Below are 246,312 nucleotides of genomic sequence, written 5' to 3' on the forward strand. Positions count from 1 at the left end.
GTATCAGGCCCCCGGCTCGGCGGTGTCCGCGCCCCTACACTCCCGGTCTACAAGGCGCCGATTGGCGGTCGGCTGGACTGCCCCGCCCCTGTCCCCGGGCCCAGGGCCAAGGTCTCCCGGAGCGCGGGGACTTCGCCCCGCTTTCAGCCGCGGCGCGGGGTCGCTGGGCGCGGGGGCTTGTGGGTACTCCCTCGGCGCGCGCCCTGGAACGGGGTGTTGAATATTCATATTCGTGCGCAGAATGTGGGCAGGCGCGGTTCGCAGGCTCTAACTCCCGACAGTTCGTGGAAATAAACGCCTTAAAGCTAAAACCGACCTGTCTAGTGTTTATTCCCGGCGAGAGCTGACTGAACTAGACGCAAGTTACGTACAGTTTTTGGGGGGGAATTGCCCCCAGGCAGGGCAGCAATACAGTGTTAGGCAACATACTACGTTTATTGAAATAAAATCTCTCTTAAACAAGGAGTTCTCCAATAAGCAGAGAAGTAAATTTTCATTATTTTGGTAACAGACGAGACAGTGAAGTACTTTTGTTGTCTTAAATTTCTTGATTCTGGTATTTGTTTTTAAAACTGCATTACTTTTAGGATTATATCAGAAATTTTCTGTAAGACGATTTCATGTATTAGGATCACGAGTGCCTCCCTCCTGTGAATGTAAGGTATTTGCTAGCACAGCAGTGACGGTGCAATTACTTTTGAAGGTTGATACATGTGGTATTTCCCAACCTTCAGTTCTGTTTTCAGCTCCTCTCTGCCCGTAGGGCTCCCGCGTCTGTCTTGGTCATCTTACTAGCAACTCAAATCCGGCCATTCTAAAACAATTCATTAAGGACTTAATAACCACAGTCTAGTCTATTTACAATACAAGAAATGAATCCCTCTCCACTAGACTCACCCATCTTTTCCACCGATAAAATACCAATCTCAGTAGGCTGCAAGGAAACGGAAAAAAAAACCCCACATTACAAGGACCCATATTCTGGACTTGTTTGCTTCAGCAAACCTGCTTTATACTTATTTTACAGCAGAACATTTCTTGTTCCTTGAGGACAGGTGTGCCATATTTTACTCATCTTTGTGGGCTGTACACAATCTTTATGGAATGCTGGTGCAGTGCAAAGAGCTTTAGTTCCAGCAATTATCAGTGTAATCAGTTTGTTGAACCATCTCAATGTGATGGCCTCCAAATATAAAACAGTCCATTTTTCTCCAATCACTGCTCTTTTTGACTCTTTTCCATCCCTTAACCACACCTTAGGTGATACCATAACTTTCTGGTCAATTTCAGTTACTAAAAACCAGAGGATGTCAAAATGGCAATCTCATGGCTTGAGTGGGACCCAAGATCCTTAAGGTGAAAAGGTGCAAGTCATGGTTCTGGTTCTCAGACTCTTCCCTGATGTTTTCTTCAAGGCCTGGCTCTGTGCTGAGGCAAGTATCTTTTAACTGGCCACTACTGGAGTTCTCTCTTAGTTGATCCCTGCTTCTCCAGATAACTGGCCCTAGTTTGAAATTCCTTTCATGGAGCACATATCAAAAGGCCTGGTGGTCCTCCTTGCCATACATTTTCATGGGACATCTATCTCCAGTTTGATCTTTTCCATCACCCCACTGCTAGCAGACAGCCGTATACTCTCCTGGACGAGGTGGTCCAGCAAGACTTCTCAAGACCATTTATCTTCCACAGAGTCCACCTGACTCTTGAGAAATGACACATCCTTGCCACACAACAGGGCTAACCTGGAGGCTTCCCCATGGGCTCTCCTCTCCACCCTGCCATCTCTCTTCAATCTTCCAGCTCCCTACTGAAATACAGACGAATAAATCATCAAGAATGCTGACTAGACAGATTTGCAAGTAGGGAATCTGTACCTACCAGCCTCTCCTTCCAGTAGGTCCTACTGTTACCAAGGAGAGATCATCTTACAGCCTCCCCCGCTCCCTCACTTCCCACCAGAAACCATGTACTCTCCACAAGGCGGCCACCTCCTTTTATTCCTCCCCCTGCCCTCCTTTGTAGACTGAAAAGGAGACGATTAGGAAAGTATTTGGCAGAAACAGGGCGAGATCTGCACCTTTTTATTAAGCCGGGGAAAGGGTCAGGTCCAATTGTAGGCGTTTTTCATTAGAAGTTGGGGCACCATACCTGCTGTTTTCAGCTGTGAGCTGTCCCATTCTGGGACAATAGGAGAGGTCCCACTAAAGATTTCATGGATGCTGTGTTGCTCTGCCCAGACCTGTATTTCAGGAATGAACGATGTGTTCCCTGAGCTGCTCAGAGTTTGGTCTCAACAGCTCGCAGCTAAGTCACTCTTCAAAAACTTGCCCTCAGCTAAAGAAAACTGCTTTACCCAAGTCACGGTCCCCTCTGGAGGAGGCAGCCCACATCCAATGACTAGTGTCCACTTAGGATGCAAAGACCTCTCCCCTTCACCCCAGTTTGGGACAACTCTGAAGAAAATTCCAGCTCCAAAACTCCCTATATTAGTGCCCATTTTGCATAACAAATTACCTGAACAGTGGTAAAAAACGAGAAACATTTATTATCTCATGATCTCTGCAGCTTGGGAACTTAGCAGCTTCACTGTGTCATTCTGGCTCAAGGTCTCAGGTGGTTACAGTCAACATGTTAGGGTCACAGTCATTGGAAGGCTTGACTGGGACTGGAGGATCCACTTCTAAGATGGCTCCCTCACGTGGCTGTTGGCTGGAGGCCTCAGCTCCTCACCATGTTGACTTTCCACAGCATGGCAGGCAGCTAACTTCTCCTAAATGAGGCAATCCCAGAGGGAGAGCAGGCAGGGAGCTTCAGTGCCTTGTATGGCCTAGGCTCTGACTTTTCACATTCACTTTTCTTCTGTTCATTGGAAGAGTTACAATCCAGCCCACACTCGAGGGAAGGGAAATTTGTCTCTCCCTTTGGAAGGGAGCATCACAAAATTTGTGGACATATCACTCTGCTCCCTTTGCATGAGGAGCCTTTCTTGTGATTGCATCACAGCTCAACTGTTCTCTCTGCCCAGCCCACGCCTGCTACTTTGTCCCTTACCCCTGCACACCTGTTGATCAGGAGAACACAACTAATATACTTCCTGCACAAGAATTTCCATCTCAGAGCATGCCTCCTGGCAACTCAACCTATAACAATCCTGTCACACTAACTTCCTGACTTAACTCAGTTTCCTTAATCTGCAAAATGATCTCATAATACCTCCATTATGGGGAAATCGACCAGATTCATAACAGCTCACATATTTATCAAGTACTTGCTTAAGTCAGGCACTGTTCTAAGCACTGTAAATGTTTTAGTTGATCCCATTTTCATAACAATCTTATAAGTATAATAGTTCTTATGATATAAGTATAATTCCTATTTCCTCACCTTACAAAAGGAAAAAGCTGAGGCACAGAAAGATTAACATACTCGCCCAAGGCCATGTAGCAACTAAGTGGCAGCCACCCATTTTGATTCCAGACCTCACACACGCAATCATACTACATGTGTGTACACAACAAATACCTGGGCTTATAGCAAGGGGTCACAGGATCTTCATTAAAAGACTTGGCAAAGGCCTGCCAAACAAATAGGAAAATCAAGAAGGTGTACAATGTTACAAAGAAAGGAGCAGGGGGTCATTTTATCAATTGATAGTGAAGACACATTACATAAACCATGGCAGAACAGAATAGTGTATGAGAGTCCTAAGGCTGCTGTAACAAAGTACCACAAACAGGGCAGCTTAAAACAACAGAAAATATTCTCTCACAATTCTGGAGAATGATGTCAGAAAACAAGGTGTCAGAGGGTTGTTTTCCTCTGAGGGCTGTGAGGAAAGTGTCTGTTCTAGCTGCCTCCTCAGCCTGCTGATACGGCCATCTTCTCCACGTGTCTCTTCACATCGTCTTCTTTTTATGTGTCTTCATCTTCACATGACCTCGTCCCCACATGTGTGCCTGCCTCCAAATTTTCCCTTTTCGTAAAGACCCCTGTCATATTTATTTAGCTCCACACTAATGACCTCATTTTAACTTGATTACCTCTGTAAAGACCCTATTTCCAAATACTGTCACATTCTGAGGTACTGGGGGTTAGAATTCCAACAGATGAATTTGGCAATGACATTAAATTCAAGCTGTAACATATAGCAACAAAAAAATATAGAGAACAAAAGTATTTAGACGTATAAAAATAATGGACAGACAGTTCGTAGAAGATTTGAACACAGCATAGCCTATCAGAGGTTGAGTGGATTAAAAAAAACCCACAAAAACATAGAGGATTTTAACAAAATAATTAAAAGGTACAATTAACAAATAAGATGGAAATCACAGGAAATTCACCTTTTTAAGTGTCAAGTGTCCCTGATCCATTTATAAGCATTAATTGCATACTAGGCCATGAAGAAAATCTTATATTCAATTAACTAAGTACAGTTCAGATACTTTAACCATCAAAATTTTAACTCCTTGGAAATTAAGACATACTTTCCCAAATACATTAGGTCAAGGAGCAAATAAAAATACAATAAGGAAACTCAAAATAACAAAGCGTGAATGCTTTGTACCAAAATTTACAGGATGCAGTCAAAGGAAGGATACTCTGAAAAGTTATTAGAAAAAGAGTTTGAAAATCTGGCCAGCGGTAAATGGTATGATACCTGAGATTTTCTTTAAAATAACTCTAGGAGGAGGAAGAGGAGGAGGAAGAAGAAGAAGGGAGGAGTTGTGGTTGGGGCACGTCGACTGGCAAAACAAATGTTGATAATTATCGAAGCTGGTGATGAGGACATGGAGCTTTATTATACTATCTCTGTGCTTTGTGTGTATGTATGTTTGCATTCCATAATAGAAAGAGACAAGATAAATGCATGGAGTAGGACCATATGTTTGAAATATTATCTAAAGTATTTTTATGCCTTGTAATTCCTAGTAGGTGCTCCCCCCTTCATCAAAATTACACCCTGAATCACAAAGTGTGTGAGGTATGAGACCTGGCCTAGAGGAAGAGGTATGAAAAGAGAATAGAGCAAAGTAGACCCTGGGGTAGGGTCTGGCTGCCTGTCCTCTGGAGTCAACATCCCGCTTGGGAATGGGGATGAACAGGGCTACAGAAAATGATAAAAAAAAACTCAGAGGGGCTGAATGAAAGTGAAGAAGCAGAGGATTAGAAGATCGAACAAGAGTCAGTTGTGGACTGTTAGTAATGGGGAACGCTAAATCCCTCTTGCTTGGTGACACCAGTGGGACTGCCGGCAGAAAGAGTGCATTTTACTCCAGCTGGGACATTGGCCACAGTACATAGCATTTTTGAACCATATGCCTCTCCGCATCCCAAGTAGAACAGAGAGGACAGAAGGAGAATGGGGATGGGAAAGGGAATATAAAACACTATCAATTGAGTTCCAACTGAATAGGAAGATTGATTTCTTTTCTCCACCCTCAGCAGAAATGTTTGCTGGAGAGCTAAACGGGGTTACTTTATAGAGAAATGAAGACTGTTACTTCTTTGGCCATTTATGTGTTGTGCCTGTAAATTTTAAAACAACTACATATACAAAAATCAATAGGCATTTTTATTTAACAGCAATAACCAGTTAGAAAATAAAATGAAAATAGGGATTGTATTCTCAATACCAATAAAAATATAAAATACATGGAGTAATTTGACTATAATATATATTTGAGTTACATGAATAAAACTATAAGGCTGAATTACGAAATATGAAATATGAAATATGAAAAGTGGATAGATGCACAGTATTTCAAAATAGGAACTCTAAATGCTTTTAAATGTCCAGTGTTATAAAATTAATTTTTAGACCTAATTAATTCATCTCAATATAATTTTAATGAGGAAATTTAATGAAATTATGTTAAAATTCGTCTGAAAAAATAATAGTGTTTAAAAGATTTATCTTTTAAATATGTTAATTGTACAGAAAAGAGCCCTACTAAGCATAAAACACAGTAAAGCTATGAGAGTTAATACAGCATCATTCTGGCATAAGGACAATTGGACAAGATAGCTCAGAGCACATCCTTAGCATGAGATTTTAATATATGATACAAGAGTTATAAATCTGTAGCAAACAGAGGATTATCCAGTACATGATTTTAGACTAAATGACTTTATATTTAGAAGAAAAATTCATTTCAATTTTGCTATTACACCTCCTTTCCCCTCTTTCCCCTTCCCCCCACCAAAACTTCATTGGATTAAAGAGTTCAGGAAATAATAAAACAAATCAGGCATAGATTTAATGGGAAATCTGAAAAACCTGTATGAGAAAAATTATTAATGTCCTTGCAAAAGACATAACAGTAGATTTCAACAGAGAAAAAAGCATACCATATGCGTGGATATGCAAGTTCAACACCATCAAACTGTTAGTTCTCCCCTACTTCATTTATAAATGTAAAGCAATGCCAATAAAAATACCATCTTCTCTTTATTCCTGGAGCCAGGCAGATGGATTATAGTTTATTTGGAACAATAAATAAGCAAGAATAGCCAGAAAAAGTCCCCACAAGAAATGAGCACATGGGGAGGAAATGACCTGGGCCATGTCATCAGTTGTGACATGTCTCATATGTGACTCTTCTTAACCAATAGGAGAAGGTGGGAATTCTGGGCCTGAGATTTAAAAAGGCGTGGCAACTCCTGCTTTTGCACTTTGGGAGCTCTGAGAGCCCCAAGACCCATGTTGAGGGCCTACAAGCACCCAAACTCTAAGACCCATCTTCCTGCCATCCCTACAAGGACCTAACATTTGAATGAAGCCATCTTCGAGGTTCCACCCACTCTGACATCTGACTGAAGCCACAGGAATGACACAAACCAAGACCAGCAGAAGTTGACCCACAGAACTGTGAAAAATTATAAAATGACTATTGTTTTAAACCACAAAGTTTTGAGATGGTTTGTGATGCAGTAATAGATAAGATAACCAAATCATATTTAACTTCAATGCGGAGAAAATGGTTGTGTTAGAAGTTATAAAGGAATGCAGCTGTGAAAAACAGGCAAACAAAACATATGCAATGTAAGTGTCTAAATTACACACACACACACACACACACACACACACACACACACACACACAGAAAGCCTAGCAGGAAAAGAACTGCCCGGAAGCATTAACAGTGCTTATGCTGGGCTGACTATGGTGTTTCCCCGAAAATTAATATAAGAACCAGTATGATATGATATGATATGATATAATATGATATGATATGATATTATTATTATGTTATACCTGGTCTTATCTTAAAATAAGACCGGGTCTTGTATTATATTAAAATAAGACCCGGTCTTACATTATATTAAAATAAGACCGGGTCTTATATTAATTTTTGCTCCAAAAGACGCATTAGAGCTGATCGTCCAGCTAGGTCTTATTTTCGGGGAAACACGGTAAGACGATGGATACCTTTTGTTCTTTTTTGCTCTTCTCACAAATATGTGTTATTTCAAAAATATTAACCATAAAATTTTAAATTGTTTACTATCAAAGTTTAAAAATATATTTACCACTACATTTTGTTTTAAAAGAATGAAAAGGCATAGCTAAGGGCAGAGTCGGCAGTCTTCAACTACAAGGACCAGAAACCAATTTAAATGATCTTAAGCAAAACACGGATGTATTGGCTTTCGTAACTGAAATCCAAGATGGAGTTGCTTCAAGTTAAGTTAAATACAAGATTAACTTACTCATTTCTGGACATTCTTCCTTATAGAAGATCCTTGCCATTTATGGGGGAGACATTTAAAATATCTCTCAAATATACGAATCGATAAACACTGCATCGTAAACTCAGTATTAAAAGGCAATAAGGAAAGGAAAACTTGTTAAAACCATATATTTTATCTCTTACATTAATTTCCTTCTCAGAGCCTTCTAATAATTCTACTCGTGTTAACATTTGGTGCCATGCACCTCTATTCCTCGTTTGTATTGTTTGCTTTCCATGTACCTGCCATGATGTAGAGTGTACTTCATTCATGGTGGAGAGACGGTTGATTGGGCCAATTGTCAACTTCCTACAGCATATCAACAACAACATCGTGCCCTGAGAGTTTGTACACTGGAGTTATTCAAAATTTTAAAGTGTAAATCCACTGAGAGAAAATTTTTATGATAAATATAGCCAGAACTTATGCAAAACAAACCCCCAAAATATGGGCCATGGGGTAAAGTTAATAACTCTGAAAAGAATAGGAGAAGCCTTCGTGAAAGACATCGTCATGGCGAAAATCACCGAAATTACCTTGACGTCTATCATCGCTCATGAATGCAGAGGCACATGCCAGGGATGCAGTATTTGAGGTTTAACACGACGGAGGCCAGGTCGCCGCTCTGTGTCCTGTGTCGGCTGCAGGAGTGTACACAGCAAGAGGGACAACACAGGGCAGCCCGCTCTCCTTCTCTACCAGCTCCTGGCCGGCTGCCTCAGCTCTATCATCTTGACTGCGCCAAATCTCTTTTTTCGATCACTCCCAAAAGCTCATTAGCCTGGGCTTCTGTTTCCTTCAGAGACTACTGGGTTTTCCTGGAATTCCAGGAGGGCCAGGTGGCAAGGAGCTATCGCCCCAGTCCTGTAGGGAAGTTCAATGTCTTGGTTCACCCTCTCTGACCCTGAGTGGACCAATGGCTGCCCGCCACAGGCTCCTCTTCCAGATGTGGTGTCCTTTGTTCCATTTCAGTTACGGCCCCATCGGTTTGTTTTCTGCCTCATCATGGAGCTCTTCTTGGTTTATCTGGGCAGTTTCTTTATTAATCCTAAACTGAGGGCAGCATATTGCATTCAATTATCTCTGCTAAATCTAACCTACACTGAAAATAGGTAAGGATCTGGAAAAAGGCAATGCTGGATGACTCTACAGAGCTCCCCTTTTAAAATTCCATTTTTCAAGTTATAAATCCACACAATCATTGCAGGTGTACTTGATAAACTAAGGATGCTGAGATGGGAAGATATCCGGGATTACCTGGTGGACACAACGTAATCAGAAGGGTCATTCTAAGAGAGAGGCAGGAATGTCCGAGACAGAAAAAGAAGATGTGATGATGGAAGCATCAAAAGTTGGAGAGAAGCAACTTGAAGATGGAAAGAAGAGTTAAACCCCAAGGAAGGCAGGTGGCCTCTAGAAAGGGTCAAGGACCTGACTTTTAGGCATATGCACAGTCTGTGTCCCAGGAATAGCTACTAAACTGAACGGGCGTGTTTGCCGGGCACCTTGGAGGGCATCTGTGATTCAAAACTCATACCCAGATAATTGGGTGTGGATGGATAGATATGTGATAAAGCAAATAGAGCCAAGTGTTCCTTCTAGAATCTAGGTGGTAGATGTGTGTTCACTGTACAATGTTTCAACTCCTCACTATGTTGGAAAGTTTTAAAATACCAAAAGTTGGGGATAAAAATCGAAATAGAGATACTTACACACTTTACAGGGAAATATTTACTCAATGGACTAATAGAATATCAAATGTCAACTACAATTGAAAAAAATTTTTAAGAAAGAAAATGTAGTATTATTCATTTGATCGATTTTTTTCACAGCTATTTACTGGGTGCTAATGCATGTTATGCTAAGTCCTGAGGACTCACCGGGAATAAAACCGATGTAGTCTTCCCTTCATTAGCTTACAGCCTAGAAAGGAAGAGAGATGGTTGAACAAGTAATTTCAGTCGAGTGTGACCTCACTGTACCTTGATCACCTCTATAGAGAGCCTGTGTCCAAACAAGGCCACGTTCTGAAGTGCTGGGGGAGGGGACGCTAACATATCTTTTTGGGAGGGACACAATTCAACCTATAACATGAGGTGATCAGCTGTGCCATTTTGAAAGATCCCTCTGGCTGCAATGTGCAGAATATATTGCAGAATAACATCTCCGTTAGGAAATGTCTGTAGGAATCCTAGCAAGAGAAAATAGTAGCTGGGCACTGATCGTGGTAATAACGCAGGATGGAAAGAAGTGGGCGACAGAGAACCTCGTAGGAGCTCATGCTCATGAGACTTGATTGCTGAAGGCATGTGAGCTGGGAGACTGAGAGGGGTTCTACTTGTAGACAGGGGTCAAGGTTCTCTGTCGCACCCAAACCCCCATTCCCATCCGGTGTGCCCATGCGGTCTTCATGAAACTCATGTTCAGTTCCAGGGAAGCATGCCCACTTCTTGGCTGGGCCCTGCGGCCTCACTTCCACTCTCAGATGCCCTCCTCCAGCTGCCACACCCTCATTCAGCAAGCGCTCATAGCATCCATTCTCCGATAATCAGTAGATCGTTCAGTACACATTAAGCTGCTGGAGGAAAAACTGTTTATTTCTGGAAGCAGCAAACTTCCATTTCATGTTCTCTTTCCCTGGAAGTTATTTACGTGAATGTCTCTGCTTCAGTTTGGTTTGGTTTTTTTATGGGATCATCAGTCTGGGTGCTACACACAGGATGCTTGTTGCCTTCCTCTGAAGAGCTGCACGAGACCAGTGGCAGTTAGGTAAAAACTGTCTCCCTTCTGGAACTGAGAACACTTGCCTGTGGATTAAAGTCATTCTTTGAAAATGTGCATATAATCTTAGAGATTTAGTCAGGAACTCTGGAGGGAATGCTTGATGTCCCCCAATAGATGTCCTCCCCTTCCTCTCTGCAATACTAGAGCTGGGCATGTGGCTGCCCAGAATAATTCCTACATTTTCCAGCCGCCCTTGCAACTAGGAGTGGCCATGTGACTAAGTTCTGGCCAAAGGGATGTTCGTGGACGCCAAGTGTGCGACTCCTGGGAACTACCTTTAAAGAGAGGGTGCAAGTGCTTCCTTTCCGCCTTCCTCCACCCAGCTGGTTAGAATTTGGATGTGTTGGTGACAGTGTGAAAAGTCCTCTTGGACCATGAGGTGAAGACCACTTGCTGAGGATGAAAGAGGGGCAAGGCAGAAATACCCTGAGCTCTCTGTGCCCATGGACCCTCCATAGTAGCCTGGACTGTCACCCACATTTATTTGGCAGAGAAATAAACCTCTTTCTTACTTGCTGTGGTAGACAGAATAATAACCCCCCTCAAATAAAAAAAAAAGAAAAAAAAAGAGGATGTCCACGTCCTGATCCCTGGAAGCTGTGACTACTACCTTCCACAACGCCTTTGCAGGTATGCTTGATAAACTAAGGATGCTGAGATGGGAAGATATCCGGGATTACCTGGTGGACCCAACGTAATCAGAAGGGTCCTTCTAAGAGAGAGGCAGGAATGTCCGAGACAGAAAAAGAAGATGTGATGATGGAAGCATCAAAAGTTGGAGAGAAGCAACTTGAAGATGGAAAGAAGAGTTAAACCCCAAGGAAGGCAGGTGGCCTCTAGAAAGTGGAAAAGGCAAGGAAACTCATTGTCTCCTGGAACCTCCAGAAGGAACTCAGTTTGGCCGAACCTTGGTTTTAGTTTCAGAAGTCTCGTGTTAGACTCTGACCTCTGGAACTTTGACATAATCACTTTGTGTTGTTTTAAGCCACTAGGTTTGTGGTAATTTATTACCACAGTAGCAGTAGGAAACTAATATACCCACTTAAGGTATTCTGTGATTTCTGACACTTGCCGCTGACTCCAATCCTAACTAATACAGAATTCAGTAGCTGAAGTGAGAAAATGTCTGCGACAGAACCTGAACTGCCTTAGCAATTGGACAGCACATATTACTGCCAGGGAGAATGACCACCATTAGTCCCTGGCAATGAGCTGTTTGGTGGCATGCATGGTCCCAGTGTTTCTTTAAAAGGCTTACTTCCTGTTACCAAGGCTGAGCATTAGGGGAAAAAATGCTTGGAAAAATTCAGAATTTTGGGCACGTTCAGCTGCTTCCTGCCACTTCCTAACGTCCCGAGACAGAGGTGAACTTGGGGCAAAGCCAGCCGGTCTGTAAACAGAATGGGGAATATTGTTCTGCCAAGGAAGCCTTTTCTGCCCGAAGCCTTCAGTGTAATTTGACTGATAAACTGGTAATTTGGGGTCTTGCTGGGTTAAATAACCCCCCTAATTTCCTATCCCAAGCAAGGGCAGCCTGGGCAGACGGTATTACTGACGTTTCAAGGTTTTCCAAAGGGCTTTATATTTCAATTTCTCTGCCAGACAGTTCAGAGGCAAACGTTGGTGTAAGGGTGTAACCTTCACTTTCCAGCTCTTCATTTCATAAGCCTGAAGGTAGCAACCATTAAATTGAAGAGAAGGGGATGGGGAAGCACAGCGACCAGCAGCTGAAAGACTGACGACTTCAGGAAAAAAAGAAAAAAGAACTGTCTAGGCAAGGATTCAGGCTCTGTTTCTTGCAAATGGAATAGGATTGCCAAATAAAACACAGGACGCCCAGTTAAATTTGAATTTCAGATAAACAACCAATAATTTTTTTAAGGTAAATACGTCTCCAATGTTTTAATTCTCAAGTACTTTTTATCATTTATCTGAAATTCAGGTTTAACTGGGACTTCTGTGTTTTCTGTTGTTCAATTTCCTAAGATGGAACAAACATTTCAGAAGCCTACTAAGTCTGTGCTATTAATCGGATTGCTGAAGAAACCACCAACTGGCCTGCAAACGCAGGTGACTCCACAATCCGTAAGACAAAGTTTAGGCCCCACATCTGTTCAGCCCCCAAAAAGGGGAGACCCTCTAATGCTCACTTCTGGTGTGGCTTTTAAAGACGAGGGATGAGGTGGTCCTCCTGCAGGGCAGTGCGGGGAGAGCAATGGGCAAGAGACTTTGTTCCAGAGCCCAAGGGATTCAGGTGGGCCGACCAAGAAATTTATTCTATTGTCTCACCATTCCACGTGATCTCATCACTGCCACAGGCCCAGGACTGCTGGGTGTTCCCCACAAACCCCCTTTTCCAGATGGGAGTTTTTATTTTAACTACTCTTTTTCTGCTGCCCCGTGGTATACTGCTCATTTTGAAGCAGATAGCTTTCCTTTTGGTTCATGGGTTTCCAGATCACCAGGAGCCCCTCTGGACTGACGAAGAGCTCTGTACACCGCACAAGATGCTGGCCTTTGAGCTGGAGGATGTGCTGGAATGGGAATTTGAAGTTGCAGCTCTAGGGAAAGGAATAAATCTGTACTACCTGGGGGAAGAAAGGTGTGTGGATATCTGGGTGGAAGAAAGGGCAAGTTTGCTTTGGGTTTCCAGATCACCAGGAGCCCCTCTGGACTGATGAAGAGCTCTGTACACTGCACAAGATGCTGGCCTTTGAGCTGGAGGATGTGCTGGAATGGGAGTTTCCAAAGGGCTTTATATCCAAAGGTTGCTTTTCTCTACCAGCATCCTCCCCGTCTTCTATAGCAGAATATCTTTTATTGCAGGGTGCTGCATGTCATGAATCAATGATGATTGTGCAGATATCGGTCCCTTCATGCTCAGAGCAGGCAGATGAGTCCTGGCCACAAACAGCCCTGTCCTTTGCTCTGCTGTGTTACTGTCAGGAAACCGTTGGGACGCTATGCGGTAACAGTCAGCACAGTCCACGTAAAACCACTCTCACTTCTGAGACCAATGAGAAGTTTGGGGGATTCCCAAGATCACCCTCAGTTTTCATAATTGGCTGGAAAGTCTGACAGAACTCACTGAAAACTGTTGTACCCATGGTTATCATTTATTACAGCAAAAGAATACAGATTAAAATCAGCCAAGGGACGAAGCTCATAGAGCAGAGTCCAGGAAAGTCTCCACCCTGGAGTTTCCATCGTCCTCTCCCTGTGGGGTCAGGGACCGCGTTACTGTCCTGGCATCGCTGTATGAACACACAGGGAGTACTGCCAACCAGGGAGGCTTCCCCAACTTGGAGTCCAGAGCGGTTCCTGAGGCTCGGTCATGTAGAAATGCTGATTATTAGCCACACGGCTGACCTCAGGCTCCAGCCCCTGTTGAAACTGAACAAATACCACAGGACCCAAAGTCCCCACCCTGAATCGTACAGACTTTCTGCCGTGGCCAGCCTGCAATCTAAATGAAGACACGCCTATTGAGTATGGCAATGTCTAGGCTCCTCTTTGGGCGTAGTTAAACTCCTTACTATGCAGATACACTTCTCTACAATGGAATCCCTATTTTTAACTGAGCACAGAGCACCCAGAATCAAGAATCGCCAATCTTCCGTGCGTCTTGTTGTGACTGTGGGACTAAATTCCAGACCAGGAGAGTAGAGGTGGTATTTAACACTTCTGGGAAGTTTCCTTAAATGGAGGGGGCGTGTTACCCCCCTCTTTCTTCTTGCTGCCTCGATGGGGCTTGAGAAACTGTCTTAGACCATAAAGTGAAGCTTCCTCTTCAGAATGGTGAGCCACAATGTAGCAGGAGCCTGGCTTCCTGCTGGTGGAGGCACCCATCACACATCTGTTTAGAAAAAAACATTTAAATCATGGTTAAGCCACTGTTACTTTGGTTTTCTGTCTTTTGCAACAAGATCTAATTTCAACATTTGCTTGAAACTTGCTTTTACATTGCTTTCATCCAGATTTGCAAAACTCTGCTCACTGATCGCTAAATTCCAGCTTTAATCCAACTCACCTGCACGCTCTCAGACCCTTCTGGTCTCTGCCTCTCCGCGGGAACCCTTGCCTCACTAGAACACTGGCCTTTATCCCAAGACTCTGTCTCATCTAGGCAGTTTACTTTCCATTTTCAGACGAGGCATGACGACAGGAAGGGCTGTTTTCTGATTACATAATTATCGTATTTTCCACAGCTAACTGATTGGAGATTTGACTGGACTTTGTACTAAACTTTATATCTAAATCTTCAAGTGAATTTTCTTGATACACCCTTTTAAAATTAATGAACAGATATTTCTTTAATCAGAATGAAGATTTATAGCTCTTTTAAAGACCCGGTATTTTAATTTTATACACATTTTACCAAAATGTACCAAAATTTGTCAAAATAGGTTTCCCTATGCCCGATTGCTTCATATCATATATACAGAAAATAAGATAAACACTGAATCCTTTATTTTTATGTTTTTGATGTTTTGTCATCTTTGAATAAAAAGTTACATAAATCTTTATCACAGCTTTTGTAAATATCTAAGGCATTAATCATTAAAACATAAAGGATGTGCAAATACTACTTTTTACATTATGAAGACGGGGATTTTACTCTTCCCTTACTGAAGAACAGCAGGACATTGGGACAACATGTGACATCTGTCATCATTTTCACTGTTTATCAGTGTTGGAGTTGGAGGTTGGAAGAGAATGGAAGAAATGACACTAAACCCAAGAAGTCTCATTTCTGGGGATCAATTCTTAAATTATATACATGTCTAACCACTATGCTGTGCTCCTGAAATTAATATAAAATAATACTGAATGTAAAAAAAATAAGTAAAGTGTAAAAAAATAAATAAAATAAAAGTCTCACATACTGCTCAAAAACAGATGTAAGACCAGAAAAGACATCCCCCATTTTATGTCTTTTAAAATAAAAGTATTTCTTTCAGGAGTCAGTGGTCCCCACTATCATTTTCCTATAATATTTTTTTTGAAAAAATAAAAATAAACAAATGAAAGTCTCATCTTTCTAATTTGCCTACCTTAAAGACTTGATTTTCTCATTTTCATGGTAGAATATATATGTATATGTATGTATATATAATACATAACATATATTATACGTATATTATGTATGTGTTAAAAATATGAAAGTTAATTTTTCTCATTATTGCACAGTCAAAATCAATGTCTAAAACATCAATATGTCTCAATGTCATGTTTCTTACTTTGCTCCATTGAAATCCCCTGGAAAGAAAAGATGTATAACTCCTGAAGAATGGAAAAGCCATTAAGCCTTAGGAGGGTTACCTAATAGTGATTATTAGACGAGGACTTGTGTCCTCAGTGAAGAAGGCCTCATAGCATTTTCTTGCTGAAAGGAACCTAAGAACATGTTGACACGAGGGTCTTCCTTTTCCAGAAGGAATAACTGAGGCCCAGGGAAATCAATGTAAATGTGAAAGGTCATCCTGCTGATTAGCAGCAAGGCCAGAATCAGCACCTGGGTTGTTTTGGCTCCTCGGTCAGGGCTCTTTCAGAACACCCCATGGCCCCCCTGTGATGGGTACAGAAGTTTTCTGTCATCAAGGTCAAGATGATTAGATTTCGTAAGTCGCAGACGTGTTTAGATGCTACACCCTCAGAAAACAATTCAATCTGGTTAACTCATGCTCCTCTCTTTGGAAAGAAACTTGTGTTTTGGTGAAGCAAGGGATTTCTATCTCTCAAATAATCCCGAAATGATTTTTCTGCCAAACTACCCCAAACCAAAGTTCATCAGCAAACACAAACCACCTAAAGGATAACACCGAGATCATGTCCCCTTTGTGGGTTGTACATCACCTGAGGATGAGAATTACTCAGGTTTGTGTCTCGCATTTGGCACATAGTTGGTGCTGAAATTTCTTTTTAATGAATGAAGCATATAAACCATTGCTTTATACCCTGGCATTGGGCCCTTTTCAAAAGAAGCACTTAATAAACACGTGTCAAATTTCCTGTGCTGTCAGAAATGTTGTTTAATCACACAGTTAAAAATAAAGAACTCCAGGGCTCACTGAACTAAATTCTCCAAACCACTAGATGCTCTTTCCTCTTTGGGCCACTCAGCTGTGCAGCCGGAAATGGATCATGGGGAAAGGAGCTGTAGCAATCTGCAAATACCCAGGGATGTTGACTATATCAGAAAGTGTTTGGAGAATGCCCCGGAAGCTGAGGAAGTATTTCCAAAACAATATACACACGGAGATATTTGAACTGAAGAATATGCAGTCCAAAACAGATGAATGGAGCACATTCACAGAATGTCACATTTCACCAGCTTTAGTGCTGTGAACCCAAGAATTAAGGTAACCACAAAACGTGTGTGCCACAGACTGGGATGCTTGCAATAGATCACATACTTTTACATTGATTTTCTTATTGTAAAATACATATAAAATTGTGATTAAGTATGTTATAATGTCATTACCTGGTAAATGACACTAGCATGTTTCTGAAAAAAATCGGCATAAACAATTACATCTTTTAAAAAAGACATGCAATCACTTTTTTCTCGCTGAAAGATACATATCATTAGTTGAAATCTAAGAACACAAGCTGAGTGTTAAAGCAACACAGAAAAGTATCCTCTCATCTTGTCCCCCATTTACACACTCGAAATTATGTGCAGGGTTCCTCTCAAGTGACAGCACAGGGACAGCAAGAAATTGTCTAGGTTTGGAGTTTCTCGTCATGGAAAACTTCCAACCAAAACTTCCAATGGGAAGACATTTTGTTTCAGACTCTTAAGAGAGCAAAGCAAGACAGTAAAAGGATCCACCCGGTGAAATACTACTCAGCAATAAAAAGGAGCAATCTACTGATTTGCACAACAGTCTGGAAGCACCTCAGAAACATTTCACCAAGTGAAAGTAGCCAGATACAAAGCCTACATGTCTGATTCCATTCATAGGAAATTTTTAGAAAAGGCAAAACTGTAGAGACAAAGGAGATCAGTGGTTGCCTGGGATGGCAAATGGGAGCAGGGAGTGACCGCGAACTGGCAAAGGGAGCTTTTGGAAGTATTGGGAAATGGAATTCATTCATGTTTGCATAAATATACAAATTCACTAAAACCCATTGTTTCGTTGCAATGGGTAAGTTTATGCTATGCAACTTACACCTCAAGAAAGCTAGGGGGGCTTTTGCCTGTTTTTTTGTTTTCGTTGTTTAAGAATTAAAAGGAATGTTCTTTCAGAATTAGCCCAACACCGCTTTGCACCAACAGGCTGCCTCACCTATCTTATTCATGGTAGCTATTATACTTTTCTAATGTGGAGACTCTCACGAGCAGGGCACTTTGATGTACAAATCTAGATACTGTTATATCAAACCTGGATTGGTGAGATTTCAAAAATTAGAATTTACAATTTCTAAACTTAATTAGGATTATATTAGTCAACTCATGGTACCCATGCCGTGTTCAAGAGGATTAGTACATTAAATCGAGGGAAATAAACAAACCACTTCCCTAATTTGGAGAGACAGTGGTATGACTGGGAGCCCCGGAGAGCTTCTGGAGTTTTCTTGAAACAGGCAGCTGTTTAGGGCAGTTCCCGGGGCAGGAGGAAGGGTATTTAGGGTGCAGACTTAAATGCTTTCACTAACAACTGTGGTATGCTGGCTACCACATCTCCATCACCACAGAAATGTGGGGAAATTATATTAGGAAAATTCATCTTGTTCAAAGGCAAAAGAATGAATGGAACATTCTGGGGTCAACTTGACTAGTGCTTCTGTCGACACGACAGCAAGTGGTTCTCAAACTTGGGTGTGCCTCAAAATCTCATGGCTTGTTAAAAAGGCAGATTCCAGGGCCAGGCCCCAAGGCTGCAGAATTGAATGTCTGGGAATCTTTAAGGGGGCTGCTGAGGTTGACTGTTACACTCATTGTCTCAAAACACAGTTTAAGGATCACTGAATAAAGAGGCCTGGAGAAAGAGGAGGAGGAGGAGGAAGGGAGGGAAGGGGAGAGAAGGAGAAAGGAAGAAGAGAGGGAAGGTAGGGAGGGCGGGAAGGAAGGAAGGAAGGAAGGAAGGAAGGAAGGAAGGAAGGAAGGAAGGAAGGAAGGAAGGAAGGAAGGAAGGAAGGAAGGAAGGAATAGAAAAAGGAGCCCTGATGACGAAGACAGTGAAGATGAAAATATTATACCTAGTCAGTCAGGCCTTGCTGTTCCGGCAACTCAGCTGGATTTAGTTTGAATTCCTTCTAAACTTCTAACTTTGTGTCATATCTACTTCTCACACTGTGCCTTCATCCTTACCTACCTGTCAGCCTTGCTTTCAGGTAGCGGAGTCCACCTGCGGTGGACTGGAGACAAACCGTGTTTAAAGGGTTTTCTCCTGCACACACCCCCACCCGCCACGGGATACGACTAAACCTCAGCTCACTGGCCTACAGGGTGGTTCTCACTTTGGCATCACTGAAGAGAAACCTGCAGGGATTCTTAGTTCTAAAATCTTGCTCAGGGAAGAGGGGTGGAGCGAGGGAAGCACAAAATTGATCGAATTCGACAGCCCAGCCCAGGACAGACCCTGTCCCTAGTGAGGGCACCTGTTCCGTTGTCACATGGGGAGACAGAAATGTCCTCCTGCCTGCAAGACCCAGCACATAGCAGTCCACGGTTGATTCGTTAGTTCTAGAGATGCTTCTGCTTTCATTCCTCTTGGCAAACACGCAGCCCCTGAGCAATGGCCCTTGGCTTTCTCCTGGAGTTTCTGCCCACCCACCAGACCACATGGGTAAGCCATTGGCAGCCATGTTTGTCACATGGGACCCACCCCCTCTGTCATTGTCAATTGGATCAAGAGTGGATATTTACCCAGTGCAGCCCAATCAGAGGCCCTTTTTCCTGGAAACCTACAATTATCACTAAGATATTCCCATCCCGGTGTGGGCTGGGTTCTTATAAAGAGAAGTAGAAAAAATTCTTGAAGAATGAGTAGCCCAGAAATCTGGGTAAGAGAGAAAAGGAGAGTTGTACAAAGGAGTGGGTGCACTACATTTCCCAGTTCAGTCCCCTTCTGAGGCCCAGCTGACTTCCTGAGCTTCGGTTCCCTGAGACACTCCAGCATTATTGGAATAAAGGGTCCTTTTAGGGTTGTTTAATCCAGCTCTGAGCAGCAGTCAGAATCCTCACTTAGGCTGCGTGTGATCACGTTTCCCTCGGCCCATCTCTGTCCTTGTTTTAACTCACATCACTTCCTCCTGTAGACAAGAAGCAGACCACAGTGTCTTCTTCATGGTGCAAAAGGAAAACTTGCCTCAAAAACTGATTTGGTTTGAATTACTTACCATAGTGTAATATGTTGACTGTATTTGAAGTTATGAAATTATTATTAATTTTTAGGTGCAAAAATGGAACTTTGGATACGTTTTATTTTGAAAAGAGTCCTTATCTTTTAGAGTTACATATTGAAATATTTATGACTGAAGTGATATGATGTCAGGATTTACTGCTAAGCAATACTGGAGGGCAGGAAGTGGGTGAGGGCATAAATGAAACAAGGTTGACCTTGAGTTGATAATCGTGAATCTGGATGACTGGGGTTCATTGTCCTAGGCTATCAACTTTGGTGTGTGCATAAAATTTTCCATAGTTAGAAATTCTAAAAATATCAATGGGAATTTTTTTCAGGGGAATCCCACTGAAATAACACGGAATTACAGGAGGGGGTGATAGATGAGGATAAATGGGATCAAATATATGGTGATGGAAGCAGAACTGACTCTGGGTGGTGACCACACAATGTGATATATAGATGATGTATTACAGAAATGCACTCTGGAAACCTATGTCATTTTACTAACCACTGTCACCGCAATAAATTTAATTAAAAAAAAAAAGAAATGTATTTTGACTTGAAAAAAATAGTACAAAGAAGCTCTTTGAGCTCTAAAAGCGTCACTGCAACGGCAGTCACCCCTAAGGGGAGTGGGTCTCGTGCAGAGTGTGGGGAGGGTGTGAACATAAACATGCCAGGTGTGTGTGTGTCTCCTTCTCTTGAATGAAAACAGCAAGTTGGGGTTTGTGTTCAATTTATCTCTGATGATGCAATACAAAATAAAATATCCTAAGATCTATAGCTTTCTTTTAAATTAGAAAAAAAAATTAATTATGGATTTAGTAGTTTTTATTTTATTAAAAATTATTTGGGAGAATTAAGTATAAGAAACATTGCCTCGAAGTAGAACATTTTTCCTAATAGGTTGAAAGCATGGATGTCAGAAAATAAAGCATCTTGGAAACTCTCCAACAGCTCTAAAAAGCTCACTGTATCTGTGCATACCTTCTTATTTAGAGAAGTGAGGAGGTGGTGGACGATGCTTGTTGAGTATTCACGAGCACCTGATTTCATTCTTTATATATTCATTATGGTTAAGGGTGGTCTTCTCTTAGAGTGTGGATTTGGGGAGAAATAGTAAAAGCTTTCCTTTTAAGTTGTGATTGTCCGTTTCACCTCCATGTCTATTAATTGTCAAGACAGCCGAAGTCTGTTCCTTGGAGGAGGACCCATCTGCTCTTACTAGTGAAGCATCAGTATCCTGATTTTGTGGTTACTCTCACGCTGTGGACACATTTTGGGACCCAGCTCTGAAAACAGGAGTCTCTGACGGCCCTTTTAGTGTCTGAATGTCCACGTCCTTTCAATGACACCTTTGCTCCCTCGACCCATTTGCTCCATTCACACCACAACTTCCCAAATTAAGGCTCCTGTTGACTTTGATTGGACTTTGCAACACTCCACTCCCGCTGGTCTTTCTACTGTAGCCTTTCACTCTTATGACACATGTGTACTCAAAGCAATGCAACCTACCTAGTAAGCTGTGGCTCCTTTGGTTCCAAGTACTAAAGACCCACTCTCTACCTAATGGAAACTAGAGTTCATTGCAAGACCATTTTTCATCAAAATGCATTGGGACCAAAAAACGACAACAAAACCCATTTCTCTACTCAAGGGCTCAATAACCCTGTTCATTGCGTCTCCAGGTGTTCACCAATTGAATAAGACTAAAGGTTTAGAACTACAAGGACAGCACCTAAAAAATCTTTTTGTTAATATGAAGTGCTACACCACACAAATAATACAGCAAATAATATAGCTGAGTCAGTGAACCAATGAAAAGTTGATATCATTTTCTATGGAGCTCTATTCTTTTATAGAAGAGGTGCTATTAATTAGAAGTAGAACCTAGAGCAAGCCTTTCATCACTACATCCCCAACCCAACCTAAATTTTAGTTAAAGTGCAAATTTCAGACCTTAAAATAATGTTTAATTTAAAATATTTTAAAGAAAAATGCAAAGGCCTTTCAAACCACAATTTCTTCTGTGGATTGTATTTCTATAGACATGACTGACTATGAAACAAAGTATAATATAATTATATAATATCCTATAATTAAGAGCAACACAGTAAAATTGCTTAAGGTCAGACATAAGAAGAATTTTGTTGAACCTATTTAGTATGTTCAGACAATAACTTCAGATATTAGATAAATGGATTTTGAATATTTTTGTCCAGGACGCTTGGGAAGAAATATATTTTATATAGCAATATAGTAAATCCTGAAGTAAAAAGTTATACGACTCATTGCCTAAATATTCTGGTATTTTCTATTATATTCTCCTTTCCTCTTATTTTATTTATTTATTTATTTTAAAGTTTTGTTATAAGCCACAAAGTTGATTTCACAAACCACTTCTGCAAAGTGATGTGCAGTTTGGAAAAACATTGTTTTTGTTTGTTTGTTTGTTTTTAACAAATAGTGACATAGAATATTCATTGATAAAAAACACCCATGTCGCCACCATATGGCTTTGAAAAGCCCTAACATTTTGCCTTATCTGCTTTAGATTACTTTTTAAAATATTATAGCTAATCAAAGCCTCCTATGTACTCCTCCCAGATCCCACACACCTTCCTCCTTCCCAGAAACAAGGACTTTCCTGAATTTGGTCGTTATTGTCCCCATGTTTTCATACAATTATGACAAAGCTATGGATCCATAGGTGATATAATACAACATTGATTTTCATGTTTACGAATGTAAAACAAATGTTATACTATCCTGCAACTTATTTTCTTTCCTAATATTATGTGTCTGAGATTTATCCATATTGATATAGTGCTAGTTCTTCATTTTTAACTGCTATGGTACTCCACTGTGTGAGTATTCCGTGCTTTATCATCCATTCTCCTGTTAATGGGTCTTTGGAGTTGTTGACAATATTTTATTATTAAAAACAATGTTGCAAAAATATTCTTGTACATGTATCATTCTGTACTTAAGCTAAAGTTTTCCTAGGCTATATACACAGGAGTGAAATGGCTGGATAACAGTCTTTATCACATGTTACCACAAATTGCTCGGTAAAGTGACTTGCATCCTACTAACTGTGGATGCGAGTTGCTACTTCGCTATGTCTTTCATAGTCTTACCAAAGATTGCCTCCGGGCTGGTGCATCCCCTGTGGCTTCCATAGGCCATTCAATTTCTATCAGGCCAACTGCTTCTGGATGGTGTGGTTTGTCCATGACATACCCATGTCATTCAGGGGTATCTGCTTTAAAAACAAAGAAACTCAAGTTCAGGAGACTGATGGATTTACCAAAGCAGAAAAGCTGTCTGTCTAGCTTTTCATCATCACTGCATCGTGCTACGTTGTCATTTCTCCCCAAATGGCTATAGAGTTGACGCAATTCCAATCAAATTCTAAGTTTTTTTAAATGTAAAATACATCTGAAAGAGTAAATGCTAAAAACTGCTAAGATGTTTTTGAAAAGAAGAATAGCAAGGATGAAATTGCCCTAGTAGGAATGAAAATAGACTATTAAAATAATGTACTTGAAAGAATGTGGTCATAGGACAGAAACAAACTCATGTATCCACTTAATAACGCTGGTATTTCAACTTTGGGATAAAGCAAATTCAATAAGTGGTTTAGTGACAACTGGCTACCCACTTGGGAACTGAATAGAATACATAGCCACTTCACACCAAAAAGAAAAATGAAAAAAAAATGAATTAAAATTCCAAACAAAGCAATAAGTGTACCAACGGAAAAATATGGGAGAATATACACAGGGATAGTCTTTCTAAGTGAGACATTATACCCAGAAGCAAGAATGAAAAAAAAAAAGTGACTTATTAGATCGTATGAAATATGAACATTTCTGGCTAAGACAAAAAGCTCAGCTTCCCTCAAGAACAGAAAATGAAAACAAAAACAAGATAATACTTTCCTCCTATCAGATTAACAACTTTTTTTTCTTATGGTACTATTTAATGTTAGTGAAGGCATGGAGAAATCCCTCATTGTTGGTGGAAATGCCAATTGGTAGAGCATTTTTGGAAGATAAATTGACATATTTATCCAAATTTTAATACTCATTCCCTTTTACCAGATAAGCAAACATTTAGAATGGTAGCTTGACCATAGATGTGAATCCAATACTGACATATAGGGTAAAAAGAGAAAACACTGTCTCTTACCTCACTCCAGAGCAGTTTTAAAATATATATGTTTTGATAAGATAATTGTTTTACACATAAAGATTCATAGCTATCATATATCTGAGGTGGATTGAATCTTTTACCAATGTGTAATGTTTATTTATCTTTCTCTTAATGTGCTTTGCATTAAATTATGTTTTATCTTATATTAAATTGCCACTTACATTGTTTAGTTTTCATTTGCCTTTGATGATCATTTTTGTTGCAGTTGTTGTTATGTGTTTTATGAGGATCATATTGGTAGATTTAAAATTTTTTTTAATAGACTTTATTTTTTACAGCAGGATAGTTTAGGTTCACAGAAAAATTTAACAAAAAGTACAGTATTCTCATATACCTCCTGCCACAACACATGCATAGTCTGTCCGACTACCAACAACCCACACCAGAGTGGTATATTTCTTACAACAGATGAACCTACATTGTCACGTTAATGTCATTCAAAGTCCATAGTTTACATTAAGATTCACTCTTGGTGTTGTCCTCTATCCTATGAGTTTTGACAAATGTATGATGACACGTACCAACATTATCGTATCATACAGAACAGTTTCACTGCCCTAAAAATCCTCTGTTCTTCATTTACTTATCAGTCCCTCTTTCCTAACTCTTAGAAATCATTGATCTTTTTACTGTCTCCATGGTTTTGCTTTTTTCAGAATGTCGTAGAGTTGGAATTACAGTTCATAGCCTTTTCAGATTGGCTTTTTTCAATCAGTAATATGCACTGAAGTTTCCTCCATGAGTCTTCATGGCTTAATAACTCATGTATGTTAGTGTGGAATAATGTTCTATTGTCTGAATGTACTCGTATGTACTGCAGTTTATTTATCCATTCACCTACTGAAGGACATCTTGGTTGCTTCCAAGTTTTAGCAACCTATCCTCCTTGTACCCATCCTCCAGACCACCTAAAATCCATCACTGAAATTGCCTGACACCTGACTGATAACTATTCTGGACAAATCACAGGGCTAAGAAGGCAGGATTGATTATTCTCAGAGTTGCACTTTTAATGTAAGAACTCTTAACTTTTCTTTCTTCTTCAGAACACTTCTGGGTTTTTGCCTAGTTGTGTATCCAGTTTGCAAACCCTAAGACCCTTGAATAAATCTAGCATTTATTTCTAGCCAAAGCCTTCAGACTCTTTTGGAGTTCAGTCAACAGCTACTATGGACATCTATGTAGAGGTTTTTGTGTGGACATGTTTTCAGTTTGTTTGAGTAAATACTAAGGAGCATGATTGCTGGATCATATGATAAGAGTATGTTTAGTTTTGCAAGAAACTGCCAAACTGTTTTCCAAAGTGGCTGCACCGCTTTGCAGTCCCACCAGCAGTAACTGAGAGTTTCTGTTGCTCTACATTCTCACCAGCATTTGTTGTTGTCAGTGTTCTGGGGTTTTGCCATTCTAATAAGTGTGTGGTGATATCCCATTATTATTCTAATTTTCAGTTCCCTCCTGACATTATGTTATTGCTGGATTTTTATGATTTCACTCAATCGGCAAACATTTCCTTTAAAAAAATTGTTTTAAATACACATAACACAGAATTTACCATTTTAACCATTTTTAAGTATACAGTTTAGTAGTGTTATTAAGTACATTCACATTGTGGTAGAATCAATCTCCAGAACGTTTCATCTTGCAAAACTGAAACTCTATATCCATGAAACTACTCCTCATTTCCCACTCCCCACAGCCCCTGGCAACCACTATTTTAATTTCTGTTTCTATAAATTTGATTACTCTCCATACTTCATATAAGTGGAATCATCAGGGTTTATGGGTTTTTTGTCTTTTGTTTTGTTTTGTTTTGTTTTTTTATGACTGAATTGTTTTGAAGGGTAGCAGAATTTATCACCCCTAATATGCCCTTTTGGGATATTGATTGTTATAGCCTGGTTAATTTTTAAAAAGACCAGACATGAGACAAGCTCTGAAAACCAAGTAGAAGTTACCCTTTGTAAAAGTATATTTACATTTGTAAGGGAAATGGCCATTTGTAAAGGGAAAATAAAAATATCTAAAATCTCTAGAAACTTATTAATGAGAAAGCTGAACCTCAATCTGTATAACAAGCTTAGCCTTATTTACTGATCTTTTCCTGGTCACCTCCCATCACTGACTCTCCACCCCCAACATCGTCTTTTGTCTTTGGCTGAAGATGGTATTTAAGGTGATGGTGTCAGCCATTTTGGTGAGTTATTCAGTGTTCCTGGGCCTACTTATTATTAAACTTTAATTTTTTTTTCTCCTGGTAATCTGTCTCCTGTCAATTTGATTATTAGACCATCCAGAAGAACCTAGAAGGGTAGAAGAAAAAATTTTCCTCCCTGACAGTTTTATTTAGCATAATATCCTCAAGGTTCATCCACGTATTAGCATGTGTCAGAATTGCCTATTTCTTTTTAGGCTGAATAATATTCCACTGTATGAAAGTACTATATTTTGTTTATCCATTCCTGTCAGTGGACACTTGGCTTGCTTCTATCTTTGGACTATTGTGAATAGTGCTGCTGTGAAGATGGGTCTTATGTTAATGAGGTGACTTTTGGACCTCACATAAGGATGGGGACTGGTTACCTGGGGAGCCAACCCTTTAATTAGAGGGTTGGAACTTTCAGTCCCACACTTCACCCCACCCCCACATTCCTCTAGGGAGGAGAGAGGGCCTGGAGGTAGAATTGATCTTCAATGGCCAATGACTTAATCAGTCATGACTGCTTAATAAAACCTCCAGAAACACCCGAAAGGACAGGGTTTGGAGAACTTCTAGGCTAGTTACCATGTGCATGTTAGGCGTGCTCAGCGAGAACGTGAAAGCTCTGAGCCCTTTCCAGGTATCATTTCCTACGCATCTCTTCCATCTGGCTGTTCCTGAGTTATAACTGTTTATGATAAACTGGTGATCTGGTAAGTGAACTGTTTCTTTGAGTTCTGTGAGGCTGCTCTAGCAAATTAATGGAACCCAAGGTTGGAGGGGGGGTTGTTGGAACCGCCCATCTATAGCCCATCTATCAGAAGCGCTGGTGACAACCTGGACTTGCCATTGACATCTGATCAAGGGGAAGCGGGTACTCCTGTGAGCCTGAACCCTTAACTCACGGGGTCTGATGCTATCGCTGGGTGGATATTGTCAAAATTGAGTTAATTGCTTGTTGTTGGTGTGGGAAACCCCCTCCCCCACATTTGAATTGGGTTCAGAACACTTTATTTGGCAACACTTGTTATTTTCGTGTTGTTTTTTTTAACAGTAACCGTCCTAATGGGTATGGAATCTTCCCTTTTTTTTTTTTTAATCTTTCCTTTTAATAGTGAACTTAATCAATTCCCATTTAATATATTTACTGATTCCTGATATCTTATTTTACACGTTTTATTTACGTTGCTTTCTTCTTTAACTTTGCTGTTTTTTATTGGGTAGACTGAATTCTCCTTTTGCACCTCCTCTCTCCCCCCACTTGTAGTTTGGAAAGTTCTGTATACTATCCCCCTTCTATTGATGGCCCTTAATTTTTTATTCATTATTTAAGCTCAAAGTTGTTGAAAACTCACTATATTTTAGTCCCTGTACAGATCTTTTTATATCCATTATCTCATTTAATGCTTACAACAACTCTATGAGTTTGGTTTTATTTTTTTAATAAAAAAGAATTTCAGAGTAATTTTGGATGCACAGAAATAGCAAAAACAGCATAGTTTCTGTATACTCCATACCCAATTTCCCTTATTATCTTCCATTAATATGGTACATTTGTCAAAATTTATGATCCAATATTGATACATTTTGTTAACTTAAGTTCATACTTTATTCATATTTCTTTAGTTTTTGTCAATTGTCCTTTATTTGTTCCAGAATACCACATTACATTTTTCTTACGATTTTCCTTCTTTTTCTGTTACCACATTACATTTAGTTGTAATGTCTTTTTAGGCTTCTCTTGACCATGACAATTTCTTCGTCTTTCCTTGTTTTTGACAATTTTGAGGAGATGGCTGCTAATTTTAATTAAATCTTTTAAACATTCTTTTCTACAAGCATTTCAAATAAATCAGCATAACTTTTTTCTCCGGAATAAGATAACAGCTTAAGCATCTCATGTTTTGTAGCAATAATCTGAAGTTTTAGTTCCGGTTTATCATTAAATTTTTTTTTTTTTTTACATTTTCCTGTTTTATTTTTTAAAAAACCTTTTTGTAAATGTCTTAAAATTTACGTATAAATTTTACTATTTTATTTTTCTTACCACTTTTGTATGTTTTAAATTTCATACTCTATCTTGGATTCCTTGTTTTTTCCTGAAGGAAACTTTTTTCAGAAAGGATGATAAACATGATTTCTTTATGCCCATGCTTTTTTTTTTTAATCTGCAAACTGGAGATAATAATACCTATCTCATAGTTGTTGACAGTTAAGTGAGGCAAGAATTTTAAGCTTTTAGCAGAGTGCCTGGCACTTTATAAGCAATTAATAAATGTTAGCTCTTGTTACTGCTGTAGTGAGCACAGATTAGTTTGGAATTATAAAAGTATACACAAAGACATGCAAATGACAAAGAATAGCGGCAAGGGTTGTAATAATAAAGAAAGACATTTGGTAAAACTACAGAACAGGTGACACAACCACTATGATCAACTTGATAAATATGGAAAAGGCTTGAGCATTTTCGCCAACCAATTTAACCTAGGGTAGAGTCATCCATAGTCCAGAAAGCCACGTGGGTGTTCAAAGCCACACAGCCCATTTGTCTCCTCAGAGGTCACTGGAGTTTATCAGCTGTTGTGTACCCTTAGCATGAGTCAGGAGGGTTCTGGGGAAATATCTTCCTGGTTACAAAGACCGGCAATTTAGACTATTAAACACAAAATAACATTTGAGAAGCATATGTCACGTCAAATGCGGATGTATCTTCCAGAGGGAGGAATAAAGCATCAGAGTATTCTTTATACAGACCAAAATTTCTTCAATTGATTCTTTGTTATTCATGAGCAAGGAGAGAGAACCAATTGTTATGCCTGACACCAGATTTCAGGACTGGAATTTTGTGGTGTGATTCATGTAGCTATATTTAATATTTGCAGTGTCATAGAGGAACTCCTGTCAAGTCCAGGGAAATCTTCACCCAGGAGGACCCCTTCTCTCCCAGTCATCTGCTTATAGACCCTTCCTTATACGATGGTCTTGGTATGGCATATAAATTCATTGCACCCTTGAGTGGCAGTCCTGTGACTTCATAAAGACCAACGCTGGCAAAACACATCTAGGTCTTTCGTATGAACGTTCGTGTTTCCCTTATCAAGCTCTTGACCTTGTGAGAAAAGTCTGTGAATATTTCGGAGTTTTTAATACAAGGGCCTCTGATAGTTTCCTGTGCCCAAAAGGTAGAATCCTGGAACCTGAGGTACACGGAAAAAAAAGGGGGGGTGGGGGTAAGAAAAGTCAAATTTTTAAAAACGTGTGGGTTTGTGATCACTAGGGTAGGATATTTTGTTTAAATCTTATAATGTACTTGTAAACGTTGATGGCATAATATTTAAATAACAAAAGCCATGGCTTCATCAATTTGTACTTTAAAAGCTTTCACCGGAAAGAGATAAAGGATAATGTGGCTAAGAAAGGAAATGCTGATAAAGTATGAAAAAGAACAGAACACTTCTGACTGGGAGCATGGGAAATAAGCGAACACAAAATAAAACAGCTGGGTGGGCTCACAGGAAGTAAGAAATTCCGCAGCCCTCCCCCACCCCCGTGCATTCTCCCAAATAGAAACTAAGAGGAAAAATAAAACTGCTCCGAATCAAGATAGGGGAACATTTAAGAATTCTAATATTGTAAATGGACATTTTGGCTGAGTTTCCCATGCAAAGTGAGAACAGGAAATAAATCCTTAAGTATCAACTAAGAGACTAATAAAGCAAAAAGAATATTTCCAGAGGCTTAAAGTAAATCATTAAAAAAAAAAGTAAAAACCACATAATGAAGACATTTTGACAGGTGTCATATATGACAATCAATATACATACCAGACTTTTTCAATATCAAATGAGATATAAATTACTTTGAAACTGTAAAACATTATTCAAATATGTGGTGATATTACCATTATTTGGGAAAATGAAACATCAGGACTCTTCTCCCTTTTCCCATTTCCCATTCTGTACATTTACCTTCAAATGCCACGAGTTTATTTCTATTCGATAAACCTGAGGGTTACCTTATGTGAAATGCAACACACAAAATCAGACTTCTTATTGTCAGTTGTGAAAAGATTTGTTTTCCTGGTTATCATTTAAAACTTGTTATGGAAAATTTCAAACAGATAAAAGGTTAGAAAGAATCATATCACCAATGCCATGTACTCCTCCCTTAGCTTCATTGCTTATTAGCTTTAGCCAATCTTATTCCATCTATTCCCACACCTACTCCCCCACTCATATTATTTTGAAGCAAATACCAGACATTGTCATGTCAATTAGAATTTCTAAAAGATAAAAACTTTACGAAAAGAAAATGAACCCTCTTAAAATGAGAATAATTATGCCCTCTTAAAATGAGAATAATTCTTTAATTTCACCAAAATCCAGTCAACGGTCTATTTCCCTGGTTATCCTAAAATTTTTTAAACAAGTTGTTTGAATCAGGATCCAAAAAGGCCCGTTCAGCGTGATTGATTTATGTATCTCTTAAGACTCCTAAAATCTAAGGGCACTGCCATGATAGTCCCCCCTTAACCCCCACATTTCCCTTCTCCCCTCCCCGGGTCTAACCTAGCACCAGTGACCACTTAAGTGACTAAGCATTTTACCCTCTTCTATCCTCTTTAGGCTGCACAAAGAAAAAATCGGATGTTCTCTTAATACCCATTTAAAAGTGGAAAAGCAATTAGAGAGTAGATCATTTAAGTACAGGAGGATGGGGAAACACTTAAGTAGGTGTCTAACCAGTTATTCAATATGGCGATAGTACAAACGACACACACACAAAATGTTATCTCTTGCTTCTACAGTTTTAGGAACTGGCTCACTGAGTTTTCTAAGGGATGACTCAATCTGCTGTCCCCTCTTCCCCTGCTCATTTCATAGTTGAGAAAATGGCAGCCTTGTGGGGCTGTGTGATTGGCCCAAAGTTGAAGAGCTATTCAATTGCAGACTGGGTGATGAGACACAAGCCACCCAGTGTCTATTCCAGGGCTCTCTCCATCTCTTCTACCATCCATCTGTCAGCTTTAAGAGAGAATTTACAAAGCTTTTGCAGCAATTTGAAGGAAATAACACCATCAATTAATGTAAACTGACACTGTCAACAGTCTTGAACTTGTAGATTCCATGTGGGGAAAGAAAGACTTTCCCTCCACCCTCCTGGTTGGATAGCTGGGTCTATGAAATAATTGGACACCAGGCAGATTAACAGGAGAGAAGGTATACAAATATATCATTTTTAATAGTACATGAATCTTAATGTCATCATGAGGAAACATCTAGCAAGTGAGCCATTCTATAAGACAACTACAGTCCTGTGTTCAAAAAAGTCTTTGTCTTGAAAAATAATAAAGGCCTGGTGGGGCAGGAACTATTCTGTACTGTAAAAGTTCAAAGAGATAAAACAACCAAATGCAAACTAAAATCTGATTCAATCCTGGGTGGAAAATATATATATAAACAACATTTGGGGGACTATTGAGGAAATTGGACTGTGGATTGTGTGTCGGTCCACCTAGGGGATCATAGAGGATTATTGTTAATTTCCTTAGATGTGATGATGATATTGAGAGTATGGAGGAGAATGTCTTTGTTCTTTGGAGACACCCGCTGGAGTATTTATGAATGAAGCACTGTGATGTTTTCAACTCACTTCCAAGGGGCTCACAAAACAATGAGGGAGAAATAAAGCTAATGTGAAATCCAGGGTGAGGTTATATGGATATTCATTGTACTATTCCTTAACTTTTATATAGGTTTCAAATTTTCTTAAAATAGAAGAGAAAAAAGTCTAGTGTGAAAAATCTCATTACAAAAAAAAAATGTCTCCTGTTTCACCCACTTCCTGTTTCCCAGGATATCTGCTTTCAATGTATTTAGGTGCTTGTTTGGGTATTTACCTCTGAATTAAGAAATAAAGGCAGAGTCTACAATTTTACATCTACCTAATAACTTTCTATAATACGTGAAAATTTTAGCTCTTTTGTGTTGAAATCCACATTCAACCTTTTTCACTATTATAACTAAACAGAATAGGACCATATACTGATTAATAAGAGTATCCAATGTTTACAGTTCCTGAATTGTAAAATTACCTTTTTTGATTGGACTTGATTACTTTATTTCTTCAGTTGCTTTGCTTTTTATGAGACAATGTGAAGTTTTTTCTTCCCTAAAAATAACAGCTCTGTGAAATCCCATTCAACTCCATTTCTCCTCAGATCATATCCATTAGTTGCATGTTCTTTCTGAGGACACCACCTGAGGCGAAACTCCCTGAGTACCTGTTTGGGTCTGGACTGCATATTCCTCAGGTTTGCTGCTCAATTATCACCTGGGATTTTCCCTCACCACCACCCTAGAAATTCCTATTGCACCTCTCCTGTGTTGGATCCCTGGACTCCATATTTCCTTTGCTTTCTTATTTTACAGCTATCTGTATTTTGTTGAGGAGTTGAATTCCATTCCAATTCCACAGTTTCTGTGTGACCTTTTTCTCTCTAAAAATTCTTGGAATATTTTCTTCTATCTGATGTCCTGACATTGCACCATGGTGTTCTTTGATGTTGGTCTTTTTCCATTCATTGTGTGGAACAGTTGGTGGAATTTTTCATTTGGAGACTCATGTTCTTCAGTTCTGGGAAAATTTATTGAACTACTTATTCAATAATTGCTTTCTTTTCATTTTCTCTGGTCTATCTTTCTGGGAGTCCTCCTCCAAATATTGAGCTTCCACATTGAGCTTCTAATTCTGTTACTTTTTTCTTCCACGGAACATACGCTTTTTGTTATACTTTTAGAGACATATCTTAAACTGAATCTTTCAGCTCTTTTACTATTTTTTCTTTTTTGCTATCATTAGTATTTATATCTATCAATTTTCAGTTTTTAAGGATTTTTTTCTCCCAATCTGTTCCATTTTAAGCATCCTATTGTTTGATAGATACAATATTTCTCTTGTTTTTCTGATGATGTATTATTTTATTTTTTTATTGAGGTTTAGTATACAAACGTTAAGAGTACAGCTCAATGAAATATTTGTATATAAATATGTATATTATGTACATTATATACATATTTATATATTGTTATATGTTTATGTTTATAATGAACTTTACAATTTATATAATTGTGTATAATAAATTATTTCATTATATATAATACATTATATATACTACAGTAAAATTATATATATCACATGTAACATGCATACATTTATAATTTAAATATGTCTACATAACCACCATCCAGATCAAAATATAAAACATTTTCAGGATACCCTCATAACAGTGCATTGTTCTCCTCTATTAAATTTTAAATTAGATATTGTGTAGTTTTTAATGAGAAAGAGAGCACTTTATGCCTCCTTCACTTATTACAGCCTACTTTGAATTAGTGCTTTTATCATTTACAAACTATGTAAGAACCTTACAACAGCTTGACTCCTTTACTCCTTTCCGTAGGGCTCTTTTAGCCCTTTGTGCCACTCCAATATATGTTACATAACACCTAAGACAGTATTATTATTGTTGTTATTATTTCTGGTTTATACACTTAATAGTCCTTTGTATTTTCCAGTATTTATCTTTTTGATGCTTTTCAGGGCTTCTGACAGTTCTAGTCTTCTTTCAAGTGATCATTTTCCTTCAATTTCAAATGTTTCTATGGTATTTCACTGAGTGCAGATCTAATGGCAAGATTCTCCCAGTTTTTGTTTAACTGAAAATACTTTTATTTTGCTTTTATTTCTGAGGGATATTTTCATTAGGTATAGAATTCCATGCTGTCAGGGTTTATTCCTTCTTTTAGCACTCTAAAGATGCTTCCATTGTTTTATGGCTTCCATAGTTTCATTGAAACATTAGCTGTCAGTCTAATTGTAGCTTCTTAACGATATGTTTATTTTATTTTAATTGCTTGTTTCTCTTTGTTTTTCATTTTCAGCAGTTTGGATATAATGTGAATGAATATGAATTCTGCTTGGTTTTCCAAGCTTCTTGAATCTGTAGTTTAATGTGTTTTATTTCTTGCCATTACCTCTTTAACTATGGCTTCTGCCCTCTTTTTCTCTTTCCATGTAAAACTCTAATTGTACATTTTTGCGACCTTTCACTGTATACCACAAGTCTCTTATATTAAGTTCTGTTATTGTTTCTCACTGAGCCTCAATATGGATATTTTTCCTACTGAGCGTTCCTTAATTTTTTTATTTCTATCTTTTATCTAGTCTTCTGTTTAATTGTTCCCATAAGTTATTAATTTCAGTCATTATATTATTCAGTTCAAGAATGTGCATGTTTCTTCTTATAGATTTCAATCTATAAATGAATTTTGTGTTGAAACTTTCCATTTTCCATCCATTTTGTCTATCTTTTCCTCCATTTACCTTAAATAGTATTCATAGTTAAAATCCTTGTTTGCTAATTCCAATATCTGGATTATTTGTTGGTCTTCTATCATTTACTTATATAGTTATATAGACTTTTCTCTTTGAAAATTTATTTATTTTTATATGTCACATATTGTATGTAAAAGGACTGCAGAGCCTCCAAATGACATTATTTTCCACCAGAGAGGGCTTCATTTTTCCTATGTGACATATACAGGTTGAGGAACTACTCACCTCAATCCAGTTAGGAATTGAGGTGGACCGGGTTTGGGTTGCAGGTTTAGTAAGACTCAGTTCACCTCTGCTTCATTTCTCTATCTTGGTGGTCCCCAACTTGACTTCTAGTATTTTACTTTGTCTTTCTATAATGAGAGCCTTAAATTTAAAATTTGTTTTATACATTAGAGTCTCTTAGTTGGCACCTGATGAATGCTCACTCTCCCCTACCCAGCTTATGAACAGTTTGAAGATAAATAATGGGGCCAAAATACTATCTTTACTAGTGATAGAATTCACGCTAAAGAATAAGACTTTAGGCTTGTTCAGCAAGTTAGCTTGCCAGTATCGAATCTCAGATTAGGCAGACTTTCTTACCTAGTACCAGGTAGTCCTGGGTGGACTCAAGCCTCCCTATACGGCGTACTGTATAGGCATGAGGGCACAAGGGAGAATGTTTGGTCTTTGTAAGCAACTTCCTGTCAAGGAGAAAAGTAAGGCAGAGCTTTGTCAAGCAGATGCAGTTATCTTACACTGCCTAATCAAATTAATGGCTCCACCTTCTTGGTGTTAAGAGGAAAATTTCTCACTGTGGAAAACAAGAGTAGGGAAAGTGTATTCCCCTTCTCACTATATGTACCAGACTGTGTTCTTGATGGGGTGAAAACACTGAGGCAGAATCACCATGCTCAGCTCAGTAATAGTCCCTTTCAATAGTCCCTATCTAACTGTTATAGAATGCCTCAAAATTTGTCATTCAAAGGTGATCCTATTGCCGCTCTTTCTTACATCCTCTTATACCAAGACTGGGTAAACTGCAACATGTAAGCCAAATCTAGCCTGCTGCCTCTTTTTGTAAAAAAAGTGCTTTTGGAACACAGCCTCATCCACTTACTTACACATTTTTTTTAAAACTTTTATTTATTTAAGTGTGTTTTTCCAGGACCCATCAGCTCCAAGTCAAGTAGTTGTTTCAATCTAGTTGTGGAGGACGCAGCTCACAGTGGCCCATGTGGGGATCGAACTGGCAACCTTGTTGTTAAGAGCACCGCGCTCTAACCAGCTGAGCTAACTGGCTGCCCCTTACTTACACATTTTCAATGACTGCTTTCGCACTCCAGTGGTAGTGTTGAGTTCTTGGTACATAGACTGTGTCGTCCTGAAAGCCTAAAACGTTTACGATCTGGTCCTTTGCATAAAGTTTATTGATGCCTATCTTAGACCACAGTTGGTTCTATACTGACCTTTTCTCTCTCCTTCTGAGGCATATTAAAAGAAAGAAAGCATAACTAGATAGAAGGCTAATTACATCCTCTTCTATTTATAATAAATGCCAACACTTTAGAATCTCTGAATATTTCATAAGGTTGTTTCTTTCTGCTATTTGAACAACATAAGTTTCAATCAGAAAAGCCAAGACATGGTATGGACATGAGAGTTAAAAGGAAACAGGGCATCCGCCATCAACATTGGCCTTGGTTTCCTGTAAGTGCAAGGTTACCGTCAGTTCACCATAGTAGCAAACTGATCTCAGGTAATAAGGTGATCTTGAGCTCATTCTCTCTAAAGCTTGACAGTTTCACTTTGGACAGGTGGAATAGGTATTTCTCCTCACCTTCACGTCATAAATATCTCTCCGTTGGGATAGATTTTTTTCAGTTTGGCCAGGGACACCTTCTAGACTATTTGGCAATCACTTCAACTCGTTCAGCTCATTAATTCTTGAACTCAGAGCCAAGTAACACGTAAGTATCAGGAGCTCAGCTAGTTCAAATATGCTATTTCATCTTCTGTAAAGGCCAGTGGCTGGTGTCAGTTGTGGATTTGGATTTAGATTGGCCTCCTCAAGTGGCTGCTTACCCATGATTTGTATACCAGAATGAAAGTGAGAATGCTAAGAAAATGAGTTCCTGGTTTCTACATGTTCAAGTATGCACATTTTAGCTTTAAGTTATTCATTCTTGTGAGGAGAGGGTGGGAGATGTCATCGTGAATGAAGCAGTCACACAGACTCTATGATGAGAGTTAAGAGGCAAACTCTCATGTTTCATGGGTTTCAGCACTTACTACGAGTGGTAGTGGTGATAATGATGATGATGGCTGAAGTAGACTGAATTATTATTCAATATATCCATCACCTTTCTCTGGGGGCTCATCCTACAGAGGATTTTCCTGTCCATTTTATATCACACTTGGCCATATGACTTTCTTCAGCCAAAAGAATGTGTGCCACATACCAAGAGAAGCTTTAAGAGTCGTCACATGCTCTTTTCCCTCTACCTACAATTTGGTATGTCTCAATAGAGATTTCACTTTCAGCCTTGGTCCTGGAATGAAGAATACATGGTGCAGAGCCCTAGGTGGCCTGTGACAGCCGTGGCTTATGAAGGAAAGATTAGTCGTAGCAAGCCACTGAGATTTGAAGGTGGTTTGTTATTACAGCGTAACTTAGTGAAAGCCGACAAGCATGATGATAACTTGAGTTTTTGGTGATTTTACTGTGATGCTCGAGCACTAGAGATATTGTATTCCCCTGGCCAAAAGCAATGTAGGGGAGAAGGTGAATTATATATTTTAATTTGCCTGTTGTTATCTAATCAATCATTCAATAACTAGGATAAGTTCTACAATCTATCCTCAAAACTTACTAACATGTCCTAAAATAAACATTAAGACCACATTAATAATATTATTTATTTTATTTTTCAATTACAGGTGATATTAAATATTATATTGGTTTCAGGTGTACAGCACAGTGGTTAAACATTTATGTAACTTATGAAGTGATCCCCTGATAAGTCTAGTACTCACCTGACACCATAAATAGTTATTACAATACTATTTGTAATATTCTTAAATCTCTCCTCAGGTCAATGAGGTAAAAACCATTGATAATATTCTAAAATATTTCCAAATTTTGTTTTTCACAATTGATACGGGTAAGCTATTTGACTAGTTACTCTTACTTGGTGATAAAATGGGAAATATTAAACCCACGAGTACAATACATAGACATGTATAAAATTTAGATACATATTGCAAATGTAAAAGAAATGTCAACATAGTTATTTAAAAAATAGGTACAATTTATTGGTTGTAGCAAAAAGTACACAGTAACAAAGGTAATGTGACTTGCAGCAATGATAAAACAACAAACTACTGAAACACACAACGCAGGCATAGAGTGAAGAACATCAGACACCAAAGAAGGCAGATTGTACGATTCCCTTTACATGAAACTCAAAACCAGGCAAAAATCTATCAGAAAATGGAGCTGTGTAGTTCCTCATGCAGTGGGTACTGAGTGGGAGAGAGCAGGAGGGAGTCTTCTGGGGCGCTGAAGATACTCTGTGTTGATCTGAGTGGTGGTTAGACAGGTTATCACTTGAGATATGTCCACTGACTGCACCACAGTTATTCCTCAGTTTAAAAAAAATGTAAGGTAACCTGATTTAAGATTCATTCGTGAAAAATTACTAGGTCAAGTATGGGATATTTTGCAGATGTTGACTGTAACATTCATAACCCCATTACTAAAACATGTAAGACAAGCATTTAAGTCCAATGGACTCTGCAACAAATTAATACCCAATAGTGGAGCTGACAGTCAAAGACACTAACTGGATGGGAGAGGAGAAAGCTCCAATTGACCAATAGGATGCACCTTCATATACATATAATCTTTGAATATGTATCACTTTAAATTTACATATCGTGTTTCCCCGGGAATAAGACCGGGTCTTATATTAATTTTTGCTCCAAAAGACGCATTAGGGCTTATGTTCACAGGACGTCATCCTGAAAAATCATGCTAGGGCTTATATCCTGGTTAGGTCTTATTTTCGGGGAAACAGGGTATATAACACAGGGGAGGATTGATGCCTTTATGTTATTTAGGTTTCTTCTTTCCAAATTATAACCTTTCTCATAGTCATTTAAACTTTTTATTTATGTAGATTTTGTACATTTCCTGATACATTAAATTTTCCCATTACTTGTTCCACTTGCGAAAAGGGTGTTTTTTTTCTCACAAGTTAGCTTTTTGTATGTAGGAAAGCTACTGATTTCATTATGTTATTTTTTTACCTAGTCACCTCACAGAATTCTTTTATTTTTCATGATTTTTTTTCATTCGATCCTCTAGGGCTTTCTATGTAAATAATCATATCATCTGCAAATAAAAATGGCATAAACCAGTACCCTCAGAAAACTTTCAAGTAGGAGTTATGACATAGGACTTCTTTATTTTGCTCCCGATGGGAATGACAATGCTTTGAGCGTTCTCCATCAAACTTGAGGATGCATTTAGGTTGCGATTGAATTTTATCATGTTGCGGCAGCACCGACCTGTCATCAAAAGCAAAATTTGACCAAAATTAAAGAGAAATAAACAAATCTACAGTTGCAATCAAAGCAAATCCATAATCATCTCTGTCAATAACTGATAGCTCAAGCGAAACAATCAATAAGGACACAGAAGATTTGAACAGCATCAATGGCCAAGTTGACCCAATTGATTTTTTAAAAAACTTCATCCTGGGGTAGCCGGTTAGCTCAGTTGGTTAGAGCGTGGTGCTAATAACACCAAGGTCGCAGGTTCCATTCCGGCATGGGCCACTGTGAGCTGCACCCTCCTTAAAAAATAAGTAAATAAGTAAATAAATAAATAAAAACACTTCATCCAGCAACTGCAGAATATGCACTATTTTCAAGTGTCCATGAAACAGTCATCAAAATAGGCCATACACTGAGCCATAAAGCCGGTCTTAACAAATTTCACCAGATTAAAATCATGCAGACAATGCTTTCTAATTACAGTGGAATTAAAGTTGAAATCAATAACAAAAACTAACCAGTAATATTAAGTGACATATTCCTAAATAACCCATCTGTTGAAGAAAAAGCACAATGGAAATTATAAATATTTTGAATCAAAATAATAATTATAATCTAGCAAAATACGTGGGATGTAGCTAGAGCAGTGTTTACAGGGGAATTTACTGCATAAACCAGAAGAAAACTTGAAAGTTAATTATCTAAACTGCCATTTGAAAAGCTAGAAAAACAAGACCATATTTAACCCAAAGGAAGTAGAGGGAAAGAAATACTTAATGTAAGAGCAGAAATCAGTGAAATGGAGAAACAGACCTAAATAGACAAAAATCTACAAGACTAAGCATTGGTCGTTTGAAAAGATTACTAAAAATAATATAATGTGAATAAGACTGAGGAGTAAAAAGAGAGAGAAAACACAAATTATCACTAAGAGTTGGGAAAACTGAGCTATCATAGATCCTGCAGATATAAAAAGGATAATAGGAGGAAATGAAGAACAACTTTATGTCAACAAATTTGACAGGTTAGAAGAAATGGAGAAACTCTTTGAAAAAAATCAATTTATCAAAACCGATGTAAGAAGGGATATAATATCTGCATATTCTCATATCTAGCAAAGAAATGGAATCTGTTACTTAAAACAGTCCATCTATAAAAACTTCAGGCCCAGGTGACTTCTCTGGTAAATTCTTTCAAAAATTTAAGGAAGAAATGACACCAAACTTGTAACTCTGTCACAGAAAGGAGAAAAAGGGGTATAATTCCTCATTTTGGGATGCCAGAATAACTTTGATAACAGAACTTGACAATAACATTATAAAGAAAGAATTACAGACTAATATCCCTGATGGCCACAAAAATCCTAAACAAAGTATTAGCAAATTAAATCCTGCAATTTATAAAAAGATTAACACATCATGACGATTTGAAGAGTTGTTATTAACAGAAAATCACTAGCAAAATAAAGGAGAAAAACCATACAATCATCTGAATAGATGCAAAAAAGTCACTCAATGAAATTCTGTACCTATTGATGACAAAAACACTCAGTAACATGGGACTAGAAGGAAGCTAACTCAGTTTGATAAGGGTATCTACAAAAACAAACAAACAAAATCCTGAACTGTAAAATACTGAAGGCTTTTCTTTCTAGGATCCTACAAGACAAAAATGTTTGCTATCACCACTTGTGTCCAACATTATACTGGAGGTTCAGGTAGGTGTGACAATGGAAGAAAAAAGAAGTAAAGAGCATGTAGTTTGCAAATGAAGAAGTCAAAGTGTTATTCACAGATAAAATGATTGTGTACACAGAAAATCCAAAGGAATTCACTCTATTGGAACTAATCAGTGAATTATGCAAAGCTGAGGGATTCATGGTCAATATAAAAAAATCAATTGTTTCTATATATTAGCTACAAAAAAAATTGGAAAATACAACGTAAAAGTGAGAAAGCTATTCTGAAGAGCCCTTCAAGCATTACTGAGGACAATTTACTTTTCCTCAAGAACGCCCGTATTGATCACTGGTATAAGGAACGGAAAGACACTAGTGAAATTGTGTACATGTAAAGGACCGTTGTTGGTAATGTTATCATTCCAGAATGTTGGGGAGGGAGAGAAATTTGCATGGGGAAGTACAAGCAAAACTGAATCATGAGCAGTTTATGTTTTTACCTCCTGGGTGTCCATGAGTTAAAGCAGACAATTATTCACAGGCTCAGAAAACTGTGGGACCAGAAACCATGGCTATAAATTGCACAAAGGAAAAATCGGATGTTCTCTTAATATCCATTTAAAAGAGGAAAAGCAATTAGAGAGTAGATCATTTAAGTACAGGAGGATGGGGAAACACTTAAGTAGGTATCTAACCAGTTATTCAATATGGCGATAGTACAAACGACACACACACAAAATGTTATCTCTTGCTTTTACAGTTTTAGGAACTGGCTCACTGAGTTTTCTAAGGGATGACTCAATCTGCTGTCCCCTCTTCCCCTGCTCATTTCATAGATGAGAAAATGGCAGCCTTGTGGGGCTGTGTGATTGGCCCAAATTTGAAGAGCTTTTCAACTGCAGAGTGGGTGATGAGACACAAGCCACCTAGTGCCTATTCCAGGGCTCTCTATCTCTTCTACCATCCATCTGTCAGCTTTAAGAGAGAATTTACAAAGCTTTTGCAGCAATTTGAAGGAAATAACACCATCAATTAATGTAAACTGACACTGTCAACAGTCTTGAACTTGTAGATTCCATGTGGGAAAAGAAAGACTTTCCCTCCACCCTCCTGGTTGGATAGCTGGGTCTATGAAATAATTGGACAACAGGCAGATTAACAGGAGAAATAATATACAAATGTATTCATTTTTAATAGTACATGCACAGGGGTATAATAAGAAAAATGGTGAATACTCAGTAAGTTGGTGAGATTTGAGAGCTTACATACCGTCTTAATGGGGGAAGAGTAGGGAGGACGTAGCCAACTTAGGGGGGAGCAAATGACTTTTAGGAGAGATGAAGGGGCCCTTAGAAGCCTAGATGGGAGGTGCGCTAGTTTGTGACACAGTTTATCTGGGTGTGGTCTCCTCTCCTGTGACAAGAGTCAGTCTTCCCTGGTGGATGACATTCCTGGGGAGGGCATTTGTGACAAAGTTCCTTTTGGAGGCTCTGCCTTTGGAAAGTTAAAGGAAGTTCAGGGGAAGCCTCTCCCTGCATTTGCTGTTTTCCCAGTGCCTTCAGCTCAAAATAATATACCAAAGTGGCATTTTGGGGTGACACGTCCTGAACTCTGTCATGAGAAACAATTTTTTTTTTTTTAAAGATTTTTTTATTTTTTCATTGGGGGAGAGGAACTGGGCTTTATTGGGGAACAGTGTGTACTTCCAGGACTTTTTTTTTTTTTTTTCCAAGTCAAGTTGTTGTCTTTTCAATCTTAGTTGTGGAGGGCGCAGCTCAGCTCCAGGTCCAGTTGCCTTTTTCTAGTTGCAGAGGGCACAGCCCACCATCCCTTGCGGGACTTGAGGAATTGAACTGGCAACCTTGTGGTTGAGAGCCCACTGGCCCATGTGGGAATCGAACTGGCAGCCTTCGGAGTTAGGAGCACGGAGCTCTAACCGCCTGAACCACTGGGCCTGCCCCGAGAAACAATTTTTAAACACACTTTCCCCCTTCTCTCTCATCTCCACTGTCTATCAGGCATTCTAGATCACACGTTTAAAGCTGGGAGGGTGGATGAGCCAAAATGAGTTCGACAGAGAGAAGCTTCAGGCTGTGGACCTGGGATTTCCCCTAGACAGGGGTCATCGGATCTTTCCTAACCCATCCTTGATCATGTTTTAGTTTGTCTTCTTTTTTTTTTTTTCAAACTTTATTTAAGTGTGTTTTTCCAGGACCCATCAGCTCCTAGTCAAGTAGTTATTTCAATCTAGTTGTGGAGGGCGCAGCTCACACTGGTCCGTGCGGGGATCAAACCCGTCACCCTGGTGTTACGAGTATGGCACTCTAACCAGCTAAGCTAACCAGCCAACCCATAGTTTGTCTTCTTGTTGGTCGTCTCCAGTGCTCTTAGACTCCTTTGTGATTGGGGTTCAGTCCAATTCATCTTTGTATCTCCAGGACTGGTCAGGGTATTGGCACAGTGCAGACACTCAGCACATGCCTGTGGGGTCAGTTATTAGTCATGCATTTCACTGTTGGTTACTTAAACTCTATGTGAAATCGTGGCTGCATCCCTGAACGTATCATCCCAGGCGGCCGGTTTAGGGAGAAGATGAGTTTTGGTTTGACAAGATGAGACCTCTGTTTTTTTTTTTGTTGTTGTTGTTCCATTTGCTTATGTTTGGCTACACACTGTCCAGGCTTTCTTCTAAAAAAAAAAAAAAAGGCCTTTAATAACAAAATCGTGAATGGTACATTATATTTGATTTTTTTCCTTCCCAGCATCAATAATTCTAGTCCCTTTAGTGATCTAGTGATCAGAAAATAGGATATACTCTAATATGATGTCATGGGTATGATGGAATGATTAATTCCTGGTTACTCTAATTTGGGATTTTACCAGTTTAAGAATACTGCAAAAGGGCGGAGCTGGTATTCTCAGAATTTTCTCTCTTTTAGAGAGATGTGTCTGCTTCTTGTTGTTGGTGCTGGTGACTATCAGGGACCTCTAATTAATATCTCAGAAGAGTTGGAGGTACACCAAAAGTCATTTGAAATCAAGTCATAGGAAGCAGATGAGAGAAAGCTTACAGAGAGGATATGAGAGAGGCCCGCCCAGTGTCTCAGGCGGTTGGAGCTCCATGCTCCTAACTCCGAAGGCTGCCGGTTCGATTCCCACATGGGCCAGTGGGCTCTCAACCACAAGGTTGCCGGTTCGACTCCCTCCAAGGGATGGTGGGCTGCGCCCCCTGCAACTAACAATGGCAACTGGACCTGGAGCTGAGCTGCACCCTCCACAACTAAGATTGAAAGGACAACAACTTGACTTGGGAAAGTCCTGGAAGTACACACTGTTCCCCAATAAAGTCCTGTTCCCCTTCCCCAGTAAAAAAAAAAAAAATCTTAAAAAAAAAAAAGAGGATATGAGAGTGGTTCTCCAATGTTTAGAAAATTCAAGAAGGAAACAAAGTCTTGTTGGATGCCCACTAGACTTCCTGGTACTCTAAGCTTACTGCTACGTGTCAAGTTCTGAAATGAGAAGTGGGAGGAAGGCTGTTTTATAATATTATGAAGATTTAGGACCATGAACTTTATGTAAAACTATAGGGACATAAAGTCTATATGTAGCCCTGATTATCAATAATCTATTGTAGAAAATTTGAAAAAAAAAGGTACAAAAAAGATAAATATCACCTCTATTTGTATCACTCACGAATAGATCTTACAAAAAAATGTTTTCATATACACACTTTTAGTACAAAATTGAAGTGATGCAAAATCTGTTACTTTATAACTTTATCGCAGAACAGACTGTGATTGTATTCCTCATGTTGTGACATATTCTTTTTTTGTGCGCTCTATTTTGACATGAGGTACTTCTTTGTTTAATAGAGCCTCCGCTGCTGGACATTTAGAGTGTTTCCTATGGTTCAACTTAAGGATGTCCTTGAAGGGAGTCAGAGAAAGGGTCGGGGTTGACCTGGGTGAATATGAGCCAGGTTTTGAAAGAAAAGGAGGTGGTTAGCCTGGGAAAGACTAGGCTCAGTTGGGTAAATCACAGCTTTCTTTCAATGTTTGAAGGTTGGCATTTGGAAGAGGAGTAAGATTTGGTCTGTGTGGTCCCAAAAAGAGAAGATTTAGAAAAAGCAGATGGAAATCAACTTGTGACATGTAAAGACAATCTTCTACAGTTAAGAGTAGTCAGACAAGGTCTGGGCAGTTTCAGGAGGTAGCAAGTGTCCAGCTCATGCAGATATTTAAATATAAGCTGAAAGTCACTTAACCGTGTTTGAGAAGGTGGAAGAAATCATTTATTTATTTGTTTTTGTTTTTGGAAGGGGAAGGGCTGTTGGGAAAGGCTTCCAAAGTGAACGTTTGAATGCAGGCATCTTCTTATTTCTCTCAGGGTCCAATATTTGTATAATGATTTCCAGTTCATAAAGATGATAAAGAGTCCCCTTTTAAACTGAGAAAGCAGATTCAGAGTAGTGAAATGAATGCCCCAGGTTACTACAGTAGGAGGTAGCTGAGACTGGGCTGGGTCCCCATATTCTTGGTCCCTACAAACATACGACCGCTCCTCCTTCCCGTTGCTATTCCAACTATTCAGGCCACAATCTCTTCTCAAAGTCCAGACTCACAGGACATAGCCTATGTCCGCTCCACTGCAAGAAAATGAAAATGTCCCCAATGACTAATGTGAACAAAATGTCCCTGTACAGTTAACAGGATAGGTCTCCTGTGTGTCATCTCTACCCCACAGCAGGGACTTCATGATTAGGACTTGGACAGGTAAGGGCAGGGCTCCTTCCCACTCTCACATCTGATGTCTCAGATGCCTTCTGCTTGGGAGGGCCCCTTCCTTAGCGGTCTGAATTAATATACCTTGAAAACTGGCCCATTGTCTCATGTATACCTTCAGCTATGTCAACTCAGAACCCTGGGACACTGGGATTCGACCCTCCACGCTACCTGTCTAGCTGCAAAGCACGCAGTCCAGGAATTTATTCCTGTCTCTAGCACCCACCCTGAATCCTTGCCTCCCCCACAGTCCTTTTGGGCTAGACCATCTAGAAGGACATGTAAGGTCCTCTTTTGGCTACGGGAGGGGCAAAGCACCATCTCAGGTGACCAGCTCCCTGCTGTACTCTGGCCTTTCCAGCCAAAGCAAGTCAGAGGGTCCCGTGAAGATGACTCACCTCCCCCACCCCCCTCAAACGGCACACTCATTCATGCCCCACTAAAGCCACTGCATCCGGGCTTGCAGCCCTCCCACTCAGACTCCCTCCAAATCTTAAGGAAGCCTTCATCCACTGTGGAAGAGAGAGGACGGCCGGAAGCAGATGGCCCCCATCTTTTAAACCCTGAGTGAAGTGTATGTATTCCTCTTGCTTTTAACCATTTCCTGGTTTTAGCTGCATGCCTCCTAGGGCCAGCTCTTGCTATTTACCAGTTCTGCCGTGGCTCCATTCCTTAGAAAACATTTATTTGGTACCCAGTATATATCAAGCACTAAGGGTTAAAAACAAACAAACCCAAAAGCAAGTGAGCTAGGTCTCTGGCCTTGAAGAGCTTCCTTTTCTCCTGGCCACTGGGAAAGGAAGCCTGCAATGAAAATGCAGGGAGATAAATAATACCGAGGAGGGAATGAGGCCTTGCCCGGTAGAGAACAGTAGCCAGGAAAGAACCAGATGTGTGCTTTGGGGACCTCAACTGGGATGTCCCCTGGAGAAGACCTGTGGGGTCTCATCACAAACTAACAAGAAGGAATGTTATCCCCAGAGCAATGAGGGATCCCTTAGGTGTTCAGCAGGCGATGATGTGATCCTGAATTTGAGAAAGACTCCCCTGCAGCCTGGAGGAGGGTGAAGGTGAAAGGAGACAGGGAGGCTGGGAGCAGACTTTTAGTCCATTATTGTTGTCTGTTCTGTTTGGATTTTCAACCCATGTACTTGAATTCTTCTTATTTGAAAAAGAAAGTGATTATCTGGGCAATGGGGATAGCAGCTCCTTTTGTCTTATTCCTTATACTTTTTACGTTATAGATTTAAAAGGGAAATTTAATAAATGATGTTTGCTTTTATTTATTTTCCAGTTCTATTGAGATATAATTGACATACAACTCTATCAATTGAAGGTATACAGCATAATGATTTGACTTGCATATACTGTGAAAAGATTACCACAGTAAGCTTAGTTAACATCCATCACCTCATGTAGTTACATAAAAATAAAAAGATAGAAAAAGGAAATAAATGTGTTTTTCCTTGCGATGAGAGCCCTTAGGATTTTCTCTCATAACAACTTTCATGTGTGCCATACAACAGTGTTAACGGCCATTACCTTGCTGTTACCATTACAGCCTTAGTGTATCTTTGTCTTCTAACTGGAAGTTTGTACCTTTTGACCACCTTCACCATTCCCCTCCCCGCAGCCAATTTTTGCTTTTAAAATTCTGGAAGTAAATTCAGACGTGGGAATGGACAGGCAAGATACGTTTGCTAGCCTTCATAAAAGGACTTTTGGCTCTTTGACCCTGCCCTTAAGCTGTTAACAGGGCATGTCGGTAGAAGGCTATTATTTTTGCATTTGGGACATAGAAGTTAACAGACTTGGACACACAGAGGTCCTGTCTAAATCTCTGTCAAATGAGAATGCCCAAATCTATAGTTTCTCAAACTGACTATACCTGGGCTGAGCTGCGGACTGTGCAAGAACACTGGTTTGAGAAGCACTGCTGTAACAGAACTAACCAGCTTCATGGTAATCACTGACATTGTATCTTCAGTGGGATTTTCGTCTTCCAGCTTTGCTGACTGCAACAATCTGTCCTCTGGTGCTAGAGAAATTCCATCCATTTTAAGATCAGAAGAGAACATTTCCTACTTGTCTACAAATCACTGGACAGTTTCCCTTCAAGTTTTCTGATTGCCAAAAACCTCATATAGGATGGAGGAAAACTGGAAGAAAATTGCAGGAGCTCATCATGCATTTAAAAATACAAAACAAAGTAGTATTTACAGTATGGCAGATATGGTGCTAGTGATACAAAGATGAAAATATAAGATCCTTGCCCTAAAAGCACTTGTAGTTGAGAAACAGTCAAACAAATATGATAGAATAAAGTACTACCACTGCTCTGACCACATAAATATCTTTTGAATTGAATTGAGGTAAAATAGGAAATATGTTGAAGACAGTAGCAGTAAATGCACATATTGATAAACACTGTAGGAATATTAAATGATGTCCACTACATACCTACATTAAAAAGCCAAGAAAATAAGCCAAATCTCTCAAGAACTGTTGAGCTAATGAACCATTCAAGTAAGCGATCTTTGTAGATTTCTGTGTCTCCTCTACCTAATTTAAATTCCATGTACTTAATTATTTTTCAGTTTCATTAGGGCATTTTCCCTCAAACTATTAATTTCGAGGAAGCTGCCATATATATGAATCAATATATTAAAGTGTATTTCTTTTTAAATCCTGACCAAATGTTGTAAAATACTTTTTCGGGATATTCCAAAACCATGCAATTAATTAATATGCTTTAATCTAACATTTACATTTTCTATTTAACCTTTATTTTGATGTCACAAAAAAGAAAATATTAAAGATAATTCATGAAATAATATTGGTAAACATTCTTACATGACAGGAAAGCAATACATATCATCCTCACTTTTAAAAATGACACCATTAGAACCACATCTTGCCATGAAACAACATTGTAAGCAACCTGATGATGCTTACCTGGGCCACGTGCTCTGCCATGCTCTGCCACGTGCTCTCCGTCATGGCAGAGCACGTGGTCCAGGTAAGAAGAGTGGGTTGGGTGAGGGCAGTGAAGCTGAGAGCAGGGAAGCCGTCTGGGCTAGACCCACTTGTCAGATGGCAAGGAATGGAGATGGTAACGGATAAATTGGGGTGATGGGTGTCTGGTGTTGATATCATACACTAGCCTAACAACAGCATATAGCCATCCAATTTCCTTCTTTTTTGCAGTAAAATTAGAAAGAAATCAACAAAAAGATGACACCTCTTCCTTTTCCCCTAAATGAGCTTGGGATATATACACAGGCAAGGACAAATAGCCAACAAGTATGTATATAAAAAAGAAGACATGAAATGGTCCAACAAATGCAAATTAAAACAAGAGTGGAAAAAAGTCATCCTCACGCTACTTTTGGGAGTGCAAATTGGTGAAATCATTTCTGAAGAATACTTTAGCGACACGATCAAAGCTCTTTAAGGATTCATGCTCTTATCCTAAGGAAATAACCAGACAGGTGTGGAAAATGTATATATGCAATGTTTATACAGCTTTATTTATGATAACCAAAAAGAGGAAAACTCTTTAAAAATAGAGGAGCAATTAAATGAATTATGGCCCATTCAACTGATGGAATACTTGTAGCTGTTAAAATAATTAAGTTTCAGTTGATTAACACCAAACACGTTCATAATTGCAAGTAAAAAAGGCATAAAACATACCTACATGTGTTGCGAGTGTGTGCACATGCGTGTTTCCCTAAGAATGTCTGGGAGGATATATGCCAATATGAAGATATGAGTGAGGTTTATCTCTGGGTGACATCTATGAATAATCTTTTTTTAAAAATCTATGAATAATCTTTATCTCTTTGTTTTCCCTATTGTAAAACTGTTTCTCATGTCCACATGTTACTTTCATTTTTTGTGTTTGGACCTCAAGTGTAGAGAACTGAGTATTAACTTCTTGGTTCATAGCATGCTATCATTATCAGTTTAAATAAGGCCCCTCTCTTGGTTTATTTTGTTTCCTTTTAATCTGTTTCATACACTTGACTAACTTTTACAATCAGAACTAACAATAAAGCTTATACAAGGGGAGCAATGAAGGAGCTTTACTCAGAAGTCTGTAAGAAGTGCAGCGCTGTCAGATTCTGGCTGCGCCACTGTCCAGGGACGAATTGTAAAACTGTTCCCCTTCTAACCTGGTGTGAGGGGCAGTCGTAGGAACATTCGTTTCTTTGTCCTTGGAATGTTTGGGTTATAACTCGTGGGGTTCTGACTTCTGAACTTTTGAGCTTCGTATAGTGTATCACCTAGTATGGTCATTAACAGGTGTGGAACCAAACAAAAAAACCAGCATCTTGGTTAGAATCTGCATGTTAGTTTGCTCGGGCTGCCATAACAAAGTACCACAAATCAGGTGGCTTAAACAACAATTTATTGTATCACAGTTCTGAAGGCTAGAAGTCCAAAATCAAGGTGTTGGGGGAGGCTGTGAGGGAGAATTTATTCAATCCTGTTTCCCAGCTTCTGCCAGCCTTAGGTATTCCTTGGCTTGTGGATGGCATTCTCTCTGTGTCTTCACGTTGTCTTCCCCGTGTGTATGTCTGTTTCTGTCCATATTTCCCCGTTTTATAAGGACACCAGTCATATTGGATTAGGGCTCGCTCTAATGATGTCATCTTGATTACCTCTATAAAGACCTGATATCCAAATAATCTTGGATCGTCTTGGTGTGGTAGAAATGGGCTTTGCAATTACACCTGGGTTTGAATCTTGGCTTCACCACTTACTGGTGGTGTAACCTGGGAAAGTTATTTACTCCGGGTTTGTTTTCTCATTTGTATAATGGGGATGAAATGTTTCTATGAGGATTAGACATACCCTAGAATGTACTGGATTAGTGGAGGCTGTTATTATCTGTGAGTTGGGTGGGGTCTTTGCTTTTATAGTTTAACTTCTATGAATAGATACATCAGTCAGTGGATGTGATGAGATTCTCAGATGACAGCAAGGATTCAATCGCTAAACCTAGTCAACACTAAACTGGCATCTGAACCAGAGTCCTTCCTGCCTATTTGTTTACTTGTTTTGGGCCAGCATAATTTATAGGTTACTTTTTAGGTGAAGCCTATTAAAACCACTTTACAGCATTTCAACCTGGACATGACAGTGACAGTTCATTGATCAATGTTGTGTAAGACTGTCACATGGGTGGGGGTGGGGCTGGCCCTGTGTGGTTGAGAGGGAAGGGTGCAGCCTTCTAGATATGAAGACCAGAAATCCCTTCAATTACTGCATGATTGTAAGCTCAAGATTTTGCCTCACCCTTATAATCTTCTAGATTGATTTGACTGAAGACAAGGGCCCATTTCTTGAGACACTGTCATATTGTTTCCAGGTTATCTAAAAAATTAATTATGCAAGTTTCCTTCATTACCACCAATAAAAATTTGACTCAAATTTAACTTCAGTGTTAAAGGTTGCTAATGCTCCAGTGCTTATGATAGAAGTGAAACTGGTGAATGTGGTGGGGGTGGGGAGCAGGGAGAAGAAAACCCCGAGTGGGGGAGGGGTTGGTTATATAGGTGGACGTGAGTCTGGGAGGAATTAAGGTAGCGATTTCTCACCTCAACATGGACCCTCTTGGCCAGTTTCTTCAAAACAATCGGGCTGAACGTGGACTTTAATTGCATTAGCAGGGCAATTTTGAAAAAGTCGGCAATCCAAAAGAATTTGTGAGTCATGGCAACTTTTTATACCACGGAGGAGAATCAGCCTGAAGTAAGCTTTTTGCCCGACTACTTTTTGTCTCATTTATTTCAGGTTTGGTCTGATTTCTTTCAGGGCCTGTGCTAATTTGAATGGTTGCCTTAAGTGTATCAATGTTCTTATCACTGAAGGAGGGAAACATTTGTTGGAAACCATTTAAAGCAAGTGTCTTTCCTTGAGTTACATAGGATAGAACCAGTATTTATTACAGGATTGTTATTCTTTACTAAGATTGTATCTGTTGCTACTGTATTTGTGAACAGTTTAAGCTTAAGAAAAAATTGATACGAACACTATTATATGATGGCAAAAACCAAACTTAGAAATCAATCAATAAATTAAGTGTCTTGGTGTAAAATAGTATCTGTTATCCTTTTTAACGTAACACTTAAGTGCCATTTTATTAGGCTTGGTACAAAATACAATTTTTAGCCAGTGGCTGTCTATTGATTACAAAGTACCCAGCACAGCATGGCTACTAGCACAGCTAGGTTTTAATGCCTGGGGGGCGGGGGGTAGGGACACATACCAACATTTAAGCAGAAAGGGTAGATATAATAAAAATACATGAAAGCCAGAATATTAATAAAGAATTGTGGGCGAATTCAGAATCTGGAAACTGAGATGGTACATGAAAAAGAAAACGGTGTTGGGCAACAAGGATACAGTAATAGGTCGTGTTAATTTAGGGGGTTATTCCGATCGAGAAGGCAGCGCCCAGCAAGGTGGGTAGAGGTCTGAAATAGGTGGGAAAGCCAGGGAGAGCGTGCACAGCCTAAAAAGTTTTTATGATGGTTCCGTCCACAATTTCTGAACGTTGGCGTTGGTGGCTACACAAACCGTGTGGCATGATTTAATCAAGGTGTCAGCCGCAGGGGCATCCCGGATTCGGGCGAAGCGTCCGGAATTCCTGAGATGTCTGAAACGCGGAGGCGGCCTCTTCCCCACCCCCAGCCGCGGCCTCCGTGGGCATTTTCCGGCGAGGGGGGCACGCGAGCCCTTCCAAGAACAGTTTAAACGCGCGGACGTGCGCACCCTGGCTGCCTTCCCTCGGCTGGCGCGCTACCGTGAAACGAAGGTGAGAGCCCTGGGCCAGGGCGCGCGGGGGTGGGCTTCCGGGGGTCCCCACGCGGCCGCAAAGCCCGACCCCCCTCCCCCCGGCGCGGGCGGGGCTGCGGGCGCACGACGCGGAAGCGCAGGGCTCCGGGGGTGGCGGCGCAGAGGCCGCGCGCGCTCCTCTGCCCGCAGTCGGCGCGGGCGCGGGGCGCGGCCAGGCGGCAGGGGAGGCGGCAGGCGCTCGCTTACGGGCCGGGCCGCCGCCTCGCCCCCCTTCCTCTCCCCTCCCTCCGCCCTGCCATCCTCCTCCTCTCCCTCCCCCGAGCGAATCACGCGCCCTCCTCTGACACTCGTAGCGGGCCCGAGCTCCGAATTTATCCTTCACGTGACCTGAGGGGGTTGGGTGGTTGGTTGGGTACGGAGGGGGAGAACTAAAGGAGGGAACGGAATCTGCCGTTGCCGGAGCAACAGGCCCCGCCCAACGGCTTGAGCCGGGGGGCGGGAGGAGGACGTTAGCACGTCAGCCGGGGTTTTGCGTTTTGATTGACAGTTGCTATAGCGACCGGGTCGGTCCGTCGCCATTTTGTTGGTTGGTTTTTTTTTAAACCCTTTCGCTTCCCGCCCGAATAATAATAAAAAGCCCCATTGGAGTGAGGCGGGGGTGGCGGCGGCAAGAGCGGCGGGGGGATCCGGGGAGACTGCTGCCGTCGCTGCTGCTGATCGCGGCTCAGGTCGGGCTCAGGGAGCGGACACCCCAAACGGGGGGTGCGGGCGCCGCCGCCGCCGCCGCCGCTTCTGCTGCTGCTGTTCCTGCTGCTGCTGTTGGTGCCGCTGCCGCCGCCGGCGAGCGGGCGGGACCGGTGTGAGTGTGAGAGTGTGTGTGTGAGTGAGCGTGTGCGAGGGCGAGTGTGCGTGCGTGTGTGTGTGTGAGTGTCTGTCTGTCTGTGCAGGGACTCGGGGGCGGGCGGTTCGGGCTCTCCTGGCGGAGGAGCCGCCGCCGCCGCCGCCGCTCGGGCCCCGGCGCTTCTCGCTGCGCAGGTTTGGAGCGCGCGCCATTTTGTGAGATTTACAAAATCCTCCTCGAGAAGAAGCCGCCGGGAGCGGTCGCGACTCGGCGCCCGGCCTCGCCGCCGCCGCCCTCCGCGCCGGGCCGGGCCGCGCGGCCCCGCCGCCGGGAGTCGGGGTCCGGGGACTGCGGTATTTGCCGGGGAGGGGGCTGTCGCCTCCCCGGCCCCGGGCGCCGCTGGAACCGCGAGCCGGAGAGAGACTGAGAAGGTTGCGGCTCGGCCGCGGAGCCGGGAGCGCCGGGGGCGGAGAGCGGCGACCCGGGCGGCGCTGGCTGCGGAGGCCGCGGCGGGAGCGCAGCGGCGGGAGCCGGAGGCTGAGACTCACCGGAGGGAGCGGCGCGAGCGCCCCGCCATCGTCCTGGTGAGTGTCCGGCCGGGCCGCGGCCCCGCCCGGCCCGGCGCCCGGCTCCCCCCGCGGCCTGCAGCCGGGCCCGCGCCGAGGCCGGCCGGGCGGAGGGAGGGACCTGCCATTTTAGGAGGAGGCGCCGCGGCCCGGGGCTGGCCGCCGGGGGAGGGAGCCCGACTGGCCCGGTCCCGGAGGAGAGGCGGGTGCGAGCGGAGGGAAAGTTGCGGAGGGTGGGAGCAGGGGCCGCGGCCTCCCGGGAGCCGGGGCCTGGGGGCTGGAGAAACCGCCAGACCTTCACTGGTCGCCCGAGCAAAGGGGAGGAGGTTGTCTTCCTCCTCCTCCTCCTCTTCCTCCTCATCCTCTTCCCCCAGCTCCTCCCTCGTCCCTCCTCTTGGTCCCCTCCAGTGTGGGAACCGCCGGGGTTCTCCGCAAGGACAATGTACGGGTTAAGAAAATGGGGCTGGCTGCTGGGCGAGGCGCCGGGGAAGGTCGGGAGCCGGGTGCCTCCGCGGCCCTTTGGGGTGTGTGTTGGAGCGAGGGCACTCGGCGGGCTCTGAAGTTGTGCCGTGAGTGCAAGTGATCCCGGCCACTCGAGGGGGAGTGATGACCTGTTTAGCAGCCGGAGGAATTGGTGGTTGAGAATTCGTAAATTATAATTGATATCTGGGTATTGCAGCAAAACTTCACAAGTCTATTCCCAGATACAAAGCTACTCTCACTTAGATCCACCGAAACTGCTGAATATCTTAACACTTAGCGAAAGGCCCCTCCCCGAAATAGTTAAAAATGGCAAAATCAGTGAGTGATGGACTCCAACTATTTGGCTATGCCTTTCATCCAACCCTCGATTATAAGAATATTGTAATCTAGGTTCCTCACTTGAATGTGAGCACCGTTTGGTTCTTGAATTCCGCCCAAATTGTCAAAAAAAAAAAATACACCTTAAAACGTTGTTTTCACACTGATTTAAAAATTTGGACGAAGAGCGCCATTCATTATTCTCAGAGCTTTATTTACATAAACAAGCTTATCCTACTGGTAGGAACTGTTACCCATTTCACAGATGGGGAAATTGCTGTGACTCATCCAAGGTCATACAGCTGGGACTCCAGGAGCCAGGAGTCTGTAGCCAGCCTGCCTGGACTCTTCTTAATCACTAGGTTATAATTCATTATTATAAACACTGGCAAATTTTGGAGCTCTGTTTGTGTAATGACTCAGGGTTCTAACCTAGAGATTGTGTCCATGTATACAGTGTTTAGCAGAAAATTAACTGGTTTGCCAAAGTGGATTGATTGACATGAGACCCTCTTAGTGAAACTTGTCAGTCCCCTCTCCCCCAAGAAAACTATGTAGACAATTTTTGAATGGAAGGAATTAAAAAATATTCTTTGGTGCGTTTTGTTCTTCACATTTAGTTTTAATTATAGACATCATTTAAGTACTGATGAGTCATAAGAAAGTTTTGTGTAAAGTTATGTTTAGTTATTTTTTTATGTTGAATACTTAGATTTCTTCGGTGACCCCTTATGCTTTACTTATACAAAGTGTTTAAGAATGGATATATATTTAATATTTTGATTTTTGGGGTGTTTAATAATTCAGTGGAATTAATTACCTTTAGCTTTTGTTTTCTTAAATTTCTCATGTCTTAATTTAGTTACCTTAAGAGTATTTTTGGATAGACTATAAATGTGAGACTAGAACTAAAATTTCATATGCTAAGATTTTAATCTGAAGAAGATATTTTCAAAGAAATGGTAGTCTCTCTGAAAAAAGTTTACTTGGTTATAGTTAAGATAATTTAATACACATATGACACCTAAAATACCCCAGTGCTTTTGGAAGATTTGCCTTGAAATAGTGTTGTTTGTGGTGGCTGTCCAAATTCATCTAGACTTCAAACCTTGCCAGAAAGCTAAAGACTCCTGTCAGTGTTTACACCGAGTTGCAAAACTGAGTATAAAAAGTTCATAAGAGACATAAGCTTAGAAATTAATCTAGAAGGAAGGGTCACCTCTGTGTTTTTAAGGTGAAGGCATACTCCTTGAGAAAAGATTTTACGTTTGAAGGAATAGACTTGGATGAATGAATGGTCATTATTGGTCGGGGTGGGAGGTGGACTAAGTGATCTGTGATCTAGTGAGATTTTTGTTGTTAGGAACTTGGAATTTAGGTGTAAGATTGTTTCTTAAACATTTTGAAGACATATTGGTGGAACCTATTAGAAACTTAAACACAAAATTACTGTTAGGGATCAATAATTAATGAGGTAGTCCAGTCTTTTAGGGGCACTAACATTCAAAATAAATGAAAATAATTCCATTTTAATGCAATATCCTGTTTGGGAGTGTGGATAGTAAAAAAGACCCTTGGTTAGAATTTCCCCCCTCTAGAATATTGCCCAATGTCTGCCCTTCAGTTTTATTTATGGAGAGTTACTGTGTTTATAACTGAAAGTTATGTGGGGTGGGGGGAGTGGTAAGTGTAACAACGAGTATTTAAAGGATTTATGTAAGTTTTATAGTATTATGACTATGTGCCAAAGTAAAATTCAAGATAACTTGTTATAATAGGTGATATAGTATGACCTTTGGCATGCATTTTGTTTTGAAACTGTACAAAGAAAATGCTAATTTGTATTGAATTTTAAGTACTTATTATTTGAAAACAATTTTCAAAAAACTAAATAGCTTAGAAATTTAGTCTGCCCAGGGATGTTTTCACATGTATATTTACTGTTGCCAAGAGTCTAGTTATGGGAAGAAAATTTGGATAGAAGTAACTTCGTTATGATTGCGAAGGGAATTGTCTTGTATGTGACATTAAATATAAGATTAATAATAGAAGGGGGGCTTCATTTGTGACTTGGTATTTATGATAAGGTGTTTAGCAGTTTTTCTTTGCTTTAGAATGAGCTTTTCTCTTATTTCAAAGAACTTTAACATTTCCTACACACGCACCCCAAACCCACTCACTGCTCTCCAAGCAATTTCTCTTTTACCCCCTCAAGAAAAAACCCGGCAAAACCAGAACCCAGCAAAACCGAAAAACTTCCAGATAGTCTTTAGAAAGAACTTGGCTCTTCTCTCCCAAAATTTAATTAGTCTCATAATTTTGTTACATTCCTTATCAGTAATTTAAACTGAAATAAGAATTTGGGTTGAGTGTTTCGTGGTTTACCTCCAGATACTTGTGTATATTTTCTGTTTAGAAGTAAAGATATTACTTGAAACTATCAAACATGGTCACCTGAAACTTGATACTAAGAGTTTGCCCTGTCAAAGTGAATTGCGGGACTTGTTTAAGAGCACTTTATACATAGTGGTTATGCCATTTAAAAGACTTTTTACCATACATTATTTTGATCATTGGACAGTGTTTTGATGGCTAGAGAAATTTTGGTAATTTGTAACCCAAGGATGGCACAATTTTGGATTAGACATTTTAGGTGGTTAAAGTTTGTTTAATTACTTGGAAAAAATCATTAAACTATTTTAAATTACCTATAATTTCTCTTCACTTGTCCCTAAATGAAGAAATCTTTTGAAATCTTGCCTTATGTCGATGCTATAATGTTAAGCTAGAGCTGTAAAGTTTACCACTGGTTATGTCAAAGTGTAATGTGGACTTCACATGACTAAAGTGATTTAAGGTTCATGTTAGGTAATTAAAGACAAGTCTTGTTTCCTAACCCAGTGGCTACAGGCAGCCTTAGTTTCACTTTTTGGTATATGAAAACAAAATGATTTGGAAATACTGTGTTGTATAAACCAGATAAATGCTTTTTAAAAGTTATGCTTTTGCCTTGAAGTCCTACTTCTGGAGTTGTATAATGAGTTAAAATTCTTTATTGGTGATAATAACTTACAATACATTGAATACCTAAAATGATACGGTCCTTGTAGGCGGCGTCCCTTTTGCTAACACAACCATTTTGGCTTCTTGGCAATTGATTGTTTCACCAGAGCTATGTATCCTCTCTTCTAGAAGATGATTTTTAAGTTTGTATCAGGGTTAAAGTTTTGACAAGGTATATAAATATTTTTGTTTGAGGGATGTGTGCATGTATATGCATACAATGTATTAGGGCATAATAGTTTAAAATGTTATCTTTTGACGAATTGTTTTGAGTTTTATCTCCCCATAATTAAAATGCTTGTTTAAATCTATTTTTTGTGTATATGGGAATTATGAGCTCGTTTAACATGGGATGAAACTGGTTTTCAGCATCATCTTGATTTTAGATAATATCCCTTTTCTTAAAACCCCCCTATTTTTTTCTAAGTGTATGAAATATCCAATGACAGGAGTTGATTTTTTTTTTTTGATTGTTTTATGGGTTTTTGTGGGTAAGGTTGGCATCTTAGCACATCGTTTGGGTAAAAAGATGCCCAAACTGTGACATGTATCCAAAGCCTCCTTGATAACTCGTCGTAGATAGCAGTTGAGGCAGTATGGTGCTGTGGAGAGAGGACTGGCCAGGGAGATGGTGCCAGACAGCGACTCCAGAGTCAGGCAGGTCTGAAATCTCAGCAGGACCTGCCATTCCCTGCCAGTGCAACTTTAGCACAGTGATTTCACTACACGTTAGTTTCTTCAGCTCTGAAATGGGGTCAGTGGCACTTACCACAGGGTTCTTTTGGGGTTAATGCATGTAAATTTCTCAATAGCCTTCTTTTCTGCCTTCTCCCTCCCCTTCCTCTTCATTCATACTCATCCTTACTGTCTCAGCAGAAATGCTGCTACTTCTTCAGAGAGGCCTTCCCCAAGCCCCCCGTTTATGTAAGGTTCCTTGGCCATGCATTTTTACAGGACTCTGCTTTTTTTCACAGTCCTTATTACAAATAACTATGAAATTGATTCATATTCATATATATGTGTATGTATACATGTATATATTATATGTACGTCCTCATTTAATGTCTCTCACCCTGTTAGATTAGATTGTACATTTGGACAGGAATAATTCTTTCTTGATCACGCTTGTAAATAATGCCTGGCACGTAGCAGGGGTATGTAAATGTATATGTACACAGAATGATGAATGAGGAACCTGTTTGCTGAATCCGGAGGACCACTCCTTAGTTGTACAATCTTGGGCACAGTAGCTTCTCTGAGCTTCACTGTCCTATATGCCAAATGTGCGTAGCACCAGCTGTCCTGCCCAGGATTTTGAGAATGTGAAATGAGATACTGAAATGGGGTGCTTTGAAAAAGTGTAAAATGCCATATAAGTTGGTACAGTAGCAATAATTTCAGTGGTGGGGTTATCCAAGAGTATATAATTAGAATTCCAACTTTACTGAGTTGATAAGTAGCTGCTATTTGACATTTATTATAAATTTAAACTTTCTATATGCATTAGGTATAAAACAAGATTGGTTGGGCCTGTGTTCTGGGTAAATACAGTGGCTTAAAGGAGAAATTGACTTCTCTCTCGGGTAAGTAGTCTAAGGCTGATGCGGGGGTTCCACGGTGGGGACCTTGGTTCCTTGTCGTGCTGCTTTCCCCTGCCTAAGGAGACATCCTTTTCTGTAGAGCACAAGACTTGCCCACTGCAGCCACTGTCTGGGAACAGGACATGGGGAAGGCACAGCCTCTCCCTTAAAGACAAACCTGGAAGTTGCATACAGGACTTTTGTTTACACTTGTTGGTCAGAAGGTACCTAGTCAGGTGGCCACATTTTGCTGCAAAGGAGGCTGGGATATGTGGTCTTTGTAGTCGTCTGGCTGAAAATCTGTTTCTACTGAAGAAGAGAAGAATGGGGAATTATGAAGCATTGCCTGTCACACTTTCAAATGTGTTGGAAGAAACAAACTTTGAAAATACAACTTATTGGACTGATTAGTTTTATTTTCTGTATTTGGCCATTAATCTTTTGAACTATGGTGTGCAAATTCAAATAGCTCATCAGTATTTCCGCATATGCAGTAAATACACATATTGTCAGATGAGGAAAAAATGTCACTAAACTTTTAGCAGTGAAGCACTTTTGGGTCTGATAGTACATTATTTTACTGTCATGAACACAGTTCTTGATTGCTGTGTTACAGTGTATGGAAACAGTATTTGGAATCTAAGCTTTTGGATTTCGTTTTAATAGTCTCCTGGACCATATTGTATGTGTTCCTGCTCATATTGTCAGCAAACAATACTAGAATAACACTTGCATTTTGTCAGGTTTTCAGTAAATGTTTGAGTCACTGAAGTTGCAAGAAGGGTGGTAGCAGTGATGTTTAAAAATACATTTGCTATCTGGTATCTTCCTTTTTAATTTCTGTGGGTTTTGAAAGAAGTGAAAGATCTGGGTTTCCTTTGAGCTAGTATGTAGAGTATTACTAGATCTAGTAGAGACCTGAGAAACTAAGGGTTCTCAGTCTCCCGGAGAACTTGTCCAACTTGCGGGATTCCCAAGCTCATATATATCGACTCTCTTTCTGCAGATTTGGAGCGATGCTCTGGAATCTGCTTTCTTAATTAGGACTCCAGGTGACCCTGATGCTGTAGAACATTGAGAAACATTGGTATAGTTCATCTCTCTCATTTTAGAGAAGGAAAAGCATGCAAAGAAACTGAACAACTCACCAGTGCCTCCGAATAAGCAGGTCTGGCACGAGCATATATTTTCCTGATTCCTGGTTCTTTTTACAAAAGGGGGACAGCGGATGGAGTACTAGCTGCATTGGGATGTTTAGGGATACCTGTCATCCTCAGAAAGTTGCTTTCTATGTGTGAGCTCGTTGGCAGTGAGTGAATGGTTGGCTCACTGAATTGTGAGCCCCTTAGAGAAATAGGCCAAGTCAGTCAAATGAATGTTTCAAGGTGGCAAGTTGAGGTTTTCAGTGAGGGATTGTTGGTGTCAGTGCTGCGTGGTAGGGCAGTGTCCCTGCAGCATCAGGAGGGTAGATGATAGGGAGTCGCTTCCTCAGCGGGATTTCTTCTTCAGCTGGTTTGTTTGCAGTTCTCACTGTTGAGTTCATTCTTTTAGATTAAGGTAAGAGTTGGATTCCCTAATTTAAAATGGAAATACTCCCAGAGGAATTTCCCTTATCTGTTATCTGTTTAAAACTTTATCAGTTAGCTGGCTGTCATTTTTTAAAATTGGAGATTAGCACCTGCACTAATGAGAGCTTTTTGGGAAGGGGAGGGCGGAATAGGGCACCTGTGTCCTTGCGTGAGGAAAATGAAGGGCGGGTTTGGGACATGCCAGCTTGTGGTCTAGTCCTGGAAAGGTTCATGGAGGCTCCTCTGGTGGCCAGAGATGAGGAGCATTAGACTGGCACTTCCTGGCCTCCTGTCATTGAGAGAGTGTTGGTGATGGGACTGGATAACTGCTGAGGACCCACTGGGCTTGAGTGAGTAACTACCGGAGTAGGAGTGTCCTTTTTCCCGTTTTATCATCCTGTTTGTGCAGTCTTACAACTTAGCAAACAGGTGATGCTGTAACACAAACGTATGGTTCTGATCAACTCGGGAATTTTAGGGTTTCAGAATCAACTAGTAATATATGCTCGTGGTTTTAAGAAAAGATGAAGCCATATAGAATGGTGTCAAATCATTGCCCCTCCCTCTGTCCTCCTCCGTAATAGCTGTTAGTTTTTACTACCAGAAATGTCCTATGCCTGTATGTGTACAATTACGTATATCAAACATTTAATGCTCATGTGTGTTACAAACTGTTTAGTATGATTCTGTTTATTTTTTGTAAAGTGCATGGACATTGTGGGGTATGTGTGTGTGTATGTAGGTACACCGTGTCCGTGCACTTACAATCAAAAGCAAGTGGCATCATGCTAAACACAGTTTTGCAACTTAAGCTTCTTGATCTATCTTAGAAATATTCCCATGTCATCTGATGGAGTTTCTCTGTTTTTTCCAATGGTTGGGAAGCAGTCCATATTTTATAGATGTACCACAATCTAGTCAGTCTCCATTAAGGAGCCATTTAAATTGTTTTCATATTTTGGCACAATGCTGTAGGGTACATCCTTGCACATGTGACTGTTCTGTGAGCGGTAGCTGTAGAGTACTTATAAGGAAATTGCTGGTTCACCAGGTATGTGCACATTTCAATATGTGTTGCCAAATTGTCTTCCAAAAAGTAGCACCAGTTCTTACTTCATCAGCAGTGTCTGAGACTGCATAATTTTTCCAAATCTCACCAATACTGGTGTTACCAAAGTTTTAAAATCTTTGTCAATTTTGTAGGTGAATGATCATATCTAGTTGTTTGGACTTTCATTTCTTTAATTACGAGTGAGTCTGAACATCTTAAGTTGTACTGTAAGTCTTGTACTTTAAATAACAAATATTCATTCTTTGTCACATACATGATTTTTCTGTATTCTGTTGAATGAAAAACATGTTTTTATAAATTGTGAATGCTTGTAATTGTAAATGCTTTGATAAATTGTAAAAGGGGATTCTTGTTTCTTTTCAGTTAAATAACCATTTGACTGTCCTCTGTATTAGATATGTGAATTGTGGTGTTAGAAGCTTTGACTACAAAAGTGAATGAGATTTGGTTACCTCTGTTGTTAGTGTTGAGATAGTTGTGTATATACACAACATGAACGCAGGTCAGACCTTGGATGCTGAGTATTAGCAGTACTGACGTGAAGTGGAAGTGGAAGAACACGGGAAGTAAGACAATTCGGAGAAATGGGAGCATGCCTTTGTGGAGGTGGTGGGACAGGGTCTTGATCTGGAAGAATGGCAAGGCTTTTTACAGTGGAACCTGGGGAATTGACAGTGCTGGAGGAGGTCATGTGGGCGGCTGGTGGTGCCGGTGGTGGTGGTGGTGCCGGTGGTGGTGGTGGTGGTGGTGGTGGTGGTGGTGGTGGTGGTGGTGGTGAGGGAAAGGGGACTGGAGAATGACGGAGGGGGGTTGTGTGTTATGCTGGGGGTGGGGGAAGGATAAAGGATACTTGCAGTAAGAAATGAGAATGACGGGTCTTAACTATTATGAGGAATTTGAATTTGGGGGCAGTTGAAGGGTTTTCAGAGGGCAGCGATGATTTACCTGTGGGTTAGGAGATATCACCATAAGGAGGAGGAGTTGGAAGGCAGGCCCGTTTTAAGTGTATAGGCCTGAGGAATAAGAAAAGGTAAAAAGGACAAGACAGGTGGGAACCCAAGTTTGGAACACCTGAAAAATTTCTTAATTATTTAATTGTCAACAGACCAAAGTGAATATTTCTGGATTCAAACATCTGGATTGGAGATGGGAGAGAATTAAACTTTGGTGGCAGTGTAGTAAAAGGTTGTAGGAGTGGAAAGATGGGTTTGATGGGACAGTTTAGAATAGTTCCTACCGCGGACTCGAAGGAATTGTTGAAGAACAAGATAGAATTATTCTAGTTCAAACCTTCCGTTAGGGTCAGGTGGAAATAATTTGTAGCACCATTAAAGATGAGCTAAAATACGGGGCAGTGGCAGAAGGCAGCATTAGAACCTGTGAGCCTGGAAGGGAAAAGGTTGTATCATGATCACAGTTTGACAAGTATAGAGTAATTGAATATGTGAGAGTTTAATGTATTCTGAGTGTCTTAGTGTTTTTGTGAAAAATAGATTCTGTTTATTTTCACATGTATTATTAGGAGACAGTCACCTAAAAATCATTTATCTTTTGAGGTGGGTAGAATTGTTTATTGAATACCTACTAATGCCAAACATGGAAGTAGGCCCTGGAATCGATGCTAAAATAAAAGCTACACTGTCTGTGCCATCATGGAAGTTACGTTCTGGAGGGGGAATCTGTCATACTCTGTACAGTAGGCTAAGGACTCAGTCTGGAGTAGACGTACAGCTTCATTAAAGGGAACATAGTCTATGAAATTGAATAATTTTTGATGTTGCTTTTTGAAGGTCAAAATTTTGGTCTCATTTTAGAGTCCTTTTGACAGTTAATTTTTTGTTTCCTTTTCAAACTTTAATTTGTTTTTTCAATTACAGTTGATGTAAAAATGTGGAATGCTTCACGAATTTGCGTGTCATTCTTGCACAGGGGCCATGTGAATCTGTATAGTTTCAGTTTTAGTACAGGTTCTGCGAAGTGACCACTTGACAGTTACTTTTGCGTTCAAGTTTATTTGGATATGAATAGGACTCCAGTCCTCAAGGTGAATACTGTTTGCTGAAAAATTTGTTCTGATTTCATCATTTACTCTTGAAAAAACCTGCAACTGTCATCACAGTGATATTTTTTACTTCATTTTTACATCAAACACATTTGTTATTGGGAGACATTTCTGTGGCATAGAAGATAGTTTCATTAAAATTTTAAAAACAGCAATAGCAAGAAATTATTAGGATCTCATTGAGTATTTTACAATCTCATTTCACTTTTTGAATATTGCTCTGACGGTTCTGTGGTCCAGTTCAGAATGTCAGCAAAACTAGGTAAATGTACCTACTGCCCGCAGTTACTCAGCAGTATTGGAATCAGTTAGAGGGAAGGACTTGAAGACTGGCCCCGAGGAGTCAGGAGTCGTGGCGAGGGCTGGGAGGGAGGCTAGTTGCTGAAGTGAAGGAGGCGGGCACGCAGGGAAGGGCAGGGCCGAGGCAAGTGCACTAGAAGGGGCAGACATGAGAGAGGGATTTGAGCACGGGCTGAACTAAAGTTCTCTGTCCTTTAAAAAAAAACCCTTTTAATGATTTATCGTGACTTCCGGGGTAAAGACCAAATTATTCACGGGACCCCCTTCCTGAAAGATCTGTCTCCAGCTCACTTGTGCAGTTTTATCTCCCAGGTCGCTGGATCCCTCTCTTCGTGAGTGCTGCTTGAGTGCTGCTTCCTCAGCCAGCGGTCATCCCGTTTGTGTTAAACTTCTTGTCCTCCTTCAGTTTCAGCTCAGGTGTCCCTTTGTCAGGGAAAGCAGCCTCCACCCCTGTCGCCTCTTTTTCAGTATCTCCTGTCCCCTTATACTCTTTCTTTGAGTGCTGACCCCAGTCGGTAATCTTTCGGTGCTTATTTGGTTAATGCCTCCAGAGAGCAGGCATTGGTGTCCTGCTCCCTGGCGTGGTCTCCGTTTTGGCCAATATTGGGCACATAGTAAGCACTAAGGAAACATTTGTTAGAAGCTGGATATTGGGAATATGGAGTGGAAGGAGTGTGTTGTTTTTTAAAGGAGTACATAATGTTAGTAGTTTATTGAAATAGATGCAATCCTAGTGGTCATTTGGAGTGGTTTTTAAAAAAATTACTATGGTTATTATTTTTAATTTTTATTGAGGAACAGCGTGTTTCTCCAGGACCCATCAGCTTCAAGTCGTCCTTCACTCTAGTTGTGGAGGGCGCAGCTCAGCTCCAAGTCCAGTCGCTGTTTTCAGTCTTTAGTTGCAGGGGGCGTAGCCAACCATCCCGTGCCGGAATTGAACCGGCAACCTTGTTAAGAGCTTGCGCTCTAACCAACTGAGCCATCAGGCTGCCCCTGGAGTGGTTTTAAATTATGGATATTCTTCATGATTCCTAGCCAACAAAGGTTCATTCAACAATTATATCTGGCAATCCAGCATTTGTAGTAGCTGTTCAGGTTCACATTTAAAATATTTAGCTTACTTCATTTAATCAGTGACAAAAATGAGGAAAGTGGTTTGTTTGAATGCGTTCTGAATTTAACTTCTGCTTCAAGTTTGGATAACAGAACCAGAATGGTTGAGGTAAAGTTCATTGCATTGGATGGATTTTCAAAAGAAAAAAAGCATCTTGTAGTTAGAAAACTACTGAAGCTGTTGATCTTGTCAGAAGAATGAGCTTTTGAAAAGCTTGTAAGGGATTTGTTTTAAAATAGTTTGAAACCTTTCTCAGTGACTAGTTTCTGTAGTAAATATTTGGAAAGGCAAGCACTCAAATTTTATGGACGGTCTCTGTGTCTGGCCCCTGCTAGGCTCTTGGGACATTGTAGTGGCCCCTGCGCTCAGGAAGTTTGATATAGTCAGAGCTTACTGGAGATAAATGTAAAGGAAACGTGGCTTGTGGTCAGAGTGAGCAGTCCGTCCGTCCGTCCGTCCATCCATCCCTCCATCCGTTTAGTTCTTGAACTTAGTTGCGGTGGCAACATGTTGGACTACTGTTGCTTCTGGTAATGTAGGGGCTAAGGGAGATAACATAATACTGAGGTAAAACAGAAACGTGGATCTTCAAGCTGTTGGCATATTTTAGAAAAAGCTGTTCATGTAAATTAGTGAGTTTTTCCTCCTAAAAAATAAGCTACATTTACTAATAGCAACAGTAGTTCCTATTAATTGATTGCCTGGTATGGGTCAGACACTCATTATTAGTTATTTTAATATACTCAGCAACCCTACAAGATGGTTGGCAGTATCTGTTTTATAAGTTAGAAAACTGAGATTCAGGGAAGTAAATTTGCTTAAGGTTAATCATAGTAGATTGCATATGTTGCTTCCAGGTAACAAAAAACCCAGTGAACAGTAAAGTGTCCTAAAAAACATTTCGAGAGAAAAGAACAAGAAAAATAGAGCTTCCATAACCCATTATTTGAAGAAATAGATACAAGTTCTGGCATCCTGGGACTGATGCCTTGTGCTACTGGTTCGTTAGTCTTTTGGATAATCAACAAGAACGTCTAACAGCTTTCTGTTTGGGCGATTCTTTACCTGAAGAATTTGGTGGGAGGTAGAAATCTTCCCTTATGAAAGCTAATTGCCCACTTTTTCTGCATCTTTTGGGGTTGGGATGCCGTCATGTGACCTGGAGCATCCACTGCACTCCCTTAGAGCCAGTGCTGTGCAGAAGCTGCACTTGTAGCATCTGTGGCCTGCAGTGCAGGGGGGATCGCAGCTCTGTCTGTTTTCCAGAGGCGGGCAGTGACATACAGCTGTAGCATTTAGTTCCCAGAGTCAGTGGTCTGTACAAGTGGAGTGACCAAATCCTATGTTGTCTCCACTGCACCAGATCTGTGGTTTGAATTTTGGCTGTTCTTGATTATGTAGCCTTCCAGCCTGGCCCTCCTGGGGTTTTCTGCGAGTTGTCTAATATTCTTTAATAGCTTGCTTTTCAGTTTCAACACAGCCAGTTAGTTTATTTTGCTTGCAACTAAGAACCTTTACTTAGATGTTGCTAATTAAGATAATAGACAATTCTAAGGAACTCTCCAGAGTCAGTGATATCTGCAGGTAGATCAGAATTTACTAATGAGAAGAGGCCACAGTTTATATTAAGTGAAATATTTACAAAACAGTTTGCTTACTGATTTAATGAATTTGCTGAATTTGAGTACCTGTTCTAGGCCAGGATATGTTCTAGGTGTTGGGATTCAAGAGTGACAGGATAGATAAGATCTCTGCACTCACAGAGCTTACATTCTATTGTGAAATGTAGAATAAGCCATAAAGCAAATAACATAATGACAAAGAGCGATAAATGTCATGATAAAAATAAAGATGGCGTAATGTGGTAGATGATGTGTGTGTATGTGCTTAGGAGTTGTATCTTATAAACCGTTTAAAATCGGAGTCAGGAGTCATGATTTCTGCTTTTGACTCAGGCCGTAACATTCTGAATTTACCCTTCACTATAAATAGCTAGTAGACTGGACAAAATACCTGAATAACTGTTTTCAGATATTGAACAATAGGCAGTGCAGAACTGTGATCTCTGACAGATGGAAAGCAAGGTGAGCCCTGTGATGGCCCAGCTTTCTGCCTGGAGGCAGTTTTCAGATCTCAGTGCAGTGAGGGTGATCCCAGATAGAGCCATGTGGTCTCACTGAGTTAAGGAAACAAAGTTTGGAGTTGGGGGAGGCCAAAATGGTTCTTAATTTGAGGAGCAGAGTTCTGGAGAGAAGGGAGCTATGCAGAGAAAGAGTTCTGTAAATCATCTTCGTGGTCCCCTTAAATAATTGACTGAACACCAATCTGGGTATGTGTAGGGTGCAGTTTCGTAATTTTTTTGGGGGAAGGAATCCACTGGGATGCTGTAAGTAGAACAATTCCCATAGCTCTCACACAGGGCTGGGAAATATTTGAGTGTCCTGTAGGCAGAGTAGAAAGATGTCTTCATATATGTTGTGTTCGTCGAAACTCCAGAAGGATCATGTTTTAGTAGTGAGGCTAATAAACTAGTTCTAAAGTAAAGCCTACTCTAGCTTTGTCTGAACAAAAGCTTAAAAACTTGCCTTGAAAGGAAAACTAATCTGAAAGTAATGTATTTGCCTGCCATTACGGAGTCCAACACTCTTTAAAGAAATATAACAAAACCCATCACTCAACAATGTAAAATGTCCAGCATCCAATCAAAAATTGCTAAATATGTACAGAAGCAAGTTAATGTGACTTAGGGTATCAATCAACTGAAATCAACCCAGAACTGACAGATGTTAGGCAAGGACATTAAAGCAGTTATTTTCACTGTATTCCATATATTCAAAAAGTTAGGCAGAGGCATGAAAGGTAGAAAAAGACCCAAATAAAACTTTTAGCGGTGAAAACAGATGAAAAATACACTGGATGGCATTAATGGCAGATTAGACAGTACAGAGAAAAGTGTAGTGAATTTGAAGACAACAGAAAACTCAGTTATATCAAAACAGACAAATGACAAATACTACTACTAGCAGACAAGGTTGTTAAAATGGCTACTGTAAAATTCAGGCTCAGATTGTGGTTCATGTTGACGTTTTGGTACATGAGTTTTGCTTAGAACGATTGTTACTGTTATCTAAAGTCGGCTTGATGTGTAATTAAGAGTAGTTGAAAATCACCATTTCAGCTAAGTACCAGATATGGCAGAAGAACTTTATTAAGCAACAGCGTGTTAATTATTTCTTGATCGGTAACAATATTACTACAAAGTTAGAAGCTTAAAACACATTTATGATCTCACAGTTTGTGTGGGTGGGATTTCTGGGTACAACTTAGCTGGGCTGCAGTCAAGATGTTGGCTGGGCTGTTGTCTCATCTGAGGCTTGGCTGGGGAAAGATCTCTTCTAGGCTCTTACACTGGTTGGTAGAATTCAGTTTCTTGTGCACTTTTGGACTGAGGGCCTCAGGTTCTCGCTGCCTATTGGCTGGCGTCTGCCTTCAGTTTCTTGCTGTGTGGTCCCTCCCAACCTGGCCACTCACTTTCTCAAAGACTGAAGGAGAGAGTCTCTTCGCAAGACAGTTGCACTATCTTCTATATCATAACCGTGGAAATGACATCCATCACCTTTCCTGTATTCTCTTGGTTAAAAGCAAGTCACGGGTCCTGGGTCAAGGGGAAAGCTCCACAGAAGGTTAGGAACTGCAGGAAGCTATGTCACGAGAGCCACCTTAGAGTCTGTCCATTGCAAACAGTGTAGTGGTGAAGAGTGCATTCTGTGGAATCTAATCTAGATGCCTGGCTTTGAATCCTAGCCCTGCCTTTTCCCAAGTACGGAAACTTCTCTGAGCCTTTGTTTCTCTGTCTATATAATGGGGATAATATGTACTTACAGTTTATAGTGTTATGAAGAGTAAGTGATATGCAGAGGACTTTGTCCTACTGACTCCTCATCTTTTCGGTCTCAAGTTAGATGTCTATTCAGGGAAGCCTTCCCTGACTCTCTGACATCCCCTCCGTCCAGTCTAGGTTAGGTTTCCAAATACCACCTTCTCATCGCTTACTCTTGTTCTACCTGAATGTGGTAGCTCTTAGGAGGTTTTGGCCTGCTGTCTTTAGACTAAGCTGCTTGAGAGCTGAGATTGCATCTGTTTTGTTCATTGCTGTATCCTAGGGCTCTGGCACATTTAAAACTCTGTAAATGTTTGTTGAATGACTGAAAGAATGAACTTAAAATGCATGCATTGTTCTTTGAGAAGGTGTTTTTAGTGTTACCATACTGTGTTTTCCTGGGTACTTGAGCAATCAGTCTAAAAGATATTCCCACTGTTTCTAAGCTGACAGGGGCCAGCAGGGAAGACCGAGACATAATCTTATAACTGTGATTATAAAGATTTACAAGAGTGGATGCTAAATAGTGGTAAAAGACATTAAGAGGCTGGTGGGATGAGCACCCAGTAATAGAAATCAGTCCTAGTGGATCAGAAGCAGAATAACCAGTAAGGAGCTTCTCTTTGCTACTCACTCCTTGAGAAGGTATGGCATGAAGGAAATAAACTTGGAGAAAATTACCTTCTGGGAGATTCGCAACACACATTAGCATATTGTAGGAAACCCCTTCTTCACATGTTAACATAGTAAGGCCAGTCTTTATTTAGCTTGCTGTGAACACTTTATAAACACACACATACCACAACCTAGTAAGGTATTATTTTCATTTAGCTGATGAAAAGCTTAGAGGTGGAGTAATTTTTTTCTTGTGGTTGGTAAGGTAGGATTCAAATCAGGCTGAGCCCTGTCTCTCAGTTATTCGGTATTGCTTCTGTGGAATATGGTTTAGCAAATACTAGATGAATGCCACGAGAGCGGGAACTGGGTGTATTTTGAGCATTGTGCGTCTAGACGTAGAATCTCATTTAGCTCTTAACACGTGGCTGAATGAAGGGTTTCTGGTATTACTGTGTCTCAGCGTCTCAAGTTGAATTACTTTTAAAACTTGAGAGTTTGGTGGATAGCATCTAGTAGAATCCAACCAGTGTAATGCACAATAAAAAGTAGTTTCGTTTGCACTTTGTGATTGTGAAATGTCCCCGAAGAAGAAGCATCTATGTAGTCTTTGACCCCTTGTAACTGTTCCTGTCCTGTCACTTTCAGATCTACTGTTACTCAGCCCTCTTGAGTTTTATTTCTGAAATAATCGTCAATTAAGTTCTTTCTTTATATTATTGCTAATAACCTCTCTACAGATCAGATCTTTAGTCTCTTTTTTGCTTACTGCAGTCATTTTTTTAAGAATTAATTTTTAGTTTTAACATGCATGTAATCAAAATTGAAGACTACTGAAAGGCTCATACTGAAAAAGAGCTGTCCCAGGTACACCCTCACTGCTCCTAGTCCTGCTCCCCAAATCTTTCACCGATGGTCAGGGTCTGCATGGACAAAAAAGAAGAGGCTGTGTGGGTGTCCTGAGGTCTTTAGGGGTTCTTGGAACATCCAAAACATTCGTGGCACTGAATGTAGTAGTAGTAGGCACTACTAGCTGGCACGCTCTGCCCCCTGGGTAAGCACTTTTACCTCAGCTCTTAGCTGTTTTTTCTGCTCTTTTCCTCTGTTTCTAAGTAATATGCTTATTGTATTAGTTCGGATGATTTTTGGATGCAGGCATTGAGACCCTGACCCAAACTGGCTTCAAATAAGAATTTAGCTCACAGTTGGAGTCACAGTTGGAAAATGGGGGCTCTTGGGCTAATTGATTTGGTTGCACTCTCATGTCTTCAGGGCCCCAATTTTTCCATCTCCCTCTTTTTAAGTCTTTGGCTGCTTCATCCTCACATTAGTAAGAGGGCTGCAACAGTTTCAGGAGTTGTATCGAGCACAACAATGTCCAGGGAAAGGAGAGGATATTATTATTTTTGGTAGCTAAATAAGATTGTGGAAACTTTGCTGAGAAAGTCTTTGGCAGATTTATCTCCTGGGTCATATATGCCTGTTTCTGAAACACTCACTAGAAAGGGAAGTGGGGTTCCATTCAGGCACGCTCCTGGAACTGGGCATGTTTTCCTGAGCACATGCCGAAGTGGGGTGAGTATGCAAGTGGGTTCAGAACAAAATTAACTTTTGTTACAAAGGAAGAAGGGGGGAGAGTGGAGGCTCGCTGGGTAACCCTGACCCTATTTTTGTATTTGACTTAAAATTGAAGACGTTACCCACTGGCTTTCTGTTGAGGTAGGTGAGTGTTTAACTTTAAACCACCTGCTGTAACACTGCTCTTTTCCATCTATTTTAGTTACACATTTTTTCGTTAAACGTATTCTATGTTTACTTATGACTGTGTAAGTCTTGTTCACCATGAAGCCGAATTGTATACTGTGACTACATTTCCCTCCTTGTGTAATTTTGTTTTTCCTGGAATTAGCAATTGTCTTGTATTTCCGTTGGCTTTGTTTTCTAGGTACTTGTGACTGAGTTTTCCCATACCTTCCAGTAGCCTCTCAATACAGGTTTTTGAACAAACGTAGTAGATAATTAGTTGCCTCGTCCCCTGCTCTCCTTCCCCTTGGGAACCTTCTTAGCGGGCGCCATGCGTTTGCTCTGTGGACTTCCTGCTCTCTGGGTCGGATGGAATGCCGTCTGCGTATCTCCAGCAGCTTGGATCTCCTGTTTCCTGGTTCTCTGACCTTAATATTTCCTGTTTTTATCTTTCGTTTTCCTGGAGCACAGTTTTCAGTACTTCCTGAGAAAGGGTGCGTGAGGGTTTTTTTGAGACATTGTCTGAAAATATCTTTAATGTGCTATCCCTCATAATGAAAAGTTTTGACTGGATACAGAGTTTGAATATAGTTTTTACTGAGAACTTTGAATGTATTGCTTCATGGTCTTGTAGCTTCCTATAGCAGATAGAATGTGTATTTTGGATTCCATTAAAAATACCCCAAAGTGTGGAAAAGCTAGAGAACATAATGAACTCCGTGTGCTCCTCACTCGGCTTCAGTATGTATCAGCCGATGGCCGCTTTCAAAACAGCTGTGTTCCTGTCTACCCCCTTCCCTTTGAGTTTTGGCAAGTAAACCCAAGTACATAATTGCACTTGTGAGTGTTTCAGTATGTGTCTCTAAAAGATAAGGATTAGCTTTTAGGCTGTAGCCCCCAAACCATTATAATGCCTTTAAAAGATTAACGGTAATTCTTTAAATATCCAGTAAGAATTCGAATTGCCTTGATTGCCTCATAATTATATTTTTTAAACAGTTTATTCATATCGGGATCCATGAATTGTCAGTTGATTGACATATTTCTTAAGTCTCTAATCTGTTGGTTGCCCTCTGTATCTTTTTCTTCCCTCTTTATAACAAATAAGGAGAAACTGAGTCATCTGTCTTGTAGTTTCCTGCAGCCTGGATGTTGTTGAATGAATCTCTGTGGTGTCATTGACATGTTCCCCTGTCCCTTGTATTTCCTGGTACTTGGTAAGATCTAGAGGCTTGATGAAATTCCATTTCTCCTCTGTCTGTGTGTCTGTCTCTCTCCCTTTCTCTCTCTCTCTCTCTCTCTCTCTCTCTGTCTCTCTCTCATACTGCATGGGTATTGTATTTCCTACAGAAGTCACAAATACCTGGTTCTGTGATGTTAGCAGCCAATAAATGTTGCGTAGATCTATTAATTTATTAGTAAGTTTGGTCCTTTATGCGACACCTCCCATAAGGTTCTGTTCTTTATGTCTGGTGTTCTGAAGTGTTGTAGTGATGGCTGTGCACAGGTGTTTGCCTTTATTGGACCCATCCTTTGACTTTGGAGATGCACATCTTTAGCTCTAGGAAATTTTCTTATGTAATTTCCTTGATAATTTCTTCTCTTTGGTGTTCTCAAGTGACATTTAATTTTGTTGTCTATTTTCTGTTTATTTTTTTTACCCTTTTTGGGAGATATTTTTAACTTTCATCTTCCATCAGGGTATCTTTTGTTCTCTGCCATTTTTTTCCCCACTGGCATTTTTGTTTTTACTTCGTGGATACATATATTCTTTTACTTCTTTCAGCACATTCATGTTATAGTTAAACATCTCCCCCTCCCCCTCCTTCATGGCATTGTGTCAGTTTCCTCTGGATTCCTGTTTTTCTGCTTGTTTTGATTTCTGTCTTTAATGTTGGCACTTTCCTCAGATATTTAGCCATCCCTGGGCTGGTGGCTTGTATTGAAGGGTAAGGCTCACTAAAGCTGATGGAAGGAAGCTCTTTGTGCACGGAAGCTGTTCACTGTTGGCTGAGTCCAGTGATTGAGGCACCCCGGAATCGGGGTGTCCCTAGGGCTCTGACTCCGGGGCTCTTGGGGTCTCCTGATGGAAACCGTCTATTCCGTGCTTGGGCTCGGAGAGGGAATGTGTATTCCTGCTGCTGCTGATCTGCAAGCAGAACTGGGGAAGGGGACTGGAGTGTTTCATTTTGTGCCTCAAACCTACTCTCTGCTGTGCTTGGTATCTCCAAGTATAGAGCCTCTGTTCATTTTCCCCAGAGAATATGCCTCTGGGCTCTTTGGGGACATGGTAGTTGCCAGCCTGAATGGGATTTGGGCTGCAATTTGGGGTCTTACTACTACCTTTATTTTATTTACTTATTTATTGAAACGAACTCAAAAAAAGTTGCAGTATGGTATGAATGACTTATTTCCTGAACCATTTGAGAAAAAGTTGTTGACATGTCTCTTGTTTTTTGAATATTATAGTGCATAATTCCTACAAACAGGGACATTCTCTTGCATAACAGCAATACAACCATGAAAGGCAGGAATTTAACATGGATGGATCCATTACAGCTGTCTGATCCTTACGACTCCATTCAAGTTTCTGTACTTGACCCAGTAGTGTTCTTTATAGGAAAAGGATAAGTCTAGGATCACTTACACATTTTTGTCTTCATGTGTTTTCAACTCGATCTAGAACAGTTCCTCAGCTGTTCCTTCTTTTATGGTGTTGATGTTTTTGAAGACTACAAGCCAGTTATTTTATAGAGTCGCCCTCGGTGTGAGTTTGTCTAATGTTTCTTCATATTAGATGTAGGTTGGGTATCTTTGCAGAAACATAGAAGTGATGTATTTTTCTCCTTTCATTGTTAGGTGGTGTATTATTAGTTTCCTATTTCTGCTGTAACAAATTACCACAAATATAGTGGCTTAAAAACAAATTTATTAATTTACGTTCAGAAGTCTAAAATAGATCTAAACTAGGCTCAAATCAAGGTGCCTGCATTCCTTTTGGAGATTCTATAAGAGAATGTCTTTCTTTGCCTGTTCCAGCTTCTAGAGGTCACTCCTTCCCGGCGTTTGGCTCCCTTCCTTCATTTTCAAAGCCAGCAACCTTAGGGACTAGTCCATATCTCATGCCATCTCTCTCTCCCTCTTCTTTCCCTGTCTTTGATTTTTAAGGACCCTTGCGATTACATTGGGCCCACCAGGATAATCCAGGATAATCTCTATTTTAAGGTCATCTGATTAGCAAATTTAATTTCTTGTACTACCTTAGTTCTGCTTTGCCATGCACAGTGGCACCTTCATAGGTTCTAAGGATCAGGATGTGGGCATCTTTGGGCGGGCAGTTCCTGTGCCTATTACCATTACCAATAATGTTCACTTTGGTCACTTGATTACGGTGGTGCCTTCAGACTTCTCCATTTTCGTTACTTCCCTCCCCTTTGTAATTAATAAGTATTTTGTGTAAAGGTATTTTGAGACTGTAAATATCCCATTAATAATCAGATTTTTAATTTACTCTCAGTTTCTATCAGTGTGGGTACCTGGTTTTCTATTTTATGCAGTGGGTTGTAATCCATTATTGTAATTATTTATTTTGATGTTCCAGGTATCCCAGATTTTTCCAGTGGAAGCCCTTTCACGTTGGCTTCTGGGCCTTTTGGCACGTCTCCATCATTTTTACAGAACGTTCCATGCTTATCTTTAACTACTTCTGTCTAACTTTAGAATTGAAATTGGCCATTTTTTTTTCAAGGAGCCCTGGCTTTTCCCCCCTTTTAATCCTTTATTTTGAAATAACTGTAAACTCAGGGAGTTGCAAAAGTATAAAGTCCCATGTACGCCCTTCACCCACCTTCCAATGGTGAAGTTTTATGTAGCCCTCGTACAACATCAAAATCAGGAAATCAGCATGTGGTGCATTTCTTTTAACTAGATTACAGACCTTATTCAGTTTTCATTGTTTCTTAAACCTGCATTCGTGTGTGTGTGTGTGTGTTCTTTGTAACTTTATCTCATGTATAGATTTGTGTACCCCCACAGTAAAGATAACAGAGCTGTTCTGTCACTTTAAAAGAACTCTCTTTTGCTACCTCTTTGTATTCCCAACACCCACCTTGTGATCATGAGCTTATTCTCCATGTCTGTAGTTTTGTCTTTTCAGTATGTTATATGAATGGAGTCATACAATATGTCACCTTTCAAGATCAACTTTTTTCACTAAGTCTAATGCCCTGAAGGTGCGTTTGATGTTGGGTGTATCAGAAATTTATTTTTATTGTTGAAATAGTAGTTCATTGGATGAACGTACCAAGTTTGTTCAACCATTCATACATTCAAGGACATTTAGTTTGTTTCCAGTATTTTGTATAATATTATGAGTTAAACTACTTTGAACATTTGAATATAGATTTTTACGTAAACAATAAGCTTTCCATTTTCTGGGGTAAATGCCTAAGAATGTGATTGCTGGGTCGTATGATAAGTGCATGTTTAATTTTGTAAGCAGCTCGCAGACTATTCTCCAGAGTGTCTGTGCCACTTTATGTTCTCAACAGCGATTTCTGACAGGAGGGATCCAGCTTCTCAGAACCCCCCAACATTTGGTGTTCTCACTGTTTTTCTGTTTAGCTGTCCTAATAGGTGCAGTGATAGCCTCTTAGGTTTTTAGTTTGCATTTCCCTGATGACTAATGATGTTAGATATCTTTTCATGTGCTTTGCCATCTGTGTCTCCTTTTTGGTGAAATAATCTGTTCATGTCTTTTGCCCATTTTCTGATTTGATTTTTTTTTTTTTAACTGTTGAGTTATTAGGATTCTTTATAGATTCTGGATACAAGGTCTTTGTTGGGTATGTGGTTTGCAAATACTTTTTCCCAATTTGTAGCTTGTCTTTTCATCCTCTTAATAGTCTTTTTGAGAGCAAAAGTTCTGAATTTTGATGAAGTGCACATTATTAAAGTTCTCTTTTATGAATTGTGCATTTGGTGTCAAGTATGAAAACTTTTTGTGTAGAGCTGATTCTTTTTTCGTGGAGAATGGTATGTAGAAACCAAGATCTGAGCATTAGGTGTGCTCGGTGCTGTTAGGGGTGGATGCGCCCAGGCTTTCAGTGGACAGAGCCAGAATTTAAAACAAAATTGAAAAAAATTTAGGTTAGAGTTGACATTCAATATTATTTTAATTTCAGGTGTACAATGTAGTGGTTAGACATTTATATAATTTATGGAGGTGATTACCCCTGATTAGTCTGGTACCCACCAGAGAATATGTTTTTGTTTTGAGCCTTTCCAGGTTTTAGAGCACATTACCGTGTTTCCCCGAAAATGAGACCTAGCCGGACCACCAGCTCTAATGCATCTTTTGGAGCAAAAATTAATATAAGACCCAGTCTTATAAAATAAGGTGCATTAGAGCTGACGGATCCAGCTAGGTCTTATTTTCGGGGAAACACGGTAGCAGTTTCCTTGTCCAAGTGTAGAGACTTATTCTGTGGTTTCTTTCATTCTTCTAAGTCTGCTACTCCTGTCCATCTTCTTTTCATTGTCTAAAAACTTGTTTGTCCATCACTGTCTTTCTTGTTTTATCGTTTTTTGACTTGATTGATCTTACGTGGGTTTTCTTTTCAGTGGAGTTTTGTGAGAGAACAGAGGTAAATGCATAGATTACCCACTGTGTTGAATGTGTACTTCCTGAAGCTGTAATGTCCGTACAAATCAGTTTTTCTTTTAATTATTTTTGTGTACTGTCAGTCTCACCCCTTCCTAGTATACTTACTCCCACCCTGATTAAGCTATTCCACAGCCTGTAATCTTCCATGATTCTCATTTCCACAGAATGAAGATCAAATATATTAAAGTAGTCAAGTTCTCTTTATAGTTGGACCCCGGCTTACCTTTCCAGCCTCTTTTTCTGCATCCCTACCATATTTGCTCCACTCCAGAACTATTCTAAATAGCTTACATTTCTCCACATGTGTTATGTTCTTTTGCTTCTTTCCTCTCATGTCCTTTGGAGTACATTGTGCTTCTTTTACAGGATTTTCTGTGGAGCACAGAGCCTGGCATATAGTAGGTACTTGATATATTAAATAAAGAAACCGATGCTACTTTTCTCCCAAATAGTAATGCCATCCAAACTTTATTGCCTGTTACCATTTTCCGAATACTGTCACATAGTATCTCATTTAATTCTCAAAACAGCTCTAAGCCATTATTCATCTTTTGTAAATGATGCTGAGTGAATTGCCCAAGGTCATACTGTAGGAGTTAAAATGAAATTTAACAATTGTTTGTGTGCCTGTTATGTGACAGGCCTTGATTTAGATGCTAGAGACACTTGGGGAACAAAACAGTCAAAGGTGCCCCCAAATGGAAACAATATTAGAATGCTTAAATTTTAACCCTTAGCGGGTGGATTTTGGGGAAGAAGTCTTTTCTTTTATAACCTTAGTTACTCATCTCAGATGTCATTTCCTTTAGTCTTTCCTAACCTGCCTGGAAGGAGGCAAGAATGGGGTAGAAAGAATGTCTCCGTCTTCTATGTTCTCATTGGGTTCCTTTCGTGTTCACATTGTGCACAGCTTTATTCTATATAGCAAATCATTATTTGTATTTGTGGCCTTTGCTAGATTGAGCTGCTGTGAGCAGGATCTGTTTTTTTCCTGGTATCCAGGAGGCCTTGCACATGGTGTATGCTGTTCTCAGACTTGCCCATGGTTGCCATTTACTAAGAGCAGGTGACAGTACTTTTAACTACTCACGACTGCCGCTCCGCGAGGACACAAACCACTCCAAGAGATCCTCTATGGGTTTATTTACTCGTGTTACACTGTTTTGTTTGTGGGTGTGGATGGGCCTCTAGTCTGGAGTTGAAGTCTTGACCTCCTTCTCTCCTTGGTAACCATCTGATGGGAGTCCCGAGTTGCTTGTTAAAGAAGTGTGCTGATACAGTATGTCAGACTTTTCATGTTCAAGAAGATCGTTTATTTCAGAAGATGTTTACTTTTAAACATTTTGCAAACAGGTACATTGCAATTTTTCTTCTATATTTGTTTGCTTACAAAATGCTGAGGTTATCTATAGCTGTTGAACGAATCATGGCAAAACAGTGGCTTAAAAGCGATACCCATTTCTTTGCTCACAGTTGTCCGATTTGGGCAGGCCTTGCCTCCGTTCCACGTGGTTTCTGCTGGGACTGGAAAGTCCCAGATGACTTCTTTCCTCACATGTGTGGTGAGGGAATCTTGGGCATCTTCCACGTGGCTTTTCCGCATGTTTTTTTGGGGCCACCAAGGAACACTCCCCGACATGAACCATGTATTGTTAGAAAGGGAAGAAGGAAAAAGTTTGACTTTTCTGTTTTTTATTATCTAATCTTGCCTACTTATTAATTTTGTAATGCACTGATGTAGTTGTATGCTTAATTTTTTGTTGTAACTACATTCAAATAGCTGTATAATATTAATATAATTTGTCAAATTCAGTTAAACTGTGGATTGGTAATTTTGGGAGGGTTCATAAATACAGATTTGGGGATGGGGAAAAAGAGATAATGAATACTTTATGGGATACTTTGTTTCAAGTTACACCTAAGTTAAATTATCAAAGTACTAGATAAAAACCCCAAATGTGTACTCGGTGAAATGTACTCAGTGAAATAAATGACGTAAACCTCCTTCTGGGTCATGTGATACAATCCATAAAATGTCTCAACATATCTCAGTAAAACTGGAACAACATTTTTAAGAAAAATCTCATGTTTTTCCCTAGTAATTCCTTCTTTGTACAGGGGAAAGAAGAGGTAGACAGTCTTAGATCTTTTATAATTGCAGCTCAGGACTCTGTCTTGTCTTCCAAACCGATGTGGTTAATGCCCTGGAGGTGACAGTGTTGCATTTCATTTAAATAGTTCTCACCTTGATTCAGTCTTGAGCTCATCCTGGTACTAGGCTTGGGTGTGACAATGGGAACTTGTCAGAAACACCATGGACCATAGACCGTATATATACACGTCAGAGTCCTCTGGAATGCTTCATAAGTGCAGAGTTTTGGGTCTGACCCCAGACTTAGTAGATCCGATTCTCTTAGAAGGGGTCTGGGGGAGGTGAAGTTTTAGGATCGCAGTTTGAGGTTCCATACAGGCATTCTCCATGGGGGTGATAACAGTCTGCAAGGGGGAAAAACGTGTTCTTTGGTGTCGGGGGGTGAAATGCCATAGACATGACAATGGTTTGTGGCCCTCCATAAGTCAGTCCGACCTGACAGAATCTTATTCCTTAGTATTTATTATCTCTCATCAAGGAGAAATTTAATTTGTTTTTCTACTGGGGATAGGAATGATGGAAAAAAAGCTGACAAACATTGTCTTATATAAGAATTACTCTGGCATAGTACCCACCCCACAGGACCTGTGCTACTTCCCCATCCTGGGTAACCTGTGATTTCGATGATATTTTTTTAGTACGAAGATTTACCTACATTAAATGGGTTTTCCTTTAAAAAATCTAGAGGATGAAAGCATTTTACTCTATGGTGTTTTGCATCCAAGCAAATTACTCTTATCCTTATGAACAGAGCATTGTCAGAATGGACTGTGTTCTAGAATTTGGAAAACTTTTGGCTTTACACGGTTGTCCCCCCTTGTCTGTGGGGGTTACGTTCCATGACCCCAGCGAATGCCTGAAACTGGATAGTACTGAACCCTATGTACGTATGTGTATATATATGTACTGTTTTTTCCTATACATATGATATTCAAATTGATAAACTAGGCACAGTAAGAGGCTAACAACAATAACTAATAAAATAGGACAATTACAATAGTATGCTGTAATAAAAGTTATGTATGTGGGGTCTCAAAATACCTTATGGTATGGTCGGATGGCGTGAGATTTCATCATGCTACTCGGAATGGCATGCAATTGAAAATGTATGAATTGTTTATTTCTGGAGTTTTCCATTTAATATTTTTGGACTATGATTGTGGGTAAAACTGCAACTGCAGAAAGTGAAACCATGGATAAGGGGGGGAACTACTGTGTTAGCAAAAACTCGTCATATTCTCCAGCTTGTTAACATACAGCTCAGCAGGATCCCTCGTATGTGTCTTGGGAGCGAGGCCTGTTGCCATGCCTCCGTCTCCTACACTCGCAGGCCTGGGGTGGGGTGGGGGCTGTAAGGCGGGGCCCCAGATGCCCTGTGCTCTGGGAAGGAGAAGTGTTGGAGGGATACTGGTGCCTGGATGTGTTGGCTTCCTTCTGGGCTTTGGGCTGGGTACAAATGAAAATGCTTTTTTAGGGATGGGGATTATTGGAAGGCAATAGTGGGAGAAATAGAGGAGAAGTTTCCAATATATTATCTTCTATGAAGAAAACTCCCAAATTTTGATTTGAGTAATTCTAGGCCCTTCAAGATAGTGTTAATTTCTCTGTACTTGTTTTGTTTTCTGTCTAATTTGTTCCGGCTCGAGAGGTGAAGTCATAATATAGTCCAAAAAGTGAAGGCCTCTGTGAAACTGCATTTACCTGAAAACATGTCTTGGCTACTGACAGATGCTGGGGTAGCTTATTTGTTGCATCAGTGAATGAAATTAATCCAAAGGTTGTTTAAGAAAATTGTAGTTCTGTTTTTTATGATTTTAGAGTCTAGTCTGTCGCTTAATAATGTTGAAGGAAAAGTGAACTGGGAAGTTAGGAGCCCTGGATGCAGGGTTCTCCCGACCTGCCATGTTTTTAAGTCTCCCTGGACTTAGTATCCTTGTCTGTAAACTTGAGGGATTTTGTAGTCGATCTTTTAAGAGCTCCTCAGGGTCCAAAATTTTATTATCAAATACCAGGGGTGTTAAAAAAAAAGTGCACATTTTAAGAGATGTTATCTTTGTATTGCTTTTTGAAGTTGAATTGAATTGTGGCCGCAAAATGTGTATGTAGTGTGACGTTTGCTCAAAAGATGGCGCTAATCGAGGGAATGCTGGCGTCATTCACTATTACAATTTTAATAGTTTTTCTTCTTTCTTAAAATGTGTATACATTTTGTTGGCACCCTCTGTGTTATCAGCACATTAGAAGTGTCCTCAGCAGATGCACTTGTGAGGCGGAATTAGTTCCAGTTGTCATGGTTGCGTATTAGGGCGCACAGTTAAGCTGCTGTAACTGACAGCCAGCAGTTAGGTGGCTCCAAGAACACCATCTCAAGGTGAGGCTGGGTTGGTGGCTGTGTGCGTGCGCTTGCGCGTGCGTGTGTGTATGTGTGTGTGAGAGACCGCCTTTGTTGGTCACTCAGAGACACACCTTCTTTCTGTCTAGTTCCACGGGACCCTAGGGAGTGGTCTTCATCTGTGTTGGCCCTGCCTGGTTCACAGGAAGAGACAGACAAGTGTTCACTCCATGTCTTAAGGCCCCAAAGTGACACCCTGCACTTTTTTTCCCCCCACATTCTGTTCATGAGAACTTAGTCACATGGCCATACTCAACTGCAAAGGAGTCTGGGAAGTGGAACCTAGCTGGGCAGTCATGTGCTTGATCACAATTACTCTGGAAGGAGAGATGATTAGCTGTTTCTGCCACAAATAGTATACAGGAAGCTTTTAAATTTTCTTACTATATTTTTAGGGGAATCTTTGTACATAATATTTAGCAAACATTGTATAATTAATACAAAGAGATAGTAAATTATTTTGGCAAGTGATGGGTTAAAATGCAAAGTAGAGTGTATAAAAAGACAAGTTTTGAAATTAATTAGAATCGTAAAACTAACCAGCCCTATTGGATTACTGATTATTTGTCTCCTCAAAAAGTACAAGCCAGGTACGAGTTGTTTAATCTTTGCCGAATTCTGTGTTCTTAGAAACACTGAGGTACATACACATGTAGTCACAGGCGACCTCTGTTTTTCAGAGGAGCAGCCCATAGTTCATTAGGGAAACTAGTCCAATAAAAGGAAGCTCCTTCTTAAATATCATCAGGCCTCTTGGGCTCTCAGTTCTTATCATAAGTTCCTAAATGTGGCTATGTGTCACAATCACCTGGGGGCCTTGTTCAAAATACAGGTTTGGGCCCTACCCTCTGGAGGTTCTGATGGTTCTGAATCTGAATTTTTAACAGGCCCTTGAGGGTGATTGCTGCAGCTGTCAGTGGTATGGGGCCCACTGCTTTAGGTGGTCTACACCTCACTCACCTCCCATGTGAAGGGGCAAAATTATACCTACCTGGCCTCCTCGGGTTCAGAGAGCATATAACGAATTATAATTTGAAATTGTTTCGTGAACTAAAAAGTAGTATAAAAATGTTAGGTGGTATTATACGTCAAGTCTGTGCTAGGTATTGTGCTAATTTATTTGCACAACAGTCCTAAAATGTGAGAGCTATTATCCCTGTTTAGAAGTAAATTGGGACATAACTATAAAGTAGAAACCTAGCTTTCTTAGTCTTGCATAATTGAACAGGGATTCAGAAAAAGTTATCTGCCCAGCATAACTACCAGTAGCAGAACCGGCCAAATAATTTACACATTTGTTTTTACATTGTGTTTTTAAGATACCATGTGTCAACTTGACATCAGTTAAAACAAAAAGATGTATACACATTGTAAGAGATGTTATCTTGAAATGTGTAGACATTTTTTGGCACCCCCTGTACATGTTCAGCGGTATTACCTATGTGAGAAACTGCTTTGCACTTTGCCGGGGCTAAGCTGAGTAAGACATAGTCTCTGCCCATGAGGACCTTACAACTTGTAGTAGAGAGAAGACTTAAGAACAAATTATAATGTTCACAAGACTTCTTTTTAAAGAATGAACCGTGCAACCATAACCAGGCAGGTTCTCAGAGGGAGGGAGAGGTCATGTGAGGTGAAGAGCACAGCTGGAGACGGAGGACTGGCTGCCCTGTTGCTTTTAACCTCAGAGGGTGCAGCCTGTCAGGCACTAGTGCAGTCGCCGGACCTGGAGGCAAGTAAGATGATGGAGAAGCCTTCGAAGATTAAGAATCCATCCCCTCCCCTGAAGTAAACGGAAGCAGATCTGAATTTGATGATGCAAATCATGTGCATGAGATTTTTAAACTTCAAAGCAGTGGGTAATGTGGGAGCCACATCTGGCTTGTGCATAGCTGTTCAAGTAAGGAGCTTTTCCTGGTGAAATAGCTCTGCAGGTTCACTCTCAAGCATCAGGGTACAGCAAGGGGAAGAGTGGTATGGGAAACATGCAGCGTTTGTTAGCAGGGACTCTTTACAGGAAATGTAAATGTTGATTTATTTGGCAAATGTAGTGAAAAATAGACAAGCACAGTTTGTGTCCTCAATGTCATTGACGTCTAGGTTTGGGTTTTTTTTTTTTTTTTTAAGATTTTATTGGGAAAGGGTAACAGGACTTTATTGGGGAACAGTGTGTACTTCCAGGCCTTTTTTCCAAGTCAAGTTGTTGTCCTTTCAGTCTTAGTTGTGGAGGGCGCCGTTCAGTTTCAAGTTGTTGTCCTTTCAGTCTTAGTTGTGGAGGGCGCAGCTCAGCTCCAGGTCCAGTTGCCGTTGCCAGTTGCAGGGGGCACAGCCCACCATCCCTTGCGGGAGTCGAACTGCAACTTTGTGGTTGAGAGGACGCGCTCCAACCAACTGAGCCATCCAGGAGCTCAGGGGCAGCTCAGCTCAAGGTGCTGTGTTCAGTCTTAGTTGCAGGGGACGCTGCCCACCATCCCTTGCGGGACTCGAGGAATTGAACCAGCAACCCTGTGGGTGAGAGCCCACTGGCCCATGTGGGAATCGAACCGGCAGCCTTCGGAGTTAGGAGCACGGAGCTCCAACCGCCTGAGCCACCGGGCCAGCCCCTAGGTTTGGCATTTTGATGTTGGTTGTTCGTGGTAGAATATGGGAGCACTTTCTTGAACTGTTACTATTGGATAGCTCAGTAGTAGGTTTCACTGAGCATGAGAGTGGATGAGGATTTTGAAGTATATGTTTTACAATGGTGGTCTTTCTAAAGCTTGAAAGAACCTAAAAAAGCAGTAAGACTGCAGATCACTCCCAATGAGATGTTGACATAAATTAAGCACACTTTTCTGCATCATACAAGAATACAAGTACAGATTGGAGTGTTTTTTATAGATGATATTTATAGAATTTACATATTTTAAGAAGATTTGAAAGTGTCTTTCTTACCTTCTTGTATTAGTTTCTGTGATTGCTGTGACAAATCTCCACAAACATAGTGGTTAAAAACAACAGAAATTTATTCTCTCACGATTTTGGAGGCCAAGTCTGAAATCGGTACCACTGAGCCCAAATCCAAAGTGTCTGCAGGGCTAGGAACGTGCTTCCTCAGGATTCTCTGGGAGACAGCCCGTTCTTGCCTCTTCTAGTTTCTTGTGGCTGCCGGCAGTCCTTGATTTGTGGCCTTATCACTGTTTAATCTCTCTCTCTCCATGGTCGGAGGGCCTGTCTTATGTCTGTGTCACATCTTCTCCCTCTGCCTTTCTCTTGTAAGGATACTTGTGATGGCAGGTAGGGCCCTCCTGGATGACACGCCATCTCAGGTCCTTCACTTAATCATGATCACAGCTGTAAAGTGGGATGTGATGATGCAGACCTTTTTCCAAATACAGTAGCATCTATAGATCGCACAGATTACTATGTGGATATTTTTTTTGGGAGGGAGGACATTTTTCAACTTATACTCCTGTAAATTATTTGGAACAATAGGAAGTTTGCTTCTGAAGTAGTAACTTTTAGATAGTAAGTATATTTTCAATTATAGTAAGAATTCATAATATATTTTTAAAATTTTCATTGTTAGTTTGGTGATCCAAATTTGGGATCCAAGTTGGGAGGCATCTCCCCAAATTTTACCACTTTATATGACATTTATAACAATGGTTTTGGAGTTACTTGTCTCTAAATAATGGAGGTTATTGTTCTTTTAGGGCTGGCTCAAGCTGAAGGTGGTAATTTTTACCAAGCATTTATTAAAAACGAATAAATTTAGGAAAATAATATACATTATTGAAACTTATTTGAGCAGTCTAGGAATTTTAATGACTGTAAGAAGGTGCAGATTGTGGGAGAGTAGTGAAAAATATACAATGATTACTTTTTCTCAAGTTACTTGGCTGTATCGAACTTGAAAATGTGTTATAAGTTGAACTATCTTTTTGTGCTATATTTTATTTTAGCTAGTTAATTTTTGATCTAATATAGCTTATTTTGAATAAGATGAGCACACATTAAACAGTGTTGTTAATAAAAAGAAGTTTACACTTAGAATAGAAGTTTACACAAAAACCCAATGGAGGGTTTTTGCAGTCGTGAGCCAGTCGTGGACATAAATGTGTGCTTGTGTATTAATTTTAATACCTAGTTCTTTCTTGAACCTGCCTGTTTTTTGGTCACCCTTTGAAAAATAGACTCTTTTCATTTATTTTTCTAAACATCTTAAGATACATGTTTTGAAGTTCTTTTCAGATAGTTCTTTTATTTCAACTTCCTTGGATATGAAATTTGTTGTTTTTCTGCTGAATTTCTCTTGTGATGGAGGCTTTCTTTGTGTGTTTGTAATTGTAATTGTGTATGAGCTCTTTACAGGAACTCCTGAAAGTATTCTGTATTTTGAGGGAAGTATATATCTATTTTCAAATATTTAGAGTCAGTGACACTTGCCACTTCCCATTCCCCATTTCCTAGATGTAGTAACTGTAAACAGTCTGTTTACCTTGCTCCCACTTTGTGCAACTGTTGCCATGTTCTTTTTTCCCACACATGTTATATTTTACATTACAAACTCTATCTTACAATTTTATGATTTTTGCTTTAAGCATGTTGTAAACTCCAACTTACAATTAATTTTTGTTTCAAACAATAATCTTTTAATTAAATTATGAGAAAGGAAAATACTCATTTATGAAAATTTATCTACTGATTTACCATTTCTGGCGTTCTCCATTCCTTTGTATAGATTCGCGTTTCTATCCAGTATCTTTTCCCCTCAGTCTGAAGAACATTCTTTAGCATTTTTGTCGTGTAGGTCTGCCAGCAAAGAATTCTCTCAGATTTTTTTTTAATCTTGAAAATGCCTTCATCTTGCCTTTGTGTTGGAAGATTATTTTCACTGGATGCAGAATTCCAGATTAATAGTTTCTGTCATTCCGCACATTAATGGTGGTGTTCCACTGTTTTCCGTCTTCCATCGTTTCTGATGAGATGTCAGTGGAAATCACTGTTTTGTTTTGTCTATACAGTTGGCCTTCCATATGTGTGGGTTTCATACCCATGGATTCAACCAGTGCAGAGCTGAGGTTGGGAATCCGTGGGTGCAGAGGGCTGACTGTGCATTGTTCTTACCATTTTATGTAATGGATGTGAGCGAGCGTCTCTGGATTCTGGTACCGTGTGTACGTGTGGAGAAGTCTGGAACCAACCCCTGCTGACACCAAGGACAACTCTAGTGTTTTTTTCTCTCTGGCTGCTTTCAAAATTTTCTTTTTATCTTTGGTTGTAAGCTGTTTGCCTAAGATGTATCTGCATGTAGTTATAATTTGAGGGGTTTTTAGCCATGATTTCTTTACATTTTTCTGCCCCCTTTTCACTGTCTTCTGATTTCATTTACATGCGTGCTAGAACATTTGATACTGTTCTGCTAGTCTTTTGAGGGGTCTCTTCATTTTTCTTGTCTTTTTTCTCTCTCTTCTTTAGATTGGATAATTTATATTGATCTGTTTTTAAGTTTGCTGAGTTTTTTCCTTCCATCATCAATGTGCTGTTAAATCTATCCGGTAGAATTTTCATTTAGTTACTATGTTTTTCACTTTCAGAATTTTCTTTTTGTTCTCTTTTTGGGTAGTTTTTAGTTTTCTACTGAGACATTGTGTTCACACATTAAAGAGCATATGCCCCTTAAAGTTTTTGAACACATTTTCTTCTAATTTCTTTGTATAAAATAGCTGATTTAAAGTCTTTGCTAAATCAAACATCTGACCTGCCCTGGCGTCGGGGTTTTATCGACTCCTTTCACCGCCTTGTCTGTGCATCACAGTTTTCTGTTTCATTGCTTATTTACTGGGTTTGGATTTGAATACCATGTTTTCTTTCAAAGATTGTGATTGTTGTAAAAGGCTGGTCACCTTGAATTTATGTAGGTTTGGTTTTATACTTTATTACACGAGATCTGTGGAAAGTTCCAGGTGACTTCTCGTTCCTCTAGCATAGTGGGGGCTTTTCCACTGGGACTTTTTGTGGATCTCGTCTGGGTTTGGTTTCACAGATTCCTATTATTGGTCGGGAGTAGGCTGTATTCTATGGTGCGGTCCTTAGTCTTGAAAGGGGGGAAGGAATGTTAAGGTGTATATTACCGTGTTTCCCCGAAAATATTCTTACATTAGTTTTTGCTCCAAAACATGCATTAGGGCTTGTGTTCAGGGGATGTGCTCCTGAAAAATCATGCTAGGGCTTATTTTCCGGTTAGGTCTTATTTTCGGGGAAACACGGTGTCAGGGTTCTCCAGAGAAAACCAACAGGAGATACGTGATGTATCATACGGAACTGGCGCACATGCTTTGGAGGCTGAGAAGTCCAAGACCTGTGCTGGGAGACTTGGTGCTGTAGTTCTAGTTAAGAGTCTGAAGGCCTGAGAACCACAAGAGCTGAAGGTGTAAGTTCTTGTCTGAAACCCCGCAGGCTCAGGATTCAAGAAGAGCTGACGTTTTGGTTTGAGTGCAAAGGCAGGAAAAAAGATCTATGTCTGAGCTGAACAGTCAGGCAGGACTAGTTCTCTCGTACTTGCGGTGATAATAAAAAGTCCCAGCCTTTTTCTTCTATTCGGTTCCTCAGCTGACTGGATGTGGCCCACCCACGTTGGGGAGGGCAATTAGTGAGCCCATTCAAATGTCCGTCTCATCCAGAGGCACCCCCACAGGCACACCCGGAATACTTGGCTAAATATCTGGGCACCAAGGCATGGTCAAGTTGACACATTAAATAAACCTTCATAAGCGTTTCATGCGGTCTCTTCACTGTGGCTGGGCAGGGACTCCAATCCCCGAGGCCTGCTCGTTCTCTCAGTTCTGTTCGGCTCTCAACCTCTTAGCAGCCAGTCACTCAGCTAAGCTTTGGCCAGTAGCACTCTGCTCGTGTGCGGTCTGGTCCCCGACACAGACTTCTGGTCCCCCTTTGCACAGCTCCCACCTCCCTGTTGCCCTGGCCCCCAAAGGTTCCAGCTGCCTCAGCCGTTTGCTGCTCTAACCTTTGCCTTCACATCTCCGCAGGACCACCGTGCTTTGCTTGGACTTCAGTTCCCTCCACCATGTTGGGAAATTGTCCCCAGAGAACCAGGGTTAAAGAATAGTCTCAGTGGAGGAGACGATTTTCTTGTAAAATTCTAGCTATTCCCTGACTATAGTTCATGGAGTGGGCAGATTTTAAAATGCTGTTGTGATGTGGGCCTTTAGGTGAAGGTCAGGCCAGAGGGATCGCCTCCAGAGTAATGGGACCCCACTTCCGGCTGTGTGCTGGAGTCATGGCCAGCGCAGGTGCTGTTGGTCCCAGGCCCTGCAGGAACATGCAGTGACTGGGGGCTGCCATGCATGAAGCTGCTGTCCTACTGGATGCCTTCGTTCTTTTATGCCTTCGTTCTTTTATTCATTCTCCTCCACCTGTTCTCTTGTAACATTCTACTTACTCTTGGTTTTATTTTACTTTTTTAAAGATTTTATTGGGGGAGGGGAATAGGACTTTATTGGGGAACAGTGTGTATTCCAGGACTTTTTATTGTGGAATAGTGGTGTGTTTTTCCCAGGACTCACCAGCTCCATCCGAGTCAAGTTGTTGTCCGTTCAATCTTGGTTGTGGAGGGCGCAGCTCAGCTCAGGGCCAGTCGCCGTTCTTAGTTGCAGGGAGCACAGCCCACTTTCCCTTGCGGGAGTTGAACTGGCAACCTTGTGGTTGAGAGCACGCTCTCCTACCAACTGAGCCATCCGGGAGCTCAGCGGCAGCTCATGACTTCATTCTAGTTGCGGAGGGCGCAGCTCGCTGGTCCATGTGGAATCGAACCGGCAGCCCTGTTTCCCAGAGCTCGTGCTCTAACCAACTGAGCCACCCGGCTGCCCTTACTCTTGGTTTTAGTCCTGCCTTCTTGAACTTTAGGGAGCAAAGCAGTTCATTTCATTTGTGAGACTTGTATTCGGAGGCATCCATTCACTGTTGCTTTAGTCTTTCATTGTGTCCTTGGTGTTCTAGATCCTCACCCATCTGTTACTTTCTCAGGAGTTTTCAATTTTCCCACCATCTCTCTATGTGAATTGACAAATTCAAAGAATTGGGAGCTTAAGAACCTTACAGATATAAAGACTGCAAATTCAGGCTTTACCTGTCAAATTCTTGGAAAGCTTATTTCTGATATTCCTCTTTCCTCAAATTTAAATTTGTTCCCCTTGTTACATTCTCTTTCAGCAGTCTGTGCTTTCCTTCATAACCAGCAGCACAGTTTGCAGTCATAGAAGTGTGACTTTTGTGTGTTTTCCCTGTGGGACTGTGAATTCCCTGAGGGCAGGCACAGCCACAGTAAACTGCCTCCAGTGCTCAACACGTAGTTGTCGAAGAAATGAATGATGACTTTGAAACTATTCGCGGCATGACATTATCTGACTTTTAGGAGATTATTTGTGTATATGCAGTTATTTAAAATTATTTTTCAGTTGTTTCAAGAGGCATGAATGATGGCACTTCTGAAGTGTATACAGAAATGTGTTGTCCCTCTTTTGACTTTCTCTGCGCTCCTACACCACCATCTTCTCAGCCCCATTGTCCTGACCAGAGATACTGCTATTATAGGTTTGCAGTTATCTTTCTGGGCATTTTTTCTGTGTCTTTTTATTTGTAAATAAGTACACTTAGGTTGTGGCTATACACATATATATAATATTTGCACATATTTCTGTGTAGCAGTGTGGCATTTGAGTGCTCAATTAAAACAGCAATTCTGTATTTTGCTTTTCTCATTGGTTTAGTAATCAGACCTTTTCAATGCTTATTTACTTTCAGATTACCAACACATAAGGCATATAACTTCTAGATCTCAGTTTCCAGTCTGCTAAAGGATTGATTTGAATGAAATAAAATCGAAGGTCTCCTAGCTCTAAATATGATAATAATTTCATTGTTACTGTATAATTCATTTTTACTGGATATCATGGCAAATGTGATATTCTGTATAATGTGAAAAAATAGGAAGTTAAAAATCAAATACGACTGGGTAGCAAAAGGAAATTTTGGGGTAAGTTGTTAAAATGTTCAATTTTTTTTTTTCTCCAAGAGTGACTAGAGAATATAAGCTGTTGAAATACATAGTGGGATCTCTCTCTAGTGGACTTTGTCTCTAGGAAGTTTGCTCTTTGTTGATTCCGCAAAGCTAGCTGATGACAACCTAAAGGGAATTTCATCCCAACTCCCTGAATTTTCACATCACACTGTACATTTATTAATGCAGTAAATGCCCTGGAAAATTTTTTTTATAGAAACCAAAGCTTCCATAGGTAAATGTTTGTTAGTGATTTATTTGAAAACGTTTTATGGAAAATATTTTCCCAAGGTATTTTAACGCCTTTCTCCTCTCCCCAAACAAAAGAATAAAAATGCAAATTTTTTCAGTCATGGTATGTTTGTAAGCTCTCTCGTCATAAAATGTTAACGAATTGTTAGATTTCTTGTAATTAGCTTTTGTCATGTTGCTCACTTATTTTATAGTTTAAATAATTGTATTTCTAATGCTTTTTAAAAACATCACTGTTTATTTCTTAAAAACTTATTTAAATTTTCATTTTATTGGGGAATATTGGGGAACAGCGTGTTTTTCCAGGACCCATCAGCTCCAAGTCAAGCCATTGTTTTCAATCTAGTTGTGGAGGGCGCAGCTCACTGGCCCATGTGGGAATCGAACCATTGATGTTGGTGTTATGAGCACTGCGTTCTAACCAACTGAGCCAACTGGCCAGCCGCTTAAAAACTTTTAATTGTGGAAAACTTCAAACATATACTGAAGTAGAGAGAATAATATAATGAGCCTCTGCTTTGGCAGTTATTAATATTTTGCCCACTTTTTTTTAACGTTTTAAATATAAGTAATACCACATCTAAAAATAATTCTTTTTAGAAAAGAGGCTTGGTATTTAACAGGGAAAAGAAAAAATCAACCCAAACTATGCTCAAGTTTTATCTGATTATGGCTATTTATATAGAGTTGATAATTACTTAGAATATTTTTAGCTCATATAACAATTATTCTCTAGCAAAAATATTAGATTTTGTGCCTTTTGTATTGAAATGAGTTGTAAAGCTACCCCACAGCAAGCTCATTTGTTCCATCATTAGATTACAGGCGTGACTTAACTCTGCTTAGTATTAATATCATCTTAAGTATTTTAAAAAATCAAACTCATTTGTTTCAACAAAACAACCCAAAGCAGATGTTTTAGGAGATGAGTTGGTTTGATGATTATGCTTTTCTTTCTCTCCTGTGCGGAGAGCTGGCTGTGGTTGAGTGAGCTGGCCTGTTTGGAGGGTGAGATGGACAGGCTTTTCCACTTCCTGGGGCTCGATGCTGACGTGCGTGCCGTTAGTTCCTCACCTGCAGTTCAGTCATGGTATACGTGAGTGCCGCCCTGGCTGGCTTCAGGCGAATGCTGTCTACAGAGGGTTCTGCTGGGGCACTCGGGGGAGAGAGAAGTCAGTGCTGGGCTTCTGTCGTGGTGTCGACAGGCAGAGATGGAGAAGGAAGGCTCATGGAAGAGCCTGAGCAAAAGCAGTGGTATTTGGGGAATGGGCTTTGTCTGTTGTGGCTGGAGTGTAGATGTGGGACAGTGTGTAGTGGGAGATAAGACTGGCAGGGTGGAGGTACTGACAGGATAAACCACGGCGCTGAGCAGAAGTGAATGTGTCCGGAGCACTTGCTGTGCAGTGATTTAAATGCTTTACGTGGGTCACGTCACAGATAATACAACAGTTTTGTGGGATTGTCCTCCCTGTATAGATGAGGACACTTAGTCACGTAGGAGTTCAGAACTTGACTTGAGACCACCCAGTAAGTTGTGGAGCCAGGAGTTAAACTAGGGCACGCTGACTGGGGCCTGATGGCTTAGGGCCATGAATACCGATGTAAGCAATGCTCGATGCTTTTTTAGATCTTCTTGTGGACAATGACCTCGCGATATATTACCTGAGTTTTAAATGTGAAGAGCTTTAGTATCTTTAGAGCTTTATTATCGTGAAGAGCTTTAGTATCTTTAGAGCTTTCTTATCGTGAACTTTTACCCTATATTGGAGTTTTAAAAATTGGCTGTATACTTAGAGGTTGTTCTCACACTTGTGGCCTCTAGCTGGATTCCATGGTGACTTTTCTGTTAAGATGGAGGCTTTTCCAATTACAAGATGTGCTTATTTATAAAACTCGTGATGCACTGAAAAGTATAAAGAAGAAAATTAAAAGTCACTTTGACTTTTATTACCAAAGGACATTCATCATTAGTGATTTTATGTATTTTCTTCTGGAATTTTTCCTACGCATTTATTACACTTTCCTGGGACTGCTTTGTTTCTAATTTTTTACTATTTTTTCCCTTTTTTTTGTAAGGAGGGCGCAGCTCACAGTGGCCTATGCGGGGATCGAACCTGCAACCTTGGTGCTACTAGCACCACGCTCTAACCTACTGAGCTAACCGGTCGTCCCGTAATTTTTTACTATTCTTAATTATATACTTTTGTATATAAATTTTGTATTTTGTATCATGAAGTGGGTTTTTAAACGTAGATATTGAACATGAGGGAAAGTAGACTACAAATGGGAGATGAATCAGTGATACACAAAGAAAACTGTATAGTGTTGCCACGGCTCATGTTCAAGTATACTGCATACGGGTTTGGAGGTCACACATTTTCTGAGAACAAAGCATGAGATTAAATGAGCAACAAAAATGGACAAAGAACTGGCTAAGTAGATTGGAGAAGATAGAGTGCCTGGTGTTCAGCTGGAGAAGAAGCTGAGGAATAAGTCTTTGTGTATATGAAGTGTTTCGTAGGCTGTGTATAGATAGTTATTTCTTGTTCCTTCAGTGCAGAAAAAGCACCACGAACTTAAATTAGTATAGAGGAATTTGGTGTACAATTTGTGACTAAGAATTGCAAATGATTGATACAATTTATCATGAAAATTATTTTTTGAGGTGGGTAGATTTTCACTATATTCAGGATTTTATGCCACTTAGGGAGGAAGGGAGGCTTAAGATGGTGTTTTAAAGGTTTTTCCAGACCTTTATTCTAAGATTTAGTTTAATAATTCTCAATTTTCTCACCTATTGTATGTCTCTTGGTCTTATGTGGAAATAAGAGAGCAGTAGTACTATGTTAAGGTTTGTAGTTTTGATTGAAAGGACACCAAATAAGAAAACAAAACCCCCGCTAGACAGCTAGAGATACAGCATGCCCATGCGTGGAATTGATCGGCAAGTCTGTGAGCAAGGACCCAGAAGCTGGACACCCAGCCAGGGGAGGCCAGTGGGATTTGAAGTGAAGTGGAGTGGAGGTGGGGGATGCTGACGTTGACAGGTAAGTCAGCCGTGTTAGGAGTGTGGCAGTGTGATTGCTGATACCCAGGCCGGTCATTGTCACATAATTTTCATTGATAAGACAATTTCTAGGTCAAGATTTTAAGGATTAAGATTCTAGGTTTAAGGTTTTGTTTAATTACAAAATGTGCATTCATTTTAGAAAATTTAGAAGGTACAGAAGATAAGAATAACAGTATACTGTAGTTCCTCTCTGGAGATAACTACTGTTTACATTTTGTATATAACCTGTTAGTTTTTTTTTTTCTCACGCAACTATTTTTCCTCTCCTTTTAAAAAACAATTATCATTTGGTGTCTGTGTACTGCTTTATTACCCATTTTTTTTGTATAAAACAATATTTTCCATGTTATTCCACTACACCAGTGTGTTTATTGAACATCTACAATGAATATAATAGAAATATGAAATTCATCAAGTAGTAGATAATGTCACTGGAGTAAGAATGTAACAGACGACTGACAACATAGTGGTGGGTAATTCAGGGCAAGTTTCCGGCTGGATGAGGGGGAACTGTTGAGGTGGTCCTGAGGATGGATGGGACGATTGAGGTGAAAAAGGGGCACAGTTTAGACGGGAAATGATTTGAGCACTGGTGCAGGAGGTTACATGGCATTTTATGGAATGCCATGCTGCGCTCTGAGTTCAGGACAGTACGATTTGATCAAGTGTTGCTAGGTTACAGAGGGGTTAAACACCATGTGGAAAGTCACGTGCTTCAGGAAGATGTGTGGCTGCTGTATGGAGGATGGATTGGGACAAGGGATAAGCTACTTTTAATACAGTAGTTCCCAAACCTGGCAGTGCTCACGAATCTCCGGGAAGTTCTTGTTTAAGAAACAAAAACAACAAAACCCCAAATTCCAGCAGATCCTTGGGTCCTTCTGCATGTGTCCTAAATTAGGATCTTTCTGAGTGGAGTCTGAAGTCTAGTGTTGGGAACCTGTGCTAGTGTTTCTGACACACACCATCAAGCCTAGGAGATGCTTGGTTCCAGGAGGCACCTGTAACAGCGAGTGTGAAATAAGGCCCTGGGTCCAGGTGATTGCAGCGGGTTGCAGAGGAGTGGAAAGGCATGAAGTGTTTTGCAAAAGGATAGGATTTAGTGAGACCATTTAGAGGAGGTGAAGTGAGCAGTTTCTAGTGAAGCCCCTGGAAGAGTGGTGGTGCCGGGAGTAGAGATGGAAAAGTGGATTGTGTGTGGAAGGGGTAAGAGTGCTTTTTTTTTTTAAGGCATGGTGAATTGTGGTAGTAATGTGACACTGTAAATGGCATCCAGCAGCTTGTTGGGGCAGAGGTAAGAGTCCAAAGGAATTAGTGCGAAATAAATCTTCGAAATACTTCTTTTGGGGGGAAAACGTATAGAGAAATGTGGGGAGGGGCTGGGAACTGGAGGTAACACTGAGGTTGGGGCTGGAAAGAGTGAGACGTGGACTATTTGGAGGGTAACCGGTACTCTGGAAGGTAAGAGCACTCATTTTCAGAATTTTTGAGGAGGTAGCATTTTTCTGTAAGTTCCACCAAAGTGTAGTAGGGAAAACAAGTAAAAGTAAACTCATTTTACTATTCTTAGTAGTAATAGGCTTGTTGGAGGAAAATGTAAACTGTTAATAAACAGTGTGTGTTTTTCATTGATTCTGGACCTTGTTATTCTTCTGTATTTTTGAAATGCAAGGATAATTAAAAGCAGTAGTTTAAAAAATTGCATATAATTATGTATAAAAGTACATATTATCAACTAAGTATATGTGTGCATAATTTATATAAATTATATACAGTGTACATTTTATAAATAAAATTATATGTTTATATATATTATACTTCAGACCATCCTATTTAGAAAAGTCAGCGCTATCAGAAGGGAGAGAGCAGAGTGGTTTTCCAGTGCATTTCGTAGACACCAGTTATGAGAGTTTGCAGACTATTGATCGAACATATTCTTCCTAAGTGTCTTCTGTCTGACAGGTCCCGCTTTGCTTACAGAATACATACTGAGTGAGTCACCCTGGTGTTCAGATTAGGGGGGCCAATGTCATCAGGGACAGCACTAAGCAGGGGGTCTCAGCCTTGTGTGATTCTCACAGTGCGAGGCCATTGGGCCTTGCCTTTTTATTTTATTCCTCTTAGGAATTGGGATTGATTTGAATAATAGAAAGTTTGCATATATTATGTGTAGGTGATATAAAATAGTATCTTAAGGAAGCACATCAACAGAAAAGACTGAAAAATCTTAGTGTTTTGTTCATATTACTTTACTCTTGATTCCAATTAGCAGGTGAGGAAAAGCAGGCTCCAAGGTTCAAAATTTATGGTACTGAAAAATTAGAAATGACCTAACCATCCTCCAATAAGTATTTGCTTAAAGCAAACTTACATCTGTGCAGTGGAGTACCATACAACTGTTTTAAATGGTGCAAGTGTAAATTGTTGCTGTAAAGATGTAACATTATAAAAATAAGAGCAGAGATTCATTATTTTAGGGTGCTGGAATTTTGTGTGACTTTCAGTTCTTTATTCTCAGTTTTCTTTTTTAAAATAATGAACATGTAATATTTTATAATCAGAAAAACGTCTTATTTTAGATAAATGATGGGAGAAAAACTGGAGGTTTTTAATTTTAAGTGGGGAGAAGACTGTCATTGTTCAGTTTGAGCTTTTGAACAACAAAATTGTACACAGTTGGGTTGGAATGGTGACAGGATTTGTTTTGGAGGCATACGGTTCTGACGGGAATGGCTGCAGTGGGTAGACTCGAGCCGGGCGTGCACACAGAACGAGGAGGGCTGATTGGAGCGCTAGAAACAGTAATAAGGCGAGTGTGAAAGGCTGTTTCTGAGGTGAAATCCCACACAAGAATTGGTGGGTGTGGGTGGGGTAAGCAAAAGGAAAGAGGTCCTAGTCCTAGATGAGTAGGGTGTTAGTTTGGGGGGTTGGGGTGATGGTGACATCCATTAACCAAGACTGAGAATACACAGAGAAGTGGATTATTTCTTGTTCCGCCTGGTCTTTGCTCCCTTTTTTGAGAGGGTAGGAGGATAGGGAGATGGTAAATTCAGTTTAACCCGAGCCCTGAGAGCAGTGGTTTTGAAGTCAGTTTGGTTGGGTTTGAATCGTCTCTCTCTACCATTAGTCATGTGTGACTTCACTTTACTTCTTTGGGCCATACTTTCCATGCCTGTAAAATGGGGGTAATAGTGCTACTTACCTTCCGTAATTATTTATGGGGGTTAAGCGAATTAAAGGAAATACATGTCCATTGAAGATAAGACACATATACAGAAATAACTGGGAAATAGTGAGAACTGAGACCTTCAAGCTCAGTTTTCACCAGGCTGAGAAATGTGGGCCTGACCTCTATGGAGAGAGGTGGGCTAGAGGCAAGGCAGCTTTTAAGTCTGCTTATTTCCACATCTAATGTTGACTTGAAACCAGCTGTCTTAGAAATGAGCCTACTGAAACTGAGGTCTGCTTATGGCAGGGGATGTTTCCTCCTATCTACCGAGTAGTCACTGTCCAGCAGTGGGAGTTGGGTTCCTGAAAAGGTCTGTGGTCTGAGAATTCATATTTGAGGAACTCAGAATTCAAGAGAATACATGTAAATATGTTGATAGACTTGAGGGTTGATAAAACTTGTGCAAATCCTTATGTTTTCACACTCAATTAAAGGAAGACAGGATAGCAAGCAAAATAGTGTGTCAAGGTTAGTTTATGTATTTTGAATTAGTGACAAGGTACTGTACACTTATTAATCATAACTTGTCCCTGGAAAGTTTCAGTCTCCTCCAGTTTTAGAAAAGATGTTTGTCGGTGCATTATGCATTGTTACGGAGAACAGGCATATGAGGTGTTTCCCTCCTGTTTCCCTGTAATTACTGCCATAGCCAAATACACAGTGCCTAATTTTGTCTCGTTTGAGCCCAGATACAGCCCAGACAGGCCAAATAACTTGATGCTTGAGGTGGCAAAAATATTGGGCAATATGTATGTACTCCACTCATCTCCTAGTTCTTGAAACTTCTCAGTGCTTCCTCAGGGAGGTGGTGGTCTTTTCATATAATTTCATGAGTGTCACATCCTTCTGTCCCCTTTCACATCTCTCAGCTACTCACAGCCCTCATGCCTTTGGAGTTGTATAATTCAAGACCCAGCTTTATAATCCTTCATGTTTTTATGTTGCCCAAGGCTTCAGTGTAAAAATGCCTTAACTGCTATTGGTTTTTACCCTCTTTTCAGTTTGTGTCCTTTAAAAATTTTTTGTTTAGGGAATATATAACAATCTGTTATATACTATAATCAAAGTTTTTCTGCAGGCTAACTTTTGGGGAGAGTTATGTTTCCATTTTCTTAAACTACAGTGCTTTTTACAAATTAATATACTACTTAGGAGTTTTATTTCATGTTGGGGGAGGGATGGTTGAGGTAGAAAAGTGAGTTCAGGGTCTAAAATCAGACCCAGATTCTTACCTGGGAACCATTTCAGTGATCCTTAAAGAGGCATTTTGGTGGGGTTGGAAAATAGGAACTTTGATATGGGACCCGTGCTCACAAGCTGTGACCTTAGGCCAAGCTGGTTAGTCTGTCTGACCCGGTTTCCCCATTGATGAAATGGAAGCAGCACTGCCTCTTGTAGGGCTGCTAGGAGATGAAATGTGTCAGTGTCTGGAGTCTCAGGTCAGTGGTTGATGCGTAGTAAGTGGTCCGCAAATGTTCTTTTCCCTTAGTTTTTCTCCTAATTTTGATTTGATACCATATTCTCAAGTCTTGTGCTTTTTTGCTTTTTTAATTTTTTCTATTTCTGACAGGTTTTTGGGGGGAGTCATTAAATACTCTTGATTTTTCAGGGTTTCTCTTGAAATTCCCCGTTAATGAAAATACTGTTTCGCTCTGTGTCATCTGATTATTTTATTAGGAATTAGAGTTGCAGATTTTTTCCCCCTTGTGTATTAGGTATCGAAACCATGACATTTCTCTGTGTTCTTTTACCTTTGACTCCTTTGGATATTATAATTCTATAATATTTCTAAAATTATTGTATGGAAAAAGAAGATGTTTTCTTCTGTTACTTTCTTAATCTTTAGTGTAAACAAGCAGAAGTTTATAAGGAAAGCTAGTCCCAGTATATAATTTTTAGATACTCACCTTGTAATTTTAATCCATGGAATCACATTTTAGATCTATCAACTAAGGTTTCCTTGATTTCATTTTTGTAGCTTATTCTTTTTTGGGAGTGGCGGGCTAGCTTATACGTAATTGGAATCTTTTGAACTATCTAAATTGTCCTTGTAAATCCCATTGTACATTATATTTTATTTTTTCCTGTGGGATAAAAATTTTAAATTGTGAAATATACATACAAGAATATATATATCATGTCAAATTAAAAGATAATAACTGTGTACTTCCTTCCAGCTTGAGAAATTAAACAGTACCTACTAGTACTTCTCAAGCTTGTAATATACTGATTTTTTTCACCTGCTGCCTGTAATACTTTTCTACTACTTTAGCTATTTTGAAAGCAGATAAAATTTTTAGTTTTGTGTCATTACAAAACATTGTGACATTAGAGGAAACATCATACCTGCCATTTAATCCACTAACTCCTGAGTTAATTTGGATTTCCCATATCATGTTAATGTAGTCATTTCTATCACAGATTTGCCACTCTTGGTCTTTGTGGATTAATATTCCTTTTATAAATCTAAGTATGCCAGTGCTTTTAAATTAGATGTCTCGATATTCTCCACCTTTCTCGCTCCCTCCCCCGCTCCTTTGTTTTCCTTTCTGAAGATGTGCTGTATGTTAATTTTATGCAGTGATTTTTAGGTAACTAAGAGATGGTTGGTAAGTTTAGCTTCAAAACTACTTAAGCTCAGTTCCTAGATTACTCATAGACCATTATATTGCCTTTGGCAAAATGTGACCTAAAACATAGTGTAAGAGAGTCACAGGATTGTGGGAGGTTCCTGTGGTAAGGACAGTAAGTCGATGCTTTTCATTAGCATCTAATCTTTGCTCCAGAATTTGTGAATGACTCCATTAGTGGGGGGAAAGGTGAAAAATGCGCTGTACATATTTCTCAGAAAAGTTTAAAATATGACAGTTCTTTTCATGTAATTTGTCTGGGTTTTTAAGCTTTAGAGAGAAAATTACATCTATAGTTGGCAAAATACATTTGGTGTTTGCTGTTATCCACTTTTTGTCATAAAACTCTCAACCTGATATAAATAATTTGTGTGTGTGTGAAAAATGACCATCCTGAAGGATACATGGCATAATCACTAGAATTGTTGTTGAAAGCAATCCAAGGTCAAGACTTAAGGAGTTTATCATACTCAGTATATGATGGTTCAGTTGCCGCATTTGTCAGCAGCAAATTTTGTAACTGTAGAGATACTTTACCCTTTGCTAAAGGCTGCTTTTCAGATGAGTAGTGATTGATGGATGACTTTCCTAAAAGATGTCTGTTCCATGGTCAGACAGTCCATAGTGAGATGCATTGTTTGCTGTGCCGCTGGCCCACCTGTGTGACTTACCTTCAGATGTTTCAACAGTTAGGAGATAAGCTGCTAATTTCCCACAGCTGGTAATAAATGAATAGAAACGTGTCACTTGATTCAGCTTTCTTCTTATGAAGTGCTTCTGCCTCAGTCATGTGTTTTCCTGTTGATGGTCAGAGCCTAAAGGATTTGATATTATATAGTTTATAGCTAAAGGTGTAATTTGTATTTTGTTCCCCATGGTCCATGCTTGACTTGAAAAGACTGACCATTTATATGGGGGAAAATGTTAGAAAACTATATCTTTGAAGTAAAACTCTTTAATCTTGATGATTCCAATATTAGTTTTGCAAATAAAATATTTTGGTGAGTATTTTAATGTTCGTCCATCCATCTATCCAGACACACCCTAAGTTGGGTCCCAGTTGGTCCCACATCTAGGGTTTTACTTGATCCCATAGCAGCATCTGAACTAGAAAGGCGGTTCTGCAGGCTTGGAATCTGGAATATAGGTAATGATTTAGACACAAGCAGTTCCTAGTTTACAAATAATTTCTACATTAAACCTGTGCCCCTGCGCTCCTCTTCCGGTTGCTGCTCTTTGGAGTACAGACTTAGAGCTTTTAAAGAACGCTGGGAGTTCAAAAGTAGGAGGAATAAATGAAAAACAGATATTTGGGGGCAATAAATGTAGACTCAAATCTATATTATGACCCACTTCCCTAAAAATGTTTTTCCTCTAACTACCTCAGTAGTTTTTTTACTTTATTTTGCTATTAGAATTCTACCAGTTAGGGGTTCATTTGGGCTAACTAGCATCCTTGTTGAAAATTGCAAATGTTAAAGTGAATTATTTCAGCCCAGTTGATTTCTTCCTAGCACGTACCTGAAACGAACTACACTGAGGCCATAAGAGCTTTGGCTGGTAGTTTAGGAACCTACTTGGGGAAAGGATTAGTATTAAAGCAGGATGATTGGGATGCTATAGTATAAAATGTAGGGAATTACAGGTAATAGGAGTTGAGAGAGTACTACCAGAGGAAAACAACCTGCTTTAGAATTTGTCCACAGAAAGAGAGGATGTAGAATTGGTTCACTTTCTGTGTATGTTCTGTAGGGTCCCCAGTGCCCATGACCAGTAATATCTTTGGGGATCAGTAGGGTTCTTTTGGCTAGCCTGGGCATTTAGCCAACACAAGCACCATTGTTTCGTTAGGAATACTTACTGAATTCCGTAGTATAATTTAAAAAACATTTTTCGACGGAACTCATTTATAAGTTAGGTTTTAGCCTGTACTTGTCTTTGTCTCTTTGCTATTATTTGCTCTCAGTTGATAACAATGAGTTTGCTTTTGCTTTCCCATTGGTCCTTATGGAATTTGCTGGTCAATTATGAAATTATCATTGGAAGCAGTAAGTAGGAAGTACAGTAAAAGAATTACAGTAAAGTAAGAAGCCATTCGGAGAGCAAAAGAGGGCTGTGGGCTTAGGGGAGCAGTTGTGAGCAGTGTCAGAACTTCATTTACAAGTCATATTGGTGGATTGACATGTTATCTTTCCTGTAAAGTAACTTGCGTGACCTCTGATTACCTCTGATAGTAAGCCATGATGAAAAGAGAACTCACATTCGTACTGCTTTGGGAATTGATGGAGATTACAAAATGTAGACTTCCCCTCTCCCCCCCATGTAGAATAGTGGAATAGTGGCTGTTTAATTTCATACCTAGAAATGCGAGAAATTTTCATTGATAATAGGTAGATTTTAAAATGTTTTTCTCCCTGACAATTGAATACTTTATATTTTATATCCAATTGATTTTCGTTAATGAAAATTATTTTCAAGTAAGCTTAAATGTTAGTAATGAATTTGTATTAATTTTATCTCTGTGTTTTGGGGATTGTAGTTACATTAGATGTTCCTCAATTAGGGGTAATTGTCTTGCATCCGTATTTCTTATCATAATCTGTTTTTCTTCACACAGTGTTATAGTTTTGCTGCTGGAATCTTCCCTCCCTTCCCCCACCCCATCAGGATGATATGAGACTTGAAAGAAGACGATGCATACAGGTGACTCAAGTTTTAAAATACAGTAAAACTATGGTTGTCTGAAAGAATGTGGGAGCTGGTGTGGTATATTTTGAATGGGGGAGCTTTCTGATAACTTTAGTGGGGAGGATTATTTAGATCAGTAAATGCAAAGATAGTTTGGATATTTATTAAACTTGACTTTGGGAATCACTTTGATAATCAGTGACTTTAAGTGGTATGAATACAAATACAGCTTATAATTGCTAGTACTTGACCTTTTCAAAAGTGGATGGTTGGCTAATACTTTGGTGAAAATTGAAGTATTTCTGTTAAAAATCAATGAAATATTTACTTTTATGGTTGAATGTGTCCGTTAGATCCCTGTTAGAATAGAGCAAATCTTTTAAAAGGCATAGGTTGTAGGCGATAGTAGTGTATCAGAAAAAAGACTGACAGTTAAACTAAGGATATTACACCTATATGTATGATTCCTGTAAAAAATACTGTCTGGGGTTTTGCTGTTTCTTTTCTTGTTAAACCTCCCTCCATCCATCCCTTCCTCCATTCTTAATCTTTTTTCTTTCTTCCCTCCCTCCTTCCCTTTCATCATTTTGTCATTTGTATTTGTGCAGGAGAAGCAGTATGAAGGCATTTTGGAAAGAATATTTTTGATTGCTTTATAATTCATTTAGGTGATCTTAACTTATACATAAAAAAATGGAGGGTAATCCATGTATGGCTGTGTCCAAACTCTTGAAAATATAGTGTAGATAATGGATCAAGTGTTACTGACCTTTAAACTTGTATCTTCTTAAATAAGCCTAATTGTGAGGCATTTTAAAAATTAAATTAAATTTAACTTTTTATTAGTTTCAGGTGATGTGGCCTTTTGTTGACCTAAGTGGCTTATATTTGGAGATTTTGTCAGAGACGGTCTTACTTGATTATATTTATGAACCGTTTGAAAATGTGGTCTTTAATTGGAAAAGAAGTAACTACATAAATCTTAGGTAGATATTTAATTGCATGATTGGTGTAGCTGTTAAAGTTTTTGTGATTGGTTTTTGTTTTTGGTGATATGCTTGAATATATTTGCATATTATAGACGAAATGATATTTAACATTTCTGAGGGACACAGATTACGATGGGAATTCTTTTATAAGTAAAAGGTGATTGACCAGTCGTCTCCATCACCCGGCTCTCAGGGGCACGCACACATATTGGAGGGACAGACACCACGTGCACAGTCTGGCTGGGTGGCTGCTCAAATCAACACCATACTGAGGCTGAGTATTACTCTCATCGAGAAGTGGGAATATTTACAGAATGGATTTTAGAATCTTATGAAGATTTGTTGTCAGATTTTGTAAGTGTGACCTCCCGGTGCAGGAACAGTTTCTCAGCCCTGTCAGATCGGGGGCTGCTCCCTGAGCACTGGGCGCACAGGCTCTGCCAGGTGGGCGCCGCCTTTCAGCGGAGCTCAGCAGAGGAGCGGAGTAGTGTTTGGGTAGCTCGTAGATTTATGCATGAATATTACACATTTGGAGGATTAAGTTGCTATTTTAGTTCTAGTTTATCTTCACCTGACATGAGTTTCCAGAAAGCTCTCTCTCTTGAAAGGCTCATGGGTGAAATGAAATATCTAAAGAATCCATACAGGTTATAAAGGTTATCTGGTAAATTTTATGAATCGTAGAATACAGAAACTTCCACAAAGATGAAATATGTGATAGAATCCAGTCTCTCTTACTCAGCCTTGTGGTCCTTAAATATTTTCAACATTTATTGGCTTATAAAGGAAAAAAATCCAAGAAGGAAGGTCTGGCCCTCTAATATATGTATTAGCTATTGATGTACTTCCCTTTTAACAGTTTGAAGTTAATTGTTTTTGAGCATAGAATAACAGCTTCATGACCACCATTAACGAGTGTGGCAGGTGGCTCTTGTATTACCACGCGCACATTCATCCTGCTGTAGCCAGTAGAAGGAACCACGTGAAGGCTCACAGGAGTTTTCCCAGGGAGGGTTATTTCTAGAATTCCTATGCACACTTGAAATAGAATTTCTGTTTTCCCCGGGTGCTGACTTGATGTCAGTTAGCTGTGCTGATGCCTCACTCCTACCATTTCATTGACGAGGTGCAGGTTCAGGGATGCGAGGAGGACGTTGACACAGGCACTGACTGGTTGCTCTTTCAAGAGCCGCAGCTTAGTAACAGGTTGTTACTGGACCCCGAGCCAGAGCCAGACTTTGATGTAGCTTTAGTACATGTGTGTATAGGTGTTCCTATGCTTGCTGAAGTTGAGGGTCTGTCTGCATATTGTAATATATAATTAGAATATAAAGGAGGTAAAATTGGATTTTTTGGGGGGAAGAAAGATCATTTGGGATGAAACATTTATTTGGCTGGCATTTGCTTTGTCCTGGTACCGTAACAGTCCCCTGCCCCGCTGTGCCTCAGAATCAAGGCACATTTCAGTTGGAGACGGGGCAGATATGTCAACAAATGATGCAGTAGATGTTTATGATACATTTTAAAAACTTACCTAGTGGATTAAAGGCATCTAGAGTAAAAATAAAACACCTTGGTTAATAGCATTCACCGTACCGGCTTTACCTAACACCCCTTGATACATACCCATGTTGGCAGAATCTACGTTTGTGTCCAGCTCTTCTCTCCTGAGCCAGACTCATGTCCCTGCCTCCTGGATGTCTGTCCTGCATGCACCCCCTCCTCTCCCGTTTATTCCTGTTAGTGATAAGTGACAGCAGTCTACTCACCATCAGCCCGGGAATCTAGGGAGCCACTCTTAAACCCTTTGAATTAAGAGGTAACTAAATTCAATTTGTTTGGATGTAGAATTATGTGCTTCTGAGATTCAATGTGGAAAATGCACTGCCTCAGAGGTTACAGTGCACATTAATACAAAGGCTCTTGTACATTTAAAATTTAGTTTGTAAAAGGACCTCCCCTCTCTTTTATTTTTTATTTATATCCATTAACATCCAGTGGAACGTTATTTGAGAAAAACTGTTGGATAAAACCGTTGGGGCTATTTTTGTTGTTGTTGTTGTTGTTGTTGACATGGGCTTCTTTAACAACTAAATTTTTTTTTTAACAATAGTGATAAGTTAGTGACTTTAAAACTTAAAATACTTCTAGAACATACAGAACTGTGACTTTGAGGATGAATAGCCTTAGAAATTTATTTTAAATTGTGCTGATTTTTTTCATATTGTCGTCCTGTAGCTTATATATATGAATTGAACTGCTTAAAACCATTTGAGTGGCAATTTTTAATTTTAAATTCTCTAACTCATTTTAAAATGTGAGTTTTGTAGGGCAAAGTTTGCATACTTCGGTGATCACAGGAGTATGGCGCATTACAGAACAATTAGAAATCAGATCTGTAAATTTAATAAAAAGACCAAATCACTTAATCCCATTTATATACAGGGTGTATTGGGGGAATCAGAGGGTTTGTACATTTTCATATTTTGCCCCATAGTGACAATTTGCCTCCTTTTGAAACTGTTCTTCACGTGGTCCTGTGTATCTAGTCTTTTTCTGTATGTGTTTTCCCTCCTTTAGCCCTCTGTTTATGTGTTAGCCCTGAGCTGTCTGATTTTGCTCTTAATAATTCAGTGAATTTTTTTTCTTTCTTTTCTTTTTTTTGTGAATGGTAAGTTCAGTGGATTTATTTTTGTTCTAAGATTTTTACTTTTTCTCCCTGTTAAGTAAACAACAATCACTGAAAAAATTTGAAATTTATAAAAACATAGATAAGTAGAAGGAAACATTTTTCAAATTTGGTCCACTGTACTATGGCACATTGCCCTCCAATTTTGGTTTTGATGCCAGTTTTGATTAATTGAAGTCATCCAGAATATCCATTCAGATTGGTGTGCTTGGGTAGGATCTTTTTAATATTACATACATATTTTTTCTTTTTAATTGCCTACCGTTATATCATAAACATTTCCCTGTGTCATCCATTAGAAACTTACTAATTGTCGTGATCTGTTGTAAGTTTGAACTTGGAGCAAATCCAGAGCATTCAGAACTATTAACTGTTTCTGAGGGTGAATTACATTACAAATTTATTTTAAAGTGTACTGATGAGACTATTTCATTGTATGATCATTTCATGCAATTGATCATTTCATTGTATGATCATTAAGTTAGATATCTCTTCTTAGACATTCTTCTTTTTTTTTCTTTTCTCTTTTTGAAAGTACTTGAAAGTACTGACATCTGTGCATAAATGTTTGGTTGTATAATAAAGTATTTTTTTGTAGTTGATTCCTAGGAGTTTAAGTATTGGGTCATAGGATTGGAAAAAATTTTAAGGCCCCTGATAAAACTACCGTGTTTCCCCGAAAATAAGACCTAACCGGATAACCAGCTCTAATGTGTCTTTTGGAGCAAAAAGTAATATATTAATTATAATATTAATATTAACATTAATTAATTATTGTTAATATTAATTAATAATTAATAATTATAATAAGACCGGGTCTTAAATTATATAAGACAATACAATACAATATAACATAACATAACATATAATATAATACCAGGTCTTATATTAATTTTTGCTCCAAAAGACACATTAGAGCTGATTGTCCAGCTAGATCTTATTTTTGGGGAAACAGAGTATTCAGAAAGCTATTTGTTACTACGTACCAGTTTATACTCATTAGCATTACATGAATGTATGTCTTTTAATATATGTTTGTGGGCATTGAATGTAAATGTTAAAAAGAAATCTCTAATTCAACTGGCAAAAAGAGGAATCTTATATTTTAGGAAATATAAAAGTGATAAAGTTTGCTCAGTGGAGGAAAAAGTTCAAGTGCTTCAGAAATGCGTAAAGTGAGTGACAGACCTAATAGTTTGGTAGATATTCTTTTCTCCCAGAATTATTTCTTTCTAGCAAACAGTTTTTATTTAATGCTTTTATGACATTTGCACACGTTTGCTTACTGGTTTTTTGTCTCGATTAGTCTGATTCTCAAGGTCAGAGGGCAATGGCTTATCCTATTTGTATGCTCTCTGTCTATGTAGCGGGTTTCTGGGACATGGAAAATACTTGTATAAAACAATTTTTGCTATCCTACAAATTTCCTAAAAATCGGAACGTCTGCTTTAATAAATTTCTTCAAATGGCTTTAAGAGCTCCTCATTATTTTCCATTGTCTTTTTTTATGTTTCAGATGATTTAAGTTTCTGATTTCTAAGTGGAAGCAATTAGTAATGTTTGTATCATGTATACAGCATATAAGAGAGCATATGATAGTTATAGAAAAAATGATGGAAACCTGAGGTTAGCGACTTTGGAAAGTTGAATATCTTAGACCTAGCACCTTTATTCAAAACCCAGGTGAAAGCAAATACATTCATATTCATTAGTTTAGATTTTAAGGATACTTACTGAATGTAACCCCCAAAGAATGTTTGAGTTTGGGGAAGATGACAGCAGGGTATATTTTTTGAATCTCCACAGTTTTTCCTAAAAACAGAGTAACTGGGACAGCAAAACTACAAACTCCCTAACACCTACAAACAAAGCTAGATGAACATTATCCCCACAAACTCTTTAATACTAGTAGGTGGAGACAAACCTCCAATAACTGCAAGACCTGTGTGGTATCATTTGTACAGAAGGGAGCAGTAGGGTATCTGTCAGATGGACCTGAGAACAGGAAGACCCCCAGATAGTCAACAAAGACTCCCCGGAAAGTGGCAAGCAAGTTTGAGAGCAGCAACTGAAAGTAAAAGATGGTTTTGAGTTCCCAGGATCCAGGGACCCACAGTGAGTTCTGTGGAGTTGAGTTCTCTTGTCCCTACGCATTTTCAAAACTAACCCCTGGGCAAGTCCCCACACTCAGGAGACACTGTGGAAATAGAATCCACATAAAGCAAGATGGAGGCAGTGTGGGCAAAGGAGAAAAGTTCAGATGAAGTGGGGGAAGGTGAAAGCACAGGAGATGTCACTCAGGAGACTATATATTTCATTATACTTCATGAAAACAGAAGAGGACTCTTACTGAAGCCAGAAAAGCTGCTCCAGTTTCCTGTAAGTTTTTTATTTTACATGAAAATGAGCAACAGACAAGGATCACAGTCAACTTTGGATAGAATTTTGCAAAGAAAAAGGGAATAAGGAGCAGAATAATATTCCTGCAGACAACGGAAACATGCCAGAAAGAACTGCCCATAAAACAAATGAAAACTGTAACCTAGTGTTTCAAAATAGACCCGAAGAAATTTAGAAAATGATATGAGAAAGAGCATCATAGATATAAATCAGAAAAATCTTAGAAATGTGGTGATAATTCAGGAAAGAGAAATAAAATTTAAAAAAATCATTTAAAAAACGAAGCCTAAACTAGAAGGAACACGAGAGTGAAAAAACAAAAGTAGAAAATTTCTTCAGTGAAACAAGCTGAATAGGAGAAAAAAATTCAAACGAAAAACAAAAATAAAGAAGCATTCTAGAGAAAGTGACAGTTACTCAAAACAGGGAAAGAAGTTTTATCATACAAATAATAAGAGTATCTTGAAGAAGAACCAAAGCAATGAAACTTAATAAATACCAATATAACTCAAGTAAATTTCCTGAAATTAAAAATAAAAACTGCCATTACATTTGGAAAGGGCATACTGTATATGTGGATAAGTTGGTCCAGAAATGACCAACATGTAGACATACTCTTTAAAAATTACTGGACTTAAAAGAAAATTCTTGGGGTATCAAGGCAAAGAACCCAAGTAATTATCAAGGTGAAGAATATTAGATTAATGTATTTGATTTTGATGTAGTGGGGCTTTATGCCTGAAGCAATGTGGTAACATCTCATATACTCAAGGAAAACAAATGAGAGCCAGAAGTTTTGTATCCTCCTAAACTGACTACAGTATAAAGACGGCAGGCAAAATGTTACGAACATGAGTATAAATTTGGGGACTACTGGAGAATAAACTTTGGCAACTAAAGAGATTGCAGTGGTGTTGATATAAGAGGAAGGTTAGTTAGATACTTGTAGAACTTAAACTAAATGATGGTTGTGAGTGAGTGTGATATGTAATGGCTATATTCCTTGAAATGAAAATGCAAATAAAAAAAAGTGGAATAAGTTTGCTGATTCATAGTTATTAATAAGGAGTAAAAGATACATTACTTCAAATCAGAGGAGAAGAGGGCAGGGAGGGGGCAAGTTACTCATTAAATATCAGTGATGTTCCCTTGGAGGGGAGGCAGTAGGTCATACTCCTTCACCCTTCTTAGACACAATGAAAAGGAAGGAAAATCGGAGGGATTTGCGGTCACCATGAGACTACAATACAAAGCTGCAAACCTCAGTTTCTTCCTACGGGGAATAAGAAGCCATAGTAATGTAATAATCCCTCATAATACGTGTCGTGCAGAGTGCGTATGTAGCATGTGCCCAGTAGGTGTGCTCTATTTTTATTACTATTATTTTCCCTCCCAGTTTTATTATATTATTTATGCATATTTGGGCTTGCATTTTCTTAGATGTCCCGTGTTTTTGAGGATTTGGCAAGTCTTCTGAAATTACACAATAATGTCTCAAATTTTAGTTGTTTTGCCTGTATTATCAGACTTAAATAGTCAATTCAAATTCATATGTAATTTACATAATTTAAAATTTGTATTGGACTGTTTTGTTTATTAGGCATTGGAATTACGCTGATTTTTCTACTTACTGGAATTATTCAGAAAGGATATACAAGCAGGGTAGATAGGGAAGAATGAGACAAAGGTAAAGAGTTTTCTAGGAATCGAGTTAGCTGAAAAGTTAACATTTTGGTTTTCATATAGATGTACTTGAAGATGTATTTGAAATGATTATATAGCATCCATTCTTACATGAATATAGTAGAAAAATATTTTCTTAGTGATGCAAATTTATTATTGAAAGATACCTGAAATGTTTAAGCTCTCCCACTTCCTCATTAAATAAAACATGTTTGTAATTGTTTTCTCTCTTTGAGGGCAGGGACTTTTTTCTACTCTTCACCTTATTAATAACGTGTGTATGTATGTGTATAAATATTCCTTGAAACACAATTTACATATCATAAAATTTATGCATTTTATTAAGTTTGAGTTTTTAGTGAATTTATATACAGTTGTGCAGACATCATCACCACAGTCCAGTTTGTGTTTTTAATTAAAAATAATTCAAGTTCAGATAGAACTTCTGTAAAGAAGAACACAAAAAGCACCAGTAATCCTAATAATCATAGTATCATTGCAATTTTTTAGTATATATATTGCTTGTTGTTTTGTGCATGTGACTCTTTCAGACAGTATTTAAGAAACAAAACCGGGGTCATGTAAGACTTTTTCTAGTCTTACAATTTAAACATTTCTTTATTATTAATATTCTTTTATAACATTTTAAATGTCTAATTAGTATTCTACAAATCCGATGTTATTTCACCTACTCCCCATTGTTGCTAATTAGTTCATAAATAATGTTTAAGTGAACATTACTGTGGCAGTCTTCCTGTTCATCTTTGATGTATTGCCTTGGGTCCAATTCCTAGAAGTTGGAATTGTTGAATTAGAGGACATGTATATTTTTCAAACTTTTGATAATACATTTTCAGATATCTTTTTAAAAGTACAGTTGATGATTCTGCCAGCACTTATACATCAGAATTTTCCCATACTCTAGAATCCTGGGTATTTAAAAATGTTTTCCAATTTGATAGACAAAACATAATATTTTCATTTGCACTTGTTTGAATATTAGTGAGGTTGACTGTTTTTTCATGTTTGTTATTCATATGTTCTGTGAATATCCTTTCAATATTCTTTGCTGATATTTCTCTTAGGTTTGTTATTTCTTGTTAATTTGTAAGAGTTTCTTATTGAATTCTTACTATGTACCAAGAACTACTCTAAGTGATTTATATTTATTAACTCACTTTCTCTTGATGATACTCTGAGATGCTTGAACCCAGCCGTACGATGATTGACCCAGCCAGAGATAAGGTAGCCTGCCCCAGGTCACAGCTACCATGTTTCCCCGAAAATAAGACCAGCTCTTACGTTAAGCTTTGCTCCAAAAGAAGCATTAGGGCTTATGTTCAGGGGATGTCCTCCTGAAAAATCATGCGAGGGCTTATTTTCCGATTAGGTCTTATTTTCAGGGAAACATGATAGTTAGGGATGGAGCTAGAATGCAAGCCCAGGAGCGTGATTCCGGACTGTTAACCAGTCTGTTCCTGCTTTGTTACTTACTGCTGATACATTTTCTAGCTTTCATTTTTAAGTTTTTGTATAGAGGGACTAGGTCTTATTTATTAGTGTAATGCCCGGAACATAATCGATTCTCAAATATTTGTTGGGCAAATGAAAATAAACCCATAACAGTCTGTTGATGGTGATCTTTATTTTGTGTATTATATTTCCTCTCTTAAAGGGAATCCCAAGGGCTTCATAAATAATTTACTCCTTGGTTTTGATAAGATACAATAAGCTTATCTGTATTAGCTTTTCTGGAAAGTCTGTGGAAGTAATTACAGCTTTAAAAAGGAACATGTGTTCTTAAACAAGCAAATATGAGTTGTGAAGAATGTGTATTATTGACAGTGATTTGAATTGTAGATTCAAGTGAAATAAAGTATTTGTTTTGGTTCTAGGAATAATTTGATGGAGTTTGGTTTTTTTGTAGTTTTAGAAAATGGATAGATTTGGCCATTGGTTAAAAACCTTTTGGAATACATTTCTTTGTTTGGGTTTCACCAAACGAAGAAAGCTGGTGTATAATAAAAAGCTGTTATTGCTTAAGGTTTGCATAGTGTAGGTCAGCTCCTCCAAAAGTGCAACTTAAGATTACTTCTTTCTAAGTGCTTTTTCTCTCTTTTCCTTCGATGGTTGACATCAGGCTACCTAGCGGTCCCTCTTTAGTTTGATTGAGGCCTGTATATCCTTTATGCTAGTCTTTTAAAAAAATGTAGAATCCATATTATTAAATGGATCTGCCTTACAGATTACATTAGAGAGAAACACAAATAGGTTTACTTCCATTTTTACACGTCATCCACAAAATACACTACATGGAAGCGAGTACTCAAAAGCAGATACTTGAAAATGTCAGTATTTATTTTGTTAATATAAAAAAGCAAAAAAAATTGTTGAATGCTTGCGTTTCGTAAACTACTAGTTACAACCAGTCTTTTTTCTTCTTATCAGTAGTATTTTTCAGGCTATGCCCAACTGACAGTTAAATTTAGATTTGTACTTTGCTTCTATATTAAGCATGAATTACTCCATTTTCACGCATGTGTTAATAAAATTTAATCCATTTTGGAAGTAAAAAATGAAATGTCAGTTTCCGTTTCCTCATTCTCATACCTTAGTGGTAAAACACTTTTAATCTTCAGTTTTAAATTCTTCATTTAGTTACTTTTATGACTTTAAATACCGTAATGTGTGTATAGCTCTGTTTTATTATTTAAAAAACTAATGACTGTCCTCCCAGAAAGATGCAATCAAATAGCGCTCTAAGCTACCTCTCTTCCTGCCAATTTCTATTCCTTTTTAAAAGTTTTTCTGTTGGTTATTATTAAAATTTTGCAAAATTGATTTAAACCTCTCTTTCTTGACCCATCAGTTTTAGACAGTTTCTCTTTATTTCCCAGGATATGAAGGCTTTAGTATCGTTTGTATTTCTTCTTCCCTCACCACCTTTACCCACCAGACAATTCTCTTACATTGTAAGTAAGTGTATGCACTTACACACCTTTCCTTAACTGTAGTTGAATTGCATGCTCTTGTGTTGAGGTTGTTTTGAAAATTGAAAACAGAAACTTACTGGAAAAACACATAGTGTATTAGGACCGATAGAGAGGAAGATGTAACGCTTTGTCAATAAGTCTGTTCCGTTCATAGGAGAAATGTTAACACTGGGATGGAGGCCTAGTGCAGTGTCCTGGTGATTGAAAAATATGATTGGATTGTGTGGTGTGCATTCAACTTGCACTAGGAAAAATTTAAAAAAAATCTCAGCTGCAGAGTAATTGGTTATGACAGTTGTCACCTTTGGTCTTTGTGTGACCCTCTTTTACAGTGTTTTAATAATAATTACCTGTGAACCCTGTTCCTACCTTAAGAACCTGAACTTCTCTGCGATTACCAGCTTTTCTCCCCAAATGCGAGGCCTCAGGACAGAGTTGCTTTGTGTTGAGACATTAGACTGACAGGCCTCGCTCGGTTCAGGGCGTTTGAATCGGAGCCCTGTGAAGGTTCTTGGCCTTCATTGCCAGGTTGAGAGGTTCTAGGGAGCCCTTCCTAGGCAGGCAGGTGAGTCTTTCCAGGATATTTCTTTGGCCTTAGCCTGGGGCCGACTGCCTCTCTGAGCAGCTGGGCTCCTCTGACTGCGCCCGATTCTCCACGGTGGTCCGGAGAAGCCAGGCGCTGCCGCAGATGCTTGTCCAGTAGTAATGCAGCCAGCTGCTGCCTCTCCTCTATCCCCGTTTCCCCTTTCCACCCAGAATGGCACCTGCCACTCTGCTGTGGGTCCTGCTGCCAGCTTTCAGCTCTGGATCTTTCTGACATTCCTTTGATTATTGGTATAATCCCGTTGACCTTTTGTCTTGAAGAAATCTGTCAGAATCTTTGCTTCACTTGTATGTCTCCATCCAGTTTTAATTAATTGCTACTATTTTTGTGGTTCTTTCCTGCTGTTTTAGTGGATGTTATGGAGCATATGAACAAGTATGCTTAGTGCTCTCGGTTTTCTTTTTAGAAGCTCGCTCCTTCCCCAACTTAAGAAACTGAGCTCCGGGGTATGGTGTTGGTTTCTTCTCTTGCTGGCAGTCTTAAAGAATTTTTTTTAAGCACTCCTCCAGTCGTGACTGTCCTTAGTTCTCTATTTACTCTGAATTCTGGTAATACAGATTAAGAACTAGGTGGCCTTCTTGGTCTCGATAAAACTTGCCTCTGTTGCCCACCCGTAGTACAACACTTAAAGCGGCCTGTATAAGAAGCAGCTCTTTTGAACATCAACACCTGTACTCCAGTTTCTGCCTTTGTGACTTTTGGTCGGGCCTCTGTTCCGAAGCACTGGTTTTTCTGTCATTGACCTGTTCACATGTTTTGCCCGTTACCTTCTCACGGACAGACATATGGCCTCTCCTTGTTAATCTAGGTTTAAGCTGTTTTAGAGGACGGCTGCTTATCACTTTTGGGTGCTTACCACCCAAGGCTCTTGAAAGTGAATTTTTCATATTGTTTGTTTTTTTAAGTCACACTAAATATAACCCCTAAAGGTGTTAAATTCGTCCCCTTATTTTCATATGACATGGAAATTGACAAGAAAATAAGGCAGTTTGTATAGCTGGAGATGCTTAAGAAAGATGAAACTTACTGTCTTTTATTGCCTTGGTAAAGACAATTCAAAAAGGGTTTTTGACCCCAAAACTAATTTGCAAGAATCTTTTTTGTTTTAGCAGTGTGTATTAATTAAGATAACATTTAGCTAAATAAAGGCTGGATCAGTCAACTTTTATATTTCCATGATACCTGGATGAGGAGGCAAAAATATATTTAATGTACAACAGTGAGTATTCATAATGTTCTGAGTGCCTTTTTGGTTGGGGAGGGAGCAGGGGGATGAGAATGGGACCATTCCCCAAGTATGAATTATTTGATCCGCAAGAGTAAAGAACAGTCCAGAACTTAAAAGTGTGTGTTTATCATCCAGATCTGTTTTTATAAGCAGACTTACAGAGAAGGAGGGGAGAAAAAGCATCAAGACTGTAGATACCTCCTGGGCTTAATCTTTTGTAAAAGATGTTCAGCAAAACAGCCCGGCGGCCGCCTCACTTCATAGACGGAACTGTTACAAGTTGGACCAGAGTAGTTGTGCAGAATTTAAAAAATGTTTTTCAAGATTAGATGTATTGAAATTAAAAAAGGAAAATGCATTTCTATCCACTAGCCATTTTCAAGATTAGAAAGCTAGGTTGTATTTCTTTCTAAATACAAAATTATTTGTATGGTATGATTTGTCATTTGAGATAATCTTGGGTGATTTATTACTTGACGTAATAATGGCCTTTACATATTGAGAGGATAGAGTCCGGTTATATACCTCGAGCATCATTAACTGCAGATGAGAAGTTACCAGTTCTTTATTCTAAATATATTTCTTATTACAATATAAGGGAGAAAACATGGAATACTGTATTTAAAAAAAGTTAGTGATTAATTATATACTTAGAAAACTTTCTTTACTAAGAATTCTAAAATGTATACTTTATGTAATGATTCTAATTTAGTGAGTTAACTATTTTTAAATGTTCTAGATATTTAATTTCTGATTCTAAAAGTAGTACTCCTTGATACTTGCCTAAACTGCACAATGTTAGCTTTTAAAAGCATTGATGATAAACTGAACAACATTTAAATTTAGGATGTTTTATCCCAGAGCATCTGTCACCAAGGCAGATGATGTTTCCTTGTATCTCCAGGCTCCAAAGGAAAATAAGAGTGCCAAGGTTTTAATCCCCCCACCCCTCCAACGTTTTGTGATGTGAAGAATGTTTAAGAGGTGGACCAGGAAACAGTCCTTGTTTACATGGAAAATGCCCTGTTTGCTGCCATAGATTAGAAGACAGGCTGGGTTAGGATTGCTTTATCAGTGTGGAAGGAATAGGAGAAGCTTGAACCGGGAGCACTAACCAAAGTATCAAAGATTCATGGGGAAGACTGTTAATGAAATTGGCTTAAAAAACTTTCCCTTTTATTTCTCTTCTTGCCTTTATTTTTAGGAATTAAAGGGGACTCTTAAGGGTCCTAAGCAGTTAAAAGAACACACCAAATGATATCTAAAGTTTGAAGTAAACTGAGATTGAGCCCTTCAAGGAATGGTTTAAATGCTTTGTATTAAAGAGTGATTTCCAAGCCTTTCTCAAGCTTGGATGGCATGGAGAATGATTCTAAGCTAATCTTTTTTGAACCCTTATGTATTTAAGTATATTTTTATATGAAAACAAACCAAGAGACTTACTGATATCTGACTGATACATTGATTTTTCATAGGTACTGTTAGAAGATAATTTAAGAGGGCTTTGATTTTCATCTATAAGATCTTTAATGCACTATTTTCTAAATGTATAGTTTTTTGCTTTGTAGAATGTGGGGCTACTATTAGATAATAATTTAAGGTTCTTTTAGCTTTAAAGTTCAGTTATTGACCCCTCTATTCCCTTTAAGAAGCTGACTCTAGTTTGGTTTCTTTGGATATTAAGTGGTTTTCATCTAGAATCTCTAAGTAGAGAGAACATGAGAAGAAATTAGGAGACAAATATGGGTGCTTGGAGATGGTGGAAAAGTGGCTTCTGTTTTCTTTCATAAAGTGGAAGACAATTGGCAGTGATAGAGATAGGACCAACATGCTGGTTTTTTTTAATTGACTGCTCAAAATCTGCTCTGTGTCTTAATTTAGTATATTTTACAAATGCTAGAAGTCTTTCTGGAGACATTTGCAGACATGCTATGGAAAAATAATTTAAAAATCACTAACTTCTTGGTGTGGGATGAATCTGTACTCCACTTAGAAGAAAATAATTGCTAGGATAGGTGGGGGACAAGACAAGTTGATCTATTTTAAAATAGAATTGTGTCTTTTATAAAGATAAAATTATAAGGTACAAATGAGAACTGTGTCTTCTTGACATGTTTCAAAGCATTTATCTGAATATGTGCCATTAAAGAAATTCTCTCAACCACTAGGAATTGTCAGGACACTGATGTTCTTTAAAACTGTCTTTGTAGCTGTTAGTATGTACTGACAGAGTAGTTTTTGTTTTATTCATTATTAGAAATTTTACATATGAATATAATATGCTTATATCATAGTTTAATTTGGTTCCAAGAGATGTGTATTATTTATGTGGTCTCAATTTGCATATTCTAAGCCCAGTGGGTTAATACTTAATTTGGGTTTCATTATTTTAAAATTATTTTTGAAATCATATTAACATATATCATAATCAAAAACAATATTAATTCTCTGCAATCTGATAAACCTTGTTTGAGACTTCCAGCGAGCTGTGCGTTGTTATGCCCACCTTTTATTTAGTCTTTTCGTAATAGAATAAAAATGCTTTGTAGGATTTCTCTAAAACGTAGTATTTGAGAATCTATTTGAATGTATGGAAAGTCATTTACATAATGCTTGCTTTTGAGTCAGTGGGGGGAAAAGTTGAAATGTTGATTGCAGCTTCTGTTAGAAAAACATATAGTAAAAAGTTAAAATTACAACAAATGCAATACTTTAACTGTATTCTGTGTGTATTACCATTGGATTGCTTTTGGATTAGAAAGGAGAATATGATTCTAATCCTTCACAGTTGCTGTTAATTTTGCTCTAAACCTGAAAGTGTTAACAGCAACTTGAAAATGTGACAAAGCTCAATTTCATTTCTTGTTTACTGCTTGTTTTCCTATTGGACAATTGGAAGTAGCTCTGCCCTGGCAACTAAAATAGGCTATTTGCATAACCTAGTTTGATTGGCTAGCATTCCGACTAACAGTTCCAATCATATGGTGTAGTTTTAGTGGTAGGCTATGCTAATTAGCCGCTGTTGCTGGGGTTCAGGATGGTTTCCGTGTGCTGTTCTGCTGCATTGTGTTGCCTGGTGAGAGACATTGATAAATGAGTGTTTAATGATCTGCAGCAGTTCCCACTCACTGCGGGCAGGCGGATTTTAGAACAGAAGTGAAAATAAGGATTTAATTGCTCTGTTAAATACCTGTAACTAAAATATGTGTATTATATTATAGAAGTTAAGTTGTATACAATCTTTACCTAATTAAGTACTTTATAAAGGGAAATACATTAGCTTTGTCTCTTAAAATATAACTCAGGTAACAGCATTATGCACAGGTTCTCTAAAACTCGTTCAGTAAAATTGATCATTTTTTTTTCCAGATTAGAAATACTACCATTGCAAAAGTAGCATATTCAATTTTTCTTGTGATTTTGACCTTTTATATAGGTGTATGTTTGTTTTTAATAAATTGATGCCAGCTTTTGGGCAAAATTTATGTTGTGCTACTCATGTGACCTAGCAAATAGCATAAACTTGAACCCTCGTTCATTTGGAAGATCGGATTGTCATTCACCACCTCCTGCTGTTACTGCTTTTCACATATAATTCAGATGTTTTAACTGTTGCTTGTACTGTATTATCTTTGGTTTACATTAAGTCTTTATTGGATACTGTTAGGTGGGAGAGTCTGTAGGAAATTCAAAGCTCAGTGCTTTTGTTTAAGGAACGTAAGAGGTGAAGAATAAATACATGCAAAGTTAGATAAAAATACAAGATAACCATACAGAAAGTGCCATAAGGATTTATCTCGAAGAGTATAGGGAAATAAAAATCACCAGCTCTTTTGAGGATAGAGACATGGGAAATGGCTTGAGGAGTCTGGGAAAGGCTTAAAGAGGAAGCCCATAGAACTTGTTTTAAATATGGTTCAGGTTTTAAATAGCTGGAGGGCAACAGGAAGGAAGAACATTTTCGTGTGAAGAATAGATAATAACTGAACAAAAAGAATATTTCTGGTCTTAGTTATCCAGTATAGGTGGTCAAGGCTCCCAGTCTTAGAGATGTTTCAGGGCCTGAGCTTCCAAGTGGGCAGGTGTCCTTCCTTTAAAATAAGAGCTGCTCTTTTACTGTTTTGCTCTCATTTTCTTTGCTTTTCATCACTTGGTTTTGTGGCAACCAGTGCTCTTCATTTTTTGTGTTGGTTAAAGCATAGGACTTTTTAACTTTCTTCTATCTCTCTCTTTTGGCTCTAAAAGCATTGTATGGCACCAAAAATAATTCATGTGAATTTAGATACTTAGCAAATATTCTAAAAAGTTTCCCCTATAAATTGTTCTGTCCTTTATTTAAGGGCCTAGTTAAATTAGACAGACAAGCTAATTGGACAATCTTACAGCCTTGCGAAGAATGAAAACAAAAATTAAACCTTAACATTTGATATTAATTGTACTTGCCTGGGCATATATACTGAAGATGTGTTCTGAAACTAATGTATGGAAACACTTTATTCTACCACATCGTGGAAGGGCCATAGACTCCTGCACTCAGGACAATTACAGTGTACTGGCGCTGGATGAGATACGTCTTAACTGTACCACATTGTGAAATATCTGTGCTACAAGCGATGTGGAAATTCAGAAGAGGGGAGTGATCCTTTCTGGATTGGGAGTAGGAAAAGATTCTTGGTGGAAGTGGTGTTTAACATGGTCTTAGGGAATGGATAGGATTTTAGCAGGTGATGCTGTAAGGCTGCGGCGTATGGAGATGAGGTGGAGGCCTGTTTAGAAAACTGTTTACTAAGGTTAATGGTAAAGGACACGTAGTGAAAGCAATGAAGGGTGGACAGCATAGACTTGGAAGTTTTTCTCGTAAAAAGTGGAGGATTTAAAAATTCTTTAGAGCAGTGTTTCACTGTGTTTTTAAAGAAAGTATGCTTTCAATGAATGTTTATAAATTTTGGAAACATTTCAATTTTAAAATATGAGAATGTGATGTTCAAGGTGCTTGGTCTAAGCAACTGGAAGGTTTGAGTTGCCATCACATGAGGTACGCTGCAGGAGAAGCAGAGTTTTGGGTGGGGGGGAATGTGCTTTTAAAAGGTCAAGTTTTGGATGGATGAACACTTTTTACAAACAGCTTTATTGTATTGTAATTGGCATACAGTAACTTCACATATTTAAAATGCATAATTTGGTAAATTTGACATGTGTCATTTGTGATACTCTAACCACAATCAAGATAATGAACATATCCATCCCTTCCCTGGTGCTTCTGTGTAATTCCGCGTCTTGTGTACACCCCCTCCCCGCCCCCAGGTGACTGCTGCTACATTACTTCACCTTTTCTAGAATTTTGTATAATTGGAATCATACAATACGTTGTCCTTCTTTTGCCTGGTGGTTTTCATTCAGCATAATCACTCTGCGATTCACCCGCGTTGTAGCACGTATATGTTAGTAGCTCATTCCTTTCATCACTGAGTAGTATTTCGCGGTGTGGCTACACCACAGTGTATTCACTCCCTGTTGAGAGGACACTGGAGTTGTTTACAGCTTTTGGTTGTTACATAGTTGCTGTGACTACTAATGCACAAGTCTTTGTGTGGATGAGTTTTTATTTTTCTTCCTAATAGTGGGATAACTGGATCATGTGGCAGGTCATATGATCATACTCTTCACTTTCTAAGAAATTACTAAACTGTTTTCCACAGTGGAGCTAGTTTACGTTTGTACCAGTTGTGTGTTCAGAAGAGTTTTCATTCCTCCACACCTTGCCATGTTTGGTGTGGTCATTCGTTAATTTCAGCCATTCATAATTTCAGTATGTAGTGATACTGTGTTTCCCAGTGATTAATGATGTGGAGCATCTTTGCATGTGCTTATTTGTCCTCTATAAGTCATCTTTGGACGTGTTTGTTCAAATCTTTGTCCGACATTTTTTTCCTTCTTATTGAGCTTTGAGAATTCTTTTATCTGTTTTCGATACAAGTCCTCTGTCAGACACAAGACTTGCAAAGATTTTTCTCCTAGTCCATGGCTTATCTTTTTCTTCTTTTAAAAGTGTTTTGAAAAACAGATGTTTTAATTTTTATGAAGTCTAATGTATTGATTTGTCCTTCTGTGGATCATGCTTTTGGGAAAACTTCTGCCAAGTTGTTCCAATGTCTAAAAGGTTTCCTGTGGTTATTTTTTTTCTCCAGATTTTATAGTTTTGGGTTTCATATTTAAATTTATCATCCATTTGGAGTTAATAGTTGTAACTGGTGCTCTGCAAGATGCAGCTAAAAGATCTTTTTCTTCTTTTCTTTTTTCTCTCCTTCTCCTCCTCCTCCTTTGCAAATGGATGTACAGTTATTCTAGAACCATTTGTTGAAATGACTTACTCTTTCTCGACTGAATTACCTTTGTATCTTCGTTGAAAATCAGTATTTCCTATGTGTGTGGGTCCGTTTTCTGGACTTTCTATTCTGTTCCATTAATGTATTTGTGTGCCTTGATGCCAATACCATATTGTCTTTATTATTACTGTAACCTTATAATAAGTATTGAAATCAGGTAGCATTAGTCCTACAACTTTCTCTTTCAAAATTATGAGTACTCTAGGTTCTCTGTAATATCATATGAATTGTCAGATCATTTTGTCAGTTTCTACAAAAAAGCCTAGGATGTTGATTGGGATTGTGTTGAATCTGTAGATAATTTTGGGAAGAAGTGACATCTTCATATTGATTCTTAAGAGTCACACGCACATGGTATATGTCTTCCTCTATATTTTTCTTTAATTTTTCTAATTAAAAATTTTTTTAGTATTCTAGTCTTTCACATCTTTTGTCAGATTCGTAACGTATTTCATATTTTATACTACTGTAAATGGTTTTTAAATTTCAGTTTCTGATTGTAGTGCTAGTACATACAAAGAAATACAACTGATTTTTGTATATAGATCTTGTATTCTGCAACCTTGCGAAAACCACTTATTAACTCTGATAGCTTTTTTTCATAACATTTTTTGAAGAACTGGAGAGGACTTCATTTTTTTTTTTTTTTTAATTGGGGAAGGGGAACAGGACTTTATTGGGGAACAGTGTGTATTTCCAGGACTTTTTTCCAAGTCAAGTTGTTGTCCTTTCAATCTTAGTTGTGGAGGGTACCTTTCAGCTTCAAGTTGTTGTCCTTTCAGTCTTAGTTGTGGAGGGCACAGCTCAGCTCCAGGTCCAGTTGCCGTTGCTAGTTGCAGGGGGCGCTGCCCACCATCCCTTGTGGGAGTCGAACCGGCAACCTTGTGGTTGAGAGGACGCGCTCCAACCAACTGAGCCATCCGGGAGCTCAGCGGCAGCTCAGCTCAAGGTGCCGTGTTCAATCTTAGTTGCAGGGGGCGGCGCCCACCATCCCTTGTGGGACTCGAGGAATTGAACTGGCATCTTTGTGGTTGAGAGCCCACTGGCCCCTGTGGGAATCAAACCGGCAGCCTTTGGAGTTAGGAGCACGGAGCTCCAACCGCCTGAGCCACCGGGCCGGCCCGAGAGGACTTCATTTTTTGGAACTGTGCCCCAGTTCTTTCCTCCCTCTGAGTACCACCTGTAGTACTTCATAACAAATGGTTACTTGAATATATGAAAGAGTGTGTCAGAGCAGACAAGTTGTAGGAGAATTAGGCATTTTAAGAAAGGTTAGTAATTTTAGGGCAGATTGGAGGCTTAGGAACCTGGAGCCAAGGAAGCCATTTAGGAGGTGATTACTGCACTAGGCATACATTGATTGATTAGACAAATGTTTATTGAACCCTTCACTAGGTGTTGGGAATAGATATATCTGTGAAAATAGCAGAATCTGCTTCTGTTCTTATGGAACAGTAAGTTCCATAACTCTGTGAAGAGTGATGAGGGAAAAGAACAGAGAAGATGGAGATGAAGGAATTTCCTAAGAAAGCCTGGACAGAACTTGGAGAAGGATTAGTCATGTAGGGTGTGGACCGGGGAGCATGATGTCTATTCTGGATGAGTGGCAGGGTATTGATAGTAGAAAAGGCAAGTCAGGCAAAGGCACTCTTTTTTGGGGGAGGAGAAGATAAATTCATTTGCGAAATTCATTTCCTTTTAGATAAAATAAGTAGAACCCTAAGTTACAGATTGGAAACAATTCAGGAAATTGAGGCACAGAAAGTTAAGAAAGGTGCCCAAGGACATACTAGTAAGTGATGGAGCCGAAATTCAAACCTAGGTGGTATGGCTCCAGAGTCTCTGCTTTTTAAATCTACTCACTTATTTAATATGTTAGGTTCCTGTCATAAGGAAACTGTGGTATTATTATAAAGTTAGAGCATCAGCCTCACTTTCACTTACAGAAGGGCAGAGTTAAGTAAATACACGGAAACAAAAGCAATCCTATTAAATTTATACAACGAGAATGCATACCTGAAAACAGTGGAGCTACTTCAGATTAGTTAGTAACAAAGGGATATTCTGGTAGATGTCAGGTAGTTGACGATAATGATGAGATATTATGTGAAAGAAGCAACACATATTTATTGAGCATTTATTGTGCTCAAGAGCATTTCCTCTTGGTGCCGGGATAAGACAGAGTCTGGACTCTCATGGTGCTTGTGTTCTGATGGGCAGAGACACACAGTAAACATCCAAACAAGTCGACGGTTGGGGAAGGGACAGTCTTTGCTAGGAGGGTCAGGGATGGTCTGTCCACGGCAGAGCTTCAGTTTCGTTGGACTTGTTTCAGATGCACACGTACTATATCGGGTGTTCTGGTTTACAATGCCGCTCACTGTCATGCATAAGATCTTGCAAATCTTTTCTTGTATCCTGAACAACTTAGCAGTTTTTCCCAGTTGGAGTAGAGGATTGACAGTTCCTATGAAAGCCCAGGAAGCTCTGTATAAATATAGAGTCATTTGTAATCGCTGTCCATCTTGTCCTGGAGCCAAAGAAAAGGCGAGAATGTAGTGCCCTGCTCTTCTCTGTATTAGCAGTCTCAACCTTCTTATTATTCATTTGGGGGTAAGAGCCTCCCTGATTTTAAAACAGTGAGTAGAATTTGTTACCAAAATGAGGCATTTAGAAAAGAATGTGGTAATGTGCGGGAAAATTTTGTTGATGACAATCCTTGCTAGTGAACCATACATACCATGCATATTTCTCAATATGTGGAAGAACATTACATCACTGAAAGTTTGAAAAAGTTTGAAAAACACTGCTAGGTTTCTCAGTTCACTCATTTTGCATAAAATGGATTACACTTAACTGTCTTTTATTTTAACCATCTCCTAAGTATTGTAATATCTCTAAAAATATAGGCATATTAACTTTTTTCTAAAACACATTGAATTAAATCTATTATTATTAAATGCTCACTGCTGTTGGTGCAACTCAGAAAACAAAGCCAACAAGTTTAGTTTTCAGGGGGCCAGGCCCGGTGGCTCAGGTGGTTGGAGCTTCATGTTCCTAACTCCGAAGGCTGCCGGTTCGATTCCCACATGGGCCAGTGGGCTCTCAACCACAGGGTTGCCGGTTCAACTCCTCGAGTCCCGCAAGGGATGGTGGGCAGTGCCCTCTGCAACTAAGATTGAACACGGCACCTTGAGCTGAGCTGCCGCTGAGCTCCCGGATGGCTCAGTTGGTTGGAGCGTGTCCTGTCAACCACAAGGTTGCCAGTTCGATTCCTCCAGTCCCTCAAGGGATGGTAGGCAGCGCTCCCTGCAACTAGCAATGGTGACTGGACCTGGAGTTGAGCTGCACCCTCCACAACTAAGACTGAAAGGACAACAACTTGACTTGGAAAAAAGTCCTGGAAGTATACACTGTTCCCCAATAAAGCCCTGTACCCCGCCCCTCCAAAAAAAACCAGTATTTTTCAGAAACTCAAAATGAAAATAGTCTATTCAGGGTCCATGAGCGAAATTTTTAAAAATTGGTATTTTTCTATTCAGTGAAGTATTTGGGGAAATTGGCGCTCCTTTCCAGCTATTAAAATATTATTATCCTGACATTTGAGAATCCATAGCATGAAGGCAGCTTTCAAATTCTTCATCTTTGAATTTGTGTGATATTTTAGAGTTTATAAAGTACGTTCACATGTATTAGCTCATGCGAACCTCCCCGAGGTTTTGGAATGATTTCTCATATCCCCTTCCTGTAAGGGCAACTCAGAGCCTTGGAGAAGGTCAAGGTCATAGTGTGAATTAGTACCACAGGGCTGAGGCTAGACTTGTTTGTTCCTTTTAATGCGGTGTTTACTTAGTGCCTGTTCTGTGCTGTAGGCACTGTAGACATCAAAACCAGTGAATCCTGGCTGGCAGGCACCCCTTCTTCCACTGTCGGTGCCCAGCACCCAGGAGTTCTGCTCCCTGAGTGCTCCCTCTAATTTTGGTGTGTGCACGTCTTGATGAGAGTCACTGCTCCGCTGGTGGGTAACAGATGAGACTGTTGGAGTGGGTCGTTTGCACTGCTGCGACCCTCCCTCGTTGTTAGTTAGCACTTGTCCCCTCTCAGGGACAGTCATGGCTTGGGAGCGATGGGGAGGGGAGAGCACTTATTGACCATGTTTTCCTGAAAATAAGACCTAGACGGACCATCAGCTCTAACGCGTCTTTGCGTCTTTCTAATGCGTCTAATGCGTCTTTAAAATTAATATAAGACCCAGTCTTATTTTAATATAAGACCGGGTATAATATAATATAATATATAACATAATATAACAGCGGGTCTTATTTAAATATAAGACCGAGTCTTATATAATATAGTACAATACCAGGTTTTATATTAATTTTGCTCCAAAAGACACATTAGAGCTGATGGTCCGGCAAGGTCTTATTTTCGGGGAAACACGGTACCATCTGACTACAGAAGCATAACTTGACACATCATAATCTTTCTACTCCCCTAGTAGTTAATCTGTGTTCAGGTCTCAAAGTGATTTAGTTGAGTCAGGCAATGATATTTTTTGAGTGCCATTATGTGCCCATTCACTAAAGATTTGTCAATGAATGAAGTGGCAGTTCCATCCAGAAGGCCTTGTATTACAGTTGGGGTGAAAGGTAATAACATAAACACATCAGAAATAAATGTATGAATGTACAATATTTTATATATAGATCTGTAATACATAAATATATAAGCGTGTGTGTGTGCATTCATGTATATGTGAATGATAGTTTCAGGGTACCTCATAACTAACTTTGTTCCCTCTGAGACCTCAAGACCCCACATCCAGCCTGCTGCCCCCTTTTTTTTTTATAAATACACAGCCATACTCATTGATTTATGTATTATCTGGCTGCCATTATGCTACAAAGGTAGAGTTGATAAATGGCAACAGAGACTGACTGTTACAAAGCCTAGAACTCTGGCTCTTAGAAAAGTCGGCTGACTCCTGCTTGAGACCTGGCCAGCCTTTGTGCTCGAAGGTATGGTTCAGCTTCAGAGCTAGAAGATGAAGCTTGCTTTGAATAGCCAGCAGAGATGAGATTGTTGGAGTGGGTATCCTCCAGGTGTGGGATTACCAAAAAGTGGAGGTGACTAATCTTTGCTTTGAGGTAGGGATCCTGTTATGCTTTCAGAAGAGCATTTATTGTTAGTGTTTTCTAATAAGTAAGAATTGTGTGTGGTTATTTAAAAAATGCACATTAAAAAGATAAAGTAATAAAGGTATATATAAAGGCATACCTCTGTAGATACTGTGGGTTCTGTTCCAGACCACCGCAATAAAGTGAGGTGTATATCACCCAAAACCGCAACATCTGTGAAGCCCATTAAAGCAAAGCACAACAAAACAAGGTATGCCTGATAAACTAGATGAGGAAAGTTGCACCGTTCCTAGAGTCCCACTCTTCAGAGTATTAGTTATTAACAGATGGATTTTCCCCTCTGTAAATATTCTCTTCTACCCAGTACTTTTAAAAAATCTGTATTTCTGATCATATTGCTTCATATTGGGACCGCTTGTTTGACTTAGTTCTTCAAAATGCAAAGAATACGGTTTGAACAGTTGACTGTTTCATACATTAATGTAAAATATTTTAGAAAGGATTTTAATAGAAGCTTCCCCGTTAGTTGATGAGTTGACATTGTAGAATTTTAAAATTATGCTTTCATGCCATATTTTAAAGCACTTTGTACTGTATCATCACTAGTTTAAATCTTACAAATTTTAATCAAAATTCTTGTTTTAGTGGCGGAGCCCTCATAATCAGATCACCTGGGAAATCTTTGAAAAATACTGATGTCTGGTCCCCATTTCAAACCTAAATGAGTCCAAATCTTTAGAGGATGGGATGTCATCTGTATTTTTAAAAGCTCCCCAAGTGAACTATTGGGAGGTGGTAGGTAGCATTTTTTATAATACAATTTTGTTTTCATATGAAAAAATTGTGGGAGAATAGGAAGGTTTAACATGCTTCTAGTATAGGCCATGATTAATTCTGGGAAAAAAATTGCATAGTGAGTTTCTTTGAAATCAAATATTGAACAAATGAGGGAAATATATATAAAACAGGATAATTTGATTTGATTTGAAGATTCGTACCAATTCTCTCCCTCCTATCCCCTGCATTTGTGTACCTGTTCTCCAAGAAAGTCTCCGCTCTCAAAGCCAAAACCACTGCTTAGCTTTTCGGAGGTAACTTTGTCGAGGTCCTTCTAATGAACGATAAGTGGCATAATCTGATCAGTGTTTTCTAACTGGGAAATAACATTTCTTGTAAGTATTTACTAATCTTTCTAGGTTGATATTACTTTCTGTAGGTAAGCTAAGTGTTGTAACACACTTACCTAGCGTTGTAGTGGTTTAAATCAGAAGTTTATTTCTTGCTCATGTGATAGCCCAGTGACTCTTGTACCAGCGGATAACTGTTCTGCTCTGTACGATTAGTTACTCAGAGACCAAACTGGGCGTTTTTCGTACCTTACATAGATGTGTCTAAAGGTCACCCGGCTTTTGGCCTTTAGTCATCGGATTGGGAAAGAGTATCGAGGTTTGTTTACACGTGGGAGATTTTTATAGGTTAGCCTGGTAGGACCACATATCACTTCTGTTGGCATCGCAGGGCCATGCTAGCTGTGCAGGAGCCTGCGCAGTGACTTGTTGCCTCAGTCAGGAAAAACAAGTGCCTTTATTGATTAGCAATCTCATCCATGTAGCAAATGCAGCCACCATAAACATCATCAGCATAACGTTGATTGAGTTATTCTGGTACGTAATTATTTCTTTCATTGTTCTTTTTCTCATTCTCCCATGGTTTTGCTAAATTATTCCCCACCCCACCCCCCCGTCCCGTAATCCTGTGTTTTGGGGGATGACGGTCCTTCATTGTTCATTTATGTGTGAAAGTCCAGGTTCTTATATGCAGACAACAGAAACAGCCTTGGCCTACTTGGGCAGAAAATGAATTTAATGGAAGGCTATAAGTTAGCCCACAGAATTGATTGGAAAGCTGTGCTACAAAAGTAAGTAGGAACCAAAGCAGCCTGCTGCAGAGGATACAGCCCGGTTGAAGAACCCAGGTCCAGTCTGGTCACGATGCCACTCCTGGCACTTGGCAGTGAATTGCTTGTGTGAGCTCCTTTTCCTTCCCCATGGCATGTATGCTCTCATCTCCCCTGCACGCTCGCTGCAGGGTGACCCTTCCAGATTCTAAACTCTGCGCAGGAACGTTTGGCTGTCCAAACTTGGGTCTCGAGCAAAGCCCTACTTACCAAGGAGTAAGAAAGAGCAAACTTCTGTTTAGTGTTTGGCTTTTACAGTAGGGGACATGGGCTTTTCTTGTCTTCCATGATTCCTACAGACCATGATGATGTCCAGAGATACCGAGTGACCAAAAAAATCACCAACACCTCCTTTAGGACCCTTTCATCAGGACAAATGGTCCTATGTTGTGGTGTGAGATAGGAGACATTTTCAGTCTTGATTTTTGCCATTGACCTTTTTGGAGAACTAATTAAACCTGTGTGGGTTGCAGCTGCCCTCTCTGCAAATTGCGGTGGGGAACTTGATGTCTGATAATACCTGTTCATCCACACTCTCGCTGAAGAAATGTTTACTGATTGCCTTTATGCGCTGGCGTAAAAGAGATGAGTAGGGCATCCTGCGTGTATAGCAAGTGGCTCGTGAGGAATTCATTTCCTCTTCCAGACTAGCGTGTTGTGGGCCGGATTCAGGAATTACTCTTTGCTTCATTCACCCGTTCATTTATTAAGCGTCTACTTGAAGTCTCTGCATTGTTGTGGTTATGAGAATATAGAAACAAATAAGTCCAGTCCTTCCCTTGAGGGTGTTTATTGTGAGGGCAAACTGATTGCTTCCGCACAGAACCTGCTTGCTGGGTGAAGAACGGAAAGTGAGGAGAGGATTGAGCAGCGGAGCGACTGACTCGAAGATTCTGGGAAGGCAACATGAGATCTAGGTCTTTTAGTTTGAGTTCAGGATTTCTAGGCACAGAACAGAGAGCTTTCTAGACAGCGAACAGTTCTGCTGAGGCATGTCGGGGCAGCTGAGAGAAAGGACGTGTATGGGGCGGGGGACAGGATGGAGAGAATGGTGGGCAGTGAGATAAGAGGTATAAACACTTAAACCTGGAAGCGCTGGATGTTTTAAAGTGTTGGTGATTTTGAAATTAAAATTTTTTTTTTCTGCTCCTAAATTTTTTTTTTTTTTTTAAAGTATTTATTGGGGAAGAGGAACAGGACTGTATTGGGGAACAGTGTGTACTTCCAGGCCTTTTTTCCAAGTCAAGTTGTTGTCCTTTCAGTCTCAGTTGTGGGGGGCGCCGCTCAGCTCCAGGTCCAGTTGCCGTTGCCATTTGCAGGGGGCACAGCCCAGCATCCCTTGCGGGAGTCGAGGAGTTGAACCGGCAACCTTGTGGTTGAGAGCCCACTGGCCCTTGTGGGAATCGAGCTGGCAGCCTTCGGAGTTAGGAACACGGAGCTCTAACCGTCTGAGACACTGGGCGGGCCCCTGAAATTTAAATTTTAAAGAAGCAAACTTTGATAGCAGTGGGAAGAATTGACTGAAGGCTCAGAGACTGGGTAAGGAGCAGTTAGTATAGAATCCCCCCTCGTCACTTTCTTAATTAAGATCTCGACAAAGTGTGGAAATAAGCAGACGGATTTATGAGACATTCTTGAGGCCAAAGTCACAGAATGTAGTTTGTGTGTGTGTGTGTGTGTGTGTGTGTGTGTGTGTGTGAAGGGAGGTGGAAGTGAAAGTGACTAAAACTCTGAGGTTTCTAGCTTGAGTGGATGAATGGGGAGATGCCATTGTTAGAACGGGACATTTGGCACTGCGCCTGCTCTTCAGCTTGGGGCAGCCACAGCTAACACAGCGTGCTGTGCTTTCCAGCTGAGGCCCAAGTTAGCCTTGGACTCTGAACAGTGTACGCTGCAGACAGCCAGTGTCAGTCTGAGTTTGGACTTGAGCTGAACCCTGTTGTAAGGGATGGGAAGAGGAAGACGGCCGTCCTCCCAGTTTCTCTTTCCCTGTCTTGTTTTCTTCAGAACACGAATCATTTTCTAGCATTACTGAATTTACTTGTTTATTGTCAGAGGGTTCCGCCCACCACTGACAATAAAATACAGATTCCAGGAGGCCAGAGACTTTGCCCATCATCTTCACATTTATGTCCGTCATGCTAAGAACTTTCTCTAGAACAGCACTTTACAACAGAAATGCAATGTAAGCCACTTATGTAATTTTACGGTTTTTAGGAGTCACAGTTTAAAACACAGTAAAAAGATACATTAATTTTACTAATAGATTTTATCTCACCAATATGTCCAACTCTATTATATCCAAAGTAATAACCAAAATATTTAAAAATTAAAAATTATTAATGAGATATTCTTCATTGTTTTTTGTATTAAGTCCTTGAAATCTTGTGGTTTGCATTTACGGTATATTTCAATTCCACTAGCTGTATTTCCAGCTCTCAATAGCCATCTGTGACTAGTGGCTACTGTATTGGATAAGTCAGGTCTAGAGCACAGCAGTGGTTTCCTAATGACTTAAAAAAAGAACGGATCAAACCATTATGTGGTACTCCTGAAACTAATATATGTCATTTATATCTCAATTAAAAATTTTTTTTTAAAAGAGGAAAAGAAAAACATTTTTTTATGTGGTAAGTGGGAAGAGTTACCCGCAGGTACCAACATTTTTGGTGTCATTCAACTATAAAAAGAAGTATTTTCTGTATTAAACTTAACTTAATGAATATGATTTTAGCCTTGTATTTGGAATTTTATAAAATTATATATTGTACACGTCCATATAAAGTGAGATTATTTTCCCCAAATTATCCCTCAGTCCTTACACATTTGAGTCCTTAAACAGTCTTTCAGAGTCTCTCGTGTTATGGGTGTACTGTCCATTCTTTACTCTGAATAGCAAAATTCTATTTGAGGATGACACACAGACGTGGAAGAACCTCTTACAATAGTTGTTTGGGATGCGTGTGGAGGTCACTTGATGTAATCAACCTGTACAAAGTGAGGCAGAGACATTTAACAGATTTTGAAGTTATGACCTCACGTTTTCAGGTATTGATGCTGTAAATAAAGCTTAAAAGTATTCTAGTAAGTACAAGTCACGAATATACCCATAGGATTAATGGAAAACATCAACTGTTCTAATGTTAAAATTTTTTATATCATTGTTATTTGGGATAAAATACCCAGTTATAGTATCATACAGGGATTCAAAAAACGTTATCAAGATTGTGTGCTCTAGAAAGCCTAGATGACTTTAAAGGTAATGTAAGGCTGACAGAGGCACTGGTGTAGAAGATGGAAGCAGGCTTTGGACGATGCTACGAAGGGCGCCTCTGATACATACAGAGGGTGCCAACAATACGTGTGCACATTGTAAGAAAGGAAAACTGTACGAAAATTGTAATACTCAATATATACCAATAACAAAAGATGAATACAAGTCACATTTGACTTCTGCAATTACAAGAGGTGCTCCAAGTGGTTACCATCAGCGTCCACACACTTCTGATGACGGCGAACTACTGCTTGAAGAACGTTGACCACTTGTGTAAATTTTTTGGCAGCCCCCCTCCCCCCATCTGTAGATAGATGTAGATGTACTGCTGACCACCTTGGGGAATGGGAGGCTTCCTGGCTCTGGGGACAGCCTGATAATCCTGGCTGTGGCATGCTCAGACGAGAATGGTAATGGCAGGGAGCGCCTTCTCTTACTAGACGGGGTGCTGCCCTGGTCATGAATGGGTCATAAGGCCAGTTAGGTCTTCAAAAACAACGATAACGTCAAAGCTGGAAGGGACGGTGGAGATGGTTATTCAGGTGTGTCAGGGTTTTTCCTGCGCGAGCGCCCAGAGTAGTTGAGGTTATACTGTCAAAAACAAAGGCTGCCCAAGACAATGGTTGGAGACGGGACACAGGAAAGTGGTTGAGGTGTTCTGAGGGAGCCCCAGATACACACTCTTACTCCCTTTGTATGTGACCGGGCAGGGTGTTTGGACAGGTGGCCTGTTTTCCCCAGTGTTACGGAGTAAACCTCTGAGCTCAGACCAGAACCCTGGGCCCTGCTCCCTGGGCCAGTTTTCTTTTTCTCTGCCACACCCTTTTCCTTCTCCTCTTACTGTTTTTGTACCTGTTTCCTTTCTATTTTCAACAAAGTTGAACTGTCATAGGCTTGATAAGATGAAAACTGTACTCACAGGCAGTCTTTGAAGTTCAAGTCATAATGCGTGTAAGGAGATACCATCGTTCAACTTAGTGCCCTTTTCTGACTTTCTAGTTGTCACTGCTGTTTTCCAAGTCCCCTAGGCTCCAAACTTCTGAGTCATTTTTGAATCCAGCTTGTCTCTCATCTTCCATATTTAAACAAGTGTTCAAGTCCCGTGAATTCTACCTCACAGTGTGTATTCATACGTCTCCTTTCTGAACATTAACCTCTGAAAGGCTCTCAGTCCTTTTTGTGGACTGTTGAAATAAGCCCGATTGACCTCTGCTTGAGGTTTCCCCATTCCAATCCACGTTGCACAGCAGTTTTCTCTTATGAGCTTAAATTGTGGAACATCTATTGAGCACTTACAGTGTGCTAGATACCATTCTAAACAACTCTTTAATTTTTATAATAATCTTGGGTGTCAGGTACTGCTATTAACCCATTCTGCAGATGGAAAGGGAGGCACAGATTTAATTGTCCAAAGTCAGTAGCTAGATAGTGGCAAAATTGAATCCAGAAGATTCAGAGCATTTATTGCTATAAATAAAAACCCAACTCCCGGCCCACCTTTCCTGACATCCCCCTACCTGTTTCACGGAATCCAAATTTCTTAGCCTGCAGTAAGACTCTTGGGCCCAGCTTTGCCTTTCTGTCCTTAACCCACTCCCCTGTGTATATTCTGTTCTCCAGCCAAACTCGAGGTGACATTGGGCTGCCACTTGAAAGAGAAGTGGGAGTTAATTAGGTAAAGCAATAAGGCAGTAACGTTGGAGGCAGCACAGAGAGTACTTGAGAGAGTAGGGGGTGCCTGCGAGGGGCTGGAGCCACAGGGAGGGGGTGCCACCAGGTGAGGCTGCAGGTGGAGGTTGGGGTCAGCCCGTGCGCACTTCCTACCTAGCCTCGTCTTGTTCCTCAGGACATTTTCATGAGCTCTTCTCAAAGTTCATGGGCACTAGACAGTTGGCGTTTGCTTTTCTTTTTAAAGGCTGTTTTGTAAAATTTGATGTGAAGTTTACTCATTTTTCTTAGACTCCTTTTTAAATTCCCCTCTCTTCTGGCTACAGCCACGTATTTTGCCTGTTTTCACCTGAATTCGAGCAGGTTGTATTTGGGAAGGGAAGTTTTCAAATAGGGTGCCGTTTCCTAGCCCCGGTCTCTTCTTTCTAGTTCATTTTATCTTCTTCCCTCCTTTGTAGGGATTCCACATCTCATCTTTTAGGAGGCGTTTCTCTTGTCTCCTTTGCACTTCCTCACGCCTTCTGTCTTTGAGGCCCTGCTGAGAGGGGTGAAAAGAGTAGACTGAGAGCCTGGTTTGAGTTAGTACTTACCAGCCATGGGGACCTATGAACGAACGTAGGGCCACCACACGTAGGACCACTATGGAGCCTGTATGAAATGTAACAAGTGCTGTCATCATGCCGCCTAATTCACAGCTCTTTCGTGGGTGTACACGTAGATAAAGGCAGACTGGAACAATGTCTGGCATGGAATAAGAGTTCAACGACTGTTACTGATTTTTATTTTTATTATTATTTTTTTTAATTGTGAAAAACTACTCACAGAATATTCTGGTAACGGTCATAGATGTCTGCTTTATCCATACTATTATTATTGAGGGTACTCTGGTTTGGAAAAATGTGCTTGTTTGAGAAGTAAAAATGAAATCTCCTTGTTTTTATTTATTGACTTTTTTTTTTCTTTTTTACTTCTAGTGAATTTGAATGTTTTCCCATATACTTAGTGTTGGTTCGTGATTTTCCGGGGGTGGGGGGAGATCATACTGTTTTTAATTGTATCATTAGAGATTAAGGATATTATATAAAACATTTTCCAGACTGTTTTCATTTGGTGTAGAACTCAGATGCAAATTTTAACCACTTTTGCACAATAGATAAGGAAGAAGGAAAACTAATTATGAGCTCTGAAATTATGTGTTTATTTGCTACATAAATATTCTTTTAATGAAGGGTTACTGTTTTTATATTATTAAATTTTATAACCTCTCTTAAACAGTTAACAATTTGCTTAATGTGTAACTTTTTAAAGTGTCTGCTCAGATGAATATCTTGCCTTTTGGGCATTTTGTAATGGAAAATCCCCATAAATATACAGTGTTTTAATTGGAATCACAAAGCCAAATGATTGCCTCATTGGATAATTTTAAGTATTATGCTGCAATTCAATATAGGTACCCAAGTACTTAACTAGATTTAAAAATATCTTGTGTGTTTAACAGCTGTCTAGCTAGAACTAAAAAAGAATGAGGAGTATGTGTATGGTTTTCTTCTATTCTGCCTGGGATAGAGGGAAAAGGGTTTTACAAATGGTGGTGTTTTTTTCCTAAGCTGCTGCTGTTGTGCCTGCTTTGGGAGAAAGCAGAGGTAAAGCTCAGGGAAGGTTTAAGGCAGAAATCTTAACGTGCCTGAAATGAGTAGCATCTTCGGATGCCTCTTACAATGAATAGTTGTGGCATAGTTGAAGGTGACATTTCTGCTTGTGTTGTATTCTTGACTGTCTCTTTCTGGGTCCTGATCCTTCTCTCCTCAAGGGGAAGGCAGCTAAGGAGGCAGTGTTCAGCTTTTTAATGGCTTCATAATATTTCAGCTTTTAGATGTGTTATATAACATGCCATTTATCTCCTTTTTGTACTCTGTGGTTTCTGGAAGTTCAACTTTAGTGTGTCTGTCTAGGCTCTGGCAGAGTTTATGGTCAAGAGATCTGGAGCCAAATCGTGGAACAGGGTCGGGGAGGGAGCATTTTTGGGTAATTCAAGTTTTCTATATATGTACATATACGTGTGTGTGTGTGTATCTATATATATAATTCAAAAAATTTTTAGTAAATAGCGCTTTACTGTGTTTTCGTGTAGATTTTTTAAAAAAGGAACCAAGTTAGAACCTAACCACCATTTATTATATTAAAATGTGTTTTCTGAGCTCTAAACAGAGACCTTGGAGCACATACCTCCTTTCCTCTGGCAACGATCTGTGTAACATTTCGGATCTGGCATTTGACAAGGGAAGGAATACTGTGGATTTATGTGACTGGGCAAGATGATGACTCATCTCATTTCATGTATGAGGAAACTGACTTGCTTGTCAGCAGGCTGCCTTCATGCTGGTGCTGGGCCGGGAGAGGATCTGAAATCCTAGTGTAGTGCATTTCTATAGAGCAAGCCCAACTTTCCAAATGGGTTTCTCTTTTTACCTTTTTGTAAATAAAAAGGCTAACTTTGCATGTTACAGAGGAATCTAAGATGCGAATGCAGGGCCCAGGCCCACAGGGCTTTCTGAAGGTGAGTATGAGCAGCTTGAGACCTAGTTTTCCTATCGCGATTGTTCCAGGGCTGTCCCTTGACTGTCCCACAGGGAACTCGAACCTTGGAGGAAGTGAATGAAAACCTCATCTTCTGACTCACAGGAAGTGGCATTCATCGAATGCACTTGTCGTGTTACCGCCAGTTAGGCTGGGCCTTATCTGTTTCATGTGCTGTTGACTACTGCTGGTTCTCTCTTAGGTGATTGTATTTGCTAAACTGTAAACAAGGATGCGTCATCTGACAGGTACTAGTATGAGGGACAGCTTCGAAATCAAGACTGTCTGATAGCCTTGAATCTCAGGATCTGGCTTACTACCTAACGGGAATAATAATTTCGTAGTTTGAAAGAAGTGGTTTCTTGATTGTAACCAATATAATGTTAGTTGAAAGACTTACATCATTTTTATAAAACTTTTGAAATCTTTGTGTTTATGAAAGCTAAACTTACTGAAGACCAGAAGACTGTAATGAAAGTGGGAATCCTTCAGTTCAGTCTGAAGTTAGCATTTGCACAAGCAGTCTAGTCAGGACCCCAAGTATTCGCCCATTTTCCTTAGTATTAATCTGGACGCTTGAGAGAGCAACCATCACTGTTCTGTGTAGATCCTACAGATTCTTAGGAATACTTTTATTCTCACAGTGGTAGTAGGTTTTTTCTATTTTAGGGACTTGGTCTCAGTTTAGCCTGATAAGTTACCTTTTGAATAAATAATGTTATTCTAATACTCTGCTTGAAAAAAATTTATGTAACTATGTTTATGCAACATAGTTCTATAGTTCTATGCATAGTTAGTTCATAGTTCTATGCAACATAGGTCCTATGTTTATATGCAACATTCTTCTTTTGTATTAAGGTACTGATGTTGTCTGAAAGGCTGCTTCAGCAGCTGTTGTCTTTTGTGCTCTTTTTGTGCTGTTATGTAGGTTCTGCTAGCCCACAAAGCATCCTTTTCTGCCCGGCTGCAGGACTGTCTGATAAAACAACACTGACAATTAAACTTGTACCGTGGACGAATATGCTTCTTGTTCCCCCAGAGGACTGGGGTGGGTTGGGGTGGGTGGGTTAGAGAACATATAAATTTAAAACAATTATAAGCCAACATGCAACTATAATCATGAAGATAAACTTTTTTATTGTATTTGCCTCAGACTTATTTTCCTCATAAGCATATTTGTAAGCATTTTATACAAATAACTATTATTTCAGTTGCTGTGTTAAATATGTTCCTTTCTTTAGCATATAATTTTCCAGTAAGGTATTAGTTTTCAGTTTTTCAAGTTTTGTCACCATTATTTAAAATCAGCTGTCAGTTAATCAGATAAAATTCATCAGCTTGTAAATTTAAATTTAATTTATTGCAACATATTAATAATCTTCCATTTTGTATTGGCATTTCTAAATCTCCTAATGGCAGATTCACTTTATAAATGGTAGATTCACATTTATTTATGTTTGTAAATAAATGTCTGTGCTCTTTATATATCATTCATTCAGTCAGGTCGAAATTCTTGAGGGAGCTTTTGCTGTGGGTTCAGCCCTGTTCTAAGTCCTGGGGATTCAGGAGTGGACGGAGCTGGAGGAGGGAGGTCCGTTCTGGTGGTGTGGCGTGTGTGATTCAGTGGCGTGTGCGTTTCAGTAGAGTGTGCGTTTCAGTCGCTAGCGGTAGACTGGGCTTCTAACTAGCTACTAACTAGCTCCCAGCCCATTAGAGAAGCACTGATCTGCATTTTCTTCGAGTGCTTGGACCTGATCTGTTAAAAGGTTTAATCTCACCTCTAAACTTGCTCTGGAAGCATTGTATATCTTTGTTTACTTGTCTTTTGTTTCAAGCTCCCCCACCCCCACCCCTTCCTAGAAATTAAGGGCTCAAAGGCTGCTTGACACCTTGTTTCCTCCTACGTGGGGAACGTTTTTTATTGAAACGGGGTTATTACAGATTAAATATTTTTATGTTACGGATACTATAAAAATAGATATTTCTTTTTCCAATTGGAAATTTCATGACTACTGACAACCCATTTATTTTTAGTTTTTAAAAAATATTTTACAATTTTAGGATATTGAGGAAAATATAAATTTACTCATATTACATGTTATACTATGTGCAGTATAATAATTTATGGAATCTAACAGCTATATCTTGGGTGACTATTTTAATCTTTCTTGTGTTCCAGATGCTATGACTAAAAATAAGTTGTTGACCTCTTATTTCAACTGTAAGAATTTGGTTTGTCTTTTGTAATTGAAAGTGTTAAGAACCCGTTCACTATAGGGTTAAGTAAGATTTTCTGTAATCTAGTTGTTGAGGATAGTACAGTGTCTCAAAAATAATACGTGCTTATGAAATGCAGAGTGAATAAAATGTATGCATATGTTCACTAGTCCCAAAGTATCAGGACTATTCTTTCTAGTTCTTAAATACAGTTATTATTCCACTTTGTCTCTTCCAGTGGCTCATTATCTACCTATCTTATCTGTCCGTCTGTCCATCCATCCAATCTTAGTGGTTGCTTGAGGGCTACCACATGCACCCCTCAGTTGTAGTGTCGTGTACTTTCATTTTACCTCTCCTGTCCTAGTGCTATGGTTGTCATACGTTTTACTTTTATATATGTTATAAACTCCACAATACATTATAATTTTTGCTTTAAACAATCAGTTATGTTTAAAAAATACTGAAGAGAAATGTCTTTACTATTAATCTACATATTTACCATTTCTGGTGGTCTTTATCCCTTTATGTAGATCTCACTTTCTATCTGGAATCATTTTCCTTCTGTGAACTGTTTTTTGAGTGTAAGTATTTTTTGAGTGTAAGTATGCTGTTGACAGATTTTTTCAGTTTCATTTGTTTTGCCTTCATTTTTGAAGGATGTTTTCATTGGTGATAGAATGATAGTTTAAAGGTCCCTTTCCTCTCTCATTTTAAAGATGTTGCCGTATCTTTTTCCTGGAGTACATGGTTTCTGATGAGAAGTCAGTGGTTCTCTCCTGTATGTTAATGAGTGTTCCCCGCCCTGGCTGCTTGTATAGTTTTTTTCTTCACTGTTGGTCTTCAGCAGTTTGATTGAGTGCCTCAGACTGTGTGTGTGTGTGTGTGTGTGTGTGTGTGTGTGTGTGTGTGTTGCTTGGGGTTCATTGAGTTTGAATCCGTGGGTTGATACTTCTCGTTGAATTTGGAAAACTTTTGACTATTATTTCTTCATAACTCTTCCTTCTCCGCTTTCTCCCTCAAACAAGAATATTAGCTTGATTTCTTTCGTAGGTTTTGGATGCTTTGTTTATATTTTTTCCCATTGTATCTTGTACTTGTTTTCCGCTTGGTTAATTTATATTGCTTTGTTTTCATACTCACTGATCTTCTGCAGTGTCTAATCTGCTGTTAGGTCCACTCACTGAATTTTTTAGTTCAGTGTTTCATTTCTAGAATGTCTACTTGGTTTCTGTTCATAGTTTCCGTTTATAATGATTTGCTTATTTTGTGCATGTCTTCCTTTACATTAAAATCTTTTTAATACCTAGTTTTTGTCCACTAATTTCATTATTTCTGTTATTTCTGGGTCTGTAGATGGATTGTTTTCTCCTCCGAATGTAGGCCCCACTTTCACGCTTCTTTGTTTACCTAGTGGTGTTTGACTGTATGTGGACATTCATAATGCTGGGTTTCTAAGCTCTTGGTTTTTGTTGTCCTCTTTTAGAAAGTGTTGAATTTTGTCCTGGCAGGCTGTTGACTTGTGGATATCTTGATCCTTTGAGGTTTGTTTCAGTCTCAGTTAGGACAGATAGAAGGCAGCCTTTGCCACGGGGCCATTTTGGCCCTCCTGCTGAAGCACTGATTTCCTGGGTCTCTGTTGAGTGTCTGTGGTGTTAGTCAGAGTTTCACACCCTAGCTGATTGGGACACTTCCTGCTCTGGTATTCCTTCAGCTCACGGCTTCCTGGCCTCATGGTCCTTCTCCTGGCTCTTGTGCAGCTTCGTGTTTGGCCAAAGAGTCGGGATCCCTAGGCATAGATGGAGCTCCTCCTCTGCAGAGCTCCCTTCTGTCTGCTGCCTGCCCCACAAATTCCAGCCAACTCAGCAGCCTTCAGCCCTCATCTCCGTCTCCTCCGCCCCGCGGACGGCACCATTGTGCTCGATTTGGGCCCCCTCCCTACGCTGTACTCCAGAAGTTGTCTCCAGATTGGAAGGGAAGGTGATTGCGGGGCTCACCAAGCTTCCCCCCTTTTCTCAGTGATCACAGTTCTGCACTGCCTGTTGTCCACTGTCTGAAAACAGTTATTTCATGTATTTTGACCAGTTTTAAAGCACTTTATGTGAGGTAGTTTGGTACCGGATACTCTGAAATGGTCAGAAGTGGAAGTCTGGTTATAGGCTTTTAAAGATATGTTTTTGTCCTTATCCTCCTGTTTTTCTGAACAGTTTAATACACAAATTTAATTAATGTTTCAGACTGGAAAAACTTGAGCATTTATTTAGGTTTTATATGAGCCATTTCATCATATTTCTACAGTTGAATATGCTGTTTTGGTTAAAGAATGAGTGAGTGTGTGCGTGCGGATTTGCATTCTGTAGTTAGACATGAATTGACCACTAACTCAAGGGTAAGAAATCAGTTCATTTGTCTTTATCGTTAGATAATTTAGAGTTTCACTTAATATATACTATTTAACACCTGTGGAACCAGGTATGTGCTGTGTGCTTGGGATATAAAATGAGGAATAGAATTAGATTGACAAGCAGTAGCTCTAGCCTGTGCCATGATTAGATTGTTCTTTATTTCTGACTCATGAGCCCTCGTTTTACAAATACTTCTTTCATCCGTACTCCCCCTTCAGCTCCCTCTCCCTCCCTTTCTCAGCCATTTCTTCACATTCTAAATATACAGATGGATTCAGTTCATTCTTTCATTGAACAAATATTTTTTGAATGCAGGCCGTGTGCCAGACCCTGTTCTTGATACTAATGATACCGCGATGAGCAAAACTTACTCCTGGACTGAAATCAGTTACCCCTTAATTGTGTACCTTTATTTCCAGCCATAATTAACAGTGCAGTTGGCTGTTTTTGAACATTCTTTTTCTCTGTCATGATGGGGATGTCTTATGGCTAGGGGCCTTGAGGTTTCCTCCCATTTACTTCGCTTGCCCTTCCCTCATTTCTTAGGGAATTCTCTCTCAGAAGCTTGACCTCAGAAGAATTTCCACATTTGGATGCTATTGTTTTAATTAACTTGAATTATTTTTATTCTTTAATATCGTTCTTTCTCTTTAAAATCTAATGTGGATTAATACTGTCACAAGGAATGGTCCCCTACCAACATATTAATAACAAAAAGAAACTCGAGTTAGCTGTAAGTGGAGCTACGCGTGGGTCTTCACTAGAGACAAATGGCAGTTATTTTTCACTCAGGGTCTTCTCCAGGCTTCTGTTTGATATTTCCTCCACATGTCTTAACATCCCCCATTCTCTGGGATCTGTTCATGAAATGTTTCTCTGTGGAATCAGTGTTAATCACCTGTACTAGTGTTATAATGTCTAGTTATTATAGATTCTTGCTAGAACATTGTAACTTGAATGGAGTGAGAAAGCTACTTCATCCCCCCCCTTCTTTTAGTAAACTTTATTTACCAATGAAGTTTTCTGTAACTTTAAAAAAGTTACAGAAATGTGCTCATGGTAAAAAAGATCTGTGTAGTTCAGAAGGACCCCACATATATGCTTTTCTCTAGCTTGTTTTTTATGCCATTTGGCAGCAATTTAAAACACTATTTTGGAATTGAACTCCAAATAATGATTTTGAAGATCATTTTGAATTAAATATTATAAGTTCATCATTAAATTACAATGTCTGATATTGCTACATGTATTGTGATACATTCTTGGGCTAAAACATTAGAGCCAAGTTTTAATTTAGTTGAATAAGGATTATGTATAATATGGTAGATATCAGGTTAAACCATATGAAATTGCAACTTTGTAATTTCAGGCCAAAAGAGGTCTAATACCAGCAATTTCATCAAGTTTAACCTAATACTTCATTATCATCTCTATGATGAACTGCCCCTTTTCTGATTAACATTTGAATTAAAAGGGAAGATGGAAACTTTAGAAAGAATAAAAACCATGGTGATTTGCTTAATTATGAAATCAATTTGAAAAAATTTCCCATATTAGTTTGTCTTGGAGTCTTATATTTTGAGATGAATTCCTACAAGTGAAACGTAGTTATTTCTTGTTAACCCACATTCAGATTACTTATAGCAAAATTTAAAAAGAGCATCAGATTCTTTGTCACCATTCCCAGGCATACCACTCTTATGCCTGGGAATGTGTGTTAATGTCTTATTCACACACCCCAAAAATCTAACTAAGAAGGCAGTCTATCGGGGGCAGAGGAAAGCTCTGTAGCACATTGTGTAGTCAGAATATAGCATAGTTTTGGATTATCTGCTACTCAACATTAGTTGGAAAATGGCTTTCTTTTATTAGGGCGAGCAATTACATTGTTTTTAGGTGCTATTCAGAGCAGCATTGGTATTATCTGGGGTCATATTAGAAATGTAGACTCTCAAGCCCTACCCTAATTCTACTGAAGCAGGATCTGTAGTTTTAACAAGATTGAAAGGCGATTTGTAAGCATATTAAGATTTGAGAAGTGCTCTTATAGATCATGAGTGCCATTGTCACCCCACAAAACAATGCCATAGTATTCCCTCAGCAAGTGCTTGTTGAATTTAATGCACATAATTGACTGAATCTAGATTCAGAAAATGAAGTATTTTTAGGAGGATAGTTACAGCAGTAACAATCAAGCAACAGCTTATGGTTTCTTCGTAATTTCTTTTGTTACCGTGTTTCCCTGAAAATAAGACCTAGCTGGACAATCTAATGCGTCTTTTGGAGCAAAAATTAATATAAGACCTGGTATATCATATCATATCATACATACAATATATCATATCTGGTCCTTACATAAGACCGGGTGTGATATGATATATTATAAAGACCTGGTCTTATAGTAAAATAAGACCAGGTCTTATATTAATTTTTGCTCCAAAAGACGCATTAGAGCTGATTGTCCAGCTAGGTCTTATTTTCGGGGAAGCACAGTACTCTCTGGATATCACAGAATTACCCATCATTCCATTCAAATGTACCCTTGAGTCTTATTCTACCCATGCTGGATGATTTAGTGGATGTATTGTGATTGTGTGTATGTACACACATACATATACACGTCAACAATAGTGTACATATCAAAGGAGCAATTAGATTTTGATGAGTCAAGGAGGATATATAGTTGGGTATTGTAATGTGTAAGATAACCAAAAATAATAAAATAATTTTTGTGTGGGTGTGGGGTAAAAATTCAATCCAGCAGAAAGTAAGAAAGGAAAATAAAACAGTTGGGATTAATAGAAGTTATTAGTGTTCATACATAAATTAAATGCAACTACATATTGTTTATAAGAGATAAACGTAAAATACAAGGAAGTGGAAAGTTGGCAGTAATACATACCATGCAAAAATTAAGGGAAAGTTTGGTGTAGCCATACTAATAGAAGACAAGGTGAAAAGCATTATGCAAATAAAGAGGGACTGTTTACAACGATAACAGGTTTTCTTCATCAGGAAGGTGTAACAACTAAATTTAGGTAATCCAGTAACAACTTAAATGGGAGGTTTTTAGTACAAGTCTTTTGCTAACTAATAGAACAAGATGAGAGCAGAAAGTAACAACTAAATTTAGGTAATCCAGTAACATCATAACTTAAATGGGAGGTTTTTAGTACAAGTCTTTTGCTAACTAATAGAACAAGATGAGAGCAGAAATAGGAAACATGTAAGAGAAAGGATACTTAATAAAATTGATAAACCTTTGATTAGGCTGATCACAAAGAAGAAAGAGAAAACCTCATTAACCAATCTTGAGGTGAAGGGGATATCACTACAATTATACCTTCATTGATCGAAACACTTAGAAGACACTGAAGGGCTTGATGTCAGTGCATTTGAAATTTAGATAAAGTAGACATACTATTGGAAAAATACAACATACCAAACAGACACTCCAGGAAATAACAAAATCTGAATAGTCCTATTAAAGAACTTGCAGGTGAAAAACCTACCCACAAAGAAAACGCCAGGTCCAGATGATTTCTCTAGTGATTCTACCACCAAAGATTCCAGCCTGTACTCCAGGATGCAAAGCTGGTGCAGCATTCAAATATCAGTCCGTGTGTTTCACCAGAAAACTCAGGTCATTTCAATGGAGGCAGGAAAAACATTTACCCTGTTTCCCCGAAAATAAGACCTACCCGGCTAGGTCTTATTTTCGGGAAAACACAGCAGTAAAATTCAGCATCCATTCATGGGGCAAAGTTTTTTTTTTTTTTTTTTTTAAAGCAAGCTGTAACTAGAAAGGAGCATCATTATTCTGATAATCAGTTAAAACCCTACAGCAACCACCGGACTGGAGAAGTGCTGGAAGCTTTCTTTCTGAGGTTGGGAATAAGACAATAGTACCTGCATCTCCTAATCATTTTACTGGAAGTCCCAGCAAGTGGAATAAGGCAAGAGGAAGACTAAGGATTGGGAAGCAAAAAACAAAACTGTTCAAGTACCCAGCAGTGCTAGTAGTGCAGGTAAACCCCTCATTGAACAACATTCTATTGGACAGTGCTGTTCAATAGAATTGATGCACTTTCAACCAAAATCCCAACATGGGCTTATTTGGTTTTGGTGAATTTGATGAGCTCATTCTAAAACATACACAGATACAGGGCTTAGAATGCTAAAACATTCTTGAAGAACAAAATTCTCTACTAGAGATTAAAACTTGTAACGGGATTCTGATTTAGACAATGTCTGGTTCTTGCACAACGAGATAAGAAATCTAAGTAACTCTGTGTTAGGTAAAACAGAAAATCCCAAAACAGATGGAAGCACCTATGGGCATGTGATTTATGTAAACATATAGCACTGCAGAGCAGTGGACAAAGTTTGTCTTTTTAATAATTGATTCTTGATCAGTTGGATGTCCATTTTTTGGGGAAATGAAACTAGATTCCTGTCGTGCGTATAAACAAATCAAATCCAAGAACATTGCCCATCTACACGTAGATGTGAACGGTAAAACCCAACTTCTAGAAGATAACATAGAATTTCTCCATGACTTTGGTATAAGGTTCTTAGACACCGCAAGTACTGATTCTGAAGCCAAAGTGGTAAGAGATTGTGTTCATCCAAAAACACTGTTAGAACGACAGTGCAACTCATGTGTAACCTATAAGGGGCAAAAGGGGCTCATATCTAAAATCTGATTAAAAATAGAAATTGTTTAATTTTAGAAATTTGTAAGGAAAAGACATTCTTGATAGAAAAGTGGAAAAGCAACCTGAATAGGCATTTTCTGTAAGTGGAGATCCAAATGGCTAATAAAGACATGCAAAGACGCTCCTAGTCACCAGGGCCATGCAGGTTAAAACAGGCCTCCTGTAGTGACCGAGATGATTAGAAAGACCTACGTTCCAATTGTGAGGGAAGCAGTGGGGGAGAGGGAATTGCCATGAACTGCTAGTGGAGAAACAGCAGAACAGCATCTCCATGTGTTCCCAAGACACTTAACAAGAATCTCCCTAGTGGCAGTATTCATGATAGCTCTGAACTGGAAATCATCTAAACGTCAATCAAAAGAATAGATAAACAAGCCATCAGATGTTCGTATAATGAGATTCTATGACAATAATGACTGAACTACAGCTTGTGAGCATAGCGTGCCGTGAACAGATCCATTTATGTAAAGATAAAACTAATCCGGTTTTGGAGGTTAAGGTCGTAGTAACTTGGGGAAGAGGGAATTAGGTATTGATTGGGAAGGGTCACAGCGGTGGGGCGGTTTCTGGGAAGATGGCTTTTTTTCTCTCTTGGCAATTGTTTAAGTCATAAAATGATTTTTGCACTTTTTTCTATAACAGTAAATAAGTTTAAACATGGTATGTAATAATGGCATCAATAACAGAAACAAGTAGTATTTTAAAATGTGCTTTTGATGTACCAGGTTCCATTCTGTTTATCTACTTGTGGTGTCTCATTTCAATTTCATAAGAAGCCCAAAGGACTAGCCCAAGGGACCTAATACCTCTCCTTCACAGATGGGGTAGCGAAGGCCCAGAGTGGTTAAGTACTTGGCCATTCGGGGCCTCAGTCTTTTTACTGTTTGCTTATAAGAGCTGCTTACATTTCTTCCCAGTTTTTTTGTGTTTTTAACATGCAGATTTAAAACCTCCTTTCCCCCCATTATTTGACATTCAGGCTTCCAATTTTTTGCTGTTACAGACAATATCAAGATAAACACTCTTCCTTACTATCTTTGTGCCCGTCATCTGTTATTTCCTCAGGGTAAATTCCTAGGGTTTTTTTCCCCCCAACCCAACAGAGTTGCTCCACATAATTGAATTGACTTTTTTTAATAGTGAGTAGTGAAATGTTTAGAAAAGTTACCTCATTGGTCATTGTAGGAACATTGTCATTGTACGGATTTGGCAGACAGTTAGTAACCGTGTTCTGTGAGTCAGCCTCGTGCCTCGTGCTGTAGTGGAGGGAGGTGGTAGCTAAGGTCCGAAAGACAGTGCTAAGGCAGGTGCTGTTCTAGGTGAGTAGGGTGAGGACGTGAGATTTGCATTTGGGAAAGGTCACTCTGGCCATCTGATTGAAGAAATGCACAGTTGTTTGCAGATGGGCAGAGTAAAGACAAAAAGAATGACTAGGAATCTAGTTCAGTCATCAAAGTGAGGCATGGGGTAATGGAGATGAAAGGAAGACGTTATATTCGGGCGCTTGCTCTACAGCACGTGGAAGCGTGGAATGGAAGACTGGGCAACTCTTCGCATGTGGTGGGTGGTCTGTGGAGGAAAAGAACTCTGCACGTCTCTCAGAGCTTGGATTCTGGTGGACTGGGGTAGAAAGAAGAGGAACTTAAATTTGAGAGGAACTTAGCTTTGTTTTCTTCAGTTTGTGGAGTCTGTGCAGCATGTGAGTGGAGACTGTGCTTCACCAGAGTGGGTACTGTGCCTGACATCCTGTCCTTCCAGCACAGCACAGGACCTGCAGCCGACAGTGAGCCGTTTATTAATTGTCTGAGCTGTTCTGAGTATTGTACATGTATGAAAACACTTTACCTTCACCACAGCCTTGTGAAGTAGGTCCTGTCATTATCAGGAAATTAGGTGTGTAGGGCCACACAGCTCGGAAGTGTGGAGCTGAAATTTCAGACTGCGGCAGCTTGGCTGGGAATCCGTGCTTGTCACTATCGGGCCAATGTCTCAGAAAATGTAGATCTTAGAAAAAGTACCCTGGCACTGAGCAGTACGTCCTGTGTGGTGGGGTTCGGGGGCTTGTTGAGGAAAACAGGCGGTGTTCTGGGTCTAGTTTGTTGACTCGGGTTTTACGCTTTGCCTTTCGGCTTTAGTCACTGCAAGTGTGGTTGAATATAAGAAGGGTTTTTTTTTTTTTTTTTAATTTCTTTAAGGAAGAATCAACTTTTATTACTTGGCTGCCAAATACTTTTATGGACCAAAGTGTTTATTTTCCATTTCTACCATGAAAATCATGACCATGGATGGGCCCATACTACCCGTGGGATAATTATTGACTGTTTGTGTGGTGAGCTTGCCAGGTCTAGGTTCTCTTAGGACGGTGTGGCAAGAGTCCAGAGTAATCAGCATTCTCTGACTAGGTTTTCCTGTGTTGTATACTCAGCCTTTGCTTACCTGCATCAGTGGTGAGCACCATTAGGATAAATCTTTCACCTGCTTTGGGGACGCTGGGCATATTGATTGCCATACACCTGGCAGGTGCAAAGGAGAATCTCAGCATGTTCCACTGAGTTGGTTTCTAAGGAGCTGATCCATTGGAGAGGCCCTTCATAAGAACTTAGATATTATCTATATAATTTATGGTTCTCAACTGATGAAAATCCTATATGTGAAAATAAGTATTAAAGGTTATTCCTATTGCTTTACAAAAAAATTTACTTTACTTCCTCTTAATAGAGATTTATAGATATTCACTTTAACCACTATGTTTTATACCATTTTACATGCAATTATAGTGTTGGATGTATACCTGCTTGTAGTTTTAGAGGTCTTTAATACTATTGAACATTCTAAAGTCCTTCTGTAAAGAACTATCAGACATGTCAAAAGATACAGATGTTAGGCTGTGAATACCTCCTTGTAACCTCCCTTGTTGTCTTCTTGTAGGAGGAGAGACTTCAGCATGCAAACCTTCATCTGTTCGGCTTGCACCGTCATTTTCATTCCATGCTGCTGGCCTTCAGATGGCTGGACAGATGCCCCATTCACATCAGTACAGTGACCGTCGCCAGCCAAACATAAGTGACCAACAGGTTTCTGCCTTATCTTATTCTGACCAGATTCAGCAACCTCTAACTAACCAGGTAAGTTCACAGTGTATCCGAAATGTTTTGTTGGAATGGTAGTTTATTCCTTAAAATGGCAGAGTGGTGAATAGGCAAAATGCTATAATGGTTTTCAGTTTTACATGTCACAAGGAATTCTGGATTGACAAAATACGGTGTTCAGAAGTTTGCATTTAAAAGTTTGTTTTTTCTGTTTTCTATGTATTTCACTTAAAAAACACTCATAATCACATTATCTCATTCTCTAATAGGGAGGGGAACAGTAATTTCTAAGGAATAGTAGTTAAAGAAACTAAAAGCTTATTTTTATGGAAAGGTGGTTAAAGTAGAAAAAATGTAAGTTATAGGAAAACAAGATTCCATTATAGCAAACTTACAGAGCTGATTTTGTGCTTTTATAAACTACTTCAGTACACGTTTATAAAAATATACACAAAACTCCTTAAACTTGAAAGAAATGTAATGTAAATTAACCATGTCGTTCATTCTAATATTTAGGCTAGAGATTCAGCAGTTTTCCATAAAATAGACAGTGGAAAGAGAATAAATGCTGAAATTTATTGGTACACATACATATATCCATGGATATGTGTGTACATGTGTATTATTAATATCTTCCTGAATTATGTGTACCCACTATGTTAGTTTCTGGTTTGCGGAGAATTTTGTTTTACTACCTAGAGTGTGATAAAGTTTCTTTCCCCACTGGAGTTGAGTGTATGATGAGTGACGAAAATGGCTGTTTTTCCATGTACTTGGGAATTTGGTTTAGTATACCAAGTGGTGATCAAAAACTTGGAAAGTATCGAAGTATTTCTTATACTGTATTATTGGAAGGAAATGTGTTTTCTCTAATTCAATAACATGGTTATAATGAGCAATTGGCTACAGTTCAGTAATATTATTAGGGGGTACCATTGTATGTATTATAATAAGGTTTTGTCAGTAAAGTTTGAGCTAGCTTTATTTATAAAATGTGTATAGCTTGTGAATAACATTCAGTTAAGCAGTAAGATGAATTATGGCAGGACTTAAGAATTTATTTTATGCAGTAAAATGAGAAGTCACATGTTTGAGAATTGGAGCAGTTGGTCAGAATGTTCAAGTTTGCAAAGTGTTTAATTGTGTACCAGAAGCAAATTCTCTGGACATCCAAAAAGTAGTAATAGCACAGTGATTTGTTTGCATTGTACTTTCAAGAAACAAAGTATGGTAGGATTCATTTTTCTGTTTGTTCAAAAGCAGCCTATCAGGCAGGATTCCTGTTTTTATCTGTTTCACAGCTGATGGGACTGAGCTCCTATTTGTGACTTCTCTAAATGTAGAAGCAGTGGGCGCTGGGGTCCAGCCAGGCTTCTTTCTTCTTAGTAACAGGCCTCTTGCAGCTCTAACACCGGCATCTGCACAGGGCTAGAAAAACTCCAGTCCTTTAAGTTACTTTTATGGTTGTTGTAGTAGGTTATTTAGCAAAGTATCTATTTTTAGATACAACTAACATTTATGGATTTTTTAAAAATAAGAGATAATTCACTTAGTATTTTCATTTTAAGCTGTAAATATTTTTTAAGATTCATATGATATAAAAGGTTGTCTTTTCAGTGTAATATTCATATTCAGTATTTATAATATAAAATAATATTCAGTCAAATACTTCTGTCAAACCACAGAAATTTCTGAACCTACTAAAGTGGTCAGATTAGAAGAGATCTTTCTATAACTGAAGTGTGCAACACCAGAACTGTGCTGCTGTGGCATGGTCTACAAAGCATAAGACACGAGTTCAAGGTTTTCACTCATGATCTGGTTGTATGGGATGAGTCAGGTCACGTGGACCTTAGTATCTGTTCCTTGAATGTAGTAAGATGGGAACCTCAGGCTAGACCCCCACTTGCCACCCTCCCAAAGTACCTTCTAGCTCTAAACTGCTATAATTTCATTATTTGATTTCCACTGTTTCTTGTTAATTATCCTGTCAGTGTCTTTTAAATAAGGTTTATTGTACAAGTAAATTGCAACGAGTTAACTTGAACATTTTATTTCTGGTACTTAGTGTTTCATACAAGTTTAAACACAGTTTTGTTCAAAGGATAAATTTAGGAAACAAGAAATAGGGTGAAAGCAAGTGTAGAAAAGTATGATGATGGATGTCTGGGCTGTTCCAGTTTTCACAGTTTCTTTCATAGTTCTTAAACTAAACCAGTGCTCTAGATATGTGTTAAGTATGCTATTCAACTTTATTAATAGCTCTCAAAATAGCAAGAAGGCAAAACACAGTGTTTCTAATTCTGTATTATATGTGAAAATATGAAGTGAACATAAATTAAATGGATAGAATAGATATTAAACTAGGAAACAATTTTTGAATAAAGTTCAGGGTCTTACACTATGGAATCTTTTCAGAAAAAAATCTTTTAGCTCTCATTGCTGATGTAAGCAGGTGGTGCAAACTACTGCTTTTGTTTTGCTTTGTGGTCTGTGTCTTCGCACAGAAAGGTCAAGAGATGTGAGCAGTGGGGGTGTGGCTTTTTCTAGTTCTCTTGGCCAGATGGAGGAGGCAGCACAGCCAGAGGGTATCTCATGGTTTCCTTTTTGCAGTGAGGACACTTGGAGGGAGGTGTGGTGGAAGGATACTAGCCACCTTTAGCTTGGAAAGCTTTTGGGTCCTTAATACCATGGGCTTTCTTTCAGTTGGGCAAGGGAATAAAGGAGCTTGCTATATTACTGTACATTCTCCTGACTTTGTGACCATAAGAAGCCGGAAGTAGAGAAAACAGCAAATGCTTCGGGCTGGCCCTTTTGTCTTGGTCTATAGATAACTGAGTATTTAGAAAAGCTGTTTTCTATTCTGGATTTGTGTGTATGCAGCACAATATTTAAAAACAGAATTTGGTTACCTAACATGAAATCACAATGAAAGTTAGTGAAGGGAATGTTACATAGCTTGTAGAAATTAATTTGTTTTTTCCATGAATAGTGAGCACCTACTCTGTACAAGGAACTATTTGAAGCACTAAAATACTGTCTGGTCTGAAGGCAGTTTTTGGTCACCAGAACTCATCTGGTTTGTATGTACAGATGCCCGTATTGCCAGAGGTATATAAGAAAAGTAAGGTATTTAGTTAAGAATCAGCTAATCGATTTGGCCGTATAGGCAGAGTTTGGCCAGTTGTTGAAGAAGTTAGTGATATTTTGTGAAGTGCCAAGCACAAAGCATATTCTCATATAGAGTGCAGAAAAAACGGTGTTACTCAATCAAAATCACATTCCTACCCCGTTTCATGTTCTGAACTCTGCGTGCAAAATTGTTTTTTTTTGATTGTGTGATTTTGGTGTTTTGAGTGAACATAATTGCTCCTGGAAAGATGTAGTCACTAGTTCTTTTTTCAGATGTTTGAAATACCAGGGGAATTGTAAATGGGCAAGTTGGAAACTTAAACACATTCACAGTTTTGTACATAACTAATTTTAATAAATGCATATGCTTATTTTATTGGTGTTTATTATATGTTACTCAATTATTTTACCCAACAAATAGCCTTAAAGTGATTCCACCAAGAGGGTAGAATAGAGGCATAAAATTGATGGAGCTCCTGGCATCAGTTCTCATCTCACCTGTTTTCTTCACTGGCTCTAGGCTTTTGTCAAGTAATTTTACATCAGAGACTCAGGTTTCTCATTTGTAAAATGGTGACAGGAGTATTACTTATTCTCAGGAGACTGTTGAGAGGATTACATGACAGACATGTAGAAATAGTCATGCTCAAAACAGTGCGTGTAGCAAATACTTAACACTACTATTATTTTATTATTAACTACTTACGTAATTTGTTCCTAACTATAGTTATACCGTCTATCAGCTTTTATTACAGTGGTAGTGAAATATTTCACTGGGTCAGATTTTGTGAAGCCTCGCAGTGAGGCTGTACTCCAGGTGTCCAAGCTAGGTCTTGCTGAGATCCTGCATGAAATTACCTGCATGAAAACAATGCTTTAGGGTCTCAAGAAATAAAAAGGAAATATGTTAAGGAAAACCTCTTTTATTACCTTAAATACTTTTATATATAGCATTCGTTCACATAAAAATAATCGACATGCTTATTACTGATAACTGCCTAGTCATTAAATTAAGTCTTCAAGGAATAGTGTAAGAGTAAAATATTCTGTGAATCCAACTGTACCCATTGTTTACATTTAGAAAAATAAAACTATATATTAGAAGAATTAAGTAATTCTTATTATCTTTTCAGACAAATGGTTGTCATCACTGGGGGATTTTTCTCCTTAAGCCTTACTTGGAACTTTAAAAAGGAGAGGCTCATGAGAAGAGATAATTATTAACTTAACAGTAATCAGTGAATTTACTGTCTGGAGAACAGCTTTGTAGGGTTTGAGTATAGATGCAGAGGAAACTAATGTTAATGTTGGTTAAAGAGAAAGGGCACCTAGGTGACTGCTGTGAGAACTCTGTCTTTCCCTACCACATGAATGGGGATTCTTTCCTGTTCTGTCCAGTCACCTTGCAGCCTTCGCCTCGCTGTCTTCTGTTAGTGTGGGTTAACTTGGTTAATTATCCCAAGGCTCCAGGCATTTCTGTGAGGTCTTGGTATGATGTTACTGTCTCTCTGCCCCTCAAATTGACCCCAGTGTTCTTTGAGACGGGCTGCAGCAGAAGCTTCTGGCTCAGGAGATTTTACTGGCAGAAGTGTCCACTAGAGCTAGAGAGGGACGCCAGGGTGGCGAGTGGCAGTGGCCCAGGATACCTTGATGTAATTGATTGGTTTGGCGGATCTGTTGATTGCAGAAAGCCCCTCAGGGAATCCCTTCCATCATGACACCTGGTGGAAGAGTGCATCCGAGCAGCAGTCATTGAGGCTCTGGTTGCAGCATCCCTGAGTATTTGTGGAGAGGACCTGCATGTACCCACTCTCCGCCATCTAGCAGGACACTCACAATGGAATCCTGGCTGCCTATTGGATGAGGAGAGAGATGTGGTTTAGGATTGGGTGGGTGGGAGGAGTTCACGGCGTGTGGCTGACATGAGGTTTTTAAAAGAAAGTTTCATTAATTTTAAGGTGTCCTCTGGAACTTGTTTGTGGTCAGTTCCTGGTGTGTAATCTTAAGTAGAGATATTGGTACAATGGGTTCATTTGTTTATTCACATATTTATTAAACACCCACTGTTTGCCAGGCACACTGTTTTAGGCAAAGAGAATACAACATTGAACAAAAGAATCCCTACCGTTTTAGAATTTTCCTTGTAGTGGAAGGAGGAGAAAAAACTAAAACCAGTAAAAGCGTCAGTATCTAGGCAGATAGTGGTAAGTGGTGTGGAGAGTAACCCGGCAGGGCAGGGGGAAGGGATATGGAGGCCACGCTCTACTCCTCTCTACTCTGCTGTGTTCAAGGAGGGAGAGCACGTGGCAGCCTTAGGGGTGCCTGTCAGAGGGCACCGTCGTCGGGAGGTGCTGGGAGCTGTACTGTCGTACCAAGCTCCACACTAGCCTGCTCTGTGGTGCCAGCCGGGTCTTGAAATCCTGTGTGAGGAAGCGAAAGTTGGGTTTGTTTTTGACTGTTGTGAATCAGGTCAGGATTCAGGGATAATTCAGAAGAAACTTTTGATTGGTCTGAGTGTATGGGGGAGAAGCCCTGTTGGGCAGCGTCCTGTGGGTCTCCTGTACCGGGGTATGTCTGTGATCCCGTTGTTTAGTTTGGGGAACCAACAGCCGGGCATGTGATCTGCTAATTTCATTGATTCGTTCCAGTGGTTGTCTTCAGTGGAATCCGGTTGAAAGAGATAACAGAAAATGCATAATCTTCTAATGTCAATGTCTTTTTTTTTTTTTTAATATATACACACAGGTTACAGAAGAGGGAATTTATACCAGTGAATTATAGTTAAAGTGCTAGTCTTTTCTGTCTATTTAAGGTGATGCCTGATATTGTCATGTTACAGAGGCGGATGCCCCAAACCTTCCGTGACCCAGCAACTGCCCCCCTGAGAAAACTCTCTGTTGACTTGATCAAAACATATAAGCATATTAATGAGGTAAGACTATTGATTTGTTATAACAGCATCTATTTTACAATCGAGCAGGGAAAAAAAGTTATTTTGTGACCTATTTGAACATACTAAGCTTTTTTACCCCAGTGATTGTCATATTGATAATTATTGCGAAGACTGGTAAGTTAATGATTTATAGATAATATAGTTATGTAAAAGAAGATATACTAAGAAGGACTGCAAGAATTAAGATAATTTTAGGTAACTTCCCCCTTTTTCCAGAGTTGTATTTAATATATGCTGAGTTATCATTTCTATTATAGCTTCTATAAAACAAGAAAGGAAAAGTGAGGTTATAATGATGTTGTAAAAGTATGTATATGTTAGAATTTTGCTTAAATTTTTATATACCTGTTTCTACTTTTGCTGTGGATGTCAGGAAGCTCTGAGATATATTTAATGCCCAGGTAACAGGCATTTGGCCTAGTTTATCTGTCTATATTTCTGTGGTTTTAAATTGTCTTTAAATTTTATGTGTGTTCTTCTATCTGAATCTTTTCATTGTAAGATATCTAAAAGCCTTTTTGGTGGAAGTGGGTAGGATAAAAACATAGACGGCACTTTGAATTACTCATCTTCCAACTTGGCTCTTTGCCACCAAAAACTATTTTTCTAGTGTCTTAGATTTGGCTTGATTCTTGTTTGCTTCTAGCCTCAACTCGGGCTCCATAATTAATTAGTAAATGAGCTTTACTGGAGGAGGGTGATGTGCCTGTGCTTTCTTTCCTCTTCCAATGTGAGCCCACATTCTTTCACATTAAGCGTTTAGCCTCTACCAAGTTTAGAGCCGTTTAACTAAAATATTGTTCTTATGTATATATAAATTTTTACAGCAATTTGATGCTGTTTAATGCCGATACTATTATATTAACATGACTAGATAAAATTAGAATGAACTCAATGAGGAACATTTCTGAGTTGGATTATGTACATAATTAATAATTAATATGTTATAGTATAAAATAGGTGCCAAACTAAGTTTTATCTGAAAATACCTGATAAATTGTTAATGATTTATTATGTCAATTTATTACTATCTGATAAATTAACAAAGTTCCTGTTAAGCTGTTAACAGTAACTTTGTTGAAGCTAGAATTTTTTCTGATGGTATTCTGTGAAACCAATTTATGATTTCCTCAGTTACTTACCAATTACTTAGACTGTTGCCTAGTTCACCTATTATTTTTTATTGGTTTTAAAAACTATTTTGTAAGAAAAACATATAAGGGAAATAAACCAATCTGTGATCAACAACAAGGTTTTCAGTGTTAGGGGGGAGGGAAAGGGAAGGAGTCGTTTTTCATTGTTAAATTATTATAGGCTTAAAAATTGGGCATGTCTCAGAGGGCCTTTTAGATTAGTAAAACATCAGTTTATATATACATTTAAACTTTCATTTATAAAATCTTTTACCTTATGATCAAATATAAAAGTGGGATTGACTGGAAGGGGGCATGAGGGAACTTGAACATGAGGAGGATGAAAGTGTTCTTTATTTTGTTTGGCATTTGTTGATTACTTCAGCACATACATGTGTTTCAAAATCCCTCATATGACACTCTTAAGATCTGTGGCACCTCACTATAAAAATTATACCTTAGTTTAAAAAATAAATGTGAATCGAGTCCTGTTTCTCTTCTGGAATGGGATTCTTTTGGGCCAGTTACTTAATGTCTATTTATAAAATGTATAAACAGTATAATTTTCAAATGAAGGTCACTGTAGACATTTTTCATTGGTTATATATTAGTGTTATTTTAGAATTCAAATAGCAACTGTAGAAAATTATTTCACTTTTTGGTATTTGTTATATAGAATAAAAATTCATCAATTTCCTACTGATAGCAGATTTGTCTCTTGATATATGCTCCCCTAATCCCCAATAATGTTTTAAATTATGCAGTTAACACTATATATTCCCATTTCAGGTTTACTATGCAAAAAAGAAGCGAAGGCACCAACAGGGTCAGGGAGACGATTCTAGTCATAAGAAGGAACGGAAGGTTTACAATGATGGTTATGATGATGATAACTATGATTATATTGTAAAAAACGGAGAGAAGTGGATGGATCGTTACGAAATTGATTCCTTGATAGGCAAAGGTTCCTTTGGACAGGTAATTTAATGCAAAATTCTGAATTTCATAAATTAGAAATAATTTGTTAGTGAATCATGTTTTTACACCCTTTCCTCATTTCTATACTTTTCAATATTTGTAAATAGATCTGCACGATAGTTATGTATTTGGATTATTACCGTTCTCTAAAAATAGAAAGGCCGTCAGCTATAAACACCCCAGTGGAACTTTTTTCCCCTTTATTTACTTTCTATAGCTACCAGGTCCTTACCTTAATAGTAATGACTAAGTGGTTGATTTAATCACTGATAGAGATAGTATTGCCCCTTTCATATGGGCTTTGTACAGTCTATGGATGATTCTTCATTATGAATTCTAGAGATAATTACCTCCTGTTTGAGATTCCTCTTCGAAGAAAAAAGAATGACTCTTTTCAGCTGGCACAGCAAGTGCCCTCTCATTTTTTGGAGGCTTGGAAAGCCAGGGGCTGTACCCTGGGACTTCCTCTCAACTTTTCATCTAACTGTCTCAGCCCTCTCCGTGGGCATGCAGAGGGCCTTCAGGATTTCCTCCTGAAGTCCTCACAGCATCTGCAGCTGATAATGTGACCAGGGTCATTCTGCTGGAAAGGCTCTTCGAGCAGCTTCTACCAGGAATAAGAGGAAGGACCTGTTTTCTTTCTCTTCCTTCCGGGTCTCTTCCTTCTCCCACAACTCTCCCTTCCTCGCCTGACCGCCCACCCTCAATACAAAGTGCAAAACCCTAAGTACATGAGTCTTTTTCATCCGTTGTGCCCAGACCAAGAGCTAGCAAATACTCCTCCTTGCACTTTGAAAAAGCCTTCGCTCTAGCTTGGATCCCCCAGCTCTTTGCACTTGTAAATTCTATCTCATTGAGTCACAGAGCTCTGTTTTGTTTGAGGCGTGATTTACTGTTAAACCCAGTCTCCTTTATTTTGCAACCTTTGTGCAGTGAGACAGTCATTAACCTGCAAACCAGTTATTTCTTTTGACTTTTTAATGATGAGACTAGAATGGGTCTCAAAATGACATGTCCAGAACTATCTTTTTTTTTTGAAAAAATTTTTTGTTTGTTTTTTTTAAACTATGGAACCAGCTTGCTCTTACTTATTTGTTCCTACCTTGAGAGAAAGCAAAATATGCCTCTTTTTAACCTGTGTGGAACAAATTCATCATGTGTCAGGTTAATCATGCTTAGGACAAAAAGGAAGGATACTTAGGCCATTAGCAACCACAGGCCTAGACCCAGAGAAATCTAAGTTACTAAATTTGTAAGGAAATATGAACATGGCTGTTAAAAGAGGTCTGGATCTCTGGTGTGACTCTGCCAGGCCCTGGTGTCACATGTATAATATGTGTGTCCCTTTCCATGATTTCAGGGAATTTTGATGATTTCAGGGACTTTTTCCTTGATGTGTAACCTTTTTTTCTTCTGAGTCTGGGGTTGATTTCTCAGTGTTTTGGGAGTCCCTCTTTATGAAAGTTTTACTTTTTTATCAGAAGCAGCTTCTGTTTCTCTATCAGAGCCTCTTGAGAAAAGGTATTTCTGAGGCCCCCTCTTATTCATAAGTAAGGTGTGAACACCCTTAATGTAGGGTTCACCTTGAAAATTTCACCAGTTTCGGCAGTTACTTTCAACAGGATGTTTTTACTTTTGTGATGTGCACCGTGAAAATTATAGCCAGATAGCCTACTCTCTAAACTTAGTTTTCCCTAAATATGCAGTCTTTGAGCTCAGAGTGATGTTTTCCTCCTCCCCTTCACTTTGATTTTCTTACACTCTTCGTTTCTAAGAGCCAGTGAGTGTAGTAAACCTGGGAAAACACAGGCCTCTTTGACATCCAACTCCATTTCACCAGGTCACGTTGATGCCTCCCTCCTGCGCTGAGGTGTGCTCACACTGCGGATCTACCGCTCACCAGATAATGCCTTCCATATTGACTTGGCCGGACCTTGTTCCGCAGGGGGCTCCTCCACTTTAGCCAGTGGTTATCAGTCCTGTTCGCACATTGAAATTTCCCGGGGAGCTTTGGGAAAAAAAGAAAGGACTGATACTTAGGCTCCACGCCAGTTAAGTCAGAATCTCTGTGACTGGTTTCTGGGCATTGGTATTTGTGAAAAACTGGCTATTAAATGAGTCATTCAGGGTGGAAAACCATTGCTTTAGCATTTAGCAGGTTAACTGTTTGCTGAGTCAGTAAATAATTGGGCCCCTGTTAATGGCCTTTGTCCTCGAGACCATTGGGATTTGGGCAGTGAATTGCAACTCTTGATGCAGTCAGTGTAGTCAGTGAAAAACAAAAGGATGTCAGAACCACTGGGTCAGACGTTTACTTGGGAAGCCTCTGATTTAAAAGACAACATACAGTATTTTTTAGAATTGGGCAAAAGCAGAGGTACTGCATTTTTCATTCCAAGTTTGATATTAGCCGAGGTGTTTATAATCTATCATTGACAATATATTTAACCTTGACTGGTGTAAATCTTGGAACATGCATTCCATTCTCTTCTTGTAATCCAGTGGTACTCAAGCTGCACATTGGAATCCAGACTTTCTGAATGCGCGAAATAATGTATCTAAAACTATTACCTATTCAGATTACATATAATATAACTATAACTTAATCAATTATAATGGTTATTTCTGATTGGTAGAGATAGTTTTATCTGTATATTGATTTCTTAATTGTTATGTAAATCTCTTTGTTAATAGTATGAAACTCATTTAAAATGAGTAAATTAAAATGAGAGGTGTGTGTCGTGATTTGGTCACGAACACTCCACTGTCCTTATAGCATTGATTCTCATTTTAAAACTATCCCCTAATTATGGCATTTAATATATGTCATGGAACTTGTCTGATCATTTCTATTTGATTTTTTTTTTTTTAGTGTAAACTAATCCTTCTGTTACATATCAATGTTTTTATCTATGAAAATCTAAAATTAGAAAGTTATCTACATTTTTCAGGACTTAAAACTTTTTAAATGTTTTACACTAATACTTGGGATTTAAACCAGGTTTTCCTTCCATTAAAAGAATAGTTAGAAGATTGTCTTATAATGTTATTTAGTAAGAAAGGTGAAAAATCGAAGTACTTGTTAAGATTTATAACTTAGTTTTGAAGGAGGAAAATAGTTAATCCAATTTTGTTTAGTAAGTCCTCTGTTTGGGGATATTTAGAAATACTATAAAGATGCAAAAGATTGTAAAATAGTAAATGGATGATAATTGAATGGAAACGGCTGGATCTCTTCTAATTAGGAAGGTCAGAAAATGAGAGTTAGGGCAGTGTACAGTTAAGGTGAATTGTAAACTGCTGTGAAGTTGTTGCCATTGATGAAACAGAATTATTCCTTCTTCTCCTCCTCCTTTAGGTTGTAAAGGCATATGATCGTGTGGAGCAAGAGTGGGTTGCCATTAAAATCATAAAGAACAAGAAGGCTTTTCTGAATCAAGCCCAGATAGAAGTGCGACTTCTTGAGCTCATGAACAAACATGACACTGAAATGAAATACTACATAGGTAAACAAACAGGCAAACAAAGCAGTGGGCCCTAACTCAGACCAGAAATTTGAGTTAATGGTTATTTTTGTAAAAAATATGTCTATTTTATCTTAAAGTGATTGATTAAAAATATAACTGTTTATTTCTGTTGGAGGGCATAGATTTATATACGTTACCAATCTGGCAGTAATATTCTAAGTATTTGGGAAAGTGTGTTCCAGGTGGTGTACAATTTAGAAGCAAACGAGAATAGTTTCTCTTTTTGGGGGGTTGGGTTGGGGGGAGCAACTTAAAAGTGCCATTTGTTTGCTTTCATCATGCATATTGATGTCCTCTTTCTGGTAACAGTTTCTCATACAGCTCAGAAATTAGCAGTAAGCTAATTTGTTGTTAATGGTGATAGAACCATTTTTGGAATGTCTGAGCCAAGATCTCAGGCTCCTCCCCAGAATGTCAGTTTGACAGCCACCATTTATTGAACTCCTACCATATTATTTGTGCTTTTCTTCCATCATCTATGATGGTCATAGCAGTCCTGTAAGGTAGGTGGTAGAATCTTTGTATCACAAACGGTTTGTACCAAGAGTATGTATACAAGGTCTCAGAGCTCTGGAGATAGGATCTGAACCTACTTCTGCCCAACCCCAGAGCCTTTGTTTGTTTCATTGTTTCCTTTGAAAACAAAAAGAGGATACAGAAGAATTAGGAAAATAGTGAAGTCTGGGGCCAGTTGGTATATGGGCAAAACATCTTCTAATTATACCTTCTTTAATACTATTAATCAAATCTAAGATGCCAGTGATGGTGAGACACCATTGTTTTATGTGCCACCAAGAAACAAATTGCTGCCAAGTATAAATATAAGATAGAGACTTTAGAACCAATTAATTAGAGAAGTTCCTGTAGGCCATGTATACATAGCAACTTATGTTCAGAAATGCCTGCTTTGCCTGATAAACATGAGGTTACATGTTATTTAGCAAACTCCTTTTTAAGAAAATAAGAAAGGGCATTATAGTTCTCTAGTCCCCCAATAGTGGTGGAAACAAAAAACGGATGTTTAGAGGTGTATGGTTAAGATACACAGGTTAGATTTCATTTATGAAACACCCTTCATCCCCTCTTGTACAATAAAATGAGCTTATACTATTACTTTTTCTTCCTTATTTTCTTCTTTGGTATAATCCATAGTAATAACATTTGTATTTAAAACTTCCTCTTTATGCTTACTGGTCATTTGCTATTTTCTGTGATTATAACTTAGTATAAACTGAGCCTATTTCCATTCAACGGGCTTGCAAACATAGGAAGGACCTTCTAAGGATGCTTGACTTATAAAGTGCTCACTGCACATGCCTCCCGCTTTCTTTCTTCTCACTCTTGTTTGTTGTATTTTGAGTGTTTGCTTAAGTATTAGAGAATATGGCGGTGCGTTGCTCTAATATTTTAATTCTGCCTTTTTGAAAGAAAACGTGTCAGGCTTATAGTAAGTATTCAATAAATGTTACTCAGTTCAGTATAATAATGGCTGCTATTTTGTTTTTAGTAAACTAATCATTGATTGTATATTACAGATCTTTTTTTTTAAGTTCTGATGTGCAATGTTTTAAGCAACTGAGGTTCGATATAGGAAAACAACAGAAGAACAAGTTAGCATTAGACACAGCCATGCCAGTAGAGTTGATACCTTAAATTTAAGGTGTCTGAAAGTCGTGTTGCTCTTTAATGATGTAAATAATTTATGTTTTGAAGTAATTGATCAGTCTAGTTTATTCTGATGTTTTATAGTCTTATGTCTTTTGACCTCTTAAAAACTCTACTACTTGACCATGTAGCATCATTTCTTACCTGAATTATTTAGTACCTGCCATGGTCTGGTTAAAAGAAAATTCAGTTTAGACCTAGAACAAAGTCTTGCCAACCCTCCATGCTCCCCAAAGTTCAGTTCAAAAGACTAAACAAATATACTGTGTTTGAGAGTTCTTTGGCAGTGTTGTTAGTGCTTCGCACGTTATAGATACGCAGCAGATGAGCACTGTGTAGGAAGGTTGAGTAGAACCCAGTGCAGTGATGTTCCTTCCATTGGAAGAACATTCTAATTACAGAGCTGCTTAGAGGGGTTTTCATAATTGCGTTGGAATTTTTTTGACATCAGTTCCCTTTTGCATTCCATTTGTGGCTACTGCTTGACAGTATTAAAACTCTTGCATGGACCATCTCTGTGGGGTGTCTTATTGTCACATGGAGCTGTTTTTAGTTTTAAACCTAGGAACTTCAGTGATTAAGAAGATAAGGTTACATTCTTAGAAACCTTTAAGGACTCTTTTGATAATTTGCAGAGTGTTGAGTTGTGCTACACACTCCCATGGAGCCATGTAGAGTTTGTCTTGTGTTACTTAAGCTAATTTTAGGTCATGTGTATCAGGAATGATCTAAAAGCAATATTGGGGTACACTGTTTCCAGGGAGGCAGTTGGGACTGCTACCAGGACAGCTCAGTGTAGCCCCCTCCTCAGGGACCAGACGTTGAATTCTGTCATTGTTATTCCTGTCGTAATTATTCCAGATAGCTCTGTAAAGAAACCTCTGTTGTTAATGATACTAAAAGACAAAAATGAAGGTAACCTCCACAAATGGTTGTTTCATGTCATTCCAGTTGAGTTACAGGTGCTTTGTTTGGTGTATGTAAAAATTTTATAGTGAAGGGGGCAGCATTTTATTGAATGACCTCATCTGAAGTGAAGTCAGTGTTAACTAAAGCACAATCTTTGAAGCAATTTAGCGAGCGAATATTAAGCTTCTTTAGAAGGTCAACAGTGATAGCAAGTAATGTATTCTCTTTCCCCATTCATAAGGCTTCTTATAATTTCTTCTTGTGATTGAGCTTTATTTTGAAGTTTTCCCAAACCTTCAGTCTTACACAAGATGTCCCATGTACCAGTGTGATGAACATAATCAAATACTGTGATTATGAACTCTCATACCTTCCAAAGCATGATTTTCAAACATTGCTATATTTGCCTAAAAGAAAAAAAAAACTCTATGTTTGCCTTTGACAGTTGTTACAGGAAATTACTAGTGAAATCTGAGGCTCAGCAAAGCAGATTGTGTATCTGTCAAAGCCTTCCCAGAGAGAGTTGCCAAGGACAGCATTGTCACCAACTGGAGATCCCGGTGGGTGGGGCGTAGACAGATGCAGTTACGAGGTTGAGGTAGGGCTCTCGGAAAGTAGAAAGCATTTTCTCTTACAAGTGAGGATAAAGTGACCCAAGTATTTTCAGGACTGGTTGTCAGTTTGCTACTCATGTTTTCAGACCTGACTTAATGTTTTTAAAAAACAAGGCACTTTGGTGGTATTTCTTACATTATATTGCTTATTGGCAGACACTGCACCTGTTCAATTCAGCATATGAACAATTTAGATATTCTTAACTGATTAAAGAATGTGCTGTTACTGCAGATTGCTGGTCTCCAATTTTAACTTGATTTTCACTCTGCATTTTGACATTGTAACGTTACAGATTGAGAGTTTATGCATACGTTATTCTCATTTTATTGGTTTATGTGTAATTTAAAACGAAACTTTTTTCTCTTTCAGTGCATTTGAAACGCCACTTTATGTTTCGAAACCATCTCTGTTTAGTTTTTGAAATGCTGTCCTACAACCTCTATGACTTGTTGCGGAACACCAATTTTCGAGGTGTCTCTTTGAACCTAACACGAAAATTTGCACAGCAGATGTGCACTGCACTGCTTTTTCTTGCGACTCCAGAACTTAGTATCATTCACTGTGACCTAAAACCTGAGAATATCCTTCTGTGTAACCCCAAACGCAGTGCAATCAAGATCGTTGACTTTGGCAGTTCTTGTCAATTGGGGCAGAGGGTAAGTACGTTTTAGGACTTGTGAATTAAATACAATTAGGTAAAATAGGTAGATCCTTGAAATGTTATTAAAGTGTGTACGATTTGGAAATAATTACAAGGTGATTATCTGTAAAATGTAGCACTTGAATCACCTTGTGTTGATACCTATTTTGTGGAAATACCTTTTAAAATGCAAATAGTAATACTTTGAATTGGAAGGTATTGGTTTTTCAAAGGGGATTTTTAAAAATTATATGTTTGTTCAAAGACTAAGAATAGTAGATGAGCAAATTAAATATTAGGTGGTTTGTATCTATCTTTCCCAAATAGAGGTTTTAGTATAAATTGGGGGAAATTCTAGTACTAGAACATTAAATCATTACTGTAAAATATAGATCAAGATAAATGTTTTCCCTCAAAAACTGATGGGTAAAAAAAACGCACGTAATTTTGCATCACACATGGTAATATAGAAATTACACAGTTGATAGACATACTGCTTTTGAAAAATAATTTTAAGTTTTATTTTCACTATATAAATTTTGACGCTTGTCCAAACTGGTTTTCTTCAGACTGCTAAAAACAGACATGTCTGTAGCAGAAAAGAGATTTAAGTTTAGCTGATTCTAGGATAGGAAAGTTTTGCTACTTTTTTTTCTAGCATTATTTCTAGCATTACTCTGAAGAGCGTGTTTTATTTAAAATAGAAATTATAGGTTATTCTCTACTTAAAAAGAATTAGGATCACCGTTTGATAATATTTTACTCATTTGAAACTGTTCTATTCACTTCAAAACATTGAAACTGCATTTCTTTGAAAAAAAAGGAGGGGACACAACTGACATTTAGATACTACTATTTGATAGTAGTTTTCCATTTCTTGTGTTTTCAAATTAGTGAGATTTCCTGTACTGTCCAGCTTTTTACTGGGTTTTAAATACAGCAGGTGAATTTAATCTTGAAGGTTTATAGCCAGCCAACAGGATTGTCTGACTCTGTTATTTTCTGCAGATAATCTTATGGCAGCAATGCTATATAGATTATTGAAATAATTTTTTAAATTGAAGGCATAGTAAGCAAAGCTTGCTGTTTCAGATGCCTCTGAAAATGAAGACATGTTCATAGTTGTTCATGTGGGATACAGTATATATTATGACTGGAAAATACATACCCATCTTGGAAGTTATTTGGGTAGATTTTAGGCTTGGGAAAAATGTTCCCTGTTTAAACCAAATCGTATGCTCTGTCCTAATATCAAACATTACTGTCTCTCTCTAGCCAAACTGAAATAGCTATCGCTTTAGCTCAGTGAGTTTTTAACCACATGAGTGTATCAGAATCGTGTGGGAAGTCATTTCCAAAATACACATGCAGTGACCCTATCCTGGCCCTCCTGGCTCAGCATCAGAAAGTGGCAGGGCAAGTGTGTCGGTCAGAGACCCTCGGGATTCTGGTGCACAACCTGGTGGGTGACCCAGTCTCTGCGGTAATCAGACTGGATGTGGGGGTGACTGACTTACCTCAGGTGGGAAATAAGACCATCTCAGGAGCAGGGAGTCTTTGAGGCTCAGTGAGGCTATTGGCTTGCAAAAACTTGGAAAGGTAATACTTCTTCCTGGTCCCTTTGAATTAGACTTTCTTCACTCTGAGAAGGCCTTAAGGTTGGGTTGACCTGCTCCTGGAGACATGAGATTATTATTCTTGGAGACTTGGCTGGAGTTGTAGGTAGAAGCCGCAGCGGCTTTTGTGAGAAAGCAGAAAAAGACCACGCTGCTGGCTGCCTGTTTGAGTATGGAGTTAGGTAGTTAAGAGGATTTTGTTTCTCTGTCTTTTTAAATAAAACTTTCTTTGCTTTACTGATACTTGCTTTAGTAGATATAAACTTGGACTAAGTGAAGATGAACTGGTCTCAAGACATTTTCAGAGTACTTCATTGACAACAATCCATTTCAAGAGTTTCTTTTTCTAAGAAAGCTTAGATTGAGGTAGGAGGGGGACAGGGCAGAGACGTGATTAGCCAGAAAAGACTCCCAGTTGAATCTTTATATGGCAATGTTTCGAGGATTTATCTGTGATACTAATACAGTGCAGATGTCTGCGTTTTCAATTACATTGTACAGAGTTTGATTCTTAAGGGTGAAATACATTGTAACCTAAGTTAACCTAAAGAAGGTTAACTTAAATACAGTTTAGCTCTTGAATTATTGTCAAACTAAGTGCCAGCCATATCAAGAAAAAATAATGAATAGGGAAATACATTATTCTCAATAATATTTTCTCCTAATAAGGCATAATTGTTTTAAGATATATCATGATTTACCAGTTAGGATTGAACTAAATGAAAACACTTGCATTTTATATATTTTGCATTTCAGTCAGATTAACCACTCGCTTGACATGTTTAGTTCTTTTTTTTAATTAAAATTTATCGGGGTGACAATGGTTAGTAAAATTACATAGGTTTCAAATATACAACCCAAAGTGTCCTTCGATAGATGATTAGATAAAGATGTGGTATATATACACAGTGAAATATTGTGCCATAAGAAAAGATGCAATGGTGCCATTTGTGACAACCTGCATGGATCTTGAGATTATTATGCTGAGCAAAATAAGTCAGACAGAAAAAGTCGAGAACCATATGACTTCATTCATATGTGGGATATAAAACTGAAAGCAACAAAGGAAGAAACAAAAACTCATAGACACAGACAATAGTTTAGTGATTACCAGAGGGTGTTGGGGTGGGGGGGATAGTAGAAGAGGGTAAAGGGGGGGACATGTTTAGTTCTTTAATATTCATAGTCTAATGTTGAAATCAGTAAATGGAACCCTAATTTAGGAGTTAGCCAATTATTTGTTTCTGTTAATATTAGATTGGATATTCACCTAGCGTTGACCACAAGTAAAGTAAACTTATTTTGGAATTAATACTATTGTGAAATATATTTCAGATATACCAGTATATTCAGAGTCGCTTTTACCGGTCTCCAGAGGTGCTACTGGGAATGCCTTATGACCTTGCTATCGACATGTGGTCCCTTGGGTGTATTTTGGTTGAAATGCACACTGGAGAACCTCTGTTCAGTGGAGCCAATGAGGTATATGATGAGTTGCTTTAAAAATTGTTTCTATTTTCATAATTTTTTTTGTCTTTAATCTTGAACAGTGTAATCTGAAAGTTGTTTTAAGGAAAAGCTGTCTATTTACCAACTTAATCACTCAAATGTTAGGTTAGTTTTGAATGTATATTATCCATTTTTTCAATTATATAATGTTAAGAGAAAGTTAGATCTTCTAATCTGCTAATGAAGAACAATAAAGTAGATTAGAAAATGTTAAGTATTTTTGTATAAAGTTTACAGATGTTAAATATAATAGAAAAAGTTGATAACGAAGGAATGAGGGCCACCCTGAAAACAGTGTAAACGTCACTATAAATTTTGAGAGTATAATTTGGAATTAAAGAAGTGATGACCAATAGGGTTGATGGAATTCAGTCTGAATAATTTAGAGTAAATTAGATTGTAGAATTTTAGAGCCACAGACTATGTGCCATTCTTCTAGTCCACAGGTTTTCTGTCTGTGTTCTTAGAAGATTTTTGATGGTCAGAGGGCAGTGCTTGGGCGGGCAAAGGAGGGGCCAGATCCCCTTGCAGTCAGAGCAGTTGGGCTTTCATTGGTTTTAAAACTGTTTGCCTGTGGGTTTTTTTATTTTTAAAGAAAAGTTAACCATTGCAGATTGTGATCAGTCCATTCATTTATAAATGAAAAAAGAAAGACCGACAAAACTTAATGACTTATACTGGGTTATAGAACTGCTAATAACCCAGAGCTACTGTTCGGCTGTAACTGCAATATGTGTGTGTGTGTGTGTGTGTGTGTGTGTGTGTGTGTTGTGTGTGTTTTAATATAAATACGATTACTGTAAATTAATATCTTTCCATGGGCTTAAACAATATTAGGATAATCTGAAACTTGAGTGGCTTCCATCTCCTACCTTGTAGGAACCAGAGCTGTTTGATTGGCTGGAAAACCCCTTCCTTCCATGGACTTCTGTCCTCGGCCCCTCGTCTCCCTCACTCTCTGACCTAGCACACAGCCTTCTGTTTGGTTCCTTGGAAACAGTAGTCATAGGCCACTACCAAGGCCTTGGCATTTCTTTTTCCGGTGCCTGAAACGCTCTTTCCCCAGATAGCCCTTGGCTCCTTCCCTCATTGTCTTTCAGTGTTTGCTCTCAGGTCACCGTCTTAGTGGAACCTTTCCCGACCCTTTGTTTTCAGTTGCAGTGTCCCTTCTCACTCCCCATCCCCTATAATTTTCTCCATAGTTCTCAGTTGTCATTTGTCATAGTATGTTTATGTATTTGTCATTGGGGATCTGTTCCCCATCACATAACCTTCTTGGTGAGATTTTTATCTGTTTTGTTTACTGCTATATTCTACTGAGCGTGGTTTCCAGCATATAGTACACACTCTCTATTTGAGTAAATTAATCTGTACTTTAAAAAGGAGTTTATTAGAGCTACACTTTATTAATCCTCCGGTATTTTTTTTTTTATGGTTATTTAACTAAAACTCTCCAACAACTTAAACTTTTAAAACTCTCTCCAATCCTTCCTTTTTCTCCTTTGTATCCATGGCTACCTGACACACCACAGATTTATGTGTTTATTTATTTAATCGTCTGCCCTCCCCTCTGAGATGTTGGACTCTAAAGAGGGCAGGGACTTGATCTCTTTTGTTCATTACCATGTACTCAGTGCCTGGCACACAGGCAGTGCTCAGCTCACTTATTTATAGTGAATGAATGAATGAGTGAATGAATGAATGGTGAGCAGAAGATACACTACAGTAGAAATTACATATTTTTTTGTTTTTATTCTTAATACAGGTAGATCAGATGAATAAAATAGTGGAAGTTCTGGGTATTCCACCTGCTCATATTCTTGACCAAGCACCAAAAGCAAGAAAGTTCTTTGAGAAGTTGCCAGATGGCACTTGGAACTTAAAGAAGACCAAAGATGGAAAACGGGTAAAATAGGGGAACACTTTTTTTGAACCTTTGTTATTTCTTTCACTAGAGCTGTCTTTTTATAGCTCATTTTGTATTTACTTGAAATCAGTGTTAAACAGTTTCAGTAATAACTTAGGTGTGTATATATTTTCTTCAAAAGCTAGATATGGAACTATCTGTATGGACCTGTGTTTGCTTAATGGTCAGGGTTCTCTGTAAGGCTACATTATGAAAACGGTATGTCTGCCTTTTGAGACAGCTGATCAAATCAGCAAGTCTTGTTTCAACAGTGGGATCAGTCAGTTTGACCTTTGTTTCTCACAACTTGCATGTATAGTGAATTCACAGTTAACAATACTGCAGCTGTGAACAGAAGTCATAATTTCAATAAATGGCCTTTTTTTTAGTTCAGATGGAAGAAAAAGATTTTTGACTTAAGCAGTAATGTGACAAGAATATGAACTGACAAGATGATCCTTTGATCGATTTTATATTTTTAGCTTGATGATATGGTTAGCAGGAATTTCACACCTCTAAAATTTTTAAAAGTGAGGTTTTTAAAACATTAGGATTGTTTTAGTGATTTTCTTTTATCTGAGAACTGGTTTTTGGATACCTGAACTATGTCAGTTTCATAGAGAAATTTGCATCTTGATTTACCTTTTTGTTTTGTAGATCTGAAAATAATCGTGTATTTTATACTAGTTTGTTTTAGTATACAATGAATCTAATGCCTAAATATGTGATTGTGTGTGACATATATATAAAGGACACCATGTGATTGTAGTTTTGCATTTTTAACTACAAAATGTTGAAGAGATTTTAGTTTTGCCCCAGTTTTTATCTTGCCCTTGCATTTTAGCAGTGGGGCCAGCACGTGTCATTTCCTGTGAACTGAAGATTATTGTATGCTTTAATTCATCTTCATGTAGCTATCGAGTCTTAACTTTTAATACCAAGTGATTTTCTTTAGAATATTTAAAAATATACTATATATGTAATTGTATTTTTCAGAACTGATTTGTGGCGAATTGCATTCTGCCTTATTCTCTGAAGTTCCAGGCAGTGCCATGTCCGGCAGCTAAATGTTGCCTACTCCCCCTAAGGAAGGAAAGCACCAGGCAGACATCCTAAGTCCTTTTGCTTTTGTCACATACCTGTCAATCATGGCCCCTTTCCCCACTGAACCAAAACACAGCCTGGGAATCCTTAGCTTCACCAGCAGTCAAGGTAGCTCCTGCCAGGTGATTTGAATTAGCATGGAGCATATGACACTTCTTTTATGTTTTGTGTCTCTGCAGTACAGGCTGCTACTTCTTTCTCCATTTTGAAGTTGTTTTTCTTTTCTTACGCTATTTTTTTTTCTTTTTTTAAATAAAATGTTCATCCCATCCCATTCCCCAAATCTCTGCTTTATAAAACCACAGTTAATGTACTATAACCTGTCATTTCTTCCAATTCAAGCTATAAACATTACTATTATTTTTAATTATTTCTGGGGAGGCATTTGAGAAAAGAGTAGATAAATCTTTTCCCATCTTAAAATTAGAAGTGTATTAATCTACATTTAATTCATATTAATTAACTATAGATATTATGAGATTTCCCTTAGCCACAATTAGCAACTGACTTAAGGAACTTAGTATTTTAAAGTATAAAATAACGGTTTCTCTTTAAACAAATAAAATTTGCAAACTAAACCCCACAAATCCACAGCCAAGTGATTACATTATAAAGAAAGCACTAGAGATTTTAACCATAATTATAAATAGATGTGCATGTACTCTCATTGGGTATCTGTGCGGTTTACTTTCTTAGTGATTTTATTTTTACTTTTAATTTGTAATTTTATGTTTCAAGAGCCCATTTTTGCTTCCTGGTAATGAAATTCATACCTACTATATATTTTTCCTTTGGTGGAGAAGTGGGATGAAGAATTAAGACTACAAATGGTGCTCTGTTGTTAAAGAATAATTCACATATAATAAGATGTGCATTTAAAGTGTTTAGTTTGAGTTTTAATCTTTATTTTCCAGTGTATCTACTACCTAAAATAAGATACATTTCCACTGCCACCAAAGTTCTCTCACGACCCTTGTTTGTCATCTCATCCCTGCTTTCTAGCATCATAGGTTAGTTTTGCCTATTCATAGGCAAAATTCATATAAATGGAATTCTCTAGTATTTGTTTCTTTCACTTAACAAACATTTTGGTTTTCGAGATTCATTCATATCGTTGAGTGTCTCAGGAATTACCATTGCTTCATAGTATTCCACTGAATGAAAGTACTATAACTTATCTATATTTACCTATCAGTGGATGTTTGGGTTGTTTCCAGTTTGGGACTATTATGAATAAGGCTACTGGGAACATTCTTGTGTAAATCTTCTGTACATACATGTTTTCATTTCTCTGTGGTCACTACCTAAAGTAGAATTATTGCCAGGTTATACGGTACATGTGTGTTTACTATTATAAGAAAGTACCAAATAGTTCTCCAAAGTTGTATCATTTTACATGTCCACAGTATGTGAGGGTTCCAGTTATATGACATCCTCTATTGGATATGGTTGGTCTTTTTGATTTTAGCCATTCTAATGGATATGTGGCGGTTTTCATTTGCATTTCCCCCAGGGCTGGTGATACCGACCACCTTTTCAGTGCTTCCTGGCCATTCATACCTCTTCTTTTATGGCAGTCTTTCCAGTCTTTTGCCCCTTTCTTATTGGGTTGTTTAATTATTGAGTTGTGGGAGTTCTATAAGTTCTTTGTCACATATGTGTCAATATTATTTCCCCAGACTGTGGTTTGCCTATTTCTTAGTTGTATCTTTTGATGAGCAGAAAATTTTAATATTAATGAAATCAAATTTGTCAACCTTTTTTTTTAAAGAATAGTATTTTTGTGTTTTAAGAAATGTTTGCCTTTTTCAAGTTTGGAGCAATTCTCCCATGTTTTCTTCTAAAAGTTTTTCTGATTCTTTTATGTTAGAATTCTGTGGATCTTGAATTAATGTTTGAATATGGAATGAGGTGTAGGAGCTGAAGTTCATATTCCCCACGTGCCTATCTAGTAGCAGCATGATTTGTTGAAAACAGTCGCCTTTCTCTATTGATGTGACTTTGTACTATTGTCCAAAACAAAATTATCTTTTCTGTGCGGGTTCATATTTGGATTCTGTTCTGTTTGATTCTGCTCTATCTGTCCTTAAAGCATTACCACAGTGCTGGTTTCTATAGCTTTGTGGTAAGTCATGAATTCAGGTGCAGGGGTAGGGGTGCTGACCCCTGTGCCATCGAAAATCCGCATATAACTTTTGACTCCCCAAAACTTCAATCGCTTCCTGTTAACCGGAAGCCTTACATATAGGTCAATTAAGACATATTTTATATGTCATATGCATTATATACTGTATCATAATATAGTTAGCTAGAGTAAAGAAAATGTTATTCAGAAAATCATAAGGAAGAAAAAATATATTTACACTATACTATATTTATCGATTTCATAAGTTTACATCGTCTGTTTATAAGGTGAATCGTCTGTCAGTACTTACACCAATACTGTTTTATATGCTACAAAACACTAGATTTTATGCATGTTACTAATACTAGCCATCAAAAATGAAAAGATAATGTGACAAATTCATTTTTATTGATAATGAGGAAGGAACTATATGATTGCTTCACAGTAGCCTAGCCTATACACTGATGAATAAATCATACAATTTTTATGGCATACAGCATTATAGTCGTATTTATAATACAGTATTGGAAACATTGTTACATTTTAAAAAACCCACTTACCTGTGATGATAAGCTGATATGCAGGTTCTCCAATTACGAGAGAGGGAGGCGTACCGTATGGTAATATAATTCCTTGAAAGCAAGTTACAAACCAGTAAGAAAACGAATACATTATTTTATATGAAATAGCACTCACCTTTTGCCTGTGTGAGGATAGGCTGTCCACTTCCACACAAGTCTCGTGTGATGTTCTACACGATGACTGCTTGGTGACGACGCTGATGACACAAAAATGTCTCAGAGTTCTTGCTATAGTTACTAGATTTTCATGTGAAGACACTCACTCATACACAACAGATACGTTTATTAACTGTACGGCATGATGATGATTTACTGTTCATTAAGTGGAAGCCAGTCATCATAAAGGTCTTCATATTGAGTGGGCTGATGGGGAGGAAGAGGAGGAAGAGGGCTTGGTCTCACCGTCTGGGGGCAGAGGCGGGACAGGTAGAGGGCATGGAAGGGAAGGCAGGAGCGGCAGGCATACGTGGGTAACCTGACAGAAATCCATCGACATTTCTGCCTGCCTTTGTGCTTTGCATTTGTCTCCAAAGAGTTTCTATGTGGTACCACTCCTTCACCATTTGTTTTAGTTTCAGTGCCCATCTCATAGAAGTGGCCATGTCATAAAAGACGGCAAAAGCCGCCCTGAATAATCAACACTTCTGCCAGAGTGTCTAATGTCAGTTTATTTTCTGACACCACTTCTTCTACATCTTCCTCATCACGTGGCCCTTGTTTGGAAGCGCTCATCTCCATCACATTGTCTTCATTTCATTCCTCTAGTATGTCTTTTAGCTCTGGAATTTCTCCAAGATCCGTATCTTGAAATGCTTTACCCCGCACCTCCTACCCCCCGCCCCAGCTTTGTTGCGGTATCCACAATCTCATGATTGTTTTTGATTGGCTCTGTCGTAAATCCTGTCAAGCCATGCACAGCACCTGGGCATGGTTTTCTATAGCGGGAATTTATTGTTCCGGGCTTGATGGCTTTTACAGCTTTTTCTGTAACAACAGTGGCATCTTGGTGCTGTAATCCTTCCAGACTTTCACGGTGTTCTCTCTATCAGGGTTCTCTTATACAACCAGAAGACTGGCAGTTGGTGTTATCTTTTCCCTGAAGGCTCGGGGGTTGAGCAGCTTCTACATCAGGGCGGTCCTGACCATAAACCCGACTGCATTTGCACAGAACACTCGAGTTGGCCTGTCCCTTCCTCCTAAATCCTGGTACTCCCTTCTCTTTCTTACTACAAAATGTCCTTTGTGACATTCCCCCCCCAGAATAGGGCACTTTCGTCTGCATTAGAAACCTCTTCAGGCAGATACCATTTCTCCCCAGGGATTCTCTTACTGGCTCCTGGGAACTGTCTGCAGCCTCTGGGTCGGTAGAAGCTGCTTCTCCTGTTATCTTGACTTTTTTTTAAGCCAAACTTCTTTCTAAAATGATCAGACCATCCTTTGCTGGCATTAACTTTTCCAGCTTTAGACCCTTCACCTTCCTTTTGCTTTAAGTTGCCACGTGACTTCGCTTTTTCTCGAATCACGTTAGAGTATAGGTAGTCCTTTCTTGTAGCTGTCCTGCCCCCATATAAAAATTGCATTTTTAATATGCAAAAAGTGCAAGGTTTTGGCACCTGTTGACATAGCTGCAGCGACAGTTGCACAAATTTCCTTTTCTTATTTTTACGACGGTCCATGTGATGTATTTATTTATCTTGGAATGGTAGGCAACTGCAGCTGCAGACCTCAACCTGTGCTCCATGCCAGGCACTTCAGCTTTTTTCTTGTAATGTCATGACTTTCCTCTGCTTCTTGGGAGCGTTTCAGCATCACTAGTGACACTTCATATGGGTGCCATGGCGTGTTACTCAGGGTGTGCGGTATTGTACTAAACACAATGAAAAATCTGTGAGAACTGCGAGAGATCACTTTTTACTGCAATACGCAGTTTCCTGGAGAGGACACTTGCTATACTTGAGCTCACCGCAGTAGCAACAGGAGAAGGCCACGAGATGAGTACCGGGCTACAGTACACACTCCAGTTAAGATTTAATACTGCACCTTTATGTTTGTTTACATTTCTCTCAACTGCGAATGGTGTCGTGTGTGCGGTCTGTGTGTGTAAGTTACGATAAATTTGACCTTTTTGTAATAGATTTGTATTTCTTTTATAATAGTAAGTGATAAGATACACTAGTATCTATATATTTTATGCATTCACAACATACCTAACTTTAGAATCAGCTGATAAATTTGTACCAAAAAACCCTGCTGGAATTTTTGATTTGGATTACAGTGAGAGTCCATTCAGGAGAATGGTCATCTTAACAGTATTGAGGCTTCCAATCTCGGGACATGGTTTACCTTTCCTTGTATTTAGCTCTTTAATTTCTCTCAGCAGCGTTTGTAGTGTTTAGTGCAGAAGTTTCATTCACATTTTGTTCAATGTATTCCTAAGCTTTTAATGTTTTTTTTTTTTGATGCTATTTTGTCATTTTCAAAATGCTGTTTTCTAATTTTTCATTGCTAATATATAGTTATCCTCAGACCTTGCTAAATGCACCTATTCGTTCTACTTTTTTTGTTTCAGATTCTGTAGGGTTTTCTACTTAAGCTGTCATGTTCTCTATGAATAAACAGTTTTATTTTTTAAATCTGTATGCCTTTCTTTTTCTTATTAACTAACTAGGACCTCCATATATTGAATAGTAATGGTGATAGCAGACATCTTTGCATGTTCCCAGTCTTATGGGAAAGGCACGTAGTTATTCAACATTAAATATGATGTTAGTTGCATATTTTTTGTGGCCCTCTATCAGGTTGAACAGGTAGTTTTCTATGTTTAGTGTTTTGAGAGGTCTTTTTGTTTTTTAAATGAATTTTGGTAAGCTATGTATTTTAAGACACTTGTCTTTCACATCTCAGTTGTTGGGTTTGTTAGCATATGGGTTTGTAACCATAATATTTCATTGGTTTTTTAATTTCTGGAGGATCTGTAGTGACAGTCTCTCTTTTATTCCTGGTATCGGTCATTTGTGTTTTCTCCTTTTTTACCTATTACTCTTGCTCGGGTTTTATCAAACTTATTAATCTTTTCAAACAACCAACCTTCTAACTTTAGATTCAATTTCTTTTGCTAGCTTCTGAAGGTGGAAGCTTAGATCATTTACTTAAAATTTCCTTCTCTTATAACATTGAATGGTATAAATTTCCCTCTAAGCATTGCTTTAGCTGCATCCTATAACTTTTGATATATTGTTTTAACTATCATTCATTTTGAAATATTTCTGATTTCCCTGTGATTTCTTTATTGACCCATTGTTAGTGTTACATAATTTCAAAATATTCAAGGATTTTCTAGATATCTTAATGTTACTGATTTCTAATTCAGTAGCATTGTGTTCAGAAAATATGATTTCATTCTTTCAAAATTCATTGAGACTTGTTTTATGACCTTGGTGAATGTTCCATGTGCATTTGAAAAGAATTGTGTTTTATATTCGTTTGGTGTAGTGGTCTACAAATGTCAATAATATCAGGTTGTTTGATATTTTTCTTCAGATCTTTTACACCCCTAACTGTGTGTTTCTATGTATACTTGTATCACTAACAGGTGTGTTAATCTTCAGTTATAATTTTGGATTTGTCTTAATCTCCCTTTAGTTGCTTTACGTTTTTTTGAAGCTCTCTTAATAGGTGTAGACCCATTTAGTATTATTACCTCATGATAAATTCATTCATCATGAAATGTCCTTTTTTTTAAATTAAAATTCATTGGAGTGACAGTGTTTAGTAAAATTAGAAAAGTTTCAAGTGTACAATTCTGTAATCTATCATCTATATATCACATTGTGTGTTCACCACCCAGAGTCAGTTTTCCTTCCGTATATTTGACCCATTTACCCTCATTTACCACGTTCCTCCCGAAATGTCCCTGTTTATCTCCAACAATAGTTTTGTCTTTAAGTTTACTTTGTCTGATATTACTATAGTTATACCAGCTTTCTTATTCTTAAATTTTTCATAGTATATACTTTTTTCTACTCTTTTACTTTAAACGTGTTCATACTTTTATATGAAGTATGACTTTTGTATACAATATACACTTGTCATGTTTTTTAACCTAGCGTCATAGTCTCTTTCTTTCAGGATGAGTGTTTTTAGCCCATTAAAGTTATTCAGAGGTTTGGGTTTTAGAATGTGTTGTGATCTGTTTGTCCTGTTCTTTGTTCCCCCTTCCTTCTTTCCTGCCTTCTTTTGAGGTAGTTGAGTACTTTCAGGTATTTTATTTCATCTCCTCTATTGACTTTTTATTCCTTTGTGAGTAATTTTTAGTATTTCTCTTATATGCATCTTTAACTTGTCGGTTGATCCTCACATAATATTATAGCACTTGGTACACATGATAACCATGTGCTTTTACCTAATGTCTTCCATCTCTTGTGAAATTGTCATATATTCTACTTACGTCATCAACTGCTTATATAAAAATGACTTTTAAAGATATTTTAAAACACGTAAAAATAACGCTAATTAAAAGATCTTTTCCTATTTACCCATATAGTTCTTCATTCCTTTCTGCAATTCCTGGCTGCCACCTGTTGTCATGTTTCTTCAGCCTGAAGAACTTCAACTTTTTATTTTATAGTGACTAACTTCTGCTGATGGACTCTCTCAGCAGTTATTTATCTGAAGATACCTTTATTCACCATCATTTGGGGGGAAGATACTTTCCATGGACATGGAAATTTCCGTGGGCATAGAATTCTGCGTTGACATTTTAGCAAAAGTAAAAAAAGATAATTATGATATTGTTTAAGGATGTTAATGACATTGCTTTCGGTATTACATTGTTTCTGAAGAGAAGCCTGTGGTTTTTCTAAGGATTGTACCCTGCATATCTTGTTTCTCCTTCCCTTTGGCTGATTTTTGTCTTTCGATTTTTCAGTAGTTTAACTGTTATGTTTCTAGGCCTAATTTTTGTGTGTGTTTATTTTCCTTGGAGTTTGCTAAGTTTCTTGGATCTGTGGGTTGATCTCTTTCATTAACTTTTAAAATCCTCAGACTTTCCCCCCCCCCCCAAAAGATTTGTTCTGCTTCAGTCTTTCTCCTCCTTCTAATTCCCCAAATACACGTATATTACAGTGCTTAATATTACCTTAGGGCTCTCTGGGTTATTCATTCTCTTTCCTTTTTGTGTCTTGGTTTAGATCATTTTTTTGCTCTGTCTTTTATTTTTCAAACTCTTACTTATTATAAGTGGCTTTTTCCAGGACCCATCAGCTCCAAGTCAAGTAGCCGCTTCAATCCAGCTGTGGAGGGCGCAGCTCACAGTGGCCCAGGTGCGGATTGAGTCGGCAACCCTGTTGTTAAGAGCGCTGCGCTCTAACCCACTGAGCCGCCGGCCGGGCGCCCCTTTGCTCTGTCCTTGAGTTCACTGAGTTGTTTTTTCTTCTGCCAAATCCAGTCATCTGTTAAAACCGTTAAATGGATTCTTCATTTCTGATACTGGAATTCTTTGTTCTAGCATTTCCATTTATCCTTTTTAAAAAATAGTTTTCTTTTTCTCCTCCGAAATTCCCCACATATTCACACATGTTGTCCACCTTTGAACTAAATTCTTTAACGTGTTTATCATACTTATTTTTAAATGACTGTCTGCCAATTTCACATCTGGGTCATTTATTTATGTGGGTCATTTTCTTCCTTTTTTTTTTTTTAACTTCATTGTGGATCCTTTTTTGGGTGGGTTGTGTCTGCAATTTTTAAATGCATGCCAGACTTTCTGTGTTTAAGAACAGTTGAGATGGATGAAAATCTTAGGCATGGTTCTTTCTCTGTCAACTACTAGTTGGGGAACTGACTCAACCTTGTTTGTAGTTTAGCTTGTTTGTTTGACATAGATTCTATTCTCCACTGTCTTCATAGGTTTTAAGCAGTGTTTGTGGAGACGGGAAGGATTATGCCTTATTGCCCAGCCAGCAGCCCATTCCTACCTTGTTGTGGCTCAGGAGACTGCATCCTGCCGCCCTGTCCCCAGACTTGCAGTGTCCTGGGGGGTGTCCTGTCTGGGCTCTCCCCATGCTCCAGCCTATTCATATGTGGCCGGGAGCAGTTGATTCAGAGTGCCGCTGGATTCTCCTTACCCAGATCCATGGCATTTGCTCTTTCTCCTACCATAAGGAGGAAAGGCTTCTCATTTTCTAGAATTTAACTTAATTCTGGTTTCTTTAGTCCTCAGCTCTCGGATAGGTTTTTATTTTGTTTAAAGCAATGATTTTTATGGCTTATGTGCCAGGCTTGTCCTTGCTTTTAGAGTGAGAGCAGTAGTAGTCTTTCGCAAATTTTTACATTGTAACTAGAAGCAAAAATCCAGTGATGCTATTCTGAATAAATTCAGTATTCATAGAGATTTTCAGGCTTATCTTATTTAAAAAACGAGTTTTCAGAAAATCTCAACACATGTTAAAGTAATTTGTTATGAAACATATTTTCTGAAGGTAGGCATAAATAAAATTTGCTTTTAATTTTTTTAAACGTGAGCAGGTAGGTTGAGACCATGATTCTTTACATGGAGCATACTTCGAGGGATCATCACAGCTTTGCTGAGCCTCTGTCACTATAGGAAGTGTAGCCAACTTCTCAGGTGCATTGGAACAGAGAGCGAAAGTTTAAGCTTTATGGGCTTCTCGTGAATATTCTTATTTGATTTTGTTTGTCTTTGCAACCTGTAAAAATGTAAAAGCTATTCTTAGTTGCGGCTGTACAGAAACAGACCCTGGGCCAAGTCATAGTTTGCTGACCCCAGGGCTACATGATCTTTGTAGTCATTTTTGGTCTCAAGATTATTTTTGAATTCCTAAGGACAGTGCATTCAGAATAGTGATGTGTGGAAATCATTAGAGGATCTAACTGTAAAGCGTTCTTTTTAATAAATGCCTCACCATGTCATCTATTTCAGCATAGTTGAAGTCATGGAGACTTTTACATATCCCGTCATATTCATAGAGGCCTTTTTCTCTTTTTTCTCCATAGGAGTATAAACCACCAGGAACCCGTAAACTTCATAATATTCTTGGAGTAGAAACAGGCGGGCCTGGTGGGCGTCGTGCTGGGGAATCGGGTCATACGGTAGCCGACTACTTGAAGTTCAAAGACCTCATTTTAAGGATGCTTGATTATGACCCCAAAACTCGAATTCAACCTTACTATGCCCTGCAGCACAGTTTTTTCAAGAAAACAGCTGACGAAGGTACCAACACAAGTAACAGTGTGTCCACGAGCCCCGCGATGGAGCAATCCCAGTCCTCGGGCACCACCTCCAGCACGTCATCCAGCTCAGGTCGGTGCTTGTGCCACTCGCGAGGCTGCGAATGTCTGCTGTTTTCCTGACGGGTGGGGCTTGTTTGAAAGTGTTTCTTAGAATTGGTTAATCGGGTGGGGAGGAAGTATTTTACCTAATCTCGTCTTTGTGGTGAAGTGAAAAACTCACCTTCCCCCAAGCCTCAGTATTCATTATGCATGTAATCAGTTCTGCGTGGTAGCTGGAAACAAAACTCTTTATTAACCCACATTTTTAATTGTTTTCGAAATGGAAATTTTTGTCCACATGCTTGGCGTTTTCTCCTGGCAAAACCAAACATGATCGTATTTTAGTTCAGTGGAAAGAATTTAGGGAATCAGGTGACTTTCTGTTCATGTACTTTTTTGTGTGTGTGACGTACTTTCAGTTTTAATGTTACAGTTTTAGAATATAAACTTGACCGAGATGAACTTTGAACTTACAAGTTATTTTCGGTTGCGATACTTAAGGTGGGTCATCGGGCACGAGCAACAGTGGGCGAGCCAGGTCGGACCCAACGCACCAGCACCGGCACAGCGGTGGGCACTTCACAGCTGCCGTCCAGGCCATGGACTGCGAGACGCATAGTCCCCAGGTAGGCGCCTGCCCACGTACTGCCATGCTCAGCGTTAGCAGTGTGGGGTGCCAAGTGCCTTCAGAGGGCTATGTCATTTACGCTGATGCCACTCAGCTTCCTCATTTATAAGGAATTATAACTAAGGAAACACATTCTTGTAATTTCCCCCTCGTTCAGAAATCTGGAACATTCATTGGGCGGTTTCAGCCATCGCTGCAAATGCCTCCTCCTGTTTATTTCATTTACTACAGCACCATTTTGAGCTTTACACTGTTTGGGTTTTCATTTTATTTTGGGAACTGAGAGGTCCTGGGTTAGCTTTTCCTGGGTGGCGACCTTACTTCCTGTGCTCTGCGTCCACCATGATCGTCCAGCACCGAGAGGTGTGGATTCTGAATCAGTTCGCGGTTTGATTTTCACCTCCACATTGTTCTGTATTGTTTTGGTTATTTGGAGGGCTGGGGGTTGGGGGTTCTTTTGTTGGTTTTTTAAACCTGTTAATGAAGAGGATGTGATGAAGTAATTTTAAAACACTGGGGTGAAGCAGATGGTGGTGGTAACATTATTCATTAAATACTCTTTGTAAAGCAGTCAGTGAATTCATACCGAGCACTGCTTTTATGGTACTTTATAGTAGTGAGACGGCAGTGCTGTTTGAGGTAAAGCTGCAGTTGTTGGCTATCACTCCCCATTGTGACTGGGGCTCTTGAGTGCCGCTGGGGAAGACCACACATAAGATACACTGTTACACTGCTCGTTAGTATTCACCGATCGTCGTACAGTAGTTTCTCAAGTCGTCATCTCCTCTCTCCCATTCTCTTTCATAATTGTTTCAGACTTTTCCTAGACACCTGTGACCTACCTCCCCGTCTCTGTTCTCACTGCTTGCTGTGGAAAGAAGAGTCTTCAGACAGGACAGTCTCGTCCAGCCTACGTGTCTGCTTGTCTACTTCTCTCCCGCCCCTTTTTCCTTTGAGACAGTGGTTCTGTCCTGTCCCTGAGGACTTAGCCCTTCGCTCAGCCTCTGCCTCCTGTGCCGGCAGCCTCTCCTCTCCTCCCCTCTCTGTCAGCAGTTGATTGCCCCCAGGTCTCTCCCACCTTACGCACCACCTTTTCCTGGCCCCTGGCCCATGTCATTCTCCCCCTACATTTCTGCTATCCGTGGGCTCTAGTTCTTTACTAGAACTCTCCGCCTTCTTTAGTTGGGCTGCCTCCCAACTCCAGAGAACCCATGCAGCATCACTAGTGATGGTTACTGAGGAGTCTAGCGGACACTGTTGCTTCTTTCTTCGTTCCTCAGCCGCGCACTGCCTGCATCTCCCTGCTCCCGGCGTTTGCTCCCTTGGTTTTCTGGACAGAACGCTGCCCTAGTATCCTCCACTTCTCTGGCCTTTTGTTCACTGTCTCCTTTTTGGGATTTTCTTCTGCCATGTAAATGTGGGTGTTCCTCGTGGCGTGCCCTGTGGCCTTTCTCTCTCACCTGACACACTTCCTGGCTGAGCTCACCCGCTGTTACCCAACTACAGGTGTATCATGAAGTACGTCCTCGTTTCTGACCTAGACTTCACTCCCGAGCCCTGGGGCCTTTATTTCTAATCGTTTACTGTAAATGTCGCTTTGAAAGTCTCCACATGACAAACATTGCAGATGCATCACATAAACTGATGTCATCATTTTCACCTCCATTACAGCTTTTCTACTTTGATTTTTTTGTACGAATGGCCCTAAATTTACTGACTTGCTTAAGTCACACACCTTGGGGGGAGTGGGGGTTAATCCTTGACTCCCTTCTCCCAATCCCCCACATTGAATCAAATAGTACATTGTGTGGATTCTAAATATCCTAAATACATTTTTATTATCTCCACGTCCCTTGCTATGTCATCTCTAGCCTGTCCTGTTAGAATATCCTGACTGGTCTTCTAGTGTCTAATTTTGTTCACTCAACATCCTTCGCTTCTCTGAAGCCTAGTGAATATTTATTTGTAAAGCAGTCTGATCTGGCTCTTTTTCTTGCCTTAAACCAGTTTTTGGCTTTCTCTTATACTTAAAAAAATTTAGACTTCTTAGGAAGGTTACAGTGATTTCCATGGTCTGGCCCCTACCTAGGCCATTTTCCTCTTCTTCATTCACTCTGGTCTTACTGGATTTTTTTCATTTTTTGAATATAGCATGTTCTCTTTCACATTTCTCACCTTTACTGTGCTCAGCCTGGAACACTCTTCTCTTCCCTCTTTGCTTTGGTAACTACTATTAATACTTTAGGTCTTAACAAATATCACTGCCAGAGGCTTCCCGTAATTCTTAAGACTGGCCTTCCTTCCTCCAAATACTATATTAAATACTACAAACACATAAAAACATGCCACGAGTAGCAGAAGGCACTTGTACCTCCCATCAGAAGTTAATATTTTTCTTTATGTACCTCAATCCTTTTTAATATAATTTCTGAATATTTGATATATTCACGTGGTTGAAAAGTAGGTAAATATAAAAGATTCAATGAGGTCTTTCCTTTTATGTCCTCTAGATACCCAATTTCTAATTAATGTTATTAGGTTTTTTTTGTATTCTTTTTGAGATATTTTATGCATGTGCATATGTATTCAGAAAATATGTATTTTCACCTAACCTTTGTATACCATACACACAGTTTTACATATTTGTTTAATATGTATTTCGGAGCTATTTTTATATCAGTACATAGATAGCTTCTTTTTTATTCATTTTACGGTTGCAGAGTATTCCATTGTTTAGTTATTCCATGAGTCATTTCTGTAGTCCCCTATTAATGGACATTTAGCTTATTTTCAGTCTTTTCTTACTACTACAAATGATGCTGTAATAAATAACCCACTCTATACATAACGTCATTCCACACACATGAAATTTGTGATAAACCCTTAGAGTGAAATTACTGGGTGAAAGAGTGAAGTGATTTGTAATTTTGATGGTTTTTGCCAAATTGCCTTCCACATAGTTTTACCAGTTTCATTTCCCACTAACAGAGTTTGGGGAAACAGCAGTGATCACCTTTGGTTCAATCAGAAATGAAAAGTGGTGTTGGACAGAGTATAGTTTTATTTTGCTAATTTCTTCTTATGCATAAATTTGAGTAGCTTCGTAGTTTCACAATCACTAGTACTTTCTGAGAACTTTCTGCCTATTTTTCTACTGAATTGTTTTCAGTAGTAGTTTTGAATTTTAGTTCTCAGACCACCTTCACAGAGTAAATAATGATCTATGCTAGCCACTAGTGATGAGATACATGCTTTGCCTTCCTAGAGTTTTAAAGTGATACAGTAAATAAAATTAATCAAATGAATCAAAAGTACAAGTACCATTAACGGTTAAAAAGAAAATAAGACAGGATAATGTAATAGAGAAGGGCTATTTGTTGGGTGGGCTGTATTAATTCAAGTGGGCCAAGCAGATAACGCCCAGCTATCTGGTAGCCTACAGACTGTCAAGTTTCTTTTTTTATGTAACAGTCCAGAGTAGGTATTCAGGTTAGTGGCTTGGCCTCTTTCCGCACGTGCTAGGCTCCTGCCATCTTGTGGCTCCTGTTTCACCTGGGGCCTAGTCTGCATCCAGCAGACAGAAGGACTTGAGAGGTATTTTGTGTGCCAGGCCCGGCCATGACGTAGAAAGTTTGATTCATATTCCACTGACGACAACTTAAGTCATGTCACTTACATAAGTACAGGGGAGGCTGGGAAGTGTAATGCAGCTGTGTGCTCAGGAGGAAGAATATCTTTTTTGTGGACAGCTCTTGGACATGGGCTGATGTTGGCCAGAGTAGTCAAGGAAGACTCTGGAACTGAAATGATGGGAAAGAAGTATCCAAGCAGAAATTAGAAATCAGAGCATTCTAGGCAGACAGGAACAGTAGGTACAAATATCCTGAGGTGTTTGAAAGACCTTGACCAGGTTTGAAGAATAGAAGGAAGACCCTGTGTGGGTGGAACCCAGGTAGTAGGAAGAAGCATGTGTAGAGGAAAATGGTGGCGAAGTGAGCATTGGCTGGATTGTGGAGACCATTGTGTGTATTTGGATTATTTTGTTTTTGTTTGGTGGTGTTTTTTTGTTGTTTGTTTTTAAAAAATTTTTTTTAAATTCCACGTATAAGAAAGATCCTATGGTATTTGTCTTTCTCTGCCTGACCTGTTTCACTTGACCATAATGTCCTTGAGGTCCATCCATGCTGTCGTAAATGGCAAGACATCTTTCTTTTTTATGGCTGAGTAATTGTGTGTGTATGTGTGTGTGTGTGTGTGTGTACACACACCACAATTCCTTTATCCATTTATCCATTAATGGACCCTTAGGTTGTTTCCATATTTCGGCTGTTGTAAATAATGCTGCAGTGAACATGGAGTGCAGATATCTTTTTGAGTTAGTGTTTTCATTTTCTTCGGATAAATACCCACAAGTGGAATTGCTGGGTCATAAGGTAGTTCTAGTTTTAAATTTTTGCGGAACCTCCATACTGTTTTCCATAGTGGTTGCACCATTTACAATCCCACCAGCAGTGCACGAGGGTTCCCTTGTCTCCACATCCTCGCCAACACATGTTGTTTGTGTTTTTGATAATAGCCATTCTAACAGGTGTGAGGTCATATCTCACACCTGTTTTTATTTGCATTTCCCTGATGATTAGTGATGTGGAGCATCTTTTTGTACCTGTTGGCCATCTGTATATCTCTTTGGGGAAAGTGTCAACTCAGGGCTGCTTCCCATTTTTCATTGGGTTGTTGTGAGGGGTTTTTTGAGGGAGGTGGGGAGCGGCTGTTGAGTTGTACGAGTTCATTATATATTTTGGATATTAACCCCCTCATCCAGTATATGATGTAAATATTTCCTCCCATTCACTAGGTTGCCTTTTTACTTTGTTGATGGTTTTTTTTTGCTGTGCAGAAGCTTTTTAGTTTTATGTAGTTTCACTTGTTTATTTTTGCTTTTGTGGCTTTTACTTTTGGTGTTACCAAAAATATCATCACCAAGACCTATGTCAAGGAGCTGACTGCCTATGTTTTTCTTCTAGGAGTTTCATGGTTTCAGGTCCTTTGTGGAAGTCTTGAATCCATTTTGAGTCGATTTTTGTGAGTGGTATAAGATAGTGGTTGAAGTTCATTCTTTTGCATGTGGCTGTCCAGTTTTTACCAACACCATTTATTGAAGAAACCATCCTTCCCCCGTTGCATATTAGCTCCTTTGTCATACATTAATTGGCCATATATGCATGGGTTTATTTCTGGGTGCTCTTTTCTGTTCCATTGATCTGTGTGTCTGTTTTTATGCCAGTATCATATTGTTTTAATTACTATAGCTTTGTGGTATAGTTTGAAGTCAAGGAGCATGATGCCTCCAGTTTTGTTCTTTCTCAAGATTGCTTTGGCTATTCAGTGCTTTTTGTGGTTCCATAAAAATTTTAGGATTATTCCATTTCTTTGAAAATGCCATTGGAATTTTGAGAGGAATTTTGTTGAATCTATATAATCCTTTAGGTAGTATTGACATTTTAACACTATTGACTCTTCCAGTTCATTTACACAAGATACTTTTCCATTTTTTGTCTTCTTCAATTTCTTTCTTTTAGTGTCTTGTAGTTTTCAATGTACATGTCTTTTACCTCCTTGGTTAAAATTATTTCTAGGTATTTTATTCTTTTTGATGCAGTTGTAAATAGGATTATTTTCTTTATTTCTCTGATAGTTCATTGTTGGTATATAGAAACACAACAGATTTTTGTGTATTGATTTTGTATCCTGCAACTTTACTGAATGCATCTATTCTACAGTTTTTTTGATGGAGTCTTGAGGGTTTTATATACATGTCATTTGCAAATAGTGACAATTTTCTTACCTTTCAATTTGGATGCCTTTTATTTTTTTCTTGCCTAATTTGGATTTGTGTTTTTAAAGATTATTGTTGCGAATTTTTGGAGAATAGGTTGGAAAAAGGTGAGGATGAAAGCTGGGAGTTGATTTAGTAGGCTGTTGGATTAGTCTAAGCGAGAGATGACAGTGGCCTGGGATAGAGCACTGGAGGAGAAAAAGTGGCCAATTCAGGATCTGATCTGAAGGGAGCTGCAGTGGGACTTGCTGATGGTTGGTTTGGGTGGAGGAATGGTTGAACAGCTGGATGGATAGTATTTATTGAAACAAGAAAGGTAGAGAGAGCGGGGGCTTTAGGGGGAACGGAAAGAGTTCCTTTTGGACTTACCAGATATTTACTGGCTGTCTCTTCCCCAAAAAAGTTTGCTGCCCCTGGTATAAACAATGCTTCCAAGGAAGGAAAGTGAGTGGCCTGTGAAATATGAGCCTCTTTTATGGGTATAACTTGCTAAAAATTGCAGCTTTCATAATAAAATATTTTTCGTAAAAATCTCTTGAACATGTTTGGAATTTCGCGTTACAGAACTAACACATTATAAGTTTCAACCCCTCCCCCCCGCCCCCACCAACCCACCACTAATTTAAATGCTAGTGTCTCAGGCTTTGATTGAAGAGTTAAGATTTGGAAACAGTACTCCGAATAAGCCCTTTAAAAATCTGTTCTTACAGGTGCGCCAGCAATTTCCTGCTCCTCTTGGTTGGTCAGGCACTGAAGCTCCTACACAAGTTACTGTTGAAACTCATCCTGTTCAAGAAACAACCTTTCATGTAGCCCCTCAACAGAATGCATTGCATCATCACCATGGAAACAGTTCCCATCACCACCACCACCACCACCACCACCACCACCACCACGGACAACAAGCCTTGGGTAACCGGACCAGGCCAAGGGTCTACAATTCTCCAACGAATAGCTCCTCTACCCAGGATTCTATGGAGGTGGGCCACAGTCACCACTCCATGACATCCCTGTCTTCCTCTACGACTTCTTCCTCTACGTCTTCTTCCTCTACTGGGAACCAAGGCAATCAGGCCTACCAGAATCGCCCAGTGGCTGCTAACACCTTGGACTTTGGACAGAATGGAGCTATGGACGTGAATTTAACCGTCTACTCCAATCCCCGCCAAGAGACTGGCATGGCCGGACATCCAACATACCAGTTTTCTGCTAATACAGGTCCTGCACATTACATGACTGAAGGACATCTGACAATGAGGCAAGGGGCCGATAGAGAAGAGTCCCCCATGACAGGAGTTTGTGTGCAACAGAGTCCTGTAGCTAGCTCGTGACTAAATCGAAACTTGAGTTTGTTTCTTGTGTGTTTTTATAGAAGTGGTGTTTTTTTTCCAAAAAACAAAGTGCAAAGCTGCTTGAATCAGAAGGAGATTAACACACTGAACCGCTACAGGAGGGCAAAGCTGACTTTTTTTTTTTTTAACTTGAAAAGATTGCAAAGGGACAATGAAGTTTTTAAAAGAGCCATGTCCAAACCCATCTTCATGGATAGCTCAGAGGTGTCCTCTTTTTGCCTCCCTCATTTTAACTTGCCACATCCCGGTCATAGTGGGGTTTTTTGTCTTTCTATTCCACAAAAGTTAATGTTCAGATGTTGGTCTTGGTCATTTGCCAACTAATTTTAAAATAAAAAGGCACTGCACATAATTTACGTAAAAGGCCCCACGAGGGTGTTTTTTTCCTTTTTGGTTTTTCCTTTTTTCGTTTTTTGTTTTTGTTTTTGTTTTGTTTTGGGCGGGGGGATGGGAAATTTGGGTTTTTATGTCCTCTAAACACACTTGGGCACGGAAATGCAGTACTGTAAGGAAGAGGGACCTCCAGCTTACACAAACATCACCTTCAGCTGTATGCAAGGGACGGTTGTGTTGGAGTTTGTAAGGCACAGTAAGCATGCTAAGTGGCGGGGATCAGAACTCTCCTGTCTGAACCTACTGAGGAGCAAAGCAGCAATTACACGGGATCCTGTGGGTCTCCTATGGGAGAGGCCACAGTAAGATAAGATAGTAATGGAACGTGACTGGTCTCCCAACCAAGGTGCACTGAGAAGCAATCAACGGGTCAGTCGTGGCCAGTCCTGGGGAGGTCTGAGTGGTGGTCTTTGGGATAACCTTTGGCCTTATGGATTTGGACTCGAAATTAGAAGAGCCTACCATTTCAGATGCAATCACTTTTGGACATGCTTTTGCAGACAGTCCTTAATGCTGAAAACAGAGAATGGGTAATTCAAGAGGCCTTTCTTTTAAAATAGACTTTTGTGACCCACTAATTGTAAGGTATTGCAAGGTCACTTTGCGTGTGTCATAAAGTTGACTTCCTTATTGGTTGAAGGTCACAGAAGTAGTGGTTTGCTTTGATGGAAATAGCTACAGCTGTGTCCCTTCCTGCTTTTTACTTTTTCTTTTGCTTTTTCTCGGCACGTGGTATCTCCACCATTTCTTCTGCACAAAGATGTCTTCTGTTCATCCTGAACATTTTTAAAAAATGCAGAATTTTATGTGACTGCTTTTTTGCCTCACAATTATGCTGTGAATTTTACAAAAATTTATTTTCTTTTTTGATAATTTATTGTACCAAAGCTGTTTTTATAGCACATAGATGTCTGTAACCAATAATGTAGCAGTTCTGCACTTTGACACAAGGTGTAACTAGACCATTTTTAAATGTCAGTTGAAAAATTATGGCTGTACTATTGCTTAAACAAAACTGGAACTGTTGTTGAATCCATAGCCAATACATTTACAGCAATCTGTGTACTGAACATAATAGATTGACATCTAATTCAAGATTACAACATCTGTTACATTCTAAATGTGTTCAGGCTTCTGAGGGTAAAGGGACACTGGATCCAGAAGCTATGGAACCAGCAGTTGATTCTTGTATTCCCGATTAATCTTCTTGTAAACTTGAAAGCAAGACCTTGGTTGCACCAACAGGTCCACATATGAGCACGAGTAAAGCAAAACTCGCACGCATGACCTGAAGTGAACAGGCTGGTGTTTAACAGGTGCCTCGTTTTGAGATTATGCTGCCTTAATGTAACGCAGTCTGGCAGTTGCTAAATTTGTGTTCCCATTTTAAATTGACCAATTTTAGGGTGTTACACTTTTGAGTGGTTGAATTGGGAGAATGAGGATGAGTAACTTAACCTGTCCAGGATCAAAAGAAGCCTAGAAAAGAAGCAGTAATCTACCTCTGCCGATAACCCTGTTTAGAACAACTCAGCAGAACACCACATTACTTTTTATTGGTCAGTTCCATGTGGTTGACTAGGTCCATTTTTTCCTGAACAAAAGCAGGTTTTTATATGTTAAACAGTGACAAAAGAAAGGCTTAAAAAACCATGTGAATGTGAATGGAAACTTGGAAATATCCATTTTTATAAACCACAAAATTTTTTTGTTGTTAATCAGGAAATCCATATTTATTTTGTAATTAAATGTCAAGCCTGTGGATGATTTTTGAACTTGGTAGTTCATAAAGGTTTACAGTGAATAAAAGGATGTCATCTTGAGTATAGCAATATCAAAAGGAATTCAGTAGTTACTGCTGTTTAGGAGTTATAAGGTAAAGATATCATATGGGTCAGGTCATTTTTTTTCTGTGCTGGTTGCCACATCTTAAAAAGCACCAAAAAACGAAAGCAGTTTTTAAACCGCTATTTACATAAAGGAAATCATAAAACCCAGTGCTTCTGCATACTGTGTTATGTTACAGTCCAGTTTTGTGTGCTTTACTACACGGTTTGGTTACAGGACTTCTGTGCATTGTAAACATAAACAGCATGGAAAAGGTTAAATACCTGTGTGCAGATTGTAAGATCTGGTCCGGACTTGCTGTGTATATTGTAACGTTAAATGAAAAAGAACCCCCCTTTGTATTATAGTCATGCGGTCTTATGTATGATAAACAGTTGAATAATTTGTCCTCAGACTCTTTACTATGCTTTTTTAAAATTAATTTAAGAAAAATGTAAACATAGTAAAAATCTTCCTATGCAATTAACCTGGTCCAGGTAATGGTCTGGTAGGTATACTGATTATAAGTTTAGTCAAATATGTCAAAAGGAAAATAGTAGTTACATCGACATAGGCTTCAAAAATTTCAGAAAGTAAAAACTGGAGGTTTATCAGATCATTTTGATTTTTAAAATTGATTCTTTATATGAGTGATTATTACATTCACAGTTTCTCTCTGATTCAAAGTGCTAATAGTTTGTAGTGTTTAGAAAGGATGTGAGAGTTAGATGAGTTCCTCTAACAGGCTTTGACCTGCGTGGATACAACAGGAAATACGAATGACACTGTTTTTCCTCCCCAGGGCCGTCTGGGGGCATGGCGGGGACTTTCTTGTACAAAGTACAAAATTCTGCCACCGTGAGTTAATTTCTAACCAAAGGCGTCTCTTTTGATAAATTAACCTGCATAAGTAGATGTTAAGATGGCTTTCAGAAGGCAAAATCTTCAAAAGTTAAGTGTCATTCTGTAAAATTCAGGTTGGCTACATAAAGTTACACTTATCACATCTAAGAAAGGAAAACTTCCTTTAGTTCTTTTTTTAGGGTATGAGCATTTTACTTAGGTAAGTGGCACATTTTGTATGATACCCGACTCCAAAAGCCTATGCTTATTTTTCTTTAATGAATATTAGAACTACCTGTACAAAAGTCACTGAGGCTGCAATAATTCTATCAGGCCCACAAAATGACTATTGTGTTTGCCACTGTGCCCTTTTTTCCAGCTCCTTTGTTGTCAAACTTATTGTCGTTAAGTCTTATAAGGAAATATATTAACAAAATACACAGATGAGGTAGCAAATACTAAACTCCTTCTAGGTTACTATTCCAGTTCCCTTTTGGCCTGCCTCTGTAACTTTTAGAACACAAGTTCAGTACTCATTTTTATATCCATTTTTGTAGTGGTGACCATATCTTAATAGATCAACTGGTTCATTCCAGATACAGAACTTGCTTTAGTGCCATACGTGAAAAAAAAAAAGGAAATCTTAAGGTTAAGGTTGGGGGGAAACTGACTGGTATACTGAGACCATATTCAGATTTCTTAGACTCCTACTTGGGATGGCTAGTGACCCGCCATTGGAAGCCTTTGGTGTCAGGAAGAGAAGAGCCGAAGTCATGACTTAACCACGGCTGTCCTCCAGAATTGTTTCCTAGGGTGAAAACACAGCACGTAAGATTTAGTACAAAGAACAAGAAAAACCCTGAGAAAATAGCTTGTTCTTTATCATCCCTCTTAATGCGTTCACCTGGGGGATGTGTCAGTGTGCCCACTGCAAACCATCCTGTGGATGTCACCTGGGCTTCCACGCTGAACTAGTAATGTTTACATGTCCCTGTGTTTACAGTGCTAGATATTGTTTATGGAAGACTCATTTTAGTAAGGTAAGTGGTCCGTTGGCTTGTGTGTTTGTCTTTCTCTTTGGTATTATGGACAGCCAAGGTCACAGATTTCAGCTGCCCGCAGTGAGAAGTGATAACCAGGGTGTTCTTGCATCAGAACATTCTGGATAACATTCACCTTGACTCGAAGAGCGCAAGGTATTTGTCATTAATTTTTTCCAATTTCTTAACCTTAGATCTTCTTAAAGACAAAAAGGTATTTCTCCTCTGAAAACACTATGATTTAAACACTTCAATATATAATAACTAGGTACCTAGAACCCCACAGGTTTCAATACATAGCTGCTTTATTTGAAATCACAGTTGATGTTTTCCGTAATTTCGCATCTTGAGGTTAAGTCCTTTTATTAAAGTTGGGGTGGGAATTCATGTGTGCGCATTTTCAGTTTCGGCATGTGCAGTAGAACTTGGGAGTCTTCAGAGCAGTGAGGAGGTGTAGACGGACGAGCCTTGCACTCACTGCCACCGGATACCGATGTCCAGCTCAGCTGGCTTCTGAGGAAGCAGTGTTAGTCCAGGAGGCCTGTTGGTTAATAACGTGTAGTTTTAAATGTGAGGCAGGAAAGAGGGTGACCAAGCTTTTGGCGAAGGATGGAGGAAATGGGGCTAATAAGTGGAGCGCACCGTTCGTGGTGGAAGATACGCCAATAGGAGGCGCTGTCGTGGGCACGGCTGACCGTGTGTTCTCAGACCTACAAAGATCCTTGAGGGTTTTTCAGGTTTTAACACACAGAGAGGCCATGGAGGCATTACATACATTTTGTCTGTTTTGAAAGACCATAATTTATTTGGTTATCTTTCCAATTAAATTTTGAAAATTGCTACCTTTGGGATTTTTTTGGTTTTTATTCTTGAATGTTTTGCTCCCAATATTTACTCATTAATCACTGTAATTGCCCCTGAGTTCTTTAGCTGAAGCTGCAGTGAGGAGATTCAGAGCCAAAGGAAAAACACAGTAGTGGGTCCTGGGTGGTGATAGTTCCTCACCAGGTGAGGGCGGCGGCCAGAATAGTACAGCCCAGGTGAGAGGGCTGTCCCCAGGGTGATTTGCCAAGGGAACCACTCACGCCAGTAGGGGCTGTTGAATGGGTCCAATAGATGGTCAATAGATGGGTTCAATAGATGCGCCCAGGATGGTCAGTTGGTGAATCACTCTTGATCACTGTTGCGTGGAAATACCCCATAGAGATGCAAGTAGTGGGGTGGGTGAGGATGGCACTTCTCAACTCCTTGGAAACTAAGTGACAATGTCAAAGGGTTATTTATTTAAAGATCTGAAGCTCAATACAGTGAAACTGACCCCAAAGAGAAAATCCGCTTTTATGTACATCACAGACCAGCCCCTGTCTGTTGAAGAGGTGACGTGATAACGGAGCACACCGAGCCAGGTGAAGTAGTTAACTTTAGGCCCAGCTCCGCTTTCGTTGCCCAACAAATCAGTGAGCAAGATCTGAAAAAAAGACTGGTTTTGGTGAAGTCTGGATGATTTTATCAAACTGTTAAATCAGCACTCGTCAATTAAAAACGTGTTTTCAACCCTGTTGCACATCAGACACACCTGTAGAATTTATAATACGGGTGTACCGAACACTCCCAGAATTTTTGATTCAGAGGGGTGAGGGGGCCTGGGCATCTGTATTTATAAAGAAGTTTTACAGGTGATTGTGTACCTGTGACCAAGCACAGCTCAGAAGACAGGGAGGTGCATGCGGCTAATCTGACGGAAGTGTGAACATTTTAAACTGCCGTTTTGTTGAAATTTTTGTATATAATTACAAATAATTAAAATTCACAACTTTGCATTATGAAATTATTATAATACAAACCTCCAAGAAAGGCAGAAATTACCAGATGTAAGTAATGTAATACTTTCACAATCTGTTTCTTTTAGTCATCTTTTGAAAGTGGGTTGATGTGACATCCTGTCATCAGCTCTCAGATGTCCCATGAGAATGGCACGTGTTGATTTCCCAACTAGAATTCTCACGAGGTCTTTTGTAAGAGGAGTGGAGGAGTTCCTGGGGACATCAGCCACCTGGTCTGAGTGTGAACCACGTGGGAAGGTCCCACAGTGCAGGGGCTGCAGATTTCAGCTCTCGAATTGGGTTCAAATCCTTGCTCTTACCCGGTACAAGTACTTTCCTTCTCTAAGCCTCACTTTCCGTTTTCGTTAAAGGGAGATAACTGTAGTATCCACTCTGGGATTTTATGCAGGTTTCAATGAGATAATGGACATAAGGATCTTAGCCCAATACAGGAAGTGCTCAGGAAATACAAGGACATGTAGAGCTGGTGTCCACAGCATGAATGGATCTGCCGTTTGTATATGAATGACAAACTCGACGTGGGGAACCTAGGTGAGTACCATGAATGATTAAACAGGACAACTTTCCAGTTAATTTCTGGAGGCTGTAATTGGATTAACATTCCTTTACTGCTTGATTTTGCTACTGCACAGTACCTTCATTGATTTCAGAATTTTGAGGTGATGTGTTTTGTAGTTTGCTTCAGTATAATGTATGATATTTAAATGTTTTATAAAGGACGATTTTTTTAGTAGAATTCTCTACATCTTCACGGAGTCTGCTTTAAGGAAAAATGGAAAGGGTGCATTTTCTAACGAGCGCTGTCGTGAGTGAGACCTGGCCATCATGTGTCCAGTTCTGCCTCTTCCCACTCTGAGGGGTATCTGTTACGTTTTTTTAAGCCTTCAGAGATTCGACTTAGATCAGGGAGAAAAGAGCGTAAGTAAAAATCACTTCCCAAGTTCACAAACAGTGATACTACGGGGGCAGCTTTCAGAACTTAATAGGTTGTAAACCCAATTTTAAAAGCAGTGAAGGGGCTAGCCTGCTGGGTTTTATTTTTATTTGTATTTAATTTACTTTGTTAATATGGTAGGGGGCTGTACCTCCATCAGCTTGGGGTCCCTCGATGTCATTTTCTTCTCTTCATTCCTAAGATGTCCTCCTTCCTTACAGCAAGCATAAGGACAGAAATTTCTTGGGACCACAAGTCTGTGTTCCAGTCACGTGACGGGTGATACCTCACAGGAACATCTGTATGTCAGTGGCTTGTGGCTTTGGATAAAGGTGAAAACAGTGGGTCTAATAATGGGATTTAAGTGTTCACCTGAGATAGATGAAATTCTTTGGGGAGGTAGAGTTCCCCACACTCCTAAAATTCAAACGTAGACAACCTTCTCATCATCCAGATTGGGTGGCTTGCAGCCTCTTCCCAGCCCCTGGTTTCCCGCATCCTGTTTGCACAGCTCTGCCCCCTGGTTGTACCTTTGGCACGATCGCCTGGTCAGTGGGGGCCCAGCTCTGACTGTACATCTCTGGGATCACAGTGGGTGGGGCTGGAATGAGTCTCCCAGGGTCCCGGGCTATGACTAACACCACTCGCAGACGAGTGATGCTTAGCTGTTTACAGAGTGCTTACACAGCATTCATTTAATTCTCGCCACCACCCTCTGACTCAAGCATGACTTGCACGCAGGGCTTACTCCACATGCAGGAAGGTGGGCGCTGGGGAGACCGGTTACCTCTTCCCACAGACGTACTTTTCTGAAGGTGTCCCGCCCATCGAAGAATGGCAGTGACGTCTCATCTGTAATTGTTGAGAAGAATTCAAGTGAGGAGAGTGTCCCTTGAGGCTTCCCACACGGTGATTCACTGATGCAGTCAGTCTTTCTCCCCCAGCTCAGTTTGCTCGGCAGATGAGTTCTGCCTGGTTTTCACTGAAGTGGGAGACTAGTGTGATTAGATCCAAGACAGAGCAGCAATGCTCTCCTTTACTGGTCAGATTAAAACAGTAGACTTGAAATATCTCCCCTGCCTCCTGCAGAAGACACTCCAAATCCAAGAAAGCAGTGAGTAATAGTCCTGGAAAAGGAATCTGAAAATGAAAAGACCTATCCTGAAGAAAAATAACGTTTTATTAGCAGGAGGTTTTGAGGTAGGCTGACTTGAGGACCATATGAAAATAATCATGAATACTTGTCATGTGCAAGGCCCTTAGCTGTGTCCTAGCGCGTCCCTGTTCTCGGGTGGGGCAGACATGGTGAATAACCCCAAAGAAGGCAAGTTTTTGAGTCGGGACGTAAACAGGGACCCTATTCTGGTCCAGGGGCTAGAGAGGGTTTCTCTGAGGAACTGAGGTTTATGCTGATATTTAATGGGAGAGTGGGAGTTTATCCAGGTGGTGGTGGGAATGTTCTAGAATCTAGGAGAAGGAAGCAGGATGTTCAAAGCCTGCTCTAATGAGCGATGGAGTGGCCTTGCTGGTATCAGTTTGTAAGTGGATAGAGTCTATCTAGCGCTATTTGGGAAGGGGAGTAGATAGATCTCAGGAAGGGGTTGGATGGAGTGATGGGGTGGGGGCGGGGGAGGGGTCAGGCTTCCTCCAGCTCCTGGGCGTGGGCATCTTGGTGGGTGGCAATGCCCTTCACTGGGATTGGGAGCACTTGAGGGAGAGCAGGTTCGCCAGATAGGTGTGTGTTCAGTCTTAGGGCTTGGAGTGTTAGGGGCTTGTAGGACATCTAAGTGGAGGAGTCAAGTAGGGAATTTGGTATCAACGCATGGATTGAAGATGGAGAAACGGGATGGCAGTGTTTTGGTCCTTCTCAAGTAGGCACACGATGGTGAATGAGAGACACCTTACAGGGAGATGAGAGGAGAGTCTGGCACTTGAATAAGAGAAACCTGTGTGTTCCGAAAACCAAACCATCGTGTCTTCTTTGACCCTTTGGATGTTTTAGATCTGTCAAGGGAAAAGAGGTCATCTAGTGCCTCGCCACTCAGTGGATGGAGCCTGTTAGAAATGCATAATCTCAGGCCCAGCTGAGACCAGTCAGAATCTACATTTTAGTGAGGCCCTCAGGTAACTCACATGAACGTTTAAGTGTGAGAATCACTGGCCTACACCTCACTTTACATCTGAGAAAATCTAAGAGTTTAAACAATGTGTTCAAGATGACACAGCTGACCAGTGACGGTCTCCAGCTGCTACTTCAGGCCTCTTTCCAGTACTCCAAGCTGACCTTGACTTTTTTTTGGGGGGGGAAGCATTTTAATTTTATTGGGGAATATTGGGGAACACTGTGTTTCCCCAGGGCCCATCAGCTCCAAGTCATTGTCCTTCAATCTAGTTGTGGAGGGTGCAGCTCAGCTCCAAGTCCAGTCGCCGTTTTCAATCTTTAGTTCCAGGGGGCTCAGCCCACCATCCCATGCGGGAATTGAACCGGCCACCTTGTTGTTGAGAGCTCACGCTCTAACCAACTGAGCCGTCCCGCTGCCCCTCCGGTAGCTCAGCGGCAGCTCGTTGTCTTCAATCTAGTTGCGGAGGGTGCAGCTCACTGGCCCAGGTGGGAATCAAACCAGCAACCCTGTTGTTCAGAGCTCATGCTCCAGCCAACTGAGCCATCCGGCCACCCTGACCTTGACTTTTTGAGATCACACACCACCATCTGTAGCTTGATGATCCCTGCAGAAGCAGTTATGGGTGAAGTTAGTCTCACCGTGGACTTGGCTTATGGGCTAGGTAAGCGTTGTTTTAAGAATGACTGCACTGTCCTACTGAACCACAGTGGTGCCTGAAAAGTTTTTATTTTGGCAGGCCTTTCACAACTTTGGAGATGTCGCACAGGTTTATTTCCGATTTTCTTTTCATTAACTAAGTAACTAAAATAGCTTCCAGGAGGTTCTGAAGAGTCAGGACAGAATTCTGCTGTTTTGTCGTCTTATCCCACCTCTGAATATGACTCGTTTTACCCCTTTGTCCACTTCCATTCTCCTTACATCATTTGTGCTCCTTTTACTTTCCAGGGTCCATAATTTCTATCCTGGCTTCAGCTCTTCCCCAGTGGTGTTCCAAGAGTGTTGTGACAAAGTTGGGTAACCCTTCAGAGTGACTGCTTCTCCCATGTGGCATCTGTAGTCCCCTCTCATCTCTCCCATCTGTCCCCCAACTCCAGCGCCCTATATAATTCTTCATCCAGATGAATTGTTACTTAGGCCCTTGTCATGCAAGAGAGTCCCCGGGCCGTGCCTCTGGATTAACAGATACGGAAGCTCTCTAGGACTCCAGCAAAAGTAAAAACGGGGTTGTAAATGGCAGGAAACAGGGTGCTCCAGTGATTATCAGGGGAGTCTTCCTTTTTGTCTCCTGGAAGCATTTCTGGTGCTTTCTCCTTGCATTTCCCCATTAGTGGCTGGCAGCAAGACCTGGGCATGGCCTTCCCAGGTGGTGGGCCCTTTAGGAATAGGAGAGCTCTGGAAAGGAAGGATGACCTTGGCCTCTGCTTCCTGTCCGTTGCCATAGATTAGGTGTCGGCCAATCAAAGCCACCCTCCTTTTTTCCGAATGGCCCGCCTAGCTGAGAATGTTTTCAAATGGTTGAAAAACATCCAATGAGGGGCCGGCCCGGCGGCTCAGGCGGTTGGAGCTCCGTGCTCCTAACTCCGAAGGCTGCGGGTTCGATTCCCACATGGGCCAGTGGGCTCTCAACCACAAGGTTGCCAGTTCCATTCCTCGTGTCCTGCAAGGGATGGTGGGCAGCGCCCCCTGCAACTAAGATTGAACATGGCACCTTGAGCTGAGCTGCCGCTGAGCTCCCGGATGGCTCAGTGGGTTGGAATAAGTCCTCTCAACCACAAGGTTGCCGGTTCGACTCCCTCAAGGGATGGTGGGCTCTGCCCCCTGCAACTAGCAACGGCAACTGGACCTGGAGCTGAGCTGCGCCCTCCACAACTAAGATTGAAAGGACAACTTGACTTGGAAAGAAGTCCTGGAAGTACACACTGTTCCCCAATAAAGTCCTGTTCCCCTTCCCCAATAAAATCTTTAAAAAAAAAAAAATCCAATGAATAATATTTCATGCTGTGAAAGTTATATGAAATTTCAATTTATTTCAATTTATTTCAGTATCTATATACTAGAAACAAGTAATTGGAAATGGCTTTTATATGGTGTTATGCTTTAAATTTCATAAACATTTTGAAATAGAGACAAATTTAAGAAAATATGTGCAAGACTTCACATTGAAAATGAAAATATTTTCGTGAGAGAAATTAAGGAGGAACTCTAAATAAGTGGAGGAAAGGGGTTAATGATACCCTTTCAGGCATAGCTGCCTTCCCAAATGTTGAGGGATCCATGTGTAGGGATTGAAATGGTCCCAATTGTTAGGGCATCTCTTCTCCCTTAATCGATCTGTTTATTCAATACAATCCCAACCAAAATTCCAGCAGATTTATCTGGAGCATTTGACAAGGTAATTCTAAAATTTTTATAGAAATGCCATAGACTACCAAAACAATTTTCAAAAAGAAGGATCAAGTTGGAGAAATTATCCTTGATTTCAGGGCTTGCTATGAATATATGGTAGTTGAGACTGTGTGTGGCCAGAGAGGTCATCAGCATGGAATACAGAGTCTAGAAATAGGCCTGCACTTATATGGTCAATGGTTTTCAACAAAGGTGCCATGGTAATTCAGTGGGGAAATGGATCGTCTTTCCAACAAATGATGCTGAAACTGGGTATCGATATAGAAGAAAATGAACCTCAGGCCTTATCTCACAGCATGAACAGAAATGGATCCTTGACCTGAATATAAGGGCTAAAACTATAAAATTTATAGAGGAAAACATAGAAGAAAAAAATATATAGAAAAGAACCTTTACAACTCAGTAATAAGACAAACGACCCAATTAAAAAGGGGGGCAAGACATTTAAACATCCACCTCCCGAGGAAACAACGTTAATGACCAGTAAGCTCCTGAGAAAGTGTGCAGTGTTACTATTGGTCAGTAGCATGCAAATTAAACGCATAATGAGATACTCTGATACCCCAGGAGAGCGGCTGAAATGAGAGCTCAGCAACACCAAATGGTGCTGAGGACGCAGTCACCACAGCTGTCACATGTTGTCACGGGCAGATGAAAAGGTGCCATCGCGTTGGGAAAACGTTTGACAGTTTCTTATCAAGTTAAACATTCACCTTCTCCATGATCATTCCTCTTGTATGTATTTACCCAGAGACATAAAATCATGTCCACTAAAACTGTTGTGCAAAGACCTCTCTAATGGCTTTATTCCTGTTAGCGAAAAACCGAAAACAACCCACTTTCCATCCACAAGCGAGTGGGTGAAGAAACCGCGATGTGTTCATTCGATGGAATACTACTCAGCTGCAGAACAGACTCCGGACTGGAAGTTGTATCCATCTTAAAAGCCATATGTTGAGTGAAACAAGCCAGACACAAACGAGCACACACCGTTTGTTCTACGTGTGAAGTTCTAGAACATGACGAGCTGCTGAGAAACCTCAACCGTGGTTTTCTGTGCGGTGGGGCGAGGAACCAGCAGGGCCTGAGTAAACGTCCCCCGCTGATGGGAACTTCTGTGTTGATGGGGCCTGACTCACCGGTTATCCATTTGTCACAGCTCACTGGATGGTGTACTAACATCTGTTCATCCCACCTTATATTAACTTGGCCTTAAATAAAAGGTAAGGAAAAGATCTAACATTTAAAACAAAAAGACGGGTTGAATCTCAAATGTGGAATCCTTGGCGAGGCCATCTTTCAGACGCAAGGGGTACCCACCATGCTTTTCAAAAAGTGATACCACTGAACTCCACGGGGATTGTGGGAGGAAGCAAGAGTTACGTGAGGAAAGATTAGGCTGGGAGTAGTTTCTGAGAGAGATTTGGGCAGGTCAGAGGTCTGCAGTGAATCACATCACATTCACGCTGCTGACTTCAGACATGTAATAAGTGGAAGGAGTCCTCACATTACTTACTTGTATTTGTTGCAGAATGATCTAACAACATGTACATCTACCTGAAGCAGACCTTTTGTCACATACAGCGAGGTAGGGACAGGCAGCACTGTACCGTCCAGGCGGGTGATGGCATTGGTGCACTGTCTCCAGGGTGACTAGGGATCAGACTGGACACCGTGGGAGGGTCCTGTCCCAGGACTACACAGAGAGGGACCCAGAGCTTCTAGACAAAGACTGGACTCCAAGTGTTGAGAGGGTGGGGGGACCCCTGCATTCCTGCAGGGAGCCCGCATTTCTGATTTCTATCAGTCACTGCTAACCTGCCATTCTGAGATATGACTAGTGCTAATTCCAGCCCTGCTGTCCCCACCCATTTAATGTCGGTCTAAGTATATGGCCATTCACCTTCCTCAGCATTTATCCTGACAGGCGTGGGAGCCTCGTCTGCAGGGAGGCTGCTCTCGTGGGTGGGGTCGCATTAGGCGCTGTGGCCGGAGCTAAGATTGACAGTCTCCAGGCCTAGGCTGTGCACCCTGGCGGAGCGCCCACATGATGTCACAATGGAACTGAGTGAGGATACCCGAGGCTGTCGCCAGAGATGGGGAGGAAAAGTACACGAAAAGGAAAACAGTGCCCTAGGAAACCAGGACTCCGCCACCCAAGCCGGGCTGGCAGTTTTCAGGGCCCTCTGGGTAGTGTTTCCTGCCTGGTATTCCAGAGAGAAAAGAAGAGGATGGAATTAAATTTGGTCCCCAGTAAGTTCCAGGCTCACCATTTCTTCAACGAGCGTGATGCTGGGGCTCCAGCACTTTGAATCACACAGGTGGAGGTGGAGGTGGAGGGAGGACCAGAGCGGCGGGCTTCTAGAGCACAGAGTAGGAAGTTGGAAGGGGAAGCCTGTGCTGTGTTGCAGGGTGTACTATGGTTATTAGCTAATCTTTTAAATATCTCCTCTGGCTCTCGCACTTTGTCATTAACCTTCCAAAGAAACCAGGGAGATAAGCAGGATGATTTCCGTTTTACAGATGAGGATCCCAGCGTGATCAAGTAAGTGGCTTGCCCTGGCTGACACAGCCCTAGAGTGGGAGGGCCAGGCCGTGTGTCCTGGGTGCCCTGCTGTCCCGTGTTCTCCCTGAGTACAAGAGGGTGCTGACTTGACAATGACAAGGCCATTGATCTTGAGGGAGCTTCCCGAACTACTCCGGAGTGGAAATCTTCCAGGATTTTCCACAGGGCAATGAGGCAAGAAATTTATGGCTTGGCCTGATTAATGGGCCAGGCAGTTAAGAGTTCTTTGCCAAGCTCTGAGCATAATTTAAAGGCATCCAAGCAGGAGGGAAGGCCCCATAATTCACATCCTTAAAGGGCTCTTAGAACAAGAGACATGTTGGATCAGTGAAAACATCTCTGCTCCTCATGCCAAAAAGGACCGGCGTGTTTCTGGGTATTTCAGTCAAAGAACGAGGATTCTGGATGAGTACACATGGCAGGAAAAGGAAGGAAAATACTTGCAGGTCGTAAATTTCTGGCTGATGTTTCCTTTGTTGTTTTCTGACGGCTTGGTATTTATTTAACTACGTTCTCACTCTTCATGCCTCTCCTCCCACCTTGTAAACGCCATCCTGTTAGCAGAGCCATTTTTCATCGTGTAGAATGTTGCCAGGAAGGCAGCTTACAGGATGGCAGAAATGGTGCTACAGAAAACAGAGTGGAGGAGAGTCCTGGAATGGGAGAACACGTGGATTGAGGCCAGGCCCTGTCACTGCGGGCCGTGGGATTTTAGGGGCGTCACTTAACTTTGTCTCTCTAGGCCTCTATTTCCTCCTCTGTAAGAATAAAGAGAGTTTGGATGGATTGTCCTCTCTGGTTTGAAAGTTCTGTGAATTTCTTGCAATCACGACAACCACAGTATCATAGCATCTGGAAATCATGCTCCCTCTGCCTAACCCCCAGAGCATTTTATCTATGTGTTAAAAAATGACATTGATCACTTTTTATCTCAAGTTCTAGTTATTTATGAGCATTTCTTTTTTCTCCCCCCCTCCCCAAGTGGACTCTGAGTGTTTTTGGCAGGAAGCCTTTTTCATCCGTGTATCCCCCACAGCCCCAGCACCGCACCTGGCACGTGGCTGTCAGCCAGTCACACTCTAGTGTGAATAAAAAATGAACGAATGAATGAAGATGGCCTCTGTTCATATATGCTTAGGTAGGATGACGCGATTTAGTTTTTCTTACTAAATGTACATTCTTTCTATTCGATATAATTTAATAAATGTGTTTCCAAATGCAGAGTTAGAAATAAATTTCATTTTTACGAGCTACTATTATTTTGGAAGAATCTTATAAAAATGTTCCCCTACAGGGTCTTTTCCATACCACACTTTACATCAAAGCAACATATTTATAAAGTTTTCGGGAAGATGCTGCTCTACAAAATTTACATCTGCTGCTGTCTTCTCCCTGACCCAGACTGATCATGTGATTATTATTCAGCAAGAATCCCCCTCTCACTATGGGCACACATACCCACTGGTGTTAGGGCGACCAGCTGGCTGGCTTTGGCCAATGGAATGTTAGTAGACGTGAGGCGAGCAGAGGCCTTAAGTGCATGTATGGTTTTCCTTGCTCTCACGTTCCTGCTGTTTATCATGAAAAGAACAAGGGGGAGAGACTGGAACCCCAACTGTAGCCTCGATCAGCTAAAGCACAGTCACCCTGCAACACTAATCAAAGTCTACAGTGAGATGCTGCATGTTGGGACTGTTTGTTACGCAGCAATAGTTGACCAACACTATTGATTTCCAGTTTCATCTTTGTACATACACGTTTACTTTCCCCAACAATTCTTCATCATGTAGTCTTTGTGCCCTGCTCGGACAACTATTTATTTATTTTTTAAAAAATTTTCAGTTACAGTTGAATATTATATTAGTTTCTGGTGTACAACACAGTGATTAGACATTTATGTAACTTATGAAATAATCGCTCTGATTAGTCTAGTACCCATTTGATACCAAACATAGTACAATATTATTGACTATGTTCTCTATGCTATACTTTATATCCCCATGACTATTTTTATAACTGGCAATTTGTACTTCTTAATTCTTTCCCCTTTTTCACCCTTCCCCCAATCTCCCCTACTACCTGCCAACTATCATTTTTTTCTTTGTATCTATGAGTTTGTTTCTGTTGTGTTTATTTATTTTGTTCTTTAGATTCCACATATAAGTGAAATCATATTATATTTGTCTTTCTCTGTCTGATATATTTCACTTAACAAAATACCCTCTAGGTCCATCCATGTTGTCACAAATGGTAAGATTTCAAATTTATTTATGGCAGAGTAATACTCCATTGTATATATGTACCACATCTTGTTTATTCAATTGTCTATCGATGGGCATTTTGGTTGTTTCCATATCTTGGCTATTGCAAATAGTGCTGCTGTGAACATAGGGGTGCATATATCTTTTTGAATTAGTGTTTTGGATTTCTTTGGATTAGTACCCAGAAATGGAATTGCTGGGTCATATGGTAGTTCTGCTTTTAACTTTTTAATGACCCTCCGTACTGTTCTTCACACCTATTTTTTGTAGTGACAGGCCTGTCAGGTAGGCGGCTTCTGGGGACACAAGTTGAGAACTGAGTTGAGTATCTCTGATTCTCTGTGGTTGTGTCCATGCAAAATTTGTTGTTTTTTATGTTTTAAAATAATTTAGAGCATGATCTCTAGAAACTTTACATGACTCACTAATGTTTCTTTAAAATTTAATACATATATCATGTATCACATTTTATGGAATCAAAAGTTCCAGATCGCTCTTTCTTATTAAATCAGTGAGTGAAAGAAACACTTTTCATAGGATTTTGAAAATGAAAAAACATGACTTAAAATAAGGGCATTATTATTAGGTTGGTGCAAAAGTTATTGCAGTTTAGCGGGTCAAAAATAATGGCAAACACTGCCAACCTAATATTATTATTGAAATGAAATGAAATGAAGTTCACATAACACGAAATCCACCATATTAAAGAAGACAGCAGTCTCCATCTACTCTAGTAAATGGCCAGGGACTTCTGTGATCTTAAATGTCATAGTAACCCTAATTCAGGATACACAGAGTCAGGGAGGGAAGGAAAAGGGACAAAGAGCCAAGAGTGACAGCAGGAGAGACTGAGAAGAGCGGACGGGAAAATGACAGAAGCTCCCACATGAGCGCTCGCTGGCTGCCTTGGCTCAGGGCCCTGTGGCCTGCTGGCCAGGGGCGGTTCTAACCAGCACTGTTCTGTGTGTTGGGGGTGAGCGTGGGGTGCTCATGCTGCCCAGTGTCCGTCAGCTATAGCACGGATCAGTTTCCAATTGCAGATAGTCTTGGAACTAGTGGAGGAAAAATGGAATGAATGAACAATGAGGAGTTATTTGTTCATTTCTGCTCTTTGCCCCTTTGCATTTTAAGGTAGGAGGTTATGACGTTGAAAGTCCTTGACTTTGACCCAAGTCTAAAACTTCTTATCTCTTTGCTCAGGCCTGGGACATTTTCCTAACTTATGAGATTTGAGTCCAGTAGACTAGGACGTGTATAATCCTCCTCTCAAATCTCCTACCCAGGCTTGCTGCAGACCGTATCCCTGCTAAAGCATGTAAGTATGACTCTATGGCACTGGTCTGGGGACTCCTGGGGGGTCCCTGAGACATTGCAGAAGGTCTGCAAGGTCAAACTGTTTTTCATGATAATTCTACGACGTTATTAGCTTTTGTTCACTCTTGTGAGTGTCGTGTGGCTTTTCCAGAGGCTACGTGATGTGTGATATTTTGACAGGTTGATCGCAGAGGCAGATGTGAGACTCCAGCTGGCTTCTATTCAGCCACAATATAAAGCATCAAGAGATTTAAAAAAAAGAAATTTTTAAAAAATTTTGTATTGGGGAATATTGGGGGACAGTGTGTTTCTCCAAGGCCCATCAGCTCCAAGTCGTTGTCCTTCAATCTAGTTGAGGAGGGCGCAGCTCAGCTCCAAGTCCAGTCGCCGTTTTCAATCTTTAGTTTGTTAAGAGCTTGTGCTCTAACCAACTGAGCCATCCGGCTGCCCCTAAAAAATTTTCAGATAATACCTCTCCTGCAATTTTTTCTTTTGGAAAATATAGTTATTTTTTCATAAAAATATGTTATTTACATTAATGTGTAATGCATTTAATATTTTTTAAATGTTTCAGTTTTAATGTGGAAAATATTGACAGCTGTCCCCCACAGAAACCAAAGCTTTTGGGGGTCTTTACAGGGGTGCTAAGACCAAAAAGCTACGGACAGCTGCTCTAGGCTCACTGTTTCTGCACTTCCCCACCTCATGCCCGTGCTCAGTGCTATGGAAATAAGGAGAGAAGATTACAGAAGGGGCCCGGGGCGGGGTTCGTCTCTGCTCTGGGCGACGGGCTGAGTGAGCCTGCGCGGTGGCATTAAGCCTTTCCAGTGCTGCGCCTTGCACACCCTCTGCCCCAGACTCTCTTCCCAGGTCCTTCCAGGCCACTGTCCCCAGCAGCCCCCTGAACCCGTTGGGAGGTGGCGTTTGCACGGAGAGACTGAACATTTGAAGGGACAATGGAGAGATGACTCATATAAATAGAACTCTGACCCACAGCCTCTGCAGCAACTGGCCGCAAACAGCCAGGACTTGATCACTGACTGCCAGCTCCCCTAAATTTTGCCCCTACTTCCAACTTGTGACCAAGCAGAGGAAGCTAGATACGCATTCGTAGCCAGTCACACTTCTAGTGCGGATGAGGCCCCACCTCTGGTGAGCTGCCTCCACGGCCCCCGTGCCAACAGCCTCCGGTCAGGCCCACCTTGCACCCCCACCCCGCCTTTTCAGTCTTTACCGGACGCGAGTGTTGTGGGCTGAGTTGAATGCCCCGGAAATTCATGTGTTGAAGTCCTGACCCCTGGGCCCTCAGAATGTGACCGTGTTTGGAGATGGGGTCTTTAGAGATCTCCTTAGTTAAGATGAGGCCACACCAGATAGGGTGGGCCCTGATCTAATATGACTGGTGTGTGCATCGAAGGGGGAGCTTGGACACAGACCTGCACCCAGGGAGGGGCCACGTGACAAGAAAGCGGTGATCGGGATGGGCTCGCAAGTCAAAGGAAGGCCAGAGCTTGCCAGCAAAGCCCCAGAAACCAGGGGAGAGGCCTGGAACAGACAGGTGCTCCCTCGCCGTCAGAGGGAGCCTTGCCGATCCCATGCTCTCAGCCTCTGGCCTCCACGACAGTGAGAATACATTTCTGTTCTTCAGGCACTCGTTTTGTGGCACTCCGTTACAGCAGCCATAGCAAACGAATACAGCAGGTGATGGTGGCTGAGTCCCTGGCTATACCAAGCTCTGAATCTATGACAGCCGTTGTTGCGCTCATGGTCTCCGTCTATTTCCAGAGCCTTCAGATGGAGTTAGCAGGACCCAGGCAGCCATGCTTTTGGTCAGGAGCCTCTTGTCAGGCAGAGGGTATGTGTCCTTGACACAGAGCCCATGGGATGTCCTGACACAGTCCGGTAGGCTCTGGACTGACCATCAGGTCGCCTCAGTGCTACTCTGCCATCACCTCTGTGCTGTGATACCCAGTGCGGGGCCTGGGCCTGGGCCTGGCTCAGGGAGGTGGTGGGCAGACCCAGCCGGCTTCCCTGGGCCCCCTGACCCCCCAGACTCCGGCACTCACAAGGTGCTGGTAGCCCTGGGAGTCTGCGCTGCTGTTTCATTCCTATTGTGTGAAGTGTTTGGGGCTCTTTCAAAGGTAACCTATCTGTCCTTCCACCCATGTGCATGGGAGGGAGCAAGCACCTCTCTCCTCACTCGGCCGGCAGAGGCTGACTGGAAACAAGTTATTTTGAGATCAGCACAGGCTGCACAGATAACAGTCGTAGTATTTTATTGCTGAAATAGTGTGAGAAATGTTGGGGAGGGGGGCGAAGAATGTAGATGAGTTTAAAAATAAAAGGCTGTAATTAGCCAAGGATGGATTTGTTCTAGAAGGCATCAATTACCACGGCAACCAGCCATCCACACCTTCCAGGACAGTCCCCATTCCGTGGAATATGATTCTTTTCGGTAAAAGTGATCCGTCTGCTAACTGTTTATGTGCAAATTAACGTTATGGGGTTACAGGACGTTACATGTAAATTCATCCACAAATCCAAGCAAATGCTTTGGCATGTCATGATTCATATTCTTTCTTTTTAATGGTCCTTTCCTGTAGGTTGAGAATGCGTTATGAAGATAAGAGTTTCGGAGGGCATGGGTCAAGTGGGGCTGCTGAAAGAGTGAAGGGAGTTTTAAACTTCTTGGTTGGAGAGCTGGACGTTTCTAATTGGACCAAGGGGGACGGTTCTCATGTTTTTGCTGTATTCGGTATGTCTTGTCTCTCGGAACACCAGCTTGGCCCTGGGGAACACGTGTGTGAGCTGCTCTGTGCATGGATTATGTTGGCATGTATGTCATGCTTACCCACGAAGCGATGGGTGTGCGATGAATGGCACTTGCGTGAACACGTCTCTGCAGAGTGCAGAGCCCAGGGGCCAGAGAGACCAGAGCGCCGTGGGGTGAGACCAGTACAAATGGGGTTGCTCTGTGGCCTGTGGATCAGAAACCATCTTTCCTGCCTCGGTTCTCAGAACAGCCCTGGTGTGTCGGCTGATACATGGATGGGCGCACAGGCCACCAGGAGTCCAAGAGGTGAGGACACTGGGGTGGGGGTGGGGGGCACCCCTCACCACGGTGGACGGTCATCTTAGCACCAGAAACCTGCACTTTGGAAACTTGCATGTTCATTGCTATTTGTATTTTCAATAAGGATTCCCCTTAGTTTTCTGCAGCGTTAGTTTAACATTCTTTTGCAAATACCAGCTAATTTTGGTTATGCTCAGGAGTTAAGAAGAAAAAGACTTTGATCTAGAATTGGAATTTTGATGGGCATAATGGAAATCAGAGGGAAAGAAATTCAGACGAAAAGTGAATCTTGGAGGGAAGAGCCCAGGAACCTTGGAGATGGGTTGAAGAATACACCCGCTCCACCAGCATCTCCTCTAGACTTCTCTGCTTAAACTTCAGAGGGTTTTAAAAGGAAGCTGTTTTGTGTTCTTTGCAGCTGTCTGCCTGCTGCTCTAGGAGGTGGCGTCTCAAAACACTTTCTTGCCTTCAGCACTATCTTTTGGTTGTAAAACAGTTTCTCAGGATGTGCTTTGTGGACCACCAGCATCCGAAGCTCCTGGGTCCTGTAAATTACAGAATTCAGCTTCCTCTTCGGACCGACTGTCTGATTCTGAATCTCTGGGTCTCAGGTCAACACATACCTAATTGATTTTGAAGCACACTGGAGTGGAGGAAGCCCTGCTGCAAAATCTCAGAAAGCAGAGCTGAACTCTGAACTGTCTTACCTCTGCAGTCCCTAAAAGGGGAGGGTTATGTCAGCCCTCTGAGGACACATGTCTGAATTCCTTCCCCTGAGTGGCGTGGGCATGTGCGTGCCTTTATAAGGCTAATGTCCAGCCAAAAGATAACCACAGGTGGACATGCTCTCAGTGGGACCCAAAAGACATGCACTGTTTCCAAAGATAGCAGCTCCAAGCCCGTCTGCTGACTGTCCGCCTGTCAGTGCGTTATAAAGGGAGCAGAGGCCGCAGGAAGGATTTGCTGGAGAACAGCGCGTTCGCAAAGCTCCCTAACGTGCCATGTTCTCAGTGCCACGACATGTAAGGTCACCATGTGTTTGCGTCTCTTTGGAGATCGCCCAGCCCAGTGTGCTGAACAGCTGATAAATGCTTGTAGCAAGCAGAGCTGGGCAGCTGAGTCATAACTTCTGCAACTGGGAGCAAACATCTGGAATGGTTTCCTGTGGCAACGGGACTGTTGTCGGTATTCCTGACCGATGTAAAGGATAAACCACAGAACCTCGTTTGGTTCCGGTGGAGTTACAAAAGCGCTGCTACGACAGGTAAGTTGAGGGCAGTCAAATGTCATCCCAGTCATTTCCTGCTTTCTTCCTTGGAAACAGCTCACTCTGCTTACTTTTCCTCAACGCCCACGTCGCCGTCTGGCAGAAACACGTGGTCATCACCAGCCCCGTCCCGGAACGTGAGCCCTGAGGGAGGGCTCCCAGAACCCCAGTGCCCAGAGCACTGCTGGCACATGGAAAGTGGTCGAAGAGTGTTTGCTGAATGAGTTGGTGGTAGACCAGATGTCTCAGAGGAAGAGCCGCAGGCTCCTTGTCACCCCTCTAAGTGGGACCTGCTCCCCAGAGCAGGAAATCTCCAAGTTCATGCTCTGAATGAGTCTGTATATCTGAGTGCCTGGCTCACCTAGCGGGGTACAACAGGCGTGGAAATCTGCAGTTGTGAACAGTATACCTCTGCCTTCGTCATTGGGGTGAACCCCATCCATGGGGTCTCCACAGTGTCCTGCAGCACCCACGCTTCTCACTTCCCTCCCAAGGCTTTTGCCCTCTCATACCTACCACTCATCAAAAGTCCTCCAATTCTTCATGGCCAGCTCGAGCCCAGCCGTCCAGGAAACACAATTCCTTCTGCTGACTCCTGGTTCCCAGTGGCCTTGGGACCTGTGCCACGCAAGGCAGCTCTGCCAAGTTCTGGGGCTTGTGAAAGGGAGCCCAATAGGGTTGGTCGACCCCTGAGTGTGGGGCCCGGGAATCTTTTAAAATCTCTCAGAACACCTTGTATATATGGAGCACACAGAAGGTGTACATGGAAATCCTGCCAATTGTTTAATCGTTCAGGCACCATCCCTATAGGTACCAGTCAGTCTTCTCACATATGCCTCCTTTACTAGTACGTGAGGGAGCTCGTTGAATTTTTAAATTATGTTATCTACAGTAACAGATGCACATAGTTGAAGAATTACATAAAACGAAAAGGCACAGATTGGTGAGAAATTGTCCCTCTCTCCATTCCTCTCATAGTTGTGCTTCCGAGAAAATCCTTTTAGCTGTTCCTTCTGTTCATTACCTCCTGTGTTAATTTCCTGTGGCTGTTTTAAAAATTACCACTAACTTAGAGGCTTCAAACAACACGGATTTACTATTTTGTAGTCCTGGAGGTCAGGAGTCCAGAATGGGCCTCATTGGACTAACATCGAGGTGCTGACAGGTCTGCGTTCTTTCCGGAGGCTCCAGGGGAGAATCAGTTTCCTGGCCGTTTCCAGCTTTTAGAGGCCGCCTGCCTGCCTTGGCTCGTGGCCCTTCCTCCACCTTAGCGGCCAGCAGTGACGTTACTGACCTCTGCATCCATGGCCTCGTCTCCCTCTCTGACCCTTCTTGCCTCCCTCTTCCATCTTTTGAGGACCCTTAGGATTACTTTGGGCCCACTGGATGAGCCAGGATTAGCTCCTACCTCCAGGTCCTTAACTTGCTCATATCTGCAAAGTCCCTTTTGTCATGTCAGGTGACTTATTCACAAGTTCCAGGGATTAGGACTTGACATCTTTGGGGACCATTATTCGGCTGACCACACCTCCATATGAGCTTATATTGTTTTTTCCTGATACACCTATCTTTTCCATATTATCTTGACTATACATTATATTGATTTCATAAATTATGTGGCTTTTCTATTTCAAGAAGTGAGGATTTCACTCTTACCCTGCCCCTTTCCCTTATACCCCAGCATGTTGTTAGCTCTGCAAGTGTTCCCTACAGAGCCAACTCATATGCTGCGATTTCATGTCCTTTCTTAGCGCATCTGCTGTCCTTGGACTTCTAGTTGCCTTTATGTCTGTCCTGCAATTTAGTTTGATTATATCCGTGTTTCTCCTGGAATCCTCTGAGATCCCTCCTGGAATCCCCCAAGATCCCTCTGACCTTAGACCTGATAGGGCCAGGCTGTCTTCCAGCACCTCACAGCATGGTGGTTGGGTTTCATGGACGAGAAGAGAGAGAGGGAGAGATGTCCCCCAGCTCCCATTATTGTCATTTCATATGACCGTATCTTTTTTCTTTGCTTACTGTTAGAAAAATCACTTTTAAAACAATCTTTTTCCTTCAAAGGCTACATCCAGAAACAGTTGCACTTCCTGAAAGTTCTTTAGTAATGTCTTTTAGCCGGCTGAAAAATTATCAGGAGTTTTTGACAGATTTTTGTAGAATGAGAAGCCTGATGTAAGGACAATGGCCATACAAACTGTGACTGTTCCCTGTCACTCTCCCTGGCTTGTTACTCTTGGTTCAAAACTTGTTTCAAAAACCACTCTTTTATTTTATTTTTAAAGATTTTATTGGGGAAGGAGAACAGGACTTTATTGGGGAACAGTGTGTACTTCCAGGACTCTTTCTTTTCCAAGTCAAGTTGTTGTCTTTTCAATCTTAGTTGTGGAGGGTGCCGTTCAGCTTCAAGTTGTTGTCCTTTCAGTCTTAGTTGTGGAGGGCGCAGCTCAGCTCCAGGTCCAGTTGCCATTGCCAGTTGCAGGGGGCACAGCCCACCATCTCTTGCGGGAGTCGAACTGCAACTTTGTGGTTGAGAGGACGCGCTCCAACCAACTGAGCCATCCAGGAGCTCAGGGGCAGCTCAGCTCAAGGTGCCGTGTTCAATCTTAGTTGCAGGGGGCGGAGCCCACCATCCCTTTTGGGACTTGAGGAATTGAACGGGCAACCTTGTGGTTGAGAGCCCACTGGCCCATGTGGGAATCGAACCGGCAGCCGTTGGAGTTAGGAACACGAAGCTCTAACTGTCTGAGCCACCGGGCCGGCCCCCCAAAAACCACTCTTTTGAAAAGTAATTTTAGGCAACCTAATTACAATACAATAGATAACATTTGAACCAGTCAACTCAAAAACAAAAAAAAGGAAACCTAATAAATTACGTGTAGATTTCAAGGTACTTACAATATTAAAAGCATCATGTGAGAGCAAGCAGGGGCTGCCTACCAGCCAGCGTGCCCGCGGTCCATCTGTGATGTGTTGTGAGTGCCTGAGGTCACCAAAGGCAGCTTTGAGCCCCACTGAAGCTCAGCCATCTGTGAGACCTCACTGGCTCTTATCTTAGCTCCTGGTCACAGATGAGCATTGGATGCTTGGGGAGCCTCAGCTGATAAGTGGTCTGTATGACTCTCTGCTATGGAGGGTGTCCCAGTGTGCTTTGCACTCGAGGTCACCCCATACGGCGGGCATGTCATGCACTGAGCAAATTCAGGGGCACCGTTCTTATTAGGGCTGTTCTAGGTCAATTTCCTGGCAGACAGAAGAAGGGGTGCTTTTCCTATACACAGAGGTGCGTGCTGCCTGAGAGGAGAAAGCATTGTGACTAGAATCAATAAATTGGGGTACATACAACTGCCTTTTCTGCTCACGGCTGTGTGACTAACCGGTGTGTATTAGTCAGCCTGGGCTGCCATATGAACTACCACAGACTGGGGGGCGTGAACAACGGAAATGTGTTTTCTCACAGTCCTGGAGGCTGGAAGTCTGGGATCAAGGAGTCAGCAGGGTTAGTTTCCTCTGAGGTCTCTCTCTGTGATGTGGAGACTGGTGGCCTTCTCTGGATGCTCACGTGGTCACCTGCTGGCATGTCTGTGTCCCAGTGTCTTCTGACAAGGACACCACGCCTATTGGATTAGGGCCCACGCTAATGACCTCATTTAACTTTCATGATGTCTTTGAAGAACCCCATCTCCAAATAGGGTCACATTCCGAGGTACTAGGGGTGAGGACTGCATATGAAGTTTTTGGAGGATGCAGTTTCCAGTCCATAACACTATGCCTCAGAGTCCTGATCGCTAACCTGGATGTTATAATAACCTTCTTAGAAGAAATTATGTGAAAGTACTTTGTAGACTGACGAGTGATGTAGCATGTTGTTACTTCCTTCGTCCTAATGGCTTGTGCCTGGATCCCTGACATGACTGTTTAGATCGGGCGGAAATACCACTCAGAGTCAGTTCCCTAGAAGGTGGGGAGAGCCAATAAGGGGTGGGGCTGGGTCACGAGATGGTGGCCTGCTCGCTCTGCATTAAGGACCCCTCTCCCCTGCTACCCCAGCTGTTTGTGCTGCTGCTGCTCAGTGGAGGTTTAGTGGGTACGTCCTCTGTGCCATGCCTCGGGGGTGTGGAGGAGGAGGGATGGCCCATACCCAGATGTAAAAGGCCCAAGTGTTCTGCGTTCTGGGTGCATTGGCCCTCCATGTAGTTGGAAGTGATCATGGCGTCTTTATTGGGGGACCAACAAGGTTACTGGCTCTCAGGAGAGGAGGAGGACTTGTTGATTCTGAACAGACGCTAAGCACTGCTACTCCCTGAACATTTGCTGCTGCTGGTGGTGGGGCACTGAAGATGCATTTAATTTCCTTTGGACCATGGGCCTCATTTTGATGATAACATTTCTCAAAATGTATGGAGGTGCTGTTGCTCTCTAAATATACCCTTTATTTCTAGAAAGGTGAGGCAGGAGAGTTCAAATCCTCAGATGATCAATGACCAGCGCCCCTTCTGCAATGTCCACACTTCCAACCTGGGGCTTTGCTTTGAAATCAGCAGGAATCTGAGCAGACGAAGAGATATGAGTCAAGAGCATGTTCAAACACAGTAAGTTTTCCCACATTAGTAATGATGTTTAATGCATATGTCACCTTGGGCTTCTTGGTCTCTTCTTTGGAGCCACACACAGTGGATCTACTGACTTCTTTTTCTTTAACTTCATGGCTCTTTCTCATTTCTTTCTGAGTATGGCTTTGCTCTGCTTCCTGGAATGGGAAACAAATGGTTCAGAAGAATCCTGGGAAAGGCCTGATTTTGAAATCTTACTCTCTGACTGCATGGCTGCTCAGAGGGAAGTGTGGCCCGCAGAGAGACTTAGGATTCTGTTTATAAATAACTGGAACGTGGCCAGAAGTGGCTGTGAGTGTTCAGTGGGTTCATGTGGTCTCACAACCTCCCAAGGGGCAGAAAAGCACCCTTCTCAGGCTCCGGGAATATTCACTGAGCTGGACAAACCAGATCTTGTACTTTCCTGAGTGATTTGTACCAAGTGGAGGGATCCCTCTTAGAGTCTCTCCAGAGTCCCTCCTGGAAGGGGAGCCCCTCCCTCCTTGTCTCTGTCCTCTTCTGTTGCCTTAGGAACCCAGTACTTTAGTTTACCTCATGTCCGGTGGACCTGAGGGAGCCCCCGTTTCCCTACTGCCGGCTCCGTGGTTAGGAAGTGACTCCTTGAGAGCCAGAACATTCTCATAGCAGCTGGAGCAAGGCACTGGGGCTGTTAACACCGGGTCCAGGGGCCGCACCAAGGCCAGAGGCGTGCGAGGGGCTCTCCTGCGTACTGGTGACAGCCTGTCCTCTCTTTGAGAACACAGGTTGGGCCCCACAACTGGCCCCCGAGGGACAGGGGATCAAGTGTGCAGCCCATCCCCTGACGCGCACACAGGGGCATAGAGTAAAGCCTTTCCCCTCAGACCTCAAGAGCGGGCCTGTGGCTGGCTGGTCTCTCAGAAGCAGCACGTGTTCTGATTGGAGATGCCAGGTGGCTGAGATGCAAAGCATGGCACTGTGACACCTTGGGCAAGTTCCTCAAACCCATCTGTGCCTCAGTTTCCTCATCTCTAAAATGGGGATAATGAAGCCAGCCCTGCAGGGTGGTTATAGGGTAGGTCAGGCAATTGGGGAGAAGCTGGAGCCTTCCTGGGATATGCAAACACGAGCTCTTATATCTTTTGATTGAGGTCGACACTGCATTTCCTGCTGGAACGTTCTCTCGTGCATGGTTTTCAGTGGACGGAGTGAATGGTGACAAAAAATGTTGAAAGCTGGACAATCACGGGACATGAAGCCCCCACTGACGCTTGTTAACCTAGCAGGGAAGTGCACGTCCAGGGTGTGGGGGTCCCAGGGGCGGGCTGAAGGGGAGAAGATGAAACGGGCGGCGTGCAGCCCTGCGGAGCGGGCTGTCCTGGCGAGGAGGGGGCGAGCCGCCTGCAGAGTCCTCCCCCACCCGCCGTCGCTCCCGCGGGCGCCTCCTGCGTTTTGGGTTGCATCCAGCATACTTTGCAGCCTCTTTTCCCAGGGCGCGGCTCCGGGCGAGTCGGACCGAAGAGAGGACAGGCTGTTGGGGCTGCTCTCGCGATAACACCTTCGCGAGCGGTGCTGGCTGTCTTTCGCAGCGTTGGGCGGAGCTGCGAGGCGAAGGCGGACAAACCTGTCCGCGGCCAGTGGCCACGTGACCAAGCACCCGAACTCTGATTGGCCCGGCCCTTCTGGACCACACCCCAAGGGCCGGGCCCTACGCTCCAGGGCCGTGGTGCTGGCGAGGTAGACGTGTCCTCAAACGCCCTTGGGTGGGGCCGTCTTGAGCAGCTTGCCATCTAGGTCACAGTCGCGATCTGTGCTGCTGCGTCTCAGGTGGCTAGACACCTTAGATGTGCTGAGCTTCGTGTTCTGCAGGACTCTGTCCTTTGGTCCCTAGCAACGTGCAGGGCAACTTTTCGGAATGGGACTTTCCAGAGAATGTTCCAGGGCTCAGAGGTACCCTGGACCTCGAGGGAGGGTCACATCCTCTCTGTGTCCAGTGTCATGGTGCCTGAGGGAGGCGCTCGGATCCCTGAGGGCATCCTTACAGGAAAGTCCTTGCAGAGGCCATCTTCCCCTGCCCCAGTGTCCAACCAAACCCAGTCCCAGTTTGCTTATTGCTCTTGTTCCAGGACATGCCCCTCCCCGCCCCCACTCCCGCACCCCCTCCTTCCCCCCCCCCCCCCCCCCCCGCACCACTCCCCCTTCTCTCCCGGGTTCCTCCGGGTGGATCTGCGGCGAAACCTCTACAGTGAATCACAGTTGCAGATATTATTTCTCTCCTTCCTGGCAGAAGGTGGCAGGCTACTGCTGGCCTCATTCCGGTGTCTGAAAAGTCACAGTTGTGACTTCCAGAGTGAATTCACAGCTGAGCCTGCTCAGGGTTCCCACCAGCGGGTCTCCCTCCCCCACATCCTCTTCCAGCTCTTTGCAGCGCCAAGCACGATGTGAGCACCCATTCAGAGACCTGCAGAAAGCAGGGAACCCTGCCCAGAGGGGCTCGCAGTCTAGAAGGGAAGAGAGAACAGGCCCTTCAACAATTACCGTGCAACGTGCCACAGCTCCCCACCCCCCACCCCCCGCAAGTGGCCCCAGCTAGGCATTTTTTTTTTTTTTGTCAAATGCAATAATCCTGTGAATTAAATATTTTCTCCATTTCAGGTACAGGGACTCTGAGACTCAAGAGGTTGTAAATTGCCCAGGGTCACATCTGGTACAGGACAGCTAGGATTTGAATCCAGATCATCCCACCCCAGAGTTCAGGGTCTTTCCCAGTCCAGTCTTTCCATTCACCCCCAACTAGCACAGTAAGAAGCTCACGTTCATTGGTTTGCCCAGCTCTAGTGATTTCCATCTCCGTTGCCTGGTGGCACTTTCCCCCACAGGAGCAGTGAGTTGGGTCTGCTCTGTCCTCACCTACTTGTTTACAAGGAGCAGCATTTAGAACGTGTGAAACCTCCTTGTTGAGTTTTCCTCCTACCCAGCCAACTTCTAAGGTGTTTCTATTACTGTTTTAGTTTTAAATAGTGGTAGTCCTTTGGGGTCCCCCTATCTAATCGATACCAATGTTTCCTCAAAACCAACAGGGGTTCCCAACCCGTATGGGACCCTTGTCTTCACTGGCTTTTTACTGATGAGTGTAAACTTAACTTTAGGACTTCTGGCTATAGTCTAAGGATAATACAGTGGATACTTCATTGCATAGAACCCCAAGCCCCCAAAGACAGAAAAGCAGCAGGACTCGGAGACCAGACTGTTTCCTAGTGGGATGCTGATGGGGGTGGTGTCCCGGGACCGGAAGGCAGAGTCTAGGCAGCCTTCCTGTGGGGCAAATGTGGAAAAGGCGAGGGCCACAGGGCCAAAAGGGAGGTTATGGAGGGAGGGCGGGAGAGGGAGGGAGAGAGAGAGAGAATTTCAGAATCTTTGTAATGTGAAGTACTGTTGCCTCTTCAAAAATTCCTATGGAATAGTCTACGTTATTCTTTAAGACTTCTGGAGTTGATTTATTTTATTTTTTATATTTTATTTTTGTTTTATTTCTTTCTTTAACCCTCAGAGGAAGACTTCAAAGCACTGTAATTATATTCTGTCTACCCAAATTTATCAGAATACAACTGTTAAAAATGTCTTTAGGGGTGGCCGGTTAGCTCAGTTGGTTAGAGCGTGGTGCTGATAACACCAAGGTTGCCGGTTCCATCCCCACATGGGCCACTGTGAGCTGCGCCCTCCTTTAAAAAAAAAAAATGTGTTTAAATCAATCTCAAAATGTTTGTATAGAGTTGATTTTTCTTTCCAAAGTGAAGTATAGTTGAGGAGCCCTGGAAGGAAACTGAGCAGTGATTCTGTTCTCTAGATGTGTTCCAGGCCCCACCTGCGTCAAGAGGACCGTCGCTGGGCCCTAGGAGGCCCCAGTGAATCTGACTCTTCAGAGACAGAGTTTGGAAATCTGCAACTTTAAGGAGGTCCCAGCAGCGGCAGAAGCACTGTTAAATTATCACCGTGAAACCACCATTGTGTGGTTTAGGCCATGGAGGTGGAAGGAAGTCTGTCCGTGTTCCAGGTCAGGAGCTTCTGGCTGGCTGCACGCCATGCTGCAGCTCAGTCCGGAAGGCCACCGCAGCCTTGCTCAAATGGCCTCCTGTTTCCACTTCAGTTTCTTCACAACAAATAGAAAGAAAGCAGAATCATCGGAAAGAGGGTAAAGAAGAACTAGTGACCATTGATAAAAATCTAGGTCCAAATGACAAAGTCTAAATACTGCTTTCTGGTGTACTTCTTTACTGCCCCACGCGTTCCCCTTCTCTTTCATGCCTCTCTTCCATACCCTTCTGTCGTGGCCTTCACATTTGTGTCTGTTGCCTGGGAGACCACAACTCTCACTTTAGAAAATGAATGGTATTCTCACAAGCAGGAGAGGCGGGGAGGCGGGCAGCTGGCATGTGCAGGTCTGTCTGCACCTGCATGAACCCTGAGGTTTCTGTCCCCTGCGGCTGAGGCTCTCACGGGATGGGGAGGAGGACTCTTCCCGTTCCTGTTTTCAGGGACATTTTTGCTCGTCTCATTGGCATGGGGTGTATTACTGGCATCTAGAACATCGAGGCCATGGGTCCTGCTCATCCTGCAACACACAAGACAGCTGCCCCCACAACAATGGATTACTGGGTCCCAGAAAGTGGAGACACCTTCCCCTGAGGCAAGGAATAAAACATGTTGGGTAATCAGCGTAAGGAACATTTGCACAGAACTTTTGACCTAGCACAGTTTCAAATGCAATAGTTTGTCTCATTTTGTCCTGTCAGTGGCCTGGGAGGTAAGCAGTGGACCCTCATTTTACATCCAAGGCAAAAGGCTGCGTTGAGCTTCAGTGTTCTGCCTGGAAGCACATAGCGCGAAAGACACTGGTCCGGTGCCTCAGGCTGTCACAGGGCCCTGCCCCTGGGGACGGGGTGCTGGAGAAGACTCTAAGCATTCACTAGATCTCAGCAGGCCCGTCTCCCTTGGCCTGAGGCTGAGGCCCAGACTTGACCCTCCAACAGTCTGGGGCCACAGTTCTCACCTTCACCGACAGATGCTTGGCTGAATCCTGCCACGATTCAGCCTCAGACGAGGTCCTGTGACTATTAGACTGCTGATCATTGGCTGTATGAGGGGACCGGATTTGTCTGAGAGTTGCTTCCATTCTACTTGGGTAGGGAGGTTTTCTCTGCATGCATGTGAGGGGTAAGGAGAGGAAATCCTCAACTACGTGTAAACATTAGTGCTGCCAAAGCAACCCAATGGTCTAATGAGCTGTGCATGGCCGCTGTGGCTTGGGGTCCACAACACTCATCTCTGGTCTCAAAAGGGTCTGCCATGGACTCAGGGACCGCTCAGCACAGTGACCATGCAGTTGGTATGTCCGCTGGGGGCTTGCCCAGGAGAAATGTTGATGTGGGGAGTGGAAGGCCGAGGCTGTGGGGTTTGAACAGAGGGCCAGAGAGTGGGAAAGGAGGCAAAGCTTGTGCAAAAGAGGGACTCCTCTGGTTAAATTGTAAGACTGACAGACAGAGATCGTCCCCGCGTTTGCTTCCTGGATGTTATACCTTTGGGTTTGGTGAGAGGAGGCAGAGGAAGTTATTGGACATTTTTGTAATTGTATTCAAACAACAACAAAAACAAAACCCTCGTTGTTTAATAATCTTTTAAAAATTTTTATAACATCTTTATTTTTTTAAAAGATTTCTATTAAAATATAGCTAACACACAATATTATATTAGTTTCAGGGGTACACCATAGTTATTCAACTTTTATATTCCTAAAGAAGTGATCACCATGATAAGTCCAGCAACCAGCTGACACCATCCCACACTATCACAATATTACTGACTATATTCCCTGTGCTGTACATTACATCCCCATGACTTGTTTTATACCTGGAAATTTGAGTCTCTTATTCCCCTTCATCTTTCCCCCCTCCCTTTTTAAATTTTTCAATTACAGTTGACATTCAATATTATTTTACATAAAAGTTTCAGGTGTACAGCATAATGGTTAGACATTTATATAATTTATGCACTGATCCCCCGAATTAGTCTAGTACCCACCTGGCACTATACATAGTTATTACCGTGTCATTGACTATATTCCCTATGCTTTACATCCCCATGACTATTTTGTAACTACCAATTTCTACTTCTTTTTTTATTTTATTTTAATTTTATTGGGTAACAGTGTGTATTTTCCAGGACCCATCAGCTCCAAGTCAAGTTGTCCTTCAATCTAGTTGTGGAGGGCGCATCCCACCATCCCATGCAAGAATCGAACCAGCAGCCTTGTTGTTAAGAGCACTGCACTCTAACCAACTGAGCCATCCGGCTGCCCACTGGCAGCTCAGCGGCAGCTTAGCGGCAGCTCAGCTCAAGTTGTCTTCAATCTAGTTGTGGAGGGCGCAGCTCACTGGCCCATGTAGGAATTGAACCGGCGACCTTGTTAAGAGCACCTGCTCTAATCAACAGAACTAACCGGCCACCCCCAATTTCTACTTCTTAATCCCTTCACCTTTCTCACTCTGCCCCCCAACCCCCTCCCATCTATCACCCCAACAAATCTAGTACCCCTCTGACACCATACATAGTTATTACAATATTATTCACATATGTTCCTTATTCTATATCCTACATCCCCATGACTACTGTGTAACAACCAATTTGTACCTCTTACTCCCTTCCCCTTTTTCACCCACACCCCCAACCCCTTCCTGTCTGGCAACCATCAAAATGTTCTCTGTATCTATGAGTTTGTTTCTGTTTTGTTTGCTTATTTTGTTCTTTAGAGTCCTTATACAAGTGAAATCTTGTTGCATCTGGCTTTCTCTGTCTGACATACTTTAATCAACACAATACCCTCCAGTTTCATCCATGCCACTGCAGATGGCAAGAACCCATTTCCTTCCATGGCTGAGCAACATTCCATTGTATATATGTACCACCTCTTCTTTATCCATCCATCTATCGATGGACATCCAGGCTGCCTCCACATCTTGGCCATTGTAAACAATGCTGCAATGAACATATGGGTACACATATGCCCTTGATGTAGCATTTGGGGTTTCTTTGGATAAATACCCAGAAGTGGGATTATTGGGTCCCTCTATGTCTCTTTAAAGTCTTTGCTTTAAAGTCTGTTTTGTCTGGTGTAAGTATTGCTACTCCAGCTTTTATTTTTCTTGTTTTTATTTTCATGAAATATCTTTTTCCATCTCTACTTTCCATCCCTGCATGTCTTTCAATCTGAAGTGAGTCTTTTGTAGGCAGCATATGTATGGGTTTTGTTTTCTTATCCATTCTACTCTCCTATGTCTTTGTTTTTAAATTAGACTTTATTGGGGTGACAATTGTTAGTAAAGTTACATAGGTTTCAGGTGTACAATTCTGGAATACATCATCTATATATCACATTGTGTGTTCACCACCCAGAGTCAGTTCTTTCATCACCATATATCGTATGTCTTTTGATTGGAGCATTTAACCCCTTTACATTGAAAGTAATTGTTGATAGATATGTAGCTATTGCCATTTTATTCATACTTTAGTCTTTTTTTTTTTCCATATTAAAGAAGACACTCGATCATTGCTTGTAATACTGTTTTGGTGATGATGAACTCTTTTAACTTTTTCTTGTGTGGGAAGCACTTTATCTGTCCTTTGATTTTAAATGAAAGCCTTGCTGTGTAGAGTACCCTTGGTTGTAGGTCTTCACTTTTCAGCACTTTGAATATTTTGTGCCAGTTCCTTCTGGCCTGAAAAGTTTCTATTGAGAAATTAGCTGACAGTCTTGTGGGAGCTCCCTTATAAGTTACTGGTTGCCTTTCTCTTGCTGCTTTTAGGATTCTCTCTTTGTCTTTAACTTTTGGCATTTTAATTATGATATGTGTTGTTGTGGGCCTGTTTGGGTTTATAATGTTTGGGACTCTCTGTGCTTTCCGGGCTTGTATGTCTATTTCCTTCACCAGGTTAGGAAAGTTTTCAGTCATTATTTCTTCAAATACGTTCTCTATTCATTTATTTCTCTCTTCTCTTTCTGGTACCCCTGTGATGTGAATGTCATTAAGCTTGATGTTGTTCCTGCGGTCTCAAATTATCCTCATGTTTTTGGATTCTTTTTTTCTTTTCTGATTGTGTGTTTTATGCTACCTTGTCTTCAAAATCACTGATTCGATCCTCTGCTTCGTCTAGTCTGCTGGTGATTCTTGCTAGTGCATTCTTCATTTCAGTTATTGTATTTTTCACTTCTGACTGGTTCTTTTCTATGGTTTCTGTGTCCTTTTTTATGCTTGCTATTTCTCTGTTGAAGTTCTCACTAAGTTCTTTGAGCATCCTTATAAGCGCTGTTTAGAATCCTATCTCTGGTAGATTGCTTGCCTCCATTTCATTTAGTTCTTTTTCTGGAGTTTTCTCCTGTTCTTTTATTTGGGATGTATTTCTTTGTTTCCTCATTTAGATTGCCTCTCTGTGTTTGTTTCTATGTATTGGGAAGATCTTCTATGTCTCCCAGTCTTGGCCAGGTGGCCTTATGTAGTAGGTGCCCCATGGGGCTCTGGCATAGTCTCCCTGGTCACCTGTTCCGGGTGCTCCAGGAGTGTCCTTTGTGGGTGTTGTGTGTGTGCCCTTCTGTTATGGTTGAGCCTTGATTGCTATTGGCACATCAGTGGGTGGGGTTGACCCTCAGGCTGATTGGCTGTGGGGTTTGGCCACGTCCATAGCTTATGGGCTATTGTGCAGGGGGCTTACCCCATTGAGTGTGATTTGTCCTGTGGGCTCTGGTGCCTGTTGAGCTCATGCTTTGTGTGAGCTGCTTGTGGGGCTAATTAGGCGGTGCTCTTCTGAAACCAACCTCCAAGTATGTTGGTTCTGGGGCCTCTTGGGAGGGGCTCCAGTGCAGGCACAGGTTACCCACTGCTTGTGACCAGCCAGGGACTACCTGGTAGGAGCTACAAAGTGATCTATGGTTGTTCACTGCCTGTGCTGGACCTGGAGGCATGTGGAAGAGGCAATGCTGCGAACTGAAGCTGCGGTAGCTCCACGAAAAACAAGGTCTCCCTGAGACCTGCTGCCACCTGCTGGCTCCCTTAAGTTTCAGCTACTGATAAAGTCTCATGGAGTATGCAAGTTGGATGAGGCAAAGGTCTTAGGCAGTCACTACAGTAAGAAGAGTTGTCAAGGTCACTAGGTTAATGTAGATGCTGATTTTGTGCCAGGGCTGAGCCTGGAGCTACTCAGCAAAAGTCTCAGAACACACTGAGGCCAGTTGCTGCCTGCCGGGGGCCTGCAGACTCTGGTAGTTCTTCAAGAAACAGTGCAATGTGGGAGGGGCTGGCTGCTCATGGACAAAGTGCCTCTGGCACTGGGGGAGTTGGGTGGGGTGGGGTCCTAAGGAGTCAGCAGGGTGGAGCAGCAGAGCTCACAGGCCAATCAGATTCATATTTGGCCTTTGGGGCGGGCTCAACACAGGAAAGATGGTGCCTACCTGCTGGCCGCACAAGAGGAGGCCCCTTCACAGGGAAAATTGGTGACTGTCCTCCAGCTCTCACTCCGAATCCACACATCTCAGTCTGCCCCCGCCCCCTCCACCAACCCCATTTGCCTCTGACACCTCCCGAGTCACCTTCCCTGTGCCAGAAGCCAGGGTGAGAGCCTGTGAGTGAGTGAGTTTGTACGTGGTCTATTTAAGAGGATGTATGGGTTTCTCTCAGCTGCCCGTCCCACCCAGATGGTCAGATGGTCACTGTTTTCCACAGCCAGATGTTGCAGGGGCTACTCTTCCTGGCACCAGTACTCTGGGTTGGGGAGTTTGGTGTGGGGCCAGGGCTCCTTGATCTTCTGGGAAAAACCTCCATGGCTGAGGTATCCCTCATGATTCTCAACTGCCACACAGAGGTTTGGGACCAGCCTGTTCCGTGTCTCTGCCCCTCCTACCAGTCTCGACATGGCTTCTTCTTTATATTCTTAGTTATAAATCTTCTGTTCAGCCAAACTTCAGATGGTTTTCCAGGTTGATTGTTCTAATTTACTTGTAATTTTAATGTGTTCACTGAAGGAAGCTGGCACAGTGTTTATCTACTCCACCATCTTGGTTCTCTCCTTAATAATCTTTTATCTCTGCCATTAGTCAGGCTGCAGGCAGTGAATCCAGCAGAAGCTTTGGATGGAAAGTGCATGACTTGAGGCCCTTGGACCACGTGGGTCTGTGTACATCATGGGGCAGGTCGGAAGCGTAGAAGGAGTCTGAGAGTGCTCCTGGTGGTGGGGGGGGGGTCTGAAATCCGTCTCTCCCTAATTTGAGAATTAGACCCTAGATCCTTACTATTCCAAGTGTACTCCTCAGGCAGCATCCCTGGGAGCCTGTTGGAAATGTAGAATCCCAGAGCCCCCCTGCCCCCAGACCTATTGAATCAGAGACTACCTTGTTACAAGATGCCCAGGTGGGCCACTCACACACAAAGCTGGAGAGGTGCTGCTTTGGATAATAGTGTGAATGAGCAGGCTGGATCCAGGGGCCAGAGGGAGAAGGACAACAAATTACTTTTGATAACAATTTCAGGAGAGAGTGGGAAGCATCGTATCTATTCTGTCCTATTTGTGGAAGAGTTACAAAGAGGTTTTTTTCCAAGAAAAAAAGTCTTCCTAGGCCCTTTACAGTGTGTCCCTATCCTTCCTGAGCCAGACTTACATCTCTTTGCCTTCAAATGTAGATCCTCCCCCTGGGTGCCACTTTTCTCCTCTCATTCCTCCAAATCACCGAGCTCATACATACCTAGCACCAGCATTTATGACCCAATTTTTGGTGGCTTCCTGAATCTCCAACATTGGCACTTTCCGCATATTTATTCTCACTTCATTTTGATCTACTACATATTAATTGGAAGGGCTTCCTTTGGAGCTTATCAGTATCCTGTTCTGAATTGTTATTTGGTAGTTCCTTTGTACAACTGTTGGTAAACTCATTTAGATACCCTTATGTTGGAAAACAATATACGCCTTCCTGTCCCAAAGTGTATTTACAGAACTGTCTTCCAGCAAGGAGCTCCGTCATGGATGTCAAACTGTGTTGTAGATTTCAATAGTGACATGAGATATAGATGGTGGGCGGGAGAGTGTGAACGGGGCGGGGGGGGAGTGGGCTGGCTCGATCACAGGGACTGCTCTGTTCTTGGTTCACACCCACCTTGAAGCAGGTCTCAGCGGTTTAATGCATCCTGGAGTTAAATACAACTTTGTAACATATTAATGAGGTATGGAGTTTGCTGATGGTTTTGGTGGGGAAACAGGAAAGACCTGACATCACAAACTCTGATGCAAAACAGCACAGAAACAGGCTTCTTGCCCTGCCACATTTCCTCTCCCAGAATCGAAGACCTGCCATTGCTCTGTGTCTGCCTCTTTCCCGAGCAGACACTGATCTCTCCAAACCACGTCTCTGGAGTAACCCTTCCACCCTGTTTTCTCCAGCTTCGATTGGCAGCAAACCAAAGGTCTTCTTCATCATCCTCTCTTCTGAAAAGACTCGGTGATCACAAGTCACAGATGTTTCCTTCCCTCGGCCAGCCACACGTGTTGTTTGTGAATGTCACAGGCAGTCTGGGGCTGAAAGCCTGAGTATGTGAAGTCCTGTGATCCCAATTGCTGTGTTACATGCGTTCTCTCTTCCCAGTCATTTTAAGCCTTTCTGGAAATAGACCTCATTTCCACAATCCACCACCCCTTATCCGCAATTCTAAAATCCAGAAAGCTCTAAAACAGGAAGTGTTCCTTAACTTTGCAGCAAACCTCAACGGAGGCTGCATAGAGTATTTATTGACCGATGTGTTTGATTACAGGTGCTGCTGTCGACCTCACTGGGGCTGCTATGAAATACAAGCTCTGAGCACCTTTTTCGCTTTTGGAAATCCAGAATATTCTGAATTGCAAAGCATCACAAGAGTTTCAGGTAAGGGACTTGGGACCTGTACACCTTTTTGTCTCTAGACATGCTGAACAGAAACTATGCTCTTCTAGGCTTTATGAGGACACATGATCTGAGACCAATAGCGTGCCTGATTCCACACAGGTCCCCATAAAGACTCATCAAGTAAATGAGTGGGGGTTTGTAAATTCACAGACTGCTCAGAGTTACGTGTGTCTGAACAATTTGCTCATTGGTTAAGACAAAGCTCCCAAAATGTCCTTTGGTCAACTTAGCCCATGCCCTGAGAATTTTGTTGTTATTGTTGTGTTCTCAAATACTTTTACCTGAAAAGTTTTGCCATCTAAGGACTTTTCTCATCTACAGGAGTGACTTTTCATTCTTTCTGTTCAAGTTACATTCTTTCTGCTCAAATCTTTTCTGATGGAGTTGCAAACACACTAACAACCCCCAAATGATCTGATACGGGATCCCTTAACAGGCGTGGAGGCGTTTGCTAGCTGGAGAAGTCCTGCCCCATCCCTGCTGATCCTGGGTTCTGTATCAGAAACCCAGGTGGGCGTGTGTTTGACAGGATCTGCCAGGAGCTGCAGAATAACTTAGCTGATCTGGAAAAGCAAATCGCAGATATTTTACGCATTTGCAGATATTTTAAAACAGGTATTTTGCAGGATGCAAACTTTACATTTACTACACCTGGGGATTCTCCGATATTTATTGAGAAGGGAGCTCAGTTGTATTTGTACTGAATTTGGGGTGTGTTCTGTGACCTTCTAGCCCCACCCTCCACCAACTTCTCTCTGGTCCTCAAACTCCATTCTCACTGGAACCCTTGATGCAGGTGACAGGTGTCCTTTAGGTTTCATTCTCTAAGATCCTTTCCTCTCCCTGAATCTTTGGCCAGAGTCTGTCTTCCGCTAAACCAAACCTGCCACTTCCTTCAAGATTCTGCTCACAACTCTTTTCTGAGAAACCTTTCCTACCAACCTGACTCCACATGCTGTTTTCATTACTAGCCTTCCCCATGATTTTGGTAATGAACTTTGACATACACGGCTCTATGGCAACAAACACTTGCATTCACATAACTTTTCCCTTCTCTTGAGCTGTTTGCTTAAATTCCCAGGAGTGAGTTGACTGGATCAAAGTACATAGGCATTTTTATGGCTGATAGAGTTCATTCATTCATTCAAAAATATTGGTTGAGCATCTGTTTGGGTACCAGGACTGTGCCGGGAGCTGGTGATGTGAACAACACAGCAAACTCTCTGCTTTCCTGGCACTCACCTCCAGTAGAGGGAGAAGACCACAACCCAATAAACAAGTAGATGACAGCCATGGAGACAAGCCAAGCAGGGTAGGAGGACTAGAAGTGCATGTGAGGGGTGAGGAGGGGTGGGGAGTTGCTGTTTTCTGTGGGAGGACAGGAAAGGTCTGTGTTGAGGTCGTATCTGAGCAGAGACCTGGAGGAAGGAAGTGAGTGAGCCGTGCTGACAGATAAAGGAAGAACAATTAAGGCCGAGGAGCAGTAGGTACAAATGTCCTGTGGCAGAAACACCTTCAGGGACTTCCAGATGTCTATGCTGGTATACTTGATGGTGTCCCACAGATCTCTGAGGCCCTGTCCATTATTTAAAAATTCTTTTTTCTTTCTGTTGTGGACTGAATGTTTGTGCCCTCTCCAAATTCATATGTTGAAGCCCTGATTCCTAATAGGATGGTCTTTAGATGGAGGTGGGGCCTTTGAGAGCTAATGAGGTTTAGCATGTCTGGATATAAGCAATGTATCCTTTGAGAAGTAGATGAGGTCGTGGGGGTGGGCCCTGTAATGGGATTAGTGTCCTTATAAGGGGACGAAGGGATCAGAGCTCTCTCTCTCTGTCTCTGTCTCCCTCTCTCTGCCAGGTGAGGACTCAGCAAGAAGGCAGCTGTCTGCAGGCAGGAAGAGAGCTCTCGCCAAGAACGCAACCACACTGGTACCCTTGCCTGGGACTCCCAGCCTCCAGAACTGTGAGAACTCAATGTCTGTTGTTTAAGCCCCCCAGTCTATGGCATTCTGTTATAGCCCCTTGGCTGACTGAGACAATTTCTCTTCTGCAGCCTGGAGAATCTCCACTGACCTGTCTTCAAATCTGCTATCGAGCCTCACTAGTCAGTTTCGCATTGTGGTTATTGTACTTTTCAGCTCCAGAATTTATATACTTTTTAACAAAATAATTTCTGTCTCTTTATTGATATCGTCTATTTGGTATAACATAGTTCTCACACTTTCAGACCTTGTCTCCATGAGTTCTTTGAATATATTTATAATAGCTGACCTAACATCTTTACTTAGTAAGTTCAACATCTGGGCTTCCTCGGGGGGCACTGTCGGACTGCATTTTCCCCTGTGGGCCACATTTCCTGTGTCTTTACACGTCTAACAATTTTTCTGTTGTTGAAAAATGGAACATCTGTTCTTCGTCATATTCGGCAACTGGGATTTCTAGGGAACTTCCAGACAGGACAAATAATGACAGTGTCTGCGAATGGGGCTTTTGGGGACACTCCACGCCCCTACATCTCAAGGGAAGGGGAAAGTTATATGAACACAGGACGATGGGCCGAGGGAAAGTTAAAATGCTACAAAGCTCACAGTTCTTACCAAGATTGTTATTTTTTAAAAAATAAATCTCTTTAAATTATTGTAAACCTTTGGGTTAATATCCAGAGTTTTGAAAAAGTTGATTTTGACAATGTTCTGTCATTTGCAGCCAGACCTAACTTCAGCATTTGCTTGAAACTTTTATATTGCTTACATCCAGATTTGCAAAACTTTGCTCACTGATCACTAAATTCCATCTTTAGTCCAACTCACCGCACGCTTTGACTTTTCTGGTCACTGCCTCTCTGCGGGAACTCTTGCCTCGCTAGGACATTGGCCTTTATCCCAAGACTCTGTCTCTTCCAGGCAGTTTACTTTCCATTTGCAGGCGAGGCATGATGACAGGAAGGGCTGTTTTCTGTCATCTTTCCATGGCTAACTCATTGGAGATTTGACTAACTTTATATGTAGACCTCCAGTTCAGTTTTCTTGATATACTTTTTTTAAAATTGAAGAACAGATATAATGAGCTAACCCTTTATTGAGGTGTATGTGTGTGGAAATTCCAGAGAATTCAGAGGGAGGAGTAAAGGGATTAAGCAGAAAAGGAGGGAAAGCAGAGAAGTGGTCTGTAACTCATCTGTCCCAGCCTCACCAGAAAGGTCAGCTGGTTGGTTGGTCCCATGGACCATCACCGGGCAGGCTGCACGGACATAAGTCTTCTCAGAGCATTCTTCAGGAGGGAGGCAGGGAGAATGTATCCCCTGGGTCCCCCTATGCTCGCTCCCATTGCAAAGTTCACGTCCTAGAGCACCAGCTGTCTACACTTCCGGGTCCCGCCACCCGCCCAGGAAGCCCCAGGTGCTGAAACCTTTCCTGTGTGCTGTCACCCCTTCCCTGGTCAGCCTGGATTATTTGTTAGGGAACATGTGTTTTATTTGTTCTTTTGACGGGGCCCTTTGGTTGGTAGTGGAACAACTGTTACCTCCTTCTTCAGAAGTGGTCTCTGGGGATACTTCCCACTCAGGGGTGCTGGCACTTTTCTTAACATGGCCAACAACTTTCATGCTGGCGTGGAAAGAGTCAAGGATGGTGAAAGCCGCACTGACTGCGAGAGGTGGGGCTGGGGGGAGGGTGAGATTAGCCAGGTTTCACCAGTGGCTCAATCCTCACACACTCAGCTCTAATGTCCTGCTTACTTCTGCCTCTGGACTTCTGCTTGCTCAAGGCTGCTTGTCCCTTGGCTGCTTTCCTTGGAGCTGAGCAGCTCCATAACGACAGACATCTGTTTGTCTGTGAAGAAGTGTGTTCCCACAGTCTCGGTTTCTCCCTTTGTTCATCATTTTATCTCTTACTGTGTTTCCCCCAAAATAAGACCTAGCCGGACAATCAGCTCTAGTGCGTCTTTTGGAGCAAAAATTAATATAAGACCCGGTATTATGTTATGTTATATTATATTATATTATATTATATTATATTATATCATACCTGGTCTTACATTATGGTAAAATAAGACTGGGTCTTATATTAATTTTTGTTCCAAAAGACGCATTAGAGCTGATTGTCCAGCTAGGTCTTATTTTAGGGGAAACATGGTACTTCTCTCTTTGTCCTCTTCCGTCCTTAGCTCAGTTCCAGAAAGAAACTTAGAAATCATTTAGAACAGTGGTTCTCACATTTTAGCAAGCAGAACAATTACCCAGATGTCTTGTTGAGCACAGAGTGCTGGGTCCCATCCCCAGACCCCCAGACTTTCTGATCCAGTGGTCTGTGGGGGGCTGAGAATTTACATTTCTAACAAGTCCCATGCTTTGAGAAGCACTCACGTAGACTACTCTCCGAAAGGCCTAACAGTTATCCTGTACATGTATGTATAAGGCACACGCACAATGGCCGGGAGTGAAGAGTCTGGGAGCCATTCCGCCTGGGCTCAAATCCTGGCCGTGGGCACATTACTTAACCTCTCCATGCCTCAGTTTCCCCATCTGTGAAGTGGGGTAGTGATAGGGTTGTGAAGATTCAGTAAGTTAATGTCTATAAGCATTTAGAGTGGTGCCTGCCTCATTATTAGGTCTGTATAAACACAGCCTGTGGAAATCCTTGTTTGTTCATGGAAGAAAGGGCGATTGAGGGAGTGAAAACCAGGTCCGAGCTGGCAAGCAGCGCATTTCTAGAAGCCGGGAACCTTTGTCTTCTCACTGTAGTAACTCATCTTTTGCACTTTCCAAGCTGCCTCCTTGTGGTCTTTTGGTCATGGAGTTGCTTGAATCAGCTCCTGAGGATGTATAGTACTCACCTGGGAGAACATGGAAGAGTTTTGCAGAAGCTACCTTAGTGAAATTCACCCAGTGCATTGACTGGGAGAGAGGATGGAAGCACAGGGCTGTGGTGGCAGAAGGAGCCTGGCTGGGGCTGGGGCTGGGGCTGGGGCCGGGGTGGGGGTGGGGGCTCCAGTCCCTGCTCTCGCGCTTCCGGCCTGCGTCTCTCCAGGCCTGTTTACACCTGTGAAGACTGGGGATGACAGTAACACCTCCCTCTGAGGCTTGTGCAAGGGTCAAACCTGTCACCCATCGATGAAACACCTAGCGAAGTGGCACAGAGGAAGCACTCTGTAGATTTTTGTTGTTACCAGTTTTTCCACGATAAAATAGTGTGTTGTGTCTACCGCACTGCCGACACAGGATTTCTCTGTGTTAATTGTTAAGTTGGATTAAAACAGGATCTCCTTATCTCCTCAGGAGGGCTTCTGATGTGTGGGCCCAGCTGTCCAAACAGATGTTTTTGCTGTTTCCACCATAAAATTATTAAAGATAAATGATCCCAGGGGTCCCTCCTGGTGGGGTGGCCACTGTGGTTCTATGAGGGGCTGGGCAACCCTCTGACCTCCTTCTGTACAGAACAACTCACATTTTCTCTGTTGTTTTATATGACTCCTGGCAGTTTCAGTTTTGTGGTCCCACATTTGTGTGTGAAAATCTTTCTGATCATTAGACATGGTTTTGCCCGAAGTCTTGCCCTCTGGCTTTAATTATTGAACAGTGAAACCAGATTGGCAAACTTGACAAAACTGAAGATTCGCCTTTTGAACCGCCCTTTCAGGACAAAAACGAGAATCATAAAAACAAAACCAGCAAAAAATAAGAGATATTGGTGATTTATTTAAAACAACTATATCCTCGCGTCCTCCCACCCCCACTGTCACTGGGACCACAGCTGATGTACATGGCGACCAGGCTGGACTCGAGGTTTTGTGAGGCCCAAAGCTTGTATTATGTGGGGGGCCCACTTTAATAACAAATAACATGAAATTACGGCTGTGGAGTTAGATACGAGGTGAATATTTAGGAGAGAAAAAAATCACCGTCAATTATATATTTACTAACATACACGTTAAAAAGTTCAGAAAAGTAACATAATATTTTATTAATTAACTGTCTGAACCACCTCTTTTCCCCTCTATATTTCCTGGCTGCATAGTCTTTGTTTTCCTCATTATATGACAACAATCTTTAAATATATTTAAAAAGAGAGGACAGACTGGTAATTGGGTCTTTCCTCCAGCATCTGTGATCAACATTAATGTATTATAGCCAGTGTAGAAAAGATTGATTAATTATTTAGCTAATTAATTTTAACCTCACAACTTATTATTGGTGATGTTATGTAAAGTTTTAGGATTGTTGTTAAAATTGGGACAATCTCAGTTACTGAGTTTCACACATGAGTTTTAAGATTTCAAGGTGTGTTTTGCGAGTGACTATTCTTAAATATCCTTTGAACTGACATCCTCCATTAAGCAGATGGTCATCAATGTCGTGTTGTAGTGACACGTTAGGAGTTTTACATTATCTTTATCAGTGTCAGTATTCAGAACCACAGAAGCAAAAAAATTGAAATCTTTTTTCAGTGTGTTCCTGTGATTTACTTCTCACTATGAATTGGATAGCAAATCATTCAAGAATCTATTATTTCTATTAGAAATTTATTTCTCTGTCTTAATGATTTATTACTTTTGGTAGAATCTAAACTTTTTGTTATTAAAATTCGCTTTTTCAATATTGGAATAATTTCTGTTGTTCATTTTTCATCTTTATTGCTTTTTAAATATTCTGTTACTTTTTATGTGTATTTTCTCTCAGTACTTTAACATATTTTAAAGTGTCAGAAAGGGTACTTTCCACGCATGTCCATACAGGGGATCTATACTTCCTCAGTTGTTTTATCGAAACGTTCCAAAACATCTTTTCAAATTGCAGTTAAATTGGCAAATTTAATTATTAACTTTTTGAATATTTTTTTTTGCATTCCTATTGTGTTTGGGTTTCTCTCTTGAAACTTTAAAAACACGTTAGAGTCCTTATGATATTGTTATATCCAAACTGGAGGGCTTGGACAAATTTATAATGGCATCTGTCTATAACTGGACTCTTCAAAGAAAAATCCAGTTGATATGCATGCTTAAAAAACACCACCAATGACCCTGAAAAGACAAGAAAACTATTGCAAACTATCACAGGTGTTAATAGGTTTGGGTCTTGTGCAGGCAGGTTTTTCTCCTATGAGATAAAAGGAATGAGCTGCACAAGGCACATATGTAGTGATATTTGTGTCACCAAGCCAGGTAAGTTGGAACAGTGGGGAGGAATTTTCCTGGAAATCATTTCTACCCTAGACTAGCTAGCAATAAGTTAACTTTACACGAAAGTGATAGTGAACCACGCATACTTATCCTATTAGACCCAAACTAAAGCTAAATATAACCTCCCTTTGCATCTCCAGAATTGCTGCAGCCACTCCAATTCTACCAGTCGTGAGGGGAAGTGTGACACAGGGAAAGCTGAAGTGGACAGAGACTGTGGTCTAATTCTTAGACCCATGTGTTGATGTCATTTATCACTTTTGGAAAGAAGTTCAGCTAATATCTCTCCAAATATTTCTTCTAACCCATTCTCTTTCTCTTCTTCTCTGGGACTCCAATTACATGTATGTTAGACTGTTTGATATTGTCTCATATTTCTCTCACCCTCTGCTTTTTTCGTTGTTTTGTTGTTCTGTTAAGCCCACTCACTAAAATTCTTTACTCTGGTACTATATTTTTTAGTTCTATAATTTCCATTGTTTTTTTTTTGGGGGGGTTCATTTGTCTGCTGAAATTTTTTATATTGTCATCCATTTTATCCATACAGCCCTCTAAAAATATTAACATATTTTAGGACACTTAAAGTCTTTATTTGCTCATGACAGTTCTGAGTCACCTGTGGGCCTATTTCTGTTGGCTATTTTTCCCTCTCAATTATGCTTCAGATTTTCTGCCTTATTCACATGTCTTAAAGTTTTTCTTTTATTTTTAATTAAATGTTGTAGTCGATGTATAACAGAGCAGTGGAGACTGAAAGAAATACTCATTTTTTCCCCAGGAAATGCTTACCCTTTTGTGAGTCAGGTGTCTTGGACTAGGATTTGATCTCTTCAATCGAATCATCAGTTAAGCTGAATAAGGACTTGGGGTTGCCTCTCTAGTTAATTTGGTTCACCTCTGGTTTCAAATGTCTGAAGTGTGGGATCAACCCCTGTCTACCAATCAGGGTTGGTTTTAAGCACCATGACACCCCCAAATTTCTCTGCTTTTCTGTATTATTTCCTGACTTCCTGGCCACCATTTACTCAGTACGTTTCTGTGGGAGAGAGTTGGCAGACAGTGATGTCCAACTCTGTGTTTGGGACTCCTCCCGTTTTGAGTCCACACATCAGCTCTTAAAACACTCAGTTTCTTTCTCCCAGCAAATTTCTCTGCCTGTAGCAGACTTGCTTTCCTGCCCGTCCATGCCCCCATGCTTGAGCGTGCCAGGCATGGAAGGGGCCCTTGGTTTGTGCTCACTGAAGATGGGCTCATCCCTCTCTGAATCGTAGTCTATTTGGACCTCTTTAAGCTACCATTCATTGATAGCTTTAAAGAACAATACAGTTTAAAAGCTTATCCAGTGCTTTCTCATTGCCGTGCTGTAGTGGTGGGCTTTTGTGACAGTTTACATCCTCACCAGAAGTGAAACCTCTTTGTTTCTTTTTGATTTTGTAAAATCCCCTTTTACATTTTGTTCTTTTAAGCAGTTGTTTACTTTGTTTATTGGTTCCAATGTTCCTCCTAATTTAGTCTTTATTTCTGAAAATTTCCCCTTGTACTTCAGTTCTGTTCTGAGTTCTGTGTTCTGTCCTTTCAAATCTTATATTTCTGAATGTTCCTAATTATGATTTAAGTTACACTTTGACAACACCTATCATTTTCTTAATTCCTCATTTTAATACCTAATTTAATATTTAAATAAATAAGGTATTTAAATATTAAATAACTTAATATCTCATTTTAAATATTAGGTTACATCTGCATTGTGTAGCACATTTTTCTGCTATGCTTTCGTTGTCTGTAGGGACAGTATTATGTACTCATTCTCTTTTCTTTTATAATAACTTTATATTAGAATTGGCCATAATCCTTTTCTAATGCTCTTTCTCTTTTTTTAAAGTGAAAAGAGTTTTTCTGTGTTTATAGGAGGGAGAGATAGGTTAAGATAGGTTTTCTGTCTTCATGGCTCTAGCACTCCCTCTTCTGCTGCTTTTGCAAAGTGATTAAAAAATTGCTGCGTATTTTCTGAGATCAGACATTCCAATTCCCTCCCCCATTTTGTTCTGTGCCACTTCTTTTCTCGGCACCATTTGTTCCTCACTGTGGAGTTGATCATGGAAGGTAACGAACGGCAGTGTGCTGTTTCTGAGGGCTGGTAGTCTGCTCCATCACGGGCAGAATAGTGTATCACGGACCCCTGTGCTCACCTGTGAATTGATCCTCCCATTCTCAAATTGGACCTCTACGCTTTCCATGAATATGGGTCAGCAGTGTTGTGGTTTCCCTGTTCTCTGGACCGTGGAATCCCTCTCTTTCCTTCTACACAATTTCTCAACCACACAGATCTTGTAGCCGTTGGTGACTTACCCCCTACGCTCATTCTGTGAGATTCACTGGGAAACCCTGTCACTTATTTTGTTGTAGAAGTTCAAAGTGTTTGATTTAAAAAAAAACACACAAAACTCTTATTTATTTTAAGTGTGTTTTTCCAGGACCCATCAGCTCCAAGTCAAGTAGTTGTTTCAATCTAGTTGTGGAAGGTGCAGCTCACAATGGCCCATGTGGGGATCGAACCGGCAACCTTGTTGTTAAGAGCACCGCGCTCTAACCAACTGAGCTCACCAGCTGTCCCAAGTCTTTGATTTTTGATACACTAGTTGCTTGCTGTGTTTTTATGAGGGAATTGGGGAGATTAAACTATTATACCCTGTAATCTACCCCAAATTACCTTTGAATTATTTTCAAAGGATTATAAAAGAAAAAAAAAGAGCTTACTGATGGTTCACCTCTGATGTCAGTCAATTGGGGTGTTTCTAGAGAGGATGGGTCTCTCTCAGTTTGGTGGCTAGACAAGGCCACGTCACCATCTATGACTGTTTGCCTAGACCCCCGAAAGCCCTGAGCTGGTTCCTTCACACCTTGTATTGTCTCTATTTTGGACTGAATTGTGTTCTCCCAAAATTTGGAGTCCTAACCCCCAGTATTTCAGAATGTGACTGGATTTGAGACAGGAGCTTTAAAGAGATGGCTAAGGATAAATGTGGTTATTAAGGTGGGTCCTACTCCAAGATGACCGGTGTCATTAGAAGAGGAGATTAGGACACAGAGCGGTACAGAGGGAAGACCAGGTGAGCACACAGGGAGAAGACGGCATTTACATGCCACAGAGAGTTCTTAGAATAAAACCAGCCCTGCTGACACCTTGATCGCAGACCTCCAGCCTCCAGAACTGGGAGAAAATACATTTCTGTTGTTTAAGGCCCCAGTCTGTGGCACTACGTTACGGCAGCCTTCGCGAACTAATTCTCTCTCTCTCTCTCCCTCTCTCCCAAAGGCTTTCTGGAGAAGAGAGCGTGGGAGAAGGAGAGCAAGCCTCGCTGGCAGAAGAGGTGGGTTCAAATCTTTTGTCTGCTTCTCATTTGTGGGGCATTGGGTGAGGTACCTGACGTCTCTGAGTCTTTGCTTCTCCTTTGTAACTGAAGTGGTGTTCCTTCTTGAAAGATGGGCATGACAGTTCCATGACATAAAGCTGTAATTTAATTATGGAGCAAAGAAAATTCCAGGTAAAATGTGTGTAAATTAGAAACATTACTCACTGCACGCCAAAATAAATGTCACCAGCAGGATTTCAAAGAGGCGCTCCTCCAAACCCAGGGACTGCGCCACAAAGCTGTGCCACTAACAGCTTCCTGAGTATGGTCCTTTCTGCAGAGACAGAAGCGCTTTCCAGAATTCTATACGCATTGCATTTATGCAGCAGCTGGCAAGCTGGGGTCCCACCTAGTGGTCAGCGGGAGGTAGCCCATTTCAGAAAGAGATGAGAAGACATTTTATATTATCTTTTGTGGGGCAGAGAATCCTGCTTAACTGTTATCAGTTCATCCTTTTGGCCCATATATAAAGGCCGGAGCAGGGTCAAGCCCAAGATGTGAGTCATGGTGGGGGGTGTACCCCATGTACACGTGTCATGGCAGTGGTGGGGCTGGTAAGAGAAGTTTTGCTTGAGAGAGAAAGAGTCATACCTTCGAATGGTTTTCTTAAAATGTGAACTATTTCAAGTATACAGAAAAGTTCCTCACCAACACAGCCCATTTATGACTCAGCTCTATTGTGTTCTAACACTTTGTCATACTTGCTTCCTATTTCTTTAAGAAGCAAAACAATACAAATGCTGGGAAAGCTCCCAGGAAATCCTCCCAGGATCCATCTCTTCCTGGTCCACCCCCAGACCTCACCCCACATAACCACCATTTCGAATTTGGTTTACCTTTAATGGTATTCAAAAATTATATTCACATTCACGTGTGGTGACTTCATGCTTTTTGCATGTGTTCAAAAATGTATTCTCTCACAGATTTGGAGACGAGAGGTCTGGAGTCAAGTATCGGCAGGCTGTGCTCTCTCCGTGGCTTCTGAGGGTTGGCCCTCCTTGGCTCTCAGTGGCATAATTCTAATCTCTGCCTGTCACCTGGTGGTCACCTTCCCTCTGTGCGTCCGTGTCGTCACTTGGCGTTCCTCTCTGTGTGTCTTTGTCTCTGTGTCTCTTTTCCTCTTACAAAGACGCCATCAGTATTGGATGAAGCGTCTGCCCATCTCCAGTCTGACCTCATCTTAACGTACATACTAATTTTATCTTCAAAGACCTGGTTTCAGTATAACATCCTGTTCACAGGTAGCAGGGGTTAGGACCTCCCTGTATCTTTTTGGGGACGCAGTGTGACCCCCACAAGGATGCTGCCCTTACTGTGTGTGCGATGGGACCGCCAGACAGGCCGCATTCCCATGTGCCTAGTTCTCTGCTCAGGGCTCTTCTGAGCACAGAAGCAGCTGCACAGGAGGCAGCACTGCATCTTTTCAGACTCACATCCTTTGTCCACTTTCAGAAAAGCTCGGATGCAGCTTACAAAGATTAACTCATAGGCAGCAGGACAATAACAAAAGAACGGAATGATATCTAATCAAAGGACTGGGAGTTTTTAGTGGCCCTAGAAACTCATCGAAGACTGAGTTCACTGTTTCTGCAATTCCGAGCTTCCTGGCAGCAAAGGCAAAAGGGAGAAATTTGTTTAGTTCCATGAATTAATATTTTTAAAATAAAACATAAAAGCCATAGGTTAGCATGAAGACCAAGGTCTTCAGCTGCAGTTTGGCGATGTTGTGGAAACCTTGCCAGTGTGTTTCCTGCGTGGACCCTCTCTCAGCCCTCACGGAAGTCAGCAGCCTGGGGACCGGCTGAGGGTGCAGTGTTGGTTGTCCGTGTAAAGCTGAAACTGTCACATTACACCTTAATGCAAGGAAGGCTTTCTTTGTGGGGAGTTGAAACAACCTTCTTCCTAATGATTGAACTGAACACAAGGTTTGTGTTTACAAGTCCGAGAGGGAGGAATAGCTAATGGAATCAGTAGGTCGAGGCTCAAATGTCGGATGCTCGGCAAACTTTTGGCCTGGGCTGAATTGACCTCAAGTCACTGCTGGACTGACCGTAACTGTCACATTGCTCCTCCACTTCCCAGTTATGTGTCACCCCAACTCTTGCCTTTCCTTCCAACGTCCTGGCAGTGCCATGTCTGGGTGAGTCTACCTTGAGTGCCACCTGTGTATGTTGCTCCTTACTGTCGCCCAGCTGTGACCCCCAATGGCCCATGCGCCCACTTCTGGGTGGTAGCACCACCCTTGGCCCCCAGCCTCGTCCGTATGAGCACGTCAGCCCTTCTCTAAGAACTGCAGTGGCCCAACCCTTCAGCCTGGCCTCGGAGGGCAAGTTGGGAGTCACACAGCCCTGCATCCTAACCCTGCCCCACATTTATCCTCTCAGAGCCTCAGTTTCCCCGACTCTAAATTAGCCACGTTGGCTCAAGGTGTCGCCAAGCTGGGATCCCACAGGCCGGCTCAACTCTATCACATGGGGAAGGACGACAGGCTGCTGGGCGGCTTCTCTCTGCTCCCTCTTCTCACTGACGCCACAGTTCAACTCCCTTCTTCTCTTTAGGTCCTTAGAGGGTGTGCCGCCATGCCCCGTCCCCGGCATCGTAGCGGTGCCAGCGTGTGGGGTTTGGGGCAATCTGGTGAGTGCCCTGAGTTCCCAGACGCGGGGCTCACGCTCCGTCCGTGCAGAGGTAGCGAACTCTGCCAGGAAGCAGAAGGTTGCTTCTCATTTCCATAAGATTCTCCGTCCTTTTGAACCTGACATGCACAGTCTTCTGATTTTAGGTGCTGAATTAGCTAATATGAGAGCAGCTTTTGGGAAGAAAGGATAACTTTCAGTCATGCCCAAAATATTCGTTTCAGGGTGGTGATAAGCAGCAAAGAGCTGCTAATGAAATAATTGGAAGTGGCTGCTCTGTTTCCAGTCTTAATGATGCTGACATTCTTAATTTAGGTTACAGATGAGACTGATAGGTGTCTTGACAGGCAGACCCGCTGGAAACAATTACTTTACAGATCAGTGATTACCATTCAGTCATTCAACACTTCCAGAAATTTTTGTTAAGTAACAGGCACGAGGTGAATGGAAATCTTACTCTCAGACATCTGAGGGGTCTGAAGGTGTATGGGGAGGACACCCAGGTGGCTTAGTGCAGATATTAGATCAGAATGTAGACTGGAATCTTGGCTCCCCAGCTTGTTAGCTGCGAGGCCTGGGGCCTCAGTTTGCTCATCTCTAAAATGGGCATAATTAAGCCTGGCTCCTCAGGTGTTGTGGGGAATCTTGTGAATGAATGTACTTGAGGCACTCAGCACAGGGCAGGTATTTGGAGGCCAGGTAGCTGCTGTGTTTATCCAGGCACCGGGCGCTCACAGTGTAAGTTTCTGTGTTAACCACGGTCATGTGGGTAGCCTACTTTGCTTCATCCATATTACTTTCTTTGAAGGATGCATGAGAAAAGGGCTTAAGACGCTGGGCTTAGGGGAAGTAGCTTGCTCTAAGCAGGACCTCCTGAAGCCGATTACATTAAAGTCTGGGAAGACGCCAAGGTCAGCGTGTGGGATCAGCTTTCTCCTTCCATACATTCCAGGAGGGACTGCAGTCCCAGAGTTTTCAGAGTCAGAAGAAAAGTGGAGCTGCTGCTGGTTTGCAGTTGGGCTGCCTTCCTCCTCCATGCTGGCAAGGCCGCAGTTGGCCCCTCATGCTGGGGCAGGGCCAAAGCAGACAGGACGGGGGTGATACCAAATGTGGTTTGACTTGGTCTCAGTTGGGTAATGAGGGCAGAAGGATGGTTGTGGACGGCAGGCCCTGGTGACGGCAGCCTGGGTCACTCTCCTGCCCCTTCTCTGGGGTTCCCTGCTTAGGTCCTCTCAGGTGGAAATTCCAAACGGCAACTTGGATTTTTCGAGTGCAGTAACTTGAAAATTGATGACTATGTTTCTTGGCTATCGTTCTTGAACACTAGCATGGTCCAGGCACTCAGCTAAGCTTTTGCTCACGATGTCTCATCCATCCTGGCAGTACCGCTCAAGGTGGGTCCTGCCGAGGCTGCTGAGGCTCAGGGAGGTTGAGTGACTTGCCCAGAGAAGTACAGAGCCTGGCAGATATGAACCAACTTCCTCTATGCCCAGAGCAGGTGGGTGTAACCGCTGTGAGCCCATCATCAGCTGTCCCGGGGCCTCTGTGAGCTCAGAGCAGACACCAGTTTCTGGGCCTCCTTCCCAGGCTGCGAGCAGCTGACCTGTGGTCCAGGGCGGACGTGCACAGGTGCCACCAGCACCATGAGGCAAGGTGCAGGCAGTGTGGTTGGCGGGCTGATAGCAGGAGGTCCGGGTCTTATTTCTGAGTGTCATTGCTGGGAGGGTGACATTCAGCCACTTGCCCCAGGTGACTTACCTGGTCCTGCCCCTTGAACTGCCCCTAGGGAAGGTCTGGAAGCCTACGTCCCAGCACCACCTAAGCAGGCCCTGTCCTGGCTCAGTGCCAGGGTCCCAAAGTCTGGCCGCCTTCACCTCCCTCTCAGGGGAGCCTTTCCCCTTGCCCTCCTTCTTCCTTGGAATGAAGAGCTCCGGAAGTACCCCTCACGTCTTCTCCCTGTGGGGCCCCAGATGTCTGTGGATAGGAAGGGGGCGACTGCCTCCCACGAGACCCCTCCTAAGGCTGCCTCTGGCTTCAGGCAGATGGACGGTGATCCCAGAGGGCAGGTTGTAGCCAGAAGGGAAGGCAAACAAGCCTCAATGCTGTGTAGTTTTTTTCTTTTTAGAAGTGTGCTGGGAGCGTGTAACCGAACAAAAGCCCTGCAGTAAGAGTAAATACCCCTCCCAGCTCGGTCCTGTCTCTTCCTAATGCACTTTTGAGCACGGCTGACCTTCCGAGCCGTCTCGTTATCTCCCTCTGAGGGAGGCAGCGTGCAACGCTTAGTGCCTTGTTTTTGCTGAACAGTGGAGGCTGCCAAGAGCCATGGACGGGTTCCCATTCAGACTGTGTCCAGCTTGTGCGGACACCCCCTTTGGTGGGTGGTGCCCGATTCCCGAATCCCTTGTCCCTGTACCCCCGCCCCCCACCCCTCCGTCTCTGCCTCCTTCCTCCTGGATTCACACAGGAGACTCCACCTGGGATGGCCTTTCCTCTCTGGCCACAGGGAACTCATAGGTGGGTTTCGGTCCCTCTCCCTTCCCAGTGACCCCTGATTTGGTGACGCAGCTTGGACTGTCTGAGAAGAGCTCCCCACCCCAACCAGCAACTTGGAATTGACTGTGGCATGGCCTCTAAGGAACCTCTAAGTGGTCAAGCGCCTTTCTCCCTCGGGGCTCTCATTTCCGCCACGTCACAGGGTGCTCGTGGCTCCTGCCTCATCAGGTGGTTGTGAGACTGAAAGGAGACGATGTGTGTGCGTCCGCTCACTCCCTACGAGGCAGGAGGCCAGTGCCTGTTGCGGGGAAAACTACCAGGGTGGACCGTTACCTTCGGCCACCTCCCTGCCAACTCAGGGTACTGCAGCAATGTCTTATGGGGGAGCCCAGGCACAGATGGCATTGCCCCTGTTCAAACTGGAGAGTTGGTAACCGTAGCCGGCTGCGGACCCGACCGTGTGGCCGTCCCTGTCCTCACTGCCATTCTTTGCCTGTGTCCCTCTGATTCTGGATTTGTTTTTCTTTGCCGATTTGACATGTGGGGGTTTGGGCTTTGTATTCAGTTCTTGGGGTTGCTGGATCCAAGCACCATAAACCGGGTGGATTAAAACCACAGAAACTATTCTCTCACAGTTCTGGAGGTGAGAACCTCAAGGCCAGTGTTGACAGGCCCATGGGAGGCTCCCTCCGGAAGCTCTGGGGGAGGGTCCTGCCTGCCTCTTCCAGCTTCTGGTGGTTCCAGGCGTCCCTGGGCTGGTGGCCACGTGCCTTGAGCCTCTGTCTCAGTCTCCACTTGGCCTTTTCCTGTGTATGTGTCTTTTCCTCTTAGAAGGACACCAGTGATGGGATTTAGCACATCCATGAGCGCATCTCAGGCCTTAGCTAATTCCATCAGCAAAGACTATTTCCAAATAAGGTGACGTCTGAGGTTCCAGGGGTCGTGACTTCGAGAGAGACACTACCCAGGCGTCAGTTGGGGTTAGACGGGGTGCTGACACGTTCATGCCCTCCGTCCTCCAGCTGCAAGACAGGCCCAGCGACCGTGCCGACGAGGCGGCTTCCTGTCTTCTCCCGGCCGCCAGGCGAGCTCGGCCTTCTGTCTTGTGCGTTTCCCCTGACCCTTCCTGCACACTTACATTTGGAGAGCTTCCTGTTTTCTGTCATCTTAAGTAGGCTACCATTAAACCAGAGCCGTGGTGTGAATGGTGTGGTTTCTGAGAAGGTAAACACTTTTTTTTAAATGTTAAAAGTTTTAAAAACAAAATATTTTAAATTTAATAAGATCCTAGAGATAACCACGATGTATAAACCAAGAAATTGGTGGGGTGCGTGGGCCTGCAAAAATGCTCAACTCGAGGTCTTTCCGTTCTGTCCCGCCAGATCCGCTGTCAGTTTCTGTACCCCCTGGGGCTTTGTGGGGCCTCATTCTGCCTGCTGTGTCCACATGACGGGTTTCAGGTCTTGGCAGAGTTAGGGACCAGGCTCTGGCAAGCAGTTACAGCCAAGGCTCCCTTCCTTTCAGGAACTCACGGTGTTTTGTTCATATGCCCTTGTGGGCTTTTGCAGCACTTCAGTGCTTGGAGGCAGAATCTGTCTAACCTAGATGCTTATCTCTTTGTGCACAGAGATGTTAGTTGCAGTGAGTGGGTGTCCCATCGGGCGGGCAGTGGTGGGTGAAGGCATAGCCCCAGGGCATGGGTTCTCCTTCAGTTACCGGCAATATGGTGTGTGTGGGTGTTCCACCTAATTGGTTTCTCCCGGATATTTGGCCCTGGCAGTCTCCCTTTAGCATTTCAAGGGGGCAGACAGAACCCTGGAGACTGTTTGGATTCCGTTTGACATCAGTTAGCTTGGTTAAGCTGCTGTCTGACTGAATTGCTCATGTCAGGCTTCTCCCATCCAGGGCTTGTCTGAGGCCCGTGAGCCGTTTGCTCGGCACAGCTGACTGAGGGCCATTTATAGGGCAGCCCTTTGCGGCCTCAGCACAGGTAAACACTCAGGCATGACATGAATAAAGGTCTCGACTGTTGTGTTGTCATCAGGGAGACACCACAATGCTCTACTTGGAATGGTATTAATACCGCCAGGCTCTGTTTTCCTCCTTGCGTTTTTGGTGTGAGCAGGTGTGTGTGAACTGTGAGGAGGCAGGTGAGGAGGGCGTCAGTGGGTGTGGCGCAGACGGGTGGAGGGCGCGGTGACTGTGCAGCCTGGGCTGACAGACCTCGCACTACGCCCTCCCGAGAGCCCAGCAGCAGTCAGAGGGAAGGACAGTGCAGTGGGCTTCAAGGCTGCGGATTGGGTTTTCCTGCATGACCTTGACAGCATCGTGAACTTGCCCTTTCCCCATGTGGAGTGGAGTCTCTGCGTCTCCTCCAATCTGGGTAAGGGTGGGGACTGTGGCTCTAGGTCAACACAATGTGGTGACAAATCGCTCAGTTCCTGGCTGCCTTTCACTGAGGAGCTGGGCATCTCGCTTCTTGGAAATGCTGTCGCATGAGACGTGGGACACCTGAGACATCCACGCTGTCTGTGAAAAGCCCAAGTCACAGACAGGATGTGGACATCCTGGGCCGTGAGCTGTCCAGTGGAGCCAGAGTGAGCCAAGGAAACAGAGGCGACCGGCCGACGCCTCACGGATCTGAGCCACACCATCCGGGACGCTCTCCCCGAATTCCTGACTCCCAGAATCGGGAGCAAAATAAACGGTTGTTTGAAGCCTCTAATTTTGGGTTGGCTTCACATGGAGCCACATGTCACTGGGACAGTTAGTCAGACAAGACCAGCCACCCAGCTGGGTCGAGGCTGTAAGAACAGTTGCCCAATGAACTGGTAGATAAAAATTCGGCTGCTGTCCCAAGTGAAGGCAAAGAGAGACATCTGGTGGGAGACCAGCGAGGATGTCCTTTCCCTGTGCAGACCTGGATGAGGCCGGGTGGCACCACCTCTGCTGTGAGCAGGACAATGACACAGCAAACTTGGACCAAGGGCTCGACATTTGCTTCACCACTTAACAGATGCCAGGCGTGCTGGGAAGGAGATGCCAAACAGGTGCCACCCAGGCTCCAGGGACTCATAGTGCAGTGGCTGGTCCCAGGAAATCCCCGCCGGTGCCTGGACGGAAGGCCACGCAGAGTGGAGGCCCAGATGTGGGGGAGCAGTGGAGTAGGAGCAGGCATGCTGGGAGCTCGGGCCCCTCGTTTATGCAATTGCTGGTGTCGCCAGCCCTTCGCTGTCCTGGTCTGTGAGCATGGCCTCTGCCTGCTATGCAGTGCTGCTGGGTGCCCTGCCTGATGGCCAGCTTGAGAGAGACCCTGCCAGGCCTAGATTCGGGGGTCACTGACACCCTATCAGCTAGTTTCCTCCGTCTTAGCCAGGGTTGAGCGCCTGCTGCCCTTGACTCCTTGGCTAAATGTTCTCCTGCCCCCTCCTGGCTCAAGCCTAATGACCCTGTCCCCACATGAGTCATGGTGGGTGGTGATGGTTTCAGTTTCTTCCTTGCAACACAAACGTACATGCTGGATCGTCTCAGAGTGTTTAATATGTGACCGGCAGTATAACTTTCAATGTCATGTTATAACTGTAGCTCGGGATGTAATTTTGGACTAAGTATTATCATCTCTGAGCCTCTGTTTCCTCAGCTAGAAAATGGGACTAATATTAAAAAAGATAAAGTATATGGAATACCCTGCACTATAATCAGCTGTGCCAATGAGCAGTTGTCATTGTGTCCTGACACAGCCAGAGTCCAAAAGGGAAGGAGCCATCTGCTCACCAGGAGTCTATAAAAAGGGGAAAACAATGT

The 246,312-nt window shown here is 40.8% G+C and overlaps 1 protein-coding gene and 1 pseudogene across 7 annotated transcripts; one reads left to right on the plus strand and one right to left on the minus strand.

Annotated features, from left to right (window-relative positions):
* Positions 1-51,952: 51,952 nt before the first annotated feature.
* On the plus strand, positions 51,953-193,297 carry DYRK1A (dual specificity tyrosine phosphorylation regulated kinase 1A). Of its 7 annotated transcripts, none has more exons than XM_033128927.1 (12): positions 51,953-52,516; positions 102,768-102,853; positions 148,693-148,889; positions 154,798-154,917; positions 156,861-157,049; positions 160,408-160,555; positions 164,135-164,421; positions 167,357-167,503; positions 169,296-169,436; positions 180,261-180,567; positions 181,038-181,162; positions 187,711-193,297. In XM_033128927.1, exons 2-12 carry the CDS (start codon positions 102,844-102,846, stop codon positions 188,329-188,331), a joined length of 2,292 nt encoding a protein of 763 aa, XP_032984818.1. In that variant the 5' UTR covers positions 51,953-52,516; positions 102,768-102,843; the 3' UTR covers positions 188,332-193,297. The 7 variants fall into 7 exon arrangements, with proteins under 7 accessions (XP_032984818.1, XP_032984827.1, XP_032984858.1 ...); XM_033128936.1 differs by lacking the exon at positions 51,953-52,516 and adding an exon at positions 52,875-53,225; XM_033128918.1 differs by lacking the exon at positions 51,953-52,516 and adding an exon at positions 53,793-53,922.
* LOC117014890 (uncharacterized) lies at positions 63,873-63,971 on the minus strand (annotated as a pseudogene).
* Positions 193,298-246,312: the final 53,015 nt, after the last annotated feature.

Source organism: Rhinolophus ferrumequinum, chromosome 2 (genome assembly GCF_004115265.2).
Source record: "Rhinolophus ferrumequinum isolate MPI-CBG mRhiFer1 chromosome 2, mRhiFer1_v1.p, whole genome shotgun sequence".
NCBI classification, from domain to species: domain Eukaryota; kingdom Metazoa; phylum Chordata; class Mammalia; order Chiroptera; family Rhinolophidae; genus Rhinolophus; species Rhinolophus ferrumequinum.

Coding starts and splice junctions, on each gene's coding strand:
- DYRK1A (XM_033128927.1), top strand. Junction 167,504..169,295: donor TGTTCAGTGGAGCCAATGAG/GTATATGATGAG, acceptor TTCTTAATACAG/GTAGATCAGATGAATAAAAT. Junction 169,437..180,260: donor AGACCAAAGATGGAAAACGG/GTAAAATAGGGG, acceptor TTTTCTCCATAG/GAGTATAAACCACCAGGAAC.